General features: G+C 45.1%; 2 protein-coding genes, 1 long non-coding RNA gene and 1 other non-coding gene across 9 annotated transcripts in view; 2 read left to right on the top strand and 2 right to left on the bottom strand.

Annotated features, from left to right (window-relative positions):
• Positions 1 to 14,478: 14,478 nt before the first annotated feature.
• On the top strand, positions 14,479 to 216,304 carry Dock8 (dedicator of cytokinesis 8). Of its 3 annotated transcripts, XM_028894144.2 has the most exons (48): positions 14,479 to 14,630; positions 65,035 to 65,137; positions 72,912 to 73,087; positions 77,986 to 78,057; positions 94,425 to 94,548; positions 96,139 to 96,351; positions 101,959 to 102,044; positions 107,251 to 107,317; positions 109,020 to 109,169; positions 110,976 to 111,056; positions 112,104 to 112,263; positions 113,986 to 114,122; positions 115,019 to 115,112; positions 116,437 to 116,599; positions 130,742 to 130,859; positions 132,640 to 132,710; positions 133,626 to 133,764; positions 134,405 to 134,506; positions 137,708 to 137,803; positions 138,287 to 138,521; positions 140,640 to 140,804; positions 141,825 to 141,994; positions 148,014 to 148,109; positions 152,533 to 152,628; positions 159,787 to 159,936; positions 161,133 to 161,246; positions 165,566 to 165,724; positions 167,368 to 167,507; positions 173,208 to 173,377; positions 175,978 to 176,123; positions 177,904 to 178,086; positions 178,420 to 178,549; positions 179,329 to 179,416; positions 184,671 to 184,767; positions 186,685 to 186,819; positions 187,648 to 187,800; positions 189,226 to 189,384; positions 190,341 to 190,441; positions 191,436 to 191,628; positions 196,373 to 196,516; positions 197,847 to 197,978; positions 198,395 to 198,529; positions 199,833 to 199,922; positions 204,157 to 204,393; positions 207,918 to 208,061; positions 209,243 to 209,349; positions 215,405 to 215,575; positions 215,996 to 216,304. In XM_028894144.2, the coding sequence occupies exons 1-48, from the start codon at positions 14,578 to 14,580 to the stop codon at positions 216,054 to 216,056; spliced, it is 6,306 nt and encodes a 2,101-aa protein (XP_028749977.1). In that variant the 5' UTR covers positions 14,479 to 14,577; the 3' UTR covers positions 216,057 to 216,304. The 3 variants fall into 3 exon arrangements, with proteins under 3 accessions (XP_028749977.1, XP_037061274.1, XP_037061277.1); XM_037205379.1 differs by lacking the exons at positions 14,479 to 14,630; positions 65,035 to 65,137 and adding an exon at positions 65,969 to 66,152; XM_037205382.1 differs by lacking the exons at positions 14,479 to 14,630; positions 65,035 to 65,137 and adding an exon at positions 71,553 to 71,737.
• LOC114711018 lies at positions 181,415 to 181,544 on the bottom strand. The gene has a single exon (XR_003737114.1). It is a non-coding gene; the product is annotated as a small nucleolar RNA SNORA24 (small nucleolar RNA).
• Positions 216,305 to 251,726: 35,422 nt separating the features above from the next.
• The window catches only part of Kank1 (KN motif and ankyrin repeat domains 1), a 211,645-nt gene continuing 175,013 nt past the window's right edge, over positions 251,727 to 288,358 (top strand). For 2 of the 4 annotated variants that reach the window (XM_037205395.1, XM_037205410.1), the window contains exon 1: positions 251,983 to 252,063. The gene's annotated coding sequence lies outside the window, so the exon portion shown is untranslated. Of the gene's footprint in view, positions 251,748 to 251,982; positions 252,064 to 252,256; positions 252,336 to 288,358 lie in introns of those variants that run through there. The other 2 variants (XM_037205399.1, XM_037205397.1) reach the window with 2 other exon arrangements.
• LOC119087911 overlaps positions 286,376 to 288,358 on the bottom strand; it is a 9,128-nt gene continuing 7,145 nt past the window's right edge. Inside the window, exon 3 of the long non-coding RNA XR_005091442.1 lies at positions 286,376 to 286,840. This is a non-coding gene — a long non-coding RNA (uncharacterized LOC119087911). The remainder of the gene's footprint in view (positions 286,841 to 288,358) is intronic.

Below are 288,358 nucleotides of genomic sequence, written 5' to 3' on the forward strand. Positions count from 1 at the left end.
TTGTTTTTCTTTCTTTCTTTCTGTCTGTCTGTCTCTGTCTCTGTCTCTCTCTCTCTTTGATCTCACAGAGATCTGCTTGCCTCTGCTTCCCGAGTGCTGGGATTAAAGGTGTACACTACCAATGCCAGGTAATTAAGCCATATTTTCAACCAAGGATTTTTACCTTGAAAGGGAAGAATCATGGACACTTTCATGTGAGCATTTGTATTTGCATACTCAGGGTTTTGTTTTTAAACATAATTCTTCATTGATTCTTTGAGAATTTCACATCATGCACCCCAATCCTGCTCACCTCCCAGTCCCTCCATATCCTCCCTCACCCCTGCAACATCCCCCATCCCCTGCAAAAAAAAAAAATCAATTAAAAACAAAACAAAACACACAAACCCACCTTGTTCCTCCATCTTTCCAGCACCTCTTCATTCATCCTAGTGGCATTGGGAGCTGCAGTACGTCACGAAGTACACCCTTTTGTCCAATCAGCCCCACCCACAAAACGTTCACTGCAGTGAGTCATTGGTCTGGTTCAAGTTCTTTGGCACACACACCATCATCACTGGACCCTCACAGAAACTCCTCTCGGATGTCCTGCTGTTGCCGTAGTCATGGAGACCCTGTAGTTACTGTTCTGCAGGACCAGTCCCTTCACTCACTCCAGGAGGTCACAGATGGGATAGATTAGGGTGGGCCAACCCAAGGCCCTCAGGGTTTTTTTTAAGTTTGTTTTTAAGCAGAGATTGAATTCTGGAAAGAAGCATTGGGATCCTTAGCTCACAGTTGCCTGCCCAGGCCAGCACAAAGACCCTCTTAGGTCTCTACTTTCTCTTTTTGAGTTCTAATACCCCTTTTGGCTACCTCACTCCTCAGATTACCTAATTTGCCTACTACTTCTAGAAATTATTCTTCTCCATTCTATTAAAGAAAAGAATTTTGTGAGTTTGAGGCCAGCCTGGTCTACAAAGCAAGTTCCAGGAAAGGCTCCAAAACTACAAAAAGAAACCAAAACCCTGCCTCAAAAAACAAAAAAAAAAAAAAAAAAAAAAAAAAAAAAAGAATTCAAGCCTTCTAAAAAATCATTCCTCTCCATTCTGTTAAAGAAAAAAAAAAAGAAAAAAAAAATCAACCAAAGACTTAGATAATGATATATTTAAATAATGGATTTGAACCTCTACCTCTTAAAAAGATGTATTATTATTGAGTGTATCTGTGAATAATGGGCATGTGGATGCTATAGTCCAGGTGAGAAAATTACAGATGACCACACACATAGGTCAAATTAGAGTCCTTTAGTAGCCAGTGACCATGAGTAGGCTAAAGCCTCAGAAAGACTCTTGACACTGAAGAGTGTTTTTTAAAGGAAAAAAAATCACAATGACATCATTCTTTGTCAGATATAGGTCAGAGGAACCTAGTAACATTTGTTTGGCCATACATTCAGCAGGTATTTTGGTTACAAATTTGGGCCACCATGTTCAAGGTCATGGGAAGTTCTGAATGTGCTGACAAGGTGACTGTTCATAGGGTCTGAAAAGCGGGTGAGCAGACACAAATGGAGTCAGGACAAGACGGCATTACCTCAGTCACTTCTTAGGCACACACGTGGAGTTAGTTCAGAGGACAGCCTTGTGGATTTGGTTTTCTCCTTCCACCTTTATGTGGGTTCAGAGGATCGAACTCAGGTCTCTAAGCTTGTGCTAAAGGTGCTTTTATCCACGGAGCCAATTCGCTTGCTTTGATAGAAACGCTTTCCTTTTATTCTTCTCTCATATATTACATCCAGACCACAGTTTCTCCTCCCTCCACTCCTCCCAGTTCCCCACCACCACACACACATCTCTCTCCCTCAGATCTGCTCCTCCTCCATTTCCCTTAAAAAAAAAAAAAAAAAAAAAAAAAAAAGGCAGGCCTCCCAGGGATATCCACTGAACATGACCTAACAAGTTACAGAGAAGTTTTTAATCAGAGCTTTTGATACACTTTCAATGTGATTGACAGCTCAACTACTGAGAACGATGGTTGTCAAACTTTGGTACCTAACAGAACCACTCAGGAAACTTGGACGACATGAGGAGATCTATGCCTCAGTCTACTTCATTGAGTCTGGACCTGTGTGTTCATAATTACCTCTTCCAGATATTCTGGACTCCAAAAATGTTTGAGAACTTTTTTCTTGTAGTGGAGATGGGGTGGGACCACAGTCATGTCTCCTGTATCTAGCATCCAAAGTTCCTCTCTTACTCAGCAGCAGTACTGCTACATTGAGAGTCACAGGGGCCCCACAGCTAATTGCAACATAGTATGACACCAGTGTTCTGCCTGGGCATTGTGAGCAAGGACCAGGAGGAACTGAGCCAAGCTAGTCTGGCAGAGACTACCACGTATCTTGCCTTTCCTTCTTCTAGAGATATCCGGGCATTTTTTTTTCATAATGCTTGAATTGCTACAGTGACAAGCAGGAGCCTGAGTTGTGGGGACATAGACAGGAAGGAAATTGGCTAATACTGAAATGGGAAAAAGCACTTCAACCGTTCACAAAAACTTTGGCTTAACATTGACAGATATCAGGGGTCAATAAAAGTTCCAAAGATTCTGTCAATCTACCTCATTTCTGTCCTTCAAATGGCTCAATGTATTTAAGGAGACCACAGACACCCCAGACTAGTAACTTAAAATTTAAAAATAAACATAAATAAAAAAGAACACAAGAGCCTAATAGACATGCTGAACTACTCAATAAAAAATACAACTATGAGACAGATGAATAAAAAGAATGGATAATGGCTTCTATGCATAAAAATGCAATAATAAAACCCATCACTTTGTATGCTAACTTAAAGAATTAATAAAAAGGAAATTAATTAGTCAATGATTTGAAAATTACAACTATGTAGTGAACATAAAAAATATGCAGTTCACCTAATACACACATAGAAATGTATTTTTTGTTGATTAAAATACTTTTAGCCTACTAAAGTAGCAAAGAGTTAAAAGAGACAATGCTCCACGTTAATACACCAGGATAAAATTGTTTATAACATTGCTTACAAATTGACACAAACCAACAAAAGCCAAAATTATGTTGATAATATGTCATCTTAAACTTTTTATTTTGATAAATAAACACAACAGAATCAAACTCTGTTTACCTTTCACCTACATTCTCTAATTTTTAATTATTTTACATTGTATTTAATGTTATTAATATCACTGAAGACCATCTGGCAGTAAGCCATAGAATCATTGCATCATTGTCCAATGCTCCTTGTACCTTGATTAACTCAGTATTGCCTAAGAATATCACTTTATATAACTATGCATGAGCGTCTTATTCAGGGAATATAACTTTGGTTATATATTTGGACATCACTATCAAACACAGATTCACTTCTTCATTTGTAGATTGTGCTGAATGTCTCAGTAATTTTCTTTTGAGGTTTTCCTAACCCAGGGACCATTCCAGGATCCCTCATGCATTCATTGAGCCTGTGATCTTTAATTGGTACCAGTTCCTCGTCTATCCTTTGTGTCTCATGAAAATGATACTTTTTTTCCCCCAAGAAGATAAGCAATGAATGTTCCTCAATTTAAATTTGTCTGTTTCCTCATGATTAGATTAAGGCACATTTGGCAGGAGTTTACAACTTTTGGCCTAATTAAATTCTACTTCTGGAATCTGTTTATGAGGAAATAATAATAAACACATGAAAGATTGTTGATAGGGCTTTAAAGACACACAGATGACACATAGTAATAAAAGCCATAGAAACTACGTTTAGAGAGCATAAGATGCTCACAGCAATGTGCGCTCTGTTTTGTCTCATCCCTTTTACTGGAAAAGGTTCTGAGTAAAACGGTGCAGCAGCCTTTGTTCACCGCCCATACCACTGTTCTCTCCTCCCTCCTCTTGTTCCGTCAGCTCCAAAGAATCAATTCTGAGCTAACCACGGTTATCTTCTCCTCCAGGGCAGATACCTTTCCAGCAGCTGCAGAGGGGCATCTGACCCACTTTAGGCCAGGGAGCATTCTCGATGGGTTTCCCAGAGGACTTTGGGAAAGATGGAGCCTCTTCCTGGAGAAAGTCTCCGACTTCCGGACTTCCCGGACTTCCAGCCTTCCTTCCTTGCTGACGTAGCTGCTCAGAGTCCCAGGCACTACTTCATAGTTATGAGGTTGCAAGAACGATGGGAGAATCACAGGAAGCTTGGTGATGCTGCGGGTCTGAAAGAACCCAGCTTTTGATGGCACTGCTCAGTGGTTTATCCGGTTCTACGTCATCTTTTTCCGTCTTTTAGTTAGACTTTTTTGTCTTGTTGGTAGATATATAGACATTACTGATAGACACACATAATGATAATAGTGGAAATAATATCATGTCCCTTGCCCTCAGGACACTGCAGTGTTCGATCTTTATAACATTCTGTGGAAAAGATAGTAGGTGCTATTAACCGTTTTCGAGATGAGGAAGCTGAATTACAGAGACATTGTGTAATGTTCTAAAAGTCACATCGTCAGTCAGTGTTACAGTTTGGATCTGAACAGTCATCCTAAAATTCCTGTGTTATAGACTTGGTTCCCAGCTGGTGAAATCTTTAAGGTAAAAAGAAGCAATGTCTCTGGAAGCATACCCTTGAAGAAACTATAGATATTGTCTTTCTCTCTTTTCCCTCGCTCATGGCCCCCCTTCACCACCCCCACCACCCCCACCACCCCACCACCCCCACCACCTCCACCACCCCCACCACCCCCCAATGACCACCTTCCTGGCAACTGGAATGAACAACTTTGCTCTCCATATGCTCTCTACCCTGCTCTGTCACAGGCCCCTGAAATGGTGAGTCAAAATATTTTTTCCTCTTTTTACGTCCTACTCCTCAGGTGTTTTGTTATAGCAATGCAAAGCAAACTAACATAGCTAGAAGTGAAAGACTAGGGATGCGAGTCCAGGTAGTTTGATGTCAGAAAGAAACAACCATGTTATCCTGCCTCCCCCATAAGCAAAAGCGTATTTTCATAAATCATTGTGTATGTAATTGACAGAAACTTACTAAATATGCAATGAGAAAGAGTAAGCTAGCATGCTTGTGAGAAAATGGTTATTTTCTTTATTTTCTTTCTTGTGCTCCGTTTCAGAAGGCAGCACAGTGGGATGGTCACTAGGATGGCTTTTAGGACCAAACGTCCCACATTCCAATCCCGTCACAACCAATTACCAGCTGTAGAATTGCTTAGTCTGTGCCTCAGCTCCCTCCTCTTTAAAATGGAGAATTAATTGAAATAATATATTCTTTCTTGGTGCACCAGCCTGCTCAACTGATACTAGTTTTATTATTTGCTCACATGACTGAATATCCAAGTATGGCCAGAGGACTTGTTGGGAATTTGTCTCCTCCTCTTCACTTGGTAGGTCTGCTTTCCTCCCACCTTGGCAGTTCTTCTTGGTGGAGGCAGATGGCCTGATAGCCATCGATGGCCACCACAGCTGCAGAATTGCACCCTTTCCTAGGTCCTTCTCAGTGGAATAAGAAAGGCTTTCTGCCGGGCGGTGGTGGCACACGCCTTTCATCTCAGCACTCAGGAGGCAGAGCCAGGTGGATCTCTGTGAGTTCGAGACCAGCCTGGTCTACAGAGTGAGATCCAGGACAGGCACCAAAACTACACAGAGAAACCCTGTTTCAAGAGAGAGAGAGAGAGAGAGAGAGAGAGAGAGAGAGAGAGAGAGAGAGAGAGAGAGAAAAGAAGAAGAAGAAGAAGAAGAAGAAGAAGAAGAAGAAGAAGAAGAAGAAGAAGAAGAAGAAGAAGAAGAAGGGCTCTCTTCCATGTGTCTCCAGTAAGAGTTGTGGATTTGATGTTTCACGATGCTCGCAGATCCTCTGGCTTAAACTACTGGAGACTGGGTAGACCTATTTACTATACATGGGGAAAGAAGACAGAAAGGACATAGTCCAGCATGATACTGCTTTGCGTGTGCCTGAAGGTAAGAAGAGGTAGGCAGGAGTTTCTCTTTTAGCATCATGAGGGCTATAAGAAGTCAGACCAATACAAACCAGTGGGACAGTTGTTTCTTCATGCAGACTTGCCGGGGAGTCTCCAGAAGGAGATTGCTTTTCCGAAGGAGAAGGTCAGCTGCAGCCCGGAATGGATGTCTACCACCTAACCACCCAAACACAGGACAGCGCTGCTTGCTCCCTGCAGAAGCAGAAGGAACTGGAGGAATGGAAGGGTTTAGAGGATGCCTGAGAAACTGTTCAAACACGAGATAGGAGACTGATCCTTTGGGGGCTGGCGGACAGGGAGATGCTGGGGAGTCAGAAGTGAACAGAGACCCTACAGAGCAGTGGTTCTCAACATGTAGGTCGCGACCCCTTTATTGGTTGCATATCAGATATCCCTTATAACAGATATTTACATTATAATTCATAACAGTAGCAAAACTACAGCTATGGAGTAGCAACGAGATAATTTTATGGTTGGGGGGAGTCACCACAACATAAGGAACTGTATTAAAGGGTCGCAGCATTAGGAAGGTTGAGAACCACTGCTGTAGAACCATATGGTATTCCAGGGAGAGGCAGAAGTAGCTAGTCTAGAGGACCAGTGCTTCGACTTATGGCCTCCCATAAATCCCACCTCTCTGTATGATTTTGGTGGCAGTTAATTGTGAATATAAACTTGGTTGGATTAAGAAATGTCCATAGTATTTTTGAAGTACACCTTTGGGCATATCCAGGGGTAATTAACTGAGGGAGAAAACCTGCCTGAAATGTGGGCAGTACACTCCCATCCTAGACTTAATGAAAAAGGAAGAATGAGTGCCAGCATTTGTGGTTGGTATATTGTACACCCCAATAAACTTATCTGGGGATCAGAGAACAGAACAGCCATAATATTAAACACAGAGGTTAGGCAGTGGTAGCACATGCCTTTAATCCTAGCATTCCAGAGGCAGATATCTGTCTGGATCTCTGTGAGTTCAAAGCCACACTGGAAACAGCCAGGCATGGTGACACACCCATCCCAGGAAGTGATGGCAAGGGAGCAAAAAGGTATATAAGGTGTGAGGACCAGGAACTAGAGTTGGTTAAGCTTTCAGGCTTTTGAGCAGCAGTTCAGCTGAGATTCATTCCAGATGAGGACAGAGAGGCTTCCAGTTTGAGGAAACAGGATCAGCTAAGGAATAGGCGAGGTGAGGAAGCTGTGGCTTGTTTTGCTTCTCTGATCTTTCAGCATTCACCCCAATATCTGGCTCTGGGTTTATTTTTATTACTAAGACCATTTAAGATTCGTGCTACAAGCATTCTCCTTTCTCTAGTTCCTGATTTGCCCAGATGTGAGCAAGGAGTCTCACATTTTACTGCCATGCCCATGAGCCAGACCCTGTACCCATACCTTCTTCACTGGGATGGATTATGCCCTCAAACGTGAGCCCCATAAACCCCTTTTCCTTAGAACTGCTTTTTGTCAGTTATTGGTCACCAGGATGAGCAAAGTCATACACGAGTGTTGCCTAAGTTATTTCTCAAGAACAATGCGCCTCCCTCCATCAGCATCAGTGTTTGTGTGCAAATTGAGAAAACTAGGAGGCCTATTGCCCACCTCAGGCTGTCCCATATCTCCTGGATATCAGGTGCATCCTCACTGTGGAATACCAGGTGGAAGGAGATTTCTTCCAGAGGAATAACCTGCATATGCAAAAAGCAATTGTTATTGGCACTCAGGCCCTGTCTACCAAGGCTTCATTTTCCTCCACTTTTTTTTTTTTCCTCTGAGAGGACTTTGGCATCTCCTGTGCTTGTGAGGTATAGTGCTCTTCCTGCCCGAGATATCCTCAGTAACTCTTCTCTGCCCGCCGAACTTGTCTGTGGAGTCTCAGTTCCCACATCACTATGGCAACAAAGCCAATCTTGTTCAGTGTCAATCTCTCTGCCTCCCTTCTTCCCTCCAGACTAAGTCATTTCCTGCCTGGGCTTCCTCACGCTCCCAGACTTTTGCACAGCAATAGGTTCCTGTGCTATTGCACAGAGTCCGGGCCTCCTTTTCCTTCTGTGTGAGTGTCTCATTCCCAGACCATGAGTTCTAGGAAGTCAGAAAACAGTATTGTTCATTGTTTTGTTCCAGCTGTCACCCAGGACATAGCTTGATCTATGGTGACCATTTGGAGAGTGTTTGGAGAACAGTAGTGTAGACAATGAGGAAATTCATGTATTTTTGAATGAATCCAAAATCCTTCTAGTTACAGTAGAGTGTAGTTTGACTATTTCTGAATGCAGAATCCCCACATTTGGATCCAGTCCAACTCTTATACTGAAAATACTAAAATATAATTTGTGCTGGTTGTAACAGGCTTTCTCAGACTGCCAGCCCCCAGTCATGACACAAAGACTTATTATTAGTTACGAATGCTCTGCCTTATCTTAGGCTTGTCCCACTAGCTCTTATAACTTATTTTAACCTGTTTCTCTTCATCTACATTTTGCCTTGGGGCTTTTTACCTCTCATTCCATATGTCCCACTTTTCCCGCTTCCTCTGTGTCTGGCTGGCTGGTGGCTGCCTGGCCGGCTCCCTGGTTCTCTCCTCTCTTGTTCTCGTCTCCTTGAGTCTGAGTTCCTCCTGCTGCTTATCCTCTCTGCCAGCCAGTCCTGCCTGTCCCTCTACTGTCTAGTTATTGACTGTTCAGCTTTTTATTAGACCAATCTGGTACCTTAGGCAGGCAAGGTAAAACAAATGCAACACATTGTTACCTATTTAAACAAATGCAGCATAAACAAATGTAACATACCTTCATATAGTTAAATTAAATTCCATAACAGCTGATGTGAAATAAATACAAAATGGAGCTGGAAACTATTCATCAAAAGGCAAATTAAAATATACAAGAGAGCAACACATCTTGATCTTGTTACCTTCTGAAAGACACGTGGCAACTTGGACACTTTTACTTAGGTTCATTTTAACAAATAGTTAATGAATATGTGCATCTACTTACTTAGTTGAGTACCAATTATGTGTGAGGCTTTGTTCTAGACACTGGAGATATAACCATGAGCCAAACACAAATATCTGCTATACTTGTGGAACTTTTGTATGATCAGCATGAAAGGTGATAAATTAAAAATAAGCAAAATATATAACACAGTGTTTTCTTGTTGTTGTTGTTGTTGTTTTACTCTTTTGGGGGCCCACCACCCAGATCCCAAATAAATCACACATGGAGGCTTATATTTAATTATAAATGCCCAGCCTTAGCTTGGCTTGTTTCTAGTCAGCCTTCCTTAAATTATCCCATCTACCTTTTGCCTCTGGTCTTTTATCTGTCTCTATTCCTGTATATCTTTCTTTCTTTCTTACTCCATGGCTTGCTGTGTAGCTGGGTGGCTGGACCCTGGAGTCCTTCTCTCGTTCCTTCCTTCTCCCAAATTTCTCTTTCTATTTATCCTCTCTGCCTGCCAGCCCCACCTATTTCTCTTTCCTGCCTCACTATAGCTGTTCAGCTCTTTATTAGATGATCAAATGTTTTAGACAGGCACAGTAACACAGCTTTACAGAGTTAAACAAGTGCAACAAAAACAAAAGTAACATGCCTTAAAATAATATTCTATAACATCATTGTACTATGAAAAGTATGTTGTCCTCTTACTAGACTCTCATTTCATTCAAATTCATTTAACCTTTCAACATGTAAATATAGTATATTAGGAGAGGCATGGTTTACAAAGAAGAAGAAATTTGGAAAAGGAGCTAGGCACTATCATGGAAGGTAACATTTGAGCACAATCTGGGGAATCTTGGGAGATTGTGGAGATACTGTTTTTTGGAAGACGGAAAGAGACATAAAAACAGCCTCAGTTTTCTCTATAAACCATCCCTCATGCATCATGAATTCTACTAGGATATGTTTATTGACAGTGAGATGCACTTCCTAACCAACTAAAGAGTGCTGGAAAACTGAAAGAAGTTCTCCCTTGTGTGGGACACGAAAACTTGTCTCACACACTGAAGATGGAGAGAGACGAGGTAATGTGGGATAAAGAGAACAGGAAGACTAACAGAGATAGGGCGAACCCCAGAAGAAAGAACACTGCCTTCCCAGGGGTGAGCTGTGGATCTGCCCTGCTTTGACTGATGCAGGCCTGTCACACACTGAGGGGAGGATATACTTGATCACAGAGGTTGCTGAGCAACTAGTAAGGGTAGTTAGCAGGGACTTAACCCAGTGCCAGAGACCAATTAAACCAGAATGAGCAAGGAGTACGGTAGGGGAGCCATTTCAAGTGTGGTTTTTGTTATCCTGACATGAACTCATGGGCCAGGATGGAAAGCAGTGAGAACGCTGGTATGTTTATGAAGTGACACTTTATAAAGAATGCATGGCAGCCCTTGGCAGGTGATTAGAGCTGCAAGGTAAAGGTGAGGACAAAGCTGGAACTGACTGTGGTAATATATGGTGTACCCTAATAAAATTTGCCTGAAGATCAGAGGACAGAACAAGCCACTAGTTTAAACATAGAGGCCAGGCTGTGGTGGCACACACCTTTAACCCCAGCACTTGAGATCTCATGCCTTTGCTTGGGAAGCACTAAGAAGGAAGTGATGGCTGGGTGGTGAAGGGTATATATGATGTGAGGAGACAGGAACTGAAGCTTTTCAGGCTGAGGAGTCCTAGAAGTAAGACTTGGCAGGCTTGTTCTTTGTCTCTCTGATCTTCAGGCAAATTTTATTAGGGTCCAATAAATCACCACAACTGACACCTTCTTAAAGTTCAGAGAGCAGCAAGCTAGTGATGTTCTTTCAAGACAAAGGACTGATCCAAAGATGGTGTCATTGGGATCACAGTTAACTCAAAGCTGAAGCCATAGCCCAACTGATGGCTTTCCCCTACTAAATAACTACAAAGTTTAAACCTGAAATACAGAGAAGTATCTCCAAGAACAGAAACGAGTGATTATCGAGGAACAGCCAGCTTCCGGTTGGGTAGGGGAGATAGAGAATTTTAGTTTTGTGGAGTTTGAAAATGGAAACTTTAAGTGCAAGTGTCCAGGTGATAGGCAGAACTTTAGGATTGGAAATGGCCCTGTCCTCACTACTCTGTGACCTTGGAGAAGTCGCTTCCATCCATCTGATCCTTAGGTTCCTCAAGTGGTAGAGTGGAGATAATGACATTACTTAGTGGTTGTTATGAATTAATTAATTAACTGGTTAATTTATAAAGGGTGCCTGGGTCAGGTGTTATTTAGTTGTTTGTTCAATAATACAGCAAGATGCCATTTAAAGGAAAATAAAGTTTGGGGAAACCTAAGTGAGAATTTAAGATAATTGATGTATGGTTAGTCGGTCGTAGGAGTCGAGGGAGATTTTTGTGAAAAGGAAAAACAAAATTGAATGACACAATGCTCTAGAGAAAGAGGAAGGGCCAGAGAGGCCTGCAAATGAGGAAGGGAAGCCTTGCAGAGTTAGCTGTGCCAGAGGCGTGAAGAGAGAAGCTTCAGATTAGGGAACTAGAGAGGAAGTGAGAACTCAGAAGGAAGACACTTGGTTGGCTGCTTCTGAAGTTTGATGGGGAACCGTGAAGCCACCCAAGAGCAGATAAAGCTATGCTAACTTCACAGATAACACGTTCTTGATGAGTTAGGCAACCGTTAAGAAAATTTGGAGTTATTTTTAAGTATGAATTAACAACATGGATAGCGATGCTGGTCTAACCTCCATGGTTAGGTATCAAATACTAAGTTGAACATAGTATAATGTGAGGCAAGGTGTAATATTTCATGCTATTCTCCTGACCATCTCAAACAAGTTTTCTTAATGGAAAATTCTGAAAATTTGAGATGTTCTCATTACATTTTACCCCTGTTTGTGTAGAAACAAGTATATTTTGGTTCTGTGTGGAAGTTCATGCCATAAACATAGAGACACCCAGACAAGTCCATCTGTAAGTGGACCAAAGGCTCAGGTAAAAACTTCTCAATGGATTATTTATTGATTACAGATTGAAGATGCATTTATATAATTATTCTTTTAATATTTTTCTAACCAAATATTTTCCCATAAATTCTATTTTAGTAAATAGCTTTAGGAAACCTTTGCAATTCAGAAACAACAGCTTTTTTTTAAAAGGCCTTTTAAAAAATTGGCACTATCTGGTGTGGGTTTACGCTGGTCCATGGAAAGAAGACACAGAGGCACTCTAAGGACGGATTTTAGCATTTTTCAGCTGAGGGGATCAGCCTTTTGAGGACTGACACACTGTAGCTTAGCAAAGGACCCTTTTATTGTTATCCAATTCATACTTTTAGCAAGTCAATTTCCTATACCAAGACCTCTTATCTAAGGTCCCCAAAGGGACAATGCCAAATGCAAATTCTCAGTTAAAAGACATCCCAGTTTGCCAGTCCTCTCCCAATCAAGTTTTACATAAGGCTTTGTACCCCTAGGAAACTCTCAGATCAGATTTACATACTTCAAACAGAAGACAAAAGGCAGATCAAAGCTAAGTGTAACACTCCAGACTCAAACCAGCTGCAGAAAACTGCTGGAACTCCCCCAACAAAGGCCTTTAAAAAAAAAAACTGACACTGGAACTAGGCATGGTGGTGCACACCTGTAATCCCAGCACTCCGGAGGCAGAGGCAAGCAGATCTCTGTGAGATCGAGACCAGCCTGGTGTGAGAGAGAGAGAGAGAGAGAGAGAGAGAGAGAGAGAGAGAGAGAGAGAGAGAGAAGAGAGAGGAGAGAAGGAAGGAGGAGGAGGAGGAGGAGGAGAAGAAGAAGAAGTAGAAGAAGAAGAAGAGGGAGGGAGGGAGGGAGGGAGGGAGGAGGAGAAATTGGCACTGAAAGTGAACCCAGAACCTTGAGCATGTTAGGCAAGTACTCTACTGCTACTATCTATGAGTTGGCCACGGTGGCCTTGCACACTCACTTTGTCCCACAGGCAGGCCTTGACTTTATGATCCTCTTGCCTCAGCCTTCTGAGTAGCTGGGATTACAGGTTTAGGTTACAATTAATAGTTGGTTTTGCTTTGATATATATATATATATATATATATATATATATATATATATAAATTATATATATATATAATTAGATTAGAGACATGTTCTCTTAGGATCTGTTTTGATAATTTCTATATTTTTATGCTATGCACATTGTCTTATGTGCTTGAAGGCATTGGTATAAGGGAGGGGAGAGTTACCTAACCAGCCCTGAAGATTTCCTCAACTCCCTACATATCCAAAAGCAGAGGAAGAAGGCTGCCAAGAACAGACAGCATATGGTCCACAGCATTTTAGTATTAGGTTACAAATTAAGTTGTATTAGACCAGTGCTGCCCAGTAAGAATGCAATGTGCCAGCAAATGTGAGCTGCCTAAGTATTTCTTAATTCGGACCATATTTAGTACAGGGAAAAACAAAAAGGTGAAATTACCTTTAATAATATGTTTGTTTCTTCACTTAACAGATTCCAAAGGATCGTTTTAAACATGCAGTCAACACAAAAATTTATTATTAAGACACTTTTTCATTATTTTTTTCTGTACTGTCTTGGAAACCCGGTGTGTATTTATTTTGCAACCCATCTCATTTCAGACTAACCAAAAATTCAAGTGGTCAGCAGCCACATGTGGCTTGTGGCTTCCATATCTAGACACTACAGCTTTGAACCAAAAATACACCCCTTTCATATTTTCGAAGGCAAGTTGACAAGTAGAGACACATAGAGTGTTCACACAGCACAGCTTGGACCAAGAGAAATGACTTGAAATAGACACACGTTTTTTCCATCCTCCTCTTTTGGGAATTTCTTTTTCTTTTTTTCTTCCAGATTTCGCCTGAGTGCCAGGGCTGGTCTGGTCAAGTTTCTGCAAATGAAACTGAACTCAGTTGAGATGCAGGTGAATCTCAATGCTGTGTGTAGTGTTTCCTAGGGGTGGGGTAGGGTGGGGGGTATCTTAGGTTGTAGAAAGAAAAATCATATAGCTTATAATATTTATCCCTGGGATGGATATATTATAATAAAGTGTTCAATGCCTGATAGTGTGCATTCAGCTGGGAAAAAAAAATGACGGGGAGTCCTACGGAGTTGCGGTGTTGTTTTTAAACTGTTGTCTCCCAGGGATGGCGTCAACCCTCCGGGAGTCCCCTCCAGAGCCCCAGGCTGCTCCTGGACCGGGCGCGCTGCCCCAGTTGCCCAGTGGCTCCGGCCGCCGGCGTTTCCGGCCAGCGCTCGCGGTCCCCGCTCAGCCGCCGGCGTTCCTCTCCGCCCGGGGTCAGCGGCGGGAAGCGCGCGCCTGCGGCCGGCGACTCGGAGCATCCGGATCGCGGTTCCGCGCGCCGTCCACGCCCTCGCCGAGCGCTCGGTGCGTGCCAGGCCGGGCGGCGCTGTGGGCGGCGGTGCAGGGCCCTCCCCCCTCCCCGCGCCGGGAGCCGCGCCGCCAAGGTGGAAATGCGGAAGTTTCCCGGCGCGACTGACAGATGAGGCTGGCGGCGGGCGCGACGGGCGCTGCAGCGGCTGTGCGTTCGGGTCCCGTCCCTCCGCCGCCCCGCCGAGTCCCCGAGGCCGTCGAGCCGCGCGCGCGCGCGCCATGGCCACGCTGCCGAGCGCCGAGCGCCGCGCCTTCGCGCTCAAGATCAACAGGTAAGCTGAGTCCGCGGCGGGGCGCGCGGGTCCCCGAGGCGGCGGCGGCGAGCGCGCGGGGACTCAGCCTCGTCCCTACTGTCCTCAGTCACCCGGGCTGCTTCCCGGAGCAGCCTCGCGCGCCACCTCCCCAACCCCGCGTGGCTCGAGCCGCCCCTCGCCGTTCTGACAGGTGGCGGGGCCGGGAGAGCGCCGAGCAAGCCCAGAGCGCGGTGGCGCGCGCCAGGACTTGTCTTACAAATTGCGCCTTCCTTCCAGTTGGGGGAAAAGGGGAAAGAGGCGAAGTGGCTGAAATCCGCTCTGCTTTGAAGCAGACCCGTCAGTCCGTGCCAGGGTTAGGGCTCTTTCAACCCCGCCCCCTCTTCCAGAAAAGATCTTGGCTCCTGATGACATCGCTATTTTTATTCCTTGGTCCAAAGGGAGCCAGCAATGAAGTGGAAAAAGTGATTTTTAAAATTCTTCATTTAAATAAGCAACAAGGAATGAGCTGACATTTAAAGACTTAGAGCGCGCCAGCAAAGTGAGGACACAGGTATCTCCGATTTATAATCAGAGTTGTACAGGCTCTATCTGTATGTGTTGACTGCTCAGAGTTCTCAGTAGACTTGAGTGGCAGTGCTTCCTCCACTGAAAACTGCTGACCAGCATTCAGGGGCACATTTGCCTTGACCTGGGAAATCAAGACTGCCTGGCTAAAAGATAATGTGGAACTGTGAAGGGCAGCCCTCGGGAAGATTTCCAGTTTTTGTTTTGGGCTTTTTTTTTTTTTTTTTTTTTTTCAGTTGAGCCTGTGGGAAGTTGATTCACAGTAAGTTCATCTTTGGGCTGTTAGTGAGCGAGCCTGAGCCACTAGGAATCACCATCCTTGAATAGTGAGCAGTTAAGGACTTCAGAGGGCCTGTGGAGCTGCACTGTGTAGTTGCGAGCAAACCACTTCTCATACCTCTTTATTTCATCTGTCAAATGAGTTTAATTATTAATGTGGACTGTATACAAATGTTTGCAGACTAAAGGGTGCTAGTCTAAAGTCATAAATTATAGCAGTCTTCCTACCGGAGCTTTTTTTTCTGAATCTGGGTTCCATGGGGGCAGTAAGGGCTATTCATAGGAGTTTTGGGGGGATGTCATGGTTGCTTACTTGCTTCTCCTTACTTTGTCTCTGTCATGAGAAAGAAACAAGCCAGGAAACAGGAACAAGGGCAGGAAGAATGTGAGAGATTCAGGTGGAGTGATACTGATCTAAAGTGGCTGACCCAGGCCTAAGTTAACCCTGGAGGCACTCTTGCAAGGAGTTAAGGGGTTGGTGTAACTCAAGGGTTAAGAATTAAGGTCTTGAGTCAGATGTGGTGGACTGCCTATAATGCCAGCCCTCAGGAGGTTGAAACAAGATCACAAGTCGAATGCCATTCTAGGCTTCATACAGAGATCTTGCAACAAACAAAAACAATCACCCAAAAAAAACAGTGTTAGAAAAACCGAGAGCCAGGGTACAATCAAATTTGCTCACAAATGGGCTGTTTATTGTAAACTGACTATATAACATTGGGCATACACATTTTAAATCTTTCTCAGCTTTGACCCCTTCCCCGGCTTCCCTCTGTCTCTCCAAGGTCTCACTTTGTAGCCCAAACTGCCCTGAACTCCAAGAAGTTCTCCTGCTTCAGCTTTCCAGTTGCTGGGATTGCCACCATCTCGGGCTGCTGTGTCAGTGGGGATAATCGTGATATCTGACCAGAGTTTCTCCCTTTTCTGACTGTGAGGGGGATTAAATGGAGCAGAGTAGGGGCAGGTTGCTGACAATGCCTGGCTCCCAGTAAATGTTAAATAACTGTTAACTGCGGCATCGGTGCCGCTCGGTGCAGCTCGGTGCTGCTCGGTGCCGCTCGCTTCATCATGGTCATTGCCATCTCTCACACCAGCATCTCCGAGAGCCTAAGAAGGAAAGCTGCAGTTGGAGGTTTTCTAGACAGAGATCTTTTGAGGGTGGGTTTTGGCCCCCTGGAACTTCCTTGGGGTTGATGTCTCTCACATAATTCAATACTGTGCTGAGAACATCAGACATACTCATTGGAACAGAGCGTTTGTTCTAATTGCCTGGAAGTGCCCGTGTAGGAAAGTAAAATAGAAGATGTTTTCTAACCTTCCAGAAAGAGGATAAGTTGTATTTTTCTGTTCTTAGAGTTCTCTTTTATACCTTTTTGTATATTGGGTGCAAGAATTACACTGGACTTGGCAGGCATCACTTTCAGAAGGGTGGATTATTAACAAAATGTGCCTAGTGGTATCAAAACCCACCACTTAAAGATCACACATTGTGTTCCAGATGTTGTGTTATCAGAAAACCTTAGGGCACTCAAGTCATCTTGAACAGAAGATGCATTCAGCTTTAATTGTCAATTTGACACAATCCAGAATCACCTGGGAAGAGGTGGCAATGATGGCCTGTCTCCAGAGGGTTTGCCTGTGGGCATGGCTGTGTTAGATTCTCTATTGATGGAGGCAGGACCTAGCCGGGGTGGGCAGCACCATTTCAATGGACTCGGTCCAGAGCTGTGGCTCAGCGAAGAAAGCAGACTTGAGCAAGCCAGAGTGTGTATATGCTCCTTTTGTGCTTGGTTGTGGGTGTGATTAGCTGCTTGAGTTCCTGCCCTGACTTCCCCAAAATGATGGACTGTGACCTGACGTTGTAAACCAAATAAACCCTTTCCTCCCCTACGCTGGAGGTGTTTTACCCTGGAGAGGGAAATGAAACTGGAGGAGAAGGGAAAGTAACGCTGAAGCTGTCCTTGCACAAGGCCATGTCATTTGTGAAAGGCCATCAACAGTGGCAGTCAGGACGACAGACTGCTCCTAGGACAGCGCTCTTCATTAAGCCTCTGCTATTTTGATACGTGTGTTTTGAGAATTTCCTTTAAAAGCAAAGAATCAGGGCCGGGCGGCGGTGGCGCACGCCTTTAATCCCAGCACTCGGGAGGCAGAGCCAGGCGGATCTCTGTGAGTTCGAGGCCAGCCTGGTTTCCAAAGCGAGTTCCAGGAAAGGCGCAAAGCTACACAGAGAAACCCTGTCTCAAAAAACCAAAAAAAAAAAAAAAAAAAAAAAAAAAAAGCAAAGAATCAACCTTAAGAAATCATTTCAGTAATAGCATTGACAGTGCTGTTTCTGGGTAGTGCATAGTATGTAGACAGTACGATGTTTTGTGGTGTCAAGCATGGAGAAAATCTTTTACCTTACATGTGTGTCTGTTAGTTTTTAAAATAGCTCAAATTCCAAAAGTAAAATAGTGTTGAAATATGGCCATTAGGACTTTTTAGTACAAGTTCATATTTTCACCTTCTTATTTAACGATGATATTCCTTAATATATTTGTCATGAGAACCACTGTTCTTTCTGTCAATGAAATACTGCAATCTGACATACTAAAAATTACAGTTGCGAAGAGCTAGGCTCTGTGCCCCAGCCTCACCAAGGAATGAGCAGTGTCTTACAGTCTGTGAAAAATGTTCCCCAGTGCATTCAAATTTCTGTGGCTTCCTGCAAACCTCTTTGCCCAGTGCAGAGACAGGGCCAAAGCCAGAGGAAGTCGAGAAGGCTGCCAGCGGCTGTCTCCCCATGGTTGTTCTGGCTCTCTGCTGCTCTCATGAGCCTAGATTCAAGTGCTGGAAGTCATCAGGTAGGACATGCTTAGGAGCATCTCGTGTGACTGTATCCCTTGTATATACTGAAACATTTCTTTGGAACCTGTAGCTCAGAGCGATAGAAGATGAAACTACCCCTCAGTTGTTCTCAGTTGGAAGAGTAAAGTTTACTTTCTGGTGAGCAATATGCATTTGTCTTGATTTTAGTTTTTCCCTGATTTCATGCAGAAGAGAAACTAGATCTGAATTAGGTTGTCGCAATAATGTTTGTGTTTGGACTTTAGGAACTGCTGTATTAGATGTATTAGTCCTTCAAGGAGCATTCTCTTGTTAATTACTTCTTTGATTACTGAAATTTACTGCCTTTATAGATCCAGGAAATTATTAGTAATAATGTGAAGATCCATTAAACAATACCTTGGTTTCTTTTTCCTTTTATACAGTGTTAGGTATTAAACCTAGGGCCTTATGTGTGCTAGGCAAGTGCTTTACCAACCAAGCCAAATCCCATATCACTTGTTTCTTTCAAACACAGAATAGGTGTAGAACTTGATCAGATGTTAAAGTAAAACAAGAACTTTGGATAAATCAAGAAAATATATAAACTGTTGGGGGGGGCACATTCATGACCTTCTGGACAAATATGACTTTTTCTTACTGTATTAGTCAACTTCTCTGTTGCTGTGACAAAATGCCATGACCAAAGGCAACTTAGGGAAGGAAGAATTTAATTTGGCTTATGTTCCAGAAAGAGGGTCTATAATGGAGGCAGGGGGCAACATGGCTACAAGCTACCAGAGAAGGGAGCCCAGAGATCACATCTTCCACTGTAAACATGAAGCAGAACCAGCAGGCTGGAAGTGAGGCAAAGCTTAAACTTTCTCCCCCCACCCTACCCCCAGACAGGGTTTCTCTGCGTAGTTTTGGTGCCTGTCCTGGATCTCACTCTTTAGATCAGGCTGGCCTCAAACTCACAGAGATCCGCCTGCCTCTGCCTCCCGAGTGCTGGGATTAAAGGCGAGCGCCACCCCCACCCAGCCTTAAACTTTCAAAGCATACTTCCTCCAGCAAGCTTACACCACCTCCCTAAACAGATTTGCTAACAAGGGATCAAGTGTTCAAATACCTAAGCTCGTCGGGAACATTTCTCATTCAAACTACCACACTTCCTATGTGGCAGATGTGGATCTAAATGTTTATATCATAACTCACCCACCTCTATGAATTAGAAACAGTTACTGTCTCCATTTTATAAATGGGGAAACGGAACTGAGACAAGTTAAGTAAATTTCCATCTCACTCAGCTAATTAAGGTCAGAGCTGGGATTTCTATTCAGTGTCTCCAGAATCCCGCCCTCCTACTCACCACATCATGATGTGTCTTGGTCTTGTTTTAAAATAATGAAGTAACAATATTTACTGTCTACCAAGCATTGTGTCAGACAGCCAAAATTCCAGCACGGCGAGGGAGGTGCTCTCCAGTCCCCACCCCCTAATGAGGAACTAGCGGGAGCTGAGAGCCACTGGAGCAGAGATAATCATTCTGTTTTGAAGATGGGTGGCCCCACACCATGCACACATGAGCAGCACGAACTGTACTTAGTGCGACTAAAAAAGAAAAAAGGAAAAAAAAGACGTGAAGTTGGGAGGGGGACATGTTGGAAGAATATGAGGGGAGTTGGAGGAGGGAAATGGGTGGATGTGATCATATTTTATTGTATGATATATGAAATCTCAAATAAAAATTATAATAAATGATAACAGTTGAAAATGCTTATTATTGATTTGATTAGTGTACCTTGTATGTATATTGAAGTATCACACTATACTCAATAAATAAGTAGTTATTATTTGTGAATAAAAATGAAAATAAAACAGCTAAAAATTTAAAATTTTCTAAAAAGGAGAAAGACATGCCATTCAGATGGCTTTGCTGGCAAAAGCACTTGTGTGACCACCTAGAAGCCTAGATGGAAAGACAGATCTGGTTCTCCAAGGTTGTCCTCTGAACTTTACACATTCACCGTTAATGCAAGCACCCTCATTCATAACACACACAGCATGCACACGTGGTAATAATACATACAAACACAGCAAGCACCCACATTCATACACATACAGCATGCACACATGGTAATAATACACACACAGCATGCACTCATGGTAATGATACACACACAGCATGCACACATGGTAATAATATACACACAGCATGCACACATGGTAATAATACACACACAGCTTGCACACATGGTAATAATATACACACAGCATGCACACATGGTAATAATACACACACAGCATGCACACATGTAATAAAAAAAGCACAACATGGTAATAATATACACACAGCATGCACACATGTACACATGGTAATAATACACACACAGCATGCACTCATGGTAATAATACACACACAGCATGCACACATGGTAATAATATACACACAGCATGCACACATGGTAATAATACACATACAGCATGCACACATGGTAATAATACACACACAGCATGCACACATGGTAATAATATACACAGAATGCACACATGGTAATACACACACACAACATGCATACATGATAATACACACACAGCATGCACACACAATAATAATACATACACACAGCATGCACACATAACAATACACACACACGATAATAATACATACACACAGCATGCATACATGATAATATACACAGCATGCACACATGATAATAATACACACACACAGCATGAACACATAATATACACACACAGCATGCACACATGATAATAATACAATTACAAGTTTTTTAAAGTAGAACAAAGCATTAGGCATACCAGTCATTAGGATGATTTTTCTGGAAGATAAAAACCAGGTGCTATAGAAGAATAAAGTTACATTCAGGTTTCATTCAAGAACAACTCCAAGGTACCAACCTGTAATTCAAGCTACTTAGGAGACTGAGGCAGGAGGGTCATGAGATCAAATGCAGCCTCTGCTACTTAGACCCTGTCTCAAACTAAAATGTAAAAAGAGGGCTGAGGGTACGGCTCAGTGGCAGAGCATGTGTCCAGCGTGGACCAAGCCCAGTACTGAAGAAATAAAAACGAACAAACAAAAGAAAGGGAAGCAAGGAAGGCAAGAAGAGAGAAAGAAAGAGAGGGAAACAGAAGGGGTGGGGAGACAGCTCAATGGTAAAGGGTCTTGCTGTGCAAGCCTGGTGACTTGCGTTTGATGCCCAGAACCCGCACGGAGGTGGAAGGAAAGGACTGACCTCTGGTGGTCATGCCTGCACCCCTTCACTCACACATACATACACACAATAAGAATTAATAAAATAAAGTTTAAAGAAAACCAACAGCTTGGGGCTGGAAAGACACCACAGTGGTTAAAAGCAAGTAACCGTCTTGCAGAGGACCCTCCCCATGCATTTCTGAAGGCAATGTTTACTTCCTTGTGAGCCCATGGAGTGGAAACACAGTGTCATATGGCTCCCCAGGGACAGGTAGCGCTCAGAGACCAGATCTCCTGTCTCAGCTCTCCATACAGAGCTAGAGAGGGCATGGGATGATGTCACAAACACACGTGCATAAAAAGGCAGGAGGTGAGCCTGCTGGTCTCCTTGCTGGAGAACTCTTAAGAAGGAGGACCACTGGGGTCTTTTCAATGGCAGACAATTAGATACTTAGTAATAATATAGGCAATTTTATTACAGGTTAAAGCAAGAGAAATGTACTATTCCTGGTCCTATAAGCATCTAGACTTATTATTAGCTGTTAGCTTGTTCATGATGATCCTTATACTTCATCCACCCAAGTGCTTGGGTTACAAGCATACACCACCATGCCCAGCTTCCAGGCTCCATTCTTTTAATTGAGGGTCATCATTGCAAATACACACACACACACACACACACACACACACACACACACACACACATGCATGCTTGTACCCAAGTGCAACTCCATAAAGTAATTACCCGAGGGCAAGGGAGTGGAAGGGAGAACAGAAATTGCAAGAACAGAGACACTGTGTGTGAGTGTGTATATTCGGAAATCAGAGGACAACTTTTGGGAGTCAGTTCTTGTTGTGGAATATTATTTTAAGATGTGTTACATTTATTTATGCTGTGGAATATTTGTTTAATGATGCAAAGATGTGTTGCATTCTTTTATGTTGCATTTGTTTAACTCTGTGAAGCTGTGTTACTTTGCCTGCCTGAAACACTTGATTGGTCTAATAGAGAGCTGAATGCAGCCAATAGCATGGCAGGAGAGGGATAGGTGGGGCTGCCAGGCAGAGAGAATAGATAGAAGGAGAAGGGAGGAGTGAGAAAAGAAGGAGAGGACACCAGGGACCAGCTGCTCAGCAACACAGACAGCCATGGAATAAGAAGGAAAGAAAGAGATATAGAGTAAACAAAGGTGAAAACCAGAGGCAAAAGGAAGATCTGGGATCATTTAAGTTAAGAAAAACTGGCTAGAATTAAGCCAAGCTAATTAAGGCTGGGAATTCATAAATAAGATAAGACTCCGTGTATTTATTTGGGAGTAGGGAGCAGGTCCCCAAAGACCAAAGAGTAAAAAAAAAAAACAAAACAAAAAACCCCAACTACAAGTTCTCATCTGCCTCCTTACTAAGGCAGGGTGTGTCTTGTTTCTGCTGAAGTGTACTCCAGGCTAGCTGGTTCACTAGCTCCTCCTGCCTCTCCCTCCCATCTCACCACAGAGAGAGTGCTGGGATTACAGATGTGCATCTCTGCATCTGGCTTTTTCCTTGGGTTCCAGGCATTTTACTGAACACACATTATCCATTATCAGGCTTGTGCAAGCACGTGCTTTTATTCGCTGAGCCATCTCCCTGGCCCACATTCCCTTGTTCCCTTGTAGAATTTAAAAACCTCTGAAGCAAAAGCACAGTAAAAGTAAAATAGCAAAGTGTAGTAAGCCAAAAGGAAAAAAATACCCACATTTCCACCACTCATAATAATTCTTAACATTTGGATACACTTCCTTCTAATTTGTACAAAATCATCTTGTGCATGCTATATTATAATCTTTAAGTTTAATATGTGTCAACAATTCTCCATATCAATTATTGTAGGTCTGTATTATAAATAATGTAAGTGTATTATGATTTACTGAAGTAGTTATTATTGGGCATTAAGGTAATTTCCATTTTTGCAAAATAACGGAGAGATTGATGGAACAATCTAAAGCATGTTTTCTGTGCTTCTGCAAACATTCCCATATACATTTCTCATAGTAGAATTGCTTGTTTGTTTTTTATGTGAGTGTATGCATGTATGTACAGCATATGTCAGTGTATGTGCCCATATATTCACGCAGAAGCAAGAAGGACACTGGGTATGCTCTAGGTTTTTGGTTTTTGGTTAGGCTGGTTGTCGAGAGCTGTGGTTACAGAGGCATGCAATCGTGCCAAACTTTTTACTTGGGTGATGGCATCCAAACTCAGGTCTTCATGGCCTTACCCACTGAGCCATCTCCCAGGTTTAGCTCTTCAGGTTTTTGATGACCATGTTGACTACCAGAAGAGCTTATCACTTTCTGCCCCCACCTCTAGCCCTGAGAATGCTCTTTCCCTGCATCCAAATCCCACCCTACCCCCAACCAAGGGTTTACCATTCTTTTAAGTGTTTATTTGCTAATTTTGACTCCTTGCCTAAATGTTTCTAACCTCCTGTTCAGTTGCCCTCCTGGGTCACTGAGTGACCTCTGAAGGAATTTGTTTTTTTAGCAGTGAAAACAGTCATACATTTCTACTTTTTGCTTAAAGTGCAACCCATGATAATGGTCACTAACTTTTACCTTTTTTCCCCTTCCTTCTACTTTATTCCTTGAATAAGTAGGTGAATCATACAACTATCAGGCTAATCCAACAACTTCTTCATTGATTTTGTTGCAAACTCTAATAACTGGGCCTTGAATTGTGGGTGGGTTTTTTTTTTTTTTTTTTTTTTTGGTTTTGGTGTTTTTTGTTTTGTTTTTTCTTTTGGTTGTTGTTGTTTAATTCAGTCAATACTTCCTTTAAATGTATAAGCCTCAACCCCTTTAAATAAAACTACCACAAAATAAAGTTTCAAATTGCATCGCTTACTGTATGTGATGAAGGAATAGAGAATGTGAGATTTTTCATGCTTTTCTGTTCCTTTCCCTGTGGGCTTGGAATTTGAGGCAAAACATGTCCCTCTGCTTAGAAACCTCTTAAAGCTTCCTGGTCTCTCCTTTCTTTGTTCTCTCACAATGGAGGCCAAAACAACAAAGCCCAACTACAGCTAGATTAAGGAATGCAGAACTGTAATCAACCACAACCTCCTCCTCCATCTCTTTTTTTGCTTTTGCATATGTCTGTGTGTGTCACATGTCTTTGGGTACATGTGTGATGTGTGTATATGTATGTGTGTGTGTGTGGTGTGTGTGTGTGTGTGTGTGTGTATGTGTGCATATGTGCGTGGTGTGTGTGTATGTGTGTGTGTGTGGTGTGTGTGTGTGTGTGTGTGTATGCATGTGTATGTGTGTATATGTGTGTGTGTGTGTGTGTGGTATGTGTGTGTGTGGGTGTGTGTGTGTGTGTGTGGTATGTGTGTGTGTGTGTGTGTGTGTGTATGTGTGTGTGTATGTGTGTGGTATGTGTGTGTGTGTGTGTGTGTATGTGTGCATATGTGTGTGGTGTGTGTGTGTATGTGTGTGTGTGTGTATATGTGTGTGTATGTGTGTGTATGTGTGTATATGTGGTGTGTGTGTATATGTGTGTAGGCTTTGGCTTGCCATTTTGGCTAGCCCAGCTAGCCACCTTGCTCTGGGGATTCCTTGTCTCTGCCTTCCACACATTGGCGTTAGGGGAAGGTCACCATACCTACTAGTCACTACCTGGGTCCTGGCTGTGGTAATTCCCCTCCTCACCCTTGCCTGGCAACTCAGTGAACCATCTTCCCGGACCCCTCTTTCCATTCCCTTCCATTCTCCCCTCCTCTCTCTCTGTCTTTAACATTTATGTCTCTCTTTTTTTTGTGCTTCTGTGCATGTGTGTGGGGGTGGGGTGAGTACTCTAGTGCCATGGCACATGTATGGAGATCAGAGGACCACCATGGGGGTCCTGGGGAATCATGAAGTTGTCAGACTTGGCAGCAAAGGCTTACCTGCTGAGCCATCTTTCTCTTATTTCTTGATTTAAATAAAAAAGGAGGCTCTTACTGAAGACCCAGGCAGAACACTTTCTACCAGGACCCCTCCCCCCCCCCCCCCAGTGGCCACATGATCTCAGACAGTGGTAGACAATATTCACTATCCTTCCTGTCCTCCATTCCAATCTTTCTAGACTGACTCTTAACTCTACTGCAGCCTGCCTGCCTGCCAGAGCCCAACCTCCCCTCCCTGGGGACTCTCCCTGTTGGTGTAGACCCTGGTCCCCCGGCTCTTTCTTTTCTTAGCCATTTCCATTCTTCGCTGTCACTGACTGACCTGCAGAAGCACTCTCTACTAGTGGGCAACAGTTACCCAAGAATGGAATGCCATTCCAACAAAGACACGACTAGATATGTACAGCAAAACCACCTAACATCCTAACTCCAGATGCCTAGAGCCCAGTACAAAAACACAAACACGGACAGTCCAGACAAAATGCCTCCTCTAGAAGCCAGTGATCCCATTGCAAAAAGCCCTGAGAAATGCAATTTAGCTGAAGCACAAGACCAGGACTTCAAAGTAGTAATTTTGAATATGTTCAAGAGCCTTTAAGAGGTTATGAACAAATGCCTTAATGAAGACTGTTAAAACACAAACAGTTGTTTGAAAGACATGTTACAAGACATGGAAGGGAGAATTTCAGGTCTTGAAGACAACACAGAAGAAAGGGATACCACAGTCAAAGAAAATGTTAGATCTAAAAAACTCCAGGCACAAAACAGTCAGGAAATCGGGGACACTATGAAAAGACCAAATCTACAATTAATAGGTATAGAGGAAGGAGAATAAACCTACGTCAACAGCACAGAAACTATTTTTAACAAAATCCTAGAAGCAAATTTCCCCAATCTAAAGAAGGAGGTATCTATCAAGGTACAAGTGTGCAGAACACCAAATAGACAGAACCAGAAAGGAAATTCCCCATGACACATAATAACCAAAGTACTAAATGTACAGAACAAAGAGAGGATAGTAAAAGCTGCAAGACAAAAAGACCAAATAACATCTAAAGGCTGGCCCATTAGAATAGCACCTGACTTCTCAATGGAGATGCCAAAACCGGAAGGGCTTGGATGGATGTCCAAGTGCTAAGAGACCCCAGATGGTAGCCCAGACTGATATACCCAGCAAAGCTTTCAGTCACAATCATGGAGAAAGAAAAAGCATACCATGATAAAAAACAAAAGTTAAGCAATTTATACCAACCCAGCTCTATAGAAAGCACAAGGAAGACTTCAGTCTAAGAGGTTAACCATGTCCAAGAAAACACAAGGAATAAGTAACCCCAGACAAAAAAATCAAAAGGGGGGAGTCCTACACCATAGCAACAACATAATAGGAATAAGAAAAAGCTGCTCATTCCTAACTCTCAGTATTAATGGTCCCAATTCCTCCAATAAAAAGATATAGACTAAGCCGTGTGGTAGTGGCACACGCCTTTAATCCCAGCACTCGGGAAGCAGAGCTAGGCGGATCTCTGTGAGTTCAAGGCAGCTGGGCTACAAGTGAGTTCAGAAAGGCGCAAAGCTACACAGAGAAACCCTGTCTCGAAAAACCAAAAAAAAAAAAAGATATAGACTAACAGATTGGGTTAGAAAAAGGATCCCTCTTTCTGCTACATCTAAGAGACACACTTTACCATCAGGGTAAAAAAATGGAAAAAGATATTCCAAGTAAATGGACTATTGAAGCAAGCATGTGTAGCTATTCTAATATCTGATAAAATAGACCAAACAAAAAATAATCAGAAGGGATAGGGAAGGACACTACATGCTCATCAAAGGAAAAAATCCACCAAGAGGATTATGCACCAAATATAAAGGCATCCAAATCATGAAAGATGAACTACCACAGCTAAAATCACATATTGACCCTCACCTAGTGATAGTGTCTGACTTCAATTCTTGACACTTGCTAACAGACAGGTCATCCAAGCAAAAGCGAAAACAGAAATACTGGAGTTAAATAATGTCATAAATCAAATGAACCTAGCAGATAATCTATAGAACATTTCACACAAGCACAAAAAAATATACTTTTTTCTCAGTAGCTCATGGACCTTTCTACAAAATTGATTACATACTTGGACACAAATATAAATTTCTTATATTCAACAAAATAAGAAAACTGAAATAACATTCTACATCCTATTTGACCACCATGGATTAAAGCTGGATATTAGCAACATAGCAGAAAATATACAAACATATGAAAACAGAACTCATTACTGAATGAAAAATAGGTCAAGAAGGAAATTAAAACCTTTTTAGAATTGAATAACAATAAAAGCACTTACCCAAATCTATGGGACACAATGAAAGCAATTCTAAGAGCAAGTTCATAGCACTAAGTGCCTACACAAAAACTTGGAGAGATCTCCTATTAGTAACTTAGCAACACCTGAAAGTTCTATAATGACAGGAAGAAATAATCAGAAATTATTTCTAAGAGATTAACTAAATGAAATAGAAACAAGCAAACTGTACATTAAAAACTTTAAGACACAGAAGAAAGAAAGTGAAGAAGACACTAGAAGATGGAAAGATCTCCCATGCTCATGGATGGGTATGATTAATGTTGTAAAACAGCCACTTACTAAAAACAATCTGCAGATTCAATGCCATCCCCATCAAAATTACAACACAGTTCTTCACAGAAATTGAAAACAAACAAAAACAAAAACAAAAAAACCAATCATTTTCAACTTCATATGGAAACACACAAAAAATGCAAGATAGCTGAAATAATCCGAACAATAAAAGAACTTCTGGAGGTATCACCATCCTAGATTTCAAGTTGTACTAGAGAGATGGAATAAAAACAGCATGGTTTTAGCATGAAAATAGACACGTCGATCAATGGAATCAGATGGAAGACCCAGACAGAAATCTACACGCCTGTTGACTCCTGATTTTTTTGACAAAGAAGCCAAAAATACACACTGGAGAAAAATACAGCATTCTCAACAAATGTTGCTGGTCAAACTGGATGGCTGCGTGTAAAAGAATGAAAATAGATATATATTTATTACTACCCTAACCCAAACTCCAAATAGATCAAGGACTTCAACATAATATCAGATAGCCTTAATTTGATAGAAGAAAAAGTGAGAACTAGGCTTAAACTTATTGGCACAGGAAAGGATTTTCTAAATAGGACACTGATGGACCTCATGAAGCTGAAAAGCTTCTGTGCAGCAAAGGACACCATCTTTAGGACAAGGTGGTAGCCTACAGAATGGAAAAAGATCTTTACCAATTATACAGTTGACAGAGGACTAGAATCTAGACTATATATAGAACTAAAAAAAAAAAACTAACAAAAAAAATAAACTAAACTAAAAACAAATAAATGACTCAAGAAATTGGGTAAAGAACTAAGCAGAGTTCTCAAAAGAAATAAACTAGCTAAAAAATATAGAAATGTTCAACACCTTATCTATCAGGAAAATGTAAATGATAACTATTTTAAAGTTTATCTTATGCCAGTCAGAATGGCCAAGGTCAATAAAATAAATAGTAGCACATGCTGGTAAGAGTCAGGGGAAGGGGAATACTTATTCATTGCCAAACTGGTGCAACCACTATGGAAATCATTGTGGTAGTTCCTTGTGGAGCTGGGAATCAATCTACCTTAAGATCCAATAAACCACTCTGGGGCTTATACCCAGAGACTCTCCATCCTACTGCAAAGATACTTGCTCATCCATGGTCATTGCTGCTCTGTTCACAATAGGCAGAAATTGCAGACACCATAGATATCCATCAACTGATGAATGGATAATGAAAATGTGGTACATTTATACAATGAAATACTAACCAGCTGTTAAGAAAAATGAAATTCGTAGGTAACTGGATGAAGCTAGAAAAAAATCATCCTGAGTAAGGTAACCAGACCCCAAAGGACAAATATTGTATGTTTTCTCTTACATGCAGATGTTAGCTTTTAAGTTTTTGAAATGTGTGTTACAGTTTGAATAACCACAGAGGTTAAGTGTTTAATAAGGGACTAGTGGGGAGGAGAAGATCTCCCAAGAGTAGAATATATTGTTATGGAGAGACAAAGTAGAAACTAGAATAGAAGGATTAAGTGGGGAGGGGATGGGAGAGAATATGGGGAGGGACAACTAACACTAGGGGCCATTTGAAAAACCCTATAGAGACCTATTATAGAAGCTTCCTAAAATATATACACGTATGAAAGGGGATATGAATGGAGTCATCAAATAATAGGGGAAACAATGCCACAATTAGACCTTATATGCCACCAAGTAAAACCTCCAGTGCCGGGAATGAGCTACATCTTTTTGAGTTGTTGGCCAAAGCGGTTCCATGGAAACCCCAGACATCACACCCTATTGCCAAGGCTATTGGTTGTTTTCTACAACTTGATGTTAAGGCTGTATTGCTGGAGAACACTTATGTTATCAAACATGAAAAAGTTGGGCCGGTGCCTAACTAGGAGCTTCATCCCTACTGATTAGTGTTCATGGTGCTGAAAGTTACTCAGCATGCTATTGGAGGAAAGAGGTAATAGCAGTATTTCCAGCTACAAACCCTGTGACCTACTACAGTGTTCTGCCTACAAGATGTACTGGTGCAGTAGTGGTACAGATGTTATGGGAGGAACCAACCATTTAAAATACTTTTTTTTAAATTTAGTAAATTAAGGATTTCCTAATTTAGGAATTCCAATTAGGAGAATTGGATTCATGGAAAATCCATTTCCATGAAATGGAAGCTATACCTGACACTGCCAAAGTGGTCAAGAACCTGAGACTAGATAGTCACAGGTCTAGGGGAAAGCCTACTACTAGCAATCTGCTAAAGGAACATAGCACTAAAATGACTCCTGATGACGTATTTCTATACCACAGAGCAGTGCCTCCCTCAGCCCACATCAGAGAGGCTTCTTCTTGCAGCAGGTCAGAATTAATACAGCAACCTATAACTGGACAATGTGCAGAGGGAGAGAGACTTTGGAGCACCCAGTATTAAATGGGATGTCTTCATCAAACCCCTCCTCTCAAGGATCAAGGGATCCATAGGAGGCAGAAAAACTGTAGGAGCCAAAGGTGATGGTTGTCTTCAGAGAAGCAGTGTTCTCCAGACACAAGGGGCAGATGCACATATGAACATACAGAGATTGTGAGAGTGTGCCCAAGACCTGCACAGGACCAAGGGGAAGGAATAAGGGTTCTCATCCCCTAACCAAGAAGGTATCTGCAATTGATACCCTCTGGAAGACAGAAAAATCAGTTTTCTCCAGTGGAGTCTCATTAGGTATATCAGCTGCACCTCAGGGCAGGGCTCATGTCTAGGAGTAGGTGGCTAACACAAAATGTATTCAGTGGTATTTTTGTAGACTTTTTGTTTCATTCTGCTTTGTTTTGACATTTTTTTTTGTCCTTTTGTCTTCTGCTTGTTTTTATTTATTTATTTATTTTATTTATTTATTTTTGTGTGTGTGTATGTACGTGTGGAGGTTGTGTTTCTTGTCTTTTGTTTTGGCTTCTCTTTTTTTAAATAGAGATGAGCATAAAGTTGGATGGGTAGGGAAGTGGGGAAGATCTGGGAGTAATTAGGAGAAAGGAAAAACATGATCAAAATATGTTGTTTGAAAATGTTTTTTAATTAGTAGACTTGTGATTCCTAGGCCAACCAAGTAGCTTCATGTTTTATACATTCGTTTAGTCATTCATTCACTCATTCTGTCTTGTTGAACATTATATTTTGAGTTTTGTGCTAGACTCTGAAATACAAGGAAAAATGACTCATAGACCTTGTCTTCAAGGATCAAGGATGCTAACCAAAATTAAGAACCAAAAGGGGAGGAGGCCTCTCTTGCCTTTTGGCCTGTGTCCTGGCCATGCTGTGCCTGCAGAGGGGCCAACCTTGGGTTCATGCCCCTGGGGATGCTTCAGTAGCATTACCCAAAACATTTCTGGAAATCCTTTTAGAAATACTTGCAGAGATTAGCAAACACTGCATCTTAAAAACAAACTCAGTGGTATGAGAGCATTTTCCTCAGAGGGAGAATGTACTCAGTTTTTTTTCCAGTGTTCAAAAGTATAGAAAATACAGATAATTTTGTAAATTCACAAATATTTGAGAGTCCTCTGGCTATAAATGAATAGTTGTGAGCATCAGCATCTTGCTACTTTTGCTTTAGATATTTTTAAGTTAGAAAAAGGGAGTGTTAGTGATAAATGTGAAGTCTCTGCTCTCCCTTCTGTTTCCTTGTTGGAGAACACCTCCAATCTGTCAAAGGGATCTTGGGGGAAGTAGAGAGAAATGAGAAAGTACTAGATAGAAATATAGGTGGAGATGATGAGAAAGACAGAGACACAGGCTAGCTTCGGGAGGACCCTGGGTCAATACCCAGTTGCCCAGAGTTTTATTCTAATGGGGTTTTATACACTACCAAGGAGAGGCAAAAGACACAATGTACAGCCAAGTGTAGACCCTTCAAAACACCTGGTAACCACTCCCATGGTCAGTCATCCCATTATGCAGCCCTGCTAGGTAAAGCAAGCTCAGATTCTCTGACCTTGAGTGAGGCCTTATTAGGGCCCCCACATTTCCTCAGGTGAGCACTCTGAGGAAGTTACACTTGAGTCCTGTGTGTGTGTATGTGTGTGTGTTAATGCATGCTTATCCATAGCAGTGGTCATTAACATTCAAACAGGCCCATTAATTTAGATAATATCAGCTTGAATTAAAGATGAGAAATGGGGGATATAAGTCCATGGTAGCACTCGTGCTCAGTAAGTGTGAAGCCTTAGGAATAATCCAGGGGCAATAATTGTATAGTTGTGGATCTGTTTGGCTGTACTTTCTCAAATTGTACTGAGAACAAATGCTGAAAGAAGTTCTGAAAGTGATTTCAGAAAGATGGCTACATCTGAATAACTTGTCTGGTGCCACTCATGTGGAACTATAAAGAACAACAGTTGTTTACGTAATATGTGCATTCTAATAGTATTTTCCAATCAGTCCTTAACATTATAGTCTTATTACTCATTTCCTGCAACAGCCATGCAGGACATTTTTAAAGAACCTTTTTTATTTCTCCCTCAGCTGACTGTATCCCGTGATGCATTTGAGATAAGCATCTGAGTCTCCATAACATGTTTATTTTTAAATGCATGTTTTTAAAAGCATGGAATGAAGATGTTTGTCTGCAAGCCTTAGGACTTAGAAAAGTATGTGGATTAGCAAAGGGCTGGTGTCCCCTCAGCAGTCTGTTTGAATGTTTTGCTGGTGTAACTGAACCATTACCCCACCCCACCCCCACCCCGTGCTCTGGACATCTGGTCTACCTGATGCACCACAGCTCAGACCACAGAACCTCAGAGGAATGACTATGGGTACAAAGGCTTTCTCCTAAGGATTCTGCCTCACCTTGCTCCCCTGCACTGTTGTGCTCCCCACTGAGCAAACGCCTTCACTGGGGCACTGAATCTCTCTCTCTCTATAATCAGGTCTCTGCTGTGGAAGAAGCATGTTCAGCAGAAGCTAGGCACTCCTCATGAGGTTGCTCAGCTGGGCCCAGACTGAGGAAGCTGGAGTCCCGCAGGTGCCAGCCATCCTGCACTAATTTACAGCACAGTGAGTTTCTCTCCCTTGTGTTAGTGAGGACAACACAGGCTCAAAGTCCACTGGCAAAGCAGCAGTCCATGTCCTGCTAGTTAATATAAATGTCACAGTCGTCCCGTGTCGTGTCCCCCCCCCCCATGGCAGCTGTTCTTCCTAGAAACAAGACTGTCACCTTCCTTTTACCATTATGCCTGGCTGGCTTCATCTACTGATATCTTTCATTCCAATCACTATCACTTTTCATGGTATCTCATAGAAGGGCAATTGAATTGACCTATTCTGCAATCAAATTTATCCATTCTTTTTCCCCGCCTGATACTTTCATTCAGATCAACAGTTTTTTTTTTTTTTTTTTTTTTTTTATTGCCCATGAATTTTCTGGGCAATATAGGGAATTTAAAAACAAAACAACCTATCTCCTGGATTGGGCAAGTTAACATAAATGGGAAGTTAGAGAATATAGGACATGGTTAGACTATGAGGCTGGGTGCAGGTTAAGGGTAGAACCCCAAATGGGAGAGGCTGTGGCTTTGGGGTGTAAGGACACATCTCTAAAGAGGTGAGGTTTCGGCCAGGCTCTGCAGGGCAGAGCTGTGGCTGACAGTGGGAAGAGGTAAGGTGGGAAGGATAGTGAGCGCTGTGAGAAGGGGGAGTTCCTGAACATGACCGTGAGGGAGCTGAAGCCATTCCGCTGTGAAGTGCTATTTGGAATGAGGAAAGGGTCTGATGTGCAGACATTGAAAGGGAACCAGTGGGACTCGAGAAGCAACTGAGTATGTATTCACTCACTCATTTCTGCGTGTTGACTCTATGCCTTGCACTGTTCTGAGTATGGATGGAGTTGTGAATATGCTAGATCAGGCTCCTGTCTTAAAAGAAGAAATATTCCAAAGAGGAGACAAGAAACAAAACATCAACTAAACAAGGATGTAGCTGCTATAGTAAAGGCTGTTCACAGGTATGGAAGGGCACGTGAGGTATGGACACTTTAGAAAGCCTGCCCAAGTTAAAGTATCTGAGAGATCATCTTTGGGCCAGATTGTGCAGGAATCAGTATAGTGTGCAGGAAGATGTCTTACTTAGGGTTTCTATAACTGTGAAGAGACACGATGACCACAGTAATTCTTATAAAGGAAAGCATTTAATTGGGGCTGGCTTACAGTTGAGAGGTTCAGTCTATTATCATCATGGTGGGACATGGTGGCATGCAGGCAGACATGGTGCTGGAGAGGTAACTGAGAGTTCTGTATCTTGCACAGGCAACAGGAAGTGGTCTGTCTCACTGGGTGTGGCTTGAGCATATATGAGACCTCAAAGCCTGCCTTCACAGTGACACACTTCCTCCAATAAGGCCACACCTCCTCATAGTGCCACTCCCTGCGAGCTTATGGGGGGGCCAATTACATTCAGACTACCACCGAAGACAATCAGGAGTGCATGTGAGTGGAGTAAAGGGGAGGAGCTGAGCAGAGATGAGAAGAAGCAGGTGAAAGTTCTAGATTCAGGCCCTAGAGGCAGTAGTAAAAGCCCAACATTGTGAAGAGGAATAGAAGTAAAGAAGCAATTGGCTTTTGTGTTGAAAAGATTAATCTGGGAGCTGGGAAGATGGTTAGGAAGCAAAGCACTTGCTACGCCTACACAAGGACCAAAGTTCAGATTCCCAGTAAAAGCTAGATGAACGTGGTGCTCCTCCTGTAATCCCATGCCCAGAGGCAGAGACAGGAATTCCTTGAGCAACCTGGCTAGCCAGAGCAGCAGCCAGAGCTCCTACCTCAGTTTATATTGTGGAGAGTGAACAAAAAAGCTCCCAGTGTCAACCCTGGGCCTCTGATTTTCCATGCATACATACATCTACACCCATGCATGTGGGAATATGCATGCTTACATGGGCACACACCCCACACAACCATGGAACACAAAAGTATCCTACTGTGTAGAGACCAGGAATAGAAGCAGAGAGATCAGGTGGAAGCGGAACAGTGTTCCGATGAAGCTGTAGGACACGTCTGTCCAGAGAGCTGACTGGATGGGGAGAGAAGAGGCAGCTGGCCTTCATTTTGGAGCTCGAGCTGATGGGTTTGGTGCAGAGTGGGGGCAATTCCTGAGAGTAGAATCAAAATATCCAGAGTTGGAGTTACAGGTACATACTGACGTTTTTTAATAGAGATGAAAACGTTTGAATAGGAAGCAGGTTTGCAAGATGAATTAAAAATTGAATTGGGAGTCAGGCAGTGGTAGCACACGCCTTTAATCCCAGCACTCAGGAGGCAGAGGCAGGTGGATCTCTGGGAGCTTGAGGCCAGCCTGGGCTACATAAGATACTGTTTTTAAAAAAGAACTTAATTGGGAACACAGGAAATCTAAGATGTTTATTGTCATTTTCTGTAGTTTTACTGAATCCAAGAGAAGTCATTGCTGGATGTTTTGATGTGAAAGTTGATATGTCATATATATTTACACTAAGAAAGAAAAGAATGTTTAAAAAGACCCTGATAACATTTCAAAATGTCAGAAAGTTGTATGTATAACATGACTTGTTTTATTGAAAAGTAGCTATGTACATGTCTCTCTGTGGCAATGACTAGATGAATACATATGAATAAGGGCAAGAAAGACTATCATAAGTGTCGTCCCTGGCTGATGGGATTATTCAAGGTTTTTGACTTGTATTTGCAGCATGCATGTATGTAATGCCGATCTTACGCTTTCAAGTGTTTCTTCAGAGTCTTGTACATTTAATAACATCAGGATTTCTGTATAGACAAATGAGATAAAGGTGGTGTGAATACATTTATGAAAATGTATTGGAATTTAAAAGTTAGTTTTGAGAGGATAAGTTTGCATTTCTCTTGTAGAGCTTTTACTTAAGAATCCTACCCTGACCAATTCAGATGCATGTAAAGTATACACCATTTCCGCAGAGCAGTTTGAGACACAGACTTGGGGTTTAAGCCTAGGTCATGGGCTCATGGTTAAGAAAATATTGATTAGGAAGTCCTCTTTGAGGTGGAAATAGGGACTGAAGAATGGATACATTTGGGGGACCATTAATATGGCCCAGCAGGTAAAGGCACTTACCACTAAACCCCATGAACTGAGTTCAAACCCTAGAACTCACAGGGTAGACAGAGAGAACTGACTCTTTGCAAGTTATCTGACCTCCATTGTCACACACACACACACACACACACACACACACACACACACACACACACACGATACATTTTCTCCTAGAGATGTATAGTAAGAAAATGAATGGACCCAGGACATTGAGTCATACCAAAGCAATGGATAAAGAAGAGGAAGAATTTGGCCCAGATGTGGCAAACTACTACATGTACTAGAAAAGGGAGCTAATGAAGCAATGGAAGTCCAGGTGGCAAATTTCCAGGGTGAAGCAGGAGCCATTGGCGTTGCCCTGATGGTTCGTGGAGTCTCCTGAGGCAGCAGTTTTTGGAACTGTTCGAGGAAGTCGGGTCTCACTGGGTTAGAGATCGAGTCAATGCGGAGGAAATAGAGGAAGCTGACAGAGGCCACTCCTTTCAAGCATCTGTACAGACAGAAAGAAGTGGGACAACAGTAACCAGAAACTCCAAGGAGGCTGTGGCTTTACACAGATGAGACACCGCACAGACAGAAGAAAGGATGTACAGAAGTTAGAAAGAGTGACTTTAGTCCGTTAAATAACTAGGTGTGGATGAAGGTGTTGAGAGTATTTGATGCTGTGCACTGAGTAACAAATGTCATTTTGTACTAGCATCAAGGCTTTAAAAGAACTAGTAGTCTACAGAATACTGGATCTCATTACGGCATCTTCAAGTGAAATAAAATGGTATGCATTGTACTTTGCTCACATTCATCTCCTCATGACCCTCTCGTGTCCTCTCTCTCCCCCTGTGCTGGTCCCCTCCAGGGTAGTCTTCCTCTGCTTTCTCTCTCTCTCTCTCTCTCTCTCTCTCTCTCTCACACACACACACACACACACCTACCTGTTTTCTTCACATGAAAGAAACTATGTAATACTTGTCTTTCTTGTTCCCATTACACTCTTATGTAACCCTCTCATTGTTCCTCTCTCCTTCCCACACAGTCCCCTTCTGTTTGTGTGCCATTAGGAGATCTAACAATAACAAGGGGCCATAAGTAATAATAAGATTCTACTTAGATATCTCCTACATAGGAGATTTTGAGACATGACATATTCATAGACAGCATTACCTTTAAGAATGCGGTATTTGTATTGGTTTTCTTATGTTAACATTTATCTTCCTGGGTCTGAAGAGATGGCTCAGTGGTTAAGAACACTGGCTGCTCTTCCAGAGGACCTAGGTTTGATTTCCAGAACCCACATAGCACCTCACAGTCATCTATAACTAAAATTCCAGGGGATCTGTCTTAGTTCTCTATTGCAGTGACAAAACACCATGGCCAAGGCAACTTATAAAAGCAAGTGTTTAATTGGGTTTATGGTTTCCGAAGGTTATAATCTCTAATTGCAGAGCAAGGACATAGTGGCTGGAACAGCTGAGAGCTAAGATCTTGATTGGGAAGCAGGAGGCAGAGAGGACACTGGGAACAAGTTCTTTGAAACCTCAGAGCCTCTCCTCAGTGACACATGACACAGAAACTTCTCATTCTCATTCAAACCACCACAGGGCCCAATGCCCTCTTCTGGCCCTGAGTGGGCACCAGGCATGGATGTAGTACACAGACATACATGGAGGCAAACTTATCTTCCTATATTTGAAGTAGAAGAATGCCAGTATATTTATTCTGATGTGCACTTGCTGTGAGTTGACATGTTCTGCTGTCAAGAGTCCTGAACTCAGGAACATGAGCTTATTTGATTTAAAGAGAAGTCTTTTCAGATATTATCAAGTTAAAGTGAAGTTATCCTGTATTAGGATCGTCTCAAGTCTCCATCACTGGTATCCTTGTGGGAACAGCTTCAAGGACGCAAAGGCAGCCATGGGAAGACTAGGCCAGAGTGGCTGTCCTCCTGCAAGCCAAGGAATGTCAAGGATGCCAGTGAGCTACTACCAGACCCACGCAAGAGTCTTCCTGGCACCTTCCCAGCAAGCATGGCCTAGCTAACACTTTGTTTCAGCTCTTAGCCTCCAAAACTGAGACTAGTTTGTGACATTTTAGGTGTCCAGTTTGTGGTAGATTTCTGTGGCTGTCCTAAGAGACTAATACATTCTAAAATGTTACACGTTAAAACAACAGCCGTTTTTGCTTTTCCTGTCCCAGCAGTCTGGCTGCTGGGCTCAGGCCAGCTGCACCACCCTTCTATAGCCTTCAGTTGGGGGAGCTGTGTCCCCCACTACCTGGTGGCTGGGGTGAGTTGGGAAATGACCTTCTGCAGGACCAGGGCCTTGGTGCTGACTGTTGGGGGTCTCCCCTCCCCTTTTCATGGCTCTCTGGATCGCTCCTGGCTCCCTAGTATCCTAAAGAGGGTGAAGGTGGGGGCTCGGAGGCTTCTCGAGGTTCACATCTGGAGCTGAGCATCAGTAGCCTCAAGACTCAAGGTGGATGGCCGTTTTTACTCTATCACATATGCTCAGGGGGAGGTGATCCTGTCCCAGTGGCAACCTTCAGACTGTTAAAGCAGGTCTTGCCTCTTCCTGTTTACATTATAGTACCCATTTTACAAGACTGGGAATGGGTGATACTGACTACTCCCTTTTAAAAAAAATTTATTAAATTTTCTATTCATTTTATATACCAACCACAAATCTCCTTCTCCTCCTACCCCCCAGCCTTCCCTCCCAACCCACCTCCCCTTCCCACCTCCTCCAAGGCAAGGTCTCCCATGGGGAGGACACTGACTCCCTTGAAGACACCAGTGAATCACGCTCTGTCCATGGGAGACATCTTTGTGTCTGGAGGAAGAATCCCAACCCTGCCTGGAGGCAGGTGAACAAACTTAATAATGCCTTGGTTTTCTCGGAGACCCATAATTACCCAGACGAAGCCCAGACTGCACAGCTCTCTGAAACGGAATGCAGAAGCCGTTTAAGGACATCAGAGAGAAAAGGTGCCTGGGGATGGCCGTCATGATCTCAGAAGAGCAGGATATGGGGCAAAATCAGGCCAGGAATTCGGCCAGTAGCTGCCACAAGACTGCAGGGGATGATTTAGTTTTTCTTTTGTGTGTGTGTGTGTGTGTGTGTGTGTGTGTGTTTAGATAAGTTTGTTTGTTTTTAATATAGCCCAGTCTGGTCTCTAACTTTGTAGCTCAGGCTGGCCTCAAATTCATTGTCAACCTCCTGAGATTGTAATTGTGCTGAAATTTGAGGTGTGTGCCACCACACATGACTCTATTTATTTATTTATTTATTTTTTCCTCATCAACAGTTGCCGTGGTTGGGCCCCCAAGATGGGCAGATGAGTGGTTGGGCTCAGCAGGTAGAGTTCAGTCCCTGGGTCCCATAAGATGACGAGAACTGACTCCAGAGAACTGTCCTATGACCTCCACATATGCGACATGGCATTCAGGCACATGCGCTGTGTGTGTGTGTGTGTGTGTGTGTGTGTGTGTGTGTGTGGTGGGGTGAATTCAAATTCAAGTGCTTGGCGGTAGGTGTGCGTATGCCATGGCACATGTGTGGATGTCCCACGACACATTTAGGGAATCTGTCCGCTCCTCTCACAATGTGGGTATTGAACCAGGGCTGTCAGGCTTGAGAGTGAGCACCTTTACCTGCTTCACCGTGTCGCCAGCCCAGTTGCTTCCTTTCTTTGCTCTGCCGTGTTGCGGCTTTCCGGCTACCCAGCATCCTTCGGTGGGCGAATAGGATGGTGCATCTAGTACTCAAATTCCTGGACTCAAAAAGAGTGTAAGAGGTTTCCTGTGGGCTGTTGGCCAGGACTGCTCCTAAGGTCCATTGATGCACTGTGTGTATGGTGGGAGGAATAAGAAGGTGTGGTGTGAACCTGGCAGCCAGCTCCATCAGCCATTCACCATTGTGAAGAGAGAGCAAGGATATTTGGCTGTCTGCTAGACATCTGTGCCGCTGATTATAGACAGTCACAAGGCAGGAACGTGGTGTTTCGTCACCGAGTGTAGGCTGATAGATAAAATGGTATTGTCCTCATCACAGGATATCTGGGTATCAGGTCTATAAGGGAAGCAATAACCACAGGCTCATGGAGAAGGTGCCTGAGGTTCCAGAGGAAACAATAAGAATTCAAGGCGTATTTGTGAGTCGAGAGTGGATAACCACAGGCAGGAGGGGGCTGGGAAGCCCCCCAAATGTAACTGAAGACTGGAAATCACACAAATTTCTAAGGAACTGGGTTGCTTGGCCTTTTTTTTTTTTTTCTTAGAACATGTAAATTTAAAATGTTCTAGGAACATTTTAAAACACTGGTATGATTTAAAAGCAGCTTGTCTATGATCAGTGTTGAGTCCTACTTGCTAGGAGAGGAAGCATGGTGGTTCTGACCTGGGAGGAAGAGTATTTTAAAAGTTCACTCCTGAGTGACTCCTGTAGTTTGTGACAAGAGAGCTGAGATGTCACAGTCTAGTCTGTAACAGGAGAGTTGAGCCATTTTATTCTCCGTGCCTGGGTCTCCGTGGGTTCATTGTCTCCTACTTTGTTTGTGGTTGAGTCATGTTGAAGTTAGATGTCACAGTAATGATAACAACCCACAGAAAAGCGCTCCTGCCAGCTCTGCTGGCACTCAAGGAAGCATTTGCAAGTTCTTTACTTTCCTCAGTCTTGGGTTTTTCTACCTCTAAAATGGAAATACTAATGCTGTCAGCTTATCGGGGTTGTCTGAAGTAGGTATGAAAATGCTACACAGAGCTGAGCACTGAACCTAGTAGTGAATTGCCTATAAAATGGGTTTGTTTCTGTCATCATGTAGTAAGGTGGCATGTAGGAGTACACATGACATTCAGCAGGGGATCAAAACAGGAAGTGGACTAGTAAGGACAATGCCAGCCAAACTGGAAATGAAGTATGGAAAAATGTCAAAATGACAGCCACCACAACATAAGGAAGAATTCAGCAGGTGTGTTGGCATGGACCTGTAATCCCAGCATGCAGGAGGCTGAGGCAACAGGGTGGAAAGTTCAAGGCCAGCCTGGGCTACACGGTGAAACCCTGCCAAAAAAGGAAGGAAGGAAGGAAGGAAGGAAGGAAGGAAGGAAAGAAAGAAAGAAAAATACTTCACTTCACTTATAAACACAGCTTATATTTAGAATGGGCACATGTAACATATGAACATAGAAGCACATCACTCACACTTTACAGTGAACTTTGATGGAAAGAGACTTAAAGGCAAAAGGGGAAGTAGGATGTTAAATTCCCTAGGAAGCTCTTGTTCTGAGGACCGGAAGAGATGGGAGATCAGCTTTTATGGACAGTCCCAAGAAGTGGAAGACTACAAAGAGAGTTTGATAGACCCACTTACGGAGTTCACGCAAAGTGCCCATGGTGAGCATTTATATGTGAGATGGAAATAAACAGAATGTTACAGAGCAGAGCTGATAGGGAGATGTGATTGACCCTGAGGAATGGCAACTGAGATATCATAAACCGAGGCCCCCGGGACTTGCCTCCTCTTCTAAAATGGAAAATGGCTTGTTATTCTAAAAGATATGAGTTATGTATATGACAAGCTGAATGAAGTGTATAGAAGCAAAAGTTTTTAAAATAAAAATGATTTCCAATTATTGGACCTAAAGTTCATCACTTTTCACAGTTTGATATATTATACACATGCACACATGCACACACATACACAATTTCTACAAACTTGGAAGCATGCTTAACAGTGTTTTATAACTTACTTTGTTATTTAAAGACACAGAAGCAGCAGCAGTCATTCAATCCTCTTGGTTTACATTTCCAATGAATGAGGAACATTCTCCTGGGAATGTAAACTTTCTGTAATTCTCCATGGAGCTGCATTGGTTTCCAATTAAATATACTAAATACATGCTATCATCTTAGTTTATGAGTGTGCATGCGTGTATGTGTGTGTGTGTGTGTGTGTGTGTGTAAATGCACGTGTGGGTGTGCAAGTATGTGTGTGCACATGCCTATGGAGGCCAGAGGACATCATTGAGTGACATTCCTAAGGTGCCTTTTCTTCCTCTTCCTCCTTTGTTGAGACAGGTCTCTCCTTGATGTGTATGTAGTTCACCACTTGTGCTGGGCTGGCTGGTCAGAGACAGGCTGGCCAGGGGTTGCCTGTCTCCGCCTCCCCAACACTGATTACAAGTGAACACTACCACACTCAGCTTTTTACCAAAGGCACAATCTCCCTGGCCCCTCCACTCTCATCTTTAATGATTCAATGGGATAAATACCACACATGGCCTCTTGGGTTCAGATGTATTCTCTGGTCTGTGTGGCTGCCCTGCTGTCTTTTGGAAGGGCTCATGTGGCATCTGTTTTTAAAATGAAATCTAAAATGTTTTGAGAATTCCAGCCGATGACTGGAATTGCCTGACTTACTGGGGTGAAAGCCAGTTATTTTTGACAGGGTTTCTCTGAGTTCTAGGATGACCTCAAGCCTATAAACTTCCTGCCTCAGCATCCCTTACAGGTTCTAAAATAATTATTTTATAGGCACGTTTAAGAAGACATTAACCTCAAAGGTTTGAGTGGAAACCATTATGATCATTGAGTCAGTCAACCTAAAGGTGTCTTTGATTTGGACAAATCCTATTGATTCTGCAAGCTTCCTAATGGCTACACACACCTTTTAAAACAGATGCTCTTCTGGGTAGTCTTGGTTCTATTGGAAGACATCATACAAATTAGTATTCTATCTATTGCCAAGAATGTATAAATTAGCCATTTGTAGGCAATTTATATATGCTTGAAGAGAATGAAGTTATACTGAATATCAAAGGAGCAAACTAATCATCAGGCTTACCCGCTCTGAGCCCTGGGAGCTACCATAATGACTAGGTTAGCAAGACGTGCCTACTGGTGTAATAGTAGCATGGACAACATGGGAGTTACCACTATTTTCTGACTGGATTCAAGTCCTCTGCTACAAGATAAAACCCAAACCTGGCACCAAGAACCTGTGGTTAGACAAGTCATAGGCCCTAGGGGAGAATTGACTACTATTATTCTGTTAAATGGACACTTACCATTATACCCATAGATTAAAATGTTTCTCTACCCTCCTCAGAGAAGCATCTCATTGTAGTAGATGGCAGCTGGCCACGGTGCAGAGAATACGAGACTTTGGAATAGTCGGCCCCGAATGTGACATCTGTATCATCCGCCCTCCTTCCAAAGCTCAGGGAGTATTGAGAGGAGAAGGCGGAAGGAGTGTAAGAGCCAGAGGTGGAGGATGGCTACAAAGGAAACAGTCTCTTCAGGACACAGCGGAGCGTCCACACGGGTGAACTCACAGGGGTTATGACAGCACACACAAGACCTGTTCAAACTCCAGGCAGGAAAAGACAAAACACAGCAGCCTGGGTGAGGGGAAGTCTACACCAAGTTCCATCCCTAGCTGAGGAGCTATCGGCAATAGATAGGTTCTGGGAGCGGAAGGGCCAGTTTTCCCTAAGTGCGTAGCCTCTGGTGAGTCAACCACACTCCAGTGGAAGGCCACACGTCCAGGAATATATGGGCTGTACAATTCAACTTGATAGGTTAATAAAAAAGACCAGAAGGACACAAAGTTGAGTGGGAAGTGAAAGGGGGTGGATCCGTTGTAGAAGGGGAATATGATCAAAACACATTGTGTGAGATTCTCCAAGAACTAACAAAAAACCATTTAGGAGAAATCACTGATTCATACCATTTTTTTCTTTATAACCCAAGCTACATACTGCTTGCATTTAAGCCTGGTGTCTTTACGATGTTCTTAGTCATTTCGTTCATTCATGTGAGAATAGTTCTGGAGCACGAGACGTATGCCAGACACCACATTAGACTTTGGTGTGAAAGCTCCTGCTTCCACAGATCTTCTGCTCACATGGTGACATGTCCCCAGTAATAAATCCACATATGAGGTAATGTCAGGTGATGTTCCTTATCTGTTAACCAGAAAGACAATATTCTGTGAGGTTGCTGTGAGGATTGTATGAGAGACTATGTGGAAGTTATTTACCATGTCTAAGTTTCTTAGTGGGTTTTGTGTGTGTGTGTGTGTGTGTGTGTGTGTGTGTGTGTGTGTGTGTGTGTGTGTGTATGGTTGGTTGGTTGGTTGTTTTTTTTTTCAAGACAGGGTTTCTCTGCATAGCCTTGGCTGTCTTGGAACTCACTTTGTAGACTAGGCTGGCCTCGAACTCACAGAGATCCATCTGCCTCTGCCACCAGAGTTCTAGGATTAAAGGCATGTGCCACTGCTACCCAGCTTTACCATAGAAGTTTTTAACATATGCTATTTAAAGTTGAGGAAGTTGAGTTTAAATCATTAAATTCTCACATGAGAGAAAGAAATTAGCAAACTTTTATTTTATATTCAAGGAAGGTTTTCTCTGCCTCTATCCTGTCTCTGTGCCTGTATCTCTCTGTGTCTCTGTGTCTCTGTGTCTCTGTCTCTATGTCTCTGTCTGTCTGTCTGTCTCTCTCTCTCTCTCTCTCTCTCTCTCTCTCTCTCTCGTGTGTGTGTGTGTGTGTGTGTGTGTGTGTGTGTGTATTTGTGTGTCTCTGTGTGTGTCTGTGTATAAGTTAAATAATGCCCGCTCCTCCACAGAAAAGGGTGGCCTGTGTCTTCTCAGCGAGTAGCTCAGATGATTCACATTGTCTTTTGCCCCTGGACATGGAGAGCCTGCAGGGCTTTGACAGGCTGTGCACCTCACTGCTCTAGCTCAGCGTCTCCACATGGAGCAGCATTTGCTGATCTCCAAAGCTTGTCTGGAGCACCATCTCTTCTAGTGTAAATTTTTATCCTGTTAGATCTTCACAGAAGGATGCTTACCATCTCTTACCGTCTCTGAGAAGAAACTGGGATGCAGGCCTCCTGAAAATGATAGTTTAACTCTAGTTTGTTTCTTTTTCTTCCTCTTCTCCCTCCTCCTCCTCCTCCTCTGCTTCCTTTTGAGATAAGGTCTTGGAATATGGCCCAGACTAGCCTTAAACTCAAGAACCTTCTGCCTCTGCCTCCGCCTCCTGGATGCCAGGATTTTTGTTGTTGAATGTCTGCATGTCAATAAAAGGTCTCTCTCTCTCTCTGGTTTGTTTGTTTGTTTGTTTGTTTGAGAGTCTCATAATGTAGCCCAGGTTGGCCTTGAACTCACAAACTTATAATCCTTTTCCTAAGATCTGGAATTCCTGGTGAATACCATACTCAGCTCTCAACTGTGACCTTTTGAAAATTTTCTGTCTTACTGAGAAGTGAAAAGGTCAACTGTGGAAAGTTTCATTATCATTTGTCTGCATTAATAAGGAAAACAAATGTAAACCAGGAAACACTGAAAAACCAGGGGTATATTCTTGTCATAGCAAGAGGAAACAGATAGAGACAGTGTGTTCATTGCTTTCTTAAGAACTCCTGTGTTTGTTGAGGGCTTCTTCTGTCTTGCATGTGCATTACATTGTGTAGCTCTTATAACAGCCTTTTAGGTTAGAGATGTTCTCATTCTCCCTGGGCGGCAGAGGTCATGCGTGCATCCTACTCAAGACACAGCACTGTGGTCAAACTCAGGCCTCACTAAGACAAACCTGTGATTTTAACAACTCAATCTGCTATTACCACTTATTGGAATCAACAAACGGACTTTTTGGCTGAAGTAAGTTTTTGTTGTGGCTATCTATCATAGATTGGATGTGAAGTGACCTTCGTGGGCTCAGGTATTTGAGTACTTGATTTCCTGTTGGTGGTGCTGTTTGGGAAGAGTGTGGAGCCTTCAAAAAGGTGGAGCCTTACTGCAGAAAGTGGGTCACTGGGGTTGTCCTCAAAGTCTTCCAGCCTGGCCCCATTTCCCATTCATTCTCTGCTTCTTGGTGGCCAGTGTGGTGTGACCATCCAGCCTCTGACTTGCAGCCCTGCCTTCCCTGCCGTGACGGACAGTATCCCCGAAGGCTGAGAGCCACAATGAACCCCTCCTTCTTCAATGCTTGTTGTCAAGCGTTTTGTCACAGCAAGGAGTAACTAATACCCCATCCATGTGCTGAGGTTGTTTTTCCAAATGACAGAATATATTTAGTTTCCCCTCTGACGGGTCAGAGCACTAACTGTGGGGAGAGGTGGTTTCCATCCTCTCTGGATGGAGCGAGAGAATCTTACAGCTCCCAGCAATCTTGCAGAGTTCTCTCCTTCTGGGAGCTTGAAAAAAGATCTAGATTCTTTTTTCTGTCTTCCTGTGAGAAAGGCACGAGTTTGACTTGGTTCTTCTCTGATGTTAGCTGTGGACAAAAAATGTGTTTTCAAACTAAAGGTCCTAGCCTTTGCCCTACAGCACCATCAAGACTAGAACAAGTGCTTAAAACCCCTCAATACCGCTGAGCCTCCAGGGGCGGACTCAGTTCCGGGGACTAATGCAAGAAGCTAGAGCTTTTGAGATGGGAGAGAAAATGTTTGAGAGGGTGGGAAGTCCCACGTCCGCATTTCTGAGTAACAAATACATCTCCGTTCCCATCTGACCCTGCATGACCAGGGCACATTCCTGACCCCCTTACCAGCCCACCCTGCAAACCCACTGAGCCTTGAGTTGCTGTGGTTGTCTTTATCCGGGAAGACTTGGTGTGGTGAAAGACTCGTCCTGGGCCTCAGACTTTAGTTCTGGTCTCTCTCTGACACCAAGCTGAGTTTCAAATGCGGTGAAGGGTCAGACCAGCGCCTTGACATCATCTGCTGACTGACTCGTGCTTTGTTTCATCTCCTCAGTCCCCAGGTACCCTAAGTGGTGCCACTTTTTCATCAGCCTCTGAGCCTTCTCCTTTCTTCCCCTGGTTCCCGTTCAAGGGCTCCAGTTGCTATGTGGAGTGTATGGCACTTGTACATCGCATTGCCGGAGTCTAGATCGCTGATGCCCACAGCTGTTTCTCACCTTGCCCCTTGGAAGACAATGTTAGTAAATGAGACCTTTTGCTTACAACCTTCCTTTCTCTGTACAGCTCCCATCCTCAGAGACAGTCTGTGGTACCTCCCATTCCAAACCTTAATTTGGTTTTAATGGTAGCTTTCAAAGGTTTTCACTGCAGTTCATGGAAGAAAATACATTTTAGTACCATTTCCCCTCCCTCCCTCCCTCCCTCCCTCCCTCCTTCCCTCCCTCCCTCCCTCCCTCCTCCCTCCTTCCCTCCTCCTTCCCTCCTTCCTTCTGTCTCTCCCCCTTCCCTCTGTCACACACACATATAGTTTGGAGAACAATATTCAACATATACTATATCCAGTGTTTTGACCTAGTATCGAAACTCATATTTCCCTCTTATACACATAGAATGCACTCTTTTTTACCTTAGTGCTTATCTCAAGTTGCAACATGTGACTGCTTACTTAACATCCCCTCACTTGCTTCTGGCGGACTGTACATTTCAAAAGGGTAGAATTTGTTCTCCCCAGGACAAACCTCTAGAACACACAGGACGTCTGGGTTTTCGGGTCACTGGCCTCTTTGCTCACACAGGCAAGGTCTTGTTCTGGCTCCCACTCCCCTCCGGAGGTTGCTTTGCTCGTTTCCAGGGTCATATCTGAGGCCTGGAAGGCTGCGTACTCCTTGTTCTGTTTACAGTGCTGGGAGCTCCCTTCAGTTAGCAACCTGTGTTACGTAATCTTCCAGGACATTTCCTTTTTTAGTAGGTGGCTCATGAAGATTCCAGAATACAACTCGTGTGATGAAGTCAGCCTCTTGGACACTGATGAAGCTGAAAGATTCTTTCAGAGAGCCAACGAGGCTGACCCCTACCCTACTGCAGGTTGACTTCATGTGCTGAATTGCGGCGAATGAAGAAAGAAACATAGCCAGAAGCATGTTCTCTGTGCAGAGTACTCTCTGTCTGACAAAGTTGCAGAAATAGAAGGAACATGGGGGTGTTTAGGGGATTACCACCATATGGTAAAAAGATATTTCTACAGAATGATTCCAGTTTTTAAGCGCCCATTTATACAGAGGCATGGACATGTGATTCAGAAACAGTTTCTCCATTTTCAGATGAGACCTCCAAGAAGGTCAAGAAAGTTAGAGAAAAGGTTGTAGCATGGAGAAAAATGGAGATTAACATTATTTCTTTCTCTTGAAGACAAATATTGAAAGGAAAAGTCCTTTAGTCAGGCAGTGTGGGCGCACGCCTTTAGTCCCAGCACTTGGGAGGCAGAGGCAGGCGGATCTCTGTGAGTTCGAGGCCAGCCTAGTCTACAGAGCGAGATCCAGGACAGCCAGGACTGTTATATGGAGAAACCTTGTCTTGGAAAATAACACAAAACAAAAAAAGGTCCTTAATGAACATTGAAAAATCACATGTTAAAAAAAAGGAAAAGGAAAGAAAAATCACATGTAAACTGTAGCTGTGGAAATTGAGTATTTAATAGGTTGGGGTTTTGGTGTGTGTGTGTGTGTGTGTGTGTGTGTGTGTGAGAGAGAGAGAGAGAGAGAGAGAGAGAGAGAGAGAGAGAGAGAGAGAGAAAGAAAGAGTCAGACAGACAGATAGACAGACACATTAGGTGTCTTCCAATGTATTTTCTGAGACAGTGTCTTTCTCTGAAGCTGAAGTCCCCTGATGAGCTAACCTGGCTGATTTGGCCTAAAAGTCCCAAGGATCCTCCTGCCTCTGCCTCCTCAGTGTTAGGATTATGACACCCAGCTCTTCCTGTGGGTTCTCGGGATCAGGTCCTGCGTGTGTGGCAAGCATCTTATCGGCTGTCCATCTCTTGAGCTGTGGTTGGAATTCTTTGGAGGACATCTTGCTGTGTAGCGTAGCCCAGCTGACCCCAGACTCGCAATCCTTCCTCAGCCTCCTGAGTGCTGCTGGCACAATAGACGACAGGCACCACCATGCGGGCCTAAAAGGTTTCAAATGATCTTTATATTTTCTAGTTAGCAATTCTTAAAAATACTTTTATACTTAGGTGAAGTAGGCTTTCATAAATTATTTAATGTTCACATCTGATAAATGCAATGAGGTACTTTTATTCATCATACTATTAATTTGAATTTTCTCTTTTATTTTAAATTGTGTTTTAAGTCAGTAGAAATAGGAAATATTTTGTTATTTTATGTCTTTACAACTTCCACACTTCTAATCTTTTAACTGAAAAGCATTTTTTTTTTTCCCACAGAAAGCCTTTGGTAGCATCCATTTTTCTTTTAAAAAATTTAAACTAGTGTTTAAAAGTATCTGTGAGAAGTGTGACAGTCTCTGAGGAAGTATTTCCAGCCCAAGTTGAGCTGCCAGGGTCACTAACTGTAAATGAGCGATTTCTAATTGTTTCAAACCCCCCTCCCATGTACACTGCACTAAACAACTTGAACTTGAACTTGGAGAGCTGTTTAAACAAGATGCACAATCTGTGTTGAAACTCCAAAAGATTCAAGAAAAGAAATTACGTAAGTACAGTACAGAAGCTCTGATAATTTGAAGTAGAGAGCCTCATTCGAAGTAATTGACCTTTGAACTACGGTGTCCTCTGGGTGCCAGAAGGGCTCTGTTCCCTTCCTTTGGCTCTTTCTCTCTCCTGTCCTTGGCCTGTGCCTTTAGACAGAACAGATGGACATCTCCCATCAGTCTCCAACGTTGAACATTCTGTCGTTGTATAGCCTGACTCCTTACTGATTTTGTCTTATGAATTTTATCTTTCTTCCTTCCTGCATCTCTTTTGTTGGTTCTCCTCACCCCCTTCAAAACCAGCTCCGTTAATTCATCCTTCGGCATGGTTTGATTTGTGGTTGGTTAGTTCACTGAGTCCTGACTTTAGTTGCATTTTGACTGTGATCATGTTGTTACAATGGCAGGATTGCTGTCTGAGGAAGCAGAGCTAATTCTGCAAGGCTTATGGGAACGTGGTCATCTTAGGGATGGTCATTTGGGCCTGACATACTGCTGAATCCTGGGTGACTGAGCTAAGAGAGGGCAAAAGTGGATGCGCGCTGTGAAACAAAGATCGTTTCTACCTGGATGGATTGGTCACAGGAGGCCACTCTGTCCCAGACTGAAACAAAAAGCCATTTCTCATATCTGTCTCTTCACCTACTGTCTTTGAACTGACATTGCATTAAACACTCCCACTGCCTGGGACTTCATAGGATGCTGGGAAGTTTCCCAGAATCTTGGATCAATGCTAACGGACTGGCAAAACTCCAGCTCCACAGAGAGCCCCGTGACATGAATCTGGGGGAGTGCTGCCTGTAGCAGAGCATTCACCCCACTCTCGGTTTGCCTGCCAGGGAACCCTGTGAAGCCGTGAGGACGAGTCACCATGCAAAGCTCAGCTTGCCTCAGACTACAGACCATTACTCCACAGGGGTAAACAGAAAGAGAAAAGTCAGCGGGGGTTTTATAGACCGTCAGCACCACTCTGACGGCTTCAATAAATTTCCTTTCAAAAATTTAATATCTGACATTAAGCCTTTCTTCTCTGTTAGACTTGGGTTGAGTGCGCCACATCTGCCAGCCTGTAGTTAGCCCTTCAAAGGGTGGACTGTGCAGTTGTGTCATCCAGACAGGCAGTCTGAAGACTCACGAAGCTGCGGCTGGCCCAAGGGCCGGCGCCTCACTTCAGAACATGGGCAGTGTAAGAAGAATCCGTGTCCTGAAACCATGTAGACCCCGTCTGTCTCCCACAATGCAGGGCCTTTCCCTCCTGATTATGTCCCGGCACGAACATTGACCATGCCTGCGGGAGCACATAGAGCTCAGGATGGGAGGGCACTGGGGGGGGTCGTGTTGTTTAATATTAAACCAACAGGAAGTGACCCAGGCTCATGAGCTGCTGCTTTCACTAGGGCAAAAGAGGAAAAACTAACTGCTTTTGAGAAATTCCTTTCTGTGTTCTGTAAAGAAAATGCTTCCATCAGGGCTAAATGGCCAGAAGGGAGCTAAATAGCACTGACATTGCCCCATGAAGGAGTGAGACAATAAGGAAACTGACTTCCTCTGAGAAAAAAACCATTTATAATCATTTATCATCTGCATAACACGTTCCCAGAGGGTTCCTCAAAGCTGTCCCTCTAGTACCGCATAATACTGGATATTTCTCTGCTGGAATTGCCCATGCGTGTGCGTGTGCGTGCATGCGTGCGTGCGTGCGTGCGCGTGTGCGTGTGCGCGTACGTGTGTGTGTGTGTGTGTGTGTGTGTGTGTGTGTGTGTGTGTGTGTGTAAACCAGAGAGCAACTTTGGGTGTTACACCCCAGGAACTGTCCATCTTGTTTTTGGAGGGAGGGTCTCTCCTTGCTCTGGAGCTCCCTGTAGGCTGGCTGAGCAGCAAGCCCCACAGTTCTGCCTGGCGCCATCTCCCCAGCTCCGGAAATAGAGGCACGTCCTAACACAACTAGCTTTTCACACGGGTGCTGGGATCGGAACTAAGGTCCTCATGCTTGCATGGCAAGCACTTTACCCACTTATTGTTGTTGTTGTTATTATTATTATTATTATTACCCCAGTCCCCTTCCTTTTTCCCCTAATGCTTTACCTAGCTTCAGGAACAAGAGCTTACCTGAAACGCCCTCCCCGCATCCCCAGGTTTATCCAAGCGCTGCTGTTCGAAGGAAAACAACATGGGAAGGACTTACAGGGGAGGAAAGTTGCTTTAGAAATGGGGCCACTGAAGAGGCAGAGTGAATATAGTTGGAGTATTCCTCCCAGGGAAGTTTCATGGGGGCTGGAGGTGAACAGCATCTGATGCAACAGAAGAATCAAGTCGGGACGAAACCAGGCTGTCCAGTGAAAGGTCACCCACCAGCAGTTTCATCTAGAGCAGCGATTGCAGAACACTGAATCAGAGGGAGACAGAGGGAGACAGGCGTAGCCAAGGAGAGAGAGAAGCCTGCTTTGTTGGGGGAGGGGGATTGGGTAATGCTAACTTGGAGGCAGGCTGCCTGTGAAGTGGGTAGTGGTCCTGGGATGCAGAGAGGAGCCTGGGGGTAGAGAGTGTCAAGATAAGATAGGCATCATGGGGTGAGGAGCAGTCTTGAGTAAGGGCTTGAATGAAATGTCTGTCCTAGGTATCTCCTCTGCCTGCTTAGCCCACATTCCAGGAGAAGTAGTCACTGCATTAACAGATTTTTGGACCCCTGAGGGTTCACTCAGTTTCCTGATGTTTGACATTTATCCACAGCCGAAACAAAAAGAGGCAAGGTTGTGCACACAGAGGACACCAGCGCTGCTGAAAAATGAATCTCCTGGAATTTTTTTTGGAAGCCTGTGCCCGTAGCTGATATGGGTGTTTGCATTACCCGTGGAGCATATTCCACAGTTACTTACCCATGAAGGATTAATGATACTGAAGCTGGGTTCAATGCCCTAGAAGCAGGCCAAACCTGTTCTTTTCAAGGGTCGGGGTAAAGTTGAATATCCTTCTTTGGGAAAGCCTTCACATGCCTAGCTCTCCATCACTAATCTTCCTGGGGGGAGGAAAATACCAGAAACTCAGCTTCTGTGACAGGCTCCTCTGAAAGGTTCTGTGATGAATTTTTCCAGTAGGCTGTTCTTCTGCTACCTCTTGCCTTGTGCAAGTTTCTTAACCTTCCTAGGCCTCAGTTCCCTAATGGGCAGAGATTGATTTCTACCCTGTTTGGTGGGTGCAGAGCTTAAATGAATTCATTAGAACATTCCCAGCTAGGCAGTAAGTACTGTAAATTATTACTGACATTCCGTTAGAAATAGCATGTATTCATTTTTTTTGTTGTTGTTTTCTAAATTAAAGTATAATTACATCATTCCCCTCTCCAACCCCTCTTTGTACCCACCTTGCTCTTTCTCAAATTCATGGCCTTTTTTTCTCATTGTTGTTATATATATTATATATAAATATGTATTATTTATATATTTCCTAGGTAGATGAATCCGATCTTCTTAGTCCCTATGTTACATACATGTGTATGTATCTTGGGGAGACTGCTCCACTCCCAGCATACCTTAGTTGTCTGTAGTTCCTTACCTGTGACTAGCATTCTTAATTGTAATAATTGTAGGGTGGTGAGAGGCTCTTCCAATTTATAAGAATGATAAGTAATCTCCTTATCAGATTAAGGTACACTTAAAAGTAAGGAGGACACTTAGCCAGAATATATGGTCTGCAGAGCCTGGGGCCATTCTTACAGCCTGACAATTTGTGGACTCATTATCACTGTTCCTCTCTCCACCCCGCTGGCCCTGGTGGTCCTTTACCTCAGGACTCTTCTCACTGACAGCCCCTGTGGCCATACAGCCTCTGTCTGCTGAGGCTTTTCCGCGTCTCGGGGCCTCTTCCCTTCCCATGTGCTTAGTTGTGCCAACGCATTTGCCCCGGATGACATAGCTGGCCGTTGACAAAGCAGGACTGGACCACAGATGTCATCCTTTCAGAGATAAGTGGTTTGTAAGTTAGTGTGATGATGTTGATGCTGAGACGTTGGTTCTAGGGTGTTCCAAGCACAAGGAACATCATTCTATGCTTGAGACAGGGGGTTAACTCAGAATATCCTTTTTTTTCCTTAGACTAGCTTTGAAATTTGAATTCACTCTCTTTACTCTACATTCCTCCGGGTCGAGAACTGCACTCCATTTCCCACTGTTCCTCTTCAGGGCCTGTGGTCTTGCTGAGCTCCCTCAACCCCAGGGGATGGCCTCAGCTTGATTTCCTCCTCAGTGTCTCCATATGATGCTAATCAGATGCAGTGACCTGCAGGTGTCACAGAGCTTAGTGTCTGTTGTCCTCTTGTGTAATTGGTCACTGAACTCTCATATTTGCACCATGGTGGTAGGAATTACGGTGTGGCAAATGGTGGTTGGTCACGGATTTCTTTCCTTTTAAGTCACAGCATGTAGATCCTGCGTGTTTGGCTCATTATAGCTGTCTTCTTAGGGAAGGAGCACCATCTCTGAGCACTAACAACTAAGTTCCCTCTCAGCTCTGAAGCAGGAAGGAGAGCTTTCTTAAGACCCTCCAAATCATGTTACTGTGAGAGATTGACAGAACCGGAAGCAGGGCCAGCCGCATGCCTTCGTGTGGGGGAGGGCCTTGCCCTTGACTAAAGCGACATCACAGGAAATGCTGTGCAGATGTTATCTTGGTGCCCTCCCCTGGCTTCACATGGTCCTTTCCTAAGATTTCAGTTCATTATCATGGGTCAGCTTCACTTTAGCAAGCTTCATACACAATCACCTGGCGCAAAAGCACCTGAGACTCCTCAGGGTTCACAACCACATGCTTACTCCCCAGGAATAAGAATGTCATCAAGGTCTTGAAGTGTTTTCAGATGTAAAGTATTCTGGGGTGTAGAAAGTTAAAGCTGTCCTTTACTGAAGGCTGAAAAGCAATGCTGTCTTTGGGATGTAGTTTTCTTTTGTGTTTAATTTTTACATAGGAGAACAATTTAAGTAGAACCATAAAATGGAGAATAATGGCCATAATGTAATACTAAGAACTAGGCAGAGCTACAGGTTCTTGGTGGGTATACTGTTGATTAATGAAGAATAATTGGTTGTTGTATTAAGGCAACACCACGTAGTTAAAAGGGAGATTTATTTTGTGGAGTAACTTACAAGTAAAGAGATAGGTTACAGGGTCCTGGAAAGGTGAAGCGCAGTCCACTGGTGTTCTCTGGAGAACTCTGCTCGGTCTACCTCCAGCGTCCAGGATCCAGGAACCAAGAGAGCCGGCACATCCAGATCTTGGGCCTTAAGGTCTCCCATCTTGTAGGCATGACAGTTACTGAAGCCTCAATGGGGATAGTACTTCCAGGTCAAAGCTGGAACAGCTACCCACTACAGCAAGATCTCACAGAGATGCAATCCCAGTCCATAATTTGTTATAGACTAATAACCTGAGCCCTCGTGGATTCTGCAGGATGTTTGAGGACACAAAATGAACCCAATTCTTCCTAAGCAGTTGCTGTCAGTGTGGCAGGCTTAGCTGAGCCGTGCTTTCTGGAGGGAACCTTATAATTAGTCAACATGTGCAGTCCAGTGCATCCACCATGTGAGCAATATTACTTCTCTTTGATTCTTCCCTTCTTTTTCTTTCCTTACATTTTAAATATTTGTATTTATTCTTTGATAATCTCATACAATGTGTAAGTAAACTGCAAAAACTCTGGGTTTCATGTCCCGGGTTTGGGCACCAAAATGTAAGTAAATTGATGGCTGAAACTGCGAGGAGACAGTTCAGCCCTAGAGGGCGAGGTATCCCGACACCTCGAGCTGCTCAGAACAAGAGCTCTGCCCTGAAGATGTCCCTCATTTCAGTGTCCCTCACTGAAGGTGTTTCTCTCACTGGCTTTATCTGAGCCATCCTTCCCTAATTCTGGGATCCAGGGTCAGGGTGGGTTTCTCTAGTCAGTCCCTTTTCCTTACACAATGTATTTGATTATATTCATCCACCTTTCTCAATTTCTCCCTCACCTTCATACTGTCAACTTTATATTCTCATTTATATGCTGTCCTGTCTCTTTCTATATTTGTCTCTGTTTCTCTATTTCTTTCTCTCTCTCCTCCCTCTCCTCCTCTCCCTCCCTCCCTCCCTCCCCCTTTCCCCCTCTCCCTCTCTGTCTCTGTCTGTCTGTCTCTTTCTGCCAATCTAGTCCAGACTGTGTTGGGTGACTACTCCTGAGTGTGGGGCCTGCCTTGGAGTGTGGGCAATAGATCAGATGTCATTCATTGAAGAAAACTGACTTTCCCACTCCAAGCAGTAACCAGGGTCTTCCTGCCACCTCCCCACCTCCGTACTGGGATCTTGTCTGGCATGCACTTGTTAAGGTCTTATGCATGCTGTCACAGTCTCTGTAAGTTCATATGTGTGTCTGCCATGTTGTGTCTAGAAAGCACAGTGTCCTTGACGTCATCCTCCACCTCTGGCTCTTACAATGCCTCTGCCCCTCTTCTCTATGGATCCCCGAGTCTTGAGGGAGGGATCTAATACAGGCACCCCATTAGGGCTGAACATTTCTTTATATGCTTATTTTGCTTTATTCAAGAAAAAGTTATAAATGCCACAATAATGTCAGCAAGAAACAAAGTTGAGAAAGTAGACAGTTGACTGCATTGTGTAGGAAAATTAGGAGACCGTGGAGGGCAGCATTCTGAATTCACTGACTTCAGTTCCATTATGTTTGCCTTGTGTTTTCATGGGGGAAAATTACTGTTTTTTATTTAAATTTTGTTTTATTTTGAGACATAATAACTACATAATTTCCTTCTTCCCTTTCTTCCTCCAAACTCTTCCCATGTACCCCTCCTTGCTCTCTTTCAAACTCATGGCCTTTTTTCAGTAATTATTGTTACATACATTTATGTATATGTATCAACATATTTATTCATAAATATATAAATACAACCTGCTAGGGCTGAGAATTTTGAAGTCTGTCTTATTTTTTGCTCATTGACCAGTTGCAGGTTTCTGTTACTATCTTCTTACTATTGCAAGAAGCTCTCTGATGAGGTTGAGCCATGGGCCTAGAAGGCATTAGGAGTTGTCCATTTAGCAGAACAGTAGCCTAGGATTTACTGTAGGCCCATACCCTATCTAGCCACAAGTTCTTGGCCTCATTGACTATGTCAGGAATGGTTTACTTTTACAGAGCAGTCCTTAAGTCCAGTTTTGAAACGTGATTGGCTACTCCTATAACATTCTTGCCACTGTTGTGCTAGTAGTATCCTACTTGCTAGGCAGGTCGTTATTGTAGTTCCCAGGGTTCATAGCTGGGTGAGAGTGATGATTCATTTTCTCCTCTGGTAGTATGCATAGCATCTTCCAGTACTATGAAATAGTAAGCCAGTAGGGGTGAAGCTTCCAGGTGAGTACCAGGTAGATTTCTCTATGTTCTGTAACTCAAGTATGTGGTGTCTTCAGCAACAGAGTCTTACTGTCAAGTTCTGGATGGCAGTCAAGAGCATTGGAAGTAACTTGTAATGTTTGGGAGAGGAGGGTCTATGGGACACCATTGACCAACGGCTCAAAAAGATGTAGCCCATTCATAGTACTGGGGTTTTTGTTGGGTAGCGTGTGATGTCTAAATGGGCTATTTGTTCTGCCATTATAGGGTATCTCCATTTAAACTGCCATAGTAGGTTTTCATATGGTGTTTTCTTCTTCTCTCTTTTTTTTTTTTGTTTTTTTTTGTTTTTTTGTTGTTTTGTTTTGTTTTTTGAGACAGGGTTTCTTTGTGTAGCTTTGCGCCTTTCCTAGAACTCACTTGGTAGACCAGGCTGGCCTCGAACTCACAGAGATCTGCTGCTCTGCTCCGAGTGCTGGATTAAAGCATGCGTCGCCGCCGCCGCCCCCCCCGCCCCGCCCCCCCCCCCCCCCCCACCCCACCCCCCCCCCCACCAACCACCACACGGCTATATGGTGTTTTCAAAGGGCCTTTATTTAGTTTTAGTTGTTCCAACACCCCTACCCTACCCTCTCATCCCCCAGCCCATTAAAGTCCTTCCTATTCTAAAGTGCCTCGAAAAACTTGTTTACCTAGTATAAGGAGCAAAACATTTACTTTGAAGGGCATCTCAGAAACTTGACCTTACTTAATTATGAATCTAACCTTTGCCTGCTTGGGGGTGGTGAGGAATTACACAAAACCAAATGAGTTTGAGTTCTGCTTCCATCTGAGTGAGAACCAAGTATGCCTGATTCCCTGAGATTTGAGGTTGGCTCAGTGGTGAGCTCGGTTTCTCAGGGAGTCTTTCTGCTAGCACTGAGTGCACAGGGCAGTGTTTACCTCTTCTCTGAATGCACTTAGCTGTAGAGCACCTGAGCCCTGCAGATATTTAAATGCATGTTCTAGCTGTGCTCAGACTGATGAATCACAGTCCCTGGAGAAGAGCCCAGACATCTTCCTTGCTGAACAGCTCCCTAACTGACTCTTATGGATGCTGAAGTTTGAGGACCACTGACTGCCTGGAAGAGGATTCCAGGATAGACTGCAGAGTGGATATCTAAAGTTCGCTGAAGTTAGCTTGTTGATACTTGTTCAAACTAAGATAACTTAGTTTGAATTCTGAGGAGTTTCGTGTGTAAGTTCTGTTTTCTCAGAATGAAAAAGGAAAGTGTCATGTATGTTCCCAACTGTAAGTATCTTAGAATGAAAAAGGAAAGTGTCATGTATGTTCCCAACTGTAAGTATCTGGTGTAATCATCTAGGAGTCTCACAGAACATCTTCAGGTCATTCTTATGACTATAAGACTGTGTTGAATGTTTTGAATTTAAGATGGACAATAAGTGATGAATTAATCAATATAGAAGAAAAGTAATTTCTTTATGTATAATCTTCATACTTGCAAATGTCTCCTAAAAATATCCATTTAATTTTTACTACTTTGGTCTTCTAAGCACTTAGCATTTCTAAGTACTAAGAATAATTTGTCTAGTAGTATAAATTTTGCTGTGTTTTTTTTTTAAATTAAGTATGGCATTATTCAAATATTACTCATGGAGAAAAATCCTGCATAAAATGCCACTCTCCAAAAGCTTTTGGAAAGTTGGATGTCTTTTTTTAGCCAGGATTCTGGACTTAAAATAACTTCTTGGTTCATAACTCAGACCTTACAACTTTACCAAAACAAACATAACTGGCATCTTGAATAGCTATTTCTTCTTGCACAGACCGTATTTCCATTTATTGGGCTGTTGAAGGGGTAGTGTATTATACTAACGTGACCAACACTTTAGTAGCAGTGAGTAAAGAGGCTGTTCTATTGAGAACAGAATTGGGGCTTTTGCGGGATATAAGGGAACAGAAAAACAAGGCTCTTTGCCTGGAATGGTAGAATGTTTGCACCAATGGTAATGACATCAGTGCTCTTGGAAGCTGTTGATGGAAGCTGAGCCTTGCTTTTGGAAATAAAAAGGAAATAAGGGATTGGTGGTAGTGGGTAGGAAGAGAAACTCCATGTTTCCATGCAGATTAATGATGACCACGACAGACATTTAGGACCGAGACTCCACAAACTAACTGCAGACGAGAGCTCACTCAAAGCAGTTGCTAGACCAACTGGACTGCACATGTTGACTAATGTGCAACCTTTTGGATATAAGGCTGAGTTCGTGTAAGTATCCCCTGAGAGAGGAAGACTTGGAGTCTTAGATCACGTGCTTGATACCTTAGGAAGAGTGCAGCTCCTCGGTCCCCATCATTTAAGCTAACATAGGTTTTGAGAACAGATGGAATTGTGTGGAGACTCAATCAGAGAGGGATGGAGAAAGTGGTTCTTTTTTTAACCCCCCAGCCTCCTTAAGTACTTATGGATAAGGCTGTTTGTTGTTTAAATAAAAATTGTTCCTGTCACTCTGGCTGCTAGGCATACCAGCATCTAGTGAAACAGTGTCCCTTAGACATGAAAGTCGGAGAGAAGCCTCCGGGGCCATGCGGTTTCCTAGTGCAGCTGCTGGTGTGGGTCATGGTACTGATTGTTCCACTTGGAGATTCTCACCATATTTGCCAGTTAGCTCTGGAACGGAGCCCAGAGATCACATAGCCCAGCCCCTCTTGTTTAAGTGTAATAAAACTAAGGCCCAGCCTCATTAACCAGCGTGCTTGAACCCAGACAGATGGCAGACAGCAGACCTCAGGACTGTGAGTCCCTGGGATCCCGCTCTACTTCATTCTTCTAGATACACACATTGCAGGAAGAAGGCTTGGCAGGGTGGGTAAAAATGCTTGAAGTAGGAAGGAGGAAACCTGATGTCTACACTGTTTTCCTCTCCAACTGAGTTCTCCTACTAATGATTTTATTCCAAAAACTGGTTCAAAAGCTTCCTCACTTCAGACATTTCCTAGGCATTCCTGAGCTGAATTATGACTCCCTATTGTCTGTTCACGAGGAACTGTGCCCATTTCCCCCATTATATTTATAATGCTGTAATTAACCCATTGTCCATCCGCCCACCTCTCACTACCTGTTAGATTAGGATTCCTAGGAGCATGAATGCATCCTCAGTTTCAGTCTCCATCGCGCGGCTGAGGACCTGGTGCTTGGTAGTTGCCTCCGTGTCTGATAAGCAAATGGTGAGCTAGTCATTTTCTTAGGCAGTTTCAGCAAATATTTGGCCTTTTTGGTTGTAAAAACCACACAGGATGGCTGGCCTAAACTGCCATTTTTCAGGCTGTACCATGAGAGTTGATTAAGAATAGGTGCGTCAAGGCAGCCACACATTACTAGGTTGGTACACATGGTCTAGCAACTGCTTTGAGTGAGCTCTCGTCTGCAGTTAGTTTGTGGAGTCTCAGTCCCAAATGTCTGTCATGGTCATCATTAATCTGAATGGAAACATGGAGTTTCTCTCCCTACCCACTACCACCAATCCCTCATCACCGTGCTGACTCCCCATGAGGATGACATGTTAAACAAATCCCAAGGCTCATGTCCAGTTCACTTTAGGAAAACAAAGAAGATTCAAGTACTCAAGTCACTTAAGCTCCTGAGGAGAAGGTTGACTCAGCTCACTACAGGCTTACCACCATGATACAAGTCTGGAATCCTGAAACCTATCTTGGACAGATCAAATTAGATCTGAGAATCAATGCAGAGGCAAATGCCCCCGTACACCCAGTCCTGTATGACCATGACTACAGAGCTGACCTCTCATCCCAGCTTACCTGTGTGGGCAGAGTCCTTAAAGCTAGCGATTTGGACCGCAGCACACATTGAACAGTTACTTGGGATTGAAATTTCAAATCAGCAAATGTAATTGATGATGGTTTTTGCAAGTTCTTGAAATCCAATGGAACATGCTTTGTCCATGTGAGAATTTTTTAGACATGAGTCTAAGCAGCTTCCTATCAGGAAAAAAAAAAAATCCAAGTGAGGTAGTAACCAAGTTCTCTTGCTATGATTATTGAGAAAATTGCTGGTCCATTGGGATAGTTCCATACTGTGTTGGTGGTTACTCATCAACTTGACAGAACCTGGGGTCACCTGGGAAGAGGGAGCCTCAAATGATGAATTTCCTATGTAAGATTAGCCTGTGGGCAAGTCTGGGGGGCATTTTCTTGATTAATGATTGACGAGGGAGGCCCCAGACTATGGTGGGTGGTGCCATGCCCAGGCAGGCGGTCTCTGACTATATTAGAAAGCAAAGTAAGCAGGCCTGGAGAGCAAGCCATTAGCAGTATCCTTCAGTGGTCTCTGCTCCAAGCTCCTGCCTTGAGTTCCTGCCCTGACTTCCCTCAGTGATGGACTGTGACATGGAAGTGTGAGCCAAATGAACCCTTTCTTTCTACAAGTTCATTCTGGTCCATGTTTTAGCACAGCCTCAGAAAGTAACTAGTACACACATACAGAGAGGCTTAGGATGACTCACCTTACAGTTGTTGACTTCACAATGCTGTGAAAGTGAAACGTGCTCAGTAAAAACTATACTTCAAGGTTTGATTTTTGATCTTCTCCCTGGCAGGCAGTAGACACTGGGATACTCCCAATGCCACTGGGCAACATCAGGCTGCAGCTCCTACTAGGCCACATAATTACAAAGGGGAAATGCTGATACTTTACAGGATGCTAAGTCGTTAAATAGTGGTATTTGGTCCCTTGAGGATATTAAACGTGATAATTTAGGTAGGTATTGACTCCAGTGTCTTGGTCTTGCTAGGTAAGCACTCTGCCACTGAACTACATTCCTAGCCCCTCTGGACTGGTCTTGAATTTAAAATTTGATTGTCATGGCTTCATGAGTAGCTGGGGCTAGAGGCACGTTGTCTAGTATTCCCACTTCAGAAAGACCACCATGTCTTTGATGAGAAAGGTACCGGGACAGCTCTGAAACAATAGCATGTTATTTCAGAAGTCTTAGGGAGGAACTGAAGGCAGAAGTTTCTGGAAAAGTCATGTTGTCTGCAAAAGGTCAATAGGGAGGTTCGAAAAGGTCAGAAGAGGGCCTGTGCCTGTTGTCTGGGCTCTCCTATGACCACAATCAGTGTCTAAGTGTATAATCAATGGCCAGTATCTTGATTTGCGTTCCTGTACTGCTGAGCACATGCTATATTATTATTTATGTGAGGTGGCTTTCTTTAGTTTGGGACAATCGAATTTTTTTTAAATTGGTGGTGTTCCAATTTCTGATTAAAATCAGTTTCACAGCCGGGGTGGTGGTGCACGCCTTTAGTCCCAGCCCTCAGGAGGCAGAGCCAGGCGGATCTCTGTGAGTTCGAGGCCGGCCTGGTCTACAGAGCAAGTTCCAGGACAGGCACCAAAACTACACAGAGAAACCCTGTCTCAAAAATCAAAAAGAAAAGGAAAAAAAAAATCAGTTTCACTAAACATGTGGGGTAAAACCCAAACTTCCCCTGTTTTTAGCTGCCACCCTAGGCTAGGTAATTTCTGCATTCACCATTATTTTGTACTGGCACTTGTAACTCTTATCTAGATCTACCACAGTTTAGATGCGGTACCTACACTCACATGTATTTAATATGTGCAGTCCAGTGACTCTTAATGTAGTCAGAATTACTGATCTACCAACAGAATTAGAACATTTTCATCAGTTCAAAGAAACTCTGCTCAGAACTACTTTCTGTTACTCTGTAATTCCATTTCACCCTTATCCACCACTTATCAACTTCCTGCTCTGTAGATTTGACTCTTCTGGGAATTTCACATGAGGAATAATAAATATGTGGCCTTTTGAGTTAGTTTGTTCCCCTTAGGATGATGCTGTTGGGATTCCCCCACGTACTACCATAGAGCAAGCAGTACATGGTTCCTTTCTTTGCTGAGTAATATTCCACTTCTGATAGACCACTTTTTGTGCATCCTTCAGCTGTGGGACATTTGTGTTGTTTCTCCCTTTGGACTCTTAAGAATAATGCTGGGGTGGGGGTTGTTTTATTTGTTTGTTCTGAGACAGGCTTTCTCAGTGTAGCCCTGGCTATCCTGGAACTCACACTGTAGACCAGGCTGGCCTCGAACTCGGTGATCTACCTGCCTCTGACTTCCGAGGACTGGGATTAAAGGCGTGCGCCACCATGCCCAGCTGTTGTGCTTCCTGTGTATAATGCTGTTGTCAGTGTTGGTGTTTAAATTTTCTGTGTTCATTTCTCGTGGAGGTATAGCTACTGGTGGGATTTTGGTACATATAGAAATGACATGCTGAACTCCCTGAGGATCTGCCGGATTGTTTCTGAGAGAACTATACCATTCATGTCCCTACCAACAACGTGTGTGTGTGTGTGTGTGTGTGTGTGTGTGTGTGTGTATGGATTCTTTATCATCTGGCAACACTTGTGACTGACAGTCCAGTGCTCTGTTGTGGTCTTCCTCATGGTTGTGAAGAGGCATATCATTATGGTCTGCTTTACACTTCTCTGATGTCTCCTAGAATATAATAGGTTACTCCCTCCTGACACAGTGTTTTCCTTTACTGTCCAAACATTAAATAAAGACAGTGCTCTAGGAAATTAAGGACATAGTTCATACTGACTGCCACCCCTTTCTGTGGCATTCCATGCTTCACCAGGCCCTAGTACAAGAGCCAACAGGAGCATGAATGTGTGCCACACACTTACTTCTTCCTCGTGCTGAATCCCAGGGAGGTGACCCGATGGACCTGCCTTGGCTTAGGTGTCTACCTCTTGGTTAGTGTTTCTGCCTGAGCAGTGCACAGATGAGCAGGGGCATTTAGAAAGGTAATAGGGTGTTTTTGTGGAGGGAGAACTGATGACCACAAGTAGCCGTGTCCTGCCCATCTCTGTGCTTCTCACAGAAAGCTGGAATCATATAATCATACCCTGTACATTGTCATGGTGGAAATGCTAGTTTTATTCATTCATTCATTCATTCATTCATTCATTCATTCATTCATTTATTTATTTTGGTTTTTCGAGACAGGGTTTCTCTTTGTAGTTTTGGTGCCTGTCCTGGATCTCGTTCTGTAGACCAGGCTGGCCTCAAACTCACAGAGATCCTCCTGGCTCTGCCTCCTGAGTGCTGGGATTAAAGGCGTGCGCCACCCCCGCCCCACCCCCCCCCCACCCCGCCGCCGCCGCCGCCGCCGCCGCCGCCGCCACCACCACCATCCAGCTTATTTATTTTTTTTTATACATCTCCATAGTACACAGAAGCATTGTGTTTTAATTTTACATATGCTTTGATTGGATACCAAGAATGTTTCAAATATACAGCCTGTTTGATCCTTAATAATCTTATAGTTTCTAGTTGTATTGCATTAATGATTCTGATTTTAGATGTTTTGACCTGATTGTACTCTGAGTACATTTTTGGGAACTAGTCTGAGAAGTCAGCCACCATCAAATGACATGATGAGAAAATGTTCCTGAGCTCCTGCAACCTAGCAAATGAGTGTCCCCCGTGTCATTGGTCAGGGTTTGGGCCAGCAGGTGTGAGTAGATGCTGAACAGCAGCTTTCTGTCATGCGGCTGGTTCCAAGTCACCAGGGCTGGGAGCTCAAGACGCAATGCTAATGTGAATGGTGCAAAGGGTCTCTTTATTGGAAGCTGTTGGAAAAAACAATGCTGGGGAAATCTGGGTCTCACTGAAGGTGCCTGCAAGGACATGGACATTTTCATGTCACAGTCTGTAGTGCACACTGCTGTGGTATCAGCTAAGCCAAAGGCCTCAGCTCTTGCATGGGAAGTGGCAGGGTTAAAATGGCAGGTGAGTGTAGTCAGAAATGAGACATCCTTCCATGGAGGCAGATGCTTAGGATATTTATATTGTACCTTAAGGTCTTTCTGCCCTCAGCCTTCAAATAGAGACTGGGGGCCATGATTGCAGGTACTCTGGCTCCTGTGAATTGCTCTAGGGTACATTTAGCTCTCTAAAACTGCAGTATCTACTAACAGACCATTGAATGTACTTTAGTCACTTCTGCTTACTACTTGGCCAAAGATTACATTGTGATTTTTGCAGTGTTTTTTTCCTTTTAAATAATAACCTAATTTAGATTTTTTTTTCCTATTTTAATTCAAGATATTCATCGTCGGAAATAAGAAAGCAGTTTACACTCCCTCCCAACCTTGGACAGTACCATCGGCACAGCATTAGTACATCTGGTTTCCCCTCCCTTCAGCTAGTAAGTATGTGTTACAGGTTTGTTTGACCAGTGGTCGGGGCAGAAGTGCCTGGCATCTAAACTGTCCCCCAACCAGCCTTAGTTCATTTTGTACCTAGCATTCTATGCGCATTGCTTTGTGACTCTGCCTGCCTCTAGATATCCAGACATCTCTCTCTGCCAAACAGGATGTGCGTAGAATGAGACAGCCCAAGACCGTGGTTCTGATGTTGTCTACTTAGGGGACTCTCAGGCTACTCAAACTCATCAAAGTTACAGCTCATATGTCGGGATGGGGGTAGCCTAGAAATTGACCACTATTTTTAGCATGCTTTGGTTGGAAATTTTTCATTGACAAATCTCAAAAGTCCAAGTTACTAATCTTTCTTATGAAATAATTTTCTTGGAAGTGAAATTTACTTGCTATGAAACTGATCAAGTTTAGGAACACGGTTTGGTGAATCTGGGCATTTTATTCGACGTTTAACCTCTACTCAGTCAAGGTCTAGAGCACGTCCCCTCTTGCCCTTTTGTATCCCCTTAATCCCATCCCAGGCGGGCACTGATCCTTGCTGTGGTTGTAGTTGTCCCTGCCTGGCACTTCACACAGTGACATCCATCTATCACACAGGAGAACAAACCTTTAGTTTTAAGACACACCACAGTCCCCTTTCAAGGTGCCAACTGGGGCGTGCATATGTGTGTCATGTTATTTAGGGAGCGAAGGCCAGATGTGTGTCTTCACGGAGACGGTTTGTAACCCAGAAGTGGTCCCACTTCCTCTGACAGGCTGAGTCTGCTCTACCTTTACTTCCTCACACAGCCCAGCCCACAGCCCCGCTCGCTCGCTGGCTGGCTGGCTGGCTGGCTGGCTGATCTAGTGGTTATCTTGAGAAGGTTAGGTTATTTTTTGTTTCTAGTTATTACTTCAAAACCACTTCTGCTCTTAGAAATTTTGTAACCATCCCCCGTTTCCTGTATCGGCCATTTTGTCGCCTGCAACAGTTTCCCCGCCGCGTTAACTGTGTGTCTGCAGGTATGTTTACTGGCGTGATCTGTGGTTATTTCCAAAGGATAGTTTATGTGTTGTGTCAGGAATGAAACAGTACGAACAAATATGTAGCGCCTTCACAGTGAGAGGTTACCTTGTGGTGACATCTTTCTGAAAACCCTGTTTAGGACTTTGGAGCCTTGCTAGGCCACGGTTTATTCGTCTTTTCCTGTCGGCTTCAGAACTTCAGCTTATGGTAAATGCACAGCAAGTGTGCGGTGCCTGTGTTCTCGGAGTAAAGTAAACCGAGATACGGTGCATATCAGCTTAACTTGGTGATTTCTGACTCCGATGTATTTCAAAATGTGCAAAATTTTTGTTGAAAAGTGGTTGGATGTGCTTTTTTTTTTTAACTTTTAAACAGTGTGGGGAGCTTTGGTGATTTTAAAAATTACTTTCTGTAGTAGCTGTTGGGGAAATCGTGTGGATACAGTGAAGAGGTTTTTAAGGAAGTTTGCAGGTTTAACCCCTTCTCTCCTTATCAGCCTTTGTGATAGATAACACTGAGGCCTTGCATTATCGCAGGAGAAATCCTTAAATGGAGAGTTACAAAGGAAAACAATGTAATATTTGCAAGTGTCCTTTCAGTACTTTGCTGTGTCTTCAGGTTTTGACAAAAGTGAATTTTGATGAGTTACTTCAGTAGCTGGGAAGTCAAATGTGGCTTAGCTGCCCATATTCTAACAGAAGGTATGAAGGACCAGGGGAAAGGTTAAAATGCTACAAGAATCACTTCTCTGGTCGCCTTATAAATTCTATAAGAATCTCTTCTCCGGTCGCCATCATTCAATCCTGGCCCTATTTAAATATAACTGTTCCTCACATGTTTCTATTCCCGCGTGTTACAATGTAGCTTCCTCAGGCCTTCCCGCAGCTCTCCCCGCAGTTTTAGCACAGGCTTGCCCTGTTTCTTCTACCTGCCCTGCGGCACTCAGTATGCCTGCTCTTCCTTCTGAGCTCCTGTGCTCTGTTTTAGAAAACCCGGGCTCCCCGGCATCATCTGCTCTCATGTGGTGATGTGGGTCTGTGGGACTGTGACTCCCCTGCAATCAGCTTCTCAGACAAGGCTCCCAGGAGAAATCACCAAAGTACAAGGTGATTTTTCTTTACCTTGGGAACATTTCTTTTCCTTGATAAATAGTGGAAGGTTTTAGTTAGAGTCACTTTTAGCAAGGCGGAGGAGTGACTTATTACTCTCAAGCTGACAGAGCTTTAGAAACTATATTAAATCAGAGGCTGAAGTGTAGACTAATTGTGCATCGTTTGGGCTAATTAAAAAAAAAGACCATTTCTTTTGCTTTTAGTAATATGATCATTTTCATAACCTCATATGTTGATATAAATGGTTGATTAAAAAATATATTTAGTTGAAGTCCGGTCATTGCTGTTGGCAAGAGTTAAAAGTTTGGGGTCAGATGAACCTAAGGTGAAGGGTTGGTTGTCACTTATTGGCTGTATAACTTGGGACAAGTCACCTAACCTTTCTGAAGATTTCAGTTCCCTTTTCTGCAAAATTGGCAGCTTATGCTACCTCCGAAGTATCAATGTAGAGTTCTGTAGTAGAGCCTGTGTAAATAGTGGGTAATATTGTTGCCTTGAGTACTTGGCACTATAGAGACTCTATTGATCATTAAAAGGTAAGTAGGAGATGATTCCAGCCCAGTGAGGCTTTGTGATCTATTTGGGAAGATGAGTCATCCAGAGGGCCACATTGGCTTCAAATGTGATGGGCATTCAGAAGAATGATCCATAATGTGATAGGAAGCCCAAGCTTGCTGGAGGAGCTGAGAAGACCCAGAAGATGGGTCTGCAGCCCTAATAGTTCATTAGAAACACTCAGCTTCTCTTTACACTTCTAGCCAGCCTCTCCCCCCCCCCCCAGGGGGGGTGGGGTGGGTGGGTGGGAGGGGAAGTGCAAAACAGCTAAGTCAGAATTCCAAAGGATAGCCACCAACAGTATTTTAACATTGCAGAATGTTGACAGGTCTCCCAAGATAGGGGCTGAGAGTCATTTACGGATTCTCAGGGAAGTGGGGGATATTCAAAATAGCAGAAGGCATATACAGAGTGGTGGTTTCTTTTGTTTCCCTGAGTGCTCTGAGTTGTAGATGTATAGTAAGCAAGGACCACATGCTACCCCTGTAGGTAATCCTCACAAATACAGCTCTCTCTCATATATTTAATAAATGAGTAGGAGGCAGTACATTATATTGTCTCCTTTTGTTTTATTCGGTTTTTGTTTTTAATGCTAGCTTTAAATGCCTGATGATGACTGTGTGTACAAATATTTTCAAAATAAATAAGCTACTTTTTAAAAAATTACACTAGCTTTGTGTGTGCATAAGCACGCCAGTAGAGGTCAGAGTTCAACTTGCAAGAGCTTGTCCTCTCCTTCTACCACATGGATGGATCCTGGGGATTGAACTCAGGTCATCAGGCTTGAGGGCAGGCACCTTTACCCCCTGAGCCGTCTCACCAGCCTAATAAACTACTAGAGAGGAGGGCCCCTGGCCATCCCGTGGCCTGGCCTGAGATATCCACCAGCTTTGGCATTCTCCGCTAGCCACTGTCATGGGAGCTGGTTAACCAGAGATTTGGTGTCAACCAAATCTATTAAGCAAATAACACCTGATGCTTGTATGGAAACAAAACTGTAAATGTAAAGAACCTTTACTCTGCTTATTAAAGTAAGTATAGCGGCAGTGGGCGCACGCCTTAATCCCCCTCGGAGCAAGGCAGGCGGATCTCTGTGAGTTCGAGCCAGCTGTTACAAGTGAGTAGGAAGCACAAAGTAACAGAGAAACCCTGTCTCGAAAAACCAAAAAAAAAAAAAAAAGTGGAAGGTATAGTAAGTACATAGAAGAAAAGTTTGGGATCTGTGCTCTAAGGAAGATTGAAGTCCTGTTTGGTGGTTAATAACCTTAAGTACATTTTCTGGAGGAAAATATACTATATTAAAAAATAATAATAGAAAAGTCTGAAGTGAAATGAAAGGAACAGCCAGACCCTGACGGCTCTGGATGAAGTAAATGATGTAAAAACGCCACACCCTGGGCACGCACCTGAGCACCATGGCTGCAGGACATGTTTGTATGTCTAACATTCATGTTTTAAAGAAGTCTCGTGCCTGGGAAGCATTCATTCCTGTGTGCACATTGGCGTCTGGGAAGTACAGCACCCCTTTTCTGTGCCAGCTAAGGATGACTTGAGTGCTGACCGAACTCTCAGCCTCCTTTGTGCCTCTGACTCTGTTGTTCTTTTTCCCAGAGTTAACTGCTCTGTGTCATTGACTGTACTGGAGGCACAGGGTGGAAAATGAAGTGCTCAGTGTAGTTTCCGTGCACATTCACAGTGGAGGATAAAATGCAAGCCTTCTGCATGCAGAGCAGGCACTTTGTTGTGGTCACTGTAGACAGGGGTTGAGACAAGCTGGGGAGATGGGCCAGTGTGTAAAATGCTTAACTCTTAGGCGTGAGGACCTGAGTTCAATCCCCAGAACCCATGTAAAAAGCTAGGTATGGTGGCACCTGTTTATAATCCCAGAGCTGGGAAAGTGGAGACAGGCACCGTCATCGGCTTCATGGGCTAACTCACCTAATCGAATAGCCCCATGTGCAAGCGAGAGCCCCTGCCTCCAAAACCAAGGTAGATAGCTCCCGAGGAAAGCCTCAGGTTGACCCCTGGCCTTCACGTGTGTGTACAACAACGTGTGCATGTGCACACACATATCTGACTTATTAAAAACAGATTGATGGGCATGATGCCATCTCAGCACCTACAGTGGCATCAGTGGAAGATTTCCGTTGGTAGAGGCAGGAAAGCAAGCTGCTTCTAGGTCACAAAGGACTCTGAAATCACGGGCGCCAGAGGAAACCTTCCACCTTTAGCTTTGTTTGTAGAAACAAATGTAGAACAGTGACTGCGATTTTCATCCACTAAGGAGATGTTTATTGGGTCTTACTCTGTACCAGGAACTGCCCCAAGAGCTATGGATGACAGTCATTAATGTAACGAAGAACCCACCCTTTGTTCTTGAGAACATTTTAGAGTGGGAGGTGGGTGTAAACAAATAAGTGACTGTCAGCTGTGATGAGGGCAGGAGGGGCATGGGATAGCAACACAGACAAGATGCTATTTTAGGTGAGGTGCTCTGCCAGGACCTCTCTCTGAGTAATTGCCAGATGATGGGGCAGACCATTGTCTATTCCCGGTGTTTGGACCATCTCCCCTGTAACAGGTACTGAGTTTTCGCTTTGAGTTTCAAGAACATGACAAGTGTTTTATTTTAGCTGACTAGACTTTTTCTTCTCTGACAGTTGCACATAGATACATTTTTCTCTGAGGCTTCTACTTTCCAGTGCTCAGTGCTCATTCACTAAGCATAACTATGTTTCACAATGCCTTTTAAGTGCATTTCATTACCTGTGCTTGGGTTGTTCATAATACACTTACGCTTGTCATTACACTTATAATATCTGAGCATTCAATCCCATGAGAAGTTCTGAGCAGAATTTGTGGGTAGTTGTAAATGCATTTTTTTAACCTGTTTTGATGCACACTTAACTACTACCTTGTACTATAGTTATCTTACAAAATACTGATTCTCTGGAAGGACTTTAAGAGAAAACAATCAAAATTATAGCTGTTAAGAACACAGCCTGACTATATTTGAATTCCAAACGTGGTACTTCCTAGCCATGTCATCAGTGGCAAATTATTAAATCATCTGAAATAATTAACGTGCGTGTTTCACTGGGTTCCAGTGAGACTGATTTGGAAAGGTCCTTCGTGAGTACTGTGGTCTCTTCCTCAGCTGACTTCAGGTTGCAGTCAGAACCAGAGACCTTCCTGCCTTTGCCGCCTGCTGATCAAGGGGAGCTGTGTAGCTCCTGAGGTCCACCCTGTAACCCTCTACTCGGCTTCCTTTTCCATCCCGCTGACAATGAGCACTATGTACCTCAGCCATCTTAAAGGATCTGGGTTGGAAGTAGGACCGTGCATTTAGTCAGGGATCCTTAGAGGGGCAGAATTGATGGAATGGATATCTATATATTAAAAGGAGATTATTAAATCCCTTACAGGCTGTGTTCTGGCTAGTCCAACAATGGCTGTCCTTTGACAGAAAGGCCAAGAACCCAGCCGTTGTTCAGTCCACAAAGCTGGATTCTCAGCTGGTCTTTCGTGTACATTGGGATCCCAAAGAAGTAGGTTCTAATCCCAGCAGAGGAGCACCTCCGCAGCAGGGATAGACGAACTTGCTGGAGAGCAAGCAGGTAAAACGCAAAAGCCTCCCTCTTCCATGTCCTTTCCTGTGGGCTGCCTGCCACTAGAAGGTGTGGCCCAGATTTAGGGTGGGTCATCTGACATCAAACGATCTGGATTTAAGGTGTGTCTTCCTGTCTCAGATGATCCAATCCAGAAAAACCCCTCACAGGTATATCCAGCTGCTTGAGTTTTGGTTGGTTCCAGATGTAGTCACATTGACAACTAAGACTAGCCATCACAGACAGCTTTATTTTCTGTCTCCAGTGTAAGTTATTTCTGTCTCCATCACTACCAGGACAGCAGAGGTGAGAAAGGGAGGCAAGAGCCATAGTTACCTTCTGGAATCTTTTCGCCCTTGGCCTCTTCAGCAGCCCTGTTCTTCCACCCCAGCTTGGAGCCTGCCGGTATTTAGACTCAAGGGGATGAAAAACCAGTTTTGTCAGCCCTTCCTTCAGGCCTGCCCTCCCTTAGCACAAGTCAGGAATCTGGGCCTTTTGTTTTGAGATGCTTTGCGGGTAGAGGAGAACAGTGTTCACTTGGGCTGGCGACTCCACACAGTCTTCCATAAAGGAACGCTTCAGAGAGCTGAGTCTCTACCGTTGTTGCTATTGTTATTCTTGAGCCGATCTCCTTGATCTAAGTGTCTCTCGCTGCCTTAAGGCAGTGTCCTGGATCTTTGCATGCCATAGGCTAGAAAGTGTGTTTTGTTAATAGGCGACTGGCAAAATGTTGCCAATTCTTGATGCTATCAACTAAAGAGCAGCATTGTTTGAGGAACCCTGGGTTTCTATCCTCTCTCTGGTATTCTCTCCCTGCTCCATGGGAGACACTCCTCAGCAGACAGCTCTCCTCAGCCGACACTGAGTATTGGCTCGCCCAGCTTCAGTCCAGTGAGCTTCCCAACCGGTACTGTTTGGAAGTCTCAGCCCTAGAGGGGTTTAGCCGCAAACCTGGCTCCGTGTCAGCTGGGATTGTGGCTAAGGTGCTGGCTTGGAGCAGCAGTCTATAGCCGGTTCCCTTCTCCGGCCAAGGGAAACACTGCACACAGCGGGAGCGGTGCTGTGTTTGCCTGAGTTTCTGGAAAATTGCCTTCTCTCTCCCTTTCACTGTGTTTGGGTAAACAAAACATGGCCTCAGAGGGCTTTCACAGGAGAAATTATAGAAATTCCTCAAAGCCCGTGATCTCATTTTGGATCTCCTCAGGATTCCTCATCAAGCTGCAATTAAGCAGAGAAAAATTCTGCCTTGGGGTGTGATTTGAATGACTCACCATGTTGTGACTTGACTTTCTGCTACTGCCTTTCTTCCCCTGGCCTGTCACCACCACAGTTTGACAGCTTCTCCAGCATTTAGGCTAAAAGTGAAGCGCTGAGTCGGAGGGAGGGCAGGGCAGCGATCCACCGCCTGCGTGCCTGTATGTCTGTGTCCTCCACCGGGCAGCCTGGTGGGAACGGCCCTCTTCTCTCTCTCTCCCTCCAGCCTCAGCTTTATGAGCCCGTGGAGCCCGTGGACTTTGAAGGACTCGTGATGACACACTTAAACAGCTTGGACGCGGAGCTGGCCCAGGAGCTGGGGGACCTCACCGACGACGACTTGCATGTGGCGTTCACACCCAAGGAATGTAGGACTTTGCAGCCCTCTCTGCCAGAGGAAGGGTAAATTATTTTCTCATAATATGAGAGGGGAAGGGTGTTGATTCTGGACCTCTTTTCCTTTCTTATTTCTTGAGATAGGGTCTCACTGTGTAGCCTAAGCTGAACTCAAAGTGGCAATCCTCCTGCCCCGGCCTCCCAAGTGCTAGGGTCACAGGTGTGCTGCGGCAGCACACCCAGCTCTTGAACGTGCTCTTGAAAAAAAAGCAAACTTTGGGTTGGGGTGGGGGTAGGAGTGGGCTATAGGGCAGTGTTGAAATGCTTGTGGAGCATGTGCAAGGTCTTGGGTTTGGTCCCTAGCATTACAAGAAGTTTGTACATTTTTCAATTAGACAAAACATTTCAGGGATGGAGGAGTTGGGTCACATGGTTTTGTGTCTGCTGCACAAGCGTGAAGACTTGAGTTCAGATCCCCAGCATCCACAGGAAAAGCAAGGCATGGTGACTTGCCCAGCAACTCTAGTGCTAGAAAAGCACAGAGTAGCCCTGGGGCTTGCTGGCTAGCCAGGCTAGCCAGTTAGTAAGCTCCAGGGTCACTGAGAGACCCTCCCTCCAAAACTAAAGAGTGATTGAGGAAGACGTCCAACATCTGCTTCTGGCCTCCCCATGTACGCACAGACTCATCGGCATACACACACACACACACACACACACACACACACACACACACACACTCGTATTTGAAAAGGAGGAAAATTACTCAGTCCACTAAAATACAAAGCACATATAGCATTGCTACCTAGATGTAGACAGTTTGTTTGTTTGTTTTGTGGTGCTGAGGACTTAGCCCAGGGCCTCACACATGGTAGGCAGATGTACACCGTTTCTAAATTGGTTTAGCCCAAGGCTTTGGAAAGCCTTGTTGGAACTAAGACACAGTTCAGAGGATGCAGTGGAATGGGATGGGACAGTCCAAAGCTAAGATTACAGAGCCTGGAACTGGACAGTTGGGTTCCAGCTTAGTGGCCACAGGCTACTTCTGTGACCTCAATAAGCCTCGTGGTCTCTATTGGCAGAATGTCGGGAGTCTTCTACTGGAAGCATTTTATGGGCCAGTAAGACGGTTCAGCAGGTAAAGAAAGGCACTTGGCTGCCATCCTGACAACTTGAGCTCTATTCCCAGAACTGACTCACTCAAGTTGTCTTCTCTTTGCCACATATATACATGTGCGCGCACACACACATACTCTAAATGAATGTAAAAGAGTTTTTTTTTTTTTTTTTAAGATTTATTTATTTATTATGTATACAGCATGTATGACTGCCAGCCAGAAGAGGGCACCAGAACTCATTACAGATGGTTGTGAGCCACCATGTGGTTGCTGGGAATTGAACTCAGGACCTCTGGAAGAACAGTCATTGCTCTTAACCTCTGAGCCATCTCTCCAGCCCCCGAATGTAAAAGAGTTTTAAAGGCGTTTTATTTGTTTCCATCCAAAGGCCTGGATGGAGCTAGTAACCTAAGTTTCCATTCACGCTTATTGAACATCTGTTGTGCCCTGAGAAGAAAAGATGAGGAAGAGAAACTCCCTCTCTTTGTGAAGTTTCATAAAGGGGAGACACAGCAGAAGCATTGGAGAGTGAATATTCAAGCAACTATTTAGAACTGGGTTGCTGAGCATGGCATCGCAACCATGGCCTCACATCTGAGTGAAACATAAGCAGCCATAGGATAAACACCCCGACTCTTTGGAGATTTTGAGTGAACTTTTATTTTCATTAAACCAAAATTAAGATTCACACTCCCTTGAACATTTTGAGTCTTCTCGTTTTTCCCAAAAAGCCCCAGGAAGGAGATTGCAAACACACAGCCTGCCCTCGTTGCTCTGAGGTACCTTAGGGTCCGATTGTGTTTCCTCACAGTTGAAGGTGACCGGACAGCTGGCAGATGGGAAGTCCCTTCGGTCTCTGCTTGGGTCAGTTTTCCTTCTCATAGCAAGCTAGCCGTGCGTGCGGGTCTATTGTGTGTGGGAAATACTCATTTCCCAAAACGCAGACCTCTGTCATCATTGGACACCTCTCCCTGGCGTCAGGCCATTTATTCACGGGTGGTTTTAATATTGATAACACATCTTCGTCTTCGGTAGAGTCGTGTTCTTTGTGTGAATATTTATGGTTAGTTGCCTTAAAATGTGACCAGATCCATGGAAGAACTGGTGTAAAGTCCAGAAAGTTTAGAGGAAGGAGGACTTTTTAAACTTTGGTAAAGAAGGCAGGTTTCCTAGAGCCATTTTGTGAGTGAGATACTGTTTTGTTGCTATGACTTCCAGTGAGTGTGTTACCTTTCTGATGACTGGAAGTCAACCTGTCCTATCTCAGCTGTTGCCAAAGTCTACTGCATAAACAAGGCAGGCAGGGGAGCGCATTCTGGTCACCATGAGAGTAAACACTCATGACTCTAGGAGAACGCCCTGTGCCTCACGCAGATCCTATGCTGAGTAGTGACCTGTGGTAGTCATGAGCCTGGCCCTTGCACGTCCCAGCTCGGCCCCTTGGTCTCTGACTCGGATTGATATCCTTACCACCTCGTTCTTCTGCACAAGAATAACAGCGGTGCCTGGCCTGTTGAATCCACACGTGCTAAGTGCCTGAGTCAGCACCCAGTGCACGGTGAAAGTCACCTAAGTCTAAACTAGCACAGGGGACTTACGGTGTGCCAGACATGCTTCCAAGCACGTTGCATGTTAGCATCACACCTTCATCATGGTTCTCTAAAGGAGGCACTCTTACTGTTGTCACCACTTGCTGGTGAGGAAATTGAGACACAAAAGGACTGAATGATCAGCATAAGGTTGCAGAGTCAATGAGGAATGGAGCTGGGATTTGGGCAGTGAAAGGCAAGAGGTCTCCTATCTAGCCTTTGCAGAATTTGGTCTTAGGCTGATAGAAGTCCAAAGGTGAGTGTAGAACAAATTGTTAGAAGGTCTTATTAATAAAAACAAACTCAGAGCCAGGTATTGGGGTGAACACTGAATGATCAGAGAAATAGAACAAGCCACAGCCACCTCACCTTGCCAACTCTTCAGCTGATCCTGTTTCCTCAGACTAGAAGCCTCCGTGTCCTCATCTGAATGGATCTCAGCTGAACTGTTGCTCAAAAGCCTAAAAGTTTAACCAAGGCTTTGTTCCTCATCCTCATGCCTTATATATACCTTTCTGCTTCCTGTCATCGCTTCCTGAGATTAAAGGCGTGAGTCACCATTCGTGGCTGTTTCCAGTGTGGCTTTGAACTCACAGAGATCCAGGTGGATCTCTGCCTCTGAAACACTAGGATTAAAGGCGTGTTTGCCACCATTTTCTGGCCTCTATATCTAGTGGCTGTTCTGTTCTCTGACCCCAGATAAGTTTATTAGGTGCACAATATTTTGGGGAACATAATATCACCACAGGTGAGTACTGTTCTGTTCCCTGTGTTAGCCAGTTTCCCTTTACTGTAACTAAAATGAAGAAACATTTATTTTGGCTCATGGTTTTGGAGATTTTGGCTCCTGGCTGGGTGGCTGCATTGCTTTAGCCCTGTAGTGGCAAAGAGTATTACAGTGAGAGATGATAGCAGAAGAGAAGTAATTTGTGACTACTTCATGGCCAGGTGCAAAAGACAGGAAGAGAGCAGTGTCCCACAGTCACCCTCAAGGGCATGTCCTCAGTGATGAAGACCCTCCATAAGACCCCACATCATGAAGAGTTTGCCATTTCTCAATTGTGCCATGCCAGTGACTAAGGCTTTAATGTGTGGGTCTTAGGAGGACATCAAAGATCCAAATGATAGCATCCCTGTTTTACAAATGCAAAATTAAGACTTGTAGTATAATCTGCAGGGGGGAAAGCCCAGAGACCTCAACCCCAGACAAAGAACCACAGGCAGCTAAAGAATGTTGAGAGCCAGAGAAATAATCTTCCCCAGGGAAGAGCACACCAATACCAAATGTTTAGCACTGAAAACATACACATACAAGTAACATTATATGAACTGAGATAGTTGTAATTATGAATATATGTGTGTGTAATATAGATATACACACATTTATAGATGTAACAACAATTAAAGGAAAAGAGCCCAGCTGGGTGGTGGTGGCGCACGCCTTTAATTCCAGCACTCGGGAGGCAGAGGCAGGTGGATCTCTGTGAGTTCAAATCCAGCCTGGTCTACAAAGTTCCAGGACAGCCAGGGCGATACAAAGAAACCTTGTCTCAAAAAAAAAAAAATCATGAATTTGAATAAGAATGTGGGAGAGTTTGGAGGGAGGAAAAGGGGAAATGATATAATTCTATTATAATCTCAAAAAATATTTAAATAAAAAAAAAACTTTCAGCTTTTAGACCCATTTAGTACTAATTGTGTTTCTAATAATACCAAAAGCTTTGCGACTGCCATTATTTCTGATTTCTAGACTGTGAAGCACATGGAGAATATCTCTAATGGCACACTTCTCAGCAGGTATGATAGGAATCCAAAGCCTGTGTCTATAAAGTCATCAAAGCCTAAGACAGCTGTTATTGGCTTTCTAAATGAAAAACACACGTGCCCTAACAAAATTACATGAAAGCAAAAAATTTACCTGTTAGAAATAACTATTTGAACTTATTTTTCTTGTTTGATGTTTAATCATAGCTGTTTCTCCCTACTAGTGTCTTAATGCCTTCAGGCATAGATGTAGTTTAGCAATTCTCTTTAAAAAGAAACTCACAGAGCTTAAAATGTCAACATATTTGTTTCATCAAAGAACAAATATTGCCTTAGGAATACTTTATACACTTGAAATGAATGGGCAAGAACAACCCTAACATTCGTATTGATACAGATTTGAAGTGGTATTTTGTCCCTTAATTATGGCAAGGAATTATTTTTGTCACTTTTGCTCAGTAATAACCTGTTTTTATCTTATTTTTCACCGAATTAGAGTTGAACTGGATCCTCACGTCAGAGACTGTGTTCAGACCTATACTCGAGAGTGGCTGATTGTGAACCGCAAGTAAGTGTTTCCTCTCCTTATATGAAAATGCTCACTTCCATCAATGTAAAGTTTGCATTGTGTTTTCTTGTTTTGCAAATTAAAGGACTTATTGGAGGTTTTTAGGGTTACAGAATACCGAACAGAAAGCCCTGAGATTTCCCATGCGCCCCCTCTCAGAGCATCCCTCATGCTGGGCACACACTGGCCACATCCCCAGTCCTAGTATCGTTTTTTTTTGTTTGTTTGTTTGTTTGTTTGTTTGTTTTTAGCTATGTATTTGATGCGTTTTGACAAATGCATACTGAAATGCTTCTGCCCTCGCATAGTCAAACAAAAGGGCTTTGTTTCCCTGGAGATCCTGGTGCTCCACCTGTTTCTGCCCCCACCCTGGTTGATCTGTACTAGTCTCCTTCATAGTCTGTGATCTCACCTTTCTCCGTCCTGTCTCCTGTGGCTTCATCCTTCGCTTTCTGTTATCACAGAAAAAAAAAAAAAAAAAAAAAAAACCTTTCGTTTTACAGCTACACTACAGTCTGTTCATCTATTCAGTTGGGAAGAAAATCACATTCTAAACATGAGGAATCGAATTAGCCAGTCACAACTCTCAGGAGGCTGAGGCAGAAGCATGCTCTGAACCCAGAGGTTCAAAGCAGCCAACTGAGCAGCATGACAAGACCCTGTCTCACAAAAATGATAAAAAAGGAATGTATCTTTTTGTTTCCTCTTTTTTATTGTAATGAACTCCTAGATAAAAGATAGTGAATGAATTGAAACTTGGCCTCAGATTCAAATATATTATTAGAATTTGTGACCCTGAGATAAATTACTTGCTAATCTTCCCATCAAGAGAGCATTTTTATCTCTGGGTTAATCAAACATTTTGTGACATTTTTTCTGAGGTTTCTATCCCCATACTGTTGCTGGAGGGCTTCTCTCCAGGTTCCCCAAGCCCCGCAGTCCCACAATCCACGTATAAAATAATCACTCAGATGCTTATATCACTTATAAACTGTATGGCCGTGGCAGGCTTCTTGCTAACTGTTCTTATATCTTAAATTAACCCATTTTTATAAGTCTATACCTTGCCACGTGGCTGGTGGCTTACCAGAGTCTTCACATGCTGCTTGTCCTGGCGGTGACTGCAGTGTCTCCTCCTCAGCCTTCCGCTTCCCAGAATTCTCCTCTCTCCTTATCCCACCTACTTCCTGCCTGGCCACCTACTTCCTGCCTGGTCACTGGCCATCAGTGTTTTATTTATATAGAATGATATCCACAGCACCATACTAATGACTTTCACAGCACAGTCTTGTGACAGGCGTTGTATTGGTGAAATTATTAAGGCCACTCCACGTAGTTAAAAGGAAGATTTATTTAGTGGATAACTTACAAATGAAGGGATAGGTAGGTCGCAGGGTCTGGGGAAGGTGTATCGCAATCCAGCGGTGTTCTCTGGAGCTCTGCTCGGTCAACCTCCACCATTCAGGGTCCCGGCACAGAGAGAGCGCTGGCCCATCCAGCTCTCGGGTCTCCAGGCGACTCCCCTGGCCCGCATCGTAGGTGTGACAGTTGCCAGAGTCTCAATGGGGGTTGGAACTTCCAGATCCAAGCTGGAATGGCTACCCACTACAGCGTTGGAACACAGGAATCCCCGCTGTGTGTGCATATGCATGTATACATGACATGTGTGTTGTGCACTAGACTGAGGGCTGTCCACAGATCGAAGCCCACTCCACCAGATACTCATCAGAAAGCCTGAGAGAGACATAAGCAGTTCGTAAAAGGTAGCCTCTCCTGTTCCCTACTCTAGCAAGAATTACTTTTCTTGGGGATAAATAATGAAGGACGCTTGGGATTGGGTTTTATCCAGTTCCTCTAAGTGTGCCATGGGATCTGTGCTAATTTTTTTTTTTTAAACTAAGGTCAGTATTCACACTGTTTCCAGTAGCTGAAGAGGAAAAATAATCACTTATAGAAAGTAATTACAGCAAAGCTACATGTCAATCTGTCTTCCGTTCTAACAGAAGTGGAAAATGAAGTTTGCCAGCAGGCAAATAAGATTATGTCTTGCTACTAATAAATGAGAGATTTCAGAACAAGTTGTTCTCAAGCTTCAAAATGTTAAAATTAGGGGCACTTTTCTGGGTATTTAAAGTTCTAAAAAAATCCAAGAGGGAACAATAAACAGAGAGGTCCTGTGGACTAAATTTGGTTTTCAGATTTATTTCCTATTTGAAACACTGGGCAGACTTTGGAATGCTTTTTTTCTATCTTCCACAAATTTTATTTGAAAAAAAAAAAAAGACTTTAGAATGCTCATGACAGAGTTAGGAAACTAGAGAAAGAAAACCAAGTTAAATGAATTTCACTCTGTGTAGGTAGCCGTACTTGATAGTGATAATATAGGTCTTGAATCAAATTTCTTTGTATTATATGTTTATAGAAATACTAACTTAGACTCTAGTACTATTTTTTTAGCCTGCATTTTCAATTTTCACAGTAAGAGAGGATTTAGTTATTCTTCCAGAACACAGTAACTAATGAGTGTATAATGCGTGTGTATCACAGTTTATCCAGTCAGTTTTAATGTTTAGACGAATCCTTTGTAAGTATTTTTATACTTACAATGCAGCAATGTCCTTCTCACTGAAACCCTGTGCACATTTATTATTTATTTCCTATGGGGAAAAACTATAATTTCTGTGCCTATGGTATATGTACAAACATAAGACTCAATAATAGATCAAATGTGCATGAATTATATAGCAAATATTAGCAATTATAAAGTATCATTTATTAACATTTCCATTTTTGTGAGAGCATTGTCATTTTTGACATTTTATTTGATTATCTGTTTCCCCCATATATTTGTTGGCCACTGGTCATGTTTTCCTTGGTGCACTACTTAAGAAATTTTTACAACTCTACTAAGCTATTTGGTTTTATAAAACTTTAGATAACTTTTTCCCTTTTCATGTTTAGGGGTGTATGTATGTTTGTGTGCTTATGTACGTGTGTGTGTGTGTGTGTGTGTGTGTGTGTGTGTGTGTGTGTGTGTAGTTGTGTGTGCAAACGCATGTGAAGTCACAAGGGATCTCCTTGATTACTTGTTCACTTATACATTGAGGCAGGGTTGCTTAATCAAACCCAGAGTTTGCAGGTTTGCAGATATGGCCAGTTTGCTTAAGGGATCCCTGTCTTCACCATCTGAGGCTTTTGGGTGGGTTCAGGGGGGTCTAAATTCTGATCCTCTTGCATATACAGCAAATGCTTTGCTCCCCAAGTAATATCCCCAGAACTAGAGCACTTTTATCATTTAATATATTAACCTTCCTACCATATAAATTTCTTCCCCAGTATGTTTTAACATTTAGAATGATTTATGTAATTAAATCCATATTGGTATTTTCCTTAAGATTGTTATTTTTGGTGTCATGTTTAAAATCTAATTTTAACGTAACATTAATTTGGATGGCTTTGGGTTAAAATATGGGTCTAGACCTTAGACATGTGGCTGTAGTTTCTGTTCTCTCGTGTGTCCCATTCCTTTTCCAGAAGTGATGATTATCCATGCGCTTATCTCTTAGGAAACAGCATCTGTTTATAGTATGTCAAGCATACTGGGGATGGAGATTGCCATTGGCTCCATCTCAGCACACTCATGTCATAGACCAGTTCCCTTCCCCAAAACAAGCTCGTTGGCAGAGGAAAGCCTCCAACTCCAAAACCCATTGACAGTTCCTGACAATCTTTGACTAGTGTCGTACAGAAGGGCATGTTTTCCTACCCCTGTGCTTGGTTCTCTGGTAAAATGAATCTGAAATGCTGAGGATGAAAATTATAATCTCAATACACACTTCTCCCAAAAATCATATAGTGCCTGTGTATGCCCAGAATACTTCATTCATGCAGAAAATCTAGGCACCCTTTATCACCCAACATTTTGTGTGTGTGTGTGTGTGTGTGTGTGTGTGTGTGTGTGTGCGTATGTGTGTATACACCATCAAAATACATATCCATACAATTGTATACACAATGATCATATCCTTTCCCTATCCCCTGGACACCTCCCCCCACAACAAATTCCTCTCCAACTTCCATGTCCTCTCTCTCTCTCTCTCTCTCTCTCTCTCTCTCTTCTCTCTCTCTCTCCTCTCTCCCCCCTCCCTCCCTCCCTCCCTCCCTCCCTCTCTCTCTCTTTCTCCCTCCCTCTCTCCTCTTCCCACTTTATTTTGTGTGCATTGGTGTGAAGGTGTCAGATCCTCTGGAACTAGAGTTACAGACAGTTGTGAGCTGCCATGTGGGTGCTGGGAATTGAACCCAGGTCCTCTGGAAGAGCAGTCAGTGCTCTTAACTGCTAAGCCTTCTCTGCAGCCCCCCCCCTCCTCATTACCACTGGATCCAGTTAGCGCTGATGGCATTCACATGGGTTTGGGGCAATCAACCAGAGATGGGCACTGTACCAGCCACAAGATCCCCTAAGAAAAATGACTCCCCCTTTCCCAGGAGCCATCAACTACCAATAGCTCCTTAGCTAAGGGTGGGGCTGCATGAGCCCCTCCCTATCCATAGCACAGAGAGATGGCCCAGCAGTTAAGAGTACTTGCTTCTCTTCTAGAGGACCTGAGTTCGGTTCCCAGCACCCATGTTGGACATCTCACAGTCACTGTACCTTAAGCTTCAGGGGACTCAGGGTCTCCTTCTGACCTCTGAAGGCATTCATATAGACATATACACACAAACACAAAACACACACACAACACAGAAAGAGAGAGAAAAAAAAAAGAAGAAGAGAGAGAAAAATAAAATATTTTATAATATAATTACAGTTTTTCCCCTTCCATTTCCTCCCTCTACACCCTCCACATTCCCAGTCTTGCTCTCTTTCATATATATGTATATGAAAACATAATCAGTTGGTATGTTCTTCTGCTCTCGGCTTTCCTTAGTTGCCTGTGGATCTTTGTGTGGGGTTGAGGCCTCAAGGTCCGTCGTCATGTCCCGTCCCCCCTACCCCCACCCCGTCCACTTTGGCATGTCCATTGCCATTTTCAGCTCATGTTTAGGCCGTCATGTGGGTGAGACTTTATGGGAGCAACTTCTGACATTATTAAGAGACACAATTTTATAGCAAATTCCCTCATTCTTTGGCTTTTACAATCTTTTCACCGCCTCTTTTGAAATGTCCCCTGAGCCTCAGGTGTGGGAGTTCTTTTGTAGATGTATCTATTGGATCTGGGCTTTACAAATCAACATTTTGATTGGTTGTGGTTTGTCTCCATAGTCTCCATGGTCTCGATCTGCCGTCCTCATACCTCAAAAATGTCTATCTTTTCATATGTTACAAAGCATACATTATATTTTTCAATAATATCTTGGAGATCTTCTTGTTTCAGAGAACTTTTTTTTTTAAAAGACTACCTTGATTTCCTCAGAGGAAAGGATATGATGGATATGTAATTGTCTCCCCTTTCCATAATGATAAATCATAGTACAACACCTGATCTACACATGATTGTGGCTATTTTTGAAGGTAGAAATGAGACCCTTGTATCTAATATGTTCTGATTAGCTCTATCAAATTGTTCTCCAGAAAAGCTGTGATAATTCACTCCATGACCAGCTTAGCATGGAACTACAACTTTTATCCACTTCCTTGCCGATGTTGGATATTATTAATAAAAATAAGTTAAATTTTTCCAGTTTTGTTTTATTGTTATTTTAAATGTGGGCTGTGGGCTGTTATTACCTATTTTCTGAATACTGATTCATATGTTTGGATTTTATTCCCTTAGTCTAAAAGCCCAAATATATATATATATATATATATATATATATATATATATATATATATATATATATAATATTTATATATATGTATACCCCCATTGTATATCATGAAATCCTGTCTCTAGGGATTTGACTAAATGAAATGAAAACCTATGTTCACATAAAGGTCTCTATGCAAATACTTATAGCATTTTTACTTGTAGGTGCCAACATTACAAATAACACTGAATGTATTCAATGGGGTAATAAGAAAACAAACTCTGGTAACTTCATACAATGGGCTACCACTCAGCAATACAATGGAACTTTGAAGCTACTGCTCTTGCAACACCAGGATGTTGCCACATTCATTGTACTAAATAAAATAAGCCAGCCAGTACATAATTGCATGATCCCTTTTATATGACATTCAAGAAAAAGTAGAGTTGTGAAGATAGAAATGGGGCCAGTGGCTTCCAGAATCTGGTGCTGGAGAAAGGAGTGGACTACAGAGGGTGTGGGAGAATTTGGAGAGTTTGTAGAACTAACCAGTGTCCTAATTGAAGTTTTACTTAACTGTGTTCATTTGTTAAAACTCAGAACTGTACTCCTAAAAGGGTGGATTATAACAGTCTTAGTTACTTTTCTGTTGCTGTGACAAAACATCATCACCAAGGCAACTTAGAAAAGAAAATGTTTAGCTGGGTTTGCTGGTGGAGTTAAAGCTTGACAGCAGAGCAGCCGAGCGCTCACAGCTTTGTCCTCGAGCAGGTGGCAGAGTGAGAACACTAGGAATGGCCAAGTCCTTTGAAACCTCACAACCTTCCCCCAACCCCTGGTGACATACCTTCTCCAACAAGACCGTACCTCCTAATCCTTCCCAAACTGATCCCCACCAACTGGGGATCAAGTGTCCAAACATATGAACTTATGGGCAGACCATTCTCATTCCAACCACCACAGTAATTGTGTATCACAAATGATGGATAGAAATATAAAATAGAAAAGGTCTCTTTTTTTCCTGTGGTTGATTATGCTATTTTCTAGAGTGGAACAGGACTGAGCTTACTTTCCATCGCTGTGATTAAACACTGACCAAAAATCAACTTGGGGAGAAAGGATTCATTTGGCTTACATGTCCCTATCACAGTCATCACCAAGAGAAGTAAGGGCAGGAACTGAAGCAGAGACCATGGAGGATTAAGGCTGTGATCAAAAGAAACAGCTCTTACCTCAAAGGAATAAAAGACATAGTTTATTCTGGAACAAATATGAGTGATCGTGGCCAGGGAACATACATTTAGATCTCACCAAATATAATGTTCCAATGCGGAAGCGGTTTTGTGGAGTTTTATAGTAACAGAACAAAGAGTTATAAGCCAAGGTATTTTACAAATACATTGGTGGACGCATCAGAGTGGTGAGTTACATCAAGATGGGGGGAAATCTCTCCTACATGTCTCAGATGCTGTCTGGTGACATTCTTGGCTTTTGAGTTGATGGAAGCTGGTGATCACGTTTTTTATTTATTAGTCACAGGATGTTAGTTCTGACACAGAGGTCAGCTAGGATGGGCTAGTAGAGGGCTAAAGCTAGCCCAAGAAAAAGTATAACTGGACTGTGAACTTGCAACATTCCAACTTCTTTACATCATTGTATTGTACCAGTCAGTCAGTCTTGGCAGACACAGCTTCTTTCCATGAGTTCTAGTTCACACTGCTTTCTGGCTTGCTCGCCCTGGCTTGCCAAGCATGCTTTCTTATACCACTCTGGACTGCCTATCCGAGGGTGGCACCGCCCATTGTGGGCTGGGCCAGTCCACGTTAATCATTAATCCAGAAAATGCCCCGAAGACTTATCTGTAGGCCATCTGATGGAGGCAGTTCCTCAGTTAAGGCTCTCTTTGCATATGATTCCAGGTTGTATCCTATTGACAAAGCAAAACAGCAATGACAAAAATAGCCGGCACAAGGACTCCATAGATTCAAATCCCAGCTCTGCTGCTCAGCAGTCGTTACCCAAGGCAAATTAATTATTTCCTTGATGCTTTGTTGCCTCTCAGGGGGGTTAGCGATTAGAATAACACTCTGAGTATAGGGGCCAGAGCTGTGCCTTGGTGCTGTGGTGCTCACCAATCATGTGCAAGGCCTTGGCACTAATCCCTGGTACCGGAAAGAAAGAAGGAAGGAGCAGGAGAGAGAACATAGTACTTCCCTTGTGAGTTTCTGTCAGTAAGTTAGCACATTAAAGCAGCAATCAGAAGGTTTTTTTTATCATAAGTTAATTACTATTGACTATTATTCATATTATTAATAGTATACAATATGGCTGAATTGTTCTTACCCAATTGACAAGTAACTTAAATTAGACCAATTACTAATGTTGTATAAAGATTTTAAAAAAACAGGACAACTCAATATTATAAAAGATTTCCTGAAACTTGATGATTCAAGTTATATTTCTTTTTATTTTTTTATTATTTTATTTTATTTATTATTTTTTTTTTTTTCAAGTTATGATTTCTATCACCACCACAGAAATTTGTATGTATTGTAATTTATATATTCATAAGATAATGATCAGATTTGGAAATTGTAAGATTTATAGGGCTTAGTTATAATTTATATGACTAGTTATAATTTAACATATAAGAGCTGTTCCTTCCGGCTGGACCTCATGGCACATGCCTATAACCCCAGCACTAGGGAGACCATGGCAGGAAGATTGTGAATTCCAGGCCACCTTGGGCTACATAGTGACTTAATACATATGTATTAGAAACACACATATAAGGGCTGAAGAGAAAGCACAGCGGTTAAGAAGAGCACTTGATTGCACTTGCAGAAGGTTCCATTCCCAGCACCCGGATGGTGGCTCATCGTCATCTGTAACTCTTGTTCCAGAGGATCGGATGCCCTCTTCTGGCCCCTGCAGGCACCAGGCACACACATAGTGTACAGACATAATGCAAGCAAAAGCACCCATGCCCATAAAACAAAAACTTCAAAAAACATATATATGTATGTGCATATACCCATGTTTTACTGTGGTAAGTGAAATGGGATTTTAAACATCTCATTACTATAGTAATAATTGAGTAAGCATTCACTATTGTTCATGATATTTGATATCATAAAAATGAAATATCATGATAGGCACTTCAATTAGCATGTCAAGGGAATAACCCTTCAACTCTACACCATTTATTTTACTGCACTTTGGAGACGGGTGGCAGCCTGCTTTCTCCAGAGGTGTGATCCTTAACGAAGCCACTTTGCCTTCCATGGACATGTCTTTGTCATCCAAAACCATGCAGTCAGGCACTGATTTAGTTAGCGCCTTTATTCCTCAATTATCTCCCCGCTGCTATTACATTTCTCTATAATATCTAGAGATGGACTTTTATGCCCTTGTTCTCGGTGATAATGGCTTTGAATTCCACTTAATGGGCAGAGGTGTGGGGTAATGGCCGCTTGCGTTCCCTCCCACTGCCATTCAAGTTCTGTCATTGACATGCTTAAATCAGATAAATAGTACCGCTGTGAAAGACAAAAGAGAGTCGACTCATTTCCATCACTGAGTAGGAAAAGGTTGAATTATGTAAAATACATTATCTCGTTTTGGAGAAATATATTCCCATTTTTCTGGTTTTTATATGCATGTGTACGTGTCTGTACATGTATAGAAGACAGTCTGAGTAGCTTGCAGGAGGCAGCCATTTCTTTCCACCTTGGGTCCTGAACATTGAACTCAGGTGATCAGGCTTTTTGGCAGCAAGCTCATTTACCTGCTGATCTACCTCACAAGCCCGGAAAAAAATATTCTCTTAAAGTATTTGCCTGTGATTCTTAGCCTGGAAGATTCCTTGACTAGATCTCTTTCTGTTTCATGTCTACAGTGCCAAGTTTATCTAACACTTTTTTTAGTCTTTTTTGTTGTGTGTGTTTTGAAAATAGGCACAGACTTGATGATTCATGGGGGGCTGTGTTCATTTCTTATCTAATTCTCATAATACCATCATAATTTTGTGTGGATTTGTGTTCGATAGCATCCTTTGGGGGATGGTGAGGATCTGAAGCCCTGTTTTCCCTGTCATTTTCTCTAAATGAAGCTGGGGTGATTAACTTCGGAATGTTTCCCAGGTCTTGGTGATGAGTCAAACTCTCCAGTGATTAAACATGTTTACGTGCTATTTATTTTTGGTGTATTATCCACAGCGACGGTGAAACATTTCATGAGTGTTATGGGCAGCATCATAAAAGTCCCTGGACTTTGTCTTTCGTCCTGAGTGATTAAGGTGATTCTGCCGGAAGGTCATGCTCAAGGAGAGTGGGGATATCAAGGCATGGAGTATCACCTGTTTTATTGCTCCATTTTTACTCCCAGTGAACTGGTAAACAATTAAAAATTGAACACCTCAGTGCATATAATTCAGTTACTCCCAAAACACCATAAAAATGTCTCCCCAATCAATAATTGCTTATTATGACACACATTTGTTGTGCTGCCTGTCAAGGTGCTCCGCTTTCTTAAAGCATGGAGAGCAAGCCAGGCTCATCAGCCTACATGGTAACAAGCAGTAACCTGGCTGTGAACATCATCACGGCCTGCTCCAGACCTACGGTGTGGAGGCCCTGGTCAAAGGTTTCTGACAAGAAATGGTTACCTCCTTCTGTGAGTTTTTAAAACATCTTGTTGATGTTTCTCCTGAAGCTTTTGTCACACTGTTCATTGAGTCCTAGTGACCTGTCTAAAGGGTCTTTATTGTTAACGGTGCCGTCTTTTCCAGTAGACTGACTTCCCTGAGGGCAGGTACAACCCTCAGCTGTAATTCTTAGGAATTATCCTTGGTATCTTATTCTCAAGAGAATTAAAGTTATAAACATTTGTTGAATGAAAGGATGATTAAACTTTACAAGCAAATATCCATCTCATAGTTTAGACCATGGCTTTAGTAGTACACCAAGGAAGGGGACTTCATAGAACCCTGAAGACAAAGGATGGTACAAGTTTAATCCGGACAGTAGCCTCTCAATCAGAGCTTTGTAGCATCCTATAATGTGGAGTACTAAAATGCGCTCTTTCCAGAGCTCTGTCCTTGTTTCTGATGGCTAAATACATTTCCCCTACAAAACAATGTAGTTCTGCAGAAATGGGGATATTAGAAGACTTTAAATTCTATATATTTATGAAGTCAGTGTCTGGACTTAACAGTGCATTCATTGACATTGCATAGGACAGTATTGTCACTGATGCTAATGAACAGCTGGCAGGTGACTGTCTTTGTTGCTACCCTAGATGCAGAATCTGGGGCAGGGATGCAGATGCATGTGGTTTTTAAGGGTGAGTCTTTAGAAAAAACCTGGAGAGGAGCTTACTGAGGATGGGGTCTCAGGTCATAGTTAGCCTTGGGCTGCAACAGCCTTGTGGAGAGAAAAGCCAGACTGTAAAATTGTCTGAAGTGTGGGACTGTTATGTTCTGATACCAATCTTTATAGCTGCTATGGAGCCAAAGGTTGGCATGGGGGACAGGAAGGAAAGATGAGCTGACAGTTCGTGTGCTCACACAGCTGGAGTATTGGTGCATAGGTTGGTAAAGGGAACCCGGTTGGAGCCCAGTTCTTTTTACTGCGGTGCCATGTGCCTGACATCTCGCTTTCCTTTTATTTGCAGACAACCTCAAATGTATAGAAAAATTGTAAACATAAACAAAGACCTCTTCCTAACCATTAACCATGTGAGACCAAGTCCCTGACCTGCTTTTCCCATCACCCCACCTACACTAGTGCATAATTGCTACAAACAAGGTCATGTTCCATTATAGTTGTCATATGACCCCCACATCCTGAAAATTAATATTTCATTACCACATAGTCCTCAGATTTCAGTTTTCATCAAATGGCTGAAGAATGGTCTTTGGAGAGAACAAAAGAATCCAGTTCCAGATTGCACACTGCACTTAACTGCCATATGTCCTTAGTCTTAATCATGCTGGAGGACCTTCTTAGTGTGTATCTTACTTCCCTGCCTTTTGATATTATGGGCCAGCTATTTTCCTAGAATGTTCCCCTCTTTGGGCTTGTGATGACAGCCCATTCCTCATCATTCTCTTTCTATCAATATGGAGCTATAATTTCCTCTTTGTTGGGTCAGTTAATTCGTGTCTGTTGTTTATTTTGGTGTCCAAATGCTCTTTGGTTTGACAGTCTCGGTCTCTCTGACTGGCACTTGGGTCTTCTTTAGATGGCCCCAGCAGTCTTGGAAGACATCCTTGCTCTCTGACCCACAGTGTTCCAGGAACTCGTAGATTGTTCCTTCCTCCCCCAGAATTAGTCCTGGCTCTCAGATGCCACTGCGCTTTAGTGGACAGTAGTGCTCCGCAACCAAGCCACATGTGGGAAGCATGCTCATTTTTGCTAAGGCCTGGCCCCTCTAGGCCTTTCCCTGAAGAGAGTGAAAACCATGAGTTCTTGCTGACATGTACACCCAGCTTCATGGTGTCTGCTCTAGTGGTCTCCTTTCGGCATTCTAACTCCTTTCTCTGGAGAAAAGTAGCTCCAGGTTTCTACTAAGTTGTTTGATTCTCCTGTATGTACCATCGCCCACATTCTCCTCTACCCCAGTATCCCTCCTCCTCCTCCTCCTCCTCCTCCTCCTCCTCCTCCTCCTCTTTCCTCTTTCTGGTCCTGACAGCAGACACACCATTCCTGCCTGCATGAGCCTTTCTTGCCTTTCCCTGACACAGTACCAGGATGTTCCTCCACAGGATGGAGCCTTGTCACCAAGCCCGAGTCTGGCACCTTGTATCAGGTGTCCCTTCTAATAAATCTTCTTCATTAGGCTCCGGCTTGGCGGTGATCACGAGCCAGGCTGCCCATGCTCTGACATCTTACACCATCTGCGCTCACATTCACCACTTCCTACGGGCAGCACTTTCATAATAAGTACATTCCTTACCCTGTCCTGGATTCAAGTGCCAGTTCTGAGCTTCTGAGGCTACTTTCCACCTGGCTACCGTGTTCCAATATACCTAAAGGCTTTAACACCTAATTGTATAGGAAGAAGAAGGAACGGGGGGAGTGTTTGAGAAACAGGAGAAAAGGAGGGGAGAGAAGAAGGGAGAGGAGGGAACAAAGAAAGACACAATTATTCTTTGATCTTCACAAATGTCCCTTAAAATGAGCTTTAGTTCTCCTCTTTTCCACACCTGGGGAAAATGTGGCTCAGAGACATGAGGCCAGCCTGCCCAGATCTGTCTCTCTTGACTAGTTCATAAGGAGCCAGCATCTGAACTCAGGCCCTTCCCCCTCAAGAGCCAGAGTCTGCCTGCTGCACATTCTGGCCTCTAAAAAGAATGCTTTCGTGAAGTCTTTGGTCTTTGGGTGTTCCTGAGTGGGTAAGAAGGGTGTTTAAGACAAAGCCTGGGGCTCTCCTGGGAAGCTGTAGGCTGTATTCATTTTGTGCGGACAGTTGTTCTCCCAGTCTGTCTGCTTTCCCATCTTTCTCCGGTCTGCACACAGGCTCACTGGGACCTGGGCTTTGTTTACGTCAGTTGCCAGGTTGGGGCGAGTAGGCTGGGCTGCCTGTAGCCAGAGGCACTGAGCCGGCTGTCTTAGTACCTCCTCAGTGGTGGCTTCTTCCATGCTGGCACTTCTGGAATGAGTCAGCTCTCATGCTTGCCAGCCTCGGCCTCTCCTCAGCCAGCGCTGCTACCCTTTCTTCCAAGGGGAGCACCGTGACTTTCTGAGCTTTTAAGATGGGGGAGTGGATGCTTAGGGGTTTAAGGAGGGGGAGAAAATTTTTCACTGACTCCAACATGGGCACACTAGTCTTACCGCTTTCCATAGCAAAAGTCACAAAGGCTGACAGTCTTTCAGGAAAGATACCTTTGAATTTACCCATGTCCATTCCTCACCCTGTGAAGAAACCCTCAGGCAGAGAGACATGACCTGAAGATGATGATGAAGGCAGGCACATGTCTGTACTTGTGTGTGGTGTGCTAGTGTGTGCACTCACCTGTGTGTGCTTGCGTGTTTGTAAGCCAACACTCCTAGAAACAGGTGTAATGTATGAGACGGGGTGGAAAGGGTAGGGGAGGTAGGGGAGGCATGCTAACATGGGTATAGTCCTAGTTGCTAAGTTGAATTTTTTTCCCCTATGGCCCAAGTTTCCCTTGAAAAGCAGGTTGTAACTATTTTCTTCTGAGTCAGTTCTCTTTGGAGCAGACAGTTCTACAAAAGTAACTGCAGTTTCCACTGTGGGGGTTAGAACTGCTTCTGAGGGCCTGGTGTTAGGATTTAGTCTTGTTTTCTGTTCACATAGGGCTTGCCAGAGCTAATAACCACAGGGCCAGTGCGTTCTCATTGGGATCTAATTACAAGACAGTGGCTCTTACCTGCCTGTCTTTGCTACTACTTTGGTTACATTGTTTCTTCCTCTCAGGTAGTAGACCACCCACAGTGTAGACATGTCGGGGAGGCCATGGACCAGATCACCCACGGCTCTTTTCATTTACTTACTATTTGTGAATGTGGGTATTTGTGTCCACAGAGATGAGAAGACAACTTCCTGGGGTTGCTCCTCTCTCAAGCCATAAGCCCTGGTGGCAAGCAGCAACCATTGAGCCATATTGCTGTTCCCCTGCCCCAACTTTTTTTTTTTTTCCTTTATGCAAGAAGGCGGCCTGCCGTTCTCCTCCATGTGGCTCCCTAGAGTTCTAAGGTTGAGAATAACTTTCAAGAAGTTGTCAGACTTAAGAAATCCCACACCAGGTCTTCTCCCAAAGAACTCTGTTAAAAGAAAGTAAATTTTGTAAAATAATGTTGTTCAGGTATAATCCACTCTTCATTTGCAGTCTCAGAGCAACTAGAACCAAAAGAATTCTCTGAAATACTTAAAATAGTTATTATATCCAAGCAACTGTGTTTTTGTTTTTTGTTTTTTTTTTTTTTTTTTTTTTTGGTTTTTCGAGACAGGGTTTCTCTGTGTAGCTTTGCGCCTTTCCTGGAACTCACTTGGTAGCCCAGGCTGGCCTCGAACTCACAAAGATCCACCTGCCTCTGCCTCCCGAGTGCTGGGATTAAAGGCGTGCGCCACCACCGCCCGGCTCCAAGCAACTGTTTAAAACATTCCCGGGAATACTTTTGTCATTGATGTCTTTGAACAATATGATATGTATTTTTAATTTTTGTTTGTTTTCAGCTGCTTAGGAACTTCAAATCAGAAATTATCGTAGACACGTTTCTTGATATTTTTTTTTTCTAGGCATTTATTCTTATGGCCATTTCCTTCTTTTTTAGTTCCTATTTTATGCCGCTTTTCACCTTGCCTTATTACTGTAGATTGGGCTGGGCACACAGGTGGCCAGGGGACCCTGAAGCTGGCCAGTCATAGTAAGCAGGCTAGCAATAGTTGCCAGGCTGCTCTTGCAGAGAGCTTCTGGGTTGTTTGTCTCCTTTTCTCAAAACAAATTGTTTGTCTTCTGAGCACAGTAAAATCTAGAGACATCCTGACCTCCCTACCAAAGGCACTGGAGCGTCTCCTGCTTCCTTCATACAACGCACTAACATGCCTTTGGTACCTGCTGTGTGGGCCACTCTCTTCCTCCAGTGCCCTCCCTCTCCGAAAGTTAGGAGCTGTGTTTGACTCGTTGCTGACCTTCCTGCAGTTCTGGCTTTACCTGTTGGCCATTTGACCTGCCTAATAAATTCTCACCTCACTTGCATGTCCCTTTACCGACCTATGCAGTCTTGACAATAAATGCAGAAAGCCCACCAATTAAGTGTGTATACACTTTGTAGCATGTTTTCCAAGAAGCCTCTCAGTCATTTTTTAAAAATGGGGAATATACACATTGGTTTCTACGGTTATGAAATATCAACGTAGGGTTCTCATGTTTTCCATCATGGTCTGTCTTCTCCAGTGATAGCCCTGGTGATTCTAATTTAGACCTCTTCTGTGGTGTGTGTGTGTGTTGTGTGTGTGTGTGTGTGTGTGTGTGTGTGTGTGTGTGTGTGTGTGTATGAAAGAGAGCCAGAGCCAGAGAGCACTCTGCCACTGACCCTGACCTATGTTCCCATCCCTTTGGCAGAGCTGAAATGAAGTTCCCAGAGCGGGGCTATGAATGTTAGCAAAGAGTGTTGGTCCGTACATCATTTTTGTGTATTTTTTTCCTTAGCCGTGTCCTGCTTTTCTTACTCACGATTAAAAACATTGATTTGGAGATGAAATGGCTTCCTCTATTTTTATCTTCAAACAGTCTCTATTTGCCGCTTCTACACATTGCTAGATTTATTTCAGCCTCTTACACTGTGGTCACAGTTGAGCTTCAGCTTGGAGCCAAGGGCCCCCCAGCTGAAATGACCGCACCTCTACAGTGGCATTTTCCCAGGCCATTCCTGCCTTTCACAATGGGCCAGCCAGGAGGCAAGTTTGGAAGTCACTACAGCAGAGCCTTGTGTGAGGCTGGGTGCATAATTAGATGGAGGCATCACAGATGTCCTCTGTTGAAGGCTCCTCTATGACTGACTGCCATTATTTTTAATCTAATGTTTCCTCCTCTTTCTCCCTCCCTCCTGCTCCTCATCTCCCTCCCCATCAAATCATACCAACAATGAAAGAAACCAAGGAAATGCAGAGTTTTGCAGCTTTAAAAAGACCGGATCACGGAGAGATTTTCACAAGACGCTTCAGAAACAGACGTTTGAGTCAGAAACTTTGGAGTGCAGTGAACCAGCCGCTCAGGTATTTCCTGTCAACAGATATGGTTGCCAGGTGACAGGGTGCTTCTGCCCAAGGCATGCTGTCGATTTTTAAAAAACTAGAATAAATGTAAGACTCGTAGAACATTCAAGGAGCAGGAACTCTACTGTCTGAGTCAGTGGCCATTTTCCTCAAATGGTTTGTAGCTGTGGAAATCAGTATTCAAATAGAAACCCCAAAGCACAGTGATTCAGATGGAAAAAGTGAAGGGCCTGTAGTTGGGGGAGACCTACAGTGACCCCTCCCTATGAGAGCCAGGGTGATTCAACGCCTTCACTGTTGGATTGCCCAACCTTTCTTACTGGTCCCCTCACATCACCTCCCTGTCCCCAGGCCCTATCATTAACCTTTCTGGGTTATAGTTTTCTTCCCTGGAAACCAAGGATGGCACTAAGCATCTCATGGGGTTATGTGAGGAGTGAGTGAGTCAGAATGTGTAAAGACTTTAAGCAATGCCAGCTTCACTTATGCCAACAATGCCAGTACCCAATAAATGCTGGCTACTATTATTCCTGTTGCCATTATTTTCATAAAATGGTTACTTTATGATTCGATGCTGTATGTACCCGTGTCCACAGAAGCATTACTCCCAGTAGCCTAAAGATGGAAGCAGTCCAGGTATCCATTGTGGAAGAGTGGAGCATCAAATGTGGTTGCCTGGCAACTGGAGGGGAATGGGTATAGTTTCAGTTTTGCAAGATGAAAAGAATCATGAAGATGGACAATGAGTATAGTTGTACTCAAGTATGAATGTACTTAACTCTACCAAAAAAATGACTGAGAGGGTATGTTTTATACTATATGTATTTTACAACAGAAATGTAGAAGAACTAGCAATGATCCAAACATGTTTGGTTTTGGTTTTGGTTTTTTTTTTTTTAATGTTGGTGTGCTAGTCTGTGGGGCTCACATTATAGGTGAGAATACAAATAGCCAATGCAGTTTTGCTGTGTTGGTGCTTGCTCCTGTAACCATTACTAAAGTCCTGTGGTGACTTGTATGAGGCACCCAGCCTCACACAGACCCTACTGCAGTGACTAATTGTACCCCGACCCCACCTATCTTTATTTGTAAGCTTAACACTCAGTTTTAGAGTAGATATGCATTTTTTGACGGCTCCTTAGAGTTCATTTTATTTTCTAACCTCAAAACCCAAGCTCTGGAGTTGATTAGGAAAAGGTCTCTCTGTTCGCAGTCCAGGCTCCTCATGCTATACCTTGTCCCAACTCTGTTTTGCTCCAGGCTGAGATGTGAGTGTGCTTCCTAAGAGACTTGGCTTCAGCCAACAACCAATAGGAACACAGTGTCATTTCAAATCCTTGCTCAGGACTGGCTTGTCCAACTGATGCTTAATGATATACTTCCAGGGAAAGAGCCTCTCACTTCAGGATAGTCCCACCAGGAAGCCAAGACCAGTTGTGTCAAGTCCTTAGTTTGTTAAAAACAAACAAAAAACCTCCTTGAGCCCTGAGATTCTAGAGACCCTAGCTGAAGCAGTCTTGAATCGTCCCGGAGCCTAGTTCTCTTTTGTGCCCCTTGACCCTCACCAAGGCCAATTGTTTTCTCTAACAGACGGGACCCCGTCGCTTAAACGTGCTGTGTGATGTGTCTGGGAAGGGCCCCCTCACCACTTGTGACTTCGACCTCCGCAGCCTGCAGCCTGATGAGCGGCTGGAGAACCTGCTGCAGCTTGTGAGTGCCGAGGACTTTGAGAAGGAGAAAGAGGAGGCGCGCAAGACCAATCGGCAGGCTGAGATCTTTGCCCTGTATCCATCCGTGGACGAGGTGGGTGCAGGTTTCCCTATGGGAGAACATCAGTGACAACAGAAACTCGAAGTATTTTTCAGCTCTCTGCACAGCAGAACCATTTACTGACCATCATACTGATGGGGTGCTTATAACAATAACTAGAATTTCCATAGCGCTTTAATCCTCTAAACATTTCAAGGGTCTGTATACAGAGTCTCGCTCAGAGCCAACCATCCAATTAACCTGGGGATGTGTTTCCCAACTCATCCATCAGAAACCCATATTACTTAAAGGTTGGTGTTAAGATTCCCCTCCACCAGTGGCCCCGATGAGCACGTGGAAACACCTGCTTTGAGCATACTCTGGACAGAGATAATCACAGTCATGCTCTCAGTGTGTGAAGCTTTAGAGTCCCCTTTTCCCACCCCTTTATTTACTGAAGTTGGCCCAGAGCGATTTAGGCGTTGCCTGCAGTTACTTGCCAGAGCACCTTGGATGGCATGAGAGGTGGCCATCGTTGGAGCCTTATGTGTTTTGGCTCCTTGTTTTCAGCCTTTACCTTTGCTTGTCGGGTTCCCTGCACTTCCAGGGCTTGCCAGGACAGACAGCTGCTCTGTCTCTGCTGCTCTGCAAGTTTTATAGAAAGTTCCGTTGCCAGAACCAAGACCTGGGGGCTGGCGAGATGGCTCAGTGGACAAAGTGCTCGCTCTGCAGGCCCGGAGACCCGAGTTTGATCACCAGAGTTCACATAAAAGTGGTGGGAGAGAACTGACTCCACAAAGTTGTCCTCTGACCTCTGCCTACCCATCGTGGCACACACATGCCCAGGTGCACACATACAAACATGCACACAAAAATAATAAAAAGGAGTAAGATCTGGGGAAGTTTTGCATAAAAGGTAATGCACCTGTCTGTGAGTGTAAATCTTTGAGATTTGGTCCCCGGACACAGCAAGACATCAGAAGGCCTGCCCTGCCCTGCGCAGCTGCTTTTCCTGTGACCCAGCCCCCTTTGACTCACTTCCCACTGGTCTAGGAGGGGGACAACAAGAAGGAGATGCAGCAGCAAGTCCGCTGTGGCTGTGTCATAGGACAGTGAGGGCTCATCATCCAGCCCACACTTAGGAGGATGTAACGGGGAAGTGTCCCTCAAGCCTCAGAATGCCTTTCCTAGAGTTGCATTTGTGGTTCCCCCAGCAACACGGCAGCTTACATTTAGCCCAGTTGCTCCTCCCTTATCTTTGTTTGCCAATTCTTTCTTCCTTTCCTTTCCTTCTTTCCTTTTTCCTTTTTCCTTTCTCCTTTCCTTTCCCTTCCTTCCTTCCTTCCTTCCTTCCTTCCTTCCTTCCTTCCTTCCTTCCTTCCTTCCTTCCTTCCTTCCTTCCTTCCTTCCTTCCTTTCTTTTTCGATTTTTCAAGACAGGGTTTCTCTGTGTAGTTTTGGTTCCTGTCCTGGAACTCACTCTGTAGACCAGGCTGGCCTCCAAACTCACAGAGATCCGTCTGGCTCAGCCTCTGGAGTGCTGGGATTACAGATGTGCACCACCACTGCCCAGTATAATCTTGCTTTCTTATCTACTTATCTTAGTTGCAGTTTTGTCTGAAAGCCTCAAATCCTCTGAAGGAGATTAAAAGTAAATGTCTTGGGACCAGAAAGATGGAGCAGTGGGCAATGGTGTGTGTCACCAAGACAGATGACTGGAGTTTGATCCCCAGAACCCACACGCTAGAGTGAGAGAACCAGCTCCAGAAGGTTCTCTGACTCCACCCACTCCTGGCCTCAGCACACACAAATATATAAATAAATGGAGAAGTTAGAGAACCATCAGATACATTGAAAACAGGCTTCCTTACCATTAAATAAATCAGTGAGCAATCGATGCATTGAAAACGGACTTACTTACCATTAAATAAATCAGTATCTTGGGGCTCGGGAGCCAGCTCAGTGGGTCGAATGCTTGCTGCCCAGCGCCTGCATGAACACTGCACACTGGCATTTATCTGGAACTCTAGCCCTGGGAGCAGAGATGGCGGGATCCTGGGGCTCTGCCAGTCTCACCCAAATGGTGAGGTCCAGGTGGGAGGTTCTCACTCAAAAATGAGGTAGTAAGGAAGACCCCTAATGATGACCTGTGGCCCACATGGACAAGTACATACACACACACACACACACACACACACACACACACACACACACAAAGTGTCTGTCTTGTATGGGGCATATAAAAAGTGTTTCATAGGAAGAAAATAGAAAGGAAGCAACTAAGACAGATAGGAGAGAAAGATTGGTCAAAAGATATAAAGTTTCAGTTAAACTGGAGCACTAGATTTTACTGACTTATTTTTTACTGTATGATGACCACAATAAATGATAAGGTAGTATATATTTTTAAATTGTTAATAAAAATAGACTTAACTTTCTCACCACCAAATGAAAAGATAAATTGGCAAGGTATTGTATAAGAATCTTCTTATGATGAATACATAAACATCACATTTTTTCCCATAAATATAATTTTATTATCAATGTAAAATATTTACTTTAAAATAAATTAGGAAGAATATGGGCCTTAATACCATCACCATATTTTGAATTAGAAATTCATCAGAAAGGATGGACACATTTGAGCAATTTGTTCAGGATTCAGCAGGTGAACTAAATTAGAAAGCAGGGCCCTGACAGTCTTCGTGTTTGCTGACCTGCCTGTGCGTGAAGACCCAGTCACTAGCACACACCACTGGAACACAGACAGTTTCTAACTTTTCAACCTTTATTCACAACATGAAGACTAAACAGTGAGATTTGTCAAGAAATATTAAATCCGACAGGTTTGGCCTCTACTTTCTTCCCTTTCTGCTCATCTCCATGGCGATGGGATACTAAGTGTAACGTAAGAGACCACAGTGCCAGGCGGTGGTGGCACGCACCTTTAATCCCAGCACTCAGTAGGCAGAGGCAGGTTGATTGATCTCTTTGAGTTTGAGGCCAGCCTGGTCTACAGAGCGAGATCCAGGACAGCCAGGGCTACACAGAAACGCTGTCTGACAGGGGGAGGGGGACGGGGGGGAAAGAGACTAAAAGGGACATCAGATGAGAGAAGAAAGTACAGGAAGGGAACAGGATGAGTCAGACATTCACCATCAAAGTCTCCTTAGATTGAATGGGAGGATTTCCAGTCTGATTCGATTCAAAGAATGAACCATAAACTGTTTTTAGGAGTGTTGTTTTATGGTTTTTGAGACAATGCAATAATTCAGATGGGGGCTGAAAGTTATACCTTAGCTCAGGTCCCAGTGGCCTACTTTTATTGAGTGGAGAGGAATGCTGTGTAATTACCAGGCCAGCTACTTGTAAACTGGAATGTGTAAAATGCTTGAGAGCCTCTACACCAGCCCTTTACTATTTTGAAGTTGTTCTCAAAGAAATCATGTTTGTGCTTGTTATTTGAACCTTAGCCAAGAAAATCCTATGGAGCAGAGGTGAATTCTGCCTGCTCTGAAAGGATTATAAATGCTGATTTTTTTTAATGGCACACTAATAAGATTATTTTATGTTACCACTATTTTATTTCCCAATAAAGAACATTAGAAGGGCAGATCCTTTTGTTGAAATTTTAAGAGTCTGTAGAAAAGGCCAAAGTTGGATTCCGTTGCCAAGTTTTCACCATGCAAGCCCTTTCCTGATTCCGACTCTCCCTATGACAGGCTATTCTGTGTTAACCCCTCAGAAAGCTGTCCCCCTTCACTCCACATCACAGAAGAGTTTGCTGCACAGTCTATAGGTGATGGACTCTAACTACAAAACAATTTTTAAAAGAGGAGGCGGGTACTCACTGGCCCTCATAGCCAAATCCCAGGAACTCAAATGTGGAGTTGGCCACTGGATTTGTGGGATCAACAAATCATGCTTTCTCCCTCCCTCTTTCTCTTGTTTTAACACACACACACACACACACACACACACACACACACACACCCACACACACACAAACTCATATGCACACACATACATACACACATAAACCACATACATGTGTATACACACATAGATTCATACACATATAACACACACATACACCTATACTATACATACACAGACATACACAAACACACAAAAACTCATGTACACATACCCACACACATAAACCACATACATGTGTATACACACGTAGGTACACATAAACACATATACATTCCAGGATGATGAAGACCTCAGGAATCCACTAAAGCATCCATTTCTTCCCTTGCTACTTGGGTTTTGTCTTTTATTTCTGATAAATGTGAAGCCTCAATAAATTCAGTTACAGGAAGCCTAGGAAATACGTTATCCAAATGTATGAATATGAACCTTGTTTAGATCCTGATTTACCAAACTGGCACAAAATATTTAGTGACACTATGAAATTATAGTTAGTTTTTAGGTCAGTGTTATTATTCATGTTTTTTAAAAGTCCCCATGTGTACTAAAATACTTGCAAATGAAGCTGTATGATGTGTGGGAACTTGCTTTTTAAATAGTTCAGTATTAAGTATGGGGAACTGGCCAGGGAATACAGACAACAGGAACCTGAGCTGAAATGGTTGGTGCCGAGTGTGCCTAAATGGAGGTTCACTTTATTGGTCTATCTGCTTCGACATATGTGTAAAATTTCCTCAACTAGAGCTTATTTCAAAGAAGATTCTAAAAGTTCTAATTCAAACCAAAGCTACTATTAGAAATACATAAGTGTGATGTCTTTCTAGTAAATGGGTCTTCCCTGTGGAGGTGTCTGCTCTGGTAATCATGGAAGTCCCAGCTTACCCTTCAGGACTCCAGCTCGGCTCCTTAGAAGGGAAGCCAGTAGGGCCACCAGCAAGATGCCACCTGGGACCTCAGCGATGGGAGCTGTGGGGTGGGGAGGTGGGGGGAGGGGGGGGGGGGGGGAGGCTGTGAGGAGGGAGGGTGGAGCTGTGGTGAGTTCCCCACTTGGAGCATCCCACCACACTGGGTACAGAGTTACCATGAGGTGACACCTGCTGTTGGCACACAAGCAAGCACTCCGACAAGCACACAGAGAAAATATAAATGTTTAAAAAAAATTAAAAAAAAAAAAAAGACCTGGAAAGAGAATTGTTCTGAATGTGTGTTTGGAGCTTCCGAGGGGGAGGAAGACCAGAGCTGTAGATTTTTTTTTTTTTTTTTTTTTTTTTTTTTTTTTTGGTTTTTCGAGACAGGGTTTCTCTGTGTAGCTTTGCGCCTTTCCTGGAACTCACTTGGTAGCCCAGGCTGGCCTCGAACTCACAGAGATCCGTCTGCCTCTGCCTCCCGAGTGCTGGGATTAAAGGCGTGTGCCACCACCGCCCGGCGAGCTGTAGATTTTTGCAGTGCCATCTGGTAGATGTTACTAAGCCATGGCCATGTTTGCATTTCCTTCCTCCCCACATAACCCCCAGGCTCTTTCTCTTAAATGCTCCTTTTCCGACAGGAGAGAACGTTTGCTGTACATGCTGGCTTTGAGTGTCCAGGGAGGGGTGGCAAGCTGTCTTCTCAAGACAGAGCAGGGTTCTGCTCTGGAAACAGAGCGGGGACACGGGCAGCCCTTCCTCCCCTGGCTCTCCTCCAACCACAAAGCCCTGTGGGAAGTTGCTAACGATTTCTCTTCCAGGAGGATGCTGTGGAAATACGTCCGGTACCGGAATGTCCTAAGGAACATCTGGGCAACAGAATACTCGTCAAGGTGCTGACTCTGAAGTAAGTATCAGGCACACTGAACTGATGTCTGCCTGGCTTTTTAGATACAGTTTTGCCTGCATCATCATCCTGGAGTCAGGAAGATTCTCCCGGCACCCTTTCAATAGCAGGAGCGTTGGGGTCATGGAAAGATAAGGCTTAGAGTTGACTAGACCTGGATTCTGTTCCTACCAAACCTTCAACAACCAATCTCCTATGATATGGAAAGCAAACACAGGTGTCTAGAAAAGTTAGGCATATAAGGTAATTGTTAATTTTCTTAAATTAATAAAAATAACTGTGGGTTGGAGGTGTAACTAGGTGGTAGAGCACTTGCCTAGCATGTATAAATTTGAGACCCTCAGTTTGTTCCCCATCTTAAATCGAGTTACAATTGCTATGATGAAACCCCGTAACCAAAAGCAAGTTAGGGAGGAAAATGTTTATTTGGCTTATGCTTCCACGTCCATAGTCCATCACTGAAGGAAGCAGGATCTTGGAGGCAGGGGCTGATGCAGAGGCCATGGAGGGACGCTGCTCGCTAGCTAGATTGCTCTCTGTGGTTTGCTCAACCTGCTTTCTAATCGAAACCAGGACCACCAGCTGAGGGGTGGCCCCACTCAGGGTGTGCTCCCCCATCAATCACTAATTAAGAAAATGCTCTACGGGCTTGCCTGCAGCCCAATCTTAGGGAGGCATTTTCTCAGTTGGGGTTCTCTCCTTTCAGATGACTCTGGTCTGTGTCAAGTTGACATAAAATTAGCCGGCACAGTTCCCTAACACCAAATAAATCAAATGAGTGAAGAGTTACAAAAGCAGTAGTGAATCCAGCAGTGCTCTAGAATCAGTTCATGCTTGTTCATGAACTCTTGACGAAGCACGCACACACGATAGATATTTCATATTAAAGTACTGTCGTTATAAAGTGTACAGAAATGAGGAAATGTAAAGAATGAAATAAAATACCTCAGTATTTTCTTCATGCACCCCAGTGCATTGCTGTGTGCTCCCCCAGAGTGCCTGCAGGCTGCTCTTCCTCTCTGCAGACTTTAGAGATTAGCTTTTCGATATTTTCACATCACAGACCGTTGTGAAAATACAGGAGATGTACCTCAGTGGTAGAAAACGTGCGTAGCATGGGCGAGGCCCAGGTTTCACGCTGAGGCGAGTACAGAAGCCAAGCATTTTGCCACACAGTGAGGAGGACCATCTGTCTCACAGTCAGTGTGAGGCTTGCCTCCATAGTGCCTACTTTGTGCTTAGACATCTGGATCCTGCATTCGGGGCTTCGTTTCAACCCTGTCATCTTCTCTGGGAATTTGGGTTCTTTCTCAGACGTGAAGACATTAGACCAGATGACCTAACCTGTGATTCTGATGTGTAGTCTCCCTGGTTCTGCCCCAGGACTCATGCAGTGACCTGCGCTGGCTTTGTTATAGCCCCTTTTCACGTTAGCCAGTTCCTGGGGGAGGCGCCAGGGCCTTTCCTCTGCCCTGCTGTCCGCCACACTCACCCCCACAAATACTCAGTCAGGCTACACTTAGATGCAGTGGGTCTGTCTTTGGGACTAGAGGAACTTCCCCAAGGCTGACTGTCACCAAGCCTTCCAGACTTACCTGATACATAACCTGCAGCAGCTGTTCTCACAGACGGGGAAACTTGTCCTGCTGAGCTAGACATGAATTATTTAAAAAACACGGAGTCACTTGAGTTTCTTTAATGAAAACTGTCAAGCCAGTTTCTAATGATGTTTCCCACCTCCTAGAGGAGAAATTAAACACAACTGATGTGTGTAGCCAATACCCTTGGCCTGTTCAAGTGACATTCATATTTGTACACCCTGGAGAGAAGAGACAAACCAAAGAAATGGTCCTAACTATAAACTGGGTAAAGAAAAAAAAAAGAAGAAATTTTAGAAATTTTGTCTCTTCCCTTGTCCCAAAAAAAGAAATTTTAGAAATTTTGTCTCTTCCCTTGTCCCAGAACCAAAAGGAAGCTCAAACTCCAATCCCTGTCCTTTCTTTCCTGTGTGTTTTCTCTCTCCAAATTTCTGGCTTCTCTGTGGCCAATTCCAGTCATCCAACCACTGGCCCTGCCCCCTTATTCAAGGTATAACTTTATTGGGCCGTCTCAGGAGTATCAGAGTAAAACCAAAATATCCCACAAAGTATTGAAGGCAGGGGAATCTTTTAATTTAAAGTTTAATAGCCTCGGGGGCTGCGGAGATGGCTCAGTGGTTAAGAGCACTGGCTGTTCTTCCAGAGGTCCTAGGTTCATTTCCTAGCACCCACATGACAGCTCACAACTGTCTGTAATTCCAGTTCCATGGTATCTGATACCTTCACACTAATGCGCATAAAATAAAGTTAAATAAATTTAAAAAAAAATTAATACCCTCATATACAAAGTAACCTCTGTTCAGAGGACTCTCTTTAGCACTGGAACTTTAATGTACACTAAATCTTGCCGGGGGGTGGTCTTAATGCAGGTTGGGGAGTCTCTTATAGCCATCTCCCCCAAGGGATTCTGCTTCAGCAGGGCCCAGGTGGACCCAGAACTCCTGCATGGTTGCCTCGATGCTGGTATCTGAGGGCCACACCTGGAAAAACAGTGGTAGAAAAAGCCCTTGCCCACGGCTTAAAAGAGACAGCCTCGAAGCCTACCTCTGAAGTTCCTAGCTTGGCGGCCTTTGCCAGGTCGCTTCACTTCTCACTCTGCACCTCAGCTTCCCTGTAGAGCAGGAGTGTGGTCTCTGTGCTACTCAGCTGTGAAGAGGAAGGGGTTGGCACGCCACCCTGGAACTCTAAGGCATCATAATGGACTTCTCTTCTCTTCCCTGGACCACAAGCGCTTAACACTCAATACCAGTCTATCACCCAGCAGTGCTCAGACCCTTTGTATCACAGAGTGCATGCTTCAGTACAGGCTGGCCCTGCCAGGAGGCATGGAGACATGCTCAGCTCAGCAAAGCCCTCAGCTAAAGTTCTATTTCCTGCCAGGCATGTCGGCTCATGCCTGTAATCCTAGCATGGAAGAGGCAGAGGCAGGGGGATCACAGTAGATTCTAGGGCCAGCCTGAGCTATATAGCAAGACTCCCGTCTCAAAAAACTGAAAACAGTGGTGGGGGGCGGGAGGGCTATTTTCTGACTAGAGAAAGAATGATAAAAGTATTTGCAGTGTGTGTGACAAATGTATGAAACAAAATCCACCATTTTGATGTGCAGTTCAGTGCTGTTGAGTACAAGAACATTGTTGTACAACCATCACCGCCATTCATTTCTAGATGTTTCTATCTTTCCAAAGTAGAACTTGATATCCTCTCAACACTAATCCCCATGACCCCCTCCTCCCTATCTCCTGATAGCCACTACATTACTTTCTATCTCTGAATTTGACTACATGAATACATCCCACAAGTGGAATCATACAGTACATATCCTTTCAAGATGGTTTTATTTCATTTAACACAGCCTACATATGCATATAATATAGCATTTTATATGCCCAATAGAATATTACTATACACATGCAGTGTGTTTACCCTTCTTCTGGGTAATTTGGTGGGGATTTGCTGTGGTATGTGATGCTGCTGCTAGGCATTGTTTTCTATGTATGTTACATACATTATCTGACATGATTCATAAGACATCCATGGAAAATGGGTAAGGCAGCGCCCTTCCCTTACTTTGCAGACAAACAAGTAGAATTAGGAAGGTTAGTAACAGGTGGGAGCAGAAGGAACGGAGCCCAGAGCTGTTTGACTCCTTGTCCATGAGTATACCAGTATTCCACGTTACCTCATCACTGAAGATGCCATGGGCCAGCTGGCCCTTCTGTCTGCCTAGAAAGGCCGCTTTGAGGAAGAACTGTATGTCAGTAAGGCCACCCCCTCATGTATGCCTTGAGAGGAAATCTGCCCTAATCTGCATGGCTTCTGAGGCACGAGTAACCGTCCAGCAACTTTGCTGGTGCTCTCAGTGGGCAGTGTCCAAAGTAATGGCTTGTTAAACTGAGATATTTGGGAGGTACAGCTATATTTTACACGTATGTATAACATGTGCCAGGCTTAGTTTGGGGGTGTTTTCTTAAAACCTATGATTTCAGAGGGAATCAGCAGTCAGGGTTAATATGTGAGGTGTCTAGTTCTGGTTTTGATAGGGTGTCTGGCTGTGTGTATGTGTTCAGAACCAACCTAGAACCTGTGTATGGTAGGCAAGTACTCTTCTCCTAAAATAAATCCCTGGCCCCAGGAACTCCTCATTCTAAATCAAACAAGGCCAGGACACCTCAGTATTTGCCATGTGCTTAATCCCTTCCCTTCTCTCCCCTGTTCTCAATCTGTCTCAAGTGAGCAGCCTTCCATAGCAGTTAGGACGAGCCACACATTCATTGGCATCATGGCCCAGTCATCATCTTAATGTTCTATTGTAAGTCTATGGAAAAGCAATGAAATATTTCCTTTTTAACTATCTGAAAAGTCTTGTTCCTTAGGATTGAACTGTAGATCTTTGGAGCTTTTTATTTATTAACTTTTTAATCATGTTTACATGTTGAGGAGGGGGGTATTTGCATGTGAGTCAATGTGCCTGGAAAGGCTAGAAGAGGGTGTCAGATCTCCTGGAACTGGAATTACAGGAGGTTGTGAGTTTCCTGTTGTTGGTTCTGGGAATCAAACTAGGGTTCTCTACAGGAGCAATACTCGCTTTTAACTAGTGAGCCATCTTTCCAGCCCCAAATGGTAGAGATTTGATATCAGCAGAAGAATGTAAGCAAGTCCATTGCCCAAGAAAGAGAGCCTATTCTTTAAAGCATGACGGTCTCAGTGGGAGTAAGTACTGCTGGGGCTGGGCTGGAGGCCGGAGCAGAGTCCTTGACTAGCATTTTGAGTCCCCCGCATGATGTACATACAAAGTGTAGTGTTTGGTTTCAGACCAAAATCCCATTCGGCTCACTCTTGCTGTGCCACCAACAAGCTTTTTTTAAGCAAACATTTTTTAGAGAATGTAGTCCCCACCATGACCTCAAATGAGCTGGAATTTTCCATTACCTTCTCATAATTTTCCCATTAGTATCTATCTGTGTCTCTTACATTTGTGGGGTTATCCCTCTATTTCTGGAATTGTGTTCACATTTTTAATGATTTTATATATCCATGCGCTTTTAGAACATTCAAACTTATCCAGACTAGAACCATATTGATATTTTTTTTCTCTCTCTCTCTGACAGGTTTGAGATTGAAATTGAGCCTCTCTTTGCCAGTATTGCCCTCTATGACGTTAAAGAAAGGAAAAAGGTACGAAAACAAAGAGCCCATCCCACACACACACATCCCACATGATTCTTTGGGTTCATGTTTTCCACCTCTCTTCTGTGTGGCAATAAAGCACATCAGATGTGTGTGTGTGTGTGTGTGTGTGTGTGTGTGTGTGTTGTAGGGGTGTGTGTGTGTAGGGGTGTGTGCTGCATGGGTGAATGTGTATGTGTATTTGCAGGTGTGTGCACATATGTATATGTGTGTATAGAAGGCCAAAGTTGATGTCAATTGTCTTCCTTGATCACTCTGCACATTACCCATGGAGGCAGGATCACTCAGTTGGACCCAGAGCTTTCTGACTTGGCTCATCTGGCTAGCCAGCTTGCTCCGGAGATTCCCACTCTCCACCTTTCAGTTGCTGGAATTACAGCTGTGCCCACCTAGCATTTATGTATGTTCTGGGAATTCAAACTCAGACACCCAGGCTTGTGTGCCAACTGCTCCCTGCTGAGGCCCAGTATCCACATCAGATTTGAAAGCAAATAAACATTAATAGCTCCAGGTTTTCTTTCTTTACCATTTTTTTTTTTAAGAACTGATCTGGAAATTTACTGTTTGTGTTCTTCAAAGAGTCTTTAAGGGAAAGGCCTGCTAGAGGCAGTGCTGGTTGGAAAGAGAAAGAAATAGATAGCACTTGAGGCTCTGTGGCATACCAAATAATGTGTCATTTTAACAAGTCCAGCTATGCATGTTTTTTTTCCTCTTGGAGTTTTTTGTACTGTGGAGTCGGTCCATGGTGGGCCAGGGGAGATGACTCCGTGGGTGAGGTGAGAGTTCTTGCTGTGCAAGCATGAGGAAGGACCTGAGTTCGAATCCCCAGCACCCACGTGAAAAGCCATGCGTGATTGCACGGTCCTGTAGCCCCAGCATTTAGGGGAGGATACCGGCTGATTCTAGAGCTCGCTGGCCAGCCTGTCCAGCTGAACCTGCAAGCTTCCAGTTAAGAGAGTCCTGTCTTAAGGCAATAAAGCAGAAAGCGATAGAGACAGATGTCCTGCTTTTGCTTCTGCATGTAACACAACACACACACACACACACACACACACACACACACACACACACACCTGGGGGGAGGGAGGAGAGAGGAGAGAGAGGAGAGAGAGAGAGAGAGAGAGAGAGAGAGAGAGAGAGAGAGAGAGAATAGTAAATGGGTTCATTGTGAGTGGCAGATATCACATGTAGCAACTATCTAAATTGATGGATTCACTGCATGGTGAAGACATCACCAACTCTGAAATATTTTTCCATTGAAAGAATTCAGTGACCCAAGATTCCTCCTTGAGTTTTAAATGTTCCGTAGTTTAGACATTTGTAACTCCGACGGGATGACAATCATGCCTCTGCCATCCTCCACCTGTGTAACTGGCTGCACTGAAGGAAATGTGCAGCTCTGGAGCCATATAGTAGATGGACTTGGTATTGATGAAGAGGTTAGATGTCATAACAAACAGGACTTGGGGACTGGAGAGGTGACTTGGTGGTTAAGAGCACTGGCTGCTTCTTCAGAGGACCTCAGTTCAATTCCCAGCACTCACACCACAGCTCACAACCATCTGTAACTCCGGTCCCAAGAGCTCTGATGCCCTCTTCTGGCCTCCATGGTCGCCGTTTTCCCTGTGACACCTTTAGACGGAGAATACAACAGCTCTGACTTACCCTTCCCTGTGCCGCTCATTTGCAGATCTCAGAAAATTTCCACTGTGACCTGAACTCCGACCAGTTCAAAGGGTTTCTGCGAGCTCACACGCCCTCAGTGGACCCATCAAGTCAGGCAAGGTCTGCGGTGTTCTCAGTCACCTACCCATCCTCAGACATCTACCTGGTTGTCAAGGTAATTCTGCACAATCTGAGCTGCATGCTCTGACATTCTCGTTGTGGTCTCACTCAGCAAAGCTGAAAGAAACCACGAAACAAGCCTGAGTGTCCTCTGTGATGTTGGTTTGTTCCCTTCTCAACAACACTTCCCTTTCTGGTAACTTCTCTTGGGACACTAGAAAGACTGGGGGTTGGACGTCCCACGGTCCTAGATTGCTGTCCTGACTGTGCAGTCAGAAACTGTGTGGCCTGCTGTGACTCAGACTTTCTGAGACTTGGTTTCCTCATCTGTGTAGTGGGAGTAGGTTACACTGACCTCCATGAGTTGTTGCAACTTCAGATAAAGCCTGCTCCTTCCTTACTAAGGAAATCGCCTTCAGCCATCCTGCTGTGGAAGGTTGCCATGGTGAAAGGTCACACGCTCTCAGACAGTCTGCCGGTGGTGGTCCTGTTTCTCCAGGACCCACAGGGCAGCATCCCCAATCTAGCCTCTGACAGACAACTTGAGATGTGACTTCAGTCTCCAGTGTGCCCCGTTTCTCAGGGCCAGCCTTCTCTTACACCCCCAGCAACAGGATGAGCTTTTAAACAACCCTTTTGTAAAAAGAGACTTTTGACTGGGACTCCTTCCCGACGTCACTGTCCATTGAGCAGCTCTGTACCACTCTCTTTGAAACGCCATTGAACTTATCTCCACCAGTAGGATATTCAGATTGAAATAGTTGATGTCTCACTGATAATGGTGCCTATTAAGAATGTGTGCCTATGGCCTATGTTGACCAGATTTATTCCTAGGAGTCTCAATGAGTGACACAGACTAATGGGGCTAAGCCTTAGCATCTAAGGTCACTTAAACGTTCTTTGAATAAGGATTTAGAACATTGCAGATTTCTCCCTTTCTTTGCCCTAAACATGGTGCCTGTATTTATGACAATTGATTGTCAACTCCTTAACTTGAAGCAAAATGGGAGCAGATGCTTGGTAGTACTAGCACTCATTAGCAGAATGAGCAGACACACATCTCAAGGCATTTCTTTCTGTCTGTCAAATCCAGAGAAGCAGCCCTAAGAGGAAATACAAGGGGCACAATTATAGATGATTTATTCGGTTCATTTATTCATTTTATGGAAGGTTTTAGTTCCCAGCCTGACTTTTACAGAGACCATATCTCTGTTTTACTTTGTAAGCAATAATAAAGAAAATGAGCTTTTCACTTCCTATAGTGTCTCTGGGGTTTTGTTTTATAAAATAACTTTTATTGCATTTTTATTGTGGATCTACACATGTTTATTGTTTAAAAATAGAAACTTCTCATTAGCAATAGGAAGAAAATAAAAAACTCACATAATCCCATTATATAAAGAAACCACTGTTACAATTTGCTGTTATCATCTTTTTAATATGTCTTGTTCCTTTTCTCCTCTGAAACTCTGTAGTAGTCTCCATACTATCTGTCTGTTTATCTATCATATATATATATATATATATATATATATATATATATATATATAGAGAGAGAGAGAGAAGAGAGAGAGAGAGAAAGGGTTTCTCTGTGTAGCCCTGGCAGTCCTGGAACTTGCTCTGTAGACCAGGCTGGCCTCAAACTCACAGAGAACCTCCTGCCTCTGCCTCCTGAGTGCTGAGATTAAATGTGTGTGCCACCACCACCCGACTCAACACTATATTTTTAAATCAGAGAACATATGTAATGAACACCCTGTGTCATTAAATATTGTCATTAAACATGCTTTTCATGGTTACATAGATCCCATTATATGAGTATAATTCACTCATTTTGTTTTAATATTATTTTTGTTGGTAGATCGAAAAGGTCCTTCAGCAGGGAGAGATTGCAGACTGCGCAGAACCCTACATGGTCATCAAAGAAAGCGATGGTGGAAAGGTAAGGCCGTCTAAGTACTGGTGACATCTTAGGATGAACAAATTTCCAAAAATGTCCCACAAAATAGTTAATGGTGGTAGACTGTTATATTTCCTATTTGAAACACCAGTAAATTGTGTTTGCATGAAAGAGGAAAGAGAAACCAGTTACTGACCTGGCAGTAGTTTTTTTTTAAAGAAATACAGGATTGAACACACTAATGATATCACATGCCAGCACAAACTCTGGCTCAGACCAGCTATACCTGTTGCCTTGGTTCTGAGGCTCTGACTTCGCACAGATTGGGAACACTGCCAAGACCCCCCATCAGGAGAGGGCAAGAGTTCTCTCTCAGCGGCACAGGGTATTGTCTTGTGCAGATTAGCAGCTGGGGCCCAGCTGCAGCTTCTGCTCACCATAAATTAGGATGACGAGCACACAATAGGTCATAAAGCCTCGAATAAGATTTTCCCCTGTACCAATTTGCAGAAGTTCCCAGGGCGGTTTTTAAAATGTGGCCTTTTTGGAACCAGTCTTGTAAACATTAAATAAAATTGATTGAACTAAATACAGATATTTGTGTTTTCAAATCTGTGAGTATGAATTTAGGAAGAACAATAGTGACATTGTTAGGAATCTTTAGGGATCTTTTTGGAATTGCAAGGCAACTTTTGTGAAGCAGATTCTCTGGGGACCTTGACAGATGACATACTAACATTTCTTTCCCGAGTTTTTCTCAGGAGAACCCAAGTCATCTAGGTAAATGAAGGGTCTGCATGTTGGCGGGTGTAACAAGCCTAGGGCATGTCCTCATCGCAGAAAATGTCGTCTGCTAATTGACTGATGTCCTTTTAAAACTCCCTTCCTTCTGTAACCTTTGCTTCCTTATCAGCTGGATTTTCAGCCTAAGCTGTTGCTTTCCTGTTGACTCCCCACCACCCCCACCCTTGTCCCCATTGTCCCCTCACCACACTCCCATCATTGTACCCTTGCTGTCCCCATGCCCAGCTGTTGACTTGGTGCTGATGTGTTCTTTGTTTCATCTCGTCTCCTACCTTCTTCCTCCAGAGTAAAGAAAAGGTTGAAAAACTAAAACTTCAAGCCGAATCCTTCTGTCAACGTTTGGGGAAATACCGGATGCCCTTCGCCTGGGCCCCCATTAGCTTAGCAAGCTTCTTCAGCGTTTCCACCCTTGAAAGGGAGAGCGCTGACGTGGAGCCTGTGCTTGGTAAGATCTCCATCTGCCATGGGAAGCAGAGCACGCCCACCCCCCCCCCCTCTGCCAGCTTTGTGGTTATCTGCTCATTCGTGAGGACTTGGGAGAACAAAGTGTGGAGATAGGAGAGAGGAAGATCAGAATTAGAAGACTGAGCGGCATGGGTTTGATCAGTGGCCCCCTAATCAATTACCATGAGTATTTATGGAGCCTTAAATATACTTTTATATTAAGAACTTTGGATGGGGTTTTAAGGCTTTAAAAAGTTCATTTTCAGTAGCCAGCCCACCTCAGAAATTAAAATGCTTGAAAATAAGCAAGGACCAGTGGCGTTAAACAGAGACCCCGTGGCTGGCTCCCACGTAGAAGTATGGGCACTGTTCAGAGCTCGGAAAAGCAACACTCAGATTTCTCAGTACCGTTTCTGGGCTCCTAAAGTCTAATGTGCCAAGTACAAGAGAGTAAGTACCAAAAGTAACCAGTAGTTACTGCTCTTACTTATTCCAGGCTTCCCTTTTAATCCCCTCTCCATAAATGTGAACCAGTTATTTCTGCAGTTTAAGGGTGGAACTGTCCAAGAGATTTTCATTTTCCAGTAGACCCATGCCCAGTACTTGTGGTGGAGTTTCTGTTTCCTAAACACCTCTGTGTTCAGCAAATATTTGAGTCTACCTTTGGATGTTTCCTACATTCCTTGGCTCTGCCTCTTCTGAAATGTTGCCCTTTGCAGGGCATGGAGGCCAGGGTGATCGTTACTGTTGCCACTGTCCCGGGGTTACTGTTACATAGTCACCAGTCAGAGCTCCTGAATTCTTTCCAATTGTCAGTAAACTTCCCCCCTTCTGACCTTCACCTCCAGTCTTTCTAAGGTGGCTGTTCCATTTATTGATTTATTTGAAAATGTGGGGAGCTCAGGGGCATGGCATGCCCAAGTAATTCCGGCAGAGGGCTTGCCAAGATGTTAGTTGGGTCTAAGTCAGGGGCAGTTTAACTTGAGCGCTGAGGCGGATTTCCTAACCAGAGACCCAGTGCGTTACTGGGGTGTAGGTAGCCTGTGGTAGCTCTCATTCGGCATCAGTGTGAAAATTAGGCATGAGAGAACGTTAAAGAGTTGCGCATTCCAGGCAATGGACTATTTACAACTGAAACCCTAGACTTTACAAAATAAAAGATACAAGGTTTCAAGCTGGTTCTTCAAAAGAAACAAGAAATGAGGAAGCAGTAGTTTGAGAGCCTCTGCCCTGTCTAGTTTCCATTGGAAAGAACATCCAAGGCGCTTCTGTTACACCGATCCACACTAGAACGGAGGCAAATGAGATCCAGAATGTACACAAGCTGGTTTGAGTCCTCAGGGCCTTCATGGGTGTGTGTGTGTATGTGTGTGTGTGTGTGTGTGTGTGTGTGTGTGTGTGTGTGTGTCCGTGTCCTCCCAGGGGAATGCAAGAGTAAAAGCTAGGCAAACACTGGGCTGACTCAACAGCCTCGCAGCAGACCCTGTACTGGTTGAGTTCCAGACTCTTGCGGAGTGACATCTGGCCATCACTGTTCTCCAGCAGGAAAGACTTACAGCCACTAGGGTCCTCTCTCCTCTAGTAAGAGTGTTAAGGACTTTAGGAGGGAGATTAAGAAAGGCTGAGTCCTGTGTAGGTAACATTGAATCCATGAGGATGGCTGGGTTCAGCAATAACTGGTGTGTGTTCCAACATGTTAGAATGACGGTTGTTCTCCTTAAAGGAAGAAACTCTGTGGGTGAGCGGAGAAGTTTGTCCCAATCCAGGAGGCCTTCTGAGCGATCCCTCTCCTTGGAGGAAAATGGAGTTGGATCCAACCTCAAAGCCACCACCCTGGCCACCAACATCTTCTTCAAGCAGGTATTTGTGTTCCAGTGCAGCTGAATTTGTCTTGTGTTAGCGAGGATGTTAGCGTCCAAAGGAGTAGAGTAATGGGTGACTAGAGAAGTTAATTAGTGTCCTCTGCTCAGCTGGGTTGTTGCAGGGATTAGAGGACATGCAGATGTGCCCCTGGCCAGGCATCTGTCCCATGGTGGGCATGTAGAGGGTGGACCTTACGCCTGCCTTCCTTATTCAAGACAAAGACAAAGACAATACTATCAGAAGAAAAGATGCTTTTCCCATCTTCGTATCTCTGAAGAAGAAAGCTCGTTCAGCATTGTTTCAGGAACCAAAAGGAGTTTCAGTTGGTTGACATTATGAGGCAGATGTCCTTGGTTCCTCAAGGTTAGACCGCTGCCTAGGAAAGCATTGGCAGCGCTGCCTCCAGCCATGCTGATGGAGGTTGGCTGTGAAGAACACTGACTGGGCGGTGGTGCTTGATGAGTGACCAGCCATGCTGATGGAGGGTGTGGCTGGGGGGTGGGAGGGACCAGCATGCTGATGGAGGTTGGCTGTGAAGGACACTGACTGGGTGGTGGTGCTTGATGAGTGACTTCAGGGTTGCCTGTCACATTAAAGTCTACGAAAGACTTGTTAGAATAAAACAGATGAGGCAGGTATGGTGGCACTCAGGAGACAGACAGGAGAGTCAAGAGTTGGAGGTCAGCTTCAGCTACCTAGTGGGACCATCTCTCAGGAAAGAGAAAGGAAAGAAGGAAGGAGAGAGGAGGGAAGGGGAAAATAAAGAAATAGAGAAAGAATAAACAAAATAATAACTTTGAAATTGACTTTCAGTTGGGGGGGATCTTAGAAACAGATGGTCCCAAGTCCAGGAGTCAGCAGCCTCCCCGCTAACCCTGAGCCTCTCTTGGCAGGAGGGAGATCGCCTTAGTGATGAAGACTTGTTCAAGTTTTTAGCTGACTACAAGAGATCTTCGTCCTTACAACGAAGAGTCAAATCCATCCCAGGTGTGCATGGCTTCTCTGGAGCCTCTTCATCCTGTTGCTATGATAAAACACTGATGGAAGATATCAGAGGAGGAGAGGGCTTGTTTGGCTTACCCTTCCACGGTGTGGTCCATCATTGAGGGAAGCCAGGATAGGAACTCAAGAGGATCCTGCTGTCTGGAACTGAAGTAGAGACCATGGGAGAATGCTGCTTACTGGCTTGCTTCCATGATCACATTCAACTGCCTTTCTTCTCCTGCCTAGGCCCAGCTGCCTCGAGGTGTTACCACCCTCAAAAATAAAAAAATAAACAAAATAAAACCTGACAGGTATGGACATAGGCCAGTCTGATCCTGGCAATTCTTCAGTTGAGGTTCCTACTCCCCAGGTGATTCTAGGTCTGTGTCAAGTTGTCAACAGCAACAACTATGACACTCTTGAACTGTGCCCAAACCATTTGTGATTGACATTTCTTGTTTAATACTTTAATTTTATATAACTGCCAAGGGCGATATAGATTTTTACATTTGAATTTAAGAATTGAAATTGCTCTGCATTTTTGACAAATCTATTAATGTTTTCTCATTCATAAATGATTATTCTACAAACAGTATGCTTTAGATTACTCTCAGGTAATCTGATAATAATTGTTTGAACAGATCACCAGCCCTTTATCACACAAAATATTATATGGAAGTCTAGTATTTAAAGAGAGAGCTATAAGATACTTCCTTATCTTCATGCAACAACCCATTTGCTATTCCTATAGCATCCTTGGATGCCCGAGAACTCAACCCAAAGCCCAACAATTTTATTACTGCCAATGCCAGGAAGTTTGAGGGGTTTTGTTTGTTTTTTAACATGTATAACTGTGGTGTAGTAAATCTGGACCTTCTAGGCCAGTGGTTCTCAACCTTCCTAATGCTGCAGCCACTTAACAACAGTTCTTCATGCTGTGCTGACCCCCAGCCATACAATTATTTCATTACTACTTCATAACTGTAATTTTGCCACTGTTATGAATTGTCATGTAAATAGCTGATGTGCAGGCTATCTGATATGTGACCCCCTAAAAGGGTTGCACCCCACAGGTTGGGAACCAAGGTCTAGTCCATTTCTACTCATTTTGTAGCTCCTTACTCTGTTTAATAAAATGTTAATCTCACATTTTAGCATGACAGGCTTTCCCCCGAGGGATATCTAAGAACCCCAAAACACGTACACTGCCACAGCTTACCCTTATTCTCCTGAAGGAAACCCAGCACAGGAATCCTGGGTTCCTTCTTGGTATGATAGGTTTACTAAAGAACCGCCCTCCCTCTTTCCCCCCCATGACTTGCTCTAGGCTCACTTAGGCTGGAGATATCGCCAGCCCCTGATGTGATGAGCTGCTGCCTGACCCCTGAGATGCTGCCGGTCAAACCCTTTCCTGAAAACCGGACACGTCCACACAAGGAGGTCCTGGAATTTCCGATACGGGAAGTGTACGTCCCTCACACTGTGTACAGGTGAGAAATGTGAACTCTTGTTTGGATAATACACTCCTCCAAATCCGGCCTCTTCCTACTTCCTGGGTTTGAGTGGAAACTAATTGTGATGCCTTGGAACTACAGAGAACTGTGAGTTCAATTCTTAGAGATGTTTCGTCTGATTCTGTGCAACAAGAACACATTTTTTTTCAGTTATAATTGCAATAGGTTTTACTGGATGTCTTCTCACTAGAAATGGACAAAAGAAAATGAACCTATCACTTTGACTTCCTTCAATGCAGAAGGACTTTAAGGAAAAGAGGAACATGACTAAAATATCATAGTTGTCTAAGGTTCCACACAGGCATGGTGCCACATGCCTAATCCCAGTACTTAGTACAGAAGCTGAGGCAGGAGGATTGCAATTGGAGGCCAGCTTCAGCTTCATGATGAGCCCCAGGCCAGTCTAGATTGCAGGCAAAACAATACCAAACCCAACCCAGGTTTTCAGCTGAAAACTCAGCTCGTCCAGGAAACTTATTTCAGTGAGAAGTAGTCCCCAGATGCTGTCAGTAATTTAGCATGTAGTTGTTAAGCTAATACAATAGAGGAAATAAATTTTTCATGTCAATTTAAGTGTAAGTGGCATGACTACCATGCTGGATGGCAAAGAGTGAGATACCACAGGACTAACAGCAAGGTTGCTCCTGCACCTGACCCTTCTGGGTATTTGAAGGGGCATTTGACAGCACACATCCATCCAAAGCATTGCTGCTGGTGTGATCTTGTTTGTTGTGAGATGCTTTTTTGCTTTTGAAATGTGGGGAGAATGCTGTCTTAGTCATCTTTTCTCCACCATCTGTCAATGACGTTTTGTGGGGCTTGCACTTTCCTATAAAATACCCAGTCGAGTCTTACTGGTCTCACGAAGTCGCCCTTATCCCGTGTCCAGTCCCTCTGCCTTGCTGTCTGTGGTGCTTTCTATCTTTGTTGCTGAGACTGAACACCAGACAAGAACAACTTAAGGAAGGAGGTGGGGTCTCTGTTGATTCACAGTTTGAGGGGAAGGCATGATGGCGTGTGGCTCAGTGGTGGAAGGGTGGACATCTGGGCCTCCGCAGCACCTCCTCTCATCATGGCCGAGTGGAAAGCAGACAGGGAGTTCAGGCTGGCCCCCAGTGACCTGCTTCCTCTGGAGATGTTCCATCCCCTAAAGACCATAAAGCCTTCCAAAACAGCACCACTTGCTGGGGACCTTGAGTTCACACCCGTGAGCTTGTGAGGGACATTTCACATTCAAACCACAGTCCTGCTCAGCAACTACTATCATGAGCTTATGTTTGCCCTCCCTTCATGTGTCTGGTTCTGCATGCACACACACACACACACACACACACACACACACACACACACACACACACACACTGTGCATATTGATGCTGTCATGTTTATTTGGGCCTCACAGTCTGTGTATTAAGCACTTTGGTTTTCTTCACTCAACAGTGTTTTTCTTTTCTCTTTTGAGTATTATTGTGCACTCATACGTTTTATTCACTTGATTCACTATGCTCAACTGCTCATCTTTCTTTCTGAGTTAGTCATGTTGTCATGAGTTGAGCCAGTAGGAACTTAGGAACAACTTGTATTTTTTAAGTATCAGTATTGATTTCTGTGGAGCCATGTTGGTTTTTTGTTGTTGTTGTTGTTGTTGTTGTTGTTTACTATTCCTTTGTCTAAAGAGGCCATATTTTATTTATCCAATTCACTATCTGTTTTTCTTTACTTGCTTTTTGTTAAGTGTGTGTGTGTGTGTGTGTGTGTGTGTGTGTGTGTGTGTGTAGTCCAGAGGTCAATTTCAGGAGCTACCCACTTTATTTATTGGAACAAGGTCTCTCCCTGGGACCTGTGCTCACAAATTAGTCTAGATTGTCTGCTCAGTGTTTCTCCTGTTTCTGCCTTCCCAGTGTTGGGATTATAAACTCATGACGCCCGCCATGCTGGGATTTTTGCATGGTGGGAGAGGGGTGTCAAGCCAGGTCTTCATGCCTGCATGGCAATCACTTAGCCTATGAACTGTCTCCCCAGCCTGACAGTTGTGGTTTTCTTTTTAAGTTAATTTATTTAGTTTAGCATATGGATGTCTTCTTCTTACATGTATGTCTGTGCACCACATGCATGTCTGGTGCCCACGAAGGCCAGAAGAGGGCAGGTTCCCCAGCCTTAGAATGACAGAGGGTGGGGACTGCCATGCAGTCGCTGGGAATTGAACCTGCGTTGTCTGGAAGAGCAGCCAGTGCCCTTAACTGCTGAGCCGACGCTCTAGCCTCAACATTAGTGTTTTCTACTAGTCCTGCAAAGTGGCAGATGGTGTCTTGTTCCTCTGTGAATGCGTGAGAAAGTTTCCCCAGGGAATATGCCTAAAAGTGAAATGACTGGGTTACAGGTGATGTTTGTTCTTTGGTGCATTCATATCATTACTTTCTGCCCCAAAATTGAATAATTATCTCTTCTCCTAGCAGTGCACGAGAACTCCTGTCTCTCCGGTTCCTACCCACTCTTTCCTATGTGACATGCAAGGGGCTCAGAGCCCACCTGTCCCCACCACACATGCTTCTTACGGGTTGACTACCATGAGGCCTGGAAAGAACAGGTGACTAGTGCCCTAGGTAAAAAGTTACCATGAGAAACACACTCAGGTGCCACATAATAAGAAATGGAGCTCTTCCTTCTGGTGTTTGTGAGACACACAGGTCCCCCAACTTCATCCTTCCTGAAGCAACTCCTCATTTTCTTAAACACCGAATCAGCCTTAAGTCTCTCTCCTCAAAGAGCTAAGCATTTATAGACAGTACATTCAGTTCCCCACTCCCTGGAGGAAGATGAAGGCATGACCATGTTTGCTTACAGATGCTGTGTCTCCATCTTTGTGGAAACCTTATCCTGTAATTGGAAGAGGAAGCTTGTGGCAAGGGAATAAACTCACACCAAGGGATTTCTGTAGCTACCCAACTGCCCCTCAGTATCTAATCAGCCGCAGGAGTCATTTACTGCAGATGTTATCCCTCAATCACTTCAGTGCAGGGTTTGGAATGCAGCTGTGCACTGAGCTGTTCAGAATATGGGAGTGAGAACAAGTCTCGGCAGATCATCTGCACCCAGCATGGTGTCCTGAGAAACAGACCTGCAGATGCAGAGCTGATCTTCTTTGGTTGGGCCTGGCGCCATAGGATGGTCAAGGCCATGCCTCTAGAACCAGGTCTTCACTCTTAGAAGTGATGGAAGGCACTTCTTTCCAGTTCGGTGAAGGAGGGACCTGGTTTTAGCTCCAAGCTGTTGTGTCTCAACAGTGTGTGTATGGAAAGAGAGTTGTAACAAACTTGGCCCAGTATCTTGCTACATGAAAACTATAAGGAATTTAGAAAGCATGTTGTTTAAACTTCTTATGGTGTTAAATTTAATGTTTCCTCTCTGGTCCTCATGTGCTGAGAGCTTACATCTGATCCACAAACATGAGGAAGAGAATGCTAACTGTAAAATGGCATGGGCTTTTGAAACCTCAAAGCCCACTCCCAGTGACATGCCTCCTCCAACAAGACCACACCTCCTAATCCTTCCCAAACAATTCTACCATGTGCAAACCAAATGTGCAAACATATGAGCTTAGGGGAGACATTCTCATTTAAGCCACTACACAATCCAAGGAAATGAAATACGTGAAAATGGACACCAAAGAGCAGCATATCAATTCAAGGATAAATCTTTTGACACTTAATCTCATGAATGTGATATAAGGCTTAATTTATAAATACTTTATAAAGCTGTAACCTACAGAGAATAAGCGCACCTGGTATGCCAAATAGTGAATGCTGCCATTGACAAAGCTAGAAATTTAGCGTCAGATTGGTCCCTTTCACCAGCCTACAGTACGTAGGGCCTTGCGATGAAGGGAGCTACCACAGATGTCAACCCTCAGCCTCGCCTCCCTCCACCTCCTGGGGAACTCCTTCGTTGGCTGTGCCTTCCGTCAACTCATTGTGGATTACTAGGGCCCATTCCGGTTGCATCCTGTGTGGATGCTGCCCCAGGTACCTCTGCCATAGTCAGGTTGCTATAAAGAAAGGACAAGGCCCATCCTAACAGAACTGCTCAGACTTCCCAAGCCTCAGGCATTCATAAAATGAACACTTGCTCAGAGAGTTGAAATCATTTTACCGATTGATTCCCCAAAATGACTGGGTCTCCCACATCACCCTGGCCTTCCGAAACCACATCCAACTTGCTCAGTACTGGCAGAAAGGATGGATTTAACCCCCCAGTACCAATGCCCAACCTCTGTGGAGGGATTGAGCTAGACAGGTGTCCTTTGAGACTGACCCAGGCAAGCAGCTCTGAGAAGTCACCGAGAGAATTACAGCAGTTTCAAAAGTGGGAAACTAAAGTTGACAAAAAAAGATTGTCCAAGTCTGAGCTTGCATTCCTATTTCTATGGCCACGATTTTTTTTTCTTTTATTTAAAGACTTGCTGTTTGCCTAGGAATACATTGGAATCGACCCCTAGCCAATCTTCCTGATGCCCAACAGCTGGCAATAGAGGTGCCAGCTGCCTTGTGGTGGGAGCAGAATAAAAGCAGTGAGTTGGGGCCCAGTCCCAGCAAGGCCTTCAAGGGCATCTTATCCAGTAGCTGCCATGGGGGTGTGTGCAGAGATCACAGGCGAAGCGTTTGTAATGAGCTTGTTAACTCCGTGCCGACCTTTTAACTAGTGATTACATTAAAGAAAGCCACATAAAGTGCATTTTCATCTCTCGGCCCAGCCTCTGAATTCTTGTTTATCTAATTATTGGACTGCTTTGGAGGACGGTGCTTGCTGAGAACAAGGCTATCAGTCGGAACACAGTTTCTTTGATGGATAATTAGCTGTTTCCAGGCCTCCTCCTATTCAGCTGAGTGTTCTCAGACCAGAAAGTCTGATCTGGCCTAACAAGGCGTGCCTTGCATGCCCCTGTGAAGTCTTAATGGGTACCGACGTGAGGGTTGTAGCATATTGGAGAAGAGAAAGACTCAGAATGGATATAGAGCTGATTCCAAGAGATAGTCCGGGAGCTAGGGTTTAGTCAGTAGGATTCTTAGGAAAGAAATGAGCCCAAAGTACTCTGGAAGGAATTGGGACATAGGACATGTCCTTAAATGGGACTTGATTGTTTTCAGTGAAATAGATTCCCAGTTTAAACCCAGTTATCATTATTTCTAGAGTGAATCTCCTCGGTGCTGAGTGGGGGAGTGTGGACATGACACACAGTGTCCAGTCTCACTCTGGAGGGCCCTACTCAGGAGCCCCAGGAGCTGTCCTTTGTTAAAAAATGGTTTTACCCTCTGTATCTACCCTCAGTTAGGTTCTCCATTATACATAGTCATCCAAAGGTCTGCCGTGACGTAGAGAGGCATGCCCCTTCATCCTCTTGATTTGGGAAGCAGGCTCAGTGTGCACCTTGACTTGCAGTCAGGTGGCGTTTGTCAGAGAACAAGTATTTGGATGTCAAGAGGCTCTAACCCAGCGGCTCACCTCTCACATGAGGACCACGGTCTTCATGCTGTGATGCCTCCCACCTGCCCGTGTGCTCACCCCGGCACAATTCCAGAGTAATCTTGGTAGTTTATAAACAGTTTGGACCTTGTCTATTTATATCTCCTTAAAAAGAATGCCTTACAAAGACACCTTCCATTCTTCACTGTTCATGAGTTGTCTGAGTTTTCCTTATGAAGGAATAGGTAACTTCTCCCAAGGTTCCAAATATTAAAGATGCTGAAGACAGAGTGAAAATTCTCCCTGCCACTCCTGACTTCCAGCCACTGAGTTCCCCTCTTTGGAAACAGCTGATTTATGTATGTGAAACGACCCACTTATAAAAGCTTCTGTTCCACAAACTAGTGTTTGCTGTGCCTGCTAAAACCAAGGAGCAGGCTTCTAAATATATATATTTACCAAAGAAACCATAGTGAACAAAACAGATAGAAAGAGTATATACCTGAGGCCTATTTTGGACCACTGGAGGCAGCCATTTTCTTATGCTTCCTTGCAGATGTGAGCTGCATGTATATGCATTTTTCCAGTCACACATTAAAGAGCATAATCCTCACCCACCCCCACCCCCACTCCTCCTGAGCAGCCTGGTGTGGAGAGCACTTTTTATGAATGCACAGAATCTCTTGATTTTTCAGAGCTGCGCTCAATCTCATTATGTTTGTTCTCTGACTTAGTTAATCTTGTGCTGATGAGCCTTTTGCTCATGTTATGTTATAATGGGATAGCTTAACATTACAACCCTTCATGCATGTCTAGTCATTGGACGCTTTCCTGCTTTTCATCCTTTGAAGAAGTGTTTAAAGAGCTCTGCCTTAAGAGAAAAAGCCCAAGTATTTGTTTTACTAGTCTTAGCAAGCAGTGACTAGAACTTCACTAACAACCATTTACCTCGGATGAGCAGCGGGTAAAATCAAGCCATTTGAAATAGCCAAGGAATGGAAACAGAATGACTTCTGACTCTAGAACCAACTCCGGCTTAGTTGTAAATCAGGCATACAGAGCCCACATCCTGGTGTATTGCTCCCAAACTCAACAATCTTCTCTTTTCTAAGAATGGAAAAAATTCAGGAGAGAGCCAATGGCCTCCTTACAGCCTTGTATGTTATTTCTTTCCTAAGCTTTGGTTTTAGTACACCACTTGAGGGCACAATACACTCACTTCTGGACTCAGGCAAGTCCTGCCTGTTTCATCAGATGGACTATTCTGTGACAGGGATCACACATTTTATCTTTCATAAATGCAAGACCAAGAAAAAGTGAGCACTATCCCAGGGCCCCAAGAGATGGATGTTATTTTTTGCAAAGGGTTTTATTCTCACCCCCAGCTCTGCCTTCTTCCAGCATTTAACACTTTGCTCCCCACTTTGGAAAGTGTCGTGGGAAGGGGTCAAGGCATGCATCATCCGATGACACACAGAGTGAAGTCTCCCTTGGGGCGCGGTGCAAACTTACGCTTCTACGAATTCTGCCTGGTATAGGAAACTGGACCGGTGTGAGGATTGTGTGGCCTGTGGAGGGGAGGCAGTGAAGAGTGCGGTGTGAAGAGGTGCTGTGTGCACAGTCGTTGGCTCTACAGCTCACGGCTCCCAGCATTCTCCTTATTTTATGCTCCTCTGAATCTGCCATGCTTGGGAGTTACTGCTCCCATATGACTGCTCTAACCAAAAGTCTGGCTATTTAATGGTGATGAATGCTACTTTTAACCCCCATGGGTTCTACTTCTAGACTTCCACAAGAGGCTCACAACGGCACCCTCTTTTCATATAACTTAAGGTCAAGGCTGCCTGGGGTAGAAGGTATGGAGAAGTGATTAAATGAAGGCAAATCCAGGCTTGTAGCTCACTGTGGTGACTGGTTTGTCTAGACTAGAGGGAGCACCCTCAAATCCAGGAGGCCCTCTTTCTTTGGTTTCTGTATTTTGTTGGCTTTCATCATGGTTGTTGTTTCCGGACAGGGTCTCACCAGTCTGTTCAGGCTGGCTCCAGACTTCTGGGCTCAAGTGAGCCTCCTGCCTCTGCTTCCCCAGTAAATGGAGTTATAGTATGCGCTGGTTTTCGGCAGGGCTAATTCTCCTCTGATGGATTAGCCTTCCGGACTCTTCTCTCTCGCTTCTTTTGCTGATATGGGAGGGAAGGAACCTTCTGTCTTTAAGTGTTCTCATCCTTAGTTAACAACTTTCCCATCTACTTTCCTGAGGTCCCCAGCAATCAGCATCCATCCACTCTCCTCTGGAGAGCAGAGATGGTTAACAGCTCTCCATTAGTGGATACCCTGGGGTTTCAAGCCTCAGACAGCCTGCCCTTGGCTCCTCACAGCAGGAATCAGGGCAAAATGTGAGCTGTTGTGTCATGGTTTTCTGAGGGGAAGAGCGGGATGGGGGTGGGAGGGGCGGATAAATACCACAAGTGGAAGAACCGCATAAACAGAACCACAGGAGGGGCAGGCCTGAGTTTTGACAGTGTAGTAAGATAATGTCTTTTTAGTTTTAGTTTTGTTTTATTTTTGGTGCTGGAGAGGAAAGCCAGCGCCTGATGCTGCTGAGCATACACTCTACCACTAAGCTACAGTCCCAGTCCCAGTGTAAGAAACCATAGCTAATTGATTAGATGGATCTTTTTAAGTTAAAAAAAAAATCATTTTCCCACTAGCTTAAAATACCATTGAGATTATAAAACTACAAGAAATGAGCCAATCTTACCTTAGAAATTTTCAAAATATGGGTTCAGATCTATGCAACTATTCATGGGAATATAAATAGTATGGTTTAATAAGGACAAAATCAGAGGCCCTCTCCACTTAGTGACTCATTGAGTTCTAGAGGATTTCCACACTGAGGCTAATAATTATGTTTAGTTGTGAGAAAATCCCAAGGCACATTTCTCATCTTTTCTTCAAACTTCAAACCTAAGCCTGGGCTGAGGAGTGTGAGGGTGTGGCGGAGCTGGAAAGGCAGCTCAGTTTGAGACCTGCTGTCAAACCTGAGGCCCTGAATTCAAATCCCAGTACCTGTGCCAAAAGCCAGGCATGCCTGTATATACAACTGTAACCCCAGGATGGGGTGGGGGTCAGGGGAGAGACAGGAGGTGCTGTCTTAAAGGAGTAAGGTGGAAAGGACATCCGCATTCTCCTCTGACCTCAACATATATGCATACAACACAACACACACACACACACACACACACACACACACACAAAACAGCAACAAAGTTGAGCTGACCTTTCCTTTTGTGTCCTGTGAAAGCAGTCCCCTATCAACTCATGAGATTTCAGTTTTCTGAAGTTCCTGAAATCAGTTCACACATGGGAGATGGATCAGCAACAGTTGCTATAAGCTCTTCTTCCTCCTCATCCTCTTCCTATTAGTGTATACTTGTTGTATACTAGTAACCAGTTTCACAATGCCATCTTTTCAAGTGTATCATAACCACGTTCACTTCCCATTGCCTTTTCCTGATCCTCCCCTTCCTCTTCCCAAATAGTAGTTTCCCTTCCATTCTCTCTCTCTCTCTCTCTCTCTCTCTCTCTCTCTCTCTCTCTCTCTCTCTCTCTCTGTGTGTGTGTGTGTGTGTGTGTGTGTGTGTGTGTTCATTCCACAAGAGAACAACATGAAATATTTTTTTTAAAGATTTATTTATTTATTATATATACAGTGTTCTGTCTGCACACACCCCTGCAGGCCAGAAGAGGGCACCAGATCTCACTACAGATGGTTGTGAGCCACCATGTGGTTGCTGAGAATTGAACTCAAAGACCTTTGGAAGAACAAGCAGTACTCTTAACCTCTGAGCCATCTCATCTCTCCAGCCCCACAACATGAAATATTTATGCTTCTGTATCTGGCTTACTTCACTTAACAGAAGGAGCTCCAATTCCACATCATAAGCTCCATGATGAGTAGCTGTTAGTTGGGAGGGACGTGAAACAGGCTCTGTGCTTAGCTATTCCTGCCTGAATTCTGAATCTTCCCCTCACATATCAGGGCCTCCTTTTCATTTTTGTCTCTCACTAAAGTCCTTTATGAGTTTGTACTTGACCTAACATAAAACACTGTAAACAAAAATAAGCACTCGCAGTGACATGAGCTTGTGCTCACAGAATGACGGGGCAGCATACAGTAAGTGCTCTGTGTTTATGCAGTTCTGGGGGAGCCTTGTGATTTGAAAGAGTGTCAGAGGTAGCTTACAGGGATTGTATCTTAGTTACTGTTCCATTGCTGTGATGAAACACCATGACCAGATGACTTATAAAAGAAAGCATTCAGTCTGGAGCTGCTTTCAGTTTCCGAGTAGTTCATGGCCACCGTGACAGAGAACATGCATGCAGGCAGGCTCGGCACTGGAGCAATAGCTGAGAGCTTCCATCCTGACCCACAGGGGCAGAGTGAGACCAGGCCTGGTTGGACTTCAGAAATCTCAAAACCTGCCCTTAGTGACACACCTCCTCCACCGAGGCCACACCTCCTAATCCTTCCCAAACGGTCCACCAACTGGGAACCGAACATTCAGATACAGGAGCCTCTGGGGCTATTCTCACTCGAACCACCCCAGGTTGACTGGGGGAAATAAAGGAAGAGAAGTCACTCTAAGCCTGGGCAAAGTTGATATACAATTTTTTTAAAGGTTTTTTGGCAATTTCTCAAACAGTGAGCTACAGATTTGGCTTTGAGCTTCCCAGGAGTATAGCCTAAATAAGAGGGGGAAAAAATGCCAGTCAACCATCGGGCTTCCTATGTCTTCGGATTACAAGTAAACCAGCTCTTTTGGACCAGTGCTTCTCGAAGTTGATTGCGTTGGGCACGGTGCCTGTTGGGCTGGCTCCCAGGTGATGCTGGTGTTGATTGCTTCCTGCTCCTCTCTGGACCACTGGCAATGACAGGATTGTAGAGAACTTGTAAGTGTGTGTTTACAACATATACTTCCACTTCAAAGAATACGGAAACATTAGGTTTGTTGGTTTTCTAAGTAATTCCACAACACATAAAATACTAAGTGAGCTCTGAAAGCGTGGCCTAAGGGCACCTGCCTGTAATCTTCCTGACACCCAGGAGAATGACACAGAAAGTTTGGAAGTTCAAGGCCAATGAGGACCACGTAGAACAACTGTCAAAAACCAAACTTAATATTGAGCCTTGAGATCACCAATTTCTTTGTGTATGTAAGTCTGTCTGACACTTGTGCACAGTAAATGTGAAGTAATGTCAGCTACTCTTATTACATCTAAAATAGATTTTCCTGGAAGCGAAGTATGAATGGCAAACTAAAATCACCTTTCTTAAATAATGCATCTGGATCGCCACTTTCTTGCATAAAAGCCATCAGCTAACCACAGATGCTGACGTTAGTAGGCGTTTGAGCATCACCCTGCTGGAACCAGTCTTGCCCTCTGGCTGGTGCAGAGCTGAAGGGCATCTGCTTTTCTCTTTGCAACAGAGCCTCTCTTAGGGACAGCTGCGTTTTGACTATAGGAAACAGTTCCTGAAATCTTTGCCTCTGTCTCTGCAAAAAATGGGAGTTTTAACACACAGCCAAAGACAAAGAAATTACTTTGAAATGGCCACAGTGATGATCTGAGAAAGCAGAGAGCTTTTCTATGTGAGGCTATTCTGGTATCATACCAGCAGGATCCAGTACTAGCCATTTGCTTTAATGCAGGGTGTTATCACTAGTTTGCTATTAAATCAACACGTATGTTTCAGGGTTTGAAAAAAAAAAAAAGCTAATAACAGGAAAAACAATTTCTTCTTTTTCACCTTAAGAAAAGAAATGTATTCCCTCTCGGCAGACAGCTGTGGCTTGCAGTTCTGCTGAGCTCTTCTAGATCCTAGATGGATATGTTACCATGTTCACAGCAGTTCTCAGACATCCTTGAATGTGACAGTTGACCTCAACCTTCTTTATTACGTGTCAGGAAAGGAACTTAAGCCCATCTTGCTCTGTTACAAAGGTAGCATACATTGCCGGCAGTCGTGGTCCTCAGAAGACAGCCCACACAATATAAAATCAGCACTTTTTTCTCCTTTTAAAAAAGGTGCATTTAAATAGCATTACTTTATTGCAGGCTGTGTATGGAAGTAACAGAAAGAAAATAAAATTATCACCAACCCCATCTCAAAATCAAACTATTTTTTTTCTCATTTCCCATGGTCTTTCCCAGCTCCTGCTTTTTTTGCAAGTACTCAGGTTTTGTCTATTTTCAGCCTGGAACTTGCAGCAAGACCGCTGCCTACCCCTCCTCCTGCACACTTGGTTTCTAGACTCACCACAGCCTATAGGTTGGTGCATGTTTTAGTCCCATTGAGGCTCTGGAAAGTCTAACTTTCTAGAAACAAAGCCTCTCAAAGCCTTACAGGTAAAAGAAGCAAAGATGGGCTACAATCTCTGCTCCCTGGCTCCAGCATTATCTCCTGCCCCTGCTGCTCACTATTTATTAACCCTTTGATTGAAGTGGTGGTAGTGCAGATGAGCAAGGATGAGCCACGGACAGACATGTTTATAAACCATTATATGTATGCACACACACCTCTTTAGCACTAGCGTAAACTGTCTTCAGTCGTTAATATACCAGTGTCCACTCTTGATTGCACCTGTGCCTCAACCGTATCAAATTTACTCTGACTGATGAACCAGATTGGCAGGTACCACTGAGACAGCAGAGGGTAGAGAAAAAACACGGTGGATGTTGGGTCCTCTGCCTCTCAGCGGCTGGCTCACAGAGTGGACTCACCTCATCTCACAAGGCTGTGATTTTCCTCATCTTAGAAAACATTAGCTAGCACAAGGTGCCTCCCAACCTGAATTCTAAACCAATCCTGTTGTGCTGTGGTCCCTCATTTACATTCCTGGGTAGGCTCATTAAACATTCTGGCCATTGAAATTAAATTCATATTGTTGCCTTACGTTGCTTTTCACTTGAATGTAAGAAGCATTCAGTGCAGACAGGAATAAGAGCCGACAAGAGAACAGGATGGAAGGCAGCTTAAAACAAAGGGCAAAAATCCAGGGGTGTTCCAGCTGCCACTGAGTCAGAGTAGTGATACTAGTGTGAAGTCAGAGTGGCCTCTAAAGGCTACACAACTCTTCCAGCTGCACGACTCTCACCCCCATCCTGTCCCCAGTGAGTCCCCAGTCTAGAGAGAGACAAGGGTCAACAAAGCATAGGAATGCTATGTATTTACCCCTGTGACCTTTGAACTTTACACACAAAACAACAACTCCTGTGTTCTTGAGAGTTCCAAATATTGATTTTCCTCTTGAATTACCTGACAGCATTCCTTACTACAAGATATTTGAGTAGAAAATCCTTGGGTTTTGTTTTTGTTTTATTTTGCTTGCTTGTGGTTGTTGAGGCAGAATTGTGCTATGTATCCCTGGCTGGTCTGGATTTCATTCTGTAGATCCAGCTGTCCTTAGACTTGCAGTGATTAATGATCATCTTGCCTGTGCCTCTTAGCACAGGGTTACAGGTATACACTCCTCCACTTAGCTCAGAAGAATCCTTGTGCTATAACTTCTTCCTGGATATGACATAATCTTCTATAGCCAGTTCTGTTTATTTCAGTGTTTCCCCCAAGTGATTTCTTAGAACGTTAAAATTCTGAAGTGTGTGTGTGTGTGTGTGTGTGTGTGTGTGTGTGTGTGTGTGTGTGAAATATATGTGAGAAAGTTCAGCCAAATAAAATGGATTCTGAGGTCTAAACATTGGGGAGAGGAGTAGACTCCTTGTCCTTCTACGGCACTCAGAATGCACATTTGCCTGTTTATCTGAATTTGCTCCAAGCTTTGCCAGCAGTGTCTGGTCACCTCACCACCTTCTCATCTCCAGTTGCCTGTTAACACTCCAGAGCACTAGGTTTAGAAGGTGTAGGGCAGACTGGAGAATACAGGCTTGGGAGGCAGCTTTCAATGCCACAAGGCTAATGGACTCAGCCTTAATACTTACAGAAAACTAAGTGAGGTTTGATGATAGTCTGTGAAATGTTTTTGTTCTATTAATGGTTGGTTGCCAGTGAAATATATTACACAATAAAACTTTCAAATTTATTCTGAAAGCAAAACTAGACTATGAAAACTGGGATGGGGATCAGCCTAGTTCCCAAATCTGGCCTTTCTACTGCAGTGTCTACTTAGCTTAGAAGATAGCCACATTTTGAAATATTGAGAACTCCCCTCCCATCCTCTTTGCAGAGTAGGACAGGGATCTCTGAACATGAACTTGCCTGTCCCTGATCTGGCTCCCTCTGTTCGTCTGATCTTAAATGACCTCCTTGGGACACTCTGCATGGTCCATCAGAAGCAGGTCCACTCGGCTGTTCATTTGCCTCCAACTTGACTGTTGTATTCATTTACTCTTTTCTAGTGAGATGTCAATAACCAGCATCCACTTCTGTTTCTGCTTCGGTCCAGAAGTTGCTTTCTGAGGTGGTGGCAGATCCCTATGATCTTTGTGAGATATCGCCGTGGTTACCATGGCCAGGGTCTCAGGGGCAGGTGATGATTCAGCTCAACAGCCTTACTTCAGACCTCAGGTTCAGGTGTTGGTCTGTGAGCAGAAGGGGACTCTAGATACTGATTATTGATTATGGGCTTCTCTCTTTTCCAGAAATCTTCTCTACGTCTACCCACAGAGACTGAACTTTGCTAACAAACTAGCATCTGCCCGGAACATTACAATAAAGATCCAGTTTATGTGTGGAGAAGACCCCAGCAACGCTATGCCGGTAAGGAGAGGGTAGTGTTTGCCTCCATTCAGGCAGGCTGTGCTCTCTTTGTCCATTTGCAGGGATGAAATCTTGAGTTCCTCGGTATACAGAGTATGTTCACCACCCGCCAAGGTCTCTTGATTATGCTAGACAAATGCTTTACCAGTGAGCCACATACAGAGTATTTCATTCCAACATAGCCTAATCAACACATGCAGGGACCTTTCTGGCTAGTCCAGTATTGTCCCTGGGATGATGGTGGAGAAACAGCATCTGTCCTATGTCTCTTTCCCAAATGATGCCATTGTGAGATGTCACACCTTGGAAATGAAGACCACTTTAAAGGACTGAAAGACCTTGCAGGGTCTCCCCACATTGCATGGAGCCATGCCGTTCTAATACACTACAAGTTAGAGGGTGGCTCAGTGCTCACTGTTTGGCTGAATTTCTCCCACATGTGCACTTAGGTGTGTGTGAGACCATTTACACAGCAATCCAAAGCATAGCCTAGTAATAACACCACCTCAACACCATTTAGAAATGGATCTTTATCCTGAGGCAAACTATAAACCAATAATGCAGACTAGAATAGTATCTGAGAAGCCCCAGATGCCCAAATTTGCTAGTAAATTACATGGTTGGTTAGCTATTAGCAAAAGTAATGGAATGCAGCTAATAGTCTGCTGAGATTGTAGCTACTAATAGAATACTTGTCCAGCATGCATGGGAGTCCTGGGTTTGATCCTCTGCAACACGCAGTTGGGGGCAAGCCTGAGCACAGAGTGAAGGGAGGGAAAGGTCCTGACTTCTTGCCTCATCCTCTTCTGGTAGAAGTAATTTCTTTTTTTTGTTTTGTTTTGTTTTTTGAGACAGGGTTTCTCTGTGTAGCTTTGCGCCTTTCCTGGATCTCACTTGGTAGCCCAGGCTGGCCTTGAACTCACAGAGATCCGCCTGGCTCTGCCTCCCGAGTGCTGGGATTAAAGGTGTGTGCCACTACCACCCAGAGTAATTTCTTCCCAGTGCTTCCTTTCCTCATATTTCTACTTTCTAAAAGCCATTCCTCTCTCCCACCCGTTCTCTGATGCAAGGTGTCCCCTTGCAACAGTGGCAGGAAAGGTTGAAGAGGGGGTGCTTGGAAGGAAAGGTCGGTTTGGAGGACTCCCCTCATCCTCTCTGCCCTAGCCCTTGGAGCTCCTGCTCGGGCCTCCAGGTGTGTCTGTGCAGATCCTGTGTGTGGCCAATGTACTCAGCCAAGGGATGGTGGCGGGAAATCTCAGCCAGCTCTCCACTCACCACACCCTGGGCCTGGTCTCTGGATTGCTGCATCGAGAGCAAAAGGCTCTTTCCTTTGCCCAGGAGCAAGGCCACTAGTCAAACCCTGTGCTGTTGGTGCTGCAGCAGACTCCATGAGGTATCTATCTACTCATGGCGGCCAGGGCAGTGGAGACGGCTGTCTCCCACATGGCCAAGGCCATGTCCTTGGAGGGAAGAAGATCCTAGCCTCTCACTAAGGACACAGGAATGTGAGGTTGTCGTGTTGTGTCTGTGCACTGAGACAGTAACGAGACCTCCGGTTTTCCAGTCTCACACCTGTGCCCTTGGTCACTATTAGTCTCTTGAAGCCTCAGTTTACTCAATTTACCCCACTTTTAGTCTGTATGATCGCGCTGACTGTAGGACTCAGTCTTAACTTATAAACCGCAACTCTGTGAGAACACAGTGTCCTGTTGATGGGATGGCAGATGATTTGGTAGAGTCACAAGTCACCCTTAACTTGGTTCCTTCCATCGATGAACAGGTTATCTTTGGGAAGTCCAGCGGGCCTGAATTTCTACAGGAAGTGTACACAGCAATTACATACCATAACAAGTGAGTATATTTCAGAGTCTTGAGCATATGCTACAATTATTTCACCACCTCCCAGGTTTGGGGTGGGGGTTGGTTTTGAACTCCATGAGTGCTTTTCCCAACAGTTTTGCAACCTAGGGACTGAGGGGCAGAGGGAGTTTATACCCGTTCTATAATTCTGTGTTGACAATGCACAATTTTTCCAAGTAACTAAGACTTTGAGGAGAGAAGCTCTTCAGGAATCTAATATTATTTTAATTATTTCAAAAATGATGATAGAGAGATTATATAGTGTTAAATAAAGAAGAGTATTTTCTTACTTGGTTTGAGATCCAAAGAGGGCCAGAAGCAAAGCCCAGCTCTCTTGGGTCATCTTGTCATCTGCCCCTTACCTACTTTAAGCCAACCAAAGGAAAAATGGTATATTCCATTTTGTCAGTAAAGTGAGTGATGGGACCCTCTAACCTCATTCACACCTCACAGGTTGAGGAGGGACATCTCTGTGATGTCAGCTAGGGTTTCATCTTGCCTGATAACTAGACTCCCTTAGGGGCTTCGTGTAAACACTGGCCAGGCTTGTCACTGAATAGGTAATGCACGTGAAGCCTTAGCACAGTCATTGGCGAGGACAGCCACATGCCAGTCCTGTTCTTGGGGCTGAGATGGGAAAAGAGGTCATAGCAGTACTCTGAACCTCATCCTCTTTCCAGATTAAGTTGTGTTTTTCCATTGTGCAGGTAAAGTCCTTTCTAGCAAAGCCTTCAGACTCTGAGCGTTTTTTATGTGCTGGAATGTTTCTCATAGTGTCATCTTGGCCTCCAGGCCACAGCATGCAGGCGCTCGATAGCTCAGAAGCATAGGCAGTGCTGTGCCTGGGACTTGGGGAGTCACTCTTTTGCCGAAAAGTGATCTGTGTCCAATGTGCTTTTGATACAGGTCTCCCGACTTTTACGAAGAAGTGAAAATCAAGCTCCCCGCCAAGCTCACAGTGAATCACCACCTCCTGTTCACCTTCTACCACATCAGCTGTCAGCAGAAGCAGGGATCCTCGGGAGAAAGTCTGCTGGGGTATTCGGTGAGTTGCTTCCAGCTTGTTCTCCACGCCCCACCCCACCCCGACACACACACCCACACACACATGTGCCGATGGAGCCAAGGTCCCTGCAGAGAGTGTGTCCGTCTGCCCCCTTGCTTGTCTCCTGTCAGGAGCCGTAAAATGTGCTAGTCTGGATTATAGCCCAGAGTAGAAATGGCTTTACCTAGAGAATGGCAGGTTGCTCAGATGGAAACCTGGTGGGTGGTAATCTTTAACGGATATTCATTTATTTAAGAAAAAAGGCACTGCAATATCTGTTATTTCCAAATTTAAGTGCTTCATATATATAATTAGCTCTTCAGGGGAAAAAGTTATTTCTTTAAAAAAAACATGAAAGGTAAACAGGACATTGATATTCAGACAGGAGCCAATACTGGCCATAAAGAAAAAAAAGAAATGCTACTGCTTGGGCCCAGAGAGCAGCAAATCATTGACATTACCATCTCAGGAGTTCTCAGGGAATTTACAATGCAGAGGAGTGGATTGAAACTGCTGCAGAAGGAGACCTGGTCAATATCCAATCGTCGTTTAGTCGTGTTTGATGGCTGTGAGCTTGATAAACCGCCAGGGCTGTGCGCAGCCATAAAAACCACTTTGCTCTCGACATCATCTGTTTCAGTGGCTGCCGATTCTCCTAAACGAACGTCTTCAAACCGGATCCTACTGTCTCCCGGTTGCCTTGGAAAAACTGCCACCCAACTACTCCATACATTCTGCCGAGGTAACCAGCGCTGTAGCTGTGGCCTAGGATGGCTTCCCCACACCCACTTCCCATGGCCGAGGGTGTGTCTGAGGTCTGAGGTGACTTGCGGGGTTCCTCTAGGGCTGTCATCTCCAAGCGCCCTGTGTTTTCTGAGAGCACATTGTTCCAACAGGGTGGGAGGGGTGTCTGGCAGTGAAAGAGGCTTTCCTCATTCGGACATCACCACAGCAGACTGTTCTGTAGACACAAGGTGCACCCGAGGCAAGGCTACCTTGAACTGTCTACAGTCCTCAGTTGTGTAGATTAGGAGTCAGGTTGAGCCCACTCCTGACAGACACTGTTCCTGTCAAGAATCCTTTCCTAGTGTGTCCAGGCCCGAATCAGCAGTTCCTCTGTGGGCCATTGGTCACAGCCAGGGGGCTGGACTGTAAAGATGCCAGTTCCAGAGCCCCTGCCCTTCCTGTCTTGGCTGCTCCTCTTGCCTTTGCAGTCTGTGGCAATACCATAGTCGAAAGAGACTCCTGTGACTCTCAGCCCACTATCAGGCCTCTCACCCTTTCAGTAGAGGTTTACCTCGGTGAGTATTATTTCTAAGCAAATCATCTTAATCATCAATAGTTTATCATGTATCATGAAAAGACGATTCCTTTTCTAGCCTTCACAGTATTATTGGTGGACCTTAAAATTTAACACAATCCTGAATACCATCCTTTACCCATTCAGCAACCACCTTTCCTGTTCCCCACAAGGATCCTGTTTTCATACTTGTCTGAATCGGGGTCCAGATGTGGCCTGTGTGGTGTTGGTTGGTTTACCTTTCGTGTAGCCTGTAGTTCTTTTATTCTTTGGGGTTTTAAGTTGAAGAAATTTCCAGGACCTTCCATTTAGATAGACCCTTCCCAGTCTTCCTTCCCTGCCGTTTTCTGTCGCCCCCAGGCTGGCTCTTTCCCTTTGTTTTACACTAAAGCTGTTCTCCTGGACACCCCAGGCTAGCCTGAGGATGGAGATATTCTTTCCAATTCGCCTGTACCCCTCGGTGTACAGCACCTTGCAGAAACCCTCACAACTGCTTTTCCAGAGCTAAGCAAGGTGGTGCGTGCTGTCCTCCCAGTGTGAGTGAGGCAGGAAGATCACCGGTGTCTGCAGCCTAGTGAGCTGTCATTAAAGGCCAGGAAAAAACAACCCTGCTTTTCAATTGTTAAACTCCACATTCTAATTTGGTAGGACTTCTATGGTTGGTTTTTGTTTTGTTTTTTTTTCAAAAGCATAGATAAAAACCTGAGGTTTTGTTGTTCCTTTGTTGAAATTATTAAAAATGGTTTTTAAGACTGGGTCTTGTATAGCCCAGGCTGTCCTCAAATTCACCAAGTAGCCTAAAATGGCTTTGAACTCCTGATCCTCCTACCTCTGCCTCCCTACAAGCATGTGCTACCATACCTGTCTAAACCTGAGGGGGTTTTTGTTTGTTTGTTTTCAAGACAGGGTTTCTCTGTGTAGTTTTGGTGCCTATCCTGGATCTTGCTCTGTAGCCCAGGGTGGCCTTGAACTCACAGAGATCTGTCTGACTCTGCCTCCCAAGTGCTGGAATTAAAGGTGTGTGCCACCGCCGCCCAGCTAAACCTGAGTTTTTAACACAAATCCAAATCCCAAATCGCAGTCTTGCACTCTCCAACTGTGTGAATGTGGGCATATCACTTACCTCCTCTGACTCTCAAAGATGAAGTGAAGTCCATATCTGACTATAGGTGCAGCGGACATTAATTGAAATGGTGCTTCTCAGGAGGTAAATAATGCTAAAGTAAATATCAGTTTCTTTTCTGGCCTACAGCCTCACCCTCAGGCCTCCCTGCCTTTCACTATGAAATACAGCAGTAGCAGCAGGTGGCTACTGAGATCTTGAATGGGCTAGTTCTGACTCTGAGCTGTTCGTGTAAAATATAGGCTGGATTTCAAAGTCTTGGTATTGGGAAAAAAAGAATATTTATTAATAATTTGTATGACTTCTCATTGAAGAAAGAGTGGGCCGTACTGTGTTAAGTGAAATAGTCTGTTGAAATTGCCCTCACGGGTTCTTTCATGTGGCTTCTCAACAATTTAAAAATTTTGCAGTCAAAATAAGGATACTTGCCACCAACCCTGATGACCTGAGTTTGATCTTGATTCCCAGGACCCACATAGTAGGAGAGAACCAACTCTCTAACATTATTCTCTGTCCTTTGTATGTACATACGTCTTCTCTCTGTCTGTCTCTGTCTCTGTCTCTGTCTCTGTCTTTAAGTGAAAAGGTAATATTAATTCCTATTGGGTTTCTATTGAATGCCACTACTTTAGGTTACAAATGCAAACTCCAGTGTCTACAAGAATCCCCCAAGTCACTTATGTGAGGCTGCTCCACAGCCTGGAACTGTGCGGGGAGACGAGGCTGGTATTCTTCCAGCTCTCAAGTTAGAAAGTGGTCTGTTATAGGAACTGTGCTGATTTTTAAACATTAACAACAAATTCACAACAATGTCCGATACCCCGTGGGCCAATTAGAGCTCTGTAAGCTTGGGCTCCAGTTTGTACCTTCCGAGAGTCCCGTGGGTCCCATCTCCCACCACCACCCTCCTCCTACCCTTGCAAACATAGCGTGCTTCCTACCATTTTGATGAAAGAGGCACAAAACCCAGGCTGGGCTCTCCTTGCTCCAGCACTGCCTGATCTCTCCAGACCCTAGAGTCTAGAGAAACATAATGCTAGTGGGAGCTTGAGGCAAAGCGTTCTCTCTAAGGCCTAAGGAAGTGGATGGTGGTAGATGACATGGAAGAAGCGTAATGAACAAGCAGTCTTAGAAACACTTTGCTAAAAGAAGTTATTTTAGGTGTTCAAATCCATTCCAATTTTCAGTGTCTGTCCTGACAACCATGCTTAATGGGGAGATCATTTAACTACATTCCTAGCGTCAAAGAGCATCAGTGTTGAATAAGAGGTTAGAGATAGATGGCCCAGCTCAGCTCTCCTAGCATCTGCACAAATGCTAAGGCCAGGGAGTGTGATTGACTTGTCAGTGTGAAAATAACTCGTTTGGTGTAGAATCGAACTTGAACGAAGGAACTCTGACTCCCAGCTATGAGAGTTCTCTGTTGGTAGAACCTTGCCGTTCACTGACAAGTTGCGTGTTAACAGTTGGAAAGGGGAAGCACATTGCTAATCTTTTGTCTTTCTTTCTCTTTCACACAGAAAGTCCCTTTACAGAATCCTCCCATTAAGTGGGCTGAGGGCCATAAGGGGGTATTTAATATTGAAGTGCAAGCTGTTTCTTCTGTTCACACCCAGGTAAGGAATGTCAAGGCCCGCAGCTGGCTTATGCATCTCATTAGCCCCCTTTCTTGGCCTGTGATACCTAGTGCACCAACTCTGCCTATGGAGTGAAGCCTGGTTTATTTTTTTCTTTGATAAATAGTTGCTTAAAGATCTAATTTTAGCTGGGCGGTGGTGGTGCATGCCTTTAATCCCAGCACTTGAGAGGCAGAGACTCTGTGAGTTCGAGGCCAGCCTGGTTCACAGAGTGAGTTCCAGGACAGCCATGGCTACACAGAGAAACCTTGTCTCAAAAAACAAAATGACAAAAAAAAAAAAAGTCCCATCCCATCTTGCACAGCACATTCTACAAAGAAGTCCATTACCTTTGCTGGAAGCATCCGGGACTGAGACTTCTAATCTGAGGCACTGGCTAAGAGGGTGTACCAAATTCCTGGGTGAATGTTGAAAGACTAACACCTCACGAGCGTCGCCTTCTGCCTTATTCTGCCTTCCCAGGACAACCACCTGGAGAAGTTCTTCACCCTTTGCCACTCCCTGGAGAGCCAAGTGACCTTCCCTATCCGCGTGCTGGACCAGAAGATCACGGAGAGCTCCCTGGAGCACGAGCTGAAGCTGAGCATCATCTGCCTGAACTCCTCCCGCCTGGAGCCCCTGGTGCTCTTCCTACACCTGGTGCTGGACAAACTCTTCCAGCTTTCTGTGCAGCCCATGGTCATCGCTGGCCAAACAGGTAGAGGGCCGTGGGCTGGGAGGAGGCGTGGCCAGGCCACACAGCTCTGCCTAATGGAGCTTGGCTTCCCACACCCCCAGCAATGTTGGGAGCGATCTTTGCACCTTTGTCGTGAACTCGAGTCCAGGACTGTTTGGTCAGACTCCGTGCATGTTTAAAAGCGAAAGGAAGAAGGGCTTCGAGTGATGGCTTGGTGATAAAAGCACTTGTTGCTCTTGCAAAGGGCCTAGGTTCGGTTCCCAGCACCCACCCAGCTCACAACTATCTGTAGCTCCCCTTCCAAGGAGTCTGATGGCTCCTTTGACCTCACATGGTGCACATGCATGCAGGCAGGCAAACACTCATGCACATCAAATAAGATAAATAAACGTAAAGAATGTTATTGAAGGAAGAGAAGGGGAGTGGAGGGGGGAGAGAGGGAGAGAGAAAGAACATTAAAATGGGTTCTTAGGCTGGTGAGATGGCTCAGCAAATAGTGGTGCTTGTCTCCAAGCCTGCTTGGTGACTTGAATTTGATCCTTGGGATCCACGTGGTAGAAGGAGAGTACTGACTCCCAAAAGTTGTTGTCTGAACTCCACATGTGCACACACACGCACAAATAAATGTTAAAATGATTTTAAATAGGATCCTTAATATTAAAGCTTTTGGGGGTGGAGCAGTAGTTCAGTTACTTGCCAAGAATACTTGGGGCTCACTGGTCAGCTGTCATAGCCTACTTGGCAAGTTCAGGCATGTTATCCAAACAATGAGGTGGAGAGTAACTGAGGGCAACATCCAATGTCAGCATCTGGCCTCTGCATGCACAGGCAGACAGGAACATGTGGACACACATATACACATGGCCAGGCATGTTAGCACATGCCTTTAATCCCAGCACTCAGGCAGGCAGATCTCTATGAGTTTGAGCCTAGCCTGGTCTGCAAATCCAGTTCCAGGACAGCTAGGGCTATTACACAGAGAAACCCCACTTCAAACAAACAAACAACAACAACAACAACAAAATCCACAAATATACACATGAAGATAATGAAGGACTTAGTCTGCAAGTGTTCATTTGGCACCTGCTTCTGCTCTGGCCACTACTGCGGAAGGCACAGTGTGGGAAGGAGGAGGCACTAAAGTTGAGAGAAGTGCGCTAGATCTGGGAATGGTCTCCAGCCTTCACGGGGAGGCTAAATTACCAGCAGGCACAGCTTCAGGATGGTACGGTTTGGATTCCTATCACTGGGCCGGGGCGGGGTGGTGGGGAGTGGGTGGACATTGCAGGCTTCGTGGGGGACACTGAGCATAGAAGGGGTGGTCTGACTTGGTGGCCAGTGTGATTTAGTGGCAGGAGGCAAGGAAGACACTCCAGGTGAGGATGAAAGCATGATCAGGGAAGGCGGGGAGACCACAGAGTGGGATCATCTGATGGCTCCCTCACTAGGACTTAGCCGAGTTTGAGCGGGAACAGGCACAAAGTTGCCTAAAGCCAAATGATGGAGGGCTTGGAGCGCCAGATCAGTGTGATCCAAACAGTGTGCATGGACCTGCTGTGGAGAATGTCACAACCTGTGTACATTATTGAGATTCATCTTTATGAGAATCTGTTGTAGGACAGATTTATGCATTGCCCTCACATCCCTTGGGCATCCTGTTGAGATGTCGATTCTGGTTCAGCTGCTCTGGGCTAGGGCCTAAGGATAAAGCCCAAGGTGATGCTGATGATGTCAATCTGCAGAACCCACTGCGTAGCCTGTTCTCAGCAGAGTTTAGAGAGCAATGGCATATGGACATGGACACGTCCTGGTTGTGGGAAACTGCTCTTAGCAAAGGCAGAAAAAAAGAATGGACTGTGAACCAGGCGTGGTGGGTTATGCTACCATACCTATAATTTTAGCACTTTAGGAGAATGAGGCAAGAGTTCTGTGCAGTGAGTTCTAGGCCAGCTTGAGCGACACGGAGGGAATGTGAGCATGTCTGTGGTGAGCAAAGCTGGGACGTGGAAGCTGACTGGAACATAGCTGTCTCCCACCGACATTTCTTTTGCCTGGCTCTAAGGTGGTCAGTGATGAGGACATACTGTTAACTGGCCTGAGAACATCTACCCCAACTTCTCGTTTCTCTTGGCTCCTCAGCAAACTTCTCGCAGTTTGCCTTCGAGTCTGTGGTGGCCATTGCAAATAGCCTGCACAACAGCAAGGACCTGAGGAAGGACCAACATGGGAGGAACTGCCTGCTGGCCTCCTACGTGCACTACGTGTTCCGGCTGCCTGAGCTGCACAGGGACGCCCCCAAGTCAGGTAGTGTTTCCTGAGGGGACAGGGACCCAGCAGGGTCCCGCCTCATACCACTGCCATGACATTCAAGGTTCGGTTTTGTTTTTCAAAGTAAAACATATGTAAGTGCTGCACTGGAAAGTTTCTAGATGCTTCTCCTTCCTTCCCTCCTCCCTTCTCCCTTTTCATGTTGTACTTGCTGTGTCTGCCTAATCTCTCAGTGACCTCCCCTCCTGTTGCCAGTGAATCAGAGGATCTGCTTTAAAGATGGAGAACTGTTGACTGTGTCAGATTCTAGAATAATAGTAAAGACAAAAACAAAATCCAGTATCTATCCAGTGGTCGTAACACCACTGAAAGTTCTGAAACTTTTCATTTTATAAAAAAAAAAAAGTTCTCATCCCCCGACGCTAGATTAATAATAATCCATTCCACCATTCTTCTTAGTTATTTGCATAAGCAATAAACTATAATGTCTGGTAACATGATATAAAAAATATCATCAATGAACTTTTTAAAAAAATCCCACATCTAAATACCCTTTGCACCTTTTCAGTCTCTTCAGTCCTATTTTACATAAATCTGTCATTTCAGTCCAACTTTAAAAGCAGAGTTGGACTCACTTTGAAATGTTTCCTATGCCTGTCCTCAAAAGATGCCTGTGGACGATTCATTTTGAACAACCTTCCTCCATGACTTATACAATTGCATCCTTTAAATAGTGATCCAACAAAAATATTCGTATTTCTAATCTTGCTTGAGAATTCAGAAACTCTGGCAACCTTGGGGTCTGGTTCCTTGTGGCAGTGACAAACTGGTCTCCAGTTCCCCACAGCCCTCCCCACGTCTCCCCACCTCACACCCCGCCCACTTCACCCGACATCGTCTCCCTGCCCCTCACGGCTGCAGGACAATGAGGCCTCCTTCCAAGCCCCATCTGGTAGGTTTGCATTTTCCTTCCGCTCGTCCCTTATTGGGTCCTTCTCAAGCTCTGTAACTGATTCTGTCCTGTCTCTTGGCATGTCTCTGACTGCTGGGGTACAGGTGGCCCCGCTGTCATCCCCGACCCCCGATACCACACCTATGGACGCACATCTGCTGCCGCCGTGAGTTCAAAGCTGATGCAGGCCCGTGTGATGAGCAGCAGCAACCCAGACCTGACTGGAGCACACTGTGCAGCAGACGAGGAAGTTAAGACCATCATGCCTTCAAAGGTAGGGGCATGGCGATCCCTGGAGGCCACGTACACTCACTGTTTTGCTTTTTAGCTGATGCATGCTGTACAGGTTTCTGGGTATAGTATGGTATTGATAAATAAGTGCACTGTATGTTAATCAGGCCAGGGTGTTTAAGACATTTAGTACCTCGTACATCCATCCTTCCTCTGTGGGGAGAATACTGACATACTCTTTCTAGCTGTCTTGAGTCTTTTGTTACAATGCCCATAGTGACAGTCCCCTCTGGGCGACAGCACATGGAGCTTTTCTCCTGCTGAGCTGTGACATTGTAGACACTCTTTACTTTCTTGTTTAGTTTTATTTATTCTGAGTTAGGGTCTCATGTAGGCCTTCCAAAGTGCTTGGAATCTACTGTTTTTAATTTTTAATTTGCACAGAACAGTTAGACATATTTAGTGGGTGCAGTATGATGTTAAATCCACGTGTACAGTGTGTCGTGATCAGACCTGGGCAGTCTGATATGTCCATTACTCAGACATACATTGTTTCTTCATGCTAGAAGCACTCAGAGTCCTCTCTTGTAGCTATTTTCAAACATTTATTCAATTGTTGTCAACACAGCTACAGTGACTCAGTTTCCTTGTTGTTAGTGTTTTATACTAGGATGGTACATTTGTCACAGCTTATGAACCAATATTAATGCATAATTGTCATTAACATCAGCTTATACTTATTTGGATTTCCTCAGTTTTCTATTTTTTTTTCTATTCTGAGATCCTCTCGAGGGGTCCACACAGCATTTCTCAGTCATGTCTCCTTAAGCTTCTCTTGCATATAATAATTTCTTAGACTGCCATTGTTTTTCATTATCTTGACAGTTTCAATGACTGATAAATGTTTTATTTGGGATTTTAAAAACATGCAGTTCACATGCCATAGTGTTCATTCCTCTAAAGTTCATAATCCAGTGGGTTTTAGCATATCCAAAAAAGCTGCAACAAATGTGTTGCTGCTATTATTGCTTGACACAGAAATGAGCAAGTGATCAAATGCCCTCACCCCACTGCCCAGAAAACTGTTTTAAACAGAGGCCAGCACTACCATTTTTTGTTTTTTTTTTTTTTGATTGGATAGGCAAGGCCTGATTGTGGGTGTTGCTGACAGCCTTGATTTTATGTTTTCTTTAATAAAAATGAAGATATTAAATTTCTATATATGCTAAGGTAATGTTTTTCTGATTATTTTGTAGAAAGGGATGAAAATTTAGTCCAAATAGAGAATAGAGTGTACCCTTTCGAAAGGGGTTTTGACAATTGATTTTTGGTGTAGTACCACATTGCACCGCTGTGGGGCACTGTTCTCACGCTTTTCCCCTGCTCTCCCAGCACACTGAAGGAACTGTTGGTACTTAAATCTTTTTGCTGTCGTTTTAGATTTTTATTTGTTTGTTTGTTTGTTTTTCAAGACAAAGTTTTTCTGTGTAGACGTGACTGTCCTAGAACTTGCTTGAAATACTAGGTTGGCCTCGAACTCAGAGATCCACCTGCCTCTGCCTCCTGAATGCTAGGATTAAAGGTGTGCACCAACCACTGCCCGGCTGTTTTCAGTTTTTTGACACAGGGTCTCTGTAAACCCAGGTTAGCCTAGAACTCAGTATGTAACTCAGACTGTCCTTAAACTCACAGCTATTCTCCTGACTCAGCCTCCTGAATGCTAAGTTTGTAGACGTGAACCACCATGACTAGTTAGGTACTTGTTTGACTCCATTATGTTGGCTTTGTCAAATATCATAAAATATTTATTTAATTTACATGTTGCCAGTTGCCAGAAGATACCAAAAGGGGGTATTGGATCCTCTGGAACTGGAGCTACATTTGGTTGTGAGCCATTATGTGGGTGCTGGGAACCGAACTCAGATCCTCTGCATAAACAGCGAGTGCTCTTAAACACTGAGCCATCTCTCTACCTCTGTCAAATGCTTTTATAGCACTTTTATGAGATGATCATATGACTTTTTAACTTAGAACTACTAATATGGGTTTGATGTTTTGTAATTTGTTGTTGTTTTTTTTTAATGGCCATCCATATTCATTGTACACAACGTTGGGTTTTATAAAGACAGTTTCTTTCAAGTGTATCATGTGCTTGTGCCCTCACCCCAAATACCCTCCCCCTCATCTCCGTTCCCTTTACACACACACACACACACACACACACACACACAGTCTTCTTCTTCCCTTCTGCTTTCATTTCATATGGTTTGTTTATTTGTTTGGGGTGTTTGTTTGTTTGTTTGTTTGTTTGTTTGTTTTGAGACAGGGAAACATTCTTCCTATTTCTGGGAAGAATGTCATTGGAATTTTGATGGCGGTACCATTAAATGTGTAGATTTCTTTCAATATTAAAACGGTTTTCATTAGATTAATTCTTCCACTCCATGATCTTAAGAGGGCTCTCTGTTTTCTATATAATCATCCTCCAGGCTTTAAAATTTCCATTGTAAGGGACTTTTGCTGCCTTTGTTAGATTTATTTCTATGTGCTTTAAGACTATTATAAACAGAATTATTTTCCAGATTTCAGTCTCAATGTTTGTTATTGGTATATAGAAAAGCTGCTGATTGATGTATATTGATTTTATTTCCTGGTGCGTTTCTAAAAGTAAACTCTCATAAGAGTTTTCTGGTGGACACGTTGGGATCTTTTATGTGTGCAACTATATTGTCTACAAATAGGAATAATTTTACTTCTTCCTTTCTTGTTTGGTTTCTCTTATTTATTTTGAGATATGGTTTCTCTGTGTAGCCCTGGCTATACTGGAACTCACTGTAGACTAGGCTGGCCTCCAACTCAGAAATCCACCTGCCTCTGCCTCCTGAGTGCTGGGATTAAAGGCGTGCACCTTCTTTCTTTTTACTAATTTGGGTTAACGTGTGTTTTGTTGGATATTGGTAGAGTTACCCCTGCCTGCTTTCTAGTTCCATTTGCTTATAATTCTTTTTCCCCCCATGCTTTCACCCTAAGGCCATGTAAGGCATTGTGAAGAGGTATATTTCTTACAAGCAACAAATAGGTCTTGTTTTTAATTCCAATCTAGTAGTCTCTGTCTTTTGATTGGAGAATTTAGACCATTAACATTTAGAGTTGTGGAAAGGTACACATTAATTATTGTTATTTTGTTGTTTCTGTGTTTAATGTTTTTCTATTCCTCATTTGCTTATTTAATATTTGAGTGTGATTTATTCCTTCCTATGGCCTCATAGATATGTTTATCTTTCTCTTTGGTGTGTGCTAAGTTAGTGGGCATGAAAATTCTGTAATTTGTGCTCTTCATGGAAAGTTTTTCTTTCTCCTTCAATTATGAAGGATAACTTTGGGGAACATAGTGATCTATGACACCATGCCTGACTTTTTAAATTCTTGGTCTGGGATTTCATCTTTCTTCCATTGGAACCCATTGCTATAAAACTGGTCATTATTGGAAGAGTCGTGTTGCTTTGAACTTTCAATTCTCTTATGTTTCTGCAGTGGGACTTGTACATCTGGGATTGAGTCATTGGTTGGATTGGTTGGTCACCTGTTTCATTTGAAATATTCCAATATCATGTGGGACTGGATTTTAATAGGACTCAGTGCCTCCCTTCCCACTGGACTGGAGCTGTAGCTTAGTGGTTCAATCACATCCTCAGAATTCATGTTTAGGGTACTGGGCACAGTCTACAGCACAGGAGCAAATGGTCTTTGTGTGATCTGATCTGTGTGTCCACGGGTGCAGATTGTCTCATGTATGTTATGTATGCATGCTTACTGGTTCTGTGTTCACATGCCTAGAAGCAGGTGTGGAGTACCTTTATGTCATCACTTGTTTGAGGGCAGGTGTTGATCCCATCTCTGTGCAGCCATTTCACTGGTCCTTCTCTGGTTGTTTGGTGTGAGCCACAGCTGACAGCAGAAACTTTGCGGTACTATGTGCTTCCTACATTGATCTTTTGGTTGTTTGCCACAACCAAAGTGTGGTATGGTTTATGGTGCAGGCAGTATTTTAACTTTCAGTCTGTGGGTACCGGAAGGGACTGTCACCAGGCTTTCTACTGGCATGCATCCTAGTACCTTTCAGCATTTGCCACTGTGTTGGGAACGAAAGACTATATAGGCCAGTTCATTTTAGACATCATGCTGATTTGGATAGCCATCATGAACCACGACAGCTAATGCTGGACGTCTCGGGGACTGTAAGTCAGCACAAAGTGGCTGGCACCAGATGTCTAGGGAACTAACAGTAAGGTGGTGATGTCATCCACTATATAACTCCTTTCTGCAGAGTGGCACTTTTATGTCATTCTGTGTAAATATGGCCATGAGGTCAAAGGCCTTCACTAGCATGCATGTGTGTGTCTGTCTGTAAGCCTGTGTGCCTACCTTCGTGTGGCCCTTGTGCACGGGTGACCTGTGTTCCTGTGCCTGCCTGTGTGTAGCCGGTGTTGGTCACTATGTGCCAGGGTGCCTGTGGGCAGCTGCGAGAGCATTCCTGAATAGTACATTTTATCTGCCATGGTCTGTTCAGCCCTCGAGTCTCCTAGGACCCTCCTCTTTTCCTGGCATCGAATCTTGGTCCACACACACTTCCTGTCCACTTCTGGGGAGCTAGTGGATCTCACTGCAGTCTGTGACATTCCTTCCATATAGAGCTCTGCACAGTTTGGAATCTTCAGAGCGAGCTATGCAGAGAAGGACCCGGCCTCTAGAGGCCCCTTGCCACTGACTCACAGGGGTCTCTTTAAAACGCCTTCTTGCTGCTGCTGCTCCTGTCAAATTCTGAGAAGAGAGGATTTCCTAGCACCTGTTTGTTGTACAGAACCACAAGATTTCCGTCTGGACTGCACATCCTAGTGGTTTGTCCACTGTTGATGATGCAGTTAGAATCTCAGGTCCATGTGTCCCCGCCTTCTTTGAACTCCATCCCTCCTCTCTGCAGGTTCCTATTTGTCTCCTGTTGTTCTATTTTCAGCACAGTGGCTGCACCTTAAGCTACTGCTATTCAGTCAGCCATTGTGACTCTGCAGTTACCAGCCTGCTTCTGGTCACAGCTGGCGGGAATTCTGTTTTGCGGCCACTAAAGGGAGCTTTAACTAAATCTCTATCATTCTCTTTATAAATAAAACTCAAGATTCAAAGGCTGGGGTGAAAACCTGCTAGCTCAGAGAGGTTGAGTAGCAACTAGCTGCCTTCTCTCCTTGCTGACATATCTCAAAAAGCACATCGTTCCTCTCTGCCAAAGCAAAAAATAAAAAATTTAAAAAAAAAAGGCCAGGCCACTCAAAATCCCTCCCTACTACTTCCTCTCTCTCTCTCTCTCTCTCTCTCTCTCTCTCTCTCTCTCTCTCTCTCTCTCTCCCCCCCTCTTCTTCTTCTCTCTCTCTCCTCTTTCTCTCCCTCCCTCCCTCCCTCCTCCTACCTCCTTCCCCTCTCCTCATAAATTATCTGGTACTTAAGAGTCTAAAAGAATTTTCCAGGGCTCTCTTTATCTTAACCCCAGGTTCCTATCCGCTGTGTTGCTTTGGGAATAGAGTGCTGCCCAGTCAGGAGCATTTCCAGAATGACCTCTGAACTCTCTCCTGGTCTGGTTAAGGTGTTTTCTTTCTCTCTCTGAAGTTAGTGGGTTTTTTCTTTATTTGTTTACTTGGGTTTTGTGGTGACGTTTTTGATTTTCGTCACTGCCGTTGTGGGATGGCCGCTCTCCACGCACCCCGCGTTATCCCCTGGGGGAATCCCAGTCCTCGGTGCTTGGACTTCACCGTCCTCCAAAGCTGCCCCTGTGTCTTCACTGCACTCTTATCCCATGTCAATGCACACTAAACCATTAACCGCCATTATCTCAGGAGCAAGGGACATTAATTTACCTTCTTTGCTTTGTCTTGTATTTATATGTGGCTGTTATTTTGGTTCTATTGCAGAAAAAGACGTAAAATAAAGAATGAGTTCTGAGGTGGTTTCCAGGAAGCTGCCTCATCCTTCCAGTTTGTCGCTGACCGTGGGTCATGGTTTATGTGTTTCAGATTGCTGATCGCAACTGCAGCCGGATGTCTTACTATGGTTCTGGCAATAACGATGTTCCAGGTTCAGCTGCGGCCCCAAGACCGGTCAGCAAAAAGGTACAGCAGACCAGGGTGGTGTGAGGATAATCCCAGCATAAGACAGGACTCACTTGTGTCTTCCTGGTACAATTGAAAATAGACATTACGTGCTCTCTGGCCTTGTTTCCTGCCCAGCTCACATGCGCGGCGCACACTGAGAGAGTCTTGCCTATTCTTTTTTACTGTTTTACATTTTAACGTTTCAGCAACTCAGTGGTTCTTCAATTTAACTACGTGTCTGGTTACCTGGAAGGTTTTGTGAACTGTTTTATGGGTCCTTTCTTCATTGTTTCTAATTCAATACATCTGAGCTAGGTTCCAAGAAATTAGATTTCAAACCAGTAACCAGAGCTGGTGCTGATTTAGATATCCAACTCTGAGAACCACCAAGTTCACCTCTTTTTTAGGGGAAGGGAAGTTGTCAAGTTCATCCTTGACAAAAGCAAATAGAAAAAAAAAATAGATATTATTTCAATACTATCCAAAATCATATGCCTTTTTGACCAAGCGCAGTATGAAGCGATCAATATGAAGTATGATTCCTCATGATGACCTATAATGAGCCTTAACTCTGAATTCAGAAGCCATGCAAAGTAGGGAATTCCTGAAACCAACAGAACTTCCCAGTCAGCACAGTGGATGAGGGCGAGAGAGACGTGAGCCCTCAAACCAGCTGTCTGTCAAGTGCTGTGCTCTGCTAAGCACCCAGGAGTGGGAGCTACTTAAGTTGAGGTCGTGACTGTCTTTCAAGACCCTTATTTAAGTGCAGATACGCTAACTGCGGTTACATGCAAAGCCGTTGGCCATCGCTGACTGCACAGGAAGACTGTTACACAGACAGGAAGGCATGAGCCTCAGAAGAGCTCAGTTTGCCTGCAGGAGTGAAGGGCTGGGCCTGACACTGTAGACTTGGCCGTAATCCAGATGTTCCAGAAGTTAACCATGAGAGGAACCGTGAAAGAAAACATGGTGAGGCCCCAAATGACTCCTCACCTACCCTAAAGTTTAGCATCTGGCTGCCACAGCTACCACTGGTTCCAAGTTCTACTTTCCTTTAAAAACTATATTATGGCTGGGCAGTGGTGGCACACGCCTTTAATCCCAGCACTCGGGAGGAGAGGCAGGCGGATCTCTGTGAGTTCGAGGCCAGCCTGGTCTCCAAAGCGAGTTCCAGGAAAGGCGCAAAGCTACACAGAGAAACCCTGTCTCGGAAAAAAAAAAAAAAAAAAAAAAAAAAAGCTATATTATTTAAGGTTGAGCATGGTGGCACAGCCCTTAACCCCCAGCACTCAGGAGGCAGAGGCAGAGGGATCTCTGTGAGTTCAAGGCCAGCCTGATCTACATAGAGAGTTCTGAGAAACCAGAGCTGCATAGTGAATCCTGTCTCAAGAAGATACAAATAAATAAGGAACTAAAACAGTCGGCATACTTGCCTACACTCTGACCTCCTTAATGCATATCCGGTTCGGCTTTGCTGTTGGCTTGCTTTGGAATGACCAGAAGGGAGTCCGTTCTGTTTCAGAGGGTGGCTTAGCCAGCGGGTTGCCTTCATAGCTCAGCCAAGAGAGTTTTGCTGCTGGGCTGGCTTCGCTAACCTCTGGAGCAAGGTGTTCTTACATTAGCTGTCCAGTAAGCAACATCAATTACGTGAAGAAGCTGCTCATCCTCCACTAATCTCTCCCTGCCCTAAGACTCTGGCAGACAGACTGACCTACTTCTGGCAGCTAACTCTAAGGCTGGCGGAGCTTGTCTTTCTTCCCATGGCAGGATGGACATGTAGCATGTTATCACGTGCACAGTTGACAACCAGCAGGGTTGACACTAACCCCACCTCTCCCAGATGGCGCAGCCTCAGACTCACGCCAGCAAACAAATGTGCTCCCTTGCGTTAAGATTGCGGAGCTTTAGCCCACCTGATAGAATGAGGGAAGACAGTGGATGAGTTGAACTGATGGGGGGCAGGGGAGGGAAGGTGACTACTCCAACATCTGCTCAGAGATTTTTCTGTTGTCTCCTTTCAATTTAGATAAGTAACCCCCAAAATTGAATGTCTGTAAGACATTTAATATCTAGTAAAATTCATTGTGTTCATACTATCCTGTGGGTAATTTGAAGGTTTGTAATGAGCAGTCATTGTTACAACCAGTTTTTGCTTTAGGTTGCTTTGAAACTTAACTTCCCCATAAATATGTGATATTTGATTGTTGAAATAGTTTTTACTCCCCTGGCCACTGAGAAACAACTGAAGAGTCTATGTGTGTTTAATCTAGGCTTTGTATGTATGTGTAAGATGAGTGAAAACCACAGAGGATTCCTGGCAATTGCTTCTGCATTTAGTTGATATGGCACTGTCTTGATTTGTCCAGGACTGAGCAGGTCCCCAACATGAGGGTCTTTCCGTTTTGAGAGCATAAAAGTACCAAGCAAACCAAGACGAGTTACTAGCCTTACTTTTGATCCTCCATCAAAACAGTTGTCTAGAGAATAAACCAGTGCCCGGCTAGGTTGAAGAATGGGAAGATGAGGAAGTAAAACGTACTGTCTATGTAGCATTTGCTGCGGAGCGAGCGGTCAGGAGACTGGAAGGGAAGGGAAGGCATAGAATAGCTCTGAGTGGGTCTTCAAACATCTGCCTCTGGGACACGGGATTTTAGAAGAGTTCAGGGTTGCCGTGACCTGCATGACGTAGGATTGACCTCACTGGGGTGATGGGAAATGAAGGAAAGACAGACACATGTACAGAAAAGCTGGGGTCCAGTGGACTGTGGGCTCTAATGGAGACACACTAGCATCCTGCAGACTCGGTGTATTTGTTATATATGCTGAAGGAGGGGCAGGTTAGTTTACCGCAGTAGAAAATCTCTATAGGGAAGCAGTCTCAGGCTGCGGTCATCAGGGAGGAGGAAACTGTGGTGGGTACCTTCTGCACACCCTGTCAATATCAGTGCCTGGACCAGGTGGAGGTCTTGTCATTCCATATGGGTCTGAGGCATTGGAGTTTTTGACATGGCCTTACTCTTATCAACACTACCCATTCACTCAGGATTTCTTCTTCTCTCCCACACAGGGAGATACCATGTGCCTTTGTCCAGTTTTGTTTTGTTTTGAGACAGCATCTCACTGGGTATCCCTGCCAGGACTAGAACTCACTATGTAGACCAGGCTAGCCTCAGATTCACAGAGTTCTGCCTGCCTCTGCCCCAGTGCTGGAATTAAAGTTGTGCACCACCACACTCCGTCCTTTTTAAAATTTTTCGTGTGTGTGTGTGTGTGTGTGTGTGTGTGTGTATGCCCGCGTGCGTGTGAATGCAGAGATCCACTCATAAACCCATCCATCACATTTCCCACATGAAGATATAGTGGGACTGTGCAAAGAGAAATTGTCCAACCTGGAATGCATTTGGATATCATCCAGACAGTGGTCCTCAGAGGGTGGCCCTGGACCAGCAGCTTCAGCATCCCCTGGGAAACTCGATAGAATGCAAACTCTCAGCCCCTGCTCCAGACCCTCTGAATCAGAACTCTAAGGGTAGCATCAGCTAGCTGAGTATGACTAAGTCTCCGAGGGATTCTGATTCACATTCAAACTTGAGGACCATCTGTAGCATGAATCTTAAAAAGTCTTATTAATAAACAAACCCAGAGCCAGCTATTGGGGTGAATGCTGGAAGATCAGAGAAGCAGAACAAGCCACAGCTTCCTCACCTCTCCAGTTCCTCAGCTGATCTCGTTTCCTCAGACTGGAAGCCTCTGAGTCCTCATCCAAATGGATCTCAGCTGAACTGTTGCTCAAAAACCTAAAAGCTTAACCAGCTCTAGTTCCTGGTTTTCACGCCTTATATACCTTTCTGCTTTCTGCCATCACTTCCTGGGATTAAAGGTGTGAGTCACCATGTGTGGCTGTTTCCAGTGTGGCTTTGAACTCACAGAGATCTGGATGGATCTGTGCCTCCAAAGTGATAGGATTAAAGGCATGTGTACCACCATTTTCTGGCCTCTGTATCCAGTGGCTGTTCTGTTCTCTGACCCCAGATAAGTTTATTAGGGTGTACAATATTTTGGGGAACACACTATCACCACAGTCTTCGCTACCAACAAACTAGCCTTGTGGATAAGCAAACTAAGGATAGAGAGAGGAATGTGTTTCGTGGTCTGTGGGACTTCAAAAGTCATTCTTCCCTAACATACACCACCCACTACCCAGGAGGTCTTCGCCATAGAATGCAACTGTTATTCCAAGGCTGGGGTATGTTGCAACGCCACCCTCGGCCTGCCTGCGTGTGATTTCAGCACTGATGTTGCCACCTGTCACATATGGCCTGGGGATCCTGGGCTCAGGCTTCTGTAACTAACCAGCTATTGTGTTAGCAAGGAAGGAGAGGGGGGTTTAGTGAGTCATAACCTTGCCATCACAGCCTGGTTTTTGTTTGTTTGTGTTTAGCATTTCCATGAGGAGCTCGCCCTGCAGATGGTGGTCAGCACTGGATTGGTGAGAGAAACGGTCTTCAAGTACGCCTGGTTCTTCTTTGAGCTTCTGGTGAGATCCTTGAATTTGTGCCTGTGCTCAGTCTGGCAAGCAAAGCACACAGGGGAAGGCAGCTTCCTGTGTCGGGGCCTGGCTGTAAACCTGGGATTGTTCCTTGACATGCAATTCTCTTCTCCTTCACCCTCCACCCATCTCCCACCAACCTTATTGACTCTGCCTTGAAAATCAGCATCCACTTCTGTGTCTGCTCATGCCCCCCACCTGGTCAAGTCGCCATCATTTCTCATGTGCCTCTTGCGACATCTTCCTTTGTCTTCCTCCTGTATTCTTTTTGCCCTTAGCCTATCCCTCCGGCCCCAGGCAGCTAACTGTGTCAATATCTTCATGGTTTCCAGGATGCTAGAAATAAAGTGCCATTTAAAGAAAAATCATAGCTAAAATACCCTTGTATAGTCCTAATGTGTACCTCTGTCTCATGCCATGGCCCCCTCATTCTGCCTCTTTCAGTTCCTGGAAAGTATCACTCCTGGCCTTTTTAACCTAAAGCTCTTTTTTTGGGACAGGGTTTCTCTGTGTAGTTTTGGTGCCTTTCCTGGAACTCACTCTGTAGCCCAGGCTAGCCTCGAACTCACAGAGATCCTCCTGCCTCTGCCTCCCGAGTGCTGGGATTAAAGGCGTGCGCCACCACCGCCCAGCGAAGCTCTTTTTAAATCCCCTCTCACAAGCCACCTTTTACTGCCTATGCCTAACACACTTTCTGCTCATCTTCTGGCTCCAGCTTAGATGTCACCATGTGCAGAGCTCTTCTCTGACCACCTTATCCTGTAGTAAGTGTTCCACTTTATCTTCTCCTCTTGCAGACCCGTTCATCCCCTGCTCTCACTTCACACAATCTGTCACTGTTTTCCTGTCTCACCTATGGATGTCTAGGATTTGGTCTATCTTCATTATTCTGTCTTTAGCCTCAGCAAGCTATTTGATATGGTGCAAACAGTAACCAACTACACCGATATTGCTTGGCAAGAGTATGAAATCTGTATGTATGTTTACCCTACCACTGCTGTCCGTGTCCCAGCAAAACAGTGAAAGGTACGTTTATAGTTCCTCCATTTTAAAATAAGAATACTTCTGATACCTCCTTGCATTTCAGTCCTAATGGATGTGAAGAGATTCCGTCATAAAAACCATTAAGAACAGAGGCTGGGGAGATGACTCAGTGATGCAGAGCACTTGCTCTGTGAGATAAGAACCTGAATTCAAATCCAGGGCCCACGTACCAGACTAGGATGGCTGTGTGTGCCTGCGACCCCAGCATTGGAGGACATAGATAGGTAGAGACAAGAGCTCACTGGCCAGCCAGCCTAGTCAGATTGCAACCTTCGGGTTCAGCAGGAGTCTCAAGGTAATAAGGTGGGAGCAGCAGCAGCAGCAGACATCCAAAGCCCTTCTTAGTGTCCACATGTGTGGGGTATGTGCACATGCAACCACACTCTCACATGCACAGGCCATACCCACCATATGTACCCCCACACAAAGATGATAAGCAGACTCCACCCTCTTTTTATTGTGGGTCTTTTTATTTTATTGTAATGAGGATTAAACTTTGGGTCTGGTGCATGCTAAGCAAGCATTCTATTAGCAGCCTCTATCCCCAACACAGCATTTTTCCAGTGTTGCTAACTGGAGATGCAGAGTGAAGTGATATTAAATAGAAAAGTGTAAAATCACAGATGAGGAAGGACTGGGACATGGGTGGTGTTGCTTTATGTATTGGTTCCTTCCTCGAACATTAAGTGAATAGTATTTTTAAGAAAGGGGAGTAGACTTTTTTGTTTGTTTGTTTTCTCAATGTAAATCCAAGGTTGAGAAAGCAGCATCACTGAGCACTCAGACAGAAAGAGGAAAGGATTAAAGGAAATGAGGGTAACCCCACGTGGGGAGGAAGAAGGGCATGCTGTGCCCCCAAGTTAAGAGTCTAGCTGCTTACTACAGAAAGAGTCTGAGCACCCCAGGCCCGTCTGAGAAGGGTGCCAGTGCCCTGACGCAGACCCCAGCATCACACAGGAGTGTCCGACAGAACCAATGAGATTCTTCAGATCCCTTCCCTGTGGGAGTGAAGGAAGCACCATGCACCGACCTGTCGTCCAGGTGACCTCAGGGCGCACCTGCAGTGGACTAGTCCCCACCACCTCTACTTTGTGAGTCCTAACTAGCTAAAGGGCTCTGGGGGGTTGGCCAATTCAAAAGCAGATCTTAGTCTGCAAGCCAAGCTGGTTAAGGCTTGTGGCCACAGCTTGCCAGCCTTTGGCTAATAGCATCATCAGGGTATACATGAGCTCTGTGATCTGGCACAAAGTGGACTGGCAACAAAACTCACTCCCCTCTTTTCCTTGAGGCACAGAAAGTGTTACAAAAACCAAACAAACCATGTCCGGTAGGTCCTGCTTCTGTTCCGGTCTCGCCCGCCATCCAGCTTCCCTTCAGAGAAGATCCGCTGGCCCATGATCCATCTCTACATAATTCATAAAAGAATCCCAAATTCTAAACCAAAATTGCTGATTAAAGAAGTAAAAACTAGATCTGCCTTAATTAAAGGTGTCTCAGTTGTGAACTCACCCATTTGCACTCATGTGAACACCCTTCATCTAACCGCTCTTAGATCTCAGACAGCACCGTGCTTGCTGGGAAAGCACACGAGTCCCTGAGGAGCCAACTCAAGCCCAACTACTCAGAGTTCCAGTAGCAACTCTGCAGGCTCTCGAATCTGTTGTTTGTTTTTGCTCTTTTTCTCTTTCGGGGGCCCCACCACCCAGCTCCCAAATAAATCACACACAGAGGTTTAGTCTTAATTATAAATGCCCAGCCTTAGCTTGGCTTGTTTCTCGCCAGCTTTTCTTAAATTATCCCATTATGCCTCTGGGCATTTACTGTTCTCTTACTTCTGTAAATCTTACTCTCACTCTGTGGCTTGCTGGGTGGCTGGCCTCTTCCTTTCTTGCTCCTCTTCTCTGGCTCCTTCTTCCTCCCCTCCCAGATTTCTCCTTCTATATATTCTCTCTGCCTGCCAGCCCTACCCATCCTTTCTTGCTTGCTATTGACCATTAAGTTCTTTATTAGACCATCAGGTGTTTTAGACAGGCAAAGTAACACAGCTTAACTGAGTTAAACAAATGCAACATAAACAAGTAACACACCGTAAAATATTCTACATCCTTGAAACCCCGTGAGACCCCTGCTTATCCCCATCGCACACACCAGGGCTACAGAGATTTGCCAGCCTGCTCAGCCAGGGGTGGGTGGAGTCTCATTCGCTGGTGCTCAGGTACATGTTCTTTCTAGTCACTATTTTGCCTCTTTGAGAAGCTTGGGGTTTCAAGACATCTTCTCAGTCCATCATACCTAACTGACTATGGACTAACCCATCCCAGTCAGGAGTCCTGTTAGTGCTGTGCATGATGGTGGATATTTGGTTCCCCGTTATCATGAGCTCAGCTTGAGTGGTTCAACAGAGCATCTTATAGCTCCATTTTAAAGACAAGTTTGTATAAGTTATAACAATGACTCTGTCCTTCATATAATCCCAGTAGGGATGGCACCCCTGAAAAGAGAAAAATAACACCTGAAGTAAACTAAGCATCTTTATGTATGCCAGGCACTGTTTTAAATCTTTTTAAAGCACTGTTTCCTTCAGTCTTCATACAGCCTTGAGTCAGGGTTCTTACGATTCTGGGTTTGCAGGTGGGGTCAGGGAAGAGCGGTGGCCAGCAAGGGCCTCCAGGTCTCTCTGGGTCTTTGGCAGCACCGCTGCAGTGCCCGTAACCACAAGGGGCCGAGAAGCACAGAGAGGGTGAAGGTTGCTTCCGATCTGGCGTGTTCCTCACTAAGACTTGTTTGACCCAAGAGAGAGAGACACAGGCAGTGACTACCGCCGTCTCCTATCTCTAGAACCCCCTTGTGTGACACAGATGACGTAGTTTACAAAAGCTCACATGGATGGAAGCACTTGAGTGGGGTTGATCCCAATGCAGCTCCACCAATACAGCAGATACACAGGGCTCTACAGACCAGAGGCGCTCCGCCAGGGTCTCCGGTGCTGAGGAGCATGTATCACAGGGCCTCTCCCCAGGGTGTCTGCAATGTTAACAGGAGCCAATAAAGATTGGTGAGGCATTCAGGGTGCAGCAGATGCCCGAATCCTTTATTTATCTAGCTTCATTCTGAAAACTCACAGAGAGGGGACAGAGCAGTTGGGGCATCGAGAAATCTAGAGGCAGAGAAGGGGGTCCACATGACAGGACCACTCTGTAGCAATAGGGGTGACAAATGGCCAAAACTTTCACCAGTGATCTCAGGCTACAGCCTCCCATTCACCGTTACAACCCGAAAAGCTGAGGGAGGGAAGGGGAGGGACCATTGCTGCAGTGTACAGTCACCTAAACATTCATAGATGGAGAAGGGCTGTGGTCGAGGACCTGGAAAGAACATTGATCTCAGACCCAGATGGGGCCCTCTGTCCTCAGTGCATTGTTGCATCCTTACCTGGCTGATGCTCAGAACGTTTGAAAAGAACAACTTCCGCCAGGGCTTAAGCAGCAGAGGGCAGTTTGACACCTCCAGCTGTGCTGGCCCACCAGGTGCTAATGAACAATAGCTTTGTCACAGGAGACGGTACACTTGGTTCTCGGGTGTACTGCACACTTTTTAATGAATGAACCCCTGTGTGGCTAGAAACCACTGATTCCGCCCGCGGAGGCCCAGAGGTAACTAGGTGACCCAGTTCCTCCGGACATGCCGTTCTGCACGAGGAGGTTCTGAAAGGTGTCCATTCTCAGAATGGGCCACAGAGGCCAATATGGAGAAATTGTTTTTCTACCTTACCAAACCCTACAAATGACAGGCTGAGCCCCACTGATATTTCTTCTGGATTCTTCTGTGGAGAGCCAGGGATACAAGAGCTGGCAGGTTGCTGACAGTCTGGACAGAGGCCATCAGTGGGTAGTACGGTATTGTGAGGATTATTTATTTGGTTGTGGGATGGCCAAACTCAGCAGGCAGGAGCCGAATGTAACAATGAGTTCAGCAGCCTGGCGCTAGGGTGGGTTAGCCAGCAGAGGATCAGGATTGGGGTCACCTGAACAAAGAAGCCTTGTCCTCCCTAGTCCTTGGCTGGGAGTATAGTGAGAGAGATACTTTTGTTGAACAAAAAAATGGTGCCCTGTTCCCACCCCTCATTCAGGCCCTCTCACGGTGTGGTTGTGGGTCTTTGGGAATATGGATTTGTCTATATGTCTGTGTGTCCTGGGTTAGACAGTCCCCTTGGGTTAGGAGAAACCATGTTCTTACATTGGATTGGACATGCTTAGGTCTGCGTGAGCTACTCAAGGCATTCCGTGAAACATGGATCAGAAAGCTGCCTCTGTCCTTCCCTCATGCGTTGCCTCCTCTGTGGTTGCCTTTGTCTCAGTCTTGACGGCTTTACATCTCAAGAAACAGACTCTGCCCTTAGTGTGCGAAAGGTCCCGTGATGTTCTTCGGCGTGGAAGCCAATTTCCAAGACTCCAGATGGGGCAAATGTGGGTGGGTTAGCTTCCAAGGAAATCGCTTTTCTGTTGTTGGGTTGTTTTGTTTTGTTTTTATTTTATATTTTTGCTTTTTTTTTAAATTGGCTGATGTTGTTTTTGCTTGCTTACTTTGAGGCAGGGTCTCACTGGCTAGCTCTGGCTGACCTGGAGCACTTACTGTGTAGACCAGTCAAACCTTGGACTGGTAATAATTCTCCTGCAGCTTCTTCTTGAGTGCTGGGGTTACAGGGAAGTACCTCCAGGCCCAGCTGACAGTCACTTTCTGCTCTCATGATCTGACTAGCCTGCACAAATTCATGAACATGATTTCAGAACGTCCGCCCACAGCCATGAGAAGTCCCAGTGTAGTGGATACTTTGCCTTTTACTGTGACAAAATGTCCTGAGGAAAATAAGGAAGAGAGGGTTTATTTTGGCTCACAGTTCAGGGATACAGTCCATCATGGCGGCGAGGTTTTGGTGGCGGAGCTTGAGGCAGCTGGACACAGCCTCTGCTGTCAGGAAGCAGACAGGAGTTCTTTGCTCACCTCCCTTTCTCCATTTTTCTTCAGCCTGGAAACCAGCCATGGAATAGTGCTGCTCACAGGGGGCAGGACTTCCTGATTCCGGTTGACCCAATCATGCCCGAGGCTTATCTGGGGGTGATTTCTGATCCTGTCAAGTTGACAGCAATCACCAGCACCCCAGCCTTTCCAGTCAGACTGCCCAAATAGCTCTCAGCAAACTCACCCAACTGTAAGGCTCAACTTCTGATGCCAAAGGAATATATTGACCCTGGAGCTCCTGGACCAGGGAGAACCCAAATATTCTACATGATCTAGATTTTAAAATATAGTAGGAATTAAACTAGTATCATACTAGTTATTAATGATTAATTGATTGGTGGACTATAAGTTAGAGTTAAGAAACTTAAAATATCATTTTCCCTAGAAGCTGAGCGAACATGGACCTTGTAATGAGATCCATCTCAAAAATATGTATTTATATCCTCCAGAGGCAGTGTTCTACATAATGATTAAATTTCTCGATAGTCAACGTAATCCCGATCAGCCCATAATATAGTTTAAATTTTAATTTCTAGAAGCAGAAATTAACTTGATGTGAACTATAGAATTGCTTCTGGAAAACAATTTTGATTTTAAACTCAATATAGAAGGGACATTTCTCCCTTGTTCTCCTTACTGTAGTTTCAGGAAAAGGAGATTTTATATCCGGACAGCATTATAAAATGGTTCCTTTGTGTGTCCTGTGTCATGTACTAGAACAACCTGTGTGGTTCTGGGAACTCTGCCTCACTCTGTCTTCCAGGATGTGGGCTGCTGGGGGTGGGGGTGGGGGTGTCTCCTGACACTGGGCCGAACGGCTAAGCTCCAGGTTCTGTCAGGAGCATGAAAGGAGCCCCTAAGGAGGGGTCAAGAAGAGGACACTCTGGCCACCTCCAGCCGCCATGGCAACCATTCTGTGTGTCAGAAGCATTTTGTAGTCCAGAGGCAGTTTGGGCACCAGGAGCACCAATAGAGTATCAGAAAGTCCATTGTGAAAGCGACTTCCTTCAAGCCGTTCACCCTTGGTGCATTGTACAGGCAGGTCACCAGCCTCCACGTTGACATTGTCCCCTTCCTCCGTAGGTGAAAAGCATGGCGCAGTATGTACACAACCTGGACAAACGGGACAGTTTTCGGAGGACGCGTTTTTCTGACCGCTTCAAAGATGACATAACGACCATTGTTAATGTGGTCACCTCGGAGATAGCAGCCCTTTTAGTGAAACCCCAGAAGGTAACTGTGTGTCTTCACTTTCCAAGTTGTTTAATAAGCAGAGAAAAATAAGCCTCATTGGAAAACAGTAGTTAAAATATAACAACAGTTAACATATGCTGAACCAGCCCCCGGGTGTGGCTGGGGATAGCTGTAAAGACATTACAGTGTGGTTTATCATTTAAATGATTTTATGAGAGAAAATCCTTTCTCTTGGGAGACACGGCCTGAAGTCTTATGGAGTAAATAGGGATATTTACTACCTACTTGAAAAGAGTTTCAAAAAATACTGTTTTTTATGTAGAAAGAATGATAATAATGCAAAGTTTGCAAAATGTGAAGTATCAGTTGGTATGATTGTACCAGTCTATAACTTGAAATCATTGCACAGAGTTTACACACACACACACACACACACACACACACACACACACACACACACACACACACACACACTTGCTGCCAAGCCTGCTAACCTGAGTTCAGTCCCCCAAACCTACATGGTGGAAGTGGAGAACCAGCTCTTGCACACTGTCTCCTGACCTCCACCTAAGCACCATATTTCACACTTACCACCACTGCACAAATAAATAAACGTTAATCTGAATTTATTTACTGGTTTTTTCGAGATGGAGTCTCACTAAGTTGCTCTGACTGTCCTCAAACTCACTATGTAAATCTTATAGATAAGAGCACTGAGAAATAATATAAATAAATAAATAAATAAATAAATAAATAAATAAATCTGAAAAACCACACAAAAATAGATTGGCCTCAATTCTTGGAAGAATTCACTCTCCCAAGTGTGACTCTGAAATCTATCAGGACTGGGTGCTGGTGGTACACGCCTTTAATCCCAGCGCTCGGGAGGCAGAGCCAGGCGGATCTCTATGAGTTTGAGGCCAGCCTGGTCTACAGAGCAAAATCTAAGACAGGCCCCAAAACTACATGGAGAAACCCTGTCTTAAAAAACAAAAATAAATAAATAAATAAATTTCAGAGCCCAAAATTATATATATAGAATAGGGTTGATTATATACTTACATATGTACAAAACAAGATGAGTGGAACAAATACATCTAAATGTTCCACGTCACCCAGAAGGGTGGTGGGCCCATTTACTAGGCTCTTCCTCTCGGAGGGTCCACACCAGGGCCCCGGGAGCTCCTGTCCAGGACCCAACAGTGTGATCTGTGTGTTCTGTGCCTGTTTTAAAGGAGAGTGAGCAGGCCGAAAAGATCAACATCAGCCTGGCTTTCTTCCTGTATGACCTTCTCTCGCTCATGGACAGGGGCTTCGTCTTCAACCTCATCAAGCATTACTGCAACCAGGTGAGTGCCTCTGGGAGCTGCCGCGTCAGCCCCTTCCCTCTGACTGGCTGCTGCTCACTGTCACAGGGTGTTGCTTCCTTCAGGTGACCCACACATGGTGGACTTGCACCCCGTCTGTGCCGTGTGCAAGCTGTCCAGCCACACTGAGCGCCTGGATTCCCGGAGCGTGTATCACAGCAGTCAGCAGGCCAGTTTAAGGAGACTGAAATTGCTTAGCGACATGACTTCTCCCAGTTAACGTATACGAGAAGTTACAGGATGATGTGTTTAATCTTGGATCACAGCATTCAAGGTTTGGGACTGGGAAGATGGCTCAGTAGATAAAGTGCTTGCTGTACAGTCGTGAGGACCTGAGTTCGGAGCCCCGGCACCCACCTCAGTACTCAGTGCTTACCTCAGTACTCCGGAGACAGATTGGAAGTGGAGATAAGCAGAGATAGGCAGAGCCCAGGGGCTTGTTGGAAAGCTATAGAAGAAGCACCTGATATCAACTCACACATATGCACATGCACACGCGAGCGCACACGCACACACGCACACACACAGAGGAGGGGAGAGACCAAAATATAAGGCTTCTTTTCACTTATTAGGACTATTAAATTGTGGTTATGGGGTTCTAATGTTTAGAAAGCCAATGAAGCCAGGCGGTGGTGGCGCATGCCTTTAATCCCAGCACTTGGAAGGCAGAGGCAGGTGGATCTCAGTGGGTTCAAGGCCAGCCTGGTCTAAAAAGCAAGTTCCAGGACAGCCAGGACTGTTACACAGAGAAATCTGTCTTGAAAAAACAAAAACAAAAAAGAAAGCCGATGAACTCAGATATTGAATTCCCAGGAGCACAAAGCATGTATTTTTTAATGCAGCACAACAACGTATCAGTGTTAACTCTTCCCCAGAGGTTGTTTTGTTTTGAGACAGGATCTCACTATGTAGTCCTGGCTGCCCTGGAACTATGTAGACCAGGCTGGCCTCAAACTCCTGGAGATGGGCCTGCCTCTGCCTCCCGAGTGCTGAGATTAAAGACGTGTGCCACCCCACCCAGCTTTCTCCCCAAGTGTTGAGTGTAATTCTCTTGTGAGTGTTCCCTTCAGAATGTCCTCGCAATAAGAACATAAACAGCGGTTACTGTGGCTGCTCCTCTTCTTCCGTATCTCTTCACCGCAGCCACCATGTCCACTGCTTGTACCACAGCCCCCACAACTGTCCCCTCCCCCCACAGGCTGTCATCACCACCATCATCGCTCCCAATAATTAGTGATGTTACAGCTTTACACACTTCTGTTTCTAGGACTCTCCTCTCCTTGTTTGTAAATGGCCAGGGCTCTCCTCTGTGGAGCTTTGGGGGCCAGGGCACCTTATCCAGAAGAAAGATGTCATGAGGAGAGACAGGAGAGTCACTGGGCTGCAGGAGCGGAAAAGCCGTTCCCAGTGGGACGGTTCAGAGGCTTCCAGTGAGGGGCCACCGCCCTGCAGGGGAGTCAGGAACGTCTGAAGAAGTGGCCAGGCTTGTGTGCATGTGGAGGCGGTGTGCATGTGGGGCGTGTGCGCGTGTGCGCGTGTGCGCGTGCGCGCGTGCGCGCGTGCGCGCGTGCCTGACAGGTGAGGTTGCTGGGCAGCACAGTGGGGAATCTGGGTCAGAGAACTGGAGGGGCTGTAAGCTCCTCACGACTGCAAGGCTCTGCCTTCCCAGGAGGAAACAGCTGTGCAGTGAGGGCGCGCGAGCTCTGCAGAGTAGGTGCTGAAGGCCGGAAGTCTGGGTTTGAGCTGCCCCTGACGTTTTGGTTGAGAGCCTAGCCTTTAACAGCGGAGTCACCTCTGCAGCCCGTTTGAGCTGCTCCTGAAAAGGGAATACAGGAAGCCGGCTGTCTTTGGGAACCCCATCGCTGTTGCTCAGTTCCACACAGGAAATGTGATGCAGCCGCACAGAGATCTGTCGGGTTCTTGGCTTGGGCTACTAATGCACAGAACTGCACAGTGAGCACTTAGCAGATACTGTTGGTGCCTACATAATTTAAAACACTTAATAAATTGCTCATTAGTCAACATAAATTCTGATTAAAACTATCAAGTGGCTAACTTCAATCCCAGCATTCACAGAGGCAGAGGCATGCAGATCTCTGTGAGTTCAAGGCCAGCCTGGTCTATGTAGAGAGTTTCAGGACAGCCAAGTAAAACCTTATCTCAAAAAAAAAAAAGGGCAGAAGATCCCTATCAAGTGATTTCTTCTTAATTGAAAACTATAGAGTATGTTATATCTAACAAGAGGGTTAGCATTCTAGCAATATTATTAAATAATTTAGCTGCAATGCTTTTAAGTATTAAATTATATATCAAACAGCTAATGTGCATTTGAGATTACAAATAAGGCATATTTTAAAGATATATTAATAATTCCTTAACCTGCATATTTTTTTTTTTTTTTTTTTTTTTTTTTTTTTTTTTTTTTTTTTTTTGTTTTTCGAGACAGAGTTTCTCTGCGTAGCTTTGCGCCTTTCCTGAAGCTCACTTGGTAGCCCAGGCTGGCCTCGAACTCATAGAGATCCACCTGGCTCTGCCTCTCGAGTGCTGGGATTAAAGGCGTGCACCACCACGCCCGGCAACCTGCAGATTTCTTATTTGTGAGGTTAAAGTAGTTTGAATTTCTTCTAAAGTTTCCTTGTGGTCTTCTTCCACTACATAAATGCATTATTTTATAATTATAAAATAAAAATGGTCTTTAATGCTTTCAAAATTTTATTTTAAAATTGATAGATCTATTAATATTTGTATTAAGAAATTATTTGATCCACAATACTTTATATGTTTGGTCAGGTTATTTTTTTTCAAATATCTGAAAGTTGAAGACATTTCTGTCCTAACTAAACAAAATTATCTGTTTTAAAACTTTATTGGGGAGTCTATTCATAAACTTCCATGCTTGAAAATTTGGAGATTAATTCAAACTGACAAATTTTAGGATGGTCAAGAAAAGAGAGCCTTCTGGGTGCTGGTGGCACACACCTTCAATCCCAGCACTCAGGGAAGCTCAGGCAGGTGGATCTCTATGAGTCCAAGGCCAGCCTGGTCTACAAAACAAGTTCCAGAACATCCAGGCCTGTTACACAGAGAAACTCTGTCTTCAAAAAGAAAAAGAAAAAAAAATAACTGATTTTAATATGAGCCCTTTAAATACTATGGAGATTTTGGTAATAACTATTAATATATGTCATAAGCATTGATGATTTTTAAATTCTTTTAATAAAATATGAAATTTTCTCTGTCTAAATCTGAATGGGGCATAGCATATCAGATTTATTGTTAGAATGTGTTTTGTTTTATATGTCACCATGTTCAAAACACATATAACACTTAATATTTGTCAACACACTTTTATAAAAGTAAATCCTAAATTACTAAGGTTTGTATCACTTTATTCTGTTTCTCATATTCATTCAAATCATTATAGGGAATTACTTATTTTTCATTAGAAATTCCCTTAAGTGCTCAAAAAAACCTATCTGGGGCTAGTTTTCAAATAATTGAATGTGTAAAGTCAAGTTTGGTGTGCGCTGGTGTGGCGACGTGTCGGTTCTCAGGCAGTGTGTACACAACTCAAGAGTAGACACAGAGACGGTCCCCTGCCTTATTTATATAACACCCCTTGCCACCCAAACTACATTGACCCCTGAGTTTCCCCAGGGATGTCCTGGGTAAGAAGAGAATCCTAAGGAGGCATCCCCATCCTCCACCTCCAACTGCCTGCCCCTGTGGCAGATCCCACCAGAATAAATAACAGCGAATACTTCAGAAGCGCTGGGTTCCAGGGCACTGTGTGCATGTCAAATACAAATCCATCTGTTTTCAAAGCCTTAAGATGCACACAGGGAAAGGTGATCCCAGAACAGCGGGACATGAATAGCTGTGCGGGAAGGGCCATTTTTCTTTCAGGATGGAAGTAAAACCACCCACAGCCACAGCCACCTGCCCTGCCCAATGCCTTCCTCAACTGTTACTTTGTCACTTTTTGGTGGCAGTGTTTAGCTTAGCCTCTTAGACACAGTAGAGCTGTCAGAAAATGTGTTCAGTTGTGCCCTGCTGAAGACATGCCTATCCCAAGCTTATTTTCTACACGTTTGCTGTGGCATTGATTAGACACTGTGAGGGGGGGACAAGAGTTCTCACTTGGGGCTGCTGACTGAGGCTCCCAGAATGACAGCCGTTGCTCAGATTAACCTTTGCTCAAATTGCTATCTTACTGTGCCGAGAAAGAACGTGTTAGTGTCTGTTAAACTCGAGTCCAGTTATTCTACGCCAAGCATTTCTTTCTGTGCATTTCCTTCCAGCTATCAGCCAAGCTCAATACCCTTCCAACGCTCATCTCCATGCGGCTGGAGTTCCTGCGAATCCTCTGTAGCCACGAGCATTACCTCAACCTGAACCTCCTCTTCATGAATACTTCAGATACCGCTCCAGCGTCTCCCAGCCCCTCCATATCCTCTCAGGTCATCCACTAAGCTGTTTTATTAATTACCTTAGTTCAATTATGCATCGCCTATAAATGTTGGTCTTACTAATTAGAGGAAAAATCAAGCTATTCAAACTAGAACAATTGATCCAGATACGGGCAACAGGCTACCCTGAAGCTGTAGCATCTGATGATTGACAAATCAAGTAATTTGGCTCAAGGATCCCTCATGAGGCTAACTATATAGGAAGGAATCTGTAAGTCTAGAGAAATGAAGAAACTTAGATAAGTCTCAAGTCCTCTTTTGTCGGCATTAACTGATTATTATACAATGTCTTATGTAAATACAGGTTTGATATATTTGCAAGTACAAGGTTCCAAAGTCAAGTGAGTTTTGGAAACTCTTTGTTAATCTCATTTTTTTATTTGTTTGTTTGTTGTTGTTGTTGTTGTTTGTTTTTTGTTTTTTGTTTTTTTGTCAAAGGGCTCAGAAAGGAAGAGGTGCTGGAGAGGGAGGGTGATGAGAAGTAATGATTCCCACGTGATTCGACTGTGGAAATGACCTCACTCCCCTTCCCCCATAGGTTTCTTGAGGAATTAGTGTCCTCTAGAAAACCCTTAAGGAAACGTTATTTTACAGTCACATTCTGTATGTGGAAAACCAGTCAGATGTTCAGAGCAGCAGGCATGATATCCCAGGAATAGTGTTAGATTCCATTCTGCTATATATACTTGATACTAGCACAAAGGTGAGGCTTGTCTACTTAATCTCTTGTTAACGTGAGGCACAGTGATGGGCACCTGTAGTTCCAGGACTCAGAGGCTGAGCGGGGAGGATCGCCTGAGCCCAAGAGTTCTAGGTCAGCCTGAGCAATGTATGAAGGCTCATTTTTAATAATAGTAATAATAACAATTGTAGTAGTAAAAATAAGAGGAAGTTGGCTTAGCTATCTGTTCCAGATGGTATACTGGAAGTTAGCTACATGACCACCATAATATGACTTGGGACACACGTGACTTACAAGGACTAATGCCAAATACATCATCTGCCTGCTGTAATTTGTTCTATGGAATGAGTCCTATGACCTCCCCATGTTGACCTCGCGCTGGGTCCTCTCCCCACATCCCTCTTCTGACTGCCCCAAGGAGTTGACAGGATCCTACCCAGCAAAGCACAAGGAAGGACTTACAGAGACACTTAATTCTGCTGCCCTGGGTGAAGGATGCCATGTTCCTGGAGTAGGAACACAGGACAGGAGTGGCCTAGGACTGCCAGCAGCATCCAGACAGTGTGCTCAGGCAACCTTGAGAAAGGGTGCTGGGAAGACAGGCCATAGCATGGGGCCGGGTTCAGTCCTCATTTCTCTGTCTACATTTATCCTGGGCTGTTTGTTCATCTGCAACTTTTGATAGCAGGTGAGCACAGAGGGATTAACTGATTTTCTATTCTTTTTTTTCCCCTTGTTTTGCTGTCCTGGGACCCCAGCGATGTTAGGCACATGCTCTGCTGTTCAGCTCTACCCCAGCCTGGTTTCTCCACAGGCCCTGCATACTTGGTTCTCATATCCGTGTTGGCCAGTCCGTGCATGCACTCTCTGGCCAGAGCTCTGTGAATGCAAGCCAGGGCTGTTTTGGTTCCAGTTCTTAACACTCATCAAGCTGCTGTTTGTACTTCTGTAGAACTCAAGCTCCTGCTCCAGTTTCCAGGACCAAAAGATTGCCAGCATGTTCGATCTGACCCCGGAGTACCGCCAGCAGCACTTTCTCACGGGGCTCCTCTTCACAGAGCTGGCTGTCGCCCTGGATGCGGAAGGGGACGGGTAAGTGTCGGACGCCCAGAGTGGCGCGTGAAGGGAGAAATATTAACGGAGTTTCCAGTTCGACTTCTTATGTGTATAGCCAGACCCCAGAACTTCACCACTGCTGGTACCCAGGAGAAGCACTCCTGTCTTGATGGCACCCGTGGGGCATGGAGGGGAAAGGGGATTAGAGGAGCCATGAATGACCTTGTTTTTACAGCACTGAGAATTGAACCCAGAGCCTCCTCACACACTGTAGGTGTGCAGTCTACCACCGAGGCTCATCCCCAGCCTTAAAATGACTTTATTTTGGCGGGGAGAGGGTTTGAGGCAGGGTTTCTTTGTGTAGCCCTGGCTCTCCTGGGACTCTGTAGCCCAGGCTGACCTCGAACTGAAAGATCTACCTGCCTCTGCCTCCTGAGTGCTAGGAATGAAGGCGTGTACCACCAAGCCCACCTCAAAAATGACTTCTTAAAGTCCCTGTTTGGATGGGGCGGGGCGGGGGGAGGGGGTAAAAAAAAAGTCCCTGTTTGAGCAGAGTTTACAGAAAATGCTTTGCTAGTGAATTCCCTAGGGAAAAACCACTTTGCGAGAGGGTTGCTGAGGTGGAACCCAGGGCCTTGCGCATGCTGAGCATGAGCTCATCCACTAAGCTACACCCCCAGCCCTAACAAGGCCACTTTTGACAAGGTGAGTACACCAAGAAGAAATACCAAGATGCCACTGCCCAGTGTGGACAGAGGAAGTGACAGCTAATAAGAAATCAGCTGTCCTGTGTCTAGATTACACTTCTTGTGGACAAACCTTCCTGGGCCAAGAGAGATGCTCCGGGCACCCACTGGGTCTTGTAAATCCTCTCACGGCATGTGTGTCTGAACACCAGGGTGTACGGCAGTATCCTGCCTGACTTCTTGGCTCATGGCTTACATTCCATCATGGTCTCTCTACTCAACTGAATTCCAACTTTCCCAGTACAGTTTTCTGTCCTGTGACTAACATATTTTCTCAGCAACAAAAAGTGCCCTAGGGGCTGGAGAGATGGGTTAGTGGGTAAGAGCATTGGCTGCTCTTACAGAGGACCTGAGTTCAATTCCTGACACCCTCACATAGATACACATGCAGGCAAAACACTAATGCACATCAAATAAAAATAAATAAATTAAAAAAAAAAAACTGCCCTGGGATAGTTGCTTATAAGGTACCGAGAGACCAAAGTTTGAAAACAAGAAATTGCCTGGTTTCACTCTCTTAGTTGCTTTTTAATAAATACCATGGCTTTAAGTGATTTCTCCAAGTATCTTTTGTGCTCACATCGGCAGTAGTTTTTCATTTTCTGTTTTTGCTCCCCTTGGAAACAGCCCTGACATCTGTTTCTGATCCTTGTAAACTTGTGGCTGGGGAATTACTGCTATAAGGGAGAGCTTACTCAGAGACAGTGTACTCACCCCTCATCAGGCCGATAGAGCCTTCAACGACACCCAGAGAGGAGCTAGTTAGCGGCGTCGGTGTTTGGACAGCACAGCCATCCCCAGTTCCTTTCCTAGAAGGCTGCCGGAAGTACAGTCAGGACTGCAGCATGTGGGCTAAACCTTAGAAAAACGCCATCCTTTAGCACAACTTCCCAGTGATCAGTGCGTCCTTCTGCTGCCAAGGCAGTTAAAAGATTCACCGATGTCTGTCTCAACTCCAGTGGGGCAAGGGCTTATGGGATACACCTCTTTCCCCAAGTGAGCAGCCAGAGCCATCTCACACTTGGGTTTACCCGTGAATGGCCATGCTTCAGTAAATCCAATGGCTTTCGAGCTTGGAGATTGCCTCGTTGTATCTTTGTGTTAACTGACAACAGCAGCACCAGTCCAAAAGACAGCCCACTGCTGGAGCCACAAGCCGAGTACCAGGACCAGAACACCTGTCAGGCTGGCAGTGGTGGCGCACGCCTTTAATCCCAGCACTCAGAAGGCTGAGGCAGGCAGATCTCTGTGTTCAAGGCTAGCCTGGTCTGAGTTCGATTCCCAGAAACCAATAGAGGTGAAGAGAGAGAAGTGACTCCACAGAGTTGCCCTCTGACCTCTACACTTGCACACACACAACAATAATAATAATAATAATAATAATAATTTTTAAAGTCAAAGTTGCTACTTTGTTTTGTTTTTTGGGACGGGGTCTTGCTATATAACCCACAATGCCTCAAATTCAGTAATTCTCAGCTTCCTGAGACCTTTGTGCCTATGTAGAAGTCATTTCCTTTCTTTCTTTTTTTTTTTTCCCCCCCAAGACAGAGTTTCTCTGTGTAGCTTTGAAGCCTGTCCTGGAACTCACTCTGTAGACCATGCTGGCCTCGAACTCACAGAGATCTGCCTGGCTCTGCCTCCCAAGTGCTGAGATTAAAGGTGTGCACCACCGCTGCCTGGTTCCTTTCTTTTTAACTTGTGTTTATTTCTTTATTTTGATGGGAGCACGAGTAGGCCACTACACACATGTGGAGGTCAGCAAACAATTTGCAGGCGTCAGTTCTTCCACCATGTGGATCTTAGGGATCAAAGTCAAGGCCTCAGGTTTGACAGAAGCCACCTCTACTAGCTGAGCCATCTCGGTGGCCCTCGAAGTCACTTATTTGGGCTCTAAATACAGTTGACTTTTTATTTTTAATTTTAATGTACTATTTTTGAATAAGTAAATATTTGTGTGTGATTATTGTACTGGTTAGACTTCTTTCTTTCTAGTGTGTGTGTGTGTGTGTGTGTGTGAAATTAACACAAGCCAGAGTCACCCAAGAAGAGGGACTGTCAATTGAGAAATTACTTCCAGCAGATTGTCCGGTAGGCAAGTCCGAGGGGCTTTTTCTTAGTAATGACTGATGTGGGAGGACCCAGCCCAAGGTGACAGTGCCTCCCTGGGCGGGTGGTGGTCCTGAAGGGAGCTGAGCACTTGGAAACAAGCCAGTAAGCCACATGTGCCAGGGACTCAGCTCAGTTCCTGCCGCCAGGTTCCTGCACCGGCTTCACTCAGTGACAATTGTAACCAGGAAGCCACATGAACCCTTCCCTCCCGCGTTAGTTTCCATCGATGTTTTAGCACAGAGCGGCAGAAACCTGACTAGGACAGTGGTTTTCACAACATGTCAAAAGGATGTTTGGCGAGCAGGGAAATGACTGAGGCCAGCAGGCACCGGAAATAATAAAAACTAGTTAAAGATGAAAAAAAGAACAGGAAAGTCAATTAGGGAAAAAATCAGCAAACCCGCCGGGTGATAGTGGCATACACCTTTAATCCCAGCACTCGGGAGAAAGAGCCAGGTAGATCTCTGTGAGTTCGAGGCCAGCCTGGGCTACAGAGTGAGATCCAGGACAGGCACCAAAACTATCCAGAGAAACCCTGTCTCGAAAAACCAAAATAAATAAATAAGTTAGCAAACCCAAAGCTTGTTATTGAAAACAACAAATGGCAAATCTTTAGCTAGGCTGACCAAGAAAACAGAAAGAAGATGAAATGACCAAAAAAAAATTTGAAAGAAACAGGGACTAGAGAGATGGCTCAGGAGTTAAGAGCACTTGCTCTTACTGCAGAGGACCCTAGTTCGGTTCCCAGAACCCACATGACAGCTGAGGCATCTGACCTCCTTGGACTCCTACATCCACATGGTGCACATAAGCCTTATACAAGTAAACACACATAACAAAGACATCTTCAAAACAGTGATGATAGAAAGGGCATTGCTGTGGTCCTCCTGGAAATAAAAAGACTTTTAAAGATGCTATGAAAACTTACACGCCAATAACTAGAGACTCAGGTTAAATGCACAAGTTCCTAAAAGGACAAAACTGAGTACAAGAAGAAATAGAAAAGCTGACAGACGCCAACGTGTAAAGAGAGTGAATTTGTAACTAAGTAAATAACAACATTGTTTAAAGCTCCCCACAAAAAAAGTCTAGAACCAGGAGGTTTCAATGAATTCTACAAATATTTAAGGAAGAATTAACTCTGGTCCTTTCCAGAATCTTCTAATGAATAAAAGAGGTGAGAAAACTTGTCAGCTTGTTCTCGGAAGCTGTCATTACCCCAAACCCAAACCAGACTGCACAACTTCAGACTTCAGAGCAAGGCCTGATGAAGGCAGGTGAAAAGTCACCAGCGCTACCACACACAGAATGCAGTAGCATATGAGATTGTACTCCATGGCAAATTAGTGCTGATCTCAGGAAAGTGGAAGGAATTCAGCACCTGACACTCAGGTGAGCAGATGCTCCACCATACAGATGACCTGTGGATTTGATGCACTGCCTCTCAAAATTCCAGATGACTAACCCAATGTAGCCAAAACAGTTTTTAAAAAAAAAAAAAAAAGCATACAAGTTTTTTAAAAAAGAATACAATTGGAAAATTCACATTCCTGGTTTTTAATTTTACCACAAAGTGAAATTACTTGACTTTATGGTTCTAAAACACAAATAGCCACATTAGTCAGTAACATCAAATTAAGAATCCAGAAGTAAATCTTATCAGTTGAGTCTTGACTGGTGCACTCAAAACAATTCAGTGAGGGAGAAATAGTTCAACAAATGCTCCTGGATAACTTGATATTCACATGCCAAAAAATGAAGTGAACCATCATTGGTACTATAGGCAAAAATTAACCAAACCTAAGGCCTAAGTTTAAGACCTAGAACTGTGAAATGCATAGATAAGGTAAAATCAAAGTGGTCATCTTCATAAACTTGAACTAGTCAATGACATTTCAGCTCTGAAAATAAAAGCCTGAGCAACAAAAGAAAAAAAACAGAATAGGATTTCACTGATACTGAAACTTGTGTGATTCTTAGGACCATCAAGAAAAGTAAGAGTCCAGGCATGGTGGTGAACACCTTTAATCTCAGCACTGAGAGGCAGAGGCAGGAGGAGCTTGGTGAGGCCAGCCTAGTCCACACAGAGAGTTCCAAGTTAGCCAGGGCTGTATGATGGAACTATCCCAAAACAAAAATTAAATAGGAAAATTAAAAGATAATCCACAGATCCACAGAAAGAGCAAAAATATTTACATGTCACAGATCTAATGAATTTGTATCTGAAATATAAATTTGTTATGTGTGTTTACTTGTATAAAGCTTGTGTACCATGTGGATACATATATTTAATTTTAGACCTCAGGAATAAAAGGAAAATTAATTCTTGGCACACACCTTTAGTCACAGTGCTCAGGAGGCAGAGGCAGGCAGATCTCTGAGTTTAAGACCAACCTGGTCTACAGAGTGAGTTCCAGGACAGTCAGAGCTACTTAGAGAAATTCTGTCTTGAAAAACCAAAAAGGGGAGGAAGAAATCACTAAAGGTGTCTTAGTCCTATAAAGGTAAAAATAGAGTTATGATTCCAGTGGTCATACTGAGGGACATACCCAAGAGACACATGCTTACGCCCACACAAAAGCCAGGAGTATTCAGCATTCATGATAGTCCCAAAGTATTAACAACTCAAATGTTCATCGGTGGATGAGTGGATAAATGAGATTATTTTCTGTCCACAGTGAAATGTTACTCAGCATCCAAAAGGAATGAAGTACTCATATGACATGATGAGTTTGAAAACAGGAAGCTAAAAGTAGACCAGGATTGTAATGCAGACAGTCTCCCATCGACTCTACTTTGCTTGCTTTTCACATTGTCACTGAATTGTTCAGAATCACAGTCTCCCTCACCATAGCCTGGTTTCTCAATGTTATGTCAACAGAATCAGCAGGGTACAGAGAAAAGCTGTAAGTGCCATCCACAGCCTCCTGAGTTCTCATGACCTGGATCCACGGTGTCTCAAACCGGAAGTGAAGGTCAAAATCGCCGCCCTTTACCTGCCCTTGGTTGGCATCATTCTGGACGCCTTGCCGCAGCTCTATGATTTTACAGGTAAGGACCTTCAGTTTTCTGTCTTAGATCAGTAGACCCCTGCCAGTATCCCTCACACAGAATACAAGGTCTCTCATCAGCTCTAGTGTGGATGGCTTGTGTGGGTGACTCTTCACAGCAGTGGCCACTAAAGCTTTTCTTGACCCAGACAGGTTTTTAAAACACATAATTGTATGTATTTTATTTTTTGTGGTGAGAAAATATTTGCACATTCATTCATGGATCTGCCAGTTTATGGTGGATGCCATCATCTGTGCGGCAAAAGGATGAAATAGAACAGAACTCGCCACTCTCTTGCGATTGCTGCTCTGTTGCCTCCAAATAAACATGCCCATTTTCTTTCATGGTGCTTACAAAGGAGTATTGAAACCAAACAACTTTTTGTTCTATGCCAACCCACTGACACACAAATCATGGTGTCTTTCAGTATTTTTCATAATTTTCAGGAAATTATGCTACAGCAAAAAAAAAAAAAAAAAAAAAAAGTTTGCTTTTGGCAACAAGAGGTCAATGCTGAGGACAGTATCTCTTGCTTAAAACTACAAGAAGAAAGCATAATATAATTTTTTTATTTTTTCTACTTCCTGGGTTTATGTTCCTGCTACGGTGTGGGCTAGAGAATGTAGGTGGAAGTGCACTATTCTGATCATTTCAGGGTAGCCCTTGCTCTGTGGGTTTGTAGAGGTTCCCATGCTGGGTTTTTGCTGATGAATGATTTAGAGTCCAGAGAATGCCTGCCTGAGCCCAGCAGTCCTTACAAGGCACCACCATTGATCTTAGAGAACCATCTGAGTTTCCCACTTCCTCCAAGTGCAGTGGCACCTCTGACCAAGTCATTTGTAAAATCATTACAATAACAATTAGTTTATAAAATAAGGAGACTGGGGTTGCGCAAATACCTTAGTCAGTAAAGAGTTTGCCATCCCAAACACAAGGATCTGTGTTTGATTCCCAGAACTCACAGAAACATTTCTGACATGGTGGTATACACTTGTAATCCCATCCCTGGGAAGGTGAGACAGGAAGATCCCTAGAGCTCTTTAGTCAGCCAACCAGGAAGAAAAAAAAAAGTGGGCAGTGCCTGAGGAACAAAACAAGGTCATCTTGCCTCTAAATGAACTCGCATAGCTGCACATGGGCACGCACACACATTCTCGCATTCACGTACACACAAATACACAAGATGAGAACAGTCACCTAGAACTTTTAATTAGTGCAAATTGTAAAGTGAAAGGTAAGCATTCCTATGGAAGTAGTTATTTCTCTTCTTTATTAAAAGAAAAAATCCCTCGTGCAAATCGCCAGGGAGAAAACTCAGCAGTTAAGAGCACTTGCTGCTCTTGCAGAGGATCTGGCTTGGGTTCCCAGCGCCTCACAACTGCCTGTAACTCCAGTTCCAGAGGATCTGATGCCCTTCTTCTGACCTCCCCAAACCTGTGAAGTACACATACATACATGCAGGCACTAACATATACACATAAAATAAAAACAAACTTTTTTAAAGCTACATCTCATGGGATGGAAACCTGAGTCAGTGTTTAAGAGAACTGGCTGCTCTTCTAAAGGACCCAGGGTCAATTCCCAGCACCCACATGGTAGCCTACAACTGTCTGTGACTCCAGTTCTAGGGCATCTGATGCCCTGTTGTAGCCTCTGAGGTCATTAGTCATGAAAGTGATACACAGACATACATATATGTAACAAAATTACAAAAATAAAATAAGGCCAGGCAGCAGTGGTGTACGACTTTAATCCCAGCACTCAGGAGGCAGAGCCAGGTAGATCTCTGTGAGTTCAAGGCCAGCCTGATCTACAGAGCGAGACCCAGGACAGGCACCAAAACTACACAGAGAAACCCTGTCTGAGAAAAATAAAATAAAATTAAAGTCTAAATTCAGACTTAAGTCTCATCTGTTCAGTAAGTGACCTTTGACAAGTGTGGCTTTTCTGTAAATGTAGATATGTCTGCTGTGTGGCATTATAATAATATAATGTATACTATAATAATATGTAATAAATTAGCATTTGCTTTGACTTTTGAAACAATCTCAGTGCATGATTTATTATAATAGCATTATTATTCTACAAGGTACTTATTCTGAAGTTACAGGTTCCATTTTATTGGATCATTATTTAAAATCAACAGTATTATTTTAAATACAGAACAGAACACACAGAAGTATTACAAAACTTTGAAAGCTTTTATTTTTTTAAGATTTATTTATTATATATGCAATGTTCTGCCTGTGTGTGTCCCTGCATGCCAGAAGAGGGCATCAGATCCCATTATAGATGGTTGCTGGGAATTGAACTCAGGACCTCTAGAAGAGCAGTCAGTGCTCTTAACCGCTGAGCCATCTCTCCAGCCCCGAAAGCTTTTATTTTTAACATCTGAAAAATTAGTTTGTAGCCTAAGCTTGTGCTCAGCAGTTCATTTGTTTTAAGCCTGTCTGCTTTTTCTCTGAGTACATAATGGTGAACGCCAGGTTTTGAGTTACTTGCTGACTTTAGTAACTAAGATGCTTCTGTCACCTGTTGGGTTGAAGACAGGGAACTGTGGTCGTCAGTTTGACATCACCCCTAGTGATGCTTAATTGCAGTTGCAGATGCTCGAGGTGGGAAGAGCCGCGCCAGCGGCTCATATGAGGAACAAGATGTGGCCAATGGAATCAACCAGAATGTGGCCCTGGCCATAGCAGGGAATCATCTAAATTTGAAGATGAGCGGATCAATGCTGTCTTCCTTGGTATGTTGGTACCCATTTTTTGTTGGTGTGTCCTCCTCCTGACCTCTGGGGGAACCCAGCTTAGAGCAGAGATGGTCTCTGCCTCCCCACTGTGCTACAGGAATCCAAGAGGCTGACAACAGCGAGCACTCTGCTCAGACAGCCATGGTAAGAGCAAGAGATACACACGTCACATTTAGCCAGTCCCAGTGTGCCAAGTGCAGAGAACTATCGGAGAGGGGAACTTGGGGGATTCTGAAATCATTGCAGAGAAGATCAACCCAAAGCGTCCTTCCATTGAATTTAGGCTGGGCTTACTCTGTGTGTCATTAGTCTTAATGTTTGCCTCAAATAAATGACTGAAGGGACCAGAGCTGCCACAGCTTTCCTAGGTCCCCAGAGAGCCCAAGGAGATTTGTTTGGCTTGTCCTTTGACAGAAGGGCTCTTTGTGGGACGCTGCACCCGAGCTGGGACTCCTCTGTTGATGTGCTCCGTCTCTTGTTGAGACAGCACATCACCTTCTAGCTCAGTGTTGTTACTGCTTCTGTTCTTATTTGACTTGGTGTGCTGTATTTTATGATCCTAGGGATGTGCGCGCCTAGGGCAACCTAGGGTTTGAGAGAGCAAGGCAGTCAATATCATTTTACATTTCAACGTAAGATCAGAATCCGCAGGAAACTTGCTTGGTTTTCTTCTGAGCGAGGCAGGGTCTTGACAAAACTATTCTTTATTAGATGACTCTTTTTTTCCCTTCCTCCCAGCACTTAGAGCCTCAGCCCCTTTCACCCTTGCCCAGGAGGGTTGGGGAGTCAGGGAGACAGGACACATGAGACTTGGCATCACAAATCTTACAGTTCAGCAGTGTACCTTCTGACCACACTCTACATTGGAGTAATCCTCCTTGCCAAAGTTCCCTGCTCAGGGCAGTATGTGCCTTTTACATGAACTGCCTGTGAGGAGTATTGTAACTGGAAGTTCACCTGTTGGAACATACTGCCTGTGACGTTCTAGCTGAAGACTCTCGTTTCTTGTCAACATCCTCAGAATACCTTAAGTGAAAGGACGTTCGTCATCCGTCATTGCCATCCAAGGCTAGCATTTCCCTCACCCTACTCACTCCTCACTGTGATGTCACTGCCGCCCTCCACTGACTGTTATCCACACCACATGCAGCAAGGGTGCAGCTGCACACTCTTGTCTGTCTTGGTGTTGTGAGTTATAGCAAGCGTGCTTAGCAGCACTCTCCAGTGAACATGCTCCTAGGGAATTACAGCCTGAGGACCCACCCACCCTCGGGTGAATTTTGGTGTAGGACCCATTGCAGATGGCTTCACAAACATGCGGATTTGATCCACGTGCTGAGCAGTTCATTATCTTGATGTGAAGCAGAAATGTTGGACTATTCATTGTGTCTGGTTAAGCTAGTTCTCCTCCGTAAGTCCAACCCTCCACTGGCCATCTTGAAGAAGTTCTTGGAGATCTTAGCAACAGGAATGCTCCATGCATCGCTGATATTGGAGGACATGGTCAGGGTCTAGGGCAGACCACCAGACAGTGCTCAGTTCGGTGGTTCTTAGCCTAACCCAAATTGTGCCCAAGGTGGGTCTTTACTGAGAACCAAGCACTCTGCACCTTTCTTCCTTTGCCTTGGGAGGACGGGGCTACTGAAAGCAGATGGCCAGTCAGCGAGGAAGTGGGTACAGTGTTCTGAGAGGTTCCCATCTCTTACGGTTTGGGTTTGTTTTTTTTCTGTTGCTTTGGCCTCCTCCCCACCCTCCCCCACCATCTGCCTCCTTCCAGCCCTATAAGCAATACAACATGCTGAATGCAGACACCACCCGCCACCTCATGATTTGCTTCCTGTGGATCATGAAAAACGCTGACCAGGGCCTCATCCGGAGGTGGATTGCTGACCTGCCTTCCATGCAGCTCAACAGGATTTTAGACCTGCTGTTCATCTGTGTCTCCTGTTTTGAGTACAAGGTAAGTGTGGGATGTCTTCGTTTTCTATTTCAATCCCATCTTGTTCCTCTTCCCTTTGAGCAATGGCCGCATCATTCGCTCTTCATACGTCTATATTCCACCCCATAGCTTGGTCGCATTTGCAGATGGGACCATTCCGCGTGGAGAGAGTGCCTGCCTATTGCAGTGGGCCCATTCCCACTAATAAAGTTTCGTCCATAGGAGCCTCCAGAAAAGCGTCTGTGTAGTACATGTCAAAACTCCCCACCATGGCCCCGAAGTGTTCTCTTTTGACAAATCTCTCCACCAATAGAGACACTGCTAAACTGAATGTTCCTACCTCTGTCCTTCCAGGGGAAGCAGAGTTCTGACAAAGTCAGTAACCAGGTCCTGCAGAAGTCAAGGGATGTCAAGGCCAAGCTGGAAGAGGCCCTGCTCCGCGGGGAAGGAGCCCGCGGGGAGATGATGCGCCGTCGCACTCCAGGTGTGTGGGTAGGCCTCCCCACCTGCCGGACAGCTCTTCACTCTTTGTGGGGAGGAAGGTCCTTGGATGTCACTCCCTGAGACAGCAGGTTCTGGATCCTGTGCGTGGCTTGTAGAATGCTTGTTCTCTGCCTCTGAGGGTAAGAATCACCCTGAGAGTCCCCAGCTGCCATGTTTTAATTAAGGTTTAAGAGCAAGTAAAGGCCACATCCAGGAAAGTGATTGACAGAGGAGGGAAGCATTGTCTCCCTTGTGCTTAGGCCCCTGGAGCAGACTGACCAACCAACTGGAGGGTTCTGGGACCCACAGTCATATCCCTGAGTCATTGAGTATACAACTGGAATGGAGCAGTCTCCCCAAAACAGTGGCAGCATACCACCATCCTAGGGACCCCATGACCCAAACACCTGAGCTCATCACCTTAAGACAATCAAATGTCATGTGCTCCCAGGAGGGCACGGACTTTGGAGAGCACTCAGCACCTTCTCTGGATACCCTACTCTTCTTTCCAGCAAGTCAGTGTGTGTGTGGGGGGGGGTGTTGCTCAGGGGAGCCCCTGCTCAGGGGAAATGTGAAAGGCAAGACATCTTCCAGAGCTGCCTCCTGTCCACAGGCAGGTCACCACAGAGACAGCATGGCGGCTTTGTCTCCTCTGGCAGCAGAGACTGATTAACAGAAGAATGTGCTGAGGCTTCTCGGTTAAGCTGGGCCCTGGACTTGGGGTTATCTGAGAAGGTTTCACGCTAATCAAATTCCTGTCGTGTGTTTCTTAACTCCTAGGGAATGACCGATTTCCAGGCCTGAGTGAAAATCTGAGGTGGAGGAAAGAGCAGACCCAGTGGCGGCAAGCTAACGAGAAGCTGGATAAGTGAGTCGCTCGCTCGCTCGGCTGCTCCGGGCTACTTTCATTGAAAGTCTTAAACTCTTTTTCCCAGGCTCCTTGTGTTTCTGGGACAATTGTATCCTTCCAGGGGTAAGAAAAGGAAACATACTGTCTGTGTAAATACAGCTCCAGCTACCCAGGGTGCCCAAAGGTGTCAGAAGCTGTGACCTTGGCTCTTAAAAAATGTATTCATTGTTTAAAAAAACCCAGTTTCTGCACCCTTGGATAGCTGATGAAAGCAGCCGGTGAAGAGCAGAGAAACAGAGAAAAGTGCAACTCCACATCTGTATTTCCATAGTGAAAATGGGTGCAAAGATGGATAGTCAGGGGTATTTATAGTAGCCTTATTTTTAATTGTTCAAAAAAAATCAGAACTGCTTGAGCTGGAGAGATGGCTCAGTGTTTGGGAGCATTGACTGCTCTTCCAGAGGACCTGGTTTGATTCTCAGCACCTACATGTTAGTTCGCAACAGTCTATAACGCCAAGATCTGACACCCTCACACAGACATACATGCAGGTAAAACATCAATGCACATAAAATAAAAATAAATTTTAAAAGTCAGAACTGCTATGACGTTTAAGAATATGGAAACATAGAACAAAGTCCCAGGCTGCTAACATGTTGTGGAATCATTAAGTAACCAGGACAGATGCTTGGTTTTAGAGTTTACTCTCTAATCTCTAATTACATACAGGAGCTGTGTTTGTAAAAGGCCATGGAATAGGGTGGTGGTGGCACACGCCTTTAATCCCAGCACTTGGGAGACAGAGGTAGGTGGATCTCTGTGTGTTTGAGGCCAGCCTGGGCTACAGAGTAAGTCCACCACAGCCAGGGCTACACAGACAAAACCTGTCTTGAAGGAAAAAAAAACAAAAACAAAAAAGCTCTCAAAGAAATTTACCAAAACAATAATAAGTGATTTGGGAATTTTAAAAATATAAGTGATTTGTATTTTCTTTTTCACAATTTGTTATGTTTTCTACATTGGATTTGCATTTTCATATCTAGTATAATCAGAAAAAAATTACAAAAAAAATGAAAAACAACCCTGCTTGGATGCCAACATATGCCGTGTGTGTGTGTGTGTGTGTGTGTGTGTGTGTGTCTGTCTGTCTGTCTGTCTGTGTCTTAGTTTGCTTTCAGTCACTCTGCTAAAACACTATGGCCAAAAGCAGCTTGAGGGAGACAGTTTATTTCATCCTATGATTTACAGTTCATCACAGAAGGAGGTCAGGGTAGAAACCTGGAGACAGAGACTGGAGCAAAGGCCATGGAGAAATACTAACTTACTGACTTGCTCTCCATGACCTGCTAGCCTGCTTTCCTATAGAACTCTGGACCACCTGCCCAGGTGTGGCAAACCCTGCAGTGAGCTGGCCCTCCTACATCAATCCTTAATAAAGAAAATGCCTCTATGGACTTGCCTGTCGCCCAGTATGATAGAGGCAGTTCCTCAATTGAGAGTCCCTCTTTCCAGGCATGTCTAGGTTTGTGTCCAGTTGACAGAAACCAGCCAGCGCATGTATATTTATGAATTATATACCAAAGAGGAGAGAAAGAGAGGACTGTATATAACAGTTTAGACATATGAGAGCAAAAGCTAAATGTGTGTGCATAGATAACAATGTCTTCTCTGCCTCTTAGCCATAGGTGGCTTTAGGGCAGATTCACTGAGCAGAACCCTGAATGGTTGAGGACCCCACATATATGACAAAGCATAGATAATACAGCTTCATGGAGTGTGAAGTGTTCATCAAAGGGAGGGATGAGAAGACTTGGGTGTCGTTTTATAAATGAATGTTAATAACTTTACCATTACCATAACACATCCTAGTCAATTTATGGAACTGTGGGAGACACACTTATCTAAAACATCACATTTTTCCTACTTACTCTAAAACATTTTTCCTAGAAACATTTTAATAATAGTTTTGAAAAGCATGCCGAATAATCTGGTATCCCATAGCTTCTTAACAGTGAAGGATGGTACTTGTGCAAGTCAGTATGTGATACCCATTAAATGGTGATAGCTTTGCCAGTGAACAAGAATATGCTCTTCTGGGGCTTGGAAGGAGGCGACCACAAGCTGCCAGGTCTGAAGATGCACAGAGACATGCATTGTTTACTCTGCCGTTGCATAGGACCCCAGTTGTTGGTCTTATTAATAATGCCCGCTTGCTCAGAGCACTTGGGCTCGCTCTGATTTCCCTAGCTGGGTGTTTAAGATCTTTGGTTCTAAGCGTCAGTACCTTTTTGCACCCATTTTCAGGGAGGAAATAACGGATTTGAAGTTACACGGCTGAGCACTTGGCCTTGCTCTCTCTACTCCTCTATCTCTCTTTGCCTATCACTTTCATTTAGTGTGTGAGGTGACGGTGTACACCCACAACAGGTGGGTGTAGATGGCACAGCACTGCTTAGAGAGTTAGGTCATCTGCTCCACAAAACTCTAGCAGCAGTGCAGCTCAGCGGGCGTGTTTTGGCTGGGCTGCGTGAATTGCTGTAGGGAGCCTTTCCCACTTGCTGACATCGGCAATCTTGACTGACCACACAGGTCCCGCCAGTTCCCTGCAGGTTCCTTCTCAGCTCCCAGCTCCTGGTGGGCTGCTGGTTACCAGTGACTGATGACCCTGCAGTCTTTCCGCAGCAGTTGGGTGGCAATTATAAACGCTCCATGAGAGCTGTTTGGAACGTTATGATTTTTAGACGACAGCCACTGTCATTTTCTGTTAGCTTTATTTTAATCAGTTTGGCTCTTTCCTTTAGAGGTTAGTGTTTAACCTGGGCTGCACATTCAGATCACCCTCAGGAATTTCCAGAGTGCCGCCTGCTCCTTGGATAGAGCTTTACACTGCCCTGAACTCTCTATGTAGACAAGGCTGCGTTTGAACTCACAGGGTCTGCCTGCCTCTGCCTCCTGAGTGCTGGAATTAAAGGCGTGCGCCACCACACTAGCATCAGAGTGCCCCAAGTTACCCTCTGCCATTTCTAGGTTGGTCACACTTTACAGGTGATTGGACTGTGCAGACAAGTCTAAGCCACACTAATAGATCTCCCAGGAGTAGTGACAATATATCATGGTAATATAAATTACTTACTGCTACTGAACCATACAATTAAAAATGACTAAGGTGGTAAGTTTTATGCTATGTGCATTTTACCACAATTGTAAAAGCAGGTAGGATTGTCTGTACTATCTATACAGGAGCCTCTAACCACATGTAGCTATGAAGCTTGAAGTGTGACCATTTCACACTGAGATGTAGAACACACGAAAATACACACAAGATTGAACATTTCAACAATGATTTTTTATTTGTTACTTACTAACAGTACTTTTGATGTACTGGGTTAAATAAAATATGGTAAAAAATTAACATCGGCTGGGTGTGCTGGCACATGTCTATAATTCCAGTACCCAGGAAGGTAGAAGCAGGTAGATCTCTATGAGTTTGAGGCCAGCCTGGTCTACATGGTGAACCTGGAATTCCAGGCCAGTCACAGTGAGACCTTTTTAAGAAAAAGAAAAGAAAAGATAATGCCATCAATTCATTTTCTCTTTTTTCGTGTGGCTAACACAAAATCTAAAATCATACATCTGGCCCCTCGTACATTCTACTGGACAGTGTTAGTCAAAGTGTAGATTTTTTGTTTTTGTTTTTGTTTGTTTGTTTTGTTTTGTTTTTTGGTCAGAGGGTTGCTATTGCTGTTTTGAGACAGAGTTTCAGTAGGTAGTCTTAGCTGGCTCCAGAATTCATAAGAACTATGTAGCCCAGGCTGGTTTCAAACTCATAAAGATCCACCAGCCCCTGCCTCCTGAGTGCTGGAATAAAAGGCATGCACCACCATGCCTGGCCCTGGTGCTGTCAATTTAAATGTACGAGTAAATTAATCCCAAAAAAAGCTTGTATATTTCACTTATATTATACATATACTATCATTTGGAGGAGGAAAAGGGTTGTCAAACAAACAATTAGAATGGAAGAATCTGTCCTAAGTATGATATTAGTTAAAATATCTTTCTGAGCTCTCACTGTTGTAAAAGCAACTGTTATTGGAAAAAGAAGAACAATTCTGCGGTAATCCTGCTCTAGGACATTTGAACTGATAGCATAATGCCCCTGCATCAGTGGTACCATCTTAGTCACTGGGGACGACTACTGGGAAAGTCAGTTTTTCCTACCTCTCTTTCCTTAAACCTAAATTTAGATGGTAAAACAAAGTAGAGTAGTACCCTTTTATCTTCAGGCAATACACTCCAGTGGGTACCCAAAGCTGTGAGTAGTACCAAATCCTTCTCTACATCACTGTGAGACTGTGTCAGTCAATCTGGTAACTAAGACAGCAACTGAGTAAATAACATGTCAGTAGCATACGCAGCCTGGATACGCTGGACCAAACAGTGATCGCCTGACGGGATGGAATATGACAGCGTGCCACTCAGGACTGCACGCAACTCAGAGCCAATGACTTGTTTATCTCTGGAATCTGTTCTTGACTCTTGTTAACTATGGGTAACTGAACGGTTGAAAGCAAAGCTGAGACCACTTTCTGCCTTCCCAGCTTCACTTGTTTTGTGTGGATAGATGGACTAGTACATAGAATGTACCTGCTCCTTAAAATTAAACCTGAAAAAGAAACAGTGCCCGGTGATTTCCCATTTCCTACCTGGTACTTTCTAGTCCAGTAACCACCAGCAGAATGTTTGATGCCCCGCCCCACGGGATGTGAGCCTTGCTTCCCACTGGAGAAGGCCAGCCAGCCCCCCACTCGACTAGGCAACCTTCTTGCCTTCTCAGGTAGACTCACTGTTTCCCAGTGTTCACCAAGTTCAAGTCGCATCCCGTCTCTCCAGCATGTTGCAGCCCCACCCCCACCCCATTCAGATAGTGCTCATGCGTGACCAGCAGATGAGGCCCTGAGGCTTCAAGCAACTATCTGATAGGCTCACCTAATTGTTAGTAGCAACCAATAATTACTTCTCTGCCCATTTTGTTATTTTCATAATTGCCATCATTATTAATAACAGTGAAGATACGGATGAGCTGGAGACTTCACTGGACCATCTTCCCAACCAGACGCGAACCCCAGGAAACACTTGCGTCAAGGCCAGCTGCTTTATGTTAATCATGGTTGACTGTTCTAAAGAATCCTTTGTGACATGGTGCATTGGTTGTCATCGCTGGAACCTGGCCAAGCCAGATTGTGCTTTAATTTGACCTCCTTTTGTTTCTTAGAACAAAGGCAGAGTTAGATCAAGAAGCCTTGATCAGTGGCAATCTGGCTACAGAAGCAAATTTAATCATACTGGATATGCAGGAAAACATCATCCAGGTGAGGGCAATACACACCCCATCTGGCCGGCTCGTGGGTGCAGTTCTTAGAACTGAATAGGGAAATCTTCCTTCAAAATTGAGAAAGACATGAACATGACTTCAGAACGCCTTTTTAAAACTAAAGTGGGGATGTTTGGAATTTACAGCAGTGCCTACCTTGCAGATTCCAGAGATGCCAGGCATCCTCTGGCTTCTCTGACTCGCTACTCCCTTGGAAAGAGTTGGCTGTTTGAGGAGCTGACCCTCAAGGTTAAACTGGCCCAAGTACGCATGCTCGACTTATAATGTAGACAGTGGGCTCTTAGCTGAGCACAGCAACAAGGATGCTAACTAGGCTTCTCCTGGTAGGTCAGTTCCAATTGGCTAGGGTAGGAGTTGTTGATGACGGAGAGGGATTGGGGTCCCCTCTTGGGGTTCTTAGTCTCCTTAATAAAGAAGTTTAGAATGGACTAAAGGAGAAAGTGAAGGTCGATTTTATTAGTGTTTTTAAGAAAAATCCCCCAGGCTGAGAAGTTGTAAATCTTAGCGGCCGTTGGGAGGAGGAGCGTGGAGGAGAAAAGGAAAGACAGCTCTGCCGTTTAAGCTGGCACAGAGAGAGGCCAGACACACACAAGCAGTCACGTGGCAGGGAAGGGCGTCCAGAATGTGGGGAAAACTCAGTGTTAGGGGAAGTATGACTAGAAAAGGGGTAGACAGATAAAGGAGAAGTTACACTTTCTGAATAATTTAGAAAAGGAGACAGATGGATAAAGCTTCATGGCTTTAACCCAGGGAGCCACCGTGCTAGGAGCAGGGATTCTGGGGAGGAAAGCATACTCTCTCGATAAAGGACTAATTATTCTGCCCATCTCCTTAACGTGGCTTAAGATGAGCCTGCGACCCTAGGGCTGGTCCCTTGGTTAAGCAATTTACCATACAAGCCAGACATAATGTTCTCTTGACTAAAAGCTTTCTCTCAGTTGGCCTTTATTGCTCCTCTAACATTCAGACTGCACTGGGTAGAAAACTGCTAATGTGACAAATGACATGTTTTATGCTCAGATTGCAGGACAGGCCTGTGAATGTGCAATCTCTCCTTTAGGAAAATACAAGTCAGCCTCCCATTGCAGGGCTTCCACATCCTGAGGCTTAACCAACCATCAGTGGGAAATATTAGGAATAAAAACAGATCCATACTGACCATATGCATACTTTCTAGTTTCCCATCCTTGTTCCCTGAACAATACATAATAGCAACTGTTGACATGGCGTTTCCATGTTGTATTAGGTACCAAAAGTGAGTGAGGAATGATTTAAAGTACATGAGAGGATTGTGGGTTATATATGCAAATACCATCCCCAAGCATCCAAGGAGGACTCAAGTATCTTTTGAAAGTTTCCTAACTTTGGTACCCTAAACGTTTAGCGTCACATCAATGGTATCTCTGTACAAGGTATTTCTGAGAGCAGTGTACCTGATCCCAAGCCTCAGAATGATTGGCAGTGTCCTAAGAAAGTTGCACTCTAGGAAATGCTTGTTATTATCCTCCTTGTTAGTCCTTCTGTAGCCGATATATTGGCTGCCGATTGAGAAGACACAGCTGCCACAAGTAGCCCTCCTGTACGGGGAGTCCCCAGCTGTCTTTGAAACACTGGTAGAAAGTCATGCCTACAAAGAAGGAACGTTCCATAACCCCGGCTGGAGGGAAATGACCTTAGAACTTCGTTTAATATCCCAAACTGGGCACAAACCTCAAGTCGATTCATTTTGAAAAGCATCATTGGGAAAGAGGGCTTACGCTCTTGCGATTGTTAATGGATGATATCCGAGGTGACTCACAGAACACTTTCAGCTAAGGAGAAGGGATGCCAGGTCTCTAAGATAATCAGCGCAGCCTCCAGCCGTGATTCAGTGATGCTGTTCTTCCGCCCCCAGGCAAGCTCCGCCCTGGACTGTAAAGACAGCCTGCTGGGAGGCGTCCTGCGGGTCCTGGTGAATTCTCTGAGCTGTGATCAGAGCACCACCTACCTGACTCACTGCTTCGCAACTCTCCGGGCACTCATTGCCAAGGTACACACAGGACACCTGTTTTCTTCCCCTTAATTAAAAGTGAGATTCTTGTCTGGATTCACGTCCCTCTGCAAGTAGATCAAACTACACGGAGGGCATGGAGTGAAAGTGTTACCTCTTCCTAAGAAAGTAGGCCCACTGACTATCAGGAAGTCGCTGTGGGGATGCCAAACAGTGGCCCTCACCCTTGAAAAGTGGGCCTAACTACAGAAATGTCAAATGACCGCTCACTGAAAGTCCGTGACTTGAGAGCAAAAATCAGTTGAGACACTAGTGTTTCTCCTTTCCGTAGTGAAATTAATCCTATACCTGATTCCCATTAATAAATGTGACAAAATGACCATTATAAAATGCTGGGAGGTGCCTGAAAACTATTTTTGGTTAGTAGCGTATTAAGATTATTTTCCTTCTTTGTGGGAACCCTTAGTGGGTACCTTCTATATGGGATCTTGTAAATTTATGAAGTGGAATTCCACTCTCCACTATTATAATAATTTTCTCTTTCTTAGTCACCAATAATTTCCAAGGAACCCATGAAACACAAGTAAGTCCTTCAAAGCTGCGACTCCCTCACCAGCGAATGCAACCTGGCTAACAGGGAAGTTAATGGCATACATAGCCTTATCTCAGCTGTGTGACTCACAATTAAGTGGACGTCATCGCTTACCTCCACCATCTGACACACGTAGCCCGTTTTGTTGAGGGAGCACTACATTAACCCTTCGGGCTCTTTGCTTGTCCAAACAGACATTTGCATGTTGCAACAGCCAGCCAGAGAGCTTGGGAACGTGCCCGGCGCTGCCTCATGCCCCCCTGTGTCTCTTCTAGTTTGGAGACTTGCTGTTCGAGGAGGAGGTGGAGCAGTGCGCCGACCTGTGTCAGCGAGTGCTGCACCACTGCAGCAGCAGCATGGACGTCACCCGGAGCCAAGCCTGTGCCACCCTCTACCTCCTCATGCGGTTCAGTTTTGGAGCCACCGGCGTAAGCACAAACCGGCTGGGTGGCCCAGAGTCGGGAGAGAATGTGAATGCGAAGCGTGTCGGGGGAGGTGTGTAGGTGTAGCTCTTACTTCTGCCCCGTGGGAAAGACACCAGGACACCAGCTTTTGAGAGCAACAGCAGGACTGGAGGGTGCATGCTTCCCAGCAGTCACACAGCTCCTGCACGTGGGACGAACACAGGGGCAGGTTACAGACTCAGAAAAGTGTCCTATTCCAAAGTCTTAATCAGTACTAGTTCAGGGTGGCACCAGGACACCTTGTGGATGAGAATTGTAAATGGTTATTGTCATCTGGACCTGAATTTTTTTTTTTTTTCTGATTTTTTTGAAACAGGGTCTCACTATGTAACCCTGGCTGTCCTGGAACTCACTATATAGACCATGTTGTCCTCGAACTCACAGAGATCTGCCTGCCTCTGCCCAGTTGCTGAGATTAAAGGCGTGTGCCACCATGCCTGACTTGAACCTGAATTTTAAGTGAAATGTAGACACTTAGGGGGTTGAGTTTCATAGCAAACCTTTGCCTTAGTCTGTACACATGTAAGAACACATGCTTGGAACTTTTGTTTGCCATTATGTTAATAAGCATCTTTAAGAATGTCTTTTATACCAAACTCTGTAAAGGAAGATCTCTAACCTCAAACAAGAATTTATAGATTGAGGAAGGAGCAGATAAATGGGCCCATAGAAGAAATGGGGGTTCCTTAGGGTTTTGTTTTGCTTTGTCTTATTTTCATCTGATTTGTGTTAATTCTGGGAATTGAACAGAGGAGCCCACAATGCTAATCGCTTACTTTACTACTACTGAGTTAGACCCCTGGCCCTGGTTCTCATGATATATTAAGCATAACTGTTTAAAAACCTGTAGGACATGCTCCATGGGCCCTGGAGTAGCTGTGCTTTCCACAGTCCTGGGATAACAGAAGCTGCTTATTTCAAATCCAAAAATCTCAAAAGTGCTGCCTTAGCTGATCTCTGTGAGTTCAAGGCCAGTCTGGTCTACAGAGTGAGTTCCAGGGCTACACAGAGAAACACCCTGCCTTGGGGGGGGGGAAAGTGCCACCTTAGAAGGTTCCCTCCCCTTTATAAGTTCCAAGAAGAGACTATTGGCAATAAAGCCTATTTCCTGTGACCAACTTTATAATAATCTTCAGCCTTGCAGAGTGGAGGCAGCCCAAACGCAATGAAAATTTAAAGGGAGCCAGACAGATTTATGGGAGTATTCGATCCATCCAACCCATTTGAACAGTAATGTGAATCTTGTGCAAAGCGTAGCTCACAATTTGTTGAGAGAAAAGGAAATGCTTAAGACTGGAATGAAAGGCGCATTGGGAGCTGTGGGTGTCTGGAGCCTCCCCTTCGTTACCTGCTGACTGGCTCTTGTGTGTGTCATCTTTTCCAATGCAGAACTTTGCAAGGGTAAAGATGCAAGTAACCATGGCACTAGCATCCTTGGTAGGCAAAGCACCAGACTTCAATGAAGAGCACCTGAGAAGGTCCTTGAGGACAATTCTGGCCTATTCAGAAGAGGACACGGCTATGCAGACAACGCCTTTTCCCAACCAGGTAAACCCATGAACATCCCTTGTCATAATTATGCATGAGTTTAAGATGAACCAGTTATAAGCATACACACTTACGGTTTCACATATAAAATTTTACATATAGTATACATGTGATTTGCAGATATTTATAGCCTTCCTATATTTACATGTTCTCAGTGATTGATAAATGCAGTATATACACACCACTGTCCTTCAGCTTCAAGACACCAAGAAAGCATAATCCCAAACAATAAGATCCGACACAAGAATAGTGACAACTGAGCTGTGTGGTGACAAATCCTGTACAAGACAAAAGAAAGGGGGTCCAGGGGTTGGGTGGAGTCCTGTAGCAGACGCTAGCATTCACACAGCCCCAGGTTTGAGCCCTACACCTCCAAAAAGTTAAATAAATAATAAATAGTGAGTGGTGATTAGTGAAGAAATGGTGGTCTGGAAAGGTGGGGGTGGAGAGGAATCAAATTCCTAGGGTAGAGAGGGAGAGGAAATAATTGAGCATGAATGATAATGGTTTGTGTATAAAACAGACAAGGAAGATCCCAATTAAGAACTGGTAAACATTAGTCGTAAGGAACCCAGGAGGAGAGTTACTCTTCTGTCTTGTTGCAGTGCCCATGTGAGAGACGCAACCTGTCTCTCCCTTTTAACTCCAGCCCCTAGCCTGCTCTGGCAGGTTCTCACACTCTGGCACCCCAGAGTAGAGTTTGTACCTTTGCAGTTTCCGAATGACTGAAACTCATTCAAATTTTAAACTCAAGTTGTTGGAGAGGGAGATGGTGTAAGGCGGGGCCGCTTCGTGGATCTCGGGGCCACATCACCTGCGGGCCTTGGATTGCACAGGTGCCCCCGAAGAGGGTCTTGAGTTCTGTCCACCCTGGATCCAGGCCTGTCTCTGAGCAAAGCCTTTCTCTGGATCACCCTGCACTTCATGAACTGCTTGCATTTTTTTTTTTTTTCTAGGTGGAGGAACTTCTTTGCAATCTGAACAGCATTTTATACGACACAGTGAAAATGAGGGAATTCCAGGAAGACCCTGAGATGCTCATGGACCTCATGTACAGGTAAACTCTCCTGAGCAGATAGAAAGGGCATTGTTGCCGGGCATGGTGGCACACACCTTTAGAAGGGAGGGAGGGAGGGAGGGAGGGCATTGTTTGCAAGTGTGAATATTTGTCTCAGTGGAGTCCCATCTTTTTCTTCTATTATTAAATTTTTTTAAAATCTATATGGATGTTTTGTCTGTGCACCATGTGTGTGCCTGGTGGCCATGGAGGCCCGGAGAGAGCATCAAGTCCCCTGGGGCTGGAGTTATAGATGGTTATGAGCTGCCGTGTGGGTGTTGGGAATCAGACCCACGTCCTCTAGAAGAACTGTCAGTGCTCTTGACCCCTGAGCCATCTTTCAAGCCCCAGTAGAGCATTTTCTGATGTCATTATCTTAGGTAACCTGGGTAAAACAGTTGGGGGTAACATCAAAAAATATATAAACACTAATGGGAAACTAGAGTTGGTTGATTCATAAATTCCCAGAAAGATGGCCCTAACTTAAAACACAGTGTTTATTTTAAAGACTACCTTCTATCCGGGAAGAGAGAAGAATTATTGGCTGCCGTATGAATTGTTTCCCACATGCCTCTGTTGCAATTGTATTCATAAACAGAGACAGTTTAGAAGCCATGCTTTACTGTATAGTAAAGTCCAGTGGTTTGGGGGGAAATTGCTTACAAAGGTAAATAGCTCTGCCCCTCACAAAGGACAGTACTTTCTCCTCTGTTACAACTTTGAAAGACAAGGAAGAAAATTGCCTGAGCTCCATGAAAAAGGATATTTTATCAGAGTTTTTTTTTCCTCGTAAGACTTCTAAGTGTTCTATCTTGGCATCCAGCACGCCCTAGTCACCTAGAGTTGGAGGAGATGTTTAATCTTTTCTCTTATTTTCTGAAATTGTAAACAAAAGTGTTAGGGGGGAAATAAAGCTTATAAAAATCAAAGTGCCATCCCTGCAGGATGGCGCCAATGAGAGGCTGCCCACAGAGCTTTCTCCCTCTGTCTTCAGAATTGCCAAGAGCTACCAGGCGTCTCCTGACCTGCGGCTGACCTGGCTCCAGAACATGGCAGAGAAGCACACCAAGAAGAAGTGTTTCACAGAGGCTGCCATGTGCCTGGTGCACGCAGCCGCCTTAGTGGCCGAGTACCTGAGCATGTTGGAGGATCACAGCTACCTGCCCGTGGGCAGCGTCAGCTTTCAGGTGGGACAGCTTTTGTTAGGTCAGCGTCCAACCTGGGGGGAGGGTCCCCCGGGGGCTGCCCCAGGGGGTGCTTCCACAGTCACCAGAGAGGAAACCAAGGATGCTTCCACCATCAGTGTATCTGGTCCTCGTTGTCTGGGTTGCCACGGTTGAAAACCCGCTGTGTCGAAATGTTATAATTGCCTCTTCTAATGGCTTCACCATCTTCTAGAACACATTCATCACAGTAATGATACTTAGAGGCAACAAGAGCTTTGGGAGATATTCTCAGACATTTTAGACACTTGGCCATCCCCATAAACCTGTGAAGCAGGTCGATTTCCATTTCACAGATGTCAGAAACAAGACAGCAATTCTTTTTGAGACCATTTGAATTCCTACTGAAACCTTTGTTTGGCTTATATACTGGCAAGGAGGGAACTCCGGAGTAACGATTCTCTCACACCCAAATCCCTCAATTCTTTTCCCCAACTCCGTGGGATTCCACTCTTGTCCAAAATTAAGAATCGAATTGACCTGAGAGGGGAAAGAAACAGCTGAACGGATGCTTTCTGAGGGTAACCCGAAAGTTACCCACAGCCAACAAGGGCAAAACGGGCCAGACGGAAAAGCTCAGATGGGGCTGCCCAGTGGCCACTTGGACTGTTGTTAGCGTGTGGTTTAATATGCTACTTGGAGGGTAGAAAAGTCCCCAGTAGAAAGAGTGTCATGAGAAGTTTCTTCTAACGAGATATAGTCTGTAGAGATGACTGTCGCTGCAGCGCACAGACACCAGACTGCAGCCATGGACCATCTCCAGCCAGACTGAAGTCGCAGACAAGCATTTGTATTGTTCTCATTGGAGCTTCCACTGCGGCTGGTTATGTGAAAGGCTTTGTCTTCGCGATTGTTCTGCAACACAGTTTTGTGATGCTTTGTAAAGGAGAAAGGAAAGACAAACCTAAGTAACTTTCCCAGGCTTAGAGAACAAGACCTCGAAACTGTTGCTGGTGGAACCCGGAGCCTCTGGTTTCTGGAGGCCTCTTCATCTGCAAGCTGGGTTTTAGCTCAGGTCATGGCTGCCTCCTTTCTTACAATCCTCAGGAAGGAGAATATTTACTCTGGGATTTCATTCTCGACAGATAATTTTAGTCTCAATTCAGAAATGTTTATTATAAATCCAGTTAAATTCTCACACATAAAAGTGAATAAGAAAGTTTTTTTAAATGTTTTAAGTGCATCTGCTTCTTTTAAGCAGTTCATTTTGTCCACTTACTCATCACCTTGATGTTACAGCCTTCCTTCCAGCTCCTGCGAGACACGTGACCTGTCCCTTCCTGTTGAGCAGGGTCATCCCTTTCTCACCTCACCTACTAAGCTGTTTCTTATGCCTTTTACCATTTGCTGCTTTTTATCTACTATTAATGCTTAAAATTAATTGAATTTCGTTTTTACTTTTATGTTTAATAAGCTTTATTTTATCCTTATTTTACTTAGAATTTAGTTGACTTTCTTATTCTGATTTGTTCCAAGGAGAGATAAATTGTTGTTCCAGAACCCCTGGGGAAGTCTACATTATCCTTACATGGGAATATACAGATTACTTTTCATATATCTTTATACATTCCTTCTTTGTTTGCTCATTTTGGTTTTGTTGTTGTTGTTGTTGTTTATATAGTGTTGTTGTTATTTGAAACAAGGTCTCATGATGTAGCCCTGGCTAGCCTGGTGTTTGCTAATCTGCCTGCCCCATACCACTAGAATTATGGGATTAAAGGCATGTGTCACCAGGCCAGGATATCCGTTCCTTCTTTTACGGAATATTCATTGCACATTTATCCTGTCCACATGGACTTTATATTCTAGCCAGAGACATTATAAAACTAACTGTCATGTTCCTTATTCTGTAACACTTAATGATAAATAGTCTAAAGGACACAAGATGCTGTGAGTATGTGTCGTGTGGCCCAGACTGAGGTCAGGGAAAGAGACGTGAAGAGGAAAGTGGAAGGCACTGTGAAGTGTGAGAGCTTAATGTACAGAACGTGAAGAGCCCGATGGACATGGATACAGAACAGACTCCAGGCCATGTGATGCCTGTGGGAGAATTCTTATCTCTCTCAAAAGAGTCCTAGGAGTCAGTTTGGAAATGAGTGCTTGAAAGTGAGTGGCAACAAGCCCACAGTAATCTAGGTGAAATAGAATTCATCAGCCTGTGTGGGAGTATTAGCCCTCAGTAGTACTTGCCAGTCTAGATCTAGGGACCCAAACTCATGTGACCCAAGTGTCATCATCACCTCTTGTCCTGACCTTCTGTGGTGTGGGCATCATTCTTCAGAGGCAGAATTCCACAGTGATGATGCTAGATCAAGATGCAAGACCAGGAGAAAAGAGAAATCCCTCTTTCCTGAAAGTTACAGAGAAAGTCTTAGTGCATCTTATTGCTTTTGACCAGGTCATGTGTTTATCCCTGAACCAATCAATAATGGTCAAGATAGTAAGATGGTCTGGTTATCCCTGCCAGAGTCACAGGTCATACTGAACATTACCCATGTTTTTTCTAAAAGAAAATGAAGGCTGGGTGGTGATGGCACACGCCTTTAATTCTAGCACTCAGGAGGCAGAGGCAGGCTGATCTCTATAAAGGAAGTTCCAGGACAGCCAGGGCTGTTATACAAAGAAACCCTGTCTCAAAAAAACAACAAAACAAAAAAAGAGAGAAAATGAGGATACTTTATGTAACAGAAGAACAAAGGAGTTCAGACAGTGTTAGCAACAGGTATTTTCTATGACTGCTTGTTCTCCTTCTCCTCTCCTTCCCTCCCTCCTCCCCTCCCTCCCTCTTCACCCTCTTTCTTTGACAGGCTCTCACTGGCCTTGAATTCACAGAGATCCCTCTACCTCACAAGCGCTGGGCTTCTAGGTCTGTGCTACCGTGCCTGGCTCTCCTGCTGACTTCCTACATGTTCTTTCTGTGCTCTGGTTTTTAATCGTGCTGTACTCCAATAAAATCAGGACTTTGGGAAAGGCTTGTCCAGTGGAGAGAGTGTTCAGGGGAAATAACTTGGAAGTCACCGAGGTCCAAGCCACTGAGATCATTGGAATTCTATCCCTGGAGTGCAAGCAATACTGATCTCACAAACTTAGATGTGGATGTGTTCTCAGATGCTGCTGTTACTGGGACCTCCCTCGCTCTGAAGCCAGGAATGTCTGCCCAGAACACTGGCCCCCGTGACTGACAGCTGCTGAGCTGCCTAGCTCATACCTCTTCCTCTACACGCAGAAAAAGCAAGCACAGTTCCACTAGTGCCCGGGTCCTAAGTGACTAGATTCTCTCAGCTGAGTGTCTTGTCCCTCTGTTAGCAGTTCATCATAATAATCCAGATGTGGAAGAAAGATTGGTCACAGAGGACTTCCAAAAACTCTGTGTTCGCAAAACCATATTCCAGTGTAACTGTGAAGGGATAGGCTATGACGACTGCTTCTCTTTAAGGAGTCCTAAAGGTGATTCCCTTGGTTCTGATAGCCAAGTCAGAAGACAGTCAGCATTTATTTCAAACAGTGCATCTGAGCAATTGGTCGTGGCTGACTGGAGCAGTATGCTGAGAGTTTTGAAGTCCATCCCACTGCTGGGGGAAAGAGTGTTATCATTGTTGAGTTATGCCTGCTCTGTGCACAGCAGGAGGAAGGAGGGACCTGTGCGCTGTTTGCAGTTCCTGAACAATGAAGGTTTCTCACTTCTTCTGTACACCAGTCTCACTTCTTCCATAGTTGTAAGCCAAGAATGGCTCCTGGCCTATCAGAAACGGTAAAGTCACAGCCAGGATCAGAGCTCGGATGAGACAAATAGGGTCACATACAACACAAAATGTAAAGAGAAACTCACTCTCAAAATCCAGCAAGTCCCAAATCAGCAATTCCCTGACCCTGAACACGAGTGCTTCCTCAAGTTTTGTGCCCTGGGTTTCTCATTTGAGCCAACCCATCCATAGACATTGCATTCCCTGGGAAGAGGCTCCAATGTCTATGGTTTATATAAAGGAAGAACACATAACAGCAAAATGTGTGTGAGGCATGCAGCTTTTCCTAAACCACATAAAAGCTTCTGGCAGGGCAGTGGTGGCACATGCCTTTAATCCCAGCACTCAGGAGGCAGAGGCAGAAGGATCTCCATGAGTTTGAGGCCAGCCTAATGTACAGAGTGAGTTCCAGGACAGCCAGGGCTACACAGGGAAACCCTGTCTACAAAATAAAAAAAAAAAATCTGTAAAGAAAGATGGAAGACAAACTAGTCCATTAATTTGATATGTAATAATGTGATTATTTATCTCAAAGTCAAGACAAGCAGTAGCAGCACACTTCGGCAGAACTCCCGAAAGTCAAAGGTTCATGGGCTGGCAAAACAGGACTCCATTCCCTGCTCTCTGGCCTTGGTCTTGAGACCCCAGCCCTCCTTATATGTCCCTTAGGGTTATCGCACTCACAGTGAGGTTGTTTCAGCTAAACTGTTATTATAGTAAGGGAAGTGTGCTTTCTAGAAATTCCTTCGTGGTTAAAAATTGTGGAGTTTGATGACAAGTTTGCTCATTGTGACCTTTCAAAATGAATAGCCACCAGAAGCTCATGTGGATGGATCGCAGACCCGCTGGGATGGCCGCCCAGTGAAGGACGCAGAGCGTGGCTTCTTTATCCTACAGTCTGGGTTTTGTGGGCCCTTACTTATCAGGTCCCCTGTTCCCCGGGCTCATGCTGGGTTCTCTTACAGAATATTTCTTCCAATGTGCTTGAGGAGTCTGCAGTCTCTGATGACACCTTGTCGCCTGACGAGGATGGCGTGTGCTCTGGGCGGTACTTCACCGAGAGTGGCCTGGTGGGCCTCCTGGAGCAGGCTGCCGAGCTCTTCAGCACGGTCAGTGGCCTTCCTCACACTCACCAGGGCATGCACGACAGACAGGGCTGGGCCTGGCTGGGTGCTCCTGGCTAGACGAGCCATGACTTTGATGTCCACAGATTGCATCAGCTCTCTGAGGGAGGAGATTTCATCGTGGACGTACTCTTATTGCCACTGCATGCTCATTGGCCAGGAGCAGTTTCCCAGTATTATTTCCATTTAATAGGGTGGCAGCTAAGCCACAGAGAGGCGAAACGACTTGCCCAGGGTTACACAATCAGGGATGAGGCATATTCCTACTCCCTCATTTTCCCTCACAGAAAAACATAGGGGAGGAGGCACTGAGGAACAGGCAGGGATCCATGACATCTTCCCTCTGACACTCAACTGGTCTTCAAGACCTGTCCAGACTGAGGCAGCTCAGAGAGACAGGATGGTGAAAGCCACAGAACCATCCCTTAGTAGCCTGATCTAGAGCTGACTCCTAGTAAGAGAAAAAGCATAAAAAACTGACCACAGTTGAGGTGGAGGTGGGAAGCCACTCATAGATTTCCATTTTAACATTACCCTCTCTCCCATAGTGAAGCCAAGTGAATCGAATACTTCATTTAGCTGACCCCATTCTGTTTTCCTGTCTGGCTTATTTTTTATTTTCTACTCTTCACCTCCAAAATTCCTCCTTATACTTTCTATGTATTTGAATTATTGGATTCACTGCCTTTATTTTCCTATCTTTGTTTTCTATTTTAGAAACCAGAAAATATGGGGTTGGGGATTTAGCTCAGTAGTAGAGCACTTTCCTAGCAAGTGCAAGGCCCTGGGTTTGGTCCTCAGCTCTGGAGAAAAAAAAAAAAGAGAGAAACCAAAAAATAGTTTTTAAATTAATTTTTAGTGATTGTACAAAACTAGCTTCCTTATTACATTTTCCCATATACATATTGTACTTTGCCCATATTCACACACACACACACACACACACACACACACACACACACACGCACCATGTATCCTTTAGTTTCCTGAAATCCTAGATAAAATCAATTGGTTAGAACTCCGTTAGCTCCCTTGAGGTCCTGCATCTGGTTAGAGGAGAACCACAAGCCCACCTCTCCGAGCCCCTTACTACCTGCGCCATCTTTTCCCCTGTCTTCAGTTTGTGGACAGCCACCTCCCTGGCTAGCATCACCATTCAGGACCTCTTAGCAAGGTGCCTGGTCTCCAAAGATGCCCAGACAGTCGTGGATTCTGTAAAACACTAGGATGCTCCCCTGCATGCTGTTTGTGTAATTAACTCTGGTTCTTCTTCTTCTTAAATTTCCAGTGCATTAAATAATCTCCTCTTTCCCAGGGAGGCTTGTATGAGACAGTTAATGAAGTCTACAAGCTGGTCATCCCCATCCTGGAAGCACATAGAGATTTCCGGAAGCTGACCTCCACTCATGACAAACTACAGAAGGCCTTTGACAACATCATCAACAAGGTAGCTGGGATGAGCCTGGCCTGAAGGTTCTGTTAGCTGGTGTCAGGTGACCCTGCCCTCGAGATGCTCCACCAGCTTCCTGGCTAAAGATTTCCCTTGAGTTCATCAGTGCTGTAACTCTGAATCGAACAAGGAAGGTCCAGGAATACAATGTGACAGGTTGAATTGCTTTATAGCTAGAAAATGTGAGAATTTTAAAAATTCAGTTCAATGAAGCCCCAGGAGTTTTTCATGGGATTTCTTTTGTAATCATTTCTAGGGTTTATTATGTAAATATTAAATCTGCTCAACAGAGGGGTTCCCCTTAATGTCAGCTGTGGGAATAAAATGTTTGCAGCCCAATAACCAATCCTTTTAGCCAAGTGGTTCACCAGTAGCGACACAGCTAAAGAGAGCTTCCCTTTCCTCTGTAACAGGACCATAAGAGGATGTTTGGAACTTACTTCCGAGTTGGTTTCTACGGATCCAGATTTGGGGATTTGGATGAGCAGGAATTTGTGTACAAGGAGCCGGCCATTACAAAGCTTCCTGAGATCTCACATAGGCTGGAGGTGAGAAAGTGCTGCTGTATCCTTGACCTTGTACATTCCCAAAAGCAAGATAGGATGTATCTTTTTCTTTTTAATGTGCTCATTACCAACCTCTATATAAATTTTCTACATTGCATTTGTAGTATGAAGGTAGTAGGCAAGATTGTGAGCACCACAAGACTTGGACAGTTTTCTCTTGAATCCTATGTTTGTTTTACAAAGTTTGAAATTAAAATCTCGATAGTGATTTTCAAGACTGTGTAAAATTCAGTCAGCATCCATGCTTACTTATAGCCCCTCCCACACATTACCAATCTGTGTACCAACAGGCATTGGTCATGCCCTCCCACACATTACCAATCTGTGTACCAACAGGCATTTGTCATGGTGCTTTTTGATGTGAAGATTTTCATCTTGATTTGCAAGCAATCTCACCAAACTCCAGAGTCATTCCCTTCCCCCTCAGTGGTGAGGCTGTCCTTAAGTGTCCCTAAACAACACAGTCCACTCTGACCCAAAGCAATTGGAACGTAGCTACGGCCAGCCCCAGCTCCAACCTGGCAGCTACTCTATGAAACAGAAAACAGTAGTAGGCTCACAAAGGACAGAGCAAAAAGGAACAGCAGAGAGAAAAGCCAGGAAAACAGAAGCAGAAATTGAGAGGGACAAGGAAGAGCCTTCTCGGACTGAGAGACCAGGATCCTGTGGAGAGCTGACATTCAGCCAGAGAGTCCCCGTGCAGGCTGCCATGATGCTGCTTTGACTGTCTCCTCTTATGACTGTAAAGCTTAGACACTTGTGTTGCCCAATCGTTCCTCAGGCTGCCAAATAAGGCGAGAGGAGTCAGCTCCGAGAAGCTGTGGCCTAGTCAGGTTGGGCGGTTGGCCAAAGTCATTCACCTCGAGACAAGGAAAACTAGCCATTGGCCCAGGCTCTTAACTCCCTAATATTGTGTCCTCTGCTTAAAATTAGAAGCATGCATCTCGTCTCCTTGCACATTTGGCTTGCCTCATTATGGGAAGCCTGGCGACCTCCAAATGTCCAGGGTGCAAAATGCAAGAAGTAAAGAGTGCCCTACCCAAGGAGCTGCCTCGAGATGTGATGGCATTGGCTGAATTTGAGACCTTGCATCTGTATTGTGGGGAGGCTTGGGTACTGGAGTGTGCTGAACATCTTATACTTTTATTTCTGTCTCAGGAAGTGCTTAAGTTTGCTTCTTAGCTCAGAGGGACCATCAATAATCAACAAATTCTGCCTTGTACTGGTTCCAAAGAGTTGCATGGTTTCCAAATGAATTTATATACTCTTGGCCTCTCTTCCCTAGGGATTTTATGGCCAATGTTTTGGTGCAGAGTTTGTGGAAGTGATAAAAGACTCCACTCCTGTGGATAAAACCAAGTTGGATCCTAACAAGGTATGGAGAAAATATACTAAAAAACAACCACCAGACTCTACCCTGAAAACACAAAATGGCCTTCTGTGTCCAGACTCTCCCAGTCCTTCAAATGCAACCATGTTTTGTTCTGTTTGGGGGTATGTGCGTGTGCACACACATGTGTGAGTGAGGTATATGCTCGTGTGCACTCGGTTACACGCTCCCATACATGCCCACATGTGGAAGCCAGAGGTTAGCATCAAGTGTCTTTCTCTATCATGTACCACCTTATTTTTTCTACCTGGAGTTCCCTGTTTGGCCTTTAAACACCAGGGTCTACCCATCTCTACCACCTTCCCCATCCCCAGCACTGAGGACACACATGCACGATGCAATGTCTCACTTGGCCTTTTTGTTTTGTTTTGTTTTTCGAGACAGGGTTTCTCTGTGTAGCCCTGGCTGTCCTGGAACTCGCTTTGTAGCCCAGGCTGGCCTCGAACTCACAGAGATCCACCTGCCTCTGCCTCCTGAGCACTGGGATTAAAGACATGTATCACCATGCCCGGCTCCCACTTAGCTTTTTTCGATTTGTTTGGTTTGTTTTTCAAGACAGGGTTTCTCTGTGTAGTTTTGGTGCCTGTCCTGGATCTCACTCTGTAGACCAGGCTGGCCTCGAACTCACAGAGATCCACCTGGCTCTGCCTCCCGAGTGCTGGGATTAAAGGCGTGCGCCACCACTGGCCAGCTGCACTTGGCTTTTTATGTGGTGCTGGGGAACTGAACACATGCTCTTATGCTTATACAGCGAGCATTTTACCCCCTGAACCACCTCCTCAGCCCATTTAGATTTGAGACAGGATTTTGCTATGTAGCCCAGGCTGGCCTTGAATTCGATGTTCTATTGCCTCAGCCTCGCTGGTGATAGGATTTGCAGGGCATGTAAACATCACGCTAGCCAGCAGACAATCATGCCCCCTCCTCCAGGGTTTAATTACAGATTGATCAGGTCTTTTAAAAAACAGACTCAGACTGTGCTCAGGATGTAAAATAAATAACTTTTTAAACAGCTAGTCAGTGTTGAGGTGCATGTCTTTAAATCCAGCACTCAGGAAGAAGAGGGAGGCAGATCTCTGTGAGTTCAAGGCCAGCCTGATCTATAGAGTGAGTTCTAGGACAGCCAGGACTATACCGAGAAACCCTGTCTCAGAAAACCAAAAAAAAAAAAAAAAGCATGCTCAAAAACAAAAATTATAATAGGAGCTATTTAATTTTAAGAATGGCGGGAAGAAGTCACACTATACAACAGGGAGGTTTATGAGGGGAGGGAAGAGAAGGTGCAGAGAAGAGGGCAGAGACCGGTCCCTGGGGATAGGAGCAGAGAAAGAGACCAGAGGCATACAAGGCCCGCCTCTTATAAGGAAACAGTAGCGAATGCACACAGCAGGTGCTCTTAGTGGCTGCAGCTGAGGATGTATCCTGTCAGGACCCTGAGGGCAGGCCAGTGCAGATGCCTAAATGCTAAGAGCTATTATTTATTAAACACCAGCTGTATGTTTAAATCATTTCCTGTCATCCTCCAGCAGCCCTTAGGAATAGGTTTGCTTGTTTCTATTTTATAAGTAAGGAAATGGAGGCTTGGAAAAGTTTAACAACTTTCTAAGATGGTTGTTAATGGCGGAGCCTCTGCTCCACCATGAGGTCCGATACCCAACCCACATTCTTCTTAATCACTGTGACTCATTAGTGCATTTCTATAAAATGTTTAAACTTTCAACTTAAAAATATGTTTTAAAATCCCAACTTCTGGGGTCTGGAGAGATGGTTCAGCAGTGAAGAGAGCCTCCTGCTTTTCCAAAGGACTCAGGATTGGTTCCCTGCACCCACAATAGGAGGCTCACAACAGTCTGTAACTGCAGCTGCATGGCATCCCGCTCCCTCTTCTGGCCTCCAAGGGTGCATGCACAATTGTGACATATACAGTCATACACATAAATTGTGCGTGTTGTCTAAAAGCTTCAGCAGCGTCTGGCTGACAGTGTTTAGTGGCATCATTCTTTAGGTTTCTTACCTTCTAGCCGTGAGTAGGATTGCTGCGGTATAGGAGGAAGGATCAAGGGGTGTAGACTTCGTTCCACACCAAGATGTTGCCCGTCCCACCTCTGAGCTGATAGTGCTGTGCAATTCGGATGCTGACAGCTCCCGTGGAACATGGACTTCACCAGTTCAAGACTGCCTGTGTTTCAAACATGAGCCTCAAGTGGGGCTCCCATACGTCTCACACCACCCATACCTCTCTCTGGCTGCAAGTGTAGGAGTTCTCATGACACCCTTGGGTTAGAGCATTCACCAGGATGAGTGCAAGGACTCAAAACAGTACCGTATTCTGATTGCAGTTATACAGTAATGGATACACGGAGTGCAAGGCCAGGAGGAAGGGCGGATTCTGTGCCCTCTCCATGTGGGTCCCCGAGGTCTGTCTTCAGGATTGCAAAAAGATGATACCGATAGGGAGGAATTGGCCAACTACAAGTTTTTCTCCATTTGTTGGAACACTCACTCATTTGAGAGACATTCCCCAGCTGAAGCCTGAAAGCAATCATTACGATAAGCATTGAGCAGGAATGTTTGGAGTCCTTGGAAGATAGGACTGGCTGTGTGCCCACAGTAATCTGAGCACAGCCCAAGTGACCTTCCCAATGTCAGGGCCTTTCCTCTCTTTTAAAATTCCCAGAGTGGGTTGTGAGCTTGGAATGAGAGTCCTAACCCAGAGTCCCACCCAGATCTCATTATTCTAAAGCATGATTTACAGTGTGAGGTCACTAACCCACCCTCCTCCTCTCTGGATGGCTGTCTCAGCCTGCATTCATGGCTCATTTCCATTCTTCTTCCTCGTGTCTTTAAAGAACTCTTAGTCGTTAACAAGCACCCTTTTCCAGTGTGTGTGTGTGTGTGTGTGTGTGTAATTCACTGGTATGTAGTTGAGTGCATTTTGACACACACATGACCACTACCTTGACAGTCAAGGTACAAAACCATCCTGTCACTCTGAAATGTTTCCCTGGCTCTTCTGTCACCACACTCTACTTTCAGCCTTTAGTGGTCGCCAAGCTAGAGTCCCCAAGTCGGTATAGATTGTCCTCTCTGGAGCGTGGACACGTGGGAGCATGCAGCCCTGTGAGGCTGACTTCTTTCACTCAGCATAGCCCACTTAAGACTCACCATGTTGTGACTACTTCCTTCCTTTTCATGCCATGTTGATGAATACACTTCGCTTGGGATCTCCACTAGAGGGACATTTAGGCAGTTCCTAGTTGTTTGTTATGAACAATGTTGCTCTGATTCGGGCTGATTATTACTTTTCATTTTCTTGATGTCATGTGACTCTCCTGAGGAGTCTGTTTCTGTTCACCTCATATAGTGAGGGAAAGAGCAGATCGAAGAAAGGGTTCTGTTCAGGTCTAACTTGGCCATGAGTTTATTGGTGTTATTTAGAGGAGCATGGGCTCTCATAGTCAGCTGCACCACCAGGAAATCCTCTATGCAATTTATGGACAGCTACTCCACCAGAGAAACTCTTCCTCTCCGTGGCTGTTTGCAGCTTCATCTCTAGGGAGGAGCGTGGCCAACAGAGGGGAGTAGTGGACATAGGGAGGGAGGGGCTCCAGCAGCCCACCCTCTTCCTGCATGTGGGTGGTCACAGCTGCTCTGATTCAAGACAGCAACAAGTACATCCAATCCAAGAAAAGCCCCACACAAACACGTGGGTACGTACACACACGGAGTGGGGTTCTTGCAGGGTGTCATTTAGCTGCATACAGAGCTTTGGCTTATAGAGTAGGCATGCATCTTACACTCACTGATGCTCATTTGAACATTCCAGCTGCTCCATCCTAGCACACACGTGGTACTATGCATTTTCTGAGTGTAAGCATTTGTACTGCCTGATTAGTAGGTCTTCATCAGGGCCACTCAGTAAGGAAGGTTTGCCTCCCTGGAACAGCAGATGGATGGATGCCTTTGCTGTGCTAGAGGAGGAAGCAAGTAGACCTCACTCTTCCCTGAAGCACACTCCCTTACACAGTCTCAAGAGCCTTTCTTTGCCCGAGGTGGAGAAGAGAAGGGCAGATTCTGAGTTCTGGCCTGAGGCATTCGGCACTGGTGGTTTTCTGATTGGAAAGGAGTGTTGTGCTCTGTCCCAGCATGCCCTTCCAAGGCGCCATACATCTCCTTGACTGGATGGCTCTTTCTTCCTTCTTCTCACCTCTTCCTCCAGGCCTACATACAGATCACTTTTGTGGAGCCTTACTTTGATGAGTATGAGATGAAAGACAGGGTGACCTACTTCGAGAAGAATTTCAACCTTCGGAGGTTCATGTACACCACCCCCTTCACTCTGGAGGGACGGCCCCGGGGAGAGCTGCATGAGCAACATCGCAGGAATACCGTGCTCACCACCATGCACGCCTTCCCCTACATCAAGACCAGGATCCGAGTCATCCAGAAGGAGGAGGTATGCCCCTGAGGGGAGTGGCCACCCCTGAAGGAGTGGGTCTGGGTCATCTCTGAGACCCCACACCAGCTCTCCTAATGAGACTGAAGGGGACCTTGAAGAAAAAAGAAAAAGAAAAAGGCTGGTAATCTCAGTACTGAGGAGACGGGCAGGTGGATTGCTGTGAGTTCAAGGCCAGCCTTATCTACATAACAAGTTACAAGCCAACCAGGACTATGTAGTGAGATCCAACAAATAGGTGCCAAGCCTGGGAATGCATGCCTATAACCCCAACACTCCAGAGGCTGAGGCAAGAGCGACTTGAGTTAGATAGCATTCTGGGTTGCATAGCAAGTCTAAAGCAACCTAAACTATGTAGCAAGAGCTTGTCTGAATAAGCCAAGGGCTGGATGTGCAGTTCAGTGGTAGGTCAGTTATCTAGCATGTACAAAGACGCCCTTGAAAACTAGTCTCTCACACTCATGGGGCCAAGGAATCCCATTCAGTTAGTTACACCTTTCAAAACAATACTTCATATTAAATATTTAACTCTTTAATATAGTATAGTTTTACATTTTACATATAATATGTAATATTTACACATAAAACATATTTAAATATTTTATGTATTTGTTATTTTGTATATTACATATAAGATATTTATATATAAATATATAAAATAATTTAAATCTATAGTATATGATATATTTGTTATGTTAGTTAATATTAATAAGTTATATGATATATTTATGATATGTATATTTTATATATTTATGTATAATATAGCATAACTCTTTCTATAGCATGGTTACATATTTAATTACAGTGTCATCTCTTTCCATTTTAATTATAAACTTACATAAGATGTCTATACAGTTGGCCCTTCATATTCCCAGGTTTTGTGTCCATGGAGTCAGCCAACAATGAATTAGCATTTTGAAGGGAAAGTTTACATCTATAAAGAATTTGTATGACCTTTTATCCTTGTCATTTTCCCCTAAAGAATATGGTAAAGCACCTGGCTACACGGCCTTTGCAGCCATCGGATGTGGAGGCTCTGACACTTCACTGTATGTTTCTCACTGCTGTGACCGAGTGCCTGATGGAAACAACTGAGGGGAAGATTTCCTGTAGCTCACAGTGTTCCAAGTCCCATACATGCATCATGGGAAGAAGGCCTACCGAGCCACTCAGTACACACCACAGTGAGCAGGAAGCAGACAGTGAGGCTTACAGGAAGGGGTCAAGGAAAAATAACAGCCCCCCAAGGGCATGCTCGCACAGACCTACATCACCCAGCCAAGCCTATCCTCTACACTTCATATCATATCTCCTGTCATCAATTCATCAAGAGATTCACCCACTGGTTATGTAGATTTCCATGGGAAACCAGGCCCCCAGTACGTGATGCTGTGGGTGTACTTCATGTTCAAAACACTGAACATCCTCAAATTTCAGTGTGGTTGGAGAGAGTAGTTCCCAGAACCAACTTTCCATGGAGAGATGAATGACTGTACTTAAATTTTAAATATTTTGTGCAGTGTTAGGTACTAAATTCAGGGCCTTGTGCTTGCTAGGTGGACACTGCACACTTCACCCCAGCCTTCTGTTGGAAAAAAAAAAAAAAAGTATGTACCTAAAGGCTGTAGGTATTTCAGGCGTTATTGTAGTCTTAGTTACTGGAGAGGGAACCACAGACAAGCCGCCCCCCTGAGCTGGTGTTCTATGTGGGAAGGGCACAGATGAGGCAGGCATGTCAACCTGACTTCCGGCTCCAGATTCTTCTTGTGGCTGTGCACAAAGCATTTGGCTCCAATTTCTTAATAAAAATGTTGGCAAGAAAGACCTTATGTATTTTGGAAGATTTAACCCATTTTAATAGAATCCATCACAAACACTCCATTTTTCCTTTAAATCCCTACAAGCTAATTCACATCCCATCCCTTTATATGGGACTGCAGCCTTCTCTAATTCGTGGCTTGACTGGTCACAACAGCATTGTCTGTTGTATAAACCACACCCAGTTTTCAGTTTGTTTTCCATGATGCAGAATGAAGCCTTACAAATCCTTGTTAACTGACGTGTGAGCAGATAGCTTCTGGATCTTGATGAGAGCCTAGCCCAAAGCCTTTTACAGTTGTCTTGAGTATACCTAATATGACAGGAATTTTTATAGCCACTCACTTTCATGACATCTTGCCCAAGCATTCCGCTTGATCTTCATAGAAACAACTCTTTCTTTCCACACCCTTAGTTCATCAGTTTATGTGTTATTCATTAAAATAACAAGTGTAACAGGCCTAATCAAGTCAGTGAGCAAGGAGAGGACTTGCAACCAACCGCTGCTTCTCAGGGCAGGAGCTGCATGGGCTGAACTGGCTGGAGAGCAGCCATCTAGACCACCATTGAGAGCTGCAGCTTCCTCAGGGAGGAACACTCACAGAGGGCAGAGGAGCCTGCCCTGGAGGCCGTCAACAGAAAGGAGGCTTCGTAGGTATCTAGTGTGGTTCTCACTGCTTTGGACTTTTGAACAGTAAGATATTCTCGGCACGACACAGAGACACATTGTCTACAAGTGTCCCTGTAGCCACATACAGTTCCCTAGAACTCCTCTGTGCTTTCCATTGCTTGGGCTGGGTAACAAAGTGCCATGGACTGGGTGGCTTAACCAACAGAAATGTATTGTCTCGACAGTTCCAGTTCAAAGTCAAAGGCTTGGCTGGTTGGTTCCTTGTGAGGGCTGAGGGAGAATCTGTCCCAGGCCTGTCCGCTGGGCTTGTCAAAGGCCATCTTCCCCCAGGGCCACTCACATCATTTGTCCTCTGTACACACTTGTGTCCTCATCTCCTAAGGATGCCAATTATACGAATTAGGTCCACCCTATTAAACGCACTTTAACTTTATTACCTACAAACGAGGTCACCGTCTGAGCCCCTGGAGGTCAGGACTTTAGCATGTGGATTTGGGGGAGACAGGATTTGACCCATCGCGTTCAGGAAGGCCCCTACCCCAAACCAGCAGAACTTAGCAACTAGATGGGTCCTGAAGAAAATGCTCTTCACCAGGGGTCACCACCAGGGTGAGTTGGAAAGGGCCCAGATGATGTCAAAAACTTCCGTGGTCATGGGAAAGAAGATCTTGGCTGCTGAACTTTCCCTTGTAACTTGTTCAATAATAGAAAAGGAAGCCCAACCAGATAGAAAGAACGTGGGCTTTGAAGAGAGGCATAATCGTGATCAGATTTGTACCTTAACACTTAATACACTTTGCGTTACTTACTTGATCTTATAAATCCCCCCTTTACTGTAGAGTAGGAAGAACAGGAGGGTGTTTAAAGGAGAGACTCATTTACGATGCTGAACATGTAGATGCTCAAGAAATGGCAAGCCCACCTCTCTATGTGACCTGTTCAGATGATTCCAAAGTGCCCGGAGAGTCCTTCCTTAGCTGCTTCTCCAAATCCAGGTGGCCTCCCTGCCAGGGTACCAGGTTTGCCGGGGTCTGGGGGAGCCCGTGACCTCACTGTACTGTTGTCTTCTGTTCAGTTCGTGTTGACCCCCATTGAAGTTGCCATTGAAGATATGAAGAAGAAGACCCTGCAGTTAGCAGTGGCCACTCACCAGGAGCCCCCAGATGCGAAGATGCTGCAGATGGTACTGCAAGGCTCTGTGGGGGCCACTGTAAACCAGGTAGGCAGGCTTCCCTACCAGCGGCTCGGCCGGGCTCATCCTTTGTTCATGAGGTCTACATCCTTCTTAGGACTTGATGATCAGGCCACATGCCGTCTTCCCAAAGAAAACCTGGACAGGAGTGGACTGTATTTAAGGGATGCCATTCTCTCAGAGTCTCTAATCTGGGACCAGATCTAGCCGTGTGTCCCAGAACTGGAGTCCTGCTGGAGAGAGCTGACGTGTGTCCAGCATAGGCAGAGCTATGTGCAGGGCTTGGGACTAATCTGAGAATGTGAATATGGCGAAGAAAAGGCCCAGAGCATCTACCTCCTTCCCTAGCTACAAGGTATACCCAGCAGAGCAAGAGCCTTGCCAACCGGGACTGGCCCAGGACTGTGCTCTTGGGCCAACTAAAAAGGTCGGTGCTTCTTACTCCTGTGAGAACCGTTACACATGAGTTAAGCATGGAACAAAGCCTGTCTCAGATGGAGAGACACACAGCGTGGTTAGTACCTTGTGTCTAGTGGGCTCCTTGATATTAGTTCTCCACACCGTCACACTCAACAACTCACCAGCCATCGTCCTTCGCAGCCAGCCCCTTCTCCATTTGAGGGTCCCCTGCAGAAGTTCTAAGTGCACTCAACATAAAGGGACCAGAGGTGTCAGACAGGAGAAAGACTATTGTATATCCAAGATTAGGGAAAAAAGTAGGATGTTTCTGCTCGTGAGTCCCAAGCCTATGAAGAACACGGACGCTATTTGCTCTCACCACCGTAGGCCACAGATGGCCTGTGCGTTTCTCTGGCTCAAACCAGGGCTTACACAAAATGGTTTCCTCCACTGGGGCTACCAGATAAGTAAATGGGATTGGACAGACAGAGGCAGTCCTTGCATTAGAGGAGCCCCCCACAGTACTTAGCCTTTGCTGCAGACATTACCTTGTGGTCTGAGGGGAAAGCTGTCGGGTTAGTATTTGGTTGAGAATATGCACTTACACTAGTCAGTATTCTCCTAAAACTCTGAGTTCTCCTCAGCAGTCAGGTTCCTGAGAAGTTCACCACCTCCCTAGGCCTTTTGTTTTCATGAAACAAGCTACAAAATTAACTGTTCAAACTAGGGAGCCCTCCGAGCATTCTCTCTCTCCCAAGTAATTTAATTTTCATTTCAGTATCTATATCGTGTTTCGCTCCCTCCACCAGGGACCGCTGGAGGTGGCCCAAGTGTTCTTGGCTGAAATTCCAGCTGACCCAAAGCTCTATCGACATCACAACAAGCTGAGGTTATGCTTCAAGGAGTTCATAATGCGGTAAGAAAGGAGGAGGCGGACGTGGGGGGTGGGGTGGCAGCGTGGGCACTGCTCAGCAATGCAGTGTTTGCCCAACGTGCATGAGGCCGAGGATGGCATCCCCACCACTACAAAACAGACTCCGGTTTAAGAACCCTGCCCGATGTGCAGGCACACACACATACACACACACACACACACACTGAAGCTCAAGAACCAGGGCAGTAGAGCAACCGTGCTTGGACTACCACTAAGAAACTAGCTCTTCGTGTGCAGAGTGCTTCACGGCCACTGTTGCGCTGTGCCCCACAGTCATGTTGTAAGACAGGTGGCGTCTTCTTCACTTTACACATGAGGCATGTGAGCTTTGGAGATGGGAGATGAATTTACTGATGGCTGCCACTTGGCAGCAGAAGAGCTGAGTCGCAGAAGGTCTTCCGGATCTTGGCCATTCCTATTCTGTCTGTGCTGATAGTGACTGGCACAATTAAGTCAAAGCTGTTTGCATTAATAGTATCACTATTTGTATATAATAGTATTATTAACCACATTAATAATGTGGTTCTGCAAATTGTACAGTGACTTACCTTAGAAACCTGAAACTAGGTGTTGCCTCAATTGGATAGACAAAGGGAAGGCTCTAAAACCGGGCCTTTGCAAAGAAGCCCCGTACGTCCACATGCGAGGCCAGCCTCAGCTGTGCAACTGACTTCTGTGCAGTAGCTGGTTCAGCCTCGACAGAAGATGGCCATTTGAGCAGGGCCGTGGGACCCCTGCAATGCAGATATGTACCTCTGGTCTCCAGTGGCCCTAGAGAATGACGAAGAAGGGTATGATGCCACTTCACTTACAAGAGAGAAGCATAGTACTAGTTGCCTTCACATCCAGAACCTTGGTGCCCTGTTTGAGTATAGGAATATTCTTGCAGGGCAGGTGAGGAGAAAGGAAGCTAAAAGTTGGTTTGCCAAATTTAGTGAAAACCCAGTAGAAGGCTGCTATTGGGCGAAATTAAAGATACTGCCTTTATCATAAGCTTTCTGGAGAAATGCCCAACATTGCTGTGTCTAGAGAACACTTCTTCCTGCAATGAAGCACAGATGCTTGGAAATAGGTATATACAATAGATTGCATCTATTAATGTTGGGTTTCCTTTTTGATTGCAATTCTGCCATTATATACAAGGTACATTTTCTTTACTGCATAGTAGTTTGTTTACTTTTGCTTTGTTGCCCTTGTACCAAGCCACATGGCTAAACATAGATAAGAATTATGCTAGCTCAGTCAGTAGAGCATGAGACTCTTAATCTTAGGGTTGTGGTTCAAGCCCCACACTGGGTGCCATATGAAAAAAGAGGGTTCTCTCCCACTCAGCAGTTCCCAAATAACCACTCAGGGCTTAATATTACTTATAAATGCTCAGCTGGTAGCTCAAGCTAACTAGCTCTTACACTTAAATTAACCCATAATTCTTATTCAAAGTCAGCGTTCTCTTAAAACACTATTCTCAGGAAGCTGAGGCAGAAGAATAGCTGTGAGTTTGCAGTTAGCCCTGATGGACATAGTGAGTTCAAGACCAGCCTAGGTAGCATAACAAAACCTTCTAGTAGCAATGTCCTGGGAAACTAGGCTGTCGGCCCACCATCCTGACTGCTCCTGGCCTGCTGTGCAGGCTTAAGGATGTCGTGGGTTCCAGGACTTCCCATACCTCTCTCTCTGTTTGCACACCAGGGTGGTACCTATCAAGTGCAGATTATGGTTCAGTAAGTCTGGAGTAGGGCCCAAGACTCTGACTTTTGTTTGTTTGTTTGTTTGTTTTTTGTTTGTTTGTTTGGTTGGTTGGTTGGTTGGTTGGTTGTTTGGTTGGTTGATTGGTTTAGGGATTTATTTTCCTGGTGGTTTTTGGCTTTCGGTTTTGGGTTTGGGTTTGTTGTTGTTGTTGTTGCTGCTGCTGCTGTGGTGGTGGTGGTAGTGGTTGTTTTGGCAGGGTCTCACCCTGTAGCCCCAAGTTGATCTCTCGCTTGCAACCCCCCTGTCTCAACCTCCCAAGTACTGGAATTTCAGGTATGAGTTACCATGCCTGGCTCCAGATTCTGTATTTCTGATGAGCCCTTGTACTACTGCATTGAGAGCAGCAGCCTTTGGACAGAAGCTGCTGCAGCTGCTTGCTTGCTTGCCTCCTGTTCATACTTCTCCCCCAGGACCCTCACCTTAACTCCTCGGGCCATCCCTGTCGTCCTTGTCACTCGATTCTTTTGCCTTCCTGCTTTCAAAAAACCAAATGGGCTCCAAGAACCATTCTGAAAGAGCTGCCGGTGCCAGCTTACACCCCACCCAGCACACTCTCTGTGAAGTCCCAGGCAGGAAGGCCATCGTGAAACAACCCTGCTGGCCTCTGCTGCCTTGTGACCTAACTAGTTAACCTCCCTTCTCCTTCACTCCACACTGATGGAAGCAGCGGTGGCCCGTCAAACTGTACGTTTAAAATGGCTGTTAGGACAGGTCAGTTACCCTCAACACAAGCAGTGGATGAAGGTTCTCCCTCCCAGGTGCTTGCTTTTCCAACCACAATGAGGAAGTCGCTGCTCTCTGAGAACGTGACAACAGTGTCAAGTGCTTTGCACTGGTGTGTCCTCTGCTTCCAGGTGGCAGAGGTGATGTCGCTGGAAGTCAGGTGTGGCCCCTGTTGGGCCTGTGTTTCAGTGAGCTCTATCTCCTCAGCTTCCCGGGAGGCTAATAGATAACCCAGAGCTCCACGATGACCCCAAGTCACCCTTCCCATGAGGACAGCTCTGTAGACTCGGCCCTGGCCAAGTCTGCAGTTGCTTCTCCTGCCTAAGACAGTGGCTCCTGACTCAGCTGTAACTGATCAGACCCAGTCAGAAAGCCTGGCAGCCTGGCTTACAGCAATCAGTACTCCTGGCCTCCTGGAGCTCTTCAGATGGCTGCCATTGAGGACAAAGTCTTCTCTCTTAGTCTCTTCCTAAGAGGAAATGCCAGAAACGCTCAAAAGCCCAGACGGACAAATGCCACACTTGTCCCTTCTTCTCCCCAACTCACTAGACCATCATAAACACTACAGTATTTTCCGTATTTTCTCACTTATCTGATTGTTCTCTTTCCTGCAAGGTCTTGGGGCTGGGGAGGTAGCTCAGTGGGTAAGAGCACGAGTTGTGCAAGCATGAGACTTTTATGAGGGATCTGAGTTCAAATCCCTAGTACCCACATAAAAAGCCAGATGTCTCTGTGCGTGCACCTGGGACCCCAGCATAGGAATGGGGCAGAGACAGGATGGCTGTGGTTTGCTAGCCACCAGCCTAGTTCCAGGTTCAGTAAGAGACTCTATCTCAAAGAAAAATCCTGACGTCTTCCCCTGGCTTCTACGTATGCACCTACACACACGTGTGCATACACATCACACATACAAACACAACATATAAATATTGGGGCTGGAGAGATGGCATTTCTTGCTTTTGCAGAGGACCTAGGTTCAGTTCCCAGCACCCATGTATAGCTTACCACCATCCTTAAATCCAGTCCCAGGGGATCTGATGACCTCTTCTGACCTCCATGGGCCCATGAAGGCAAAACATTCACACACGTAAAATAAAATAAATTTTAAAAAATTATAAATACTAAGTGATTCAGGGGACTAGAAAGATGGTTCAGTAGTTAAATGTGTGTACGTTCTTTTTTAAGGAACCTGAGTTTGCTTCCCAGCACCCACATTAGGTGGTTCACAACTGCCTGCAACTCCAGCTCAAGGGAGATTCAACACCTCTGGCCTCTTTGCACTCAAGTTTTCTCACACACACACACACACACACACACACACACACACACACACACACACACACACACAGCTCTTTGCCCTTCCTCATCTCACCTGTAATGAGCAAGAAGAGAACTAAATTTTGGTGCAGTGCGAGTCTCTGCTCTTCCAGCTCACCCTATCCCATGCCTTGAACACGCTCTCTGTCCCCATGCTCTAGACTAGAGTTCTGGGTGGGAGGATCGCTGGGGCGGAGACTGAGTTAGAACGGTTGTGCTGTACTCATGCGGTCCAAAAGTCAGATAACCACAGGCTGAGGATTTTCCTTTGTGTTGATGCTCTGCAGTTCGCTGCAGTGGCGTGCGCTGGGATCTGTTCTGTTTTCAGCTCTGGGCAGCTATCAGCCACTGCCGTTAGTTCTCCAGTGAGTCTAGCTTTACCTGTCTACTGAGGGCGTTCTAGCTCTGTGACTCCATTTCTAGAAGTTCTAACTCTTTTCTAGGACTGTTTGTCTTTTCATTTTCCTACTCTCTGTTGCTGTTTGTTAAGTTGTTTTGATGCTGGGTTTTCTGGCCACTCTTCCTCTTTTGTTTTATCTTACTTTGCTCTGTTAGCTCTAATTCCTTTCCCTTTTTTAGACGGGATCTCGCTGTGTAGACCTGGCTGCCCTCCAGCTCATGGAGATCCACCTGCCTCTGCCTCCCAAGAGCTAGGACTGAAGGTGTGCGTCACACCTGGCATATGGCTTTTCTCCCCTCTCACACAGCAGTTTCCTCATTTTTTGCATCTACGTTTTGGCTTCTAGTTCCTCTCATGAGCTCATCTTAGGTGGGAATTGCCCCTTGTGTGGGTGACTGAGCGCCCTAAGAAAGTGCGTGTCTGGCACAACTTTGTGTAGGCTTCTGATGCCTCAGGGTTTAAAGGATCAGGGGTGGTTCTTTTAATGCCTTGGAGAGGCAGTATGTGTGTGGTACAAGCCTCAGAAAAAAAAGCCTTTCATTTCGCAAGACAGCTTTCCCATTAAAGGCCTGGTGCTGATAACAACTTTATATTGGGTAGCGTCTTTCTAAGCTTCTTTGTCCAAGTAAGGTAGCTTTCTTCAAGGCCCTGAGCTGAATGCCCAGGGCTTAGGCAGAACCCAGCAGTTGACTCACACATCTGAAGCAGGGCCTAACAGTCTGCTTTTTGCTTTTGTTTGGTTTGTTTTGGGTTTCTCTGTGTAACAGCCCTGGCTGTCCTAAACTCCCTTTGTAGATCAGGCTGGCCTTGAACTCACAGAGATCCACCTGCCTCTGTCTTGTAAGTGCTAGGATTAAAGGTGTGTGCCACCACTGCCCAGCCACAGTCTGCTGTTTGAAAGCTCTGTAGGGATCTGATGGGCTATGAAGTCTGAAAACACTCTTGGTGGGGCTGCAGTGATGGCTCAGGGGGGGTAAGAGCACGTGATGCACAAATACAAGGACCCGAGTTCAGATCCCAGCACCCAGGTAACAAGCAGGGCTTGGTCCCACACCTTCCCGTAACCCCAGCAGTGAAAGGATGAGGGGAGACTGGAGGATGGTTTACTGTGCTGCCAAGGAAAAATCATAAGCCCCAGGTTCAGGAAGAGACCCTGCATCAAAGGAATGAGGCAGATGGTGATGGAGGAGGCTACCCAATGCCCTCCTTTGACCTCTGAGTGCTCGCACAGGCATGTGTACATCACACGTGTTTGCATACAACACACACACACACACACACACACACACACACACACACACACATATTAGAGGTTGTGGTTATAAACTTCACATCACAGTGACAAAAAAAAAACTACTTGCCAGAAATAAATATCTACTTGGCTCACAGTTTCTGGGGTTTCCATCTGTGGTCAACTAGATCTATTTGACCTTCAAAAAGGCAGGTGGGGGGGGGGCATGTTTTAGAAGAGGCTGTTCATCTCACAGTAGCCAGGAAGTCAAGAAAAAGGGATGAGGAGGCTACAGAGAAGACATACTCCCAAGATCATCCCTTCAAGGACCCACTCCCTTCATTGAGGTGCACCTCCTATTTCTCCCAATTGCCTATCAGAGTATGACACTATAGATAGACTTCTCCATGGATGCATTAGCTCCAAAGCCCCGGGATCCCATCACATCCCCAGAGCCTGTCAGCTGATAACCAGTGCTTGCACACCAGGCCTTGAGGAAACATTTTAGATACAGACCATAGTGGAGGTCCTCAAGAAGCCGACAACACACTGTTGTTGTTCTCCAAGTCACTAAAATACAGACCCTGAGGGCATACAAGCTCCTTTCTCCACCTCAGGTGTGGTGAGGCCGTGGAGAAGAACAGGCGTCTCATCACAGCAGAGCAGCGGGAATACCAGCAGGAGCTCAAGAAAAACTACAACAAGCTGAGGGACAGCCTCAGGCCCATGATCGAGCGGAAAATCCCAGAGCTCTACAAGCCCATATTCAGAATTGACAGTCAAAAGAGGTAAGAAGGGGCCAGGGCTTCCTCTCCCTGGGCATCTGAGGTCACGGGGGTGCCACAGATCTAGCTTGCTCAGCTGCTCCTGGCAGAAAGCCAAGACCCCACTGTGGATTAAGGGCCCGGAGTCAGGCTCCAGCCAGCCAACCTTTCCCCTGACCTCTCCCAATCCCTTGATATTGGCCTGGTACCAGTGCATTCCCAAGGCTACACAGTGTAGTTGGGGAGAGTGTGGTGTGTGTGTGTGTGTGTGTGTGTGTGTGTGTGTGTGTGTGTGTGTGTGTACAGTGTAAATGGGTCTCGGTTCCTCTTTTTATTTACAAAATTCACCAGGACCAATATCTTTCTGGTTCATAATTTCCCCACCCCTCTCTTTAAAAGGCCAATTAATTCTTCTGTGATCTCTCTCTCTCCTCTTAATTTCAGGGACTCCTTCCACAGATCTAGTTTCAGGAAATGTGAAACCCAGTTGTCACAGGGCAGCTGAGAAAAGCCACCTTTGCCTGTAGTGACTGAGGCCCTACTACCTGGAAGGACTCTCTGGTACGTCGACAGCAGCCGCCACCCAACACTGACTACCCAGCCCCTGCCCAGCCAGTGCTCTGGAAGCTCCGGGTCCATGACTGTGGAATGATACCCAAGTGTATTCTAGAACATCTTGGCCATGCCAGGGGCGGAGATATCATAGGTAAATCAGGAGTAACTGTATTTATTAAAGTATTTTCCTCAATGCTATACAAGCAAAGCCCAAGATGTTTCTGCTGAGTGGCCGGTCACTGTCCACCTATGATGTGACTTCTTCTGACCTATATTTGGATTTCTAAGATAAACTCAAATTGTGGAAGGAAGAGTGGACAACTGTCCTGCAGCCTATTCCAAGTGAATTTCACTCATCCCCTTGGTGGGAAGGAAAGACTAACTCCAGAAAAGTGGAACATTTTCCAGTATGTCTGTGAGAGGACGCCTTGGAAGCCTCTCCCTCGTGATGGCTGGGAATCTGGGATCCATTGGCCTACGGCTTATCTGTTGCCCCACCTACCTTGCTGGTCTGGGTGTCCTGTCACCTAGTTATCTCGGTGTCATTGCTTCTGTTAAGCTGAGTGAGGCCACCTGTGGGAGGGGACAGCTGTGGGAGACAGACAGCACAGGTTGTCCAGCCACATATCACTGATGGCGAATTCTCCAAAGGGGAGAAAGTCACCCAGCACATTTTTCTGATCTCCTCGATGCTTACTCTCACTTTCTCCTTTGCGGGGCATTTACCCACCAACCCCACAGTTTCCCAGAGTTTTCTTGAGTGAAAGCAGCAGGAAATATTAGATGGAAGGATTTAGATTGTGGAGATAAACAGAAAATACAGGATAGCCTCACCTATTCCAAGGAGCCCTGACTATCTCTGCCTCAGGGTATTTATAAAAACACCAAGGGGTGGAGCAAAAGACACCCCCCTACACCCCTAACACACACACACACACACACACACACACACACACACACACACACCCTGGCACAGCCAAGTGCAGACCATCTCAGACACCTGCACTCGGGCCTATGGTCCTAATCATCCTCTCTATGCGGACCCGCTGGGTAAAGCCATGAGGAACCTGAAAACGGGCTCCCACATTCTTTTTTCTTCTCTGGGACAATGTGGATTTTTATAAGGGTGACAGCTCTGCCTTCATTTCAGAACACTGTGTTCTCTGTCTGCTACAAAAAAAAAAATATTAACTTTGGATTCTTTTGACGATGTATGTTCAGAAAAAAGAGAAAATTATTATTTGAGAATTAAATTATATATTTTTCCTACAACTCATGACCTTGACTAATACTAAAGATGGAATAAGAAGGACAAGCAAACTGCTTCCCTGTGCAACTGCTGTTTGTTACTTTGACAACTCAGAGTGCTTCGGAGACCATGGGTCAGCGTGGCCTTGGTCAGCAGTGCCGTCCAGAGAAGCTTCTGTAATGCACCATCTAATCTCTCTGATCAGGATAGACTTCTCAGTCTCAAAGTGCTCGTTTGCACATCCATTGGGCATGCATTAACGCATATTCTTGAGGAAGACATTAAAAATTGAATAAGGCTTCCTGCTCTTATTTAAACAGTAGCATAAACAAAGACCTCGCTTGGCCCTTGATCTGAATATATATTTAAAGATGGAGTGGGGAAGAGAGGCATTTTAACATCCCAGACACAGCATAATGATGAGAGCCCTTTTGTTTCGGGCAAGCCCTGGAGAAAAGCTGGGGGGGGCCGGGGGGGTGAGGGGGGCACCCCGATCTGCTCCATCCTCTCTCCTTCAGGGGTCAGCTGTCACTGCACCGAAGGTTGTAACTGAATACTTGGATATACCTGACTTGGATTAATAACTAGCCACCATGTTAGGCTGGGAACTCAACTTCTTTGGCCTGTGCAAGAACAGAAGGTGCTCTTAACTGCAGAGCAATCTCTGCAGCCCTGGAGGAGGACGTTTGTGGCACTGGCCTAACAACTGAATGTTTGTCACCTCGACTGTGTGCCCCTCGGGAACACACTGGCAGCAAGGGTTGGGGGGGGGCGGTGATTTTCAGATGTTATAACCTTGAAAGACGCAGAGGAAAAAACAGCTACCTCACCTCTGCCCCTCTCCAGCTCTTTTCTGCAAAGAGATAGCAAGCCGGATAAATGTCCTGTTACCCAACAAGCTCCTTGGGGTTAGTAGTGAGGCATTACCAAGTCGGCATGGGCACTGAAAGTCTTCCTACTGAGGGGCAGAACTCCTGGCTCCCTATTTTTCCACTCCGTCGTCCTGCCAGACCAGCCAACTCGCTTAGGACTCTGAGCTTTGGAAATTTTTCACTGTGAAAGAGGAACCCTCCTTTCAGCCTGAGGAAATCCAATGAGATACCGAATGTATGAGAGCCAGTTTTGGAAATTCAAAAGTGCTACTCAATTACTCTACTTTAAGCCGACACCTAGAGAAGGTTTAGACACCACCCCCACACGCTGCATCCGGTGCTGGCAACCTTCATCAAAGGTGCAGGCAGGACAGAGGCCTGACTTCCGAGAAAACAGATGCCTAGGCTGTTCCACTTGCCTTGCCAGTTTTCCCAGCCTGGCAAAGGCTAACGCGGTCCTCTGGGCAGAAGGAAGAAGGGTCATCAACAGAACTCAGAGGGTGTATACAGAACTGACCTGGAACCCAGACCCACTGCACGCCTCCTGGCTCACAGCACGCTTCCATGCTCTCCCAGGAAGTAAATACACTGCTGCCTTGGCCCACCTGCATCCACCTGGGCTGGAAGCCGCCCCCTGAGGGAATCAAAGTCCACAGGCTTCCACTTGAAACAAAGCCACTGGCCGGCAGGGTTCCCAGTTAATAATAGGACCGAGAAAGTGAGGACTTGGCAGGCATGACGGATTTGCTATCATTAAGTAACATTGCTGGTCAGAAGCTGGGCTGGGCTCAGTCTGCAGCCCCCCAGGGCACTCCTGGGCTCCTGCTTTGCAGCTGGGACCGTGAATGCCTCTAGAGCATATGAAGCAGAAGGTTTCTAAAAAGGATTGCATGGAATTCAGCAACTGATAGGGAACTCGGTGGTGGCCGTAATCCACCAAGAACCCAGGGCTCCCTGGTAATAGCAGCTTTAAGAGTTTATCGACTCGAGTGCTTTCAGGGGTCCTACTGGCCATGCCCAGAAGGGTTTGGGGGTGGCGTGGGAGGCAGAAAAGTGCTGCAGCCTGTGGCTTGGAGAGTGACTGGAGAATGGAAAGGGGAAGATAACTCCACTTCATCAAGAAAGCATTCAGGGCCTCGGTTGTGAAGCTTCGTGGATTGAAATCAATGTAGGAATCAAAGCAAAAAACCTTGGCAAGTGGATGTAATCCTGAAAATTTTCCCCTGTGGTCCCCCCAGGTGGCAATCCAGACCTAGATGTGTGCTTGGAATGAAAAAGTGAAAGGAAGTGTCGGGGAGGTGCTGGTGGGGACACCAGAGCAGACCCTCTGCCCCAGGCATGCTTGTGTCCAGGACCTAGGTGACAGCCAGAGATGCAAGCCCTTCCCACAAAAAAGGGAACAGGAGCCCACCATGCCCCAAGAGAGCCCTGCGCCCCTGCGCGTAGCTGTCAATGGTGGAGGTTTGGGGGAGGCTCCACCCTCTATGACATCTATGCTACCTGGACCCCAGCCACAGAAGATGCCCTATGCGACGCTTGCTTCTGGAAACTTCCTTCCCCAAACATCCCACACTTCTATGCCTTTTTAGTCTAATCGTATCTGTATGTAGGATTGTCCTCTCCACTTTATCAAAGGCAGCAACTGTCTTTTTGTCGGGGAGGATGATTGAAAAGCAGCAAGCTCTCAGCCAGATGTCTTCTAGCCACCTAGGGTCCTCAAGCAAGAGTCCTAGCTAGTGGATTCCTGTCCTAAGGCCCAGTTACTGTTTTATAAGGGGTCGGCGGTATGCCTTGTGCCGGGCCACTGGGAAATCAGTTCACCTTGTTAAAGTTGCTTGAGCCTTTGGTTCTCACAGGTGGGAGCCTTCCCCAGGGTGCGAAAGTCTACCAACCCCTCCATGCGCAACACTGAGCCTCACTCCCTCCATGCCTGGCAGAGCCAGGAAAGCTGTGTGAAGGAAGGGGAGGCAGGACACCAGCCAATGCTAGCTGTAGACAGTGAAGAAACCAAGAAGAAAATGGGCGGGCGGGGGGTGGGGGGGCCGCCATGCACGGAGGGACAGAGATGGGGCTTCCCAATAGAGACTGAGGGCGTGGAAGAAAGGATGGCCAAGAACTTAGGGTAGAGAAAAGGAGACAGGACACTGAGGACAGAGGTCAAGAGATGGGGTACCCATGTAGGAATCCCTCCTCCTAAGGACCTGCCATCTTCCTTCCTGGAATGGAACCAAATCAAGTAAGTGGAACTAACCAGTCTCTGACCCTTCTTCACTCAGCTACCCTAGGGCTCATTGACCTTTCAGTAGAGGAATGCATTCTCGATCTCTGGAGCACAGGTGCTGTAAGCACGTGGGGATACACGCAAAGCCAGTCAGCAATAACTGGGACTAAGTCCCCAGGCACCATCAACGGCAAGAATCAATGTCCCATTCTCCATAATTTCCAATTCCCACTTGCACCAGGACTCACAAGACACACCCTTATGTGACTGGAAAGAGACAGGCCTTCTCTCCTAGGGCCACAGTTATATCCCTACGGGTGTGAGCACTGCGCTGCACGTAATTGCCGGCCCTTAAATGATTGGTAAATAAAGAGAAGCCTTTCCATCACGCCATACTGACCCAGTTTACTCACAGCTGTGTGTAAACAGCTACCCTACCCATGGTCTCAGACGAGGCAGTTGATTTTCTGGTAGACCAGTTCTCCCACCCAAAGCCATGGCTGGCTGGCCAAGGAAGCCAATGTGACCTCCTCTGACAGCAAGACATGGTCTTGAGACCTGAGTTTCTAACTCCACTTTCCCAGGATGTAGTTACACCTCATTTCTGGGCTATTTCTTGCTGTCTGCCATAAGTCTCTCTGTTTATGAAGTAGCTTGGAAAGCAACCATACCTGCTGGTGCAGCTCTCTCAGGATCTGCAGCTCATGAGATTCTGAAGGGAAGAAACCCAAGTGAGGTGATGGCTGCAAACACTTGCCTGCTCCTCAGGGTGCTCTTGTGAACTGCCTTGGCCCAGAGAAAACAGGTGATCCTGAGCTGGTGCCAGCAAGTGTTTCTGATGTCTGCCACCTCCTACCTTCATGAAAGAGATTTGGCTATGAAGACCGATTCATTTGAGGGCTCAGAAGAAAATAGAAATGTAGGATACCTGTTTGAAAATTACTAAGAATGTGAAGGTATTGATGTCTTAGGATTTCTGTCGCTGTGATAACAAACCATTGACCAAAAGCCACTTGGGGAGGAAAGGGTTTATTTTGTCCTTCACCCCTCAGTTTACATTCCCTGACCGAGGGAAGCCAGGCCAGGAACTCAGGGCAGAAACCTGAAACTGAAGCAGAAACCTCGGAGGAGCACTGTTCACTGGCTTGCTCAGCCTCCTCTCTGTTACAGTCCAGGACCATGTCCCCAGGGTGACACTGCCCTGGGAGGGTTGGACCCTCCTCTATCAATTAGCAATCAAGAAAATGCCCCCACGGACTCAACTACAGGCAATTTGGTGGGGGAATTTCTCAACTGAAGAGCCTCTTCCCAGATAACTCTAGCTTCTGCCAGGTTGACAGACATCAACTAGGACAAATGACAGGTGCACCTTAAACCAAGTAAGGTCCTTCTGAGCAAGGGGCACTATATGACCACACATTAAATACCTACACACTGATCGTCCTAGCCAAACGAGAAAAAAGCAAGATTCTAGGAACCCAGGCCCTAGCTACTCCAACCCACCTTTCGGACATCTGACGTGTTGGAGAAGCCATCTTGAATTTCCAACCCAGTGCAGCCCCACCTAGTAAGAAAGACAAAAGCATGGGAAGGGGTAGAATAGCAGTGGAACCATGGGACCCATAGCAGAAACAGCCAGCTAAGCCTAGCTCAGGTTGCAGAGCTGTAAGCAAATAAATAATCATTATTCAAGAAAAGCTTACTAAGCCTCCTCATAGCCAATGGACACGGTCCTTAGGGCCACTAAGGTTTGAGATAGTATTTTACACAGCAACAAATAACCAAAACAGATGAAAGAATTTACAGTGAATGGTCACCTACCATATTCCAGACTTTATGCTCGTGTGCACCGCCCACTCCTCCAACCCTCCCACCACACCCCCACACCCCCACCCACCCAGGCTCCTCCAACCCCCCACCCCCACCTCCACTCCCACCCCGGCCTGCCAGAACCTTGCAACTTGCAACACTGGGTTGTGATGCTTCTTTATGGGGAAGACTACTTCAATGCAATTTTTTTTGGGGGGGGGGTTTAAGACAGGGTTTCTCTGTGTAGCTTTGCACCTTTCCTGGAACTCCCTCTGTAGCCCAGGCTGGCCTCGAACTCACAGAGATCCACCTGCCTCTGCTTCCCGAGTGCTGAGATTAAAGGCGTGTGCCACCACCGCCCGGCTCAATGCAAATTTTAACCTGAGTCTAATTAATTATAAGACTCAGATTATCCGTAGAATGAAATGGGCCAGAGGCAGGAAAGCACATGCCCTTGGAGACTGTTGCATCCTTCCCAATACTCTCACAGCCCTGCAGCTGAAATGTCAGGGAAATGACCACATCATCACTTCATAGCTCTGCGATTTTCAACCATAACTGGTATTTAGATACTTACAGGTATCCAATAATGAGGCTAGCTGGTTTTTTGAATAGGTACCATGCTAAGAAAATGCGATATGGTTGGTTGGGGATGGTCACGTACTCCTTATTTATGTGTTTTCTCCATATAAACCTCAGCCACCTGTGGTCATCTGCAGGGGCATGCAGGGATGCAAGAGTGAATTTCACCAGTAGACTAAGATGGAGCTAATTAACTGGCTACAGAGCCTCTTCCTGTGTGTCAACACCCACACCCACACCACATAAGATGACTCTATATTATGCATTAATAATAATATTCCTCACCAAGACTTCCTGAGTGGCATCAGGGAGTGTGAGTTTATGGACAGGTGCCTGCCAGTCTGTCTGATGACTGACTGTTATAAGTGGTGACCACATCATTCTAGGTCAGCCCTGAGATCAGGTTAAATTCGAATTGCCTTGAGTGCAATAGTGATATTCCCTTAAACGTAGGACAGACAGGAAGGCAGTGTTTATGAACACTCACTGTGGAGGCAGGACAGAGGTTCAAGCCCCAGGCCTGCCTCTTACCAAATGTGCTTGTTATAGTTTGAATGAAAAGTGTGGCCGGGCAGTACTGGTGCACACCTTTAATCCCAGCACTCGGGAGGCAGAAGTAGGTGGATATCTGAGTTTGAGGACAGACTGGTTTACAGAGTGAGTTCCAGGACAGGCTCCAAAGCTACACAGAGAAACCCTGTCTCGAAAACCAAACAGAAAAAGTGTGGCTCCAGCTCATCTCTTGGCACACTTGTTCCCTGTGGACCCTATGGGGGCGGGGCTAGCTAATGGACAAACACTATTAGACAATTAGAGGCCACCTCTGGTTCGATTCCATATCTACTGAGCTAGGACAAGCCTTGTGTAAGCTCCCTGGACAGAGAGCCCCACCCCTCTGCCTTTGTTTTCATAATGGACAGTAAGCCTCTCCTGCCTGGAGTCGCTTCTATCAGATATCTCATCACATGAAAGGTAAATCATACAGCAATGCTGGGCCAGTTGATGCATTTTGTGAGCACAAGTTTCTCGCACATCTGTAACTGGCTGAAATGATACAGACAACACATTCATCAGGGCCAGGCTTGTGAACGTCAGCTACTATTTATTTAATGAAGAAAGTAAGATCAAAATGGTTCCCCCCCCCCTCGCCCTTCTCTGGACCTTTTCTCTAAAGTCTGTTTGTGTGTATTTGTCTCTCCACACTCTGCCGCTGGCTGTACTCTTTCACTACCCAGTACCCTTTTTTTCTCTCCTATCCCGACATCATTCCTTCCTACCTCTCCTGAATTGAAGTTGAGCAAGTGTACTGGTGAGGTGGGTTTTTTTTTTTTTTTTTTTTTTTTTTTTTTTTTTTTTTTTTTTGTTTTGTTTTGTTTTGTTTTTTGTCAACCTGACACAAGGCTAGAGGAGTCATGTGTGAGGACGGACTCACAGTTGAGAAAATGCCTCCATCAGATTGGCCTATAGGCAAGTCTGTGGGGCATGCTCTTGATTAATGATTGATATGGACCGGGCGTGATCAGCCCCTCTCTGGGCAGGGTAACCCCTGGGCAGATGGTTCCAGGTGGTTTAAGAAGGCAAGCCCTGGAGAGCAGGCCAATTGGCAGTGTTCTTCCATGGCCTCTGCTTCCGTTTCTGCCTCCAGATTCCCACCTGAGTTCCTGCCCTGACTTCCCTCAGTGATGGACAGTGATTGGGACGTGGAAGCCAAATGAGCCCTTTCCTCCCCATGTTGCTTTTCGTTGTGGTTTTTATCACAGCGATAAGAGTGAACTAGAACCGCAGGGGATGATCAGAATAGAGTGGGAACCCGACACAGTGGTGGCAGGTGGACAGGGAAGCTCCAGGGGAGACTATTCCAGCTCTGAGGACATTTTTTTCCCACAGCTCCTTACACTGAGAAATCTCAGGGATCTGATGTCTATACCTATCTTTTATTTTAAAATGTTTTTATGTGTATGTGTGTTTCACCTGTGTGTGTGCCTGTGTGCCATGTGCGTGATTGGTACCCGAAGAGGCCAGAAGAGGGCATCAGATCCCCTGGAACTGGAGTTAGAGACAGTTGTGATGCTGTGGTGCTGGGAACCAAACTCGGGTCCTCTGCAAGAGCAACAGGTGATCTGAGCCACCTCTCCAGCCGCTAAATCAATCTCTCTCTCTCTCTCTCTCTCTCTCTCTCTCTCTCTCTCTCTCTCTCTCTCTCTCTCTCTCTGTGTGTGTGTGTGTGTGTGTGTGTGTGTGTGTGTGAAATAAATCTTAAATATTTAAGAAGCTAGATTTAGAAAAGGTGACATTTCAACAGCAACAACAGCAACTGACTTGGGGGAGGAAAAAACACCTTTGGAGAGCTCATTTGTGTTTATTTTGCTTTTTTTTCTCATTGTGTTTTAGAGACCAGGCACTTTTCTACATGATACAGATTTGGGTCAGAAGTTGAGCTCAGTGGGTAGCGTGCATACTCACCTAGCATGTGTGGGAAGGGGGTCTTGGTTGAGCCTGAGCTCCACAGAATGGCAACAACAGCAGGTACTACCAGTTAAACCTGAAACCATGGTGCGAAGAATCTATGAAATAAGATCATGTTGATGTGCGGTACTCTACTTAGAAAATAGTGAGACTTCAGAAAAGGCAAGCTCCCTTCACAGCACATTTTACAGATGATCTTGGAGATACGTATCTTGGTATGCATAGAAGTATGCATATGTATGGTATACATAGATGTCTGCCTGTTATGGCAAACATCCTCAGTGCACTCTGATATTCAACTGCTGAGCAGGAACCAGGAGAAGGAATCTGGGGAGGAATTCTGGCTGGAAACAGGGAGCTAGGTAGGAATACATGTGGCCTGGGATCTTGTTCAGCTTTGACCAATACGATATGGAGGTCATTTAAAATCCCCTCTGTAATTTACTTTCTCACCTTTAAACATCATGGATCTGGGCTGCTGAGGTGGCTCAACAGCCTGACCACCTGACCACCTGAGTTTGATCCTAAGGACCCACATTGTAGGAGTGAACCAACCTGGAAGTTGTCCTCTGACCTCTGTTCATATGCCACACAAAATAAATAAAATCGTGTGTGTGTGAGTGTGTGGGTGCGTGTGCATGTATGTGTGCACATGTGTATGCAGGGTTCCTGCAGAAGACCAGAAGAAGGCTTTGGATCTTCTAGAGCTGGAGTTCCAGCAGTATGAGCCACCTGCTGTGGCTGTTAGAAACCAAACTTGGATCTTCTGGAAGAGCGGTGAGCACTCTTAACTGCTGAGTCAATTCTCCACTGCCTTCCCCACCTCTTAAAATTGTCACCAGGTAGCGGGGTGGTGGTGGCACACCTCTAATCCCAGCACTTGGGAGGCGGAGGCAGGTGGATCTCAGTGGGTTCGATGCCAGCCTGGTCTACAAAGTGAGTTCCAGGACAGTCAGGGCTACACAGAGAAACCCTGTCTCAAAAAACAAACAAACCAACAAAAATTATAGTGCCATATATTAATTAATTGTGTGCACACACGTGTGTGTGTGTGTGTGTGTGTGTGTGTGTGTGTGTGTGTGTGTGTGTACGTGTGTACGCGCATTGTACTAAAGCACACACACATGCACTCATACATCATGGCACATGTGACCAGACAACTTGCCTGCTAGGCAGCCCCTTAAATCCAGCTGCTGATCTACCGTGGAGGTATTGCTGTAGGTGTCTGGAGGTCACGCACTGAAGTTTCCAAGTTCAATGTCCCAGAACGAACAGTTGCAGCAGACACCCGTAGTAAGAACTAGAAAGAGCCACTTCCTTTAGACAGTGAGACACACTGAGAATGGGGGGCAGGCAAGGAAGCTGGGAAAGGGGATATTCTAAAGCACGGGCACAAGACCGAGCTCCTTCATGGGCCATTTACATAGCGCCCACCTTCCTGTACAGAGCGCTGGCGTTACTCCCACATGCTCAGTTTGTTAGCAGAGCCCCCATGGGGGAAGTGTTGTCTGTGGGGGAAGGCTAGGGCAGTCTCCGAGAGCAGAGGCCAGATCAAACTGTCTACTCCGTCTTCTCAGGCTCTTCCACCAGCAAAACAAAATACAATAAAATCAGAGGTAAGTGAAAGTAAGGAATCGGGAGTAAGTTTTCTTTACATCGTAAGTACACAGCCCCAGGACGTGGGAGACAGAAGTGGGGAGATTGCCACAAGTTCCAGCCGGACAGGACTACAGAGTGAGACCCTGTCTCAGAACAACAACTAAAGCCCTTCAAGGGGAAGTGTGGCGTTCTCCAGGAAGTCCTGCCCTGGGGGTTTGGAGAGCTCCTCTTATCTTATAGGCTAACCTGAATGATGGGAGGATTATTCATACATTAAAGGTAGATAAGCTGGTTAGTTTCTGTCAACTTAACACAAATTGGAGTCACCTGGGAGGAGAGAGCCTTAATTAAGGGATTGCCTCCCTCAGATTGGCCTGTGGGCATGTCCATGGGGCATTCTTTTGGTTAATGATGAGTGTAGGAGGGCCCAGCCCACTGGTGGGTGGTGCCACCTCTGAGCAGGTGGTCCTGGGAAATAAGACAGGCAAGTGTGAACCTGAAAGATCTGGTAAGCAGTGGTCAGGTGTGGCTCTGCTTCAGTTCCTGCCTCCTGGTTCCTAGAGTTCCTGTCCTGCCTTCCTTCAGTAATGAACAGTTATCTGGAAGTATAAGCCAAATAAACCCATTCCTCCCCAAGCTGGTGTTGGTCAGTGTTTTATCACAGCCACAGAGAAGAAAACTATCACAGTAGGAATCTCAGAACGGAGTAAAATAATAGCATTTATTCTCCTTTTGGTTGTTACGTGGGGTTGTTGGCTGCATCACAAGCATGATGGGAATGGCCAAGATGCCATTACAGTGAGGCAAAGGCAAAGGATAGTTGCCCAGGGTCTGGGTCAGCCATGTTGGTCCCATCTGATTTCAGATAGCCTCGTTTTTTTTGCTATTTGAGCAACCATGTGATGTTTTCATAATTACAGTTCTTCAGTTGCTACAGCCTCTAGTCACAATAGAATTTGCTTCAGTTTCCCCTCTGCTTATGTAACCTACCTCAGGATCATTCCATCCTGGCCACCATTGCAATGCAGCCCAAGTTCAACCCCAGTGAGGTCAACGCAGCATGCCTGAAGTATGGCACCAAGCGAATTGGCTTTGGCCCCTAAGATCAGACCCCCTGGGCCTGTCTCACAAAAAGGCTAGAGACCATGTCAATAGCAGTGGGGCAGGAGCTGGAGACACAGCACCACATTGTGTGTGTGGCAGCCTCAGGAGCTCTCTGTGGAGACCTCCACATTCAGGTGAGCTCAGATGACTTCCCCAAAGAAAAAATATTCAGGAGCAGGGCCATCTAGATGGCTCAGCAGAGAAATGGACTTTGCTGCCAAGCCTGACAACCTAAGTCCAATCTCCAGGACCCACTAAGTGGACGGAGAGAATAATAACTGCATGTTCTCTGCCCGACACAGTGCTGTGACATGCTCATCCCCTCTATAAGGAAGTAAATGTAATTTGAAAAAAATTAAAAATTAAAAAAAAAAAAAAAAAGCAGGTCAGGATCAGCTAGTGTAAAGCAGAGTTGGAGTTGGTGCTTGGTAAGAAGAGGTTGTAAACCAGGCGGTGGTGATGGCGCATGCCTTTAATCCCAGCACTCAGAGGCAGAGGCAGGCGGGTCTCTTGAGTTCGAGGCCAGCCTGGTCTACAGAGTGAATTCCAGGACAGTCAGGGCTACACAGAGAAACTCTATCATGGAAAAACAAGACAAAAAAAAAAAAAAAAAGAGGTTATACATAGATTCAAGCATGGGAGCTAATGGAAGGTGCTCAAAGAAAATTATGCCCAAGCATGTGTGGTCTTGGGCTTCTCAAGGGAAGGTTCTTCATTGTCTTTACAGTAGCCCTGCATAGAATTCATGAGGCCTTGGGTTCAATTCTTAGTACTACAAATTCAATTAACTAATTAACTACTGTAACCCATATCATTCACATAGTTTTTTGTCTTGCCATTTATAAAATTCTCGAAATCACTCATCCGTGCTGCTGGCTTCTGAAGCTGCAACTCAAGGGAACTTCATGAGGTCACAGGGAGTCTCTGAGCTGCCCTGGGCAGGATGACAGCTGATAAGGTGAGACCCTACATCGCAGAGGTCACAGAGGAAGCTGAGATGTTTTAAGTATAAACAGAAGTTTATAGTCTTATTCCCAGAAAACATCTGGGAAATAAGCATGCCATACTCGAAGGCAGCATGCACCAGGCTGTAAGCTGGATTTGTTGCTATGTCAGCCTTCTGATTTGAGGGGCTCCCTCTAAAAGGAAGTCTACCTTTTGGTGAACGACCTTCAGAAAAAATCTTGCTGCTTTTTCTGGAATCCGTGACTCTAAGCTGGGGAGCAACTCCAAGCAGACTCTTGGGTGATGAGCCCCTTCCCCATGTCCTTAATGATTCTTGTCTTCCCCTTGCCATAGTGCCTCCAGCCTGTGCCCTGGCCGTCAAAGCCCTCAAGTAAACAAAGGAGCCACGTTTACTTTGCACAACTGAACACGGTTTAGTAAATGTTCAGCTCCGGTATGTGGCGCAGGGGTAACAATCACCCGCTTCTGTCCCGTGCTGAGCACTCCGTCTGGAAGGCAGTTCTTTCCCACTTGTTTTAGCTAGCTGGGGTTGGTGGCTCACACCTCTAGACTCAGCTCTGTGAGAGGATAATGCGTGTGGATCACTACAAGTTTCAGGCCATCCTGGACTACATGGTGAGTTCGAGGTCAACCTGGGCAACTTACCAAGACTTTCTCTCAAAATGGAACACTAGAAAAGGGCTCAATTGCCAGGCAGTGGTGGCACATGCCTTTAAATCCCAGCACCCGGGAGGCAGAGCCAGGTGGATCTGTTGCTTGAGTTTTTTCTGCCTTGCCCACAATCAGGACAAATCTCTCTCACCCGCCAGTCCCACAGCCGCTCAGACCCAACCAAGTAAACACAGAGACTTATATTGCTTACAAACTGTATGGCCGTGGCAGGCTTCTTGTTAACTATTCTTATATCTTAAAGTAACACATTTCTACAAATCTATACCTCGCCACGTGGCTGGTGGCTTATCGGCATCTTCACATGCTGCTGGTCATGGCGGCCGCTGCAGTGTCTCTGGTCATGCGGCGGCTGCAGTCTCTGGTCATGCCGGCTGCGGCGCTGCAGCCAGTCTTCTGCTTCCTGTCCTTTTATTTCTCTCTCTGTTAGTCCCGCCTATCCTTCCTGCCTAGCCACAGCCGATCAGGTTTTATTTATTGATCAATCAGAACAACTTGACATACAGACCATCCCCCAGCACAGCCAAGTGCAGACCATCTCAAACACCTGCACTCAGGCCCATGGTCCTAATCATCCTCTATGCGACCTGCTGGTAACGCCACAAAGAACCAAGAAGGGCTCCCACAGGACATACAGATCATCCCACAGCACGGATCTCTGTGAGTTCGAGGTTAGCCTGGTCCACAGAGCAAGATCCAGGACAGGCACCAAAACTACACAAAACTACCTTGTCTTGGGAGTGGGGTGGGGAGTGGGGGAGGGCGGAGAAAAGGGCTTGATCAGGGCTAGGGAAATGTTGAGTGGTTAAGAGCTGCAGTTGCTCTTCCAGAGGACCGGGGCTCTGTTCCCTGCACCCACATGGCAGCTCACAACTGTGTGTAACTCCAGTTCCAGAAGATCTGATGCCCTCCTCTGGCCTTCACAGACACCAGGCACATACATGCATGCAGGCAAAACACCTATACGTAAAAAATAAAAGTAAGAAATGTATCAAAAAAGAGAGAAAAGGAGCCAGATATCTAGCTCAGTGGTAAATAAATCACTTACCTAGAATTCATGAGGCCTTGGGTTCAATTCTTAGTACTACAAATTCAATTAACTAATTAACTACTGTAACCCATATCATTCACATAGTTTTTTTGTCTTGCCATTTATAAAATTCTCGAAATCACTCATCCGTGCTGCTGTGGTGGCCCTCCGCACTGTCAGTGCTGATGGACTAATGGGCTGCCAGTCAAAATTCTCTCACTTACATGTAACAAAGTCAACTGTCAGAAGCTTAAGAGGACAGGGAATTTATGGAAGTTGCTGGGACTACTGTTGATCTGTAAGAACTAGACAGGAACTCTATTATCACCATGGCTCGTCATGTCTCTGTCTTTGGGTTTCTCCAAATGATGAGGGCCATGCCTCCTGCAAATCCAGATATCGGTCATGTGATTCTCACCAAAAAGGGAGGGCAGTCTTCAGTAAGAAAAAAAAAAAATCTAAGAAAAGAACTTTGGCTGAGATTGGATCACCGATTAAAGGCTGAGGACAGTAGCCCTCCCTGGGTTAATGCTCCACCTCTTTAGGGAAAGAATGTATTGGGAAAATTTGCTCACAGCCGGGCAAGACCCACAGCCTGAAACTGATGCAACCAGCCCTTGCCCAATATTAATGTCTCGTCTATTTTCCTTTTTTTGTAGTTTTTTTTTTTTTTTTTGTTTTGTTTTGTTTTTTTGTTTTTTTTTGCTTTGCTTTTGTTTTTGTTTTTGTTTTTTTCAAGACAGGGTTTCTCTGTGTAGCTTTGGAGCCTGTCCTGGAACTTACTCTGTAGACCAGGCTGGCCTCGAACTCATAGAGATCTGCCTGGCTCTGCCTCCCGAGTGCTGGAATTAAAGGCATGCGCCGCCGCCACCTGGCTCCTATTTTTCTTTTCTTTTCTTTTTTTTTTAAATAAAGTAAATGTGTGTGAGTGTGCAGGTGCCTACTAGTGCCTGCAGAGGCCAGTAGAAGGTATTAGACATCCTGGAGCTGTGGTTACACGTGGTTGTCAGCTGCCCGACATGGGTGCTGGGGTGTGTACTCAGGTCCCCTGGGAGAGCAGCGAGTGCTCTCAACTGTTAAGCCATCTCTCCAGCCCCTATTTTGCTCTTTTAAATCATACCATTTAAAATCATCTTACATAAACCCTGTCTTGAAAAAAAAAAATTATTTTATGTAGACTTCTTTTACTCACAGAAAATCCATGTTTCTTGTTTACCTCAGTACCAAATACTTCACCGTGATAGGAAATTTCCCAAATGGAGAAGAGGCTGAGGGGGTTAGGTAGGTACTGATGGCGACTCTGCCACCATTGCATTGACTGGCGAACCTGTCCCTCAAACGGTTAATCAGTCAAATTGCAAACCATGATGCCTTTAAAAAGCATGCAAGTATAGACGAACAGGCTGTTTTTCCCTTTTTACAGAAAAGTTGGGTTTTGTGATGACTATGGCTGGAAGGGAGGGAGGGGGATCGTGGCTTTTCCCAGACTGTACAGCTCCTTCTCAGGCTGACAGCCCAGGGTCTTTGGACCTTGGCTTTCCCATAAGGACGTTCATGGAGCCAAAGCTGTTTTCTCCTGTTTCCACTTGCAAGAAAATAACTGGGCCCCCAGTAAGTCGAACTGATGCTCGCAGTGATTTATTACACTCTCATTTCTCCAGATGGCCCTCCTGTGGGATTCTTTCTCCTCCATATGGGATTCTTTTTCTCCTAGTCAGGTTAAAACAGGTTTAGAATATGCTCCATCAAAACTAGCAGCAGACACTTGACAGAGGGGTACTGCAAGACAGACAGAAGCACAGAGCCCACGTTCCACCTGGTAAATAATTGCTGGGTTTGCATTCCTGTGCGTTCAGGCGTGGACTCACTTTGTGCGGCGTGAAGCTATGAAAACGTCTAGGTCTGGAGGGCCACGTGAGATAAAGATCATAGATCTGTCATGGATTCAAACTGCAGCCTCCTGAGGGGCTGGTGTGCCCTGGACCCGCCAGTCAGCCATAGCCTGCTAAACTGGAACACACCGGATTAATCCAAGGTGTCCAAGAGAGCTCACTTTCAGGGAGAGCGAAGGGACAGTGTGGCTCTAACAGGACAGCAGTGAGAAGTTGCCAAGGTCACATTCAGAGAGCCATTGTCCAGTGCTGCCGGAGCTCCACGGCTCCCCACAGAGCCTGTTGTGAAAGTCGTCTGAAGGGCTTCTTGCAGTCATGTGATGGGATGCTTGGGTATGGGCAGAGCAAGCAGCGTGGAGAAGCCGGCTGCCAGAGGGTTTCAAGTGGTTAATGTGCAGCAGGTTCATCTCAGCGGGTGCTCCTCAGCTGTGGCTTTCAACCAGGGGACTGACCGGCTTCACTCAGCCCTTCTCAATCCTACGCTCACTCCCCTCAACACTAAAAGCACAGAAATGTTGTAGGCCAGTGGTTCTCAGCCTTCCTAATGCTGCCACCCTTGACTACAGTTCCCGTGTTGTGGTGACCCCCCCAACCATTAAATTATTTGTGTTGCTATTTTGTATCTGCAATTTTGCTGTTATAAATCATAATGTAGAGATCTGTGGTTTCTGATGGTCGTAGTTGACCCCTGTGAAGGGATCATTTGACCCCAAAGGGGGCGTGACCCACAGGTTGAGAACTTACGTTGTAGGGGATGCCCCAAGAATTTGGGGAGCAGGGCTCAGATTAGGGCTCACCAAGTCAAGTCAAATAACCTTGGGGGGGTTGGAGAGTAAAGGCAAATGAGTGTAGACCTGGAGAGAGAGAGAGAAGAGAGAGAGAGAGAGAGAGAGAGAGAGAGGGAGGGAGGGAGAGAGAGGGAGGGAGGGAGGGAGGGAGGAAGGGGGATAAAAGAGGAAAAGGAAGGGAAAAGACAAAATTTGTTTCTGAGCCTTATTCTGGGAGCCCTAGGCTGTGGTTTGCCGAGAGGGTCACAGGGAGGTGGCAGGGGACTCCTCAAGGTCTGTGGCCACACTTGAGCAAGCACTGAGAATTCTCCAATTCAACCCAGCAAACACTGATTGAGGGCTGGACAAGGGGACAAGGGGACAAGGGACAAGGACTTGCTTTGTGAAAAGTCAATTTAAAAAATGACATGATCTCCTCCCCACCACCACCAAAAAAAAAAAAAAAAAAAAAAAGAGCAGGCCGTGGTGGCCCCACACCTGTAATCTCAGCACTTAGGGGGCAGCAGCAGGCGGATTTCTGTGAGTTCAAAAGCCATCCTGGTCTCCCTGTATTATATGATCTCAGGGCTGACCATTTTAGTGGACAACCAATGTGAGGGCTCTTCCCTGGGGAAGATTCCTTCTCCCTCTTGGCGTTCCTCAGTTGCTCGTAGTTTTTTGCCTGGGTTTGAGGCCCCCTGAGATTTCCCCCTTCCATGTTAGCACGCCTCAGGGCTTTCTCAGTATTTCCAAGAATAAGAGTCTGGCACATGGTCCAGATCATTTCCACAGCCTTCCGCCTTGCTTGGAGACCTGCACACAGAGGACAAGAAAAGCAGAACTTAGTCTCATGTGACAGCAGTACGTCCTTGCTTTGCCTTACAGCAGGCCCTCTGTGTTCAGAGAGGCCCAAGAAGCCTGGACTAGTCAAAGGCCAGCTTTGGGCCTGGGGCCTTAAGAAGTCCATCTACTTACCTGATTTTAGACTGGGAACCACCCTCTTTCCATGCCCAGTCACTGTGCTTTAGAAAGTTTAGAGGAAACTGAGGTTATCCCCGCCTTCCAAGAGTGGGGTATGGTCATAAGGCTTGGCCAATCACCGATCACATTCTTCTGGCAATGATAGGTGCAGAAATAGGCATGTGACCCCATCAGAGATAATATACTCAGAAACTCTTTCAAGGGTTTTGTGGAAGTACAGTTTATACACTGTAAAATGAAGTATTTGAAGTACAACGGTTCCTTCCCATAAGCCCTTCATCCCTGTGAGCCTATTGTGAGTTGACAACATCCTTGGTTGGACGCAGCTAGCCTATGGAAATGGTGCAGCTTAGCCACACGTCACCACAGGGTCTGCCATTCCCTCATCTGGTGGCTGATTGTAGCAGCAGCTCCCTGTCAACACCCAGAACCATGAGGGTATTGTCCCAAGCACTAGCCCAGCAAAGTTCATAATTCAAAATCTGAAGCATGGTTCCTACAGAATGCATGATGCCCTTGGAGTTCAAAAAAGGGTAAGTTGGGGTGTTGGTAAAGAAGGTAACATCTTTTAATTTATAGACGGGCTGTGACAACCATCTAGTTTTTAGAATAGCTTGGCCATCTCAAAAAAACACCTCTCATGCCCATCTGTAGTCACAAAGAGACTTATTTAGCCGAGCTGTTGGGGGAGAGCCACGCTCCCTTTGGTTCACTTGCTGCCCTGGTGACAGGAGAGAAGAGCTGCCTTGGTCAATGCTCTACTGCTGTGAAGAGAGATCACGGCCACCGCAACTCTTATAAAGGAAAGCGTTTAGTTGGGGCTTGTTCACATTCAGAGGTTTAGTCTGTTTTCATCATGGTGGGAAGCATGGTGGTGTGCAGGCAGACATGATGCTGGAAAGGTAGCTGAGAGAGTGAGAAAGAAGAGAGAGAGAGAGGAGAGAGAGAACTTTACATCCGGTTCAGCAGGCAGCAGGAAGAGAGGGAGAGACACTGGGCCTGGCTTGAGCATCTGAACCCCCAAAGCCTGCTCCCAGGGACACATTTCTTCCAACAAGGCCACGCCCCCTAATCCCTGTCAAGTATCACCACTCCCTAATCACCAAGTATTCAAATATATGAGCCTATGGAAGCCATTATATTCAAACCGTCACTTGAGACATTACTCAGAATAAAGCAGGCCTGAACTGAACTTTCAGAGGACCGAGGTTCAATTCACAGCACCCACATGGCTGCTCACACAGTCTGTAGCTCCAGTCCCAGCGTCCCCATGCCCACTTCTGGCTTCCCTGGGCACTACATGCATATGATACACAGACTTACATAAGAGCAAAAGCACTCATACACATAAAATAAAAATAAATATTTTTTCTAAAAGCTACAGAAGGCAGAATTAAGAGGAGGAGAAACTCAGTGTGGAGGTCAATAGTGAGGCAATGGACAGCCCACCCTGATGTTATAGTTACTGAAGCCTGGACTCCCAGATGAGCCTGTGCATATGGGGAGTGAACTATGGTAGCAATTCCTGCATTTTTTTTAATTCTCATGCATTTGTATTGCTGGGGGAGAAAAAAGAATCGATTCAAATTCTCACCCACTTTCTAGAATATTTTATTCCAAGTCAGAGACAGAAAACCCGGATTGGAGCCCGGTTTTCACCACTCATAAATTGTGTGCAGTCGGAAGCGTCAGCTAATCTGTTGCCTCAATTGCACAAGGCCAGCCGCAGTAACATCGTCTCTGACTCACCCTGGCCCCGGGGGAAGGAAAGAGCCCAGGAGACTAAGAACGAGGTGCTGCGTGCAGTATAAACTGTCTTGTGAAAGGGAAGCCCAGCAACGCCTGCCACCTGCATCTGCGGGCAAGTTGCTCTGTAACTGCTCTCCACACCTTTAATTTCAAGCCGTATTAGTTTATTGTTGTAAAACTGGCAACGCTTCTGGGTCCACAATTTGTAAACCAAAGATTATAATCTGAGGACTAATAGAACATTTAAAGGGGCATATTGTAGAAAACAGAGGTAAGGTCAGAATAACGTTGTACTTACATGAATCCGAGACTAGGGCTTGCAGACTGGACCTTTAGTCCCTCAGTGATCTTGAACAAGTGTGGCACCATCTTTGGCATCAATTTCTGCAATCTGTAAAATAAGAGTGCTCATCGTTTCTCATAGTCTCTTGGTTTTGTTTTTTTAGTTTAGTTTTGTTTTGTTTTCGTTTGTTTGTTTTGTTTTGTTTTGTTTTTTGTTGTTAAGACAGGATCTCTATAACCCAGGATAGCCTAAGCCACTCACTATGCCTGGCTTTCAACCCATTGTTTTCTGTCTTTTTGTCTTTCTTCCCTTCCTTCCTTCCTTCCTTCCTTCCTTCCTTCCTTCCTTCCTTCCTTCCTTCCTTCCTTCCTTCCTTCCTTCCTTTTGTTTTCAAGACAGGGTTTCCCTTACAGCTCACAGTTCATCACTGAGAGGAGACAGGCCAGGCCCTTGAAGCAGGAACCACAGAGAATGCCGCTTGCTGGTTTCTCTCTCATGCTAAGCCAGCTTCCTTATACAAGCCAGGACCGCCTGCCCAGAGGCAGCATGGCCCTCACTGTACTGGGCCCTCCCACAGCAATTAGCAATCAAGAAAATGTCCACCCACGGCCACAGGCTGACCTGACGCAGGTGATTCCCTGTTGAGTTCCCCTCTTCCAGATGCATCAAGTTGACAACCAAGATTGGTGTCACACCTGGCAGAGAGCCCCAAAGGTTGACTTTTGTTGCTGCTCTTACGCTGTCTTGCTCTGTGCTGTGTGCTGTGTGCTGCGTGCTGCTTCCAAGGCCTACACAGATTGTTGGCATAAGGAATGTACTCAGCAGATATACATTTATTTTATGGATGAATAAGTGAAACCTTTTATAGTTCACAGGCCTGGGTCAACTCTGACATTCCGATGTAGTATGAGGTACAGCCTGTCTGTCCTTTTTGGAAATTCCTTCCTAGTTGTTTTCAGCAAACACTCCTTGCTGGGAATCACCAAGAAAATGAAGAACCACGGTAAGGCTTTTTGTACAACTGCCAGAGATAGCAGATGAAACGCAGGACATCCAGTTAAACTCAGTTTCAGAAAGACAATAGATGGGCGGCGGGCGGTGGGGCGCACAAGCCCTTTTATCCCAGTACTCGGGAGGCAGAGCCAGGCGGATCTCTGTGAGTTCAAGGCCAGCCTGGTCTACAAAGAGAGTTCCAGCACAGCCAGGACTGTTACACAGAGAAACCCTGACTCGAAAAAAACAACAACAAAAAAGACAATAAATAGTGTTTGTAGTATCAGCACATAACAGATAGTTTTTAGTTGCTGGGAAACTTGCATAAGGACAACCAGGTAAGGCTAACTGCTCAGACTGATGGTCAGAACCAGAGAGTCCCTTTTACACATCCAGATTTAGGAACCTGACATGGTCTTGCCCTGACTATGTGAACGGGATAAATTGCTTAACTCACTGGGCTTTAACTCACTTATAACATATTTTATGTAGAGCTGAGGAATACTTTACAAGAAACACAGGTGCATCTCCTAGCATTTAGCACATAGAATGAAGTGTGGCTCTCACTACAGTTGATCTGATTAGTTGGCTTGAAGAAAATGCCGTGCCAAGAAGCCCTTTGTTACACTGTCAAATAGCATACTGGCATGCAGAAATAACCAACACTATAGATTAGACAGAGGACCAGGCAGAGGTACAAGGAGTACTGACCTTCTAGCAAACAGTGCCTCTGTGTCTGGGGATAAACCCACACTAACATTTAATAGATTATCTAGAATAAATAAAGGAAGGAAGTCTTTCATTTCACACATTATGAGACGTCATTTGCTTAACTGACTTCTTCTGATGTCAAAGATAAATATTTGCTCAGTTTTATTGAGCCACTGTGCAGAGGGATGGGCCCATTACCTGGGCAGTGGAAGTGTCTCACTTTGGCGCTGGTTTATCCCTGTTCTAGGTTAAAGGCAACTTCTATTTCCAGGTCTTGTGTGGTTTCTAGACATTGTGTTGTTGTTTTTTGTTTTTTCCCAGACAGGGTTTCCCTGTGTAGCTGTGCCTGTCCTGGAACCCACTCTGTAGACCAGGCTGACCTTGAACTCAGAGATCTGCCTGCCTCTGCCTCCTGAGTGCTAGAATTAAAGGTGTGCGCCACCACTACCCAGCAGTTTCTGGACACTCTTAGTACATATCCTCTTGCTTAAAAAAATAGACAAACATGGCAGTTAGTATATAAAATATTAAAAAGCAACAAATCTCCCCAGAAACATATTTTGGGGTAAATTATAGGTAGCTCCATTGTTAGGGTTAAGGAAGTCAGGTAGAATAGAGGTTGACAATTCCATTTTCAACTGAGCAACTCTGTAAAACAGACCCAAGTTCCTGCCCATGTGGATGGCCTGTGTGGGTGTAGACAGATATAAACACTCTAAGTGAATTATTATCTGAATGGTGGTCGTTGCTATGGAAACAGAAAAAGAAAAGAATGATCGTGCGAAGGGCTGGAATGGCAATTTTCTTTGTTAATGATTTATTCTTATTGTATGTGCATTGGTGTGTTTGCCTGAATGTATGTCGGTGTGAAGGTGTCAGATTCCCTGGACCTGGAGTAACAAATAGTTGTGAGCCGCCATGTGGGTGCTGGGAATTGAACCCGAGTCCTCTGCAAGAGCAGCCAGTGCTCCTAACTGCTGAGCCATCTCTCCAGCCCTCAGAATGGCAGTTTTCAATAGCAACATGACAGTGGGCCTGTCTGTTAAGTACAGGGAGGAGAGAAGAGCACGCTGATGTGGAGGAAGGGGAGGGAAACACCAGACCCAATGACCTGAGGTTCTGAACGTGTCTAGAACATTCCAGGAATAACCAGGGGAAGCAATGTGGCTAGTGAGAAGACGGGGGAGAAAAGCCACACTTACAACTCTCATACTCATTGGTAATGAGTCTAACTTGCAACTGAGTCTTAGTTTATTTATTCTATGACTGTGGAGAAATCCTAAACTTCTCAGCTGGAATGGGCTCTCAGTTTTCAAGGCATGGATGGGCTGAAAGGTTATTTCAAACCTGTGCCTGGAGTGTATCGGTATGGTTGGTGACAACCTGTGCAAGTAAGTGAACAGCTCTGGGTTTCTGTCCTAATGTTCTTCCTTACTGGGTGGGAATCCATGGACAGTCACTCACCCTGCCTGTGCCTCAGGTTCTAGTCTGTGAAAGCACACTTAACAGGTGCCTTCTTCAGCCTTGTGAGCATGGCAGGTGGAATGCTTAAGACAGTGCTGGGCACATAGAAAATACTAAGTAAATATCACTATTGCTTGAAGGTTGTAATGAGAAGGATTGGGTATTCTGAAACCACTGTTTTGTTTTGTTTTGTTTTGTTTTGTTTTGTTTTGTTTTGTTTATCAGAGACAGGATTTCTCTGTGTAGCCCTGGTTGTCCTGGAACTCATAGACATCCGCCTGCTCTGCCTCCCGAGTGCTGGGATTAAAGGTGTGTGTCACCACTGGCAGTTTGAAACCACTATTTTGATGAATATTTGAAATGTACATTTGCTGTGAAAAGGGACTTTTAAGGAAAAACGGTTGAAGAAGTCTAGGAACCCAGCCTTCAGGGTGTCCCCCAGTGATCTTGTCTCCAAGTAGTCTCACCCCACACTGTGCCATGATTTTTTCCAGGTGACCATAGAATATGACAGCCATGGTAGGATGTCACTTCTGAGGTAAGGTTACAGGAGACAGAAGGTGTGACAGATACCCTTCTGGTCACTGTCATTTTCTGTCCCAGCCTTTCTCAGGGCTTGCTCTGGGGATCCGGGGATCTGTTTGCTAGGTCGTGAATAGCCCACAGGGAGGCCGCTGAGGAGAGGCCCACTTGGTAAGCCCCAAACAACTACACGAGTCAGAGCCCTGTTTGGAACTGGATCCATCAGCTCTTGTCCAGCCTCCAGATGACAAAAGCCACGAATGCAGCCTCATGAGCCCCCTGAGTAAGACACCTTCAGGTGATACTTGTCTGAAGCTGTCGAGCATTGGAAGAATTTGTGGCTCCACCAACAGATTATGTGCATATGTTTAATTAACAGTATTTTAAATCTTTTTTAGTTGTTTGAAGAGTTACATGTGAATAATGTTTGACCTGCAGGTATGTCTGAGCACCATGCATGCCTAGTGTCCAAGGATCTAGAAGAAGTAGATCCCTTGGAACTGGAATTACAAATAGTTTTGAGCCACCTTGTAGGAGCTGGGAATTGAACCTAGGTCCTTTGGAAAAAAATAATTAAAAAGTTTGAAAAAATAAACAATTAAAAATGTTTTAAGTAAGATTGAGAACAGTTGAGGAAGGCGTTGTCTATGAGCCTCCATACGTACATATACTAGTATGCACAAGCTTACTGATTCCGCTAGACTGGCTAGCCAGTGATCTCCAAGGATCTGCATGTCTCTGCCTCAGCAATGCTGGGATTACAGATGTGCACTGCCACACCTGGATTTTTAAATGGGTGCTAGATATCCGAATTCAAGTCATCATGCTTATGAAGCATGTCAGTATATAACATATAATAACTGAGCTGCCTCCCCAGCACTCAATTGGTCTTTTCTTGGGTATTTTACTTGTTTTCTTAATTTAATTTCATTTTGTGCATGAGTGTTTTACCTGCATGTAGGTCTGTGTACCATGTGTGCCTGGGACCTGCGGAAGTCAGAAGAGGGCATGGGATCCCCTAGAACTAGAGTTACAGATGGTTGTGAGCTGCTGGGAAGCAAACCCGAGTCCTCTGGAAGAGCAGCCAGTGCTCTTAACTGCTGAGCCACCTCTCCAGCCTCCTCCTCTTAGAGAGTTCGCAGCAATACACAGCTCCAACACCACGTGCCGTGCCGGGGTCTTAGCATTTCTATTGGCTGAAAATGGTTCTGCCCATTTGCTGTGCCGCACTTTCTCAAACATTCTCTGTGGTAGGACCACCGGATTATTTCCAGCTTTTCAAAATACTAGCTGTCCCAATAAAAAATATTGCAAATTAGCCGGTCAGTTACTGAGAATTCAGTAGACCGGGCCTCTTAGATACGTAGAAGGTGATCCAAAGAGAAGAGCTCCTAAAGTACCCACAGCTCTGAGCAAATACTGAATACACACAAAGGTTAGACGAGTGAATGACCTTAATGAGGACCTACGGCAGTGGAGGGGGCTGGGCGAACTTGTTTGTTTAGACAGTAATAATGGCTTCATAGAATTGTGTGTGCTTCCTAGAGAAATTCAGAAGCCACGGTAGACAATAGGGCCTTGGAAAGGGCCTGTACATGACTGCCTTGGCTGTGAGTGTCAAAGCAGAATCGCAGAGAGAGAGAGTACCCCTGAGCTCAAGTCATTGTCCCCGGCCAGTGAGGCTCTGCCCTCCTCTGGCTGTGCTTTGTCGGGGTTGACAACTGTGGCTAGAAGAGAAAAGACTGCCTGGGCTTTCTTTGTTGAAATTCAGCTCTGTGTTCTACATGCCGGGTCTCCTCTGAGCATGGCACTCAAGAAAAGCCTCTTAAGAAGCCAACAGTGGTAGTGCACGCCTACAATCCCAGCACGAGGTGGATCTCTGAGTTCGAGGTCAGCCTGGTCTACACAGCGACTTCCAGGACAGCCAGGGCTATACAGGGAAAAGAGAAAAGAAAAGAAAAGAAATCAGATCCTAGCACAGAGAGCCATGTTCTTCCAACTGCCTTGCCTTAGATTCTTTGGTTCTGCCATCCCACCTTGAACACCAGCCACCTTCCTGACAGGTTTCAGGATCATCAGGTAGGCACACTGCTATTCTTGGCCGTGACTTCCTCCTCTGGTGCCTACCTGGCCGGACGATGTAGCTCAGAGGAAGAGAGCATGCTGACCCAACATTTGATCCTCAGCACTGCAAAAAAGAAAAAGGGAAACAAACTAATAAAAGAACAACAACAAAACCCGATTAAAGAGAGTCACACAAGCTATAGTAAGGTGCATTAACCTCACTGATGCTGTAGTTTCGTTTAGGATCCTTCCCGTCAGTCTGGGGAACCAGATGCTGCCCTGCCACAGAGCAGAGGGTGAAAAACTTGGTGTTCTCTCAATGACAGGCAGATTTCTTTAGCAGCAGCATTCCTCATTAGACCTCAGCAGTGATAATCCTCAATTGAATGTGTGGTAGCCCCCTGTCCATGCCCCCCTCCCCCAGGACCCTGCCTCCCTTGGAAGGTTGCTCTTCCCCGCTCCTAATCAGACTGCGCTGGAGAACCTTCATTGTATCTTCCGCTTAGCGTTGCTTTGATGAAAAGGCTTTGAGTCTCAAAAGAAGGCTCAGTTGTTTGAGAACTCCTGGGTTAGACAATGGTGCTCTGAGGTCAAGATCAAAAGGTCGCTGGGTCAGGAATGCCCTGCCAAGAGGAGGGTGGCTTTGGTGACAGTGACTCAGTATAATGTGATTATCACCAGCAAAATGAAAACAAAAAGTCAGACCTGCAGCAGTGACCTAATGCACACACTGTACCAGCTGAAAGTGATCAGAGGTTGGATTCTGCTTTCTAGCAGCCCGGGTTCCAATCCGGTGCCTGTCATCAGCTTCATGGCTTCCTGCAGAGAATGCAACAGTTGGGACCTCCATCATCTTTTCCACACGCTGTAGATGATACTCGTGACTACCTCACAGGAGAGGTGAGCCGGCTCAAGGATGCTCTTCCATCAGTGCCAAGCACAGAAGTAAACTTTCGGAGCATTTTATCCACTATTAAAATTATATTCTTGTTTTACTGGTAACCTTGTATGGCTTTTAAGCCAAAATCTGTATTGCAGATATGTACACATGTACACCCATATACACATACATATATACATACACACACATATACATACATATATATATGCAATGCCACTACAGGATGTAAAGTTTCTTGGGACCAGTCATCTTTGTGTCCTTTGTAAGGCCTCACTAACCCTCTAGGCAGAACAGGTCCTTAGTGCATACTTGGTTAATAATGTTTCTAGATGAAGTATGTGTGCCAAGCCAGGCTTGTACACATAATCCCTCTACTTAGGATCCCAGTATTGTCATACTCCTTTTGATGTTCTATAAATATTTGATAACAGCCACAATAACATAATGATTATAATTATGCCTAAAGATTACCCTTAGCACGATATTCCTGAAGTAGGGTTCTGTCCATTAGCAACATATAAAACCTCCATGGGATTTCAATTGAATACAAATAAATTCTAACGTGTTTTAGAATACCTACAGCAAAGGCATCAATGTGTCTTCACTGCTTCACATCCCCGTTTCCAGGGGGCAGGTGCCGGGGCCACACGCACTTGAAGTTGCAATGTGTTGGGTCCTCATTTCTTTCCACATTTGGGTAATGATCACCTTATTTGTTTCCTAACCATAGGCATCCGGATGACTTTGCTGTCATTTCCTGGCTTTTGTAATGTTTATGAGTAAGAGGTAAAGCAGCTGGTGAAGTGTGAGTTCAGAACATTGGCGCATAGGAGGAACAGAGCTAATCCGGTGGGCCATTCCCTTCTGCTCTCTTAACTATGGCTTTCTTCTTAAAAAGAGGGAGGCTGAGCAGCATTCTGGGAGAGGAGAGCACACAGCACAAGCAGAGAGGAGTCTTCCACATGGGGACTTACAGATTGGAATTTTGTAATTTTTAAATTTTTTTTTTTTTTTTTTTTTTTTTTTTATGGTTTTTTCAGACAGGGTTTCTCTGTGGAATTTTGGTGCCTGTCTTGGATCTCCCTCTGTAGACCACCAGGCTGGCCTCGAACTCACAGAGATCCGCCTGGCTCTGCCTCTGGAGTGCTGGGATCAAAGGCGTGCGCCACCGCCGCCTGGCTTGTAATTATTTCTTAAGATATATGTTTATGTATATGAGGGTTTGGTCTGCATGTATGTATGTGTACCGTGTGAGTGCCTAGTGTCAGAGGGGCCAGAGGTGCTGGATCTGCTGAAACTGGAGTTACAGAAAGTTGTAAGCCACCAGGTAGGTGCTGGAAACCAAACCTGGGTCCTTGTCAAAAGCAGCAAGAGCTCTTCTTAACTGCTGAGCCATCTTGCCAGTCCTATTTTGTTATTGTTGTTTTGTTTTTTTTTTTTTTTATTTGTTTTTTGTTTTTTTGTTTTTTGTTTTTAGACAAGGTCTCACTCTGTAGCTCAGATTGGCTGGGAACTCATTATATAGCCAGACTGGCCCTGAACTTGTAGCAATCCTCCTAACTTGGCCTCCTGAGTACTGGAATAACAAGTTTGAGCCATCAAGCCTACCTTGAGTTTGTTTCTTGGGTTTTTGTTGTTGTTGTTATATATATATTTATTTTCAAGATGGGTTTTGCCTGTGTAGCCCTGGCTGTCATGGAATTCAATGTGTAGACCAGGCTGGCTGCTTTTGCCTCCCAAGTGCTGGGATTAAAGGCGTGCTCCACTATCACCCAGCTTGAGTTTTTCATATTAACAGATATTCTGTAGAAAGAAGTATCCTTAACAGGAAGACCTTGGGTAAGGGAAAGATGACATATAGTTCCCCTTAGTAAATCTCGGGCCCACAGGGTTTTTTTTCTCCATTGGAAAAGGCCCTGAAGGTGACTACTCCAGGTGTCCCGAAGGATGTACCCTGCCCAGGTTACCTGTTCCCTATGAAGACTTTTTGTTTGTTTCTCTATCTTTACCCCCTTTGATATTCAAAACAGACACACCCATTTCTCACTGGTCTGTAGAATGTTTGGGAATTACTCCCCTCCCCAGGAAAACATCAACAACCAGACTACACATACAAAACCCTCTCACACAGAAGCGGCATATAATCTTTACTTATTATATTCTAGTTTATTTATTTGTTTTAAGAGAATTGAGAACCAAGCCACTATACCTGTAATGCTAGCACTGGGGGGGGGGGGGGCTGAAGCCAGACTGAACTACAGAGGGTGGCTCCATTAGAAAGAAAGGCAAGAAGGAAGGAAGGAAGGAAGGAAGGAAGGAAGGAAGGAAGGAAGGAAGGAAGGAAGGAAGGAAAGTGAACTGAAGAGTGTAAAGAAGGAAAGCATCCCCAGGGCCTGTCCTGGTTCCTCTTGTCCAAAAGGTCTCTTTTGCCTCTGATGTCTCTGCCTGGTTGTCCTCTTCACCCCCTCATGACCTACTCCCTTGTTTCATGTTCCCTCTTGGAACACTTAGGGACACTGGATTCCCAACTGCAGGATGCTCAAGGCTGAGGAGCTCTTCCAGCCTCATGATGAAGGAGACATTAAACATTTCTGCATTTATTGATTGACTACTTTGTGTGTGTGGAGAAGGACATCTTGTAGTGAATTCTCTCCTTCAACTATGTGGGTCCCAAGGACTGAACTCAGGACCACAGACTTGGGGGCAAGTGCCATTATGGGGCTAAGTCCTAGCTATTTTGATGGAGAGATTTTTTCCCCTTTTTTTCTTTTTAGATAGGATCTGTCTATGTATTCTTAGCTGTCCTGGAATTCTATATGTCAACCAGGGTGCCTTCAAATTTCACAAAAATCTGTCTGCCTCAGTCTCCTGATTGCCGGAATCAAAGGTGTGCTCCATCACACCCAGCCTGATGGACAGATATTTAAAGGATAAAACTGAGCTAAACAAACAAACAAACAAACAAAAAAAAAAAAAGCCTGGTGGTGGTGGTGCAGGCCTTTAATTTCAGCACTTGACGGGCAAAGGCAAGCTGATCTCTGTGAGTTCGAGGCCAGCCTAGTCTACAGAGCTAATTCCAGGACAGCCAGGACTACACAGAGAAATCCTGCCTCAAAAAACAAAAACAACAACAACTGAGCTTCATATTAATTGCTAATATGAATTATTAATATAATTAGTAAGAATTAATTCTGTAACTGTACAGAAAACAACAATGATGACTTTGATGTGTTCCAAACTGGTATTTGAGGGGCCGGGGAGATAGTTCAGTCAGTACAGAGCATGCTGCCTGAGCATGGGGATTAGCTTCTGTTCCCAGCACCCATGTTCAAGAGCAGCGCGTGGTGGTGTGCCCCTGTAATCCCACTGCACAGGTGGAGACCAGGATCCCTGGGGCTTGTCCAGCCAATCCAGCTGAACTGGTAAGCACAAGGTTCAGGGAGAGACCCTGTCTTGAGAAATAAGATGGAGAGTGATTGAGGTAGACACCCAGCATCAACCTCTGACCTCTACATGCACAATCATCCACAAACATGAAAATGCACCACACACACACACACACACACACACACACACACACACACACCCTGGATGAGATACAGAAATAGCAGTGTGGAAACAAATATAAAAAACAAAACTGATACTTTAACTTGGCGATTATAAAAAGACGGACCTGAACTGCAAGTCAGAAATAACAGATGAACATTGAAGACTCTTTCACAGGTTGCCCCATGAGGTACAGTTCACCCTTGAATAACACAGCAGTTAGAGTGAGTGCCTACCCCCTGTGAGGTAGAAAAATCTCCATATAATTAGATTAGCTACACAGCCTGCTGTTGACTTGCAGTTACCAACAGAAGGTCTATGAACCATATCCTGTATATTTCACATATTGTAGGCAGGGAAAATTCATGAAAAGCCCAGAGAGCACTTTTTTTTTTTTTTTTTTTTTTTAGGCAGGATCTCACGATGTAGCCCAGCCTAGCCTCTAACTTGTGATGCTTCTGCCTGAGCTTCCTTGTGATGCTTCTGCTTGAGCTGGGATTGTGTGTGGACCACTAGGACTATCGAAGAGATTACTTCTTCTTCTTCTTTTTTTTTTTGTTTTTGTTTTTGTTTTTCGAGACAGGGTTTCTCTGTGTAGCTTTGCGCCTTTCCTGGAACTCACTTGGTAGCCCAGGCTGGCCTCGAACTCACAGAGATCGGCCTGGCTCTGCCTCCCGAGTGCTGGGATTAAAGGTGTACCCCACCACCGCCGGGCAAAGAGTTCTTATTGCAACAATTTCCTGGAGAGGTTAACTGCTAGGCAATTGGTTCTCAGACTTCCTAATGCTGAGACACTTTAATACAGTTCCTCATGTTGTGGTGACCCCCAACCATAGAATTATTTTTGTTGCTACCTCATAACTGTAATTTTGCTACTGAATTGTAATGTAAATATCTGATCTGTGACCCTTGTGAAAGGGTCGTTCAACCACCAAAGAGGTCGAGACCCACAGGTTGATAACCGCTGTGCTAGGTCAATGTTCCACAGCATTCTGAAATGGCAAGAAGAGGTGTCTACACTATTACCACATGCACTACTTGGTACACACCTGGGCATGCCGTATATACCCACTTCCTTACAAGCCACACCAAGTGGTCTGAAACTTACTGACCTGTCGATTATTCAGACAATGTGTGTACGTAAACGATAAGGAAAAAAAGGAGGCAAAACTACTCCTGGTTCTTGCAAGCTTAAATAAAATGCTTTAAAACAGCACTAAAGGAGCAGGGGGCGGTGGCTCACACTTGAAATCCCAACACTCTGGACATTGATGCAGGAAGACCTCCCAGGGTTCAAGGTCAGCCTGGGCTACAGAGCAAGAGCTGTCTCAGAAAACAAACCAACAAATAAAAACCCAAACAAGGACTTGAAGCAGTGCTGGTAGAAGCAATTCTAGGTCATTATCACGGAAAAGCCCGTCTACCACAAAACAAATGAGTTCCTCTTATGATATTAAGGTCCCTCGAAGTTCTTGTGCTGGTGGGGTGGCTCAGAGGTTAGAGCATGTGATGCTCTTCCGGAGGACCCAAGTTTGGTTCCCAGCAACTTGGTTCCCAAGTCAACCACCTGTATTTCCAGCTCTAGGGGATCCAACATCTCTGGCTTCCTCAGGCACCTGAACTCACATCACACACACACACACACACACACACACACACACACACACACACACACCACTGTAGCAGGTTTTTTTGGACCACCAGCCCCAAAATCATAACACAGAGATTTGTTATTAATTATAAAAGCTCGGCCTTAGCTTAGGCTTGTTTCTAGCTAGCTCTTATAACTTAAATTAACCCATTTCTATTCATCTGTGTGCTGTCACATGGCTCGTGGCTTTTACCTCTCCTCCTGCATGTCCTGCTTCCTCTGCATCTGGCTGGTGACTCCACCTTTCTTCTCCGAGACCTCTCTGTCCCCAGAAGTCCCACCTAACCTCTTCCTGCCTATCTATTGGCCATTCAACTTTTTATTAAACCAACCACAGTGACACATCTTCACACAATGTAAAGGAATATTCCTCAACATAACACACACAATTTTAAAATGAAAATTAGTGTTTAAAAAAGAAAATCACCCCCAAAGGTCCACTTGAAATCTTTGCTAAGAACCCTTGGCTAAATCTGCTTCTGCCCAAATCACCCAACTTCTGGTTGAACAGCTCAACTGTCTCCTCTCAATCTCCAAACCCAGTTAGTTTCACCTGTACCCCGATGTCCTTCCCTGAAATTAGAGAGAGAGATGATATCAAGGCACTTGGGCTCAGAGGAAAGTTTACTGAATGGATATAAATAGAAGTGGCTGCTCCATACTCAGAGGCTGGGTATGGGCTTCCTTTATAGCTAAGGAGGAGTGTTCACTCACTGGCCCAAACGGCTCTTTTCTTACAGCTCCGCTTGAACAACCTATTCCTAAACATCCTGCTAGTGTGTGCTTCAGCATTCTCACACAGCAGTATGAAGACCTGTGCGTGCACAGAGTGATTGCTTGATGGAATTAGAATTCTTCTGGAAGAACTGCACATCACTGCTTGTGTGTTTTATATAAATTCAAGAGCTTCTGTACATGTTGACATGTCTGACAATTCTTTTGCATGGTGCACCTCCAAGAAACGTCTCACTCTGTAAACTGTTTCATTCAAAAGGCTGATGTTCTCTTATGGTGATTCCCTGGTACCATCTCATTGCAGGTGAGCTGGGGTGAGGCGATGAAGTACTGATGTACATACACTACAGCCTGGATGGACCTTCACAGTGAAAGACATCTCAGCTTTCCAAGCCCACATATTGCTATGCTTTTGTTCCTATGAAACAAAACAGGCAGACCCTAGAGACAGAAATAAACAGTTTAGTGGTTGCCAGGGGCTGGGGGTGGGGGAAGCAGCTGCTGGCTCTGGGGTTTCTTATGGGGTGATGAAGTTACTATGAAATGAGTGGCAATGGTGTGTCTGTAACGTTGTGAGTACACTCCAACACTCCAGCTGTGCATAGAGAGGGTAAATTGTATGTGTCAATTGGTTTTAATTTAAAAAAAAAAAAATGAGCTGGGCAGTGGTGGCGCACACCTTTAATCCCAGCACTCAGGAGGCAGAGGCAGGCAGATTTCTGTGAGTTCCAGGCCAGGCTGGGCTACAGAGTGAGTTCCAGGAAAGGCTCCAAAGCTACACAGAAAAACTCTGTCTCAAAAAAACAAAAACAAAAACAAAAACAAACAAAAAAACAAAAAACAAAAAACAAAAAAACCCCTGAGTAAATCTAAAATAAAGTGTGAAATATAAACCTGAAATTTTGAATCTGCTATTTTGTTTTTGAGACAGGGTCTCACTATATAGCAATGGATGTCCTTGAACTCCCAGAGATGCACCTGCTTCTGTCTCCCAACTGCTGGGGTTAACGGCTTGCAGCCCCATCATAGGCCTGGTATGTTTTTTATTGATCACGTTTGCCTAGCATTTGAAAACCTATATGTTTAATACTCGCTGACTAAATGTAAAGAGAGAGAAATGAAGAGGAGGTTAAGAGTTGGAATTCTGGGGGTGAAGGGCATTATTTTTTTTTTCCATGTGTGTGATGTGCGTGTGTATGGGTCATGTGTGTGCACATTAGTGTGTGCAGGTGAACATGCATTTGTGTGTGCACGCAGAGGCCAGAACATGAAGTCGGGTGTCTTCGTGGATGGCTTCCCACCTTATTTATGAAGACGGCCAGTCTTCCTGAACTTAGAGCTCACCGACTGAGTAGTCTAGCTAGCCAGCTGAGAACACTTTAAAAACCTAGGCATCCGGTGCCTCTGATTCTCTGGCGGTTAACACATTTGACTGTAATCATCCTTAACAGAGCCAGGCGGCAGGCACTAGGGCATGAGTGATGTGGGAGACCAGCTACTGAATCCAAGGGTCCTATTAATCGATGCAGAAACTGAGGTCCCGAGTAGACAATGATTTGCTCTCTGTCAGGGTCCCAGAGAGCAGCAAAGTGCTGAGAAAATGAGCATTCTGGGCTGTCTTTTGCTTGTTCTAACCATCTGGCCTGGGGGAGGGGCAGCAGTTGGAGAATTTACAGGAGTGTTTCCTGGTGGATCAAGGAAGCTTTGATTCACAGCTTCTCTCCAGGGTGAGCCTTGCCCCACATAACCCAGGCCCTTCTCTAAGCAGTTAACAGATAGTGAGATGTGGGTAAGGTCCACTCGGTGCATTGGCTGTGTCTGTGTGTGCTCGCACTCACGGGGGTTCAAAACCCTCCCATTCAGACAATCAGAGCCTCCAAAGCCGGCGTTCTGTTTGTTTTGGTTACACCTGGTTTTTTTTTTTTTTTTTCATGTAGCCCAGGCTGGCCCGGAACTTGCTATGTAGCAGAGGATGACTGGAACCCCTGATCCTTCTGCCTCCAGACTTGTGCCACCCCGGCAGTTTTAACAGATTGCTCGGCCTTCCTGTCCCTAAACACTTTCTTGAAAGAGGACTCAGTCTCAGTCCCCAGCTCATCTCTTGTGGCTCTATTGTCCTTGCTCCAGATGGAGCTTTTAGGACAACTGACTTTTTTCTTGGGCTCCACACCCTGGAGCCAGGCCGAGTCATCTAGGACGCCAGACAGGAATGCACTTAGGCCTCTGCGGCGTCCTGGTTAGCTAGAAGTTTCCAGCCTCTCCAAAGAGGTCCGGCTGAAGACTCGCAAACTCGAGCCCCCTACTCCATCCATGTCCCCAAACCAACTTCTTAACGGCACTGCACATAGGCGCTATTGGGATCTTAACCTGCACCAGGCGCACCCAGCTCCCCTGGTCGATAACTTGTACGCATCGAGGACCCTCCAAGGAAAGGATGTATTTCACTCCCGCGATTGGGAGGGTCGCGCCGGTGGGTAGGAACCAGAGGTGCGGAGGTGCGCCTGGGAGAGTCGCGGCGGCGCGCAGGCGCACTGGACTTTTCACGGCGGGCTCTTCGGTACAAAGAGCGCGTTAGGAGGCTTTGGCAGACCTCCCGATCAGATCCCCGGCCGGGCTGCCCCTGCCCTTACGTCCCTGTACTCGGTGGCTCCGGGCAGCCGCGGTGAACTCATGCGCTGCGCTGCAGGATCTAGTTCCGCGCTCCGGGTGCAACTGGAGTTTGATTCTGGCGCTGCCCGAGGCCCCGCCCCGCGCTTCCCGGTCCCGCCCCGCCAGCCGCCCGCCCTGCGCCAGCTCCAGACCAGCCGCGCTGGAGGTGAGTAGTGGCAGTGCTGCGCTCCTGTCCCCTGCAGGGACGATCTGAGGCGCCTCGGCTCCGACCCTGTCCCGAGCCAACCCGGGGCCCAGCTTCGCACTCTTGGTGCGTGCTGGCGCGCACGCCGACACTGGCCCTGGGATTGCCCTGGGGAGGTCTGTGGGGTTGCCTCGGCTAGCAGCCGCCTGGGATCACCGCTGGCGCTCGAAGGGGGCGGCGCCTCCCGACCCGGAGTGGGGCGCGCTGGCCTTTGAGTACCTTCCCGGCCTTTTGGAGTCGGGGTGCGATGCTGCGCCCTTTTCCGAGGCGTCTCGGGGTAAGATCGGTGGACCGTCTGCCTGGAGGGAGCGGCGATTAGGGCCCTTTTATCCTGGTCCTGGAGCGGCAGGTGGCCCTGGCTGGTGTTGCAGGGTCTGGGCGTGGGGGAGGGGTGGGGCGCGGCCTTCAGGGACCGCCCTAAGCTCAGTGACTAGCATGGGTTCCTGAGGGCCTGCGGTGTCAGGTCCAGCAGGGCGGGTGGCAGCGTCCCGAGGCACACTTGGTTGCACAGGCACGTGGGGAACCCCGCGCTCCCGGGCCGCGGAGCTGGTGAGTCTCATCCCCGTCACTCGCTCCCCTTGCAACTTTCAAAGGCAACTTTTTCGCGGGCCGTCCGGCCAGGAGCTGACTGCGCGCAGCTAGCTAGCTGACCCGGCGCAGGCCGTGTCGCTCGCTCGCTTTGACAACGTTCTGTGGCGTCCCCCAGCGCCGGCTTCCCGCACTTCTCCTCTGAGGGTCCGCTCATCTTAATAATGTATCGATTCAGACCGAGAGCCAGAGACTAATCAGGAATGCCGATCCCCCAGATCAGTGACCTTGGTTGTCACCTGGACTAGATGGGAACATAAGCCTCCTTGCTTATTATAGTTAATTTGTTCAAGTTGATTTTTTATACGGTACTTAGTTGTTAATCTTGTTTCTCCTTTCGTACATCGCTCTCCAGTAAGTTGGTGGGTTGTTCTTCCACATTTAATCTATTTAAGCTTAATTTTAAAAGTTAAGATGTAATAAACATCATCAATATACCTTTTAAAATTCATGAGTCATTGGCTTTTAATATAATCGTAAAATTATGTCATCATCAACGCAAACCAGAAGATTTTCATTGCCCCCCCCCCACCTCCCCACAGAAACCTTAACCCTCATCCCCCATCCTGGCCGTTCGCTCTTTCTGCCTCCTTGGCCTTTCTCCCATTGTAAGGGGATAGATAATGAGAAGACACGTGATCAAACTTTGGCTGTTTTACTGCTAAATTTTGGGGAAGGTGCTGAGTCGGGCGGCTGCGGGTAAGTGTGGCAGTTGCTTGGGAAGATTAAAAAGGGTGAACATGGAGGAGCGTCTACCCGTGCAGTGGGAAGGGGGAATTCACTTAGCCCTCGGCGTCCAGGAGGCCTTTTGATGATCTTTCTGAGCCCTGGGGTTGCCTCCTCCACGGGTCGCTGTAGTTGACTGAGTTACTATAGCAAAAGTGAGTTCTGCGGGTGGGGGTGGGGCAGGACGGAGGGGACTGAAGGACCACAGAATCAGATAGCATGCTTGTGCACTAGGGAGAGAGATTGGGGCGGGGGGATCTTCACTTTTAAAAGCAAGGGTTGTTTGTTTTTAGTCCTGGGGCTCCAACTCAGAGCCTCAACCATGTTAAATAAGTATTCTACCATTGGGCTCCATTCCCAGTGCCTAAAAGTACTTGTAAAGTGTTGCCCAAACTGTCTGGGAAGAAACTACAGGTATTGATACATCGAAAACTAGGGTAATTCTGTGAGTGCTGGAGATCATAGGATTCTCTTCCAGGGGAGATGAGAAGGGAAGGGTCTAGATAGGGAGAAGGCAAAGGTTAGGGGAGGCAGTTCCTTTTAATGGCTGTGGAGTATTCTACACTATCCATTTTAGGATTGTAACCGTTCCTAGTTTTTGTGGCAATTGAGACTTTGAGTCTGCATACATGCATACATGTATACACTTATACTGGGAATAGGAGTCAAGTGAGGGGTTCTAAGTTAGTGTTTGGATTAGATGATACTGTCAAATAGATTTCCAAAGTTTTTTTTTTTTTTTTTTTTTTTTGTTTTTTTTAGATTATACTTCTATCAGCAGTGTGCATGAGCTTTATATTGGCCTTAAGCCACAATTAAACTTAAATAGAAGATTTGTAGCGGTGCCCTGTTTGTTCATTTGAAGTCACAATTCTAATACATTTGTAGTGTTTTTAAACATTATATTTCAATAGTTTTGAAATATTGTTATTAAAATATTATGAAACGTGTGTGTGTGTGTGTGTGTGTGTGTGTGTGTGTGTGTGTACACATGTGTACTGACATAGGATCTCTTGTAGCCCAGGCTGGCCTCAAACTCACCATCTAGCAGAGGATAGTCTTGAACTTCCAAGTGCTGGGATTGCAGAGATGTGCTACTGTGTTCAGCTTAGGCACTGGGATGATTTTGGTGTGTGCTTTCATGTGACAATAATCACATATAATTCCCATTATTGGGAATGTTTATTCTCTCCTTGGAATGGTGTGTGTGGCTGCAGAAATGATGTTTGTGCATAGTTTTTCTCTCATTCTTGGTTTAGTAGTTGTGGCTTCTCCTTTGTGTGTCTCTGAATCCTTGTTGTATTGCTCCCTGTGAAGCTGAGAGACCTTTGAACCTAGTATGGAATTGAGGAAAGACATCTTTAAGCTGCTAATACAGCACTTCAGGAGGGTCTCTTGTGGGCTGAAATGCTATTTCTGAAGATAATAACTGCGGTTGACCCTGATATCTTCCTTCTAAATCGACTAAATTGCAGTTTCCTTGAGCAGTCACGTTCGGTTTTTCTTTGTGCGATACTTTGTTGCAAAGGCTCTGAGCCTGGGGCTTTAGGAGACAAAACAAGGATCTACCATAAAGCGGTTTGGTGTTTTTTATTGTCCAGAAAGAATATGTAAAAATTTAAAGTTGGGCAAAACTCCAGCTCAAGACTGGGGTTTATTTTTATCTGCTTGATGTTTGAGTTGAGTCAGGTTCTTCTCTCGTGGATGCTCAGGAGTGGTCTCCTCGAGCTGTCAGTCTTGGGCCGACCTTCAAGGGATCTCAGGGGAAGTGAGAGACCACTGAGCATCTCTAGGGAGGGGACCCGTACAATGGGCAGGGAGGCGCTGTCGGCTTCTAGGCCTGTAGAAGTGGTGCGGGATTCTTTGCTGTTCTTCAGGAAGATGGTAAATAACAGAGCCAACCGAAAGGCAGGGCAGCACTCGGGTTTATAGGAAGAGAGCTGGTTCGTACCTGCACATCAGCACTGTCGGGGATCCTTGTGAGAACCGGAGAGGCTGGGATCCATGAGTGGCTGCTTCGTGTAGTTGGAGCTTGCAACTTCTTTTCTTTCCTGTTAGAATTCAGTGGAAATTTCCCTAATGGGAAAGCTGGTGAGTAAGGTGATACCCGTAAGTTTGGTAAATAATAATTATATTTCTGTGACATGCAGGGTCCTGATGGAGGAACCCTGAGCACATAGCCAGTGGGGAGGCATGAAGGTACAGAGACAGACTAGGAGGCAGGGGTTAGGCCTGCCTGCCTGCAGTGGGCCCTGGCTCGTTCTCAGAGGGAGTCATTGAATTGGGAGCAGGGAGCAGGAATCTGGGTGACAGGCAGGGACTGTACCTTGAGGTACAGAAGCTCAGGTAAGCAGGGCCGTATAAGTTAAGAACCAGTGATGCTGGACATGTGATGGCCGTTTAAGTGGCAGTTTGAGATTGCCATCTTTGTCCATGGACTTGTGACTGTCAAGCTTCCCTGCGCATGTAAATAAATACTGTTGTTCTGAGCCCAGATCCCTGGCTGGAATGCAGGATCTGTTTCTTACTCTGTGAACTCCGGTGAGTTACTGAACTGCTCTACGCTTCACTGTCCCTTCTGTGAAATGGGGTAAATAAGCTGAGTCTGTGGCATAGGCCTGTAATCCCAGAGACTCGGGATGTTGTACTGATCGTGAGTTCAAGGCCAGCCTGAGAGAGACACTTATCTCCAAATAAAAAACAAAACAAAGCCACCCAGGGATAATAAACCGTCTTCGTAGAGTTTGTAAAGGTTACGTGACCTAAACTTACTCTGTGAATTGAGGCAGCCACAGGACCTGCTCAGCAACAAGAATGCCCAGCAGAGAAGGGGGGGGGGCTCCATTTTAGCTATTTCTAAATTCTGAATTTTAAGGTCTCTAATTTTCACAGCGCAATTAGGGCAGACAACAAAACGTTTAAGACGAAAACTAAAACCCATCACCTCTCTCTGATCCCAGCTCAGCTGTGGTGTCGTTTTAAGGGTATAACATCTATTTCTGTTTTTAGGTGATTATTATTTTAAAAACAAAAACAACCTACCACAAAAGGTGGCTTAAGAATAGTTTGCTAGTCTTTACCGATGATTCTGTGGCAGGGTGATCCTGCGGAGGAAGTCACCCTGCCTGGCTCCCAGCTGGAGACTGAGCTTCTCTGGAGGGTCTTGGTCATCGGAAGGAGGCTGGGCTCACAACTGACCTCTGCTGGGAGGGCAGCAAGGTGACTTCATCTGTCTCCATGGTGACGGAGCTTGGTGGTCCCATGTAGTTGGGCTTTGCAGATGCAGGGTGGGTTTCTCCCATGGGTTAGTCTGGAGTGTTCCAGAGAGGGAAGAAGGGAGGGTGAGGTAGATAGATAGATAGATAGATAGATAGATAGATAGATAGATAGATAGATAGATAGATAGATAGAGATGATAGATAGAGATTTTAAACTAAGGAATTAAATTCTGGAGATAGCTAGTGTAGAATCTGCAGTGTGGGCTGGCATATGTCACATCAGGCTGGGCATGATATAGGTGAAAACTGAAGAAATGGACTGGAGAAATTCCATCCCCATCATGGATGATAATTTGATTTTCCTAGAGTTAGGTGACACTCTCTCCAAAAGCAGCCTCTGAGTTCTCACTGAAAACCAACCTTACAGCGGGTAGCCCCACAAAGCAGGTGGAAACCCCCTTTACAACCCACTCTCAAAAGTTAGGTAGTGTCCCTTGCTTTTAACAGCTGCCCAGACTTCAAGGGATGGAATAGGAGCGTCAAAGCATTTGCTACCTTATAAAAGAGCTGTTTGTCTTCTATATTTGATGTCACAGATTTGCACCTCCCCCCATCCAGGATACAATGGAGTTGATATCACCGCCCCGCTGGCTTCTTTCTTACAGTTTTATCTTGCTAGCTTCAGTTCCTCTAGTTGTCTTTATATTTTAGGCAAAGCATTCCATCCTTTACGCGGCTCTGGTGATGTAAAGAGCCCAGGTTTGTTGACTGTGCCTTGTGTGTATGGGAGGGACAACAAAGGAAGAGAACAATGGAATTGGCTTGGGTGAGGGAGAGCTGACCTTGCAGCTCCTGTGAAACCACCCCCTCCTTCCCCAGGCACTGGAGATGGAGCTGTCTTTGCCCAGGGCAGGTGGGGTCCTGAGAATAGCCAGCAGCACCACCTGATGGATTTTATTTCCCCCTTAGGCTTTTAAGCTTAGACCTGTTTGCTTTTTCCAGTCTTACGCTTTTCATTTAAATGATGGATGCTGGAAATGACATTCTCAGTATGAAGACTCTTGGGACAGGCGCAGTTCTAAGCCGTGTCTGTGGATGTGCACGCAGAAAGGCTTGTTAAGAGTAAGCATCCTCATGCTAATTTCATTACAGAAGCAATCGGTTCATTAGAAGCAATTCTAGTGTAGTGTCAGGAGCCCTGTAGCTCAGAAGAAGGTGGCTTTTAAAAAAATTCATTTAGTTAATGGAATTGGGCAGTGGAGCTTACACTAAGTCTCAGAAGACTCACTAATCCCTGTTTGTATTAGCCGAGCCCGGAGGAGCATGGAACTGCTACTCCTGTTGGGTTGCATTGACACACTGCAGATAAAACCATTTCCAATGTTTCTTTTTTTTTTTTTTTTTTTTTCGAACAGTTTCTCTGTTAGCTTTGCGCTTTCTGACTCACTTGTAGCCAGCTGCTCAACTCACAGAGATCGCCTGCTCTGCCTCCGAGTGCTGATTAAAGCGTGCCACACCCCGCCATGTTCTTACAATATAAATGTTGGCTTGATTTGAGACTCATATTTGTGGATGTTTGTGTTTCAGTTTGGGTCTCTTGGCTCAGATTTTCTGTCTCTGTCTCACTTTGTCTCTCTCTCTGCACCAAACCCTCTCGAGACCATTCGGTGACAGAGTCTCTCATGTAGCCCAGACTGACGGCAAAACTGGAGATCCCCTTGCCTCAGTTTACCGCGCCTGCCTTTTGTTTACTCTTTAAGGGAAAATGTGAGAAAACAGAGCAGGCACAGCAGTCAGGTCTGAAAGCGTTTTCTCCTTTGCTTCCTTCCTCCATCTTTGTGTTCAGGCCAACAGCCTGGCCCTTGGCTGCAAAGGCAGCAGCTGGTTGGGATTGCCTCTCCTTTATTACCAGACTCTCCCTCTTCCTTTCCCCAAGGAAGCCAGAGATCAGGCCGGCCATCTTTGTATTGTGGTCCCTTACAATCTCTACGCTTATCTCTGATATCTTGATTAATTTTGTCTGTTTTGAGTTTTATATATGTAGTATCACAGAGTGTGACTTTCCTTGCCTGTTTTTTTTTTTCTCTCTGTTGTGTTCCTAAGATGAATCTCCCCTGTCGTATGTGGTTATGGGTTGTTCATTTTTGTTGCTGTGTAGTGTTCTGTATTTTAGATATCCTACTCTTTATCATCTTACTGTGGATGGCATGAGCTGGTTGCCCCTTTGAGGCTAATATAAATAATGCTATTGTGATGACTCATCTTGGTTGTCCACTTGGTACACTTGGGAAGAGGGAACCTCAGCTGAGGAATTGCCTCCTCAGATGGCCCTGTGGATGCATCTGTGGGTATTTTCTTGGTTGATAATTGATGGAGGAGGGCCCAGCCCACTGTGGGCAGCACCATTCTTAGATGATCGGTGGTCCTGGGATGTTTAAAAAAAAAAAAAAAAAAAAAAAGAAATAAAAAGGAAAGGATATGACTGGGTTTTTGGCACCAAATGAATGAAAAAAAGAAATGAAAAGGGAAAGAAAGGAAACATTGCTCTTAGGTATGGTGGAGGAGGGTGTTTATTGCAGATATGTGGGAGAGCATAGCCAGAGGCAGAGACAGAGACATCTGGGGGAGTCCAGAGTGGACATGACCAGACTGAGCTGTGCCGTGTTACAAGAGGGGGTTGGGAGAAGGATAAGGGAGAGAGGGGAACTAGGTACAGCAGCCAGGAGGCCAAAGATACAAAGAGAGCGGCTAACTAAAATGGTTGGATTGTATGGGGAAGGGCAGCCCAGCCCCCCACCTCACCCCCCAGGCTGGAGAAGTTCAAGGTAGGGGGCAGGGTATGCTATCCTGGAGGGCCCTGTAACAAACAGGTAGGGACTGAGGGATGCTGGGAGGAACCTGGCCTGGTTCACTTTGATGTGTTAAATAAGGCGCCTCAGCCTTTTGTCCCAGCTTCTAAGCTTAACAGGTATAAGAAAGGTAGATGAGCAACACGGAGGAGTGAAACCGTAACCATGGTCTCTGCTTCAGTTCCTGCCTTCAGGTTCCTGCCCTGCCTTCCCTCAGTGATGGACTGGTACCCGGAAGTGTAACATGAAACAAACTCTTCCCACCCCAGTGTTTGTCACACCAACAGAAAAGAAATTCGGACACTGTCGGGAAGCAGTTTTGTGCCATTTTTATTGTTGAACATACATGGGCATCTGTTTTGGAAATATGTCTGGGGACAGAATGGTTGGGCCTGGAGTTGAACGTGGGTTAGGACTTGCCGAAGTGGCTTTGCTGGTGCCTACTCTGGACGTCGGTGTGTGAGCTCCAGTGGCCCTGCTTTTATATTCGTGTCGAGGTTTGCAATCGTCGTGGCCTTGTTTTAGCTGTGGAAGTGCATGTTATTGAGATTTCCAGACTTCTCATGGAGACAAGAACCCCAAAAGATTCATATTCTTTTTCTGTTTTAGCATGATGAAATAGAAACCAGAGCAGTTACAGAGTTCATGCAGAGCTGGGCATGGCAGAGGCCACTGCACACCCAGCCTTTGGTGAGGTCTTGAGTTCTGGGCCAGTGACCCAACCAACCAGCCAACCACCGGGAGGCTTTGTATCAGTTCTTTATAGCTGCTCCTCCATGCCACAAAACTCACCTTTTTTTTTTCATTTTTTTTCAAGGGATTTATGTCCAATCGAAATTGAAAGATTAGAAATATGTTAGATAAACCCAGCTCATTCTGAGAATATATGTTTGAGAGCTGATACTCATTGTGCTATTTCAACTTTTATATTGTGCTAAATTAGTTCACTGGTTTTTGCCTCCTGAGGTGACATTTTTTTTACAGGGGACAGCGTCTGAGTCCTGCTGGGGAGTGGGTTAGGACGAGAGAGGGAGGAGGAGGAGGGGAGGGATAGGAGGAGGGAGGTAATGGAGATTCTTACAGAGGGTGGGGCTTGTCAGCCCAGGGTCAGGTGATAGTGTGAAGAATCCCAGGCATGGAGTTTTTGATGCCGCTTGGAAAAAGAAGGACGTTGTTGTAGGAGTGTAACCTGTCGGGTAGAGAGCTCTGTGTGCGTGATTTATTTCCTGGTGACTGTTTTGAATTTACCCCTTCAATTTCAGGGCTCCTGTTTGGTCTTCTCTGTTGATTTTGTTTGTTTGCTTGCTTGTCTTCACCCCCCCCCCCCATAGCCCTGGCTGCCCTGGAACTCTCTCTGTAGACCAGGCTGGCCTCGAACTCACAGAGATCCACCTGCTTCTGCCTCCTGAGTGCTAGGATTAAAGGCTTGAGCTACCACCGCCCGGCCTCAGTTGATTCTTTTTAAGGATCTATGCCTCTTTAAGAGTGCCATACATGGGGCAGGAGAGGTGGCTCAGCAGTTTAGAGCACCAGCTGCTCTTCTAGAGGACCCAGGTTCAATTCTCAGCACCCACACGGCAGCTCACAACTGTCTGTAACTCCAGTTCCAGGGCATCTGACACCTTCACACTAATACACATCGAATAAAGTTTAAAAAAAAAAAAAGAGTGCCATGCACAGCTAGCATTCAACTGGCTCTAATTCGTTCACGTATTCCTTTGGCCCTTGCAAATTAGTATGAGCAAGAAATGGATGCCTGTGATCTGAAATACCTATGACTTACTTGTGAGGACTGTCCCTGTTGCTTGGTGAGTGTGATTCCTGGGCAATGTAAGAGGGAATCTGGGCTTCAACCTGGGGTGCAGAGTCAGATTTTTGTCTCTAGAGACATCCATCCCCTTGGCTTCCTTCAGAGCTAGAACTCAGGAGTGGGGGTAGTTCGCCGAACCCCTGTCAAGGAAAGGCTGTTGGAGAGACACAGATGAAGAAAACCTTAGCTCTGGCGGGCTCTCTGGGACATCGGAAGACGGTTAGATAGCCCGCTTCGGATGGGACCTTCTGTGCGTTGTTGTTGCCGGTTCCCCTGTGAGTTCGGTCTTCTGGGAGCCAGTGGAGGGTGGTTACGGCTCCAGGACTGGGTCTCAGAATTGTTGGTGGTGCTGGGAATTAACACAGACACAGGGAGGTGCTAGCCAGAGCCCCCGGCTCATGGCTGTGCAGGGAGGGAGAAGCGGGGCGGCCCCGAATGGGCATTCAGAAATATTGGTTAAAACACATTGGAGCTATTTTTTTTTTTTTATCAGTAGCAGACAATGCCTGAAGGTTCTGCTTTACCGGTCACCACTGTGGTGGGTCAGGCACTGGGTGGTACCTGTCCCTTGCCTGAGGAATCCCTTGTTTCCATCAGCTAGCCCTTACCATTTAAGATGTATAGTTGTCCCCAGTGAAGTGTGACCCCAGCCACCAAGTGTGCTTCTGAACCCTTCTTGTGTTCTCTCATTCCTGTCCCCTCACCCCTTTCTCTGGTGAATTTAGAGTCGCCAGGGAGCAAAGCATCATGTCCCTCCAGTTCAGGAGGGTCTGGATCAGTTTTTAGCAAAAAGAGAAACAGACATGTTTCATTTTGGGTTTCTTGTAGCCATCCTCAAGAAGCAAAATTCCCCAGGGTGTTCCCCAGGACACAGGAAAAGCCAGCTGAAGGCCTTTGTGGCCCGGCCCCCAAGCTCATTTTACCTGCTGGAGGATTCAAGAGTCTCACTGGGACACACAGTGTCTCTTTGATAGAGGGAAGTCTGTACCAGCAATTAACTTCTCAAGCGGCCAGCTGGAGAAGAAAAACAAAAACCCACTGAAAAATGGAGGACGTGGTGGCACATGCTTTTTTAACCCCAGTACTCGGGAGGCAGAGGCAGGTGTCTTCTCTGTGAGTTCAAGGCCAGTCTGGTCTACATAGCAAGTCCCTGCCTGCCAGAGGGAAAAATTGTCACACCTGCTCCTGTACAGAAGCAAAGGAGGTCGTAAAGCTCAGGGACCCCGGACTTTATACAGCGCAGCAGTCATTTTCTTGGGCACTTTCAAAGAAAACATGTGGGAAGCCTCTGGCCTCACCTCTAGTTTGCCCAGATACCGGAGCCTGCTGTGAGTGTGCCCATCTGATGGAGCCCGGTCGGAGCCACTGTGGAGTTGTTGACGGAGGTGCAGACGGCGCCTGTGGCATCAGATGTGACCCTTCTCTGTCCTTGACTCTCGGTTTGCTAGGCCAGCATTTCTTCTCCGGCTTCTTCTCCTGTTGCCCAGCCCTTGGTTGAGAGGGTCTGGTTGGGTGTAAGGCAGGCACCTGGACCCTGGAGTCTCAACTCCACCCTTTCCTGCTGGACGTCTCTCCTTGGCTTTTCTGTGTTTGAACAAGAAGCTCAAAAAACATCATGCTGAGGGGTGTAAGCACAGTTCAGTAAATTTGGAGTGAATGCTGGGAGCACACAGGAAGGACAGTCAGGCAGCGGGGAAGACCATTCCTGACCAAGCCTCCCTAGAGAAATCTGAAGGGTTGCCTTGTTTACTGCGGAGAAAGGGGCCGCCCTCGCCAGCCCACCTGGACCAGGGAAGTGGAACTCTCGCCAGAAGTAACAAATGGAGGATGGTTTTCAGGGACCCGGTCAGCCACCTCTATTAATCTCTACCATCTCCCCCATCTCTGGGCACTCTTAACATACTTTGGCTTTTTCTGTCTGGAAAATGGGAGTGCAGAGGCCACCTCACAGTGGACCTGAGGGGATCAGTGAGGTAGTGGATTGTGGACCTCAGGCTCATCGGGAGCACTGAGGAGAAAGTGTTGTTGCTGAGGAACTAACTGTTGAGGACACTGGTTGCTGGGGCCCTGGGTTGAGGAAGGATGAGATCTTTTCTTGGGCTATCCAAATTGATGCTTGGCACATCTTTTCTGAGATCTGTGGCAGCAGAATGGGGATGGAGGGACAGTGGGGCTTGGACGGATGGGACAGGGGACGACTACAGGTTGAGCAGAAGCTTCGTGGGGCTTCCCAGGCCTGTGGTGTAAGCCATTCACTGCTGGCAACAGTGTTTCTAGAGGGTCTGCATAAATGCAACTGATAAGCTCTTGGCTTCCCTGCTTCCCTGTGGGTGGACCTGAAGTTTAAGGAGATGAGAACATTGATTTGTAACATTTGTTCCTTCGGGGTTGACAGAGATAGTTCTCTTCGTATTTCAGCATGCAGTGTTCACATGAGGAATCCCCTGGTACTTTCTGGGCCACTAGAGAACACAGTGTCGTCTGTTCTCACATGTATTAAAACAAACTTTGCCTCATCAGTACAAATTCAGAGCGTATAGCTTCTAGACCTGTCTAAATTATGTGAAGACAATTCCAGGAGAGTGAACAACAGAAAACTCAGGTTTTAAACTGAACAAGATGGCATTTGTAGTCATCAGGAGAATGCCTGTTAAGACGTTTGCAAACAAATGGTTGAAATTTAAAACTAATGAATCCTGATGAATATTAGCAGAGATGTAGACATGCACTCTATTGTGTGCTGTTGATGAAAGTGTAAGTGAGTTTACCCACTTTGGAAAGCTGTTTGGAAGTACCAGCTAGTGCTGAACACATTCTGTGAGTTGGCGACTACACTCGTTTCCCTGAAAAGGTATGTATCCTCAACTAGATGAACAAAAACATTCCTCAAAAGCATTTGGGAGACTATACATAGCGCTGATCAGAAACAATCCAAATGAGTCAAAGGTTGCTGTGGTGTAGATATACAGTGGAGTATTACTCAGCATCAAAAAAGAAAAAAATGGCTCTTATCCAGAACGAGACAAATTGTATAAATGCTACAAGAGAGATAAGTCAGACACAACTACCTCTTCTATGACTTCCTTTATACAAAGCTCAGAACTAGACAGAAGCAGCCCAGATGATGGAAGCCAGGACAGAGCAGCCCGGGGCAGGGAAGGACTGAGGGAGGGTGGGGAATGTCAGTCAGGCTGCTCTTCCCTGGCTCCGATCTAGGTGTTGACAGGTATTTTCATTTGTAAGAATTCATCAAGATATGCATTGATTGAAGTGTTAGTTTCTTTTATTGTGCTAACTTTCATACAGATCAGTTTTTTTTTAAAAAAAAAAGTATAAAATCATTTTGATTTATTTGAAAAGTATTTTGTAAAAAGGAAAACCTAAGTGGTTTAAACAGACTGGATTCTGGAAAAAACATCTGTGAGACAGTGCAGGCTAGTTTTATATCAACTTAACACAAGCTGTAGTCATCTGAGAGGAGGGAGCCTCCACTGAGAAAATGCCTCTGTAAGATCAGGATGTAGGACATTTTCTTAATTTGTGACTGATGTGGGAGGGCCCAGTCCATTGTGGGTGGGGCTATCCCTAGGCTGATGGCCCTGGATTCTATAAGAAAGCAGGCTGAGCAAGCCATGAGGAGCAAACCCTTGAGCAGCACCCCTTCATGGCCTCTGCATCAGCTCCTGCCTCCAGGTTCCTGCCCTGCTTGAGTTCCTGTCCTGCCTTCCTTCAATGATGGACTACAATGTAAGCCAAATAAACCATTTCCTCCCCAAGTTGCTTATGGTCATGGTGTCTCATTGTAGCAATAGAAACTAACTAAGACAGAGATCAAGTAATAGTTATCAAGTTTGTTTTTTTTTTTTTTGGGGGGGGTTTTCATCAAGTTTTTTTTAATTGGTATTTGAAAAAATGGTTCAGATATTCAGGCCTTGGTCAGATTTCCAGGCAGCCACTAAGACTTAAGGAGTCAAGCCAAACCAGGTACTTCAAAAGATTTCTACTTCTCATCACATTGGCAGACAGCTACATTTCCTGGTTTTGCCAGGAGCCTGGTCTGCCAGTTAAGTTTATAACTGTGTTCTTGTTTTATCCCCCACCAGTTAGACATTAATTACACACCTGTGCAAAGACTGGCTGGCCGGTGTCTTCTGTGAACTCACTATTGTTTTCCTGAAGGTCTTCTAAAGGTCAGCCAAACCAGTAGCTCCGTTCTTGTCCCCTTGTGCCCCAGAGCAGCTGTGCAGAAGGTAGAAACTTAAAATGGGAAAAGGCAGAGGTGATTTCTGTGTGTTTTGTCATCGGTCTGAACGTTCTCCAACAGTAAAGCCTGTCCTACCTGCCCACTCCTTCAGACAGCTCTCGGTGGTGACTCCTCTCCTGGCCGGTACGCTGGTTTCAAGAATGAAGTGGTTGCGTCACTTGGCCTTAGACAGTGACTTAAACCTTTTATAGTACGAGACAGTGAGAGGTCTGTTGTTGCAGGGAACTTTTTTGCTTTAGGTCTGGACTGAACAGGCCACCATGCCCACCCTGAGACATAGTCTAGTGGTAGAGAGGAAGGAAGGAAACGACTCTCATGCCTGAGTGTGGATCCATTCCACTTATTTTCAGTGGGTGGAAGTCCGCCACATGGCCAAGCTGGCCAACACGAGGAGGTGGGAGTGTAATTAATTCTTCCATCTGGGAATATTGTACATCATGTAACGATGGGAGGGGTATAACCTTCTTCCGGGAGGGCAGCAAATAATTGCAAACACTGTAATATCCCATAATAGAAATCTATATTTAATTCAGAAAGCTTTAATGACCTCTATGGCAATGCTGAAACTGTTTTTAGAATTGATTAAAGTGCATTCTGAGTTTCATTTGGAAAAGGTTAGGCCTTAGAAATCTGCCTAGATTTGGAAAACAAGGACTACTCTTCGGACGGGACTGATTAATCTTTCATGAGCTGGCGAGCTGTACCCACAGCTTGGTAACTTTCCATTCATTGTTACTAAGAGCTCAGATCTGCATTTGAACCAAGAAATTATATTTCTTAGGACTAGAAATGTAACTCAGCGGCGTACTGACTTAACATGTACAAGTCGCTCTGTTCACTCACTCCGCCCCCCACCCCCGGCAAAAGAAAAACCAACCATAATTATATTTGTTATTCTCTTGGCTTTCATGTCTGGATTTTTCGCATGCTCTATCTTATGAGTCAAGTAATCTTGTTTAATTATCTATATTGATATGGTTCTGCCATCAGCCGCTAGCTAGAGGTAGAGAGTGCTTTCAAGAGAAGGGTAGAAATGGAAGCTGGGAGATACATTAATGGAGCACTCACTGGTGGCTCATGCACAAGACCAGGGTTCAGTTCCCAGCACCCACACAACAGCAGACAATCCACATTGGGCATGGTTTCTCACTTCTAAAATTTCTCACTTCCTCCAGCCTGAGAACCCAGCTGTGATCCCCAGCACCCACATAAAAGCCAGGTGTGGCAGTCGGTGACTGTAATCCTGGCACTGAGGAGGCGGAGCTAGGTGGGAATCTAGGGCTTGCTGGCTGTTAAGTCTAGTCAAGTGTGTGGGCTCCACATTCAGTAAAAGTCCCTGTCCCCCAAAATACAAAGTAGAGAGTGATTGAAGAAAATACCTAACATTGGCTTCTGGTTTCCACATGTATGCATGTGCACCATCTTAGGCAAATGCACACACACACACACACACACACACACACACACACACACACACACTTAGGCAAAATGCACACACACACACACACACAACACATATACACACGAAAGTGTGTGTGTGTGGTGTGTGTGTGTGTGGTGTGTGTGTGTGTGTGTGTGTGTGTGTGTGTGTGGAGGGGGGGTGCCTTTTGATGAAAATAGCATTCTTTAGGACCTAATAAATCTGCCCTGACAGTCTTCTTTAAAAAACAAGATTTCTAACCGAACCCCCGTCCCCTGTGGTTGTTTGACCCGCGCCATGGCCAGCCCCACCACATTTTTGGTCAGTGCCGATAGCCAGCCCTTGGGCTGTCTCCTTCTGTGATGTAGCAGACAGAGTTCCCAGGACTGTAGAAAACTTGCAGAGCACTGGAGAGAGACAATTTGGTTTTGAAGGGTCCTGCTTTCACAGAATTACTCCGGGATGTCAGGGTGGTGACCACACATGCCATCGTGACACCGTGGCAGGTCCACGTACAGGGAGAAATCTGTGGGTGAGAACTTCGTCCTAAAGTGCCTGGCTGCTGGCAATTTGACTGCAGCAAATGCAGGATGAGCATAAACACTTCCCAGGTTTCCGTCTTGCTGCCAAGGCTGACTGGTTGGAGGGCTAGCGTGTAGCTTAGGACAGGAAAAGTTGGTGCGAGCCTCGCGGACTCTGTGGAGCGTTCTGTCCAAGCATGGCAAGACCAGAGAGAGATCACACTGCAACGGTGCTGGCTCTCACACTTGAGGCTTGTGTGCATCTTCCAGTGACATCAGGCCGTTCCTTCCTTAGCTCACGAGGGTGCCCCTCCATCCCACCTGCGGGCAACATCTCGTTATCTTCGTGCTCTCCCTACAGAGCTCTTTAGGGTCCATATTTTTCCTTATTCCCCTTGAAATCTGGCTGGATCTCAGAGTTATGTTTATGATTATGAAGATAAACCTAAGAACAAAGAAAATTGCTGAAACAGTCTTTACTAGGGGCTTTCTACCTTGCCATTTTAGAAGTGAGAAACCATGTCCAACGCGAATGATTGTCTGCTGTCGTGTGGGTGCTGGGAACTGAACCCTGGCCATCTGCATGAGTAGTGAGTGCTTTTAACTGCTCAGCCGTCTTTTCAGCTCCTTACTGCTCAGCCATTTGTTGTTAGAACTATTAAATAACTTTAGGAAAGGTATGGTGTATAAGGATCCAAATCTAATCACCTAAAGGGAGCACAGGTGTAGTAGAGGGCTGTGCGTGCCTCAGCTTAGCTGGTTTTCTTTCAGCTTTCTCTCAAGTCTTCTGAAACAGCGTTAGGAATATATTGGTTCTCTGCCTCCTTCCCTTGGGTTGATTATGCTCAGGTAGACATTCACACTCTTGTAAACTGCCATTGCTGCCTTCTTTGGTTAGCTGTTTCACAATTCTTGCTTCTTAAACCTAAAGCCCTTAATTTCAGACAGAATATCTTTTCAAGTATCTCTTGCCACAGTTCTGTAAAAGGAACTGTTAGCTAAAACTTGAAAGGATTACCTTCTGTGTGCTGTGTGCATCCTGGGCACGTAAGAAACCCTAACAGGGTTTTCACACGTGGGTGGTGTGGGAGGTACCCAAAGTGTAGAGTAAACATCCTTCTGGACCTTGTTTTTCTTTTGAAGTCCCTTGAAGGAGGGATCACTTTGAATTGGGGAATCCTTGCAAGTTCTGATCCATGGGTGCACATGCAAACTGGTAGTAGTATTTCACGTTCCTGAGTTGCCTTTCTTGGGGCCAGTGACTCAAGTGGGTGTGCGGTACTTCCTTCTATTTAAGTAGGTGGCTGATTTTAGGCACTGTGACCAACGGGACCACAGGGGTGAAGTTAGTGTCCCTGCAGCCCTGGTGACTGCGTTTCTCTTACAACTGGGACTGGGGATTTCAAGTCAGTGCTTAATCAAAATATACACCTAGTATTTTATCACATCGGATTTTACTCAAAGGATTAGTTTTTTTTTTTTTAATTATGTCCACCTATAGCCATTAGGCTCTTACAAATTATGTTTTCTGCTTAAGATATTTTTAATTAAGTCTGCCTGCAAACCCACACCTCTCCCCAATTCCACCTCTCAAGAATGAGGTTTGGAAAAAACAAAGGATTGAGGATTCTGGTTTATTTTGTGATCTTAGTCATTTCAGAACTGATAAAAAATGATGGTGTTAATGAGAAAGCCCGAGAATGCTGAACTCTTCAAGGAGTATGACTGAGTCTTCTGGCGTTGTCTCCAAATGCTTCTCCCAGTGAAGGAGACTGCAGGCCACGGCTGTGTCCTGACCCACGAGTAGGAGTTGGTAGCCAGTTGGTAGGCAGCGCCAGCAGCAGTGACCCAGAAACCTCCGGCTATTCTTAGCTGCTACTTGAAAGGCAGCCGCTGTTATTGGGGCAGTACAGATAAAGCTATTCCTTGGTTCTTATTTGTTGTAAAGAAAAAAATAACAGCAACAAAAGCCCCCAAACTGGAATATTGTATCTGTAAAAAGTTTTAGCAATGGATTATTCATGTATGTTTGCATACTTCATTTATTTATTGAGGCATGATGTCACCGTGGCCTCGAACTTGCTATGTAGTTGAGGGTGACCTAGAACTCCTGATCTACCTGCTTCAACCTCCCAAGAGCTAGAATTAGAATCATGCACCACCACACACAGTTTATGCAGTGTTGAAATGGATCTCAGGGCTTCGTTCACCCTAGGCAAGCACTCTACCAACTGACGTACGGCTCTCGCTCACGTTTCCACACTTTAATGTTTCTAAAAAGATAAGCTCTACAAAGGCTTTATAAAAACGGTGGCCGGGCGTTGGTGGCGCACGCCTTTAATCCCAGCACTCAGGAGCAGACAGGCGGATCTTGTGAGTTCGAGCAGCCTGGCTACCAATGAGCTCCAGGGCGCGCTACAGAGCCTGTCTGTCTGCCCCACCTTCATCACCCCAATCCCCCCACCCCAATCCCTCCCCTTTGAGGAACTGTTTGCAAATCTCTTGTCTTTCTTCCTTGTTATTAAACCATATTCTGCTGCTTTGCTGGCTGAGACTCATGAAGATGGCAGGTTTTGGTTTTTGTTTTTTGTTTTTTCATGTATGTTTGTGTGGCATCTGAGTGTGCATATGTGTTTGTGTGTGTGTGTGTGTGTGTGTGTGTGTGTGTGTGTGTGTGTAGGCCAGAGGGTAACATTGGGTACCTTCCTTGAGTGCTATCTACTTTATTTAGTTTTTAGCATGAGTGTCTTGTGTGCATTTGTGTGCGCCATCTATATGCCTGGTGACCTTAGAAGTCAGAAGAGGGTGTCAGATACCCTGGATTGGGAATCATGGTTGTTCGTGAATCACCTTGTGGGTGCTGGGAATCGAACCCCGGTCCTCTGCAAGAACAAACAACAAGTGCTGTTAACCATTGAGCCATCTTTCCAGCCCCAGTCTACTTTATTTTTTGAGACAGGGTCTCTCACTGATTTGACAAACTGTTTCACAAGCTCCAGGCGTCCGTTGTTTCTCTGTCTCTCCAGTGCTGGGGTTACGGTTTTACCACCATGTCTAGCTTTTGAATGTGGGCACTAGGGGTCCAAATCAGGTCTTCATGCTTGAGTGGCAAACACTTAATTGACTGAACTATCTCCCCAGCCCCTAAATGGTAGTTTCTTGAGAAAGTGTTCTGGGCTGTTCTTTCTTAATTAAAACAAACAAACAAACAAACAAACAAAAACAAAACTCTGGATACTATTTCTTCAAGTTATTCTGTGGAAGAAGATGAAGATACAGCTCGTAACTTTTCGGGGTGGCAGAAGAATGGCTTAGTGAGTAAGAGCACTAACTTGCAAGTGTGAGGACCTGGGTTCGAATCCCAGAACCTACATAAAAGCCAGATATGGCTGAATGTGCCTTAATCCCCGCACTGGGGAATGGAGACAGGAGGGTCCTGAGGGCTGGTGGCCAGCCAGCCTGCTGAATGGTGAGACCCTGTCTCCAGGTTGGAAATGTAAAGAGCTGCAGAGGGGCTTCCGTGCGTCCTGCTCTGCAGTCACGTTTGCTCACGCTGGCATACAAACCGTCTTTCTCAGGTGTGCACACCACACACATGCACATACCACACACATGCACACCACACCACACACACATGCGCACACCACACACACATGCGCACACCACACACACACATGCACACACCACACACACACACACCACACACATGCACACACACACACCACACACATGCACACACCACACACATGCACACACCACACACATGCACACACCACACACATGCACACACCACACACATGCACACACACACACCCACCCCCCCCCCCCCCCCCCCCCCCACACACGCACACACCACACACATGCACACACCACACACATGCACACACCACACACATGCACACACCACACACACATGCACACACCACACACACATGCACACACCACACACATGCACACACCACACACATGCGCACGCCACACACACATGCACATGCGCACACACACATGCGCACACCACACACATGCTCTGTTGCCCTTCAGAACCATGAACCCTCAAGGACTACCTTTTTTTATGGGCGGGGATAAAGAAAGTAGGATTTTCTTTTCATTCTCTTGGTCAACATTTTAAAACTCTTTGTCCCAAGAATCATGAATGACAATTTTTATTCATTTTTCTGGGAATACAGTAGCCTTTTAAATCTGGAAGCAGAAATTATTTTAGTTTCTGGAACATTTATTCTCTCTCATAATCCCATCCCTCCTTAGAATTCTCCTCATCAAATTTCTATTTTCAAATATTAGTCCTTCAAGAGCAATCCTCTGAGCTTTTTACCATTTTTCTCTCTCCTAATTTTTGTCTCGGTTTTAAAAATCCATCTTTTCCCTTATGAATTGACTAAGCTTTACTTGACTGTTCTGTTGAATTCAAAAATGATTTTCAAATGACAAATACATGGTTCATAGATAAAAGTTCTAAGTGCAATGAAGAGGCTCCCATCCTCGGGTCACCTGCTCATTGACCACCTTGATTACAGCAGCACAGTATTTTTTTAATTGAACACCCCGACTCTGTTTAATCTGCTTCCCCTTAATCTTGCTTATCCCACGATGCTGAAGGAGACAGCCTTGCATGTATATTGTTCTGCTCACGTGATGAATGCGGTGTTGTCGGGCGACAGGATGCATGGCGCCACTGCTTTCCACTAAGGCTGGGCTGGCCCCCACCAGTGAGGTGCAGACACCGCCATTTTTCTGGAAGTTTAAATTTTTTATATGAAAACATGGCATCTCAAGTGGTTTTAATTTGTACCTCCTTTCGGAGGTTGAGTGTCTTTCCATGAGCCCATAATTGCCGTCTGTGTTTACCTGTCTCTGAACTGTTGTTAGTCTTTCAGTCCGGGGCTGTTGGGTATCCGACTGTATCACTTTGATTAAACCTCTTCTCTGTGAAAATAACAAGTCATTCTTTTTTTTTTTTGATTTACTTATTTATATGCATTGGTGTTTTACCTGCCTGTGTCTGTATGAGGGTGTTGGATTCCCTGGAACTGGAGTTACAGATAGTTGTGAGCTGCCATGTGGGTGCTGGGAACTGAACCCGGGTCCTCTGGAAGAGCAGCTACTGCTCTTAACTGCTGAGCCATCTCTCCAGCCCCTCATGAGTCATTCTTATCTGTGAAAATAAAGAGCCATTCCTAGGCTATCCCTCATTTTTTTTTTTTTTGTTTTGTTTTTCGAGACAGGGTTTCTCTGTGTTATCCCTCATTTTTTAACTTAGATTGCATTGTATTTTCTCATGGAATTTGTCAGCCGCTTATTTTTAGTTCTTTAGATGGAGTGTCATAAAAGAAAAACAATCCTTTTTTTTTTTTTTGGTTTTTCGAGACAGGGTTTCTCTGTGTAGCTTTGCGCCTTTCCTGGAACTCGCTTTGGAGACCAGGCTGGCCTCGAACTCACAGAGATTCGCCTGCCTCTGCCTCCCGAGTACAGGGATTAAAGGCGTGCGCCACCACCGCCCGGCTCAAAGATTTATTTATTTATTATGTATACAGTGTTCTGTTTGCATGTGTCCCCACAGGGCAGAAGAGGGAGCCAAATCTCATTACAGATGGTTGTGAGCCACCATGTGGATGCTGAGACTTGAACCTAGGACCTCTGGAAGAACAGCCAGTCCTCTTAACCTCTAAGCCATCTCTCCAGCCCCCCCCCCCTTTTTTTTTAAGTTTTTAGATAGGATCTCAATATGCAGCCTGGCTGGCCTGGAACTTGCTGTGTAGACCAGGCTAACCTTAAACTCACAGGACCCTGCCTGCCCTTGCCCGTCTAGTGCAGGGATTGAGGGTGTAGACCCATGCCCCGCTGTTTTTTTCTATTGTCCAGGAAGGGTATCTTCTGCTGTGTCTATGATTTCAGGGGTTTTTGGTTGTTGTGGTTTGTGTTTTGGTGGTCGGCATGGAGCCAGCGCTTTGGAGGAGGTAGGTGAATAAGTGCTTGGCTCTTCAGCTCCACCTCCAGCCCCAGTTTTTAGTTTCATTAATAAAATTACTGTTCCATTTCGAACTTGTTTAGGTAAGTAGGATCCTAGTTTACTTTTTCCCCATTCCTAGTATTTATTGTTCCCCCGACTATTTATTAATCTATCTCCCACCTTGTCCGTCAGTGACATCTTCATGATGTGCCGAGTGGTACACGTGTCCGACCCTCTGTCCTCAGTTTTCTTTTTATTGGTTTGCCTGGATGGTCCTGTTTTAATCCTAACAGTGTTCCAAGTTTGTTCAGAATATTTGTTTGTTAGGGAGGATGGAATTTATTTTTATGTATTTAACTGTTGATATTAACCTTCAGTTTTATATTGGCATTTAAGCCTGAGTCACATATCACTTAAAAGAAACCACTCCGAGTTTATGTAACTTAAAAGTCTGATGACCTGGGCTGACAGAGGTCAGGATTTAACCCAAGGCTTGCCTTCCTTTTCTTCCTTCCTTCCTTCCTTCCTTCCTTCCTTCCTTCCCTCCCTCCCTCCCTCCTCCTCCCTCCCTCTCTCTCTCTCTCTCTCTCTCTTCTCTCTCTTCTCTGTCTGCCTGTCTGTGTGGGAAGCATGTTATCATAGCACAGGTAAGACATACTTAATTATTCCCCTTTGGGATCAAGGTTGGCTTATGTATGAGAACATTCTACTCTAGAGGAATGAGTAAAAAAAGCAGTTGCAAAGCAAACCCCTTTAGATGGAAGTATGAGTTGTGGCAACTCTGTCATTTGAGATGAACTCAGGCGATGACTATACAGAGTCAGTTGTGACCTGGAGGATGGGAGTCTCAGGTTTAGCTTCCGTTTATATGAAATGGAAAGAGACTGCTGTGAGCTGAAGACTGATTCGTTCTGAATCACTTTGGCCATTGGTGTGCTGAAGCAGTCCATAAAATGTAGAATCACTGCCACGCGTGTGAGGAGACCTGCTGTGTCTTACGACACTAGAGGGAAGTGTGTTGTTGGGGTGTTTGGGAGGCTGAGGCAGGAAGGTCCCAAGTTTGAGGTCACCCTGGGCTACATGGTGACATTCTATCTCAACAAAGCAAAAACAAAAGAATAAACAAAACTCAGTAGTTCAATATAAACACAGATGTGGAGCAATTATGGATTGGGTTGTAAAATAATTGGAGTATGCCAAGCTTGGACTCTGTTTAGGCATATGCTGTGTTCTCTCTCTCTCTCTTTCTGTGTGTGTGTGTGTGTGTGTGTGTGTGTGTATTGGTGTTTAGTGGCTCAATAGCATTTGTTTTTCCTTTTTGTATGTATGTATGTGGTATGCAAGCCTGTGTATAAGTATATTTACTGTATATGGGTCTGTGTGTGTTTAATGGCTCAATAGCATTTGTTTTTGTTTTTTTTTCTTTTTGCATGTGTGTGGTATGCACATACATGTATAGGTATATTTACTGTATATGGGTGTATGTGTACTTACGTGTATGGAGGCCAGAGGTTGGCATTGTGAGTATTCTCTACCTTACGTATTGAGACAAGTTGTTTTTCTATTTTAACCAGTTTCCTTCCTTTTTTTCCTTTCTTCATTCCTTAATTCGTTCATTCGTTTCGTTCATTCGTTCGTTCGTTTGTTCGTTCCTTCCTTCCTTCCTTCCTTCCTTCCTTCTTTCCTACCTGTGGTACTAAGGATAGAACCCAGGACTCACACATGCTAGGCACTGTCGGTGGAGCTGTGCCCCTACCTCTGTTTTGAATCATTGTGACTGTGAGGCCCCAGTATTTGGCACAGTCATATTATTACATGACCAGCATCAGCACCCCTGTCCATCGCCTCTTCATCTTCCTAAACAGAAGCTGTGTCTCACTAAACTCTTAACTCACCTTGCCTCTTCCCCACAGACACTGGTGACATTAGTCTGCTTTCCTGTAATTGTTTTATTTAGATATAGAATTAATACTCGGGAGTTTTAACCTTCTGTGTAAAAGTCTTCACCAAGCTGCCGGGCTTGGGCACCCATGTCTACTGAAGCCAGACCTTGGGTTTTTTGGAACGTCTTGAAAGGGGATGAAACTTGCATTATGGGGATGAAACTTGCATTATGGAGCATCACACTTTCAGGTCTCTGGAATATAGATCAAAGCTTTTCTTAGAGCAGCATCACAGTCAACTTGTCTTTCATAGTTCTTGGCCACGGAGCTTAACCGGCTCTTGAGTTATGATAAAGTACATGTACGCAGCTGCAGGAGGGAGCAGGGAGGTGGCTGTGCTCTCAGGCAGGGTGGCTTGTAGAAGATAATGGGGCGTCTGGCACCACGTCCTTGTTGGTCAGAACAGTTTTGGAACTGGATTTCGTCCTGCAGGGATGGTCCTCTTTGAAGAGGGAGGCCTTCTGGATATTTGCATTACTTTGAAGTCAGCGCCATGGAGATACTGTGACTTATTGCCAGTCAGAAGCAGGCCTGATTGTGTGAAGGTTTCTTAGGTAGGAACAAAGGTTGCTAGGAAAAAAAAAAAGAATGAGAGAGGCTTGTGACAATCATTTATTTTGCCAGTAAAATTTGTTGAGCCCTGAGGGCGGTTTGGAGGAGTCATAGCGGAATTTCACATCTGTTGAGAGTGTGTCATAGGAGTTAATCCCGGGCTAGGCACATGAGTTTGGCTCAGGCTTTAGAGCTGTTAGCTTGTGACTTCAGGCTAACTTGTTTCAACCTAAGTTTCCTCATCCGAGGAGTGGACACAGAAAGTACCACTCTTTGTAAGGGCAGATAATACATGCATAGCACACTGCAGGCCATAGCACATTCTAAAGACTTCTATGTGAGGCCTCTTATGCCCCTGGACAGGAAAGATGAAGTGGAAAATTATATTTTAAATACATACTATATATCTATAATTACACATGTACATATGCTATATAAGTGTGTGTGTGTGTGTGTGTGTGTGTGTGTGTGTGTATTTGTGTATAACTCTTGTCATTCAGGTGTCCAGATTGTCTCTGTTGAAGGTGGCCCTGATTGCTGAGAAGCTAAGGACTCCAGAGGCCCGAACTGGAGTGGGCAGGATGAATAAGAAAGCTATGAAAACGCAGGCCGTTTGAACTGTTTCTACACGTTGTTGCTTCCCTTTGAGCCCTAGGTTGGAATTTGCTTTCGGTAGCTAGGTTCATTATATAATTGTGAGTCAGGCCGCCCCTTTCTCATGTTTATGAAAAGCAAAACAAAATCAGTTCAGTTTGGGAGGATCTGGAAGCTTACCAGCTGCCACGCCCAGATTCCACAGAGTGGGTGAGATAAGGAGAATGTCACCCAGCACCTTTCCCCCTCTTAGCCCTGTTCTGCAGAGGCGCTGGTAGAGATGTGTAGCACAGGGGCCAGGGAGAACAGTGGGCAGGGATCAGAGCCAGGTCCTCTGTCTCTTTCACCAGAGTTTTGCTGCTCATCTTGCTCTACTTGGAAAGGGCGTTGAGCAATAAAACATCGTGGGAGTGTGAAGAATGAGCTCTTAGAGCAGCCCGACTTGGGGGAAATTCAGAAAATGTAATGCAGAAATGTGGGTTCTTGCAGCTTCTGTGGCCCCAACAATGGGACTGTTGGGAGAACTTCTGAAGCCTGTTCTGGTTTGAAAGCCATATTGTGCTCAGTGCGTATGTGTGCCATGACCACAAACGTCTGTCCCGGACTCACAGCTGAGACCTGTCAGGAGCTGTGAACAGGAAGGTAGGAGGTGGGAGGTCTTCTCGGCAGGAACTAGATCTAGAAGGAATGAACGGAGGGGCAAGGCTCTGCTCTAGAGTGGACTGCAGACTAATGTGCCTGGTTTTCTCCTTCTCTTCTTGGCTTCTTAATAAAGATGGCATTTTGTGTATTTCCTTGTGTGGGGGTGTCCGCTCTCACAGGCACGCTCTCCAGTGCACGTGTGGATGTCAGAGGACAACATGGGGGAGTCAGTTCTCTTCCTCACCACGTAGGTCCCAGAGATTGAACTGGGGTCATAGGTCTGGTGGCTGAGCCACTGACTCCGGGCTTGGCTTTCTGGGAAGAATCCTGAGGGCGATTTCCCCCTTGGTTATGGAGTCGTCTCCTGGATGACATAATCCTGGGGTGTGAGCTATTGTTATAGTCAGGGGTATGGTTGCAAACAGGCCAAAAGGGCCTCAAGCTTTGAGTATTTTTCTTCTTCCTGTGATGCCTTCTTCCTGGAAATTTTATGAAAAGCATCAAAATTAAACTTTTAATTACATCAGGAAAGGAAAACTGTCGTTCTTCTTACAAAGAACATTCTATATGTTTCTATAAAATCTGCTTTGCCTTGCCCATGGAGTGTTGAGTGGTTGTTGTTTTTTTTTTTTTTTTTTTTTTTTCCCACTTGAGTTTGATGTTATAGTTACACGGGTAGAGACTGGTGGAGGCTGAGGTGGGAAGCCAGGCTTTGAGAATGAAGAGTAGCCTTTCTCTGAGGCTACCCCACCAGCCCTTCCTGCTGGCTGAACAACCATGGGACCCGGCACATCACTTCCTGTCCAACTTGGCACCAAGAGTGGCACAGAGCCTCTGCCTCGTGTTCTCTGATTGCGCTTGGCGGGTTTCCAGTCACACAGTCACTCTGAGAATCAACTGAGCCTCCCCTCTGCTTTCTGCAGCCTTGGGCAGCGTCCCCAGACGTTGGTGCCTCTGTCCCCTGCATTCTGGAATAGTCCCATTGAGTCCCCAGGCCTCGCCTTCGTTTAGCACTGGCTTTCTGAATGAACTCCATTTGTCTTGTTCCCCTCTCCATGCCAGGTCCCCAAGTCTGTCCCAGGAGAAATCGTATCACATGCTTTCTTTCCTGTGGGGGAGAAAGGAAGACCGCGATCTGTCAGTCATTTTCTTCTCCAAGCGGAGAATAACTCAAATAACTTTTCCAGTGTTCACCCTGCTAAGCCCTGTAACTGAGAGTTTTTCCCTGTGTGACCCTGATTGCTGGATTGCTGAGTGAGCCCTGGAGTGAGCCGCAGAGAGGCTGTTGACCCTGGTCCAGTGACTAGGATATAAAAAATGTTCTAAGGAGCCTGGCGTGGTGACCCACACCTTTAATCACAGAACTCAGGAGACAGAGGTAGGGGGATCTCTGTGAGTTTGAGGCCACAGCCAGGGCTGTTACACAGAGAAATCCTGTCTCGAAAACCCAAAACAACAGCAACAAAATGTTCTAAGGAAAACCACCTTCTGCAGTTTGAGTGAGTGACAGACGGGGAAGCTGTCCTAAGCACCAGGCCCCTAGCTGGGAGGCTTCACTTCCCCAGTGCACATAGGCAGCAAATGGGCTGGTATCCATGTTCTGTTCTGTTCTCTGTGATCTGAGTACTCTCTAAGGTGCTCTTTACCATGTTTCCCTCTGAGCCAGTTAAGACCCATATTTCTATTTACCAGTCCATTCAGCCATTCTGTAAATTTCCCACCACGTTCTCAGTTCTTGCAGGCTCCACATAGCATGTGATTCCAAAGCTGCCCTCCCGTGTGTTTAACCTTTCCTCTTAGCCTCACCATTGCCTGGTTCCCTTATCTTCATCCCTTTCCCGTCTCTGCTGTAGTAGAAGGGCATAGATCTAATGCTGAAAACACAAATTCTGCTATTAGAGGATATGGGCCCCAAGTTCCACATGGATCTCTCTAGACTAGCGGTTCTCAATCTGTGAGATGCCGCTACCCCTTTGGGGGTCAAATGACCCTTTCACAGGGGTCACAAGACCATCAGAAAACATAGAGATTTACATCACGATTCATAACAGTAGCAAAATTACAGTTATGAAATAGCAACAAAAGTAATTTTATGTTTGGGGGTCACCACAACATGAGGAACTGTGTTAAGGGGTCTTAGCACTAGGAGGCTGAGAACCAGTGCTCTAGAGTAAAATCCACAGGTGGGCAGGGCTGGCTTCCTCTGAAGGCTCTAGAAGAGAACCTGTTTTAGCTACTTTTCTAACATTGTGCTAAGGCACCGTGACTAGGGCAACTGATAAGAGAAAGAGTTTATTGGGGGCTTCTAGTTCCAGAGGGTTAGAGTCCGTGCCCATCATGACGGGGAGTGTGGGTGGGGAGCATGGTAGTAGGCAGGCATGGTGCTGGAACAGTAGCTGAGATCTTACATCTTGAGACACAGTCAGGAGGTAGAGAGCTAACTGGAAATGGTGCAGGCTTTTGAAATAGCGAAGACCACGCCCAGTGACACACACCTCCCAATCCTTCCCAAACAGTTCCACTAAGCATTCAAATATGTGAATCCATGGGGCCATTGCCATTCAAGTCACCACAGGACCCCCTTCTCCTGGTCCTGGCTTATGGAGGCAGTGTGCATTCCCTGGCTCATGACCCCGCCTCCTCCATTTTCAAGGGGTGAGCCCCATTTACATTTCAAACTTCCTTGGCATTTCTTCTGGCTTTTTAGGATTCATGATTAGACTGGTCCCATTTGGGTAATCCAGGATATGGTCCCGATGTCAGCATCCTTAGCCTCTGTCTGGCCAGCAGGGTCACTTTTGCTATGTATGTTATGTGTTCACAAGTTTGGGAATTAGGAGTAAAGCAGTTTCAAAGAGGTACAATTTCCTGCCAGTCATGCAAGGCAGCATGTGAATCCAAACATAATACAGCCAATCATCTGGTCTGTGTTTACAGGTGATACTTGAATAGTGCAATATGAGCATTTTCTTCAGGGTACACCTTTCACACTGGACCAGGAACATGCACCTTGCAGATCAGGTATCAGGTCAGATACCTCAACCTGTGGGTCATGATTCCTTTTGAGGTCAAATGATCCTTTCACAGGGGTCACCTAAGACCATCAGAAAATGCAGATATTTACATTATGATTCATAACAGCAGCAAAATTAAGTTATGAAGTAGCAACAAAAAATGATTATATGGTTGGGGGCACCACAGCATGAGGAACTGTGTTAAAGGGTGGCAGCATTAGGAAGGTTGAGAACCTCGGTATTGGATGAACTGAAGAGTAGGGTCCCCCCAACCCCACCCTGCGCCCCTTGTCTTAGTGACTAGAATGAGAAAGGGAAGCAGAGGGACCACTGGAGCTGTGACTGTCCTTATTGTGAACTGAGGAAAGACGCCTACCGTCCAGAAGACGCCCGTTCATAACTGATGCGGGAGTGCTGGGGTAGAAAGCTGAGGCTCGTTCTTCTTTGAAGGTGAATTGTTGTTTGATCCTGTGTTCTCTGCTGGAAAATTGGACCCCTCTGTGGCATTTGGCATGTTACTGAGCAGGGTTCCTTTGGGGGGGGGAGAAGCCCCTTCTTAAGACACCTGGAATTTGATGCCCGCCCCCATCCGACAGCTGGCTAGCCTGTTGGGCCCTTACAAGCCAGGTCTCGTCTGGGAAATAGTGTGCAAGAAGATCAAAGCACTAGGAGTTAAATTAATTTTTCAGTAAACTACTGGTTTAGGAGAATGTAAACACCCTCTCTAAGTACTCTCAGGTCCTTGATAAGCAAGGAATTTTGAGTCTCTCTCTCTCTCTCTTTTATTTTTAAGATTGTTAAGTTTGCTTCTGCGTTTGATTGATGTGCCTCTCAATATGTTAGAAAAGAAGTCTGAAAACTTGAACTGGCCTGTGTAAGATGAAGCCTTGCAGTGAATAACCTGAAATAATCGTGCTAGATGACTGCAGCACCTGCCTTTCTCAGAGCCGTGGATCTCAGATGGTTGGAGATGAGGAGTGAGCCTTCTCCTTGGGCATTCAGCAGTGCACAGACATTTCCGGTCATTATGATGGGAAGTGCCACCAGCAGCTGCAGAATGCAGGGTGGAGACATTCTCAATCCCCCATGATGCCCATGACAGTCCCCAACTGAGAATTACATAGTCCAGCATATCAACAAGGCCTGAGATTGAGAAACCTGGAGTGAAGGGAGACGGTTTTCTGATTTTCACTTTGTGTGGTATTTCTCTTTTTCTCCCCTCCCCTTCCTCATCCCTTCTCTCCCCTCCCTTCTTCCCTTTCTTCCTCTCTTCTTTCTTTCCTTCCATCCTTCCCCTTCCTTTCGTTGTGAGACAGGGCGTCTTGATGAGTTTTCTGTTGCTGTGCTAGGACACTCCGACCAAGGCTATTTATAGACACAGTGTATTGGGGCCTTACGGTTTCCGAGAGTTCCGATCACCATGGTTGGGGCATGGCAGTAGGCAGGCAGGCTTGGTGCTGGAGCAGTAGGCAAGAGCTTATTTAGATTTTGAGACACAGACAGGAGGCAGACAGCTAACTGGACAGGGTGTGGGCCTTTGGACCTCAGTTCCCACCCCCATTGACACACCTCCTCCAATCATGCCCTACCCCCTGATCTTTCTCCTTTACACCAAGTGAGGTTCAAGCATTCAAATATATGAGTCTCGAGAGGCCGTTGTCATTGGAAGCACCACACCGTCTCTTACTACTGGAACTCACTCTGTAGACCAGGCTGGCCTCAAACTCACAGAGGTCCTCCCTGCCTCTGCCTCCTGAGTGCTGGGATTAAAGGCATGTGCCACCACCCCGCCACCACCACCTGGCTGATTTCTTAATCCTGCTCCTGTATTGAGTTTCTTTGGTGATAGGGATTTATGACGGCTTGGTTTCTCAATACATGAAGCAACTTGCCCTGGGCTCGCATACTTCTTGGCTGTTGCTTGTGGCCTGCACCCTGGTCAAGGTCTTCATCTCCTTGTCTTGGGTCAGAGTCGCTCGGGGCAGCAGTGAGGAGCAAATGGCTGAGGTGGCAGAATCCGGGGAAAGATGGGAAGAACATTGGAGGCCTGGGATTGCTCTGAGCCCCTGCTTCTCATCTGAAAGCAGCTGATCATAGCAGCGACTTAGGGTGCTTGTGAGTATTTGAGACAGATGCCGCTGCAGAGTGTGCCATGGAACAAAGGCCTGCAAATGTAAATCCCCCTGTCCCAGGCAACTTGTACAAGGGGCCTAAAAGCCGTATTTTATATTTTAAGAACTTCATAAAGAAGCCTTACGCATTTTTGGGGTTGTCCTCAGCTCTCCCTGGAAAGAGAAGGGGATTTTCAGCTCTTCGGCAAAGGTTACCTCATGATGGACAAAGCAATCTCAAGTACCCCAGAAGCCTGTGGGCCTCAGGCCAGAGCTATTTTTAACGCTGAGTTGACAGCAGCTAGTTCAAGTTGTAACACTCCTGACTTAATTACAAAGGCCAGCCCTTCCTTCACACAGGTGGGTTTCAGCAGTTCCTAGAGTTAGCAAAAGCTAGGAGGTTCATGTTCAGTCTCCCTCCCTCCGCTCCTTGCCCTCCCCCCCTCCCCTGCAAGCAGTTAATCCTGGGACCTCTTACATCACAGGCAAGTACTCTCCTACTGAGTGTCATCTGCGCCCCCCTCTTTTTAAAGTTTGAACTTCTAGGACTTCACTCAGTTACCCAGACCAGCTTCAGGCTTGTGGTCTTCCTCCTGTCTCCCCCTCGTAAGTTCCTAGGATTACAGACTGGTACCTCAGTCCCAGCAAATTGTTTGAAAACTGGTTTAGAATATGAGGTTAGAAGTCAAATTTGCATTTGAATCCCATTGATAGTTCGATTGGACCCTCATAGTCATAGTCCCATAAATGGTTATTAAAAGAGTCTCATTCAGATATGTTTGTATGACCTCTGGCATAGTAAATATGTTAAAAAAAAAGATACTTATAAACATTATTGGTTGAAAAATGTCCAGCTTTTACCTATCATGTCCAAATTTTTTCCTCTAAATTGTTTAATTTGGAGAATTATGTGGTTTTATGCAAACTTTAAGGGTTTTGTTATTTTTGTTACTTGTTTCTGTTCCTTTAAAAAATGTCACTGCTTTTTTTTTTTAAGGTTTTTTTTGTTGTTGTTGTTGTTTTGAGATAAGGTGTTTCTATGTAGTCCTGCTGTCCTGGAACTCACTCTGTAGACCAGGCTGGCCTCGAACTCAGAGATCCGCCTGCCTCTGCCTCCCCAGTGCTGGGTTTACGATGTGCCCTACTGTGCCTGGCTATGTCACTGGCGTTTTGATAGGGATTGTGCTGAATCCATAGACTGCTTAATAATACTGTCATTTTAACTATATTCTGATCCATGCACACACGGTTATCTTTATTTATTTGTATCCTTTTCAGTGTCTTTTATAAATATTTTGTGGCTTCCTGTCTACAGATCTCTTCTTGCTTTAATTTGTTCCTAAGTTTTTTTTTTGTTTGTTTGTTTTTGTTTTGTTTTTTGAGACAAGGTTTCTCTGTGTATCCCTGGTTGTCCTGTCTGTAGGCCTGGCTGGCCTTGAACTCAGAACTCACAGGTCCACCTGCTTCTGCTTCCCAAGTGCAAATATTGAAGGCATGCACCACTGCTGGCCGGCATTCCTAAGCTTTTTATTCTTTACTGTTATTATTATAAATGAGATAGTTTTTTTTTTTTTTTTTGGTTTTTTGAGACAGGGTTTCTCTTTCTCTGTGTAGCTTTATGCCTTTCCTGGAACTCCAGGCTGGCCCGAGTGCTGGGATTAAAGGTGTGCGCCACCACCACCCGGCTTTTTTTTTTTTCCACCACCCGGATTTCTGGTTTTTGTTTTTTTTAAGATTTATTTATTTATTATGTACACAGAAGAGGGTGCCAGATCTCATTACAGATGGTTGTGAGCCACCATATGGTTGCTGGGAATTGAACTCAGGACCTCTGGAAGAACAGTCGATGCTCTTAACCTCTGAGCCATCTCTCCAGCCCGAGATAGTTTTCCTAATTTCTGTTTTTTGGATAGTTCATAATGTATCTCCTGCTGGTTTTGCAAGCCTAGACTATTCTTGTATGACAGTATTCCTTGGGAGACAAGAACAAGAATCTACTTATGCCAGATAGGAAACTAATATCAGACCAAGGTAAGGATCCCACCAGGGTCCAGCTTGGTGAGCCAATGAATTTATTGGGGTTATTCACAGGAGCAGATATAGCTTGAAGACAGTTGCACCACCAAAGCCCACCCTAACCTGCCCGGTAGATCATGAAAGCTGGAAACCTGCATAATAGGTTTTCTGTACCCCATAATAGGTTTCTCCACTGATACAGTTAGCCAGATTATGCCAAATTGAAAAAGCATAACAACAGGTTTATTTGAACAAAGCAACTCCTGAGTGGGATTCTCCAGTCCCAGGGATCAAGGTCAGAGAAGCCACGCCCCCAAACAAAAGCAGGGAGATTATATAGGTTGTAGGCAGGGGTGATGATGTGTCTGTCATAAGCTGGGTTTGTGCCCAAGTATGGTCAAAAGCTGAGCACTTAGGAGGGGACTTGTGCTGCCTTTTCAATACCTATTAAGATGATTATGAAATTGTAATCTTTCATTTTGTTAGTGTGGCATATCATGCATATTGATTTGCATATATGTGTTGAACCATCCTTGCACACCAGGCATAAGTTTCATTGATCATGGTGTGTAGTCAACTTCTAAGTGCGCTATTCTGGTCTGGAATGGTGTGTGTGTGTGTGTGTGTGTGTGTGTGTGTGTGTGTGTGTGTGTGCGCATGTGCACACAGTGCTGAGTTTTTCCCTTCTACCACGTGGGTCCTAGGGAATGCACTCAGCGTTGTCAAGGTTGGTGGCCAGTGCTCACCTGCCTTGGTATATCTCTTGAGGGCAGTCCTGTGTCTTGTGTGCTCAGATACAGCTATGGCTCTAGTATAGTGAGGGTGTTCTGTAGTCTTGGTACTTTCTGTGTTTATTGGCAATAATGAGTCACAGCAGATTTGAGGTTGGCAGTTCATGGAGAGACAAGCCAATGTGTGTAGAACAAGTGAGGTTGAGACTGGTTTATAGCTAAAAAAATGGAGTTTGTGTACTTGGGAAATAGGCCAGAAGTCAGTCAGGGTTCTAATGGGAGAAGCTCGACCCCCCTGTACACCTACCAGTAGGAACAATTCAGGGAGAAAGTCAGAGCTGAAACATGCTGGGAAAGGTGGAGCTCACCAGGTGGCCAGAGGCATATGCCCTGAAAAAGGAGCTCAGTTTGAGACTTCACACTGGAGAGTAGAGTTGGGTGTGCATAAGATATGGGGTGTGTATAGATCATAGAGGTATGCTGTGGGGACAAATCTTGGACATTTTCTGGAGGATGGTGGGACATCTTGATGGGTTTTTCCTTTGGTGAGTGATGTGACAGGAAGTAGCAGGTTGGAGAAAATGTCTCCAGTGTTAAGTATTCGAGAAAGGTCTGAGAACAGAGCCCCAGGAATATACCCAGTTGGGTGGCAAGCTAGCCCAGCCTAAAGCTTGGCTGGAGGAAGGTGAATAGACTAGAGAGTTGGTGGAATGTGAAGGGAAGAGTCCAGCCAGGGCTGGCTCGGGTTCTTGAGAGATCAATCCACTGCTCAGTAAGAGAAATCCTGGGACGCTGGTGGGGGACAGTGAGCTCATTAATGGACAGATTTTGGGGGGGGTGTTAAAAGGGACTGCTGACTGGAAAGGAGAAGTGTCTTTATACGGATGACAGTGCAGTTGTGAGGAACTATGATCACCTGGTTAGGGTGGTGGAACAAGAGAAAGCTGAGGCCAAAGGCGAAGAAACAGCCTGTAAAGGAGGCAGAGGTTGATGGCCGGGAGGGCAGAGCAAGCTGAGAGGGTGCATTTTCAAGAGGGAGGACTCGCTAGTGTCAGATTCTGCGGAGCAGTGAGAATTGAGTCATTTCTGTGGGGTTGGCAATAAGAAGCATGTAAGTAATTGGATGATTGCCTGGCTTGTTTCAAATGGAGAGTCAGGAGCACTGTGCAAATAGTACTTCCTCTGGGCTAGAGGGAGCCTTGTGCGGATCAGGGGGAATATGCCCCTTTGGATGGACACAGTTTCTGGGTGCATAGCTTGGGGAGTGGATATCCTGGATGGACTTCCTTTCCTGTATATCACCATAGCGGGGTACACGTGTTCATTCTGCAAACTGCCCCTCTTAAACACCCAACGGTACCTTGCCCCAAATGGCCCTTATGAAAAGGTCGTTTGGACAAATCTTTTAAGATTTGACTGTGAGCTGGTGGTGGTGGTGGCGGCGGCGGCGGCGGCGCTCACCTTTAATCCCAGAACTCAGGAGGCAGAGCCAGGCAGATCTCCGAGTCTACAGAGGTCAGCCTGGTCTACAGAATGAGTTCCAGGACAGCCGGGGCTACCTAGTGAAGCCCTGTTTCAAAACAAACAAGCAAACAAACAGATGAGGAGAGTGAGGCAGGTGAGTCTGGAGGCATTCCTGAGAACAGTGGCCTAGGTCTTTCCGGATTGTGGCAGTTGTCTCCATGCCTCCCGACCTGTGCCATAGTGTTCCCAACCTCGGGTCTCCTGGTTACCAGGTAGGTGGTCTTCACTGTTGAGGCTCCTGCAGCCTTCCGCAGCCCACATGTACAAAATGTACATACTCTGTGTGTGTGCATTCCTGCCTCCAGGCACTTTGTTGGACATTTGCATTTTAATAACCTGGGCTAGCAAATTCTGTTTTGGCAACCCAGAAACATTGCTTTGGCTAATTCATTGAGAGGTTGACAAGGCCCTTAGTGTGTGGCCCCTTCACTGCCAGTCAGCTCCCCTCCACCGCCAGTCTTGGAAAGCAACAGCAAGTATTCTCCGACTTCCAACAGCCTTGCTTCTGGCCCTGAGAACAGGGTACGAACGGTTCTCACCAGATAGACTCGCGGCAGCTTTCCCTGCATTTTGGGAGCAAATCAAGTCATTATCTCAACAATGTCAAAACTGTGTTCCCAGCTCTGTTGCTGTTTGAAACATTTGGGGCTGATGGGGCGGAGAAGAATTAATTAGCGACTGTCTCTCCTGGTGTCCTTTTTCAGCCTTCTCAAGTGGCAGTCCAAAGCCCCTGGCTGCTCATTTGATGATACTGCTCCATTTGATACAAACGATTGCTGGTTACATTTTGTGAGCCCCTCCAACCTGAGGCTAACAGCGTCTTGGTTCCAATGGTCAGGAAAATACATTGGGACACTCCGTCAATGGGGAAGGAGTTGAATTTGCAGAACCTATTTGGAAAGTCCTGGGTGAGTGTGCTGGGTGCTGATTCTATGCTGAGGAGTATTGTTTAGTGCAACAGTGTATAAATCTAAACCCCTTGAAAGAAAGTAAACAAGTTTAAATGTTACCATTTGGCAGAGTCTACAAGGCAGTGAGATGTGTGTGTGGGAGAACAGTGTGTTTAATTTAAAACTGGTGCTAGAGAGATGATTAAAATGAACTACTGGTGGTGTTGGCTGTGAATGAGGCATTGGATGTGGGGCAGCTCCTTCTAATACTGTCTATAGAGATGTATTTTAGGTCTTTTTCTATTAAACTGTTTTCTCTAGAGTTTACAAGTAGGGCTGATGCCAGTCTTCTCTTCCCGGATGGTGAACACCAATAAACAGTGATAGCTTTGGTCTATAACTCCTAGGCACATCATGCAGCGTAATACCTGTTTGTAGTGAATTGGTGCATATGGAAGTGAAATGTGGTGGAGAGCAGGGTTGGGGCAGGGTATTGATGTGAAGTCCCATTTCCAGCGATGGCTGATCGTGTTCAAATTCGGAAAGGGAGCTAACTGCAGTTGGGAATAGTAAGCTGTCGAGAGATCTAGTGTACAGGACAGCTGGTGAAATGCGGTGTGTTCTGGAAAAGTGGATTGTATGTGCCTGTACCACAAATACGACAGCTATCCGAGGTCAGACGCTTGCTAATTAGATGGATGTGACCGTCTCTGTACAGTTAGCCAAAGTATATCCACTTGGCTCTCTGTCGGTTTAAACAAACAAAAAGCACCCAGATCAGCTTGTGCATGTGTTCATTTAGTTAGGACTGTAGATAAATACCGCCCTGTCTCCACCCCCTCCCTCGTTTCCATAGTGTGAAAGTTTGTATCTGTGCTAGAATGTTTTTTTCTGCATTTAAGAGAATGATTCATCATGCTTTTTAACTTGACTAAATCTTTTTACATGTATTAACACACCTTTATAATTATATTGTGGACACACATGATGTTAGTAGTCATTGCCATTTATATTAGGAGCAACTAGTGAAGGTGGCCCATAAGGGTTTTCTCCCTTGGGCAGCTAGTAGGTTATCTAGGAAAGGATTCCAGCCTTGCCTCCCTTTCTGTTTTGGTATTAACCTAGGAGTCGTTCCTAAGGACTGCTGCTTAACAAGACAGTCCCTTTGTCTAACTTGATACAGGTGAACTT

Source organism: Peromyscus leucopus, chromosome 1 (assembly GCF_004664715.2).
Source record: "Peromyscus leucopus breed LL Stock chromosome 1, UCI_PerLeu_2.1, whole genome shotgun sequence".
Taxonomy (NCBI): Eukaryota; Metazoa; Chordata; class Mammalia; order Rodentia; family Cricetidae; genus Peromyscus; species Peromyscus leucopus.

Excerpts from the sequence above, each read along its gene's own strand:
- Dock8 (XM_028894144.2), top strand. The coding sequence starts at position 14,578 with ATGGCCACGCTGCCGAGCGCCGAGCGCCGCGCCTTCGCGCTCAAGATC. Across the intron at positions 178,087-178,419 it reads TCTCCTGTTTTGAGTACAAG|GGGAAGCAGAGTTCTGACAA; the intron begins GTAAGTGTGGGA and ends CTGTCCTTCCAG. Across the intron at positions 208,062-209,242 it reads TGGGGGCCACTGTAAACCAG|GGACCGCTGGAGGTGGCCCA; the intron begins GTAGGCAGGCTT and ends TCCCTCCACCAG.